The sequence below is a fragment of the Hemicordylus capensis genome, chromosome 1 (genome assembly GCF_027244095.1).
Source record: "Hemicordylus capensis ecotype Gifberg chromosome 1, rHemCap1.1.pri, whole genome shotgun sequence".
Classification (NCBI taxonomy): Eukaryota; Metazoa; Chordata; class Lepidosauria; order Squamata; family Cordylidae; genus Hemicordylus; species Hemicordylus capensis.
Window position 1 is genome coordinate 429,767,120 of NC_069657.1, and position 288,358 is coordinate 430,055,477.

Here is a 288,358-nt window from a genome sequence, read left to right on the forward strand (position 1 = left end):
AGACCCTTGGTTCACCTAGCCCAGTATTGTCTACACTGACTGACAGCAGCTCTCCAAGGTTTCAGGCAGGAGTCTTTCCCAGCCCTACCTGGAGATGCCAGGGATTGAACTTCATGCAAGCAGATAAGCTAGGACTGAGCTATCAATCCCATCCCTAAAGAGAATATCTTATAGCAGACAGTGTTCATTCACATGTAGAGGCTAAGCCTGCTTTCCCTGCAGAGCCCAGTAAAGAGAGCCTTGTAGTCACCCATCCAAATGCAAACCTTGTAGCCTGTTTGGATCTGGCTGGGTTCAGCCCAAATCAAAGTGAATCAGGCAGCCTCAGATCAGCTGCTGAAGCCTTGCTTCCATACATCCCCCCTCACTACTCTCCCAGCCTCTTAAGATACTTACCAGACCAGGCAGGAAATGGGCTGGCAGATTCCCAGCAATAAAGCTGCAACTCCCTTGCCGTTTTACTTTTTAAAAGCATCTCTGTTTTTTTCTCCCTTTAATTCCTCATAAATCTTTGGAATTGCAGTCTTTTCTGGGGCTGTGGGCCGTTCCAGTAGCCCCAGAAAAGACTACAATTCCCAGGACTTTGCAGGAATTAAAGGGAGGGGGGGAAACTCCTGGGATTCTTTTGAACATTGAAAGTATACAAAGCCATTTCTCTCTTGCCAATAGATGTTGCCCAACCTGCCTCCTGCCCCATAAGTACCTTCAGGCATTGGGCTAAACCTTCAGTCAAAAGCCAAGCACCTACTTCAGATCTGGTCAAAGCAAAGCTGCCACCAACCTCCCCAAAGCATCCAGTCAGGGGCCCCTCCAAACTAAGGCAGTCCCAAATCAAACCAAACCAATGTCACTTCACACAGCCCTACTCAGTAGGAATGGGAAAGGGGGGAGGGAACATTGAGAGTTAATCAGCCAAGACTCAACAAAGGACAAGGACCAAAGCAAAAACTGGGCCGACACAGGAAGCCTTTATATCTCGCCTGTCCCTGAAGGATCCAATGAACAGCCAGGCTGGGCAGGGCCAGACGAGGACTTCAGGACTTCAGGCCGCTGTCGTTCAACAACTGTGTGAAGGTTCTCAGATTCTCAACCTCAACACAGGTAGCTCCTGACACTTTGCCAGCTTTTTGGTGCATACTAAAAACATTTTTGTTTCATTGCACCTTTGAGTTTATTTAGTATCAACCACTTTGAGAACTTTTGTTGAAAAGCGGTATATAAATATTTGCTGTAGTAGCTTCCCCCACTGTATTCAGCATTTTCATTTTTGCTGTTTCCCAGTTTTCACTATTATTTGTTGTGTTTGCTTGGATTTTTAAAATTGTCTTTTAATCTATTAATTGTTTGTTTGGAGGCCATTTTGGAGGGGGCTGTTAAGGGCTGAAAGACAGGATATAAACTCCTAGTTTGTTACAGCAAAACCAAAAAGGAATCTCTTGGCACCTTAAAAATCCACAGATTTATTGTAGCATAAAATGAAGTGAGCTCTAGTCCACGAAAGCTCACTGTAAGTCTTTCAGCCTTTAAGGTGTCATGCATTCAGAATATATATGCTACCATGGAGCAAAGGATATTTGGATACTCAGAGGTGGCTTGTATTCCTTATGGTTAAGGAATGATGCTTAAACATCTTAGCAAAATAAAGTGTCTCTTTCACAACACTTGTTCCATGTCTGTGCACTCCCCAGCACCTGACTTGAATTTGTTGGAGATGGGGTTCCACTCCCCAGCACCTGACTTGAATTTGTTGGATATGGAGTTCAAGTGCTTCAACCTTTTGCACTGATTATCCTAATGACACCCACCCACCCCAATCCTGCTATGTTGCCTCATCGTGGCAGGATGTGTGTGTGTTCCTGGGAGGGATGAGTGAAGTACGCCGGGAGGTATACTCCCAGTAGGGTCACCCAAAGCACGAAGGTCATCCCAGCTGCCCAGTTAAAGCAAGCAGGTACCTATACTGGGCAGCAGTGATATAGGAAGGTGTTGGAGGCAGACGATCACTTCAGTGACAACGACAAAGGCATCATTTAATACTGTGTGGGAGAAGGCAATATTAAACCACTCCTGTATTTTACCAAGAAAACCACATGGCTAGACAAAATAGAATGATTGTCGATGTAGTGCCAGATGATGGGCCCCTTAAGTTGCATGGTACTTAACATGCTACTGAGGAAGAGCTGAGGATCCCTCAGAGTACTGATGGTGTTTATGACGCAGTTAGGGTAAAGCCTTTTGGATGTCTAGTGGCTGATGTTGCCATGCGGGAAAAGAACATGGCAGTTCTTCAAGTCTATGCCCCAACAACTGATGCAGAAGAACAGGAAGTTGATGAGTGTTATGCTCAAGTTCAGTCTGAAATTGACAGAACATACAAGCCAGATGTGCTGCTGGTGGTTGGAGACTGGAATGCCAAAGTTGGAAAAGGTAAGGAGGAAAACACAGTTGGACTGTACAGCCTAGGAAACAGAAATGAAGCAGGAGAACGACTTATTAGTTTCTGCCAAGCCAATGATTTCTTCATTTGCTAATACATTCTTCAAAGAACCAAAGTGGCACCTATACACATGGACATCACCAGATGGAGTACACAGAAATCAGATTGATTACATTATTGGTGCAAGGAGGTGGAAAAACTCAATTATAACAGCAATGACGTGGTCAGGGGCCGATTGTGAAACAGATCACAAACTGCTCATGTGCAAGTTCCAAGTCAAGCTAAAGCGGAAAAACGATGCTATCCAGCTTCCACGACATGCTCTTGAGAATGTACCCACCATTTTCAATGAGAACATCAGGAACCTCTTTGAAGTTCTGAACCTCATTGATAGGGAACCAGAGGAACTGTGGAATGAAATCAAAGAACTTGTTAAGGACAAATGTGAAAAGAGACTGCCAAAGACCAAGAAACATAAGAAAGCAAAATGGATGTCAGAACAGATGGTGGAAGTTGCCAAGAAGAGGAGAGAAGCCAAAATCAAGAAAGATAAAGACCCCAGGAAGGAATTCAATAGGGAATTTCAGAAAGCTGTTAGAAGAGACAATGACATCTGTAAAGACCTTGAGGATGGAAATAGACGCGGAAAAACAAGACAAGTTTTCCAAAAGATCTCTGAACTCAGAAGGAGGTTCCAACCTCAAATTGGTATGTTAAGGGATGGCAGATAGTAACTGATTCTGAGGAGATCAAACAGAGGTGGAAAGAGTATACTGAAAATCTGTACAGCAGGGATGTCAACATCCAAGATACTCTAGAAAGTATTCCCTACTTATAAGAACCTTTAGTACGGGAAGATGAAGTTAGATCAGCACTCCAATCATTACCAAGTCAGAAGGCTACAGGAATTAATGGAATAGCTACAGAAATATGGCAGGCAACAGAAGAAGAATCAGTCAAGGCTCTAACCAAAATATGCCAGCAAATTTGGAGAACACCACAGTGGCCAACAGACTGGAAGAGATCAGTCTACATACCCATACCAAAGAAAGGAGACTTAATTATTAAAAGGAGGGTTGTGGGTCCAGGGTCTGGATCTTTTAAGTACCTGCAATGCCCTTGGTTAAAAGAAAGAAAGAAAGAAAGAAAGAAAGAAAGAAAGAAAGAAAGAAAGAAAGAAAGAAAGAAAGACCATTTTCAACTGTGCTTTTGGGGGGAAGGTGGAAGATGACCAACCAAAAAAAAAGAGGATGAGAGAAGAAGACCAGGAAAAAGGGATGAGAGATGGCTTTCTGGCAAAGATGATGACAACTATCCATGAGCTAATGTGTCTCATCATCTCAGTCTTGGATTGGTTCAGTTTTGTTCAGGACATGGTTTCAGAGGGAGTCTTGTGCCTGTGCTTTGATATTGAAACACTCTCTGAGGTCATACTTGGTGGACTAAGCCACCACTCAGCGCAAAGCGTTCAGTGGCAATGAAAAGAGCTATAAAACTGCAAGGAAGTGTTGCCAGGCTCTTAAATAATGGGATAAACTTTTAAGCTAAAGTGGGGCTTAGAAGCCAGAAAGTTAACATCTTTTAGTGCCCCATCTCTCATTCCTCTCTGTTATACAAAACTATAAATTATAGTCATATTCTGGATTGTATAATGCTGCACATTCAAAAAAGAACAGCATTGTAATGGTCTGGCATATAAGACAGTGCTCTCACAATTTGTGACAATAGCAAACCATCTCATTGGGTACAAAGCTTGCAGTGTCCATGGCTGTTTTCGTGGAATCTGTGTAAGGAAACGACAGTATTGGCTACTGACTTGTGGTGTTTGGGTTGCCAACATTTTACTCTGGCTTTTGTGCAGCATTAATTTGCCTTATAATTACGTTTTTGGAGGATGTCTATCAACATGGCTATTGACTGTGACAGCTAAATGGAACCTCCATATTTAGAAGCAGTATACCTTTAAGCAGTTGATGCTAATGACAAGTTGCAGGGGGTGGCCATCACCTTTCGGCTTTCCTTGTGAGCTCCTGGAGGAAACTAGCTGACCACTGTCTGCAAATATATGGAGCTTCTGTGATCCAGCAAGGCAATCCTTATATTCTTTCCTGCACAATGGGCGAAAATTAAGTGGCACAACCTTTTCACGTCACTGCTTCTCCATGCCAGGAAGGGGTCCAGCCAATTGCATCACATAAAGAGTTGCTACTCCCCACCCACCCCCTCTTATGCCTTTAACACTTGAATAAAATGTTAGAGCTCTGCTGGAAAGAAGTAGCCACTCTGTATATCAGGGCTTCTCAAGCTTGGGTCTCCAGATGCTGGACTACAATTACCATAATCCCCAGCCATTGTGACTGGGGATGATGGGAGTTGTCATCTAGGGACCCAAGTTTGAGAACCCCTGATACATGTTATGCATCATTCTGATTTACTGATTCACAAATTCCCTCTACAGGAATGATATTCACATGGGCAAGTCATGCTCATTCAGGCCAGTTCTGGCATTTCTTTTTCCTGATTCACATGGGATTTGTGGGAGGGGAGGGGGAACAAAGGAGTGGAGCTTCTCTGTCCCCAGACTGTCTGAAATTGTGGAGAGCTGCTGCCAGTCAGTGTCGACTCTACACTGACTGGCAGCAGCTCTCCACAGACAGGAGTCATTCCCTGCCCTACCTGGAAAGATGCCAGGGATTGAACCTGAGGCCTTCTGCTTGCAAAGCAGGCACTCTGCCTCTGAGCTATCACCTTAGATCTGGGGTCTCTCCTGCCTACATCTGAATTTCCTTCAAAGAAGGCATCTTTTTGTCCGGCTTCTGAACCAAGGACAAAGTGATTCAACAGGCACTTAGATGCCGTCATTACAGATGTTTGTATTTCTGCTATTTATTATGTCTATTGACTATTATATCGGTTTTATTTTTGTAAGCTGCTTTGAGCTCTGGAAAAGCAGCAGAACTTATGTTTAAAAAACCTAAAAGTTATACCGTGGGAGTTACTGTGCATAGGACTGTAGCCTCAAAACGAGAGATTCAACCACAGTCAGTGAGTTTCTGTCACATGAAGAAAGTTTAGTTTAAAAATAGGCTTATAATCCTCTCTGCAATCATCTCATCTTATCTTTAGCTCAAACCAAGCTAATAAGAGGTGCTGGACATTGCAGATACTTTATTTAAATGAATTTTAAAGACCAAGCACACATTCCACCTTACATTCTGAACTGAATCTAAGTGGATTTGCAGCCCTTGCTCAAAGTCTATTGCCACAGATCAGTAATCTTGTCAAACTGTGTGCAGTTGTCCCCACATTAACCTAATAGACTGTGCACCGTCCAGGGACCTTTTTGTATGGGGTGGTATAGAAATGTAAGAAATAACAACAACAGCAACAACAACACATCAGCTGCAGAAGGCCACACTACTTGGGACAGCACGAATACTACGAACTAAAGATAATGTCATAGTATTCGTGCTGTCCCGAGTAGTGTGGCCTTCTGTGGCTGATGTGTTATGATTTTATCAATGCCCAAGGGGTCAAGATGGTTATCGATACAACATCTTGACACCTTGGGCATCGATAAAATTACAACACATCCGCTACAGAATGCCACACTACTTAGGACAGCATGAATACTACGATGCTATCTTTAATTTTTCTTTGGTTATCCTAGACCCTTGGAAAGGGCCCGATAATTAAAGTACCAGATGCAATCAATAACATCTGGTAGACTGTGTGTAAATAATAATAATAATAAGATGATGATGATGATGATGATGATGATGATATTCTCCAAATAACAATGGGAGAAAATAACTAAATACAAGGACTTCCAGATTAAAATTGAGCGGCTCTGGGAAAAGAGAACAATAGTGGTGTCAATAGTTGGTGGTGCCCTTGGTGCAGTACCAAAAGAACTTGAACACCATCTCAGCACCTTGGACATCAATAAAATTACAACACATCAACTACAGAAGGCCACATTACTCGGGACAGCACAAATACTACAACACTATCTTTAATTTTTCTTTAGTTATCCTAGACCTTTGGAAAGGGCCCGATAATTAAAGTACCAGATGCAATCAATAACATCTGGTAGACTGTGTGTAAATAGCATGATGATGATGATGGGCCATGATTCTACACAAAAATGTGCTGATGCTCACTTATTACGATAGGGTTTTGAAAGCTTAACTCAGTGTTTGGATTATAATCACAGTTTAAGGATATCTGTTTAAAGAATATCTGGTTAATCACCTACATGTTAGTTGAGTTATTATTTATTTAATTTATATACTGCCTGACTCCAAAGGCTCTAGGCAGTTCACACAAATAAACAGAATAAAATAATCATGATTAATCAAAGGGTTCTCAGACTTGGGTCCCCGGATGTTGTTGGACTACAACTCCCATCATCCTCAGCCACAATGTCCAAAGTTGTAGTCAAAATCTGGGGATCCAAGTTTGAGAACCCCTGGATTAAGTAACTGCATTTAAATAAATGTGCATGTTACAAACATCTTGACATGGGTGCCTTTTTGAAATATAAATATTTCAAAGGTGTAAGACACAAGATAAACCTTGAGGTATAAGATGACTTACAATCAAACAAAAGCTACCATTCCTTATCAGAAGGAAAGTCCATCATCTATTTTTCATTCCCTATTGCAGTAATATCCACTAGAACCAAAATAGGCTCAAAAAACATAATGATCCAGCAACCTTAAGCACTTTTACATCCTATGATTGTGAAGAAAGAGTTAAGCAGAACCTCTGTCTATCAGAAAATCATCTTATATTCTGAGTTGCCTTCTACTCAGGTAAATATGGTACTGATAGGACTTCTCCTCATGCAGGGCCTGTGTCAGAACATGGGGCCTTAGGGCAGTTGTCGGGGCCAATTACACTTTGGCAACCCACTGCTGACACTTGCACTGAGCCCCTGGGGAGGACTGGGTGCTGCTGGTAGACAGCTGCTGTCATTGCTTCTGACCCACTGGTGTCAGAGGCAGCAGCGAGAAGAACTTCTCTATGTTGAGCTACCACAAGCCAAGCAACACCATTGATTTGTTTAAAATAATAACAGTTAGAGATGTTCCTATTTTAAAAGGAAGAGCTCCTACTTTTAATGGAAACATTCATGACACAAACTGAAAAGCTGCTTTCCAAAAAAAATTCTTAAGCGGGGCAAATCAGTGCTTTGGGTGTTGTATCCACTGGCATGGTACCTACTGACTCCACCATGCTATGCGAGGTTAGCCCTTCCATGAGACCAGGTGAGGTGGTAGGTGGTTGGTGTGGCCGCCATAGGCACCATTCCACCAGCTCTTCCCTCTCCCCCCCCCGCCCCGTTCCTGGACTCTCTCTCTCTTTCTCTCTCAGGATGCCCACTGGCCAACCATTTCCATGCGCCCCCTCCTACCCAGAAGCACACTGTCAGAGCTCCCTGGGACTGAGACTCTGCTTATACTGCCCCTTGTGGTTGCCGCACTGCAACTTTTGTCTTTCCAAGTCCCATGCCAGCCCCACCCAAGACCAGGAGAGCTGGTCTTGTGGTACAGTAGCAAGCATGACTTGTCCCCATAGCTAAGAAGGGTCTGCCCTGGTTGCATCTGAATGGGAGACTTGATGTGTGAGCACTGCAAGATATTCCCCTCAGGGGATGAAGCCGCTCTGGGAAGAGCAGAAGGTTTCAAGTTCCCTCCCTGGCTTCTCCAAGATAGGGCTGAGAGAGAGTCCTGCCTGCAACCTTGGAGAAGCCTCTGCCAGTCTGTGAAGACAATAGTGAGCTAGATAGACCAATGGTCTGACTCAGTATATGGCAGCTTCCTATGTTCCTATGTTCACCCTATGAGGCCTTTATTGGTTTCCCTGCAGACAGGAAGAGTATAAGAGACTTCCTGTCTGAAGCCAACCTTGGCTCAGTTTTAATGTCTTCTTTCTTAATCCCTTGATATATCTATCTCCTTTGTGTGACCTCTAGTGTGTTCCTGACCTTCAGCTCCTGGTTTCTCCAGACTGTCTGCTCAGCTTGACCTTGGGCACATTCTTGACCTTGGGCTACTGGTTTTGACCCCTGAAAGGTTGCCTGGCTCTCCCCGTCCTGGCTTCTAGCTTTGTGCCACCTAGCGGCTGCTACTCATGCCTCAGCTCTGACACACACCAGCAGTGTGGCACACCAGTCTCTTCCACCATTGCTCCTCCTGTTTCTTGGGTTTTTAAAAAAGGTCGATTATATTATTCTAATCCAGTGGTTCCCAACCTGGGTTCCTCCAGATTTTCTGAACTACAACTCCCAGCACCCCCAGCTATAATTTATTATGACTGGGGATGCTGGGAGTTGTAGTTCAGCAACATCTGGAGGAGCCCAGGTTGGGAACCACTGTTTTAATCTAATCCATACCAGAGTACGTTGATTCAGATAACAGTTTGACCAGCCTATCAGGTAGCTAGGGGGCCAAAGTTGAGCAGGCCTGGTCTACTCTAACTGGCAGCAGCTTTCCAGAATTTCAGGCAGAAGCCTTTCCAGTGACTGAACCTGGGACCTTCTGCATCCAAAACATGTGCTCTACCACTGAGCTATGGTCCAATCTCCATGCCAGGGGCTGGTGAGGGGAGGAAACAGCAGGGCAGGTATCTGGTTGGCCATTGTCTATGGCATGGCTGTTCAACATCGGCCCTCCTGCCGATGTTGGTCTACAACTCCCATAATAGCAGGGGGAGAGTAACGGGCCCAGTCCACCCCCAGCACAGTACTTCCAGTGACTGTTGCTGGTGTGTATCTTATGTTTCTTTTTAGATTGTGAGCCCTTTGGGGACAGGGATCCATCTTATTTATTTGCTATTTCTCTGTGTAAACCGCCCTGAGCCATTTTTGGAAGGGAGGTATAGAAATCGAATTAATAATAATAATAATAATAATAATAATAATAATAATAATAATAATAATAATATGGAAAAATAAGCCCCTGCATGGTCAATATTTGCACAATATAAGTGGAAAATCGGACATCACCAAGACCTGGCAATGGCTTAAGAATGGCAACTTGAAGAAAGAAACAGAGGGTTTAATACTGGCTGCACAAGAACAGGCACTAAGAACAAATGCAATAAGAGCAAAAGTCAAAAAGTCCACAACAAAGAGCAAGTGCCACCTTTGTAAAGAAGCAGATGAAACAGTGGACCACCTAATCAGCTGTTGTAAAAAGATCGCACAGACTGACCAGAAAGGCATGACAAGGTAGCAGGGATGATACACTGGAACATCTGCAAAAAATACAAGCTACCTGTAGCCAAAGATTGGTGGGACCATAAAATTGAAAAAGTTGAAGAAAATGAAGATACAAAAATATTATGGGACTTCCAACTACAAACAGACAAACATCTGCCACACAATACACCAGACATAACTGTAGTCGAGAAGAAAGAAAAACAAGTGAAAATAATTGACATAGCAATACCAGGGGATAGCAGAATAGAAGAAAAAGAAATAGAAAAAATCACCAAATACAAAGATGTACAAATTCAAACTGAAAGGCTGTGGCAGAAGAAAACCAAAATAATCCCAGTAGTAATTGGCACCCTAGGTGTAATTCCAAAATACCTTGAAGAGCACCTCAACACCATAGGAGCCACAGAAATCACCATCAGCCAATTACAAAAAGCAACTTTACTGGGAACAGCCTATATTTTACGACGATATCTATTATAATAATAACAACAACAACGATATTGATAATAAAATTCAGCTATCCCAGGTCCTTGGGAAGGACTCGATGTCTGGATAAAACAAACCAGTCAATAACACCTGTCTGACTGTGTAAATAAATAATAATAATCCCTGGCTATTGGCCACTATGGCTGGGGGTTATGGCAGCTGTAGTCCAAAAACAGCTAGGAGGCCAAAGTTGACCAGGCCTGGTCTATGGGGAAGTCTACAGGACTTCCCAACCTTGGTCTCCAGAGGTTGTTGGACTTCTACTCCAATCATCTGCTCCTCCATTCTTATGTTCGTATTTGCAGCCATATAAATGAAGAGCTGCCATTGGCTGCCTTCTAGGGGGAAAGATTTTGGGGATAAAACACAGCAACTCTGAAAGCAATTAACCCACCTTCTTCCCACGGGACTGGTAGGGGCATGGCACCTCTCAGGGATGGTTTGAATCCTTCCCAGTGGTTATGCAATTAACAGTCCTTCCCTCCACACATATTAAGATGATGGGCGTTTTGCTAGTTAATAAGTATAACTGAAAGCACCGATTAATTCATTTGTCCAATTTTATGGTTAGTAATAATCATGGATTTTAAAATGATTTGTGAGCAGATTTTAATCAAATCTGTCAGCTTTGACAAGGGTTTTTGGTACTTGTGAGTTTTCTGCAAACAATCTCTTCATTCAAGTTTTAATTCAATTTCTTTTAAATTATGTCTTTTTCAAACAACAGGTGATATGTCAGGGGGAGAGATGGCTAGGATGTCTTCATCTGACAGATTTAAAAGAACTCATCTATATGATGAGACTATAACTTAAGGCTGGTTTTCTTTGACTGATGACTTTGCATGGCATCTCAATCCTAAACACATTAGTCACAACCCAAAAGGAGGAAATGTGTGTGTAAAAAGAGCCAGTGTGGTGGAAGAATAGGGGTTCTTCCGGAGGGGAAAAAACTGCACGACTTAAAGAGCTTGTGCTTAGGTTGTAAGCAAGTGTTTACTCACCCTCCACACACTTCTGCAGTCTTGCATCTTCTTTCCTTGCAGGCTCTCATGGGCTGTTCATGTGGCCAACAGGAACCTTGCACAATTTCCACAGCGCCACCTGCTGGTCAGCTCTTGCTTTCCATTCATAACCCAACCCTTTTCCCCATTTGCCCGAAAGGTACTAATGAAAAGGGGTTGGTTATTACAGAAAGCAAGACCTGACCAGCAGGCGTGCCCTATTTTACGAGCATGAGGAAAAGCACTCCTTGCAAGATTTGCAAGGGTCAGATTGGTCCCAAAGAGCATCTCGGATGTTGCCATCTTACCATTGGTGTCCCAATAATCTGCCACCTGTGGCAATTGTCTAGGGATGTGCATGAAACGTTTTGGGCAAGCAGGTGGGGGGCGGGGAGTGGTAGCTTTAAGGAGCAGGTACATAGGTCCTTACCTGCTCCTCCTCCACCACACCACTGTTCTGATCATGGCGCTGTGCTGCTCAAAAGGTCACACAGGGCTGCTTCCCTGTTCCCAGAAGCCTGCGCACGCCATTGGTGCACACATGGCCTCTGTGCATGCCCGGGCACCATATGTGTGGTCAGCAACACCATGTTGACCATGCAAATGGTGCCCATGCATGTGCAGATGCAATGTGCGTGCCGATGCCACACACAGGCTGCAGGGAACAGGGAAGCAGCTGTGTGCAACCTTTTGAGCAGCACAGCGCCACGACTGGAATGGTGGTAGGGCAGAGGAGGAGCAGGTAAGGACCTGCATACCTGCTCCTTAAAACTAGCGCTCGCCCCCCACTGAAACATTTAGGCTGTGGCAACCCAAATTGCTTTGGTGCCTCTCTAATGAGCTGCCGAAACCTTTTGTGCACAGCCCTACAACTGTCTCCCTTCGCCTTGTGAAAGTGACCATGAAAGGAACTCCCACTGATGGGACCATAGCTTAGTGGTAGACCACCTGCTTTCAGTGCAAAAGGTCTCAGGTTAAATCTCTGGAATCTGCAGGTAGGGAAAGACTCCTGTCTGAAACGTCTTAGAAATGCTCCCAGTCAGAGTGGACATCTCTGACTGGCAACATTTGAGCTAGATGGGCCACTGGTCAGGCTCAGTATAAGACAGATTCCTATACAGCCCCTGAACTTAGAGGCAGGAAGACAATATAGCCTTTTTGCCACTGGTGTCGTAAGGGCAAAATGAATTCAGTGATGATGATGATGTTTGATTGACATGAGGAAAATTACTCAGAGTAGTCCCACTGAAATTTTAAAAGACACGTTAGGCATTCTTGTCCTCTCCATGTAGGGAAAACTCCTGTCTGGAACAAGTTAGGCATTATCTAACTTGCCGGTTAATTTCAATGGGACTTCTCTGAGTAATTTTCCTCATCAAGTCAGCTAATAATAATAATAATAATAATAATAATAATAATAGGTAGGGCCTGTTCAGCCACCTTAAGTGGCGCAGAGGGGAAAATGCTTGACTAACAAGCAGAAGGTTGCTGGTTCAAATCCGCGCTGGTACTATATCGGGCAGCAGTGATTTAGGAAGATGCTGAAAGGCATCATCTCATACTGTGCAAGAGGAGGCAATGGTAAGCCCCTCCTGTATTCTACCAAAGAAAACCACAGGGCTCTCTGGGCGCCAGGAGTCGAAACTGATTCGACGGCACACTTTACCTTTAGGGCCTGTTCTAAAATCAAAAGGACCTAGTAGCCAAATATAGGATGAACTATTTTGTGTATACATTTTGACCATATCTAGCTTGAGAAAGTGAGTGCACAATGGATGAAATGCTATCAGCAGAGAAAATTCTATGGAGGGCTGAAGTTATGTTTGAAATCTCTCCCTACTTTTAAACCAAACAGTAAGGTTTTCTTCCCAATGAGTTGGAGTTGGCAGGTTAGAGCCCTAATCAATCTCTCTGCTAATTGTGAGGTTGTCTTCTCTTGGAACTTTTCTTCCTTATTCTGCAAGTTCTTTTCACCATGGATTTGTGAGAAAATAAAACAGTCATGGAAGCAAAACACATGCCTTTGTTAATTTTAAGGTGGAACTGGATACATTGGTGAAGAGTGTTGTACTCTGATGAGTTTTTAATCAGGTACATCAGTGGGGAAGGGATCTTAGCATCCAGACTTTAAGGTTGTTCTCCCTTCCTCAATACTGGAATTGTGGTTAGAGTGTTGGACTAGGACTGGAAAGACCCGAGTTCAAATCCCCATTCAGCCATGAAACTCACTGGGTGACTCTGGGCCAGTCATGCATCTCTCAGCCTAACCTAACTCTGACAGGGTTGTTGTGAGGATAAAAATAAGCAAGTACACCACTCTGAGCTCCTCGGAGGAAGAGTGGGATATAAACGTAAATAAATAAATATGAATTATTATTATTATTATTATTATTTTATTATTACATTTATATCCTGCTCTTCCTCCAAGGAGCCCAGAGCGGTGTACTACATACTTGAGTTTCTCCTCACAACAACCCTGTGAAGTAGATTAGGTGGAGAGAGAAGTGACTGGTCCAGAGTCACCCAGCAAGTCTCACGGCTGAATGGGGATTTGAACTCGGGTCTCCCCGGTCCTAGTCCAGCACTCTAACCACTACACCACGCTGGCTCTGTAATAAGTACTTGTAATATACTTATGTATATAATTACTTAATATACTTATAAGGAATATACTTATAAGTATATACTTATAAGTATATAAGTACTTGTAATAAGTACAAGACAAATTGATTTGAACAAGGGCATGATAGACAGATGTTTTATTATTAGCAACAGTTTGATCCCATCCTACCTCCAAGGAACTCGGAGCAAGTTGCATGGTTCTCTCCCTTCATCCTTACTATAAGATTTGTTTGAGAGTAGGTGACTAACCCAAGCAGGGGTGGCCCTTTCATGAGGCAAGTTGAGGCAGTGGCCTCAGGCAGCCAATTCTTGGGCTTCCAGCAAGGCAGTGAGATCCTGCTTGCTGTTGTCATTGGAGCAGGTCTTCAGGACCAAGCTGAATTTTGCAAACTTTGCAATGGGTGCCTCCCTTCATACACCTTGCAACACTTGCAAGAAGCACAAGGAGAGAAGAGGAGGGTCACTGGCAACTTTCCTTTCTCCGTGCAACGTATAAAGCTTACAAAAGCCAGTGTTGAAAGGGACCTGGCCCTGCATCAGAGTCATCAGAGTCTTTTGTTGTAAACCGCCCAGAGACGTAAGTGTTGGGCGGTATAAAAATATGTTAATTAATTAAAAGAATAGAAATAAAAAGCAGTACTCCTTCTAAGGAGTGCGTGTGTGTGTACGCTCACATTCCTTTTGATGTCCGCTCAGCTAATTTTAGATCCCACTCAGGTTGAATCTGGAAGGCCCCAGGAATGTAGCTATAATTGAGTGGATGAGTTCAAGGAACTCAGTTCAAAGCCCCCAGCTCCACGCCTCCCTATTTTCTTCATTATCTCCCTCACTTCACTCCAAGGGGTGAACACTTGCCCCTCTCCCCTAGCTATGCCCCTGGAAGGCCCCACTCTGAATGCATGTGCACACACACACTGCCTTGATACTGCTGCCAAGAACAAAATTCATTCTGCACATAGATGAAAAAAATGAGAGAGAAAACTGTTGCTCAGGTGCTGCAATGCCACCCCCAGGGCCCAAGTTGTCCACTGCATGGCTGATGTCATTGGACAGTGCTCACTGGTGAACCATGAGACCGCCTGTCATGGCCCGGCCTCAAACAGTTGAGTGTTTTTAAGCTTCACTGCTACCACCAAGTAGATGTTTACCGTATTTTACGGACTACGGACTATAAGACACTACGGACTATAAGACGCACCTTAATTTTAATCCAGTTTTTCAGAGTTTTAACATATTAAACTGTTAAAACATATAAGACGCTCCTGAATTTTGGCTGATATTTTTCGAGGAAAAAAGTGAGTCTTATAGTCCATAAAATACGGTATATCTTCTCTGGCTGAGTCTACTGAAACAGTCCCCTCCGCCCCCCGGTGCTTTCTGGCTGGTGGGTCCGCCAGCCGGCTCGCCACCTCCTCTCGCCCACCTGCCAGTTCTCGGTAGCTAAGCTGGCCCATCTCCACCTGCTGCTCCTGGTGGCTGGGCCTGCCCACCGCCACCTGCAGCTCACGACAGCTGGCCTGCTGCCACCTGCTCCCACCGGCCAGTCCACTGGCGCCTGGCATCCCTATTTTCTCCCCCATCCCCGTCGCTAATCAGCAACTGCTCGTGAACTCTCACAAGAGCTGCCACACATGGGATTAGTGATAGGTATGCCTAGGAGAAATAAATATATAGATAGGAGGAAAACACATCCAATCTAACCTGCACCTAATACTGTGTCTTAACCCAGAGTCCCTACTAGGAGTTTTCTTATAATCATCTGTAAACAGCTTCTGCAGCGAGCCTGGCTTTTCTCCTTGCTCAGCTTCACATCTGGCTCTTCCTTTCCAGTACTGGAGCTTCAATTCCAGACTGTTCCTTCAGCTGCTTTGAGGGTGAATCACTTGAATCCTTCAGCTGCTTTGAGGGTGATTCAAGAGAGTTTTCAGCTTATATCTCAGCTCTTAATTTCAGCCGCTCTTCTCATTTCTGCTCTCCTGGGTCTTCAAGACGCCAACTCCAACTTGAACTAACTTTAACTGCCTTGAACTCTGCTGCAGGCAAACTTCCTTTTATTCACTTTCCCCCACCCTCCAAATTTTTCTAAACAATTCTGTTACGGTTTCTGTTAGTTGTAATTGTTTTAACACTTTTAACATTGCCTTAATTCAAAATTCAATGTTTGAATTTTGTTTTAATTGGATTTTTATTGTAAACTGCCCGGAGACTTTAGTTTTGGGCGGTATAGAAATTTGTTAAATGAACGAACAAACAAGCAAATCAATCAGGACAACTAAAGTTCCCTCCATTATTTTAAAACATACCCAATCAAAGCAAATGCTCTCTTCCCTCCAAAGGTTAGCCAGTAAAACTATTTCCCCTCCCAAACCAACTGTAGAACAGGAGCTGTGAACTTTTGACCCTTGAACAGCTTTTTAACATAGAATGCAGGGATTAAGCAATTACATATGCAGTATTGAAATCTGTAACACACAAAAGGGGGTGGGGGTTCAGGCCCAGTGTTCTTTCTAAGAGGGATCCCCAGATGTTGTTGACTCCAATTCCCATAATTCCCAAGCAAAAGCCATTGCAGCTGGGGGTTCTGGGAGCTGTAGTCAAAAACACCTGGGAATCCCTGTTAGAGGAAACCCTGTTCAGGCCTCATTCCTTCACACTGTCCCACGTCCATAGTCTTCATGTGGCGATACGGGAGCAAGTTTCTTGGGGCTCACCCAGGTAGGAAGGCACCTATGGAAGACAGCTTGCTGAGGTGTCCCTGAAACCTGGAGCAGGCCCTGTCCAGCGAACTTTGTGCCCGAGTGAGGATTTGAAGCTAGATCTCTCCAGTCCCAGACCGGCATTCTAATCAAGACATCATTCTGATCTAAGGCCTTGTGCTTGCCTGCCCAGGGCTTGTCTATTTCCCACATAATTTCACAAGTCATGTGCATATTCAGCGATTATTTTCTTTTTATTGTTCTTTTCCCCCAATGTGACTGCTTTGAGAGCTTTTTGTTGAAAATGTTATATAAATAATGGCCCACATACCACGGAGTGTCCTGCAAGCAGTTTCCCCACCATCTGCACAAAACAAAATCACATAGTTGAGCGAGAATGCTCATGTGCAAGTGCCAGAACAATTGTGCAAATGCAGTTGGGTGACACTATGGCTATTGGAAATAATGGCTGTAGTGTCATGCAAATGCATTTGTGCAATGTTCTGGCATTTTTGCAAGAGCGCTCTTGCGCAACTATGATGACTACATTTTTAATGCCCACAGCAGTGGTCAGTCTCTGGACTCTGTGTGGTATGGGGGCTAAATAATGATGATGATGATGATGATGATGATGATGATGATGATGATATAACAACAATAACAAACACTCCTCTCCATACCCTGGCCACCTTTCTCTGCCTTGTCTCGCCCTTGGCAGACAGGCTGGTTATTCACCTGGTTCCAAATCGGGGAGCTCCCCAGTCCACCCATCCCAGCCACTACTGATAATCATATGTGAATAAGAAATAAGAGAGTTGACAATATGCATATATTCTGTTGTAAGGTTTCCAATTCTGACAGACTGTTCTTCAAACGATTCTGAAGAAAATGGTATTCTATTCACATATAATTATCAGCTGAATGAAATGGGTATGTCAACTCTCTTTCTTGTATGAAGTCTTTAGTTCTGTGGTTATCAAAAGTAGTGAGTTACATAATAGATCACTTCTACTTTTAAGAAGAGATTAAGCAATGCTTTTAAAAAACTGAAAGGGATGTGGTGCTAGTACTTTACTTAAGTGGAGATGTGGGGCTCCCCCAAATAGGTAACCCTTCTGAAGGCAAATAGATAACTCTTCTGAAGAAGGTGATCTATTGCATGGAGGCTGTGTATTGTGCAATTAGCACAAAATTCATTTGGTCTGAAAGAGTGCACTCTGTGCTTTCTGGTCATAATATTGATATGAATGTGGCTCTCTTGTTTACTGTGAAAGGGTCTGCAACAGGTGATCAAGGACTTTAAAAACATTGTTGTTCCTTAATGGCTGGACATCTCCTCCCACCCTGCCTTTGGGAGGCAACACCCCTCAGCTAGCGGGAGAAACAGTTTCCAGCAAGTTTGAAAATGGTTACTCAGAGGGACAGAGCTGAGGATTTTTAACTGGAGTTGTCTAAACCTGAAACAACCTTGGGAATGCAGATGCTCTTTGGGAAGCTGAAATAAGATAAGCATTTGTGTCACCTGTTTTTAGAAGGCTGCTTGATTCCAGTAGACTTAGCTTGTACATTTATAAAGCAGATTTGACCAGGCACCATAAGTCTTGAGTGTTTTTTCTCTTTCTCCCATCCAAAGAAAACTAAACCCTTTAAGCACTGTCCCTGGATTTCTCATCACTCAGGGGAGTGCCTAATAACATAATAGCTGTTTCCATGTCACTAGCCATGTTCCCTCTTGAGAATTATGTGAATATTTTCTGTACTGCAGAAGATTTTTGGAACAGCAGATCAGAGAGAAATGAAGAATCCGAAAGTCCTGCTGTTACCAGGACATATGTCTACTTTCCTAATCTCAGCTTCCCTATGAAGCTACAGTTAAGGGGTTGAAGAAGGAGAATCCCTGTCCTTAAGATGTAGATGGTGATAGATCCAGTCTGCCTGGTGCAGGCACCACATACGAGCATGATCTCCTGAGCAGGACATAAAGGACCTCTGCAGAGGGGCATCATGGTTGTGCCTGCCCAGGATCACCTCTATGCCCTTGACTTGTCTTCTGGAAATGGCAGTGCACTGAAATTGAATGTGGGCAAGATGGATGTGCAGTTGGTCAGTAGGAGAGCCAATCAGGATGAGGGGATTCAGCCGGTTCTGGATGGGGTTGCACTTCCCATGAATGGGCAGGTGCACAGCTTGGGGGTATTGCTGGACCCAGCTCTGCTTTCGGAAGCTCAGATGGAGGTGGTGGCCAGGGGTGACTTTGCACAGCTTCGGCTTGTGCACCAGCTGCATCCCTTTCTCAAGAAGGGACACAGTCCCTTCTGGCCATAGTTACCCACACCCAGTTACCCACAGAAATCTGGCCACAGTTACCCATGCCTTAGTCATGTCATGGCTGGATTACTGTATCATGCTCTACGTAGGGCCGCCCTTGAAGAATGTTCGGAAACTGTAGCTAGTGCAAAAAGCAGGTAGTGCAAAAGGATTTTATCCAGAGCTGCCTGCTGGGATCATATTACACCCATTTTGAAAGAGCTACATTGGCTCTTCCTAGGGGGGATATATGAACATAGGAAGCTGCCTTATACCGAGTCCGACCATTGGTCCACCTAGCTCAGTTTTGAATGTTTACTCAGGCTTGGCTTCCCCAAGGTTACAGGCAGGAATCTCTCTCAGCCCTGTCTTGGATATGCCAGGGACGGAATTTGGAACCTTCTGCATATAGATGCTCTTCCCAGAGTGGCCCCATCCCCTAAGGGGGATATCTTACAGTGTTCGCACATGTCTCCCATTCATATGCAACCAGGGAGGACCCTGCTTAGCAAAGGGGACAAGTCATGCTCACTACCACAAGACCAGCTCCTCCAAGTTTGAGAACCCTTGCCCTAGGGTGGTTTTTTTTAAAGTTTCTTTAAAACGTTTTCCTTATTTCAAATAATTTTTATTGTAAAATAAAAATAATTGTTAATACATTGTTAAATAAACATGTTTTATTGTTAAATAAATAACAATGACATTTTATTGCTAAATAAATAATAATTGTTAATACGACACAGATTTATAATATAATCAAATTAATTAGATGGGGAAAGGGAAAGAAAATATGGATATATTAACTGGAGATGGGGAGACAGGGGGCGTTTCCACTGATTGTGGTGCGGCCATTCTGGTCGTGGTGGGGAACAGAAGAAGTAATGTTGGCAGGTCAGCGGGCTATTACAGGAGAAGGGGACTTGGAAATCTAATAGCTGTTTCCCCTTCCGGCTGTCCTGCCAGCTCTTTCACCTTGGGGAGCAGTGCCGATCATCCATGGAACCTCACCTTGCTCCTCTGTAATGCCAGGTTGGTCCAGAACAAATCAGAAACCATCCATGATTTGATTCTGGATGAAGGTGCCGACCTGGTATGTATTACAGAGACCTTGCTGGGGGCCCAGTGTGGTCCCAGCTTCTTCCTCCAGGCTACTCTGTTGAGGAGTAGGTGAGGGACCGTGGGCGGGGAGGTGGAGTGGCTGTGGTCTATAAGTATAACCTTTCCCTTACCAGGATCCCTGTTAGAGTGTCGGTCCATATCGAATGTGTGTACTTAAGTCTGGGGACCAGGGATAGACTGGGACTTCTGTTGGTGTACCGATCGCCCCACTGCTCAACAGGGTCCCTAACTGAGCTGAAAGACTTGGTCTCGGACTTGGTGTTGGAATCCCCCAGGCTTGTGGTGCTGGGGGACTTCAATGTTCACTTTGGGACCAATTTGTCTGGGGTGGCTCAGGAGTTCATAGCGGCCATGACAACAACTATGGGCCTATCCCAAGTGGTCTCAGAGCCGATGCACATTGCTGGTCACACGCTTGATTTGGTCTTTCACTCTGATCAGGGTGGTGTTCCGTGGGTGGGGAATCCTGTTATTTCCCCATTGTCATGGATGGACAACCATCTGATTAAGGTTGGACTCACAATCACTTCCCACCTTCACAGGGGTGAGGGACCTATTAGGATGAGCCGCCTGAGAAGGTTATTGGATCCAATAGGATTTCAAGAAGCCTTGGAGGGATTTAGTGTTGGCTCTGCTGGTAGAACAGCAAACTCACTGGGGCAGCAGACATGATTGCTCCTAAGCATCCTCTCCGACCTGCTTCAAAATTGGTATACGGAAGAACTACGGGGGCTGAAGCAGCGAGGTAGACGAGTGGAGTGCAAGTGGAGAAAGCCTCGGCTTGAATCCGACAGATTGCAACATAGAGCTCATTTGAAGACGTATGCTCAGGCCATATGTGCGGCAAAGAAGCGATTCTTTTCTGCCCATATGGCATCTACAAGTTAACGTCCGGCGGAGTTGTTCAGGGTTGTGAGAGGGCTGGTGAGTGCCCCTCCTCCCTTTAATCAGAATCTGGTACCATCGACCCGCTGTGATGTGTTTAATGAATTCTTTGTGGAAAAAATCTCTCGTATTCAGGCCGACTTAGACTCCGTCTCCACAATTACCTCAGTGTCTGATGTGGAGGTGTCCAGTGACTCCTCGTGTGATTGGGTTGGATCGGTTCCAGTTGGAACCGATCCAACCCAATCACACGAGGAGTCACTGGACATCGGTTCCAGATGATTTTGATCTGCCTGTTCTGGATGGGGTCACACTTCCCCAGAAGGAACAGGTATGCAGTCTAGGGGTGCTTCTGGATCCGAGCCTCTCCCTGGTGTCCCAGGTTGAGGCGGTGGCCAGAAGTGCTTTCGGCTGATACGCCAGCTGCGTCCGTTTCTTGAGGTGAATGACCTCAAAACAGTGGTACATCTGCTGGTAACCTCCAGACTGGATTACTGCAATGCGCTCTATGTGGGGCTGCCCTTGTATGTAGGCAGCCAGGCTGGTCTCTGTGTCATCTCGGAGAGACCATATAACTCCTTTATTGAAGGAGCTACACTGGCTGCTGATATGTCTCCGGGCAAAATACAAGGTGCTGGTTATAACCTATAAACCCCTAAACAGTTTGGGCCCTGGGTATTTAAGAGAACACCTTCTTCTGCATGAACCCACCGCCCACTGAGATCTGCTGGAGAGGTCCATCTGCAGCTGCCACCGGCTCGTCTGGTGGCCACTCAGGGACGAGCCTTCTCTGCTGCTGCCCCGAGGCTTTGAAATGCGCTCCCTAGTGAAATAAGAGCCTCCCCATCTCTGATAGCTTTTACAAAGTCTTTAAAAACACATTTCTTCACCCAGGCTTTTAATTAATATTTTAATGGTTTTAATGCTGTTTTAAAATATTATTTTAAAATTGTTGTAATGTGTCCCCCCACCCCCATTTTTATCTTAATGAATGTTTTACTTTGTTTTTATTCTGTTGTAAACCGCCCAGAGACATAAGGTTTGGGCGGTATAAAAATGTTTTAATAAATAAATAAATATATTTCCCTCCCAAATCAGGTGTATTGGTGTTTGTGTGTGTATATAAAATATTATTTCAAGGAGTTAAGATGGTCATCAGCCAGGAGCAGAGTATTTTTGTTGGTGACCCCAAAGTTATAGAGTGAGCAACTGCCACACATTAATATGTGTTTATCCCTAGCTTCTTTTCAGTGACAGTTTGTGAGGTAGGTGTAGGGGAAGAATGGCAGTTCAGTCCCCAAATAGCAGAGCAAAACCAGTTTGGCGAGAAAGCAGCAAAGCAAGAGGTCTTGAGACAGTTCTTTAGTATTGAAGAACTACAAGGATTTATGTAAAGAAAAGGTTACAAACAAATGTGAAAAAGCCTGCAGCTTAATTTCAGCTGTAGCTCATGGCTGAAGAGAGAGACCAAAACAAACAGCCATCTCTGGAGAAACAAAATGGAGACTAACGCTGGAAGAACAAAGAGGGGAGGAGTCGAGCACATTTATCCAGGACCCTAACCTCCCACAGCTGATTGCTGATGCTGCCAGGCAGGGTCCTGGCTCCAACAGTAGGTTTGACTGAGAGAGAAGTGGCTGGCCCAGAGTCACCCAGCAAGTTTCATGGACGAATGAGGTTGAACTGCCTTTTAATGAAAGGCAGTATATAAATTTAACAATATATTTAAAAATGGGGATTTGAACTAGAGTCTCCCTGGTCCTAGTCCAACACTCTGACCACTACATTACAGAAAGAACCAATTCTTTTATACCAGTCCTCTTTACCATTGCAATGATGTTGATTTAAAAAACATTTATGGATGGATTGAAATTTACCATTTTCCAGTCCTACCATTTACAACCGTCTTTCTTGGCGTTTTAAGATATATTTCTTTTACTGTTATGAATTTCCAAATGTATACTTTAACATAAATATATAAAAAAATGTATTCAGGGTAGTCTACCGAACGGAGTCAAAAACAAACAGCTCGTTCATGGCTATAATTTCTTCGCCAACGGCAAGCACGAAAAGAAACAAACTCCGAAAGCAATAGATGAAGTTATTAGTATTTATTGATTACATCATCCAAGCCGGAGAAAGCGCTTTTGCACAAGCTGTGCACGTTTCTAGGCGCTGTCGGCTCTTTGGAGAGGAACCCTGGGCTGCTCTTTAGCTATTTGGCATTGCTCCTCCTTTCTCCTCTCAAGCTAGTCTGAGGTTGCAGGGCTGGTTTAATATTATGTGTTTCTGGAGAAGTGGTGCCTGAAGCCCGGACAAATTTGGGAGAGGGGAGGGGGGAGTAGCGAAGGCAGGCAGGAAAGTAAAGTGGGATAAAGCTCTCGAAGGAGCTGGGGCCTTCCTCCTGCACTCGGAAGAGGGAGGGTTCACACGGCACATGGGAAGCGGTTTGGCATCCTGGAGGAGGCGGGCAGAAAGTGGTGCCCGCCGTCTCGTTGCAGATTTTCCTGCCTGAAGTTCCTCTTTCAGCCGGGCTGCCGGGCTTGCGAGGCACCGTGTCATCGTGCCCAGTTGGGGCGAGAGGGAGGAAAATCCCTGCGAGCCAAATTTGGCACTGGAGGAGAAGGAGGAGGAGGAGACGGAGACGGAGGCGGCGGTGGAGGGAGAAAAGCGACGAGAAGCAATGCTATGACTTGCGTCGCCTGCTGAAAGCGACCGAGCCAGCCCTGCCCGCCCGGCCGGCCCAGACGCTACAACTCCGGGCTGAGCCGCCCGCCGCAGTTCGCCGTGTGAAGCCGGGGTGTCTGCCTGCCTTGCCTGCCTGCCTGCCTTGGGGTGCTGCTGCTGGTGGTTTTTGTTTAAACATGACGATCGGCTGGGCACCATCATGGCCAATGGGACGGGGACGGCGGTCATGCTGAAGTGCGTGGTGGTCGGCGACGGAGCGGTGGGCAAAACTTGCTTGCTGATGAGCTATGCCAACGACGCTTTCCCCGAGGAATACGTGCCCACCGTCTTCGACCATTACGCAGGTAAGAGCGAGACGGGACACGTGTCTGGCGCTGGGATGTGCTGAGTAAGAGCTCTGCGCCCCCCCCCCGCCCCGAAACGGGAACTTCAGCAAAAACTTTGCCATTTTCCTAATGCTTCCCCTTCTCCCCTCTCCCCCATCCGCCGCCTTGACCTCCTGATCAGAGCCTGGATGTCTTTTAAAAAATCCTTTCTTGCTACCCGCCTTAAGACCCCTGGCGTCCCCTTTTGCAAAAAGAAAGCGACTCCCAATGAGTCCCTGAGTGAGACTGCTTTCCCACTCCATCTGTAACATTTTAGGTGTCTGGGACGGAGGGAGGGAAAGGAAAGGACGACTTTAACCTCTCCTACAGATGCCTGCCCCAAACTGTGGTGGACACACAACCTGGTCCACATGCAAAGGTGTCACCTTTTATTTTATTTTTGTCGCTGTATAACCATTCCACTTGCTGTGATGTTCTGTCCCAAAAGTGCTTTCCAGCACAAACCTATGCTGGATTTACTCAGAAGTAAGCTATTTAGTTCAATGGGCTTTCTCCCAAGGAAGAGTGCATTGGATTGCAGCTGTAGAAGTGTGGCTTGCACAGAGGCAGACTGTTTTTCCCTCTGTGCCTTTTAGAGGGGTGTGTGTGTATCTGTGTGTTTTATGATTATTGTTGAGTCTGGGTGAGTAGTTGAAACAACCCGTCTGCTTCTTGGTTTAGGAAAACAGCTTGTGTGTGTGTGTTGCTTTGGTGCTCTCTTTCATTCTCTCTCTCTTTTTGCAGTCAGTGTGACTGTCGGAGGCAAGCAATATCTCCTTGGACTATATGACACTGCGGGACAGGTAAGTAGTTTTCTGATCTGGCAGTTTCAGAGAGCAGGATGGTCTGCTTAAAAATAAATAAAGGAAGGTGATCAGCATATGGTGCCTTCTCAAGCTTAGATCTTTTCATGCTTACTTGCACCCGCTGAATTATTCAGAGACATTTGATTATGTGAAGGTGTCTCACTACAGCAGCTTGTCATAATCGCCTCATTTGCTGTCTGGTCACAGATCTTTAAGAATGAAACTGCTTCCCATCCCCTCACCCCCCATTTCTCTTTAAAAAACAAATTAATTGCAAGCTGCTCAGCTAATGCCATGATCAAGCTCCTGTCCCACCGTAAAAACAACCAGCCGTGAGATACTTTATTTTTAGTTCCAAATGGCTGGGTCCTCTTTTGAGTTCTCTCTTGCTTCTGATTGGTGAGTAGGCAACATGAGCTGCTGGATCTGATTGGTTGATAATGGCATCATCTAATGTTATGGGAAGGCATTTTGTCTGATTGTGTTTATTACAGCCCAGGGACACATCACTTGCTCTCCAGAAATCATTCCTTTGAGTTGAAACATTTGGAAGGAAGGAATGACTGAATAGTTTTGCAGCACTGTAGACAGTGTGCCTTTTCTCTGTTTGAAGCACATCTGCTGAGGAGGGGGAGGGGAAAAAGGGAAACCCAAATTGCAGCTCTAACTTCCAGCTCAGACATAATGAAGACCGAGGGGAACAAGCACCCACTGCTGCCTGCCAGTTTGCATTCTTTTAGATGTAATGGAAGCTGTCTTCTACGATATCCTAACAGTACTTTAAATTAGTGTTGGGCCAGAGTGCTTTAAATACAAATGTGCTTATCAGAGATGCTGGGATCTGAAATGATCCAAGCAAGGCATGTTTGGGAAATGAGTGATGTGGCCAGTGACTCATTCCCCATGATTGCTGTTCATCATCCACATCCTTGAGTAAGGTCCATCCTACTTGATCTGAATAAGAGTGGGTGGGTTTGTGTTCTTGTTTTTGAGGGGAGGATGTCCAAAATGTGTTGATAACCAGATAAATAGCTTGTTGCGAGCCTGTGATACAGCGATCTTCACCATTTTTCAAGCAGGGGCCACTTTGGCAAAAATCCTTCAACATGAGAGCCATTTATCGCTGTGCTGACCTTTGCCCAGTACTGCACTTTCTCAGTGCTGGGAGTTCCCTTTTAAGGAAGATGTCAAGTATAGTGTGCCGTCAAGTTGGTGTCTACACCTGGAGACCACAGAGCCCCGTGGTTGTCTTTGGTAGAATACAGGAGGGATTTACCATTGCCATCTCCTGCACAGTATGAGCATCTTCCTATATCACTGCTGCCCGATATAGGTGTTTCCTGTAGTCTGGGAAACATACCAGCAGGGATTCGAGCCAGCAACCTCTGACTTGATAGTCAAGCCATTTCCCCATCCAAGATGGTGAACATAAGAACAGCCCTGCTGGATCAGGCCCAAGGCCCATCTAGTCCAGCATCCTGTTTCTCACAGTGGCCCACCAGATGCTGCTGGAAGCCACAAGCAGGAGTTGAGGGCGTGCCCTCTCTCCTGCCATTTCTCCCCTGCAACTGGTTTCTCCCCTGCAACTCCCCCACAACTGGTGTAGGGGCTTAAGAGGGCTCTAGCCAAAGTATAGCACTACATAGTGGGAATGGTCATTTCTGCTTGTTGCCAGGGGCACTGTGCAGAGTAATCAGCTTCAGCTAAAGCTTCACCCAGCCCCAGTGAATAATTAGGGGCTCACCTTTCAGGTTGATGGGGGCTGCCACTGGCCCCTCGGCCTTACAATGAGGAATGCTGCTCTCATGCAAATTGGATATGGATTGTTGCCGGATGTGGTATAGGTAATAAGATGTTTAAAGCGGCTCAGGATATGTGGAACTGGGCATTTTGGCTTTTTAACAACTTGCAAACAATAAAAGCAATGATGGGATTGTTCTAATTTGTCATCCAAATCGAAATAGTGCCCATTGCAGTTGGGCGATGAAACATTTATCTGGAGCCATGCATGCTATAAACTTTTACTCTTCACCAGCTGGAGCATTAAGTAAGCATGTAAACAAACCAAGCAAACCCCAACAGCAAGAGTCTGCAATCAGTAAATGAGAGGGACTCCAGAGCAGCATATGGGAAGGAAGACCCTGCCAAACTCTTTTAATTCAAAAGCAAGGGGAGAAGTGTCTTGAAGTCCTATGTATGCTGCAAACTGGTATGGTATAGAAGAATTGTGACTTGAGTTCTTATGGGAGACTGGTGGCTCCAAAGACAACAGCAGCCAAAAAAACCTAATCGACACAAGACCACTGCCTGGATTAGGGATGGAAGAATTTGATGGAGGGCTTAGATATGTGTAGGCCAGAGGGGAAATGAAAAAGAGAGAGCAAAAGATCCATTTTTTTCTGGAGGGTGGGGTTTCCTGGAAAAAAGGTTAACCCCCCTGCAACCCCCCCCCACCTTCATGTCTCTAAGTGGGGTGCTTGGCTATGCCAATGGCCCTGCTCAGGTTCCAGGGAGCAGAATTGAAGTGGGCACAGGTCCAGTGGTGGCTCAAGACCTCTGTGTGTTGGAGGCAGGGTATCAGATACTGTCCCTCCTTGTGCACACCTTCCTCCCCCTCTTACCCCCCCCTTTTTAAAAAAAGAGCAGGGACAGGAGTGCATCTTGCTGGCACCTGAGGAGACCACCTCACCTCGCAGAAGGGCTGCTCCTGCACAGACCACCAATTCATTTCTGCCTCAACTGCTGCTCAAAGTTCCTCCTCCTTGCCTTGCCCACGACAAATAAACGTTACATTGGGAAAGGGGAAAGTGAAGGAGGTGGCGGAGGAGGTGGCATCTCTGCAAAAAACCAAAACCCCTTATCTTGCAGGAGGAGGTAAAGGAGGTCGCAGCAGAGGCTTCCAGAGGCATCTTTTCCCCACTAGGAGTCCTGGCTCGCCCTCCACCCTTCCCCCTGAGCTTCAGCAGCCTCATTTCCAAGCCATCTCCATTGTTGGCTGAGCATGTTCTTTGGTGCAAGGGAGAGAACAAAGAAAACACCCAGCCAGCAATAAAGCCATGTGGGCCCTTTTGGGTGCTGGCCGCCCCCCCCCATCCCCGCCTCTGATGTCACACACAGAGGTTGTGGCTCGCATGTGTGAGGGTGCCACCGGGAAGAGGGTGAACATGAGCCCACTCTCCGCTAGCTATGCACCTGATTCTCACGGGGGAAGAAATTGCTCTGCATGTCTGTGGGGGCCCCACGCTGTTGCCTTCTCCTTTGCCTCCCTATTCCCGGTGGTAACTCTTTTTGGGGGTGTGTGTGAAAGGGAGGCCTTTTTGAGGTCTTTTTGGTGAGCAGAAGGTTGATTGCCAAGCCGTACTTGAAATGATGCTTCTTTCTGTTGTTCTTGGCTGTACAACCCTCAGGGACATGTTTTGGGGGGCACAGTGGGCTTCAGAGGGAAAGGGAAATAGTTTTAAAAATGTCCCTCCTCCCTTTGTGATGATGCAGTGTGAGTCTGGATGTCGGCCACTGTTTTACCAGTACAGTGCTAGCCTGGATGTTGTTGTTGTTATTATTATTATTAATAATAATTCAATTTCTATACTGCCGTTCCAAAAATGGCTCAGAGTGGTTTACACAGAGAAATAATAAATAAATAAGATTTTGGCAGATTTTTGTTGATGCCACTCTGCAAACAAAATCAGCTTGTTCAAAAAACCAAAATCTAGGCAGAAATTTTATTTATTTATTTTATTCATTCGATTTCTATACCGCCTTTCCAAAAATGGCTCAGAATGGTTTACGCAGAGAAATAATCCTCTTGGTGTCTGTCCGTGGACAGACACCAAGCGTGCATTCGTGCCTGGCCTGTTCTGGGCATGCACGAAGCGCATGCCCAGAACAGAGCCAGGGAGACACAACCGCCAGCACCTGGCGGCCACCCCGAAGAAGCCGGGTAAGCAGTGGCGGGGGACACTGGCCGAGGCGGCGGCGAAGCGGTGCGGCCAAGGCGGCGGGGGAGCCATGGCTGCGGCCTGGCCGCGCCGCCGAAACCGGGCAGGGAGAGGAGGAGGCGGGGGAAGCCGGACGAGGTGGAGGCGGAGCCGCCGCCAAGGCCTGGCGCCGCCGCCGAAGCCGGGTGGCTTGGGGCCCTTGCCCGGCCGGGGAGACCGGCCACGGCATAGAGGCTGGTGGCGCCGCCGCCACAGCCGATAACCGCCCTCCCGCCCTCCCAGCTGCCCGACTTCCCCTTCCCCGCACCCCCCCCCAAAGGAATAAGGGCCTCTGCGGCCGCCGCCGAAAACCGCCCTCCCAGCTGCCCGAGCCCTCCTGACCCAAGTCAGGGCTCGGGCAGCTGGGAGGGCGGGAGGGCGGTTTTCGGCGGCGGCGGCCGCAGAGGCCCTTATTCCTTTGGGGGGGGGTGCGGGGAAGGGGAAGTCGGGCAGCTGGGAGGGCGAATTTGGGCCCCTTCCCTTCCTAGCGCCCGTTATTCAACAGGCTAAAATTTACTTGTAAATAAATAAGATGGATCCCTGTCCCCAAACGGCTCACAATCTAAAAAGAAACATAAGATAGACACCAGCAACAGTCACTAGAGGTACTGTGCTGGGGGTGGATAGGGCCAGTTACTCTCCCCCTGCTCAATAAAGAGAATCACCACATTAAAAGGCGATTAACTTTGCCAAGTTAGCAGGGGTTTATCAGTTAACCATGATAAATATTTATATGCTATTTTCCAACAACAACAAACGTTCACAAAGCAAATAAAATGGGATCAAATGAAAGTTCCAGAGGGGTTCTTAATCTAAGAAGAGACCACTAGCAAACAGCCACTGGAGAGGTGCTGGGCCAGTAGCTCTCTGCCTGCTAAATGTAAAGAGTGTCACCACTTTGAAAGATGGCTCTTCGCCCGGTTAACAGGAGAGGCTGAAATAGCTGGCGGCTGTTCTTAGGGCAGAGTGCAGCCCAACATCTGGTTGTGGAGGTGGTGATGGCAGGGGCAGACAAGGCCTTGATGGGCTGGCTGGAGAGGTTCACCAGGCCTCTGAGGAAGGAACTACATGGGAAGCAAAATGAACTCTAGGCCTGAAGAATCATTGGCCATTAAGGAGGAACTAGCCGACCCCACACAGAGCATCTGTGCGCTCTTTGGGGCCGGTGGTTATCTCTCCCCCCACTTCTGCCCCAGTTTCTGCTTCTGGGCCCAGCCACCTCTCCTCCCCACTGCCACATCTGCCCCCCTTTCTTTCCCCCCTCCTGGGCCTTGCCTCCATGGCTGGGCTGGGCCAGGCCCGCCACCAGGCCGCCGCCATGGCAACCAATCCTCCTGGGTGCACCTCAGCCAATCAGGCACGTCCGCCGCCCAACCAATCAGGTGGGCTCTGGGACGCACATTCCAAGGCACACCCAGGAGAATTAATATAATAGATGGTCCTTGTGTGTTGCGGCTGGGGGAAATGGGAGTTGTAATCCAACAACATCTGGGGGCCCAAATTTGAGAACCCCTGCCCTAAAGTGGCTGGGTGTTAGAAGGAGCCCTGGCTGCAGCGGCAGATTATCTGACAGGAAGAGCTTACCTAGCTTGAGCAGGCAAAGAAAGCCCATTGCCAGTTAAAGGCCTTTACATCTGGTTGTCCTGGAACCAAAAAGAAATCAAAACTGTCGAGGTCAAATGATCTGATCTGCGAGGTCACAAGACAAGTTGAAAGCCAGTCTTTTGATCACCAAGGCTGGCTTCCCGTACAGTTTTAGACTGCGGCTCAGAAGTTCCCAACTCCTGATTTACTGGCTTGCAGCCAGGTGGGTGAGGGGATCTTTTGTACTCATGCAGGACCTTTGAGCATCTGCTACCAGTATTGGTCTCCCTGCCGCTTTGTGCCCTAAACCAAGGGATGTTTTCTGTACTGATCTATGTTTGGGGTTGCAGTAAAGTCTGTATTTGCAGTTAGTCACATGCCTTGAGGAAGTAACCGTTCCTTTCAGGGAAGTAATGTCCCAGTCCTTCTGCTAAAGCTGTCTTGTGACACATGGCTATATGTAGGCAGATGGGCTAGTAACATTTTTTTGTTGTTTTTGGATAGGGTTTTATATTTATATGCAGGGCTAATTAAGTGAATTCTGTTACTTTCTTTGAGCCAAGGTATGTCTCTTATTGGTATAATGCAGGAGAATAATGTCAAGGCCATCTTTGGTTTTGGTTGTGTATATGGATCATATCCTCCAATACAGGATGATGATGATGATGAAAAATATTTATACCCCGCCCCTCCAGTACGCTACTGCTCGGGGTGGCTCCCAACAATAAAATAGATGCAATGTAAAATAAAAGTAATAAAATTAACCAAATTAAGTAAACAAGTTAAAAGTCAAGCTAAAAACCACTATCAGTATTAAGTTTCAAATTAAAATATTATTTTAAAAGCTAAAAATTGAGAATTATAAAAACTAAATTGTGGAATGCGCTTGTGGATTATGGAATTTACTCCCTGCTGAGATACAATCCTCCTCATCTCTGGCAATTTTTTAAAAACAGCTGAAAACCCATCTTTTCAACCAAGCTTTCTCAGCTTTTTAAAATTGCCCGTTTTAATTTTATGGTTGTTTTTAAACTGTTGATTTGTTTTAACTTTTATATGTGTTTTATGTTAACCGCCCAGAGATGAAAGTTAGGAACATAGGAAACTGCCATATACTGAGTCAGACCATTGGTCTATCTAGCTCAGTATTGTCTTCACAGAGTGGCAGCGGCTTCTCCAAGGTTGCAGGCAGGAATCTCTCTCAGCCCTATCTTGGAGAAGCCAGGGAGGGAACTTGAAACCTTCTGCTCTTCCCAGAGCAGCTTCATCCCCTGAGGGGAATATCTTGCAGTGCTCACACATCAAGTCTCCCATTCATATGCAACCAGGGCGGACCCTGCTTAGCTATGGCGACAAGTCATGCTTGCTACCACAAGACCAGCTCTCCAGTTTGGGCAGTTTTCTGAATAAGTGGATGGATGGATGGATGGATGGATGGATGGATGGATAAATAAATAAATAAATAAATAAATAACCTGCCAGCAGCATTCTGGACCAGCTGAAGCTTCCGAACAGTCTTCAAGGGCAGCCTCACGTAGAGCACATTGCAGTAGTCCAATCTGGATGTTACCAACACATACATGACTGAGGTCAGGGCCAACATCTCCAAGAAGGGTCGCAGCTGGAGTACCAGCCATAGTTGGTAAAAGGCACTTCTGCACAACGCTGCCACCTGCGCCTCCAAGGACAGCGTCAGGTGCAGAACCAGTACCTTTCAGCAGGCATTCCCTGTTATTTGTTTTAGGATGTCCTGACACTAGTCCACCATAGGACATGCATGCTGACAGTCGCAGGTTCAATCCCTGGTAGCATTTCCAGGAAGGACTGGGCAAGACCTCTGCCTGAAAGCACGGAGAGCTGCTGCCAGTCAGTGTAGACAATACTGAGCTAGCTGGACCAAGGCTCTGACTCGTTATAAGGCAACTTCCTATGTTCCTAAGAAAGGAAGAATGGTAATAAAAGGTTGGAATAGCAAGAGCAGCACATTATTTCCATGTGGAAAGCCAAGGGCTTTGTGTCCCTGCTGAGACCCTAGAAGGAAAACACTACTGGGACTGCATCCCTGCCCATCCTTGCAACATTACAGCACTGGAGACTACATGTGTGAGCACTGTAAGCAGTGTTCCCTCTAACAGGGTTTCCCAGATGTTGTTGACTACAACCCCCATAATTCCCAAGCAAGCACCATTGCAGCTGGGGATTCTGGGAGCTGTAGTCAACAACAGCTAGAAATCCCTGTTAGAGGGAACACTGACTGTAAGATATTCCCTTTAGGGGATAGGGCTGCTCTGCGAAGAGCATCTGCCTGCTTGCATGCAGAAGGTTCCAAATTCCCTCCCTGGCATCTCCAAGATAGGGCTGAGAGAGACTCCTGCCTGCAACCCTGAAGAAGCCGCTTCCAGTCTGTGTAGACAATACGGAGCTAGATAGACCAATGGCCTGACTTGGTAGAAGGCAGCTTCCTATGTTCCTATGAACCTTGCCTGCAAGAGGGATGTGGGCTTTCTGCTTCTGTGGCACTCACCAGCCCATTCATGTAGCTTCTGAAGGTAGAAAAGATACATGTGTTTGTGCATCTTGCGAGCCAGCCAAGAGCCCGTCCTCACTGTTAGCGGAGGTGCAGGCTCTTCCATGCACACTAATAGTGCGTTAGAGTAGCTGTGTCACTACTGACACTGGGAATAAAGGAAGTCGTGGTGCAGCTGCTCTGATGCACAGCTTAGTGTGCATGGAAGGGCCTGCACCTCCACTGGCAGCAAAGACAGGCTCTTGGTTGGCTTGCAAGATGCATGCACACGTGTCCCTTTTTCCAGGGGTGTTGCTCTGCGCAGTATGCAAGCCATTTTCTTCTTAAATGTGCAGATCTTGACGCTCAGGAGTGCAGACAGAAGGAAAGCTTGAGCAACTCAAAATTAAGTGAGGAGTTGCTCCTTACGTTTCCCCCCACAAATAGGGAAAGGAAAAGACACTTTTGGGAGGAAGATAAGGGTTATTAGGTTCGGTGGGGGAAATCCAGTAAAATGAGGGGGGACTCCTAAAATGCTTGATGGGGGAATCTGTGTGTGCCCGTATGCAAAATCCCTCCTCTAGCTGTGAGGAGTCCCACTTTTTTTATAAGAGCGGGTTCACACTCCCAAGGGAGTATTCTAGCAGAGTAAAGTGGAAAACCCCTCCCTATAAGAAAGGCTTGAGCAGTCTTAGGCCTTCAAGAGGCCTCCCTGCTGAAATAAGAGCATCTCCTTCTCTGTTTGTTTTTAGGAGGACCCTGAAGGCGTACCTGTTTTCCCAGGCCTTCAACTGATATCAAATATTTAAATTTTAACGTGTTTTTATCTATTATTATTTTTATCTTTTTATGAATTTTAAATGTTTTCTATTTTATGTTATGTTTTAATTCTGTACACCGCCTAGAGATTTCAATATTGGGTGGCATATGAAATAAATAAATAAATAAGGGTGTGTGACTAGGACAAGACCCGATAAGGCATGACACTCTTTAACAACAAGGATTTATTTATAATTGGATGATAAGGAAAACTATAGAGGCATCACAATCACTGCTTCCAGTCAAGTAAAATCCTTCCCCAGGAACTACAAGAACCATGCAGTCAGATCCAAGCACTTAAACAAAAATTTATCCCCTGATGTGTCTAGTTAAACTGGTCCCTATGCTTCCTACTTAGTTCCAGGTAAGGAACTCCCAGTTGATTCCCATCCCTTTACTCCACCCCCCTCACCCCTCTTGGTCATGGCTGCAGTGTTGCTGGCACCTATTGGCCAAGCTGCAGCCCCCTATCCCCAGAGACCTCCTCACCCGAGCCCCACTCCTGCTCCTCCCAACAGGAGCAGCAGCAGCAGCAGTTGACTGGGCCCTTCCTTGATGCCACCATCACCATGGCCGCTCATTCTCCTTAGGCTGCTGACAGACCCGGGCCCATCCATTGCCTGCCTGCCTCCCTCGGCCAATGGCCTCAGTAGCTCCAAACAATAGCAGTGGTTGACTGGGCCCTTCCTTGCTGCTAGTAGGCACTGCCATGGCCGCTTGTTCTCCTCAGGCCACTGAAAGGCTCGGGCCTGTCCCTCACCCTATGGAATCTCCACTGCCCAATCAGCATGATGCTTCTGCTCTCACAGCCTCCTCCTCTCTATCTGCATATGGAATCTCCATTGCCCAATCACCATGATGCTTCTGCTCGCGAACTCTCACGAGAGCTGCCACACACAGGATTAGCCACGGGTACGCCTTAGAGAATTAGAGAGAGGCCGCGACAGATACTCCAACTGTCTGTGTTTATCAGGGACTGATCCTATTTCCTGGAACCTGTTCTTTCTAAATTTCTGTTCTGTCCCTATTTTTGCCTCTTGGTGAAGCATTGTTTATTCCCCGCCCTGCACATACATGGATTGTTATACTTATCATTCTCCCTCCCCAGAGCCTCTATAATTGAATCCCCAAATGGGTGAGAGCACCTGCATGTAAATAGGCACATAATGCTAAAGGACACTGAGTGTATAGCAATATAACACATGGAATGCAGTCTTCAGCAATGTGCTATAGTGGGTGGAGGGCTTGTTCAGTAATCCTTGGTATGAGAATTGGTTGTTAAATATATCCCTATTTTCATCTGTGAAATGTTGGAAGGGTATGGGCTTGGCTCATCTGTTTTGATAATGTGGAATAATGTGTTCTGCATGCACATTATTGCCTGCTTTCCATTTGTGACATCTTGTGGTCAGAATGTTATGCCATTCCTCCCAAGTTGCTTGCCCATATCCCCTACACATTGTATGCCACACCTCCCAGTTTGCTCGGCTATGGCCTTTACACGATTGCATGCATTTCCCTGTTTTCACAGGTGAAATGTTGGAGGATACAGATATTTTGAGATAATTCAGAAGACTGCTTTGCTTTATCTTCAAACAGCTTGAAATGGCTCGGACCTAATAATAATCTGCTCCAGTTGCCCTCCTTCAGAGGTGGCTATCAGAACCAATTTGGTTGTGGTGCACCAACTACAGAACTTCATCCTCAGACATATTTGCTATCATATTTTGCAGAGTGTGTTTGTTTGTGGCATTGTTTGTGCAAAATAAAGTCATACTTGCCAATGCCCTACAGATACCAAATTTTGCATAAATAATCCTGCCACTGAAATTGGCTGAATGAACTACATTTTACACTGGAATACACTCAGTGAATGTTTAACTAATTTATTTTTAAGAGGGAGTTCTGAATATCATACTTTCCGATAACCTACATATACCAAATTTTGCATCCTGTCACTTAGCTTAGGTAAATGCACTACTTTTTACACCAGAATATGCCTGGGGAAGAGTTTAAATAATTTTAAAGAGGAATTCTGAATTTAATCATCATATTTTAACTGCTATTGTTCTCAACAGATTTTAAGTCAGATAAATAATTCCAAAATGACATCCTGCCCAAGAAAAGCAGAACTTGCTCAGATTCAAATTTACTGTTATTCAAATTTACCAGATGTGGTGATTATTCAGTACAATTAATCACATTTGGAGTTGAAATTCTACAAATTTGAAACTGTTCTTTTGCTTGCCTTTTGCAAGCACACTAATAAATTCATTTGTGTATATTGAATTTCTTGAACATTCCTATACAGTAAGTGTAATCTACGCTAAATGACTTTGACCAGTCAACAATGGGCATCACCTATTAGTATTACTATATTTTCAGGAACCAGTTGATAGAGATGTGCACAGAACCACGGTGGGGAGGCTCGAAGGTGGCGGTTAGAGGGTGCACATATCCCTCCCGCCACTTTCCCCCCACCGGCATGTGTTTTTTGAAAAGCCCATCGGGGGGCAGCGTACCTCCCTGCTGCCTCGTTGCCCCCATTTTCCGGATATGACTGGAAGTCTCCGATGCGCCTGCATGCACCAGCACATGCATGGGTGCGACATGTGCACACCCATGCCGACACATGCAGGCACATCGGAGACTTCCAGTCATAACTGGAAAATGGGGGCAACGGGGCAGCAGGGAGGTACGCTGCCACCCCAATGGGCTTTTTAAAAAATGGATGCTGGCAGGGGGAAAGCGGCGGGAGGGGTAAGTGCACTCTCCCCTGTTCTTAAAGCTAGACACCCCCTGCCATTGAACTGGCGGAGCCACCAGTTCCGTGCACATTCCAACCAGGTGAAGGCTGTTTTATTTTCTTTAACTTTTTGTGAAGCCTAATTATGAATTGGCTAATGTTTCAACATATTTCTGCTGCCACAGGTGGCCCTTCCATGAGGCAGTCACCTCAGGCACAGATTTTTGGAGCATTAACAAGGTGGCAAGATGCCCTCCTGCCCCGTACATAAAAATGGGGGAAGGGAAAGAGGGTGTGTGCAAAGTGGGGTGGCATGTGACACCAGGCGCATAGAAATCTTGAGCCACCACTGCCTACTCCCTTTAGTTTGTTCAATACGTATGGCTTAATTTTATTTTACCCTGTCTTAAGTTTGTAGGCCACCTGTTTGTTTGTTTGTTTGTTTGTTTATTTATTTATACATACATACATACATACATATCCCACTCTTCTTCCAAAGGTATACATGGTTCTGTTTCTCCTCACAACAACACTATGAGGTGGGTTAGGCTGAAGGAGAAGTGGCTTGTTCAGAGTCACCCAGTGAGTTGCTTGGCTGAATGGGGATTTGAACTCGAATCTCCCTGGTCCTAGTCCAACACCATAACCACTACGCTATGCTGGCTCCCTTAGAGCCAGCATGTGAAAAAGTTGAATATACATGTTTTCAAAAGAAAAATTATTAGTATGGTTTTACTTGTGTGTCAGAAGTGCTTTTGGGGGAACTTTAAATGTTCTTGTAATAAAAAAGTAATAGTCTGAAAGTGCTTTGAAAAGATTCAAGAACAGCTGTCCTCTTGTCCCAAAGACTAGCTTGTTTCCAAGATCGGGAATAGTAGATTTATGAGTTAGTAGCTTCTGCCTATGGTTCCAACTTCCATTCCGCTCCTCTTCATGGATTTATGTGACGCCATGGTGCCATTCTTACTGGACTTCTTGAAGAATGGTGCCATTCTCACTGGACTTTGGGGCACAAGTCTGGGTGGCAGCGATGTCCTGCACACTTTACGGAAGCCCCTGCCACCCAGCATTCAAGTTCCAGGCTGCTGGCGGCAACCCGCTGCAACTCGCGCTCGGCAGGGACGAGAAGCTAGGACTGGTTCCCAATGTGTTTCTTCCCTCCCTGTAGCAGTGCCCAGCAAAAAGGAGGCATTCCTCTCCATTTTCTGGAACTGGTTGCTGCTGCCACTGATGCCCTTTCACCTGCCACTGCTGCCGCCAAGGTGTGGAATCTGCACACACCTGCTGTCCCCCCGCTGCTGCTGCTGCTTGCAGTCATGAGGAAAGAAAGGGTTAATCAACTTTCCTTCCTGCTGCCAGCCCTGCCTTCTTGCAGCAGGAGGAGCAGCATCCTGATTGGTTCTCTTGGAGTTTGTCTGTTTTGCTCCTCCCCTGCTCAGCATTTGTATGCAAATACAGAGCGAGGAAGCCATCAAGAAGAGCTGAATGGAACTTGTAGGCTGGCTGCTGGGCTTGTCAAGGAAAGTCAGCCTAAAAAACTTATCTATGTGATTGATCCCCCTTGTTTAAGCAACGGTGTTTCTCTCTCTTCCCCCGTATGGGCCATGTGTGTGCATTTGAAAGCTAGTGTGTTTGTGTTTCTTCCCTATGTACTGCCCCCACCCCCATTGTGTGTAGTAGTAGTTGTTGTTGTTTATTTACGATCTTAGATCAAACATCAAATACACAGAATATACACAGTAAAGAGAGAAAACAAAAACAGAAACAAAGTCTAAAATGTCATCAAATACATAAAATCAGGAACCTTTGACAGTAACCGATTGCTGTGCTCTAGCTTCTCTTAGTTTGGTCAATGTGTAACAGAATTTAGCAACCGCCAGGGATATTGTTGGGTCCCTATCTTCTGATAAACATATAAGAATTGTCTCCACTGAGTTGAATTGTCTCAAAAGCCCCATTGTGTGTGTGAGTGAGAGAGAAAGAGATTGATTCTCTCTCCACCCCCCACCCCCAGTACACTCTTTCCCTTCCAAAGAGTTCAGGGTAGTATACAAATTCTTCCTTCCCACTTCTTGTCACACAACAGTCCTGTGAGGGAGGTTTGGAGGAGATAGTGTTTCTCAGCTGAACTGAATTGGTAAGGATTTCCTATTCCACTTTCTTCCCCATCTCTGTGTGTGAGTGAGAGAGAGAGATTTTTAAACTCTTTAAAGAATAATTTTCTAAGCAGTACAACAAGGCGCCAAGTATAAGCCAAAACTGTTCTAGTACAGTAGTAGTAAGAAAAACCCTCCCCACCCCAAGAACAGTCACTATAAAAGGAAATTAGTCACTATAAAAGTATTAAAAGGTTTAAAAATAATAAGAGGGAATAAGAAATGCTCTAACAAAATTGATCTGCCCCGCCGCCTTCTTTTGTTTTATTATGTGCTGGCTGTTGGGTTTCAAGATACTGAACTGCTTAATTAACTAACTAACATATTTTTATACTGCCCAAAACTTACGTCTCTGGGCTTTTTACAACAAAATAAAATAAATGAGAACAGAAAAATTAAAACATTAGTTAAAATAAATAGCAAAAAAGTTAAAGCATTACAATTTAAAATTTCAAAACAATGTTTTAAAACAGTGTTAAAACTATTAAAACAGTATTTAATTAAAAGCCTGGTTGAACAGATGAGTCTTTAAAGATTTTTTTAAAAATTGTCAGAGATCGGGAGACTCTTATTTCACTAGGGAATGCATTCCAAAACCTCGGGGCAGCCATGGAGAAGGCCCGTCCTTCTGTAGAAGGCCCATCCTTATAGCTCTAATCTGGTGTGTATGTTGTGTCTTTCCCTTATATTATTATTAAAATATTTATATGCTGCTTTTTCAGCAACAAAGTTCTCAAAATGGCTTACACAGCAAAATAAATATATCAGAAAACAGTTCTTTATCCCAAAGTTTCTCCCCAACTTCTAGAAACATCACAAATTGCTAAAATGAACATAAGCATTTCCCCCTCCTCCACCATCAAAAGTACATCTTTTTTTATACACTTGCTTTGCAAATCAGTTCGCAATAAATTCATTTTAAAAGCTCCCTTGGCCTTTAAATGCTTGCTTATCTTTAACTCCTAAGAAATTGGGGTAACTCCATATATGCCATTCTGCTCTCCTATTTGAAATCAGATTGGTGGATAGATAGACAGACCTAAATGTATAGCAAATTAGTGGCTTTTCCTTCTTTTTGACATACACGATCGTCACATATGCTTTCTGCTTAAATGTAGTACATAGAAGAGATCAACCTGGGCTGCTTGCTGCTGTGATAGGTGTAAAAGAAACTAGTTGCATTTGCTTCTGAGTTTACATGCTTAGAACTGGAGTGCATGTGGCTAAAAGTTAACATAAATATGTATGTGTTATAGACATACATATATTTTATTATGACACATATCTTGTTCATCCTCCAAAGAGTTCAGGGTAGTGCATATGTTCTTCTTTCCCACTTCTATCCTTACAATTATCCTGTGAGGCAGGTTTGGAGGAGAGAGAGTGTGTCTCACCTAAAGTCCCACAGTGAGCTTCATGACTGAATGGGAAAGGATTTGAATACAGAACCCCCAGTCCTAGTCTTAACACTCTAACCACTATGCCACACTGGTTCTCAACTATGTGCGTATTGATTACAGGAGAAAAAGGAGAGTAAAATCTTCATTTTCAGCAGTGAAGCAAACTAGTGGGGAAGAGAGTGTTGGATACCGTTTTAGAGAGCATGAAATAGTTTAATTATCAAAATGTGGGGATGCTGTGGGCCTCAGCCAGGCCCTGTGGGACCAGGGACTGGGACTTTTAACTACCTAGCAACCCCTCTGCAAGAGAGAGAGGAAGAGGAGAGAGTGGCAGGATTGTCCATGATTGTCTGCAGGTGTGTTCAGAATTGCTTTTTAAAAAATACAAAAAAACACAAATTCAGCTTTTCCCTAAGTGTATTCTGGTGTAAAAAGTAGCGCATTTAGCTAATAAGTGGCAAGATTGTCCATGCAAGATTTGGTATCTTCAGGTCCGTGGGAAGTATGTTATTTAGAATTTATACTAAAAATAATTTTTTAAAAAATCAACCTTTCCCTGAGCATTCTGGGGGAGGGGTGGAGGAGAGAATATGTGTATATAAGGAGATGATGCTTTTTGCAAGTGTGTGGGTGGGAGGTGGCTCAAAACCCATTAGGTCCAGAATCCAAAATTACCTAGCTGCATCTCTGCCTATTGATGAAGAGTGTCCGTACACAATCCTGCGTGTACGTTTACTCTGTAGCTAGATAGTCCTCCTGAGTTGAAATATTCTAGGCCCTATTGAGCAAAAAATAGTCAGTGCACTTGATGACCAAAAGAAGCTTATTACATTCTGCGGCTGTGGTGACTAGTTCCTATTTCTAGGAAGTAAGTGGGAAATGCCACTCTGCCGTGGACATGGCATTCCACAATTCCGCCCAGAGGCCTTTGTATGCTCTCTCTTTTACCAAAACAGAACAATATTCTGGGCTATTTCTCACATAAGTTTCTGCCAATTTGTATTAATTTTTACTAGTTGCAGAATCCAGCTTTCCTTGCAGAATTTGTGAAACATTGGCATAAATGTTTGAGGGGGGTGATTAGTTCAGAATACACACAACCCTGGCCCTGTCTCTCTTTTCTTCGCTCCATTTTATTTTAAGGCTCACAGATAAGCAAATCCAGGCAAAAGCACATGGGTTACACCAAAACCTTCAGTAATAGATAAGATTTTGAGGAGGACTCTCTCTCTCTCTCTCTCTCTCTCTCTCTCTCTCTCTCTCTCTCTCTCTCTCTCTCTCTCTCTTAAAACATTTACATCCTTCCATCCCAGAGTTATTCAAGGTGACTTACAACACCAACATTGGGGATGTGCACAAAATGAAACATGTGACTGTTGTGTTGTTTCGATTAGAATTAGAATCAACACCCCCCCCCCCAAAAAAACCAGGTTGATTCAATCTGGAATTGATTCAGTTTGAATCCGAATTGATTAAACCTGTTTTTAAAGTCAAAGCCTGGGGGGAGGGAGGAGAGCCTCCTTTTAAAATGACAGAAAGAGGCACTGAGGCACCAAGGATCTCACCTTTCATGTGCAGAGAGCGCAGTGGGCGGATGGTGGGGGGGGGGAGATGGCGACCTGACCCACAATCCCCTGGTGGCCCGCTGGCTGCTCCGTTAAAAAAGAAAGAGGTGTGGACTAAAAGGGCATGTTTGAACTGCTCCTTGCTAGTCCTGCTGGCACCAAGGAGTGGTACCAACTGCAGAGTGGCAGTCGCTGCCTCCCCCATCCCCGCGCTGCTGCTTCACAGTTGGCACTGCTCCTCACCAGCCAAACGCACCTCTTTCTTTTTGAAATGAGTGGCCACCAGGAGATAGCAGGTCAGTTTGCCACCTCCCCCCCCCGCTGCACTCTCTGCATTTGAAAGGTGAGGTCTTGGTGCCCCTTTCTGTTATTTTAAAAGGAAGCTCTCCTCCACCCCACCCCACCCGCTTTAATTTTAAAAACTGGTTGAATTGATTCTGATTTGAATCAATTAAATTGGCCAGATTTGAGGATAATAGATTTGAATCCAAATCGCTTCGCACATCCCTAATCAACATATAATAACTCCATACAATTGCCCTAGCTTGGCGGAGAGAATGAAGAGCCCAAAAGATGCTTGTTCCCTCCAGCTAGTGGGTGAAGCTGCCCCCTTTCAGTGATTCTCTGATTTTAAAAAATTGGAGAATTCTGATTCTCATTGGCCTGTGGCCGATGAGGTCAGGCGCAGTTTGAGCACTGGAAAGTGCATGATCTAACTCAACACCTGGACTACAACCACCCTTGTGGCCAGGGTGGATTTGATTTAAATCAAACTGATTTAATTCACGATTTAATTCACGATTTAAATCACTAGTCAGTAAGGCTTGATTTAAATCATAGTTTTCTACATAAAGACTAATTCTTGCTAGTATAACTTTAATATGCAAGTAGATGAAGATTTTTAGAATAACAACTTTTCATATTAGTTTTTTTATCCCCAGTTTAATAGGTTAATCATTCATATTTGGACAACTTTTCTGTTGTACTTAGGAAGGAGAAAAATAATCATTACCTTAATAATAACAATTTAAATAGATTTATTCAACTGAAACAATAACATTACAGCATATGTTATTTGCTTAAACAAACATCCATGTTTGTTAACTAATTTGGCTAAACAAAATATATATATTTTAAGAAACTTAGACTGTCAGCCCAGCCTACACATGAAAAACTTAAATACTGTCCTCTGTAGCTCACTCGTCATCTTCATCTTCTTCTTTGTTCATAATCTGGAAAAGAAAAACAAGCTTTCCTGCTTTATCGGGTCCCAAACGATTTCTCAATTTAGAATGAATGAGTCCAAAGGAAGAGAATATTCTTTCAACGCCTGCAGAAGAAGCTACTGCTGTTAAAAGTGAAATCATTACTTGAACAGTCTCTAAATCCAAGTGCTTAAGTGACTTCCACCAGTTCACTGGTGTGACTTTCTTTAAAATATCTTCAGCAAACATATATTTCTTGAATGGTTCCCCCTTAGCTTTGAAGTTTATTATAGTTGGCATTACAGATGAATGATTGCTGGATACCCATGTCATAGCTAACTCCTCTTCCTCAGCACTTAAGTTTTGACCCTGGTACTGGATATTGACAATATTTGCCAAAAAATGAGCTGGAGACAGTACTTGTCCCATTCGTTTTTTTAATGCTTGTAATTTAATTCTGTCCATGTGTAGTTCTGTTTTTAAGTGTTCACTCAGTTCCTTCCAAATTTCAACAGCATCAGCAATAAAACAGCTATTTTTCTGTATTTTGTTTAAAGATTCAGAGATGGGTTTCAGGATGCTCAGCATATGTTCAACATTTCTCTTAAGCCCAATGTTGAGGATTTTGGCCGTGACAGTGCCATCTATTTTATCTCGATTTTGTTCACAAACTGTCATCAGAATAGGCCAGTTCTTGATATACTGCTCAAAACAGTCCACCACAGAGTTCCATCTAACATCTTGTGGGAGCATTAGCTTGGTTCCACCCATCCTTTTCAGAGCTGCTGCAGCAAAGTGATTGTTACGGAAGTATTTAGCAATTTCAACAACATTAGTCTTTATTTCTGGAACACTTAAGTCTTTGGCTAAGAGGTGCAGCAAATGAGCACTGCAACCATATGTTATTAGCTTTGTATTCCCTTCCTGCTCTTCTAAATTTCTTCTCATCTTGGATACATTTGCAGCATTGTCTGTGACCAAACTGCATACTAGACATTTGAATTTTTGTTCACATGTTATTATAGCTTTTACTGCCACTTCTTGTAAGTATTCTGCTGTGTGTGCATTTCCTGACGTATCAATTGTTTGTGCAAGGAAGACTTTCCCTTCTTCTGTTGTTATACAAGCACATACAATAGGATCATTGTGGACATTACTCCACCCATCAATACTTAGGTTAACAATTCTACCCTCCAGAGCTGTTGCACATTGCTCCATTTCTCTGTCCTACACTTTATCCAGCAGTTTCCCTGCAACATCTGCTCTGCTGGGTGGACTGTATCCTGGTCTCAGTGACTGAACCATATTAATGAAATGTGGGTTCTCAGTCAGATGGAAAGAAGAGTTCGTTGCATAAACAAACTGGGCAATTTTTTCATCAATTAACTCTTTTTCTAATCTGCTAGTTTTTATCACAAACTTATCTATGGTGGTTCCAGGAGGGAAGGATTTTTTCTTTCTTTTAGGTGATAGTGATATGTGGCTGTGGGTGTCTGATGATGATGCTAATGAAGCACTATCCTGGATGGATAACTCTGAAACTGTAGAACAGGAGGATGGTGATCTTGAAGGTGGATAGTTTCCAGAATCCACAAATTCCCCTAAACAAAAAAGTCAATGCTGTTATTTTATTGTTTATACAATTTCTGCTTATTGTACACAGCACTGCCCCAAAAGGAATATTTGCTTTTCTTCATAACTGTACCAAATGACAGTAACATGCAGTAATAATAAGAAATATAATTTTGCTCAAACATGACAGTTCAAGGCAGTCTTTAGAAATATTATATGATTCCATAAAAATGTTTACCAACCTGAAGATCCTGCCTGTTCAAATGTGTTTCTTTGGTCATCTTCATCACAGCACTTCTCATGATGTTGCCTCATTCGGGCCACCAGGCCTTGCATTTCTTTGTTGCAGTGTTTGCATTTTGCACGCATGCCTGCCTTACCGATAGGTAAAGGAACTTCATTAAAATATTGCCAAACTGGGTCTCTTTTATGGCCTGCTGCCATTATAGGTTTTTTCCTCCAAGGAAAGAATGTGATAAACCTCAGGTCATACACACAAAAAGATCCAAAGACTTGTCTGTCTGTGGCTATGCAGTATTGTGCTCAGAAAGTTTCACTTTCATTTTGTACTGTTTGTCTGCTTGCCCCTCCCTCCTCACACTTACTTTCACTTTCTTCTTGTGCAGATCTATTCCACTCCAAACAATCAGAAAAATATTGTTTCTATTCTATTTCACTGAATTTCTTGAAACTTAGCACTGAAGGGGTTGATTCTGTATTCATAGGTTTGTAGAACAATAGGATTAAGGTCTTTTTCTCAACTCTGTTCATGTCATAACATTTTTGCTGTGAAGAAGAGGCATGTGATCTCTGCTGAGTCAAATTCAGTTTTGAGAACTGCAAAAGTAAACCAAGCATCTGTGATAATATCTTGTAGGCAGAGAAACTGCCCAATAATCTTACAAAAACCTCTGGAAGAGCATGACATTGTGAATGGATTAATGGAATTTATTTACCAAAAAAATTAAACATATACAGCCTTATTCTACATAATTAAAAAACTAATCTTTATTTCATGATGGAATAACCTTTGGATGGTAATATATTTTCCTCAAAAAGCATTTTATTTAAAAAAATCTGATTTAAATCAAAAAAATCCGATTTAAATCAAAAAAATCTGATTTTTTCAATTTTTTTTTTAAAATCATTGATTTTTATCCACCCTGCTTGTGGCCTGTTACTGTCACTGTTTGCCCTATCATTTGGTGGAGATCTGCCCATCTCCCCAGTTTGGCAAACCTTTTGCAGGAAGTCATTTCCAGAAATTGGAGGCAGAGAGAAGGCCCTGCTCCTTACCTTTGACAATTTTAATTTTCCAAAAGGATAGTAGTATTTGGAGCAGAGCTCTTGTTGAAAAGCCACAAAATAGTGCTGTTGGCTGTGGCATTCAGCTTCCTAAGAAATGTTGTTTGCTTTTCTTTCTTTTTTAAGAGAGAGAAAGAAAAAACCTCCAGCCCTGATAACAGGGGTGGCCAACCATCTGTTGGACTACAATTCCCATCATCCAGTTGTTGCTGATGATGGGAGTCGTAGTCCAACAGCTGAAGAACATCAGGTTGGCCAACCCTGCCTTGTGGTTTGTTGAGCACATGTGGGCTATTCCTGCGTAACTGTGGGAACCAGAGCAATTGGTGAATAATTGTGCGGGTTCCCTGATATTTTTCAGGTCAGACTTCATGCTAAAGCATGGTTAAGAATGCTTAATGTTGGCTTAATGCAATATTCCAGTTAGAAAAGGGCTTCTAATCAGCTGCCCAACCAGAATCGAAAACCACAGTTTGCACTGAGTTTGCAAAGTAAAGATTGTATTTATTACTAGTGGTTTGTAGTGATGGCTGAGCTGTCAATCCATGACCATGGCGATCACTCCTCCTCCAGAGACTGCTGCCTTATAGAGTGGTCTTGCAAACTCCTGATGCTAAGAGGGCAAAATCGAAAAGCAGTCTAGCTACTCTGAACCACGGACTGCCGTTGGGAAACACCAACCATCTTCAGATTCTAAAGCATGGTTAGTACCAGCCATAGTTTAGTGTGGTTCTGAATTGAGCTTTCATGCAGTGGTCACAGGACAGGAATTCAGTGGGCTTCCTAGCTCTGTGCCCCTCAGAAACAGTGTACACCATGCAAAATAGTTTAAAAGTAACAAAATAAATGTGCCCCAATTTGCATAACTTACATTGGTTGCAGAATCCAGTTTTTCTTCTTGCAGAATTTGTGTAACGTTGGCATAGAATTTTGAGAGGGAGTGTTAGTTTGGAGTATACACAGCCCTGATCCTGACTTTCTCTTTCTCATTCCCTCTTTGTTTAAGCCTGTGATTAGCCTTGGGCTATACGTTTTTGAAACAGCTTTAAAGAGATTATTCCAATCCTGTATCCAGTGCACAAGATTATGGGTTCATCGCCAAAAGAGAAGAAAACAATCCGTGGCATGACCTTTCCTTAGCACCTTAAAAAGATAACTTTGGAAGTCAAGCTCCAGAAAATGATAAAAAGAGAAGAGTGGGTGATTCATCCTGAATAAGGATTTGCAGGCTCTCATTAGCGAGCAACGCTGTGGAAAGAGATTATAATGTGGATCCGTAACTGGGACTCTCCCCTTCTCAAGCAGCCAACTTCGAGTATATATATGCTCTTTCCAGATACCCTTTTTAGCTGTGCTAATGGCTACCCTTCAGCACATGAAGGTTGGCTTTCTTCGGCAGCTCTGACCGATATCTATTTTTGGGTCCCCTTCTAAAAACAGATGGTTCTGATTAAGAGCCTTCCCTTACGATTCCTTGCCATAAGCTGTGAGGAGCAACAGATGGTTAGCAATGTAACGTACAAAACCCAGAGTTGTTTCTCCAGAGTGTGCAATCTTTTTGTGATCTGAACTAGATTTCCCTGCCCTGACTTGTAGAGTCTTAAAAAAAAAAAACACCCCAAAAAACAAACAAACCCCATCTTCTTGACAAAAGAGATACATTCAAGAGAGATGAAGCAAACAGAAAAAAACTCTTTCTGCTGCCTCTGTGTATTGGTGAGGGATAAGAGCAGTGCTGTAACTAGTAATTTTCATGGATGGGACAGAATCCTGATTTCTTGCCCTCTCTGTAAATAAATAATAATAATAAATTTTATTATTCAACAGTAGCATTAAATAACAGTAGCATCAAAAGCAGTCAGTTCAAAGCCACCAACATCCCTTAAACATCTCCAAATTTATTATTATTATTATTATTATTATTATTATTTAATTTAACATATTTTTATACCGCCCAAAACTTACGTCTCTGAGTGGTTCACAACCAGATAAAAACCAAGATAAAATGTTAGTTAAAAACAAAACAAATCAAAATTTAAAACACAGCAATTAAAAAACAATTTTAAAAAACAATATTCTAAAAATAACATTAAAACAATTAAAACAATATCAGTTAAAAGCCTGGTTGAACAGATGTGTGTTTAAAGACTTTTTAAAAATTGTCAAAGATTGGGAGGCTCTTATTTCACTGGGGAGCGCATTTCAAAGCCTCGGGGCAGCCACGGAGAAGGCCCGTCCCTGAGTAGCTGCCAGACGAGCTGGTGGCAGAAGCAGACGGACCTCTTCTGATGATCTCAATGGGCGGTGGGGTTCATGACGAAGAAGATGTTCTCTTAAATACCCAGGGCCCAAGCTGTTTAGGGCTTTGTAGGTTATGAACAGCACCTTGTATTTTGCCCGGAAACATATCTGCAGCCCGTGTAACTCCTTCAATACGGGAGTAATATGGTCTCTCCTAAATGACCCAGAGACCAGCCTGGCTGCCACATTCTGGACCAACTGTAGTTTCCGGACTACGTACAAGGGCAGCCCCACATAGAGTGCATTGCAGTAATCCAGTCTGGAGGTTACCAGCAGATGTACCACTATTTTGAGGACATCTGTCTCAAGAAACGGATGCAGCTGGTGTATCAGCCGAAGCTGATAGAAGGCACTTCTGGCCACTGCCTCAACCTGGGACACCAGGGAGAGACTTGGATCCAAAAGCACCCCTAGATTGCGTACCTGTTCCTTCTGGGGAAGTGTGACCCCATCCAGAATAGGCAGAACAAAATCGTCTCTCGAGTTTTGACCCCACACAATGAGTACCTCCATCTTACCTGGATTCAGTCTCAGTTTGTTATCCCTCATCCAGCCCATTACCGACTCCAGACAGGCATTTAGGGAGGTTATGCCCTCTCCCGATGATGCTGACATGGAGAAATAGATTTGGGTGTCATCAGCATACTGAAAACACCCTGCACCAAATCTCCTGATGATCTCTCCCAGTGATTTCATGTAGATGTTAAACAACATCAGAGACAATACGGAGTCCTAAGTGACACCATACAAAAGTTCAGATTTTGAAGAACAACAGTCTCCAAGGGACACGATCTGGAACCTGCCCGAGAGGTAGGAGCGGAACCACTGCAGAGCAGTGCCTCCTACCCCCAACCCCCTCAGATGCTCCAGAAGGATACTATGGTCGATAGTATCGAAAGCCGCCGAGGTGTCCAGAAGGACTAAAAGAGTCACACTTCCTCTGTCAATTCCCAGTTGGAGATCATCCATCAGGCCGACCAAGGCAGTCTCTACCCCATAGCCAGTCCGGAAGCCAGTTTGAAACGGGTCTAGATAACCCGTTTCTTCCAAGACTGTCTGGAGCTGGGAGGCCACCACATTTATGCCCCACATTTATCTAAAATATTTATACCCCTGTTTTAATAATAAAATAATAAGTTACCCTTGGATCGACCTCTTTGAGGAGCACTTGATAAAGGGGCTGTTTACACACCCGAGTGTGCACGCGGTTGAGCGGGCAGGAGGAAGGCAGGGTTCAACCTACCTTTGCCCAGACAGCCGCTCACAGACTGGGCAGTGCACTAGCTGTGCGCCCGCAAGACCAGCACTGCCGACTCCAAGAGCAATGCAGCTGAATCTCCACGCTGCTCCTGGCTGCGCTGGTCAATAGAGGCTGGGATTTGCTGTCCATGAATCACACAATGCACTGCGTGGCATGTGAGATGCATTGGGGTTTTCCCCAAAGTGATGCGCGCTCAGGTTCCCCCCTTTTCTTGCGGCTGGGCTAGTAGTAGCCCAGCTCGCGCACAACCCCCATAGCCAGGGTTGAGGGAGCACTCGCTCCCTTAACTTCAGCTAACAGCTGGGCTAAGAAGCACGGCTAGGCCTGATCCCGGCAGTTTTCACGTGCAGCCTGACCCTAGCCTGGGTTAGGCTGTGCGTGAGAACAGCCTCACTATCTGGGGATACTCATGTTCCTAGGGATGAGTAGACTTCCCTCATTCCATTCTTTTATAGCTCCATGGGGGTGCTCTGACATGCGTTCCACTCCTCCTGAATTCTGGTATAACTGCAAGGGTGGTCCTTCCATGATGCAAGGTGACATGGTTGCCTCAAGCGACAACTTCATCTGCCTTCCCTTTGCCTACCCCCTGGCATCCACATGGCCATTGCTCCGTAAGAGTTTCTCCTCTTCTCCTGACCTCCTTTGCCTCTTAACTGCCACTTCCTGCCAAGCACACCCTCCTCTACTGCTTCAGGAACTAAAGAAAGAATGCTTGAGACATTCAGAGAGTCCAAAGCCGCCCCAGGTTTAACTGGAAGCTGCAGCAAAGTTCCATGCAGAGTCTTCCGGACTAACTTTGTGCATTTAATATAGTGGGCTGAGGGGAGAATAATGGAAGCTTCTAATGAATCAATTCCACTTTGGAAATAAGACTAGGTAATTCAGAACCAGGAGAGGAGAACTAGTCTTGTGGTAGCAAGCATGACTTGTCTCATTAGCTAAGCAAGGTCCGCCCTGGTTGCATTTGGATGGGAGACCACATGTGAGCACTGTAAGATATTCCCCTCAGAGGATGGAGCTGCTTTGGGAAGAGCAGAAGGTTCCAAGCTCCCTCCCTGGCATCTGCAAGATAGGGCTGAGAGAGACTCCTGCCTGCAACCTTGGAGAGGCTGCTGCCAGTCTGTGTAGACCAGGCCTGCTCAACTTAGGCCCCTCAGCTGTTTTTGGACTACAACTCCCACAGTCCCCAGCCACAGTGGCCAGTAGCCAGGGATTATGGGAGCTGTAGGTCAACATCTGCAGGAGGGCCGAAGTTGAGCAGCCCTGGTGTAGACAATACTGAGCTACAGTGAGGGAAATAAGTATTTGATCCCCTGCTGATTTTGTCCGTTTGCCCTCTGACACAGAAATGACCAGGCTATAATTGGAATGGTAGGTTTATTGTAGCTGTGAGAGACAGAATAACAACAAACAAACCCTCAAAAGCCCAGTGCCCAAAAGTCAGCGATGGATTTGCATTGTAGTGAGGGAAATAAGTATTCGATCCCCTATCAACCAGCAAGATTTCAGGCTCCCAGGTGTCTTTTCACTATATGCAGGTAACGAGCTGAGATGAGGAACACCCTCTGTAAGGGAGTGCTCCTAATCCCAGCTTGTTACAGTACCTGTATAAAAGACACCTGTCCATAGAAGCAGGCAATCACTCAGCTTCCAAACTCACCACCATGCCCAAGACCAAAGAGCTGTCGAAGGATGTCAGGGACAAGGTTGTAGACCTGCACAAGGCTGGACTGGGCTACAAGACTATCACCAAGCAGCTTGGTGAGAAGGTGACTACAGTTGGCACGATAACTCGCAAATGGAAGAAACACAAAATAACTGTCAATCTCCCTCGGTCTGGGGCTGCATGCAAGATCTCACCTCGTGGAGTTGCAATGATCATGAGAACGGTGACAAAGCAGCCCAGAACTACACGGGGGGAACTTGTCAATGATCTCAGGGCAGCTGGAACCATAGTCACCAAGAAAACAATTGGTAACACACTACGCCATGAAGGACTGAAATCTTGCAGTGCCCGCAAGGTCCCCCTGCTCAAGGCAGCACATGTACAGGCCCGTCTGCAGTTTGCCAATGCACATCTGAATGATCCAGAGGAGAACTGGGCGAAAGTGTTGTGGTCAGATGAGACCAAAATCGAGCTCTTTGGCATCAACTCAACTCGCCGTGTGTGGAGGAGGAGGAATGCTGCCTATGAGCCCAAGAACACCATCCCCACCATCAAACATGGAGGTGGACACATTATGCTTTGGGGGTGTTTTTCTGCTAAGGGGACAGGACACCTTCACCGCATCAAAGGGACAATGGACGGGACCATGTACTGTCAGATCTTGGGTGAGCACCTCCTTCCCTCAGCCAGGCAATTGAGAATGGGTCGTGGATGGGTATTCCAGCATGACAATGACCCAAAACACACAGCCAAGGCAACAAAGGAGCGGCTCAAGAAGATGCACATGAAGGTCCTGGAGTGGCCCAGCCAGTCTCCAGACCTTAATCCCATAGAAAATCTGTGGAGGGAGCTGAAGGTTCGGGTTGCCAAACATCAGCCTCAAAACCTTTCTGACTTGGAGAGGATCTGCAAAGAGGAGTGGGACAACAACCCTCCTGGGTTGTGTGCAAACCTGGTGGCCAACTACAAGAAACGTCTGGCCTCTGTGATTGCCAACAAGGGTTTTGCCACCAAGTACTAAGACATCTTTTGTGAAGGGATCGAATACTTATTTCCCTCACTACAATGCAAATCCATCGCTGACTTTTGGGCACTGGGCTTTTGAGGGTTTGTTTGTTGTTGTTCTGTCTCTCACAGCTACAATAAACCTACCATTCCAATTATAGCCTGGTCATTTCTGTGTCAGAGGGCAAACGGACAAAATCAGCAGGGGATCAAATACTTATTTCCCTCACTGTAGATAGACCAATGGTCTGATTCAGTATATCACAGCTTCCTATGTCCTGTGTTCCTATATGTCCTATGTTCTAACTGGACTGGAACTCCCATCATCACCCGTCACTATGGCCGTTGTTGCTTGGAATGATGGGATTTGTAGTCCAACAATATCTGGGGACCCAATATCTGGGGATCGTGCTTTAGGCAGTAATCAATGACAAACTTCTACTTCAACCAGCTTGTTTCCCACACTAAGCCCCTATCAATATCTGGTTTCACCCCCCAGTCAGTTTGAAAAACACATCGGGGCTATTCTTACGATCACAAAAACCGGGCTAGGAAAATCCTAGCCCGATTTTTGTGATCGTCAGAACCACCAGGCTTGCAGCCGAGCCCGGTGGTTCTGGAGCGGCTAACCCGCTCCTGTAGCCCGCCCCTTAGCCTGGGTTTGTGGACTATCTGCTCGTGAGTAGCCGCGGCGCAGCTCCAAGCTGCGGCTACTTGTGATTAGACCCCCGGCCGGGAGGCTTAAAAGCAGCCTCCCGGCTTGGGGGTCTCCCCAGTATGCCCTGCGCGCTCGCGCAGGGCATACTGGGGCTTCCAGGGACCGCATGGCCCCTGCTCCCCCCACTCCCCCGCCGGCTCTGTCTTGGGGCCGGCCATCATGTGGGCGGCCGATCCGGCCACCCAGGGCTCCCTGCCCACTCATGAGCAGGGAGAGTGGGCTTAGCCCGCTCTTCCCGCTCACCGCTAGGAACCAGCTCTCACTGATGGTGAGACCCAGTCCATCTAATGATTTCAAACTGAAAAGAAAACAAGGCTCTCCAAATGAGGACAGAACTCTTTGTTAAAACCAAAGCACCTAATGTGTGACTTTCTAGAAAGGTTGAGAATTGTGTTCCACAGCTTAGGTTTGGCACATCAAGGCCTTAAGTAACATTTTATGTTAAATGTTACATTTACGTAGCATTTTTATGGAAGTCTGTGGTTTCATCAGGAACTGAGCTAAGATTATTGTCATTAAGGTTTTCTAGAAAGACTTGGATGTGTGAGCTGGCTGCAAGTTTTGGACTGATACACCCCATCTCAGGGGAAGCATGCAGATTTGAAGTGTGTGTGTGAGAGAGAGAGAGAGAGAAAGAGAGAGAGAGAGAGAGAGAATTTATGGGGCAGGATCCATACTAAGTAGGAGAGCAAGTGTGGTGTGGTGGTTAGTGTTGTACTAGGACCAGAGGGACCCGAGTTCAAATCCCCCTTCAGCCATGAAACTCACTGTATCGCTCTGGACCAGTCACTTCTCTCTCGGCCTAACCTACCTCACAGGGTTGTGAGGATAAACATACCCATGTATACATCACTCTGGGCTCCTTGAGGAAGAATGGGATATAAGCGTAAAAATAAAAACAAACAAACAAATAAAATGTCTAAGTCCCACTCAAATTCATGGAACTTAAGTTAGTCACGACTAACTTGGCTCATTCATTTCAGTGGTGCTTAGTCATGACTAATTAGTCTGGATCCTGCCCATTATCTTTATTATAATTGGCTGACATCCAGACTAACTTACTGAATAATATTGCTCAGGGAGTAATGTAAAGGACTATATAATTTCAATAGGACTACTCAGGAGTAACTCATTCTGGCTGATAGCCACAATATCTGATTCCAAATGAAATTGTAAGACCACAATGGAAACCTTGGTTACAGGTTTCAGGCTCCTGCAAGTGTTGGGAATATAATAGTTTATATACAGCTCCCTGGCAAGGCTCTAAACACCTGCCTGCAGCAGGATTTCCCCTGGGCCAAAGGAAGAAAGGAAAGGGGTAGTCAGGAAGGACTCCCACTGTGTCTGAATGCAGCATGTCTCTTAAACAGACTGAAAAGGAGATAGCATGTTGCTGGCAACCGCTTACATTCTGCACAGAACCTCATCGGTCCAACAGACATTGGTTCTGTACAACTCCAAAGCCTGTCCACCCTGCTAGCAAATGCAGAGAGGCTCCATGGATGCAAAGAACTGTATCATCCCTGTAGTGATGATTTCCCCATCATTCCCAATGAGAGAAGCATCACTACAGTGAGGATTCAATTCTGAATAGCCACGGTGCCCCTCTGTATTTAGGCTGTGGAGTCACATGGAACCAGTGTGGATGTTCTTCTCTTAAACAGTCATTGTCTCTGTTCACACCAAGATGATATATTTATTTTATTTTAATTTATTTATTACATTTATATCCTGCTCTCCCTCCAAGGAGCCCAGAGCGGTGTTCTACGTACTTAAGTTGCTCCTCACAACAACCCTGTGAAGTAGGTTAGGCTGAGAGAGAAGTGACTGGCCCAGAGTCAAGTATCATGGCTGAATGGGGATTTGAACTCGGGTCTCCTTGGTCCTAGTCCGGCACTCTAACCACTACACCATGCTGGCTCTCCTCCATGTACGCCTGCTTTTCCTCCATGTCAGCCTGGTGATGGGCGTTCTAATACAGTTTGGAAACTAGAAATGACTTTATTCACTGTGTCTTACTACAACACAAGAAGTACCGTTCTTGGCCAAATGAATGAGTCACTGAGTTATTGGCCAAGCTTTATTTCCCAACTCTCAGTGGGTGGTGATGCCCTTCTCTGAGATATACAGATAAAATATTGATTTTTTTAAAAAAATATTTTGTACAGTCTACCTAGTGGCTGTAAGGTTGTCTCACTATGCCTTCTATGGCACAGTGTATGTTTTGCCCAAGCTAACATTTGAAGTTTCAAGGGGACCTGTAAAAATACACACATTAAACACTTCTGGGCATATCTACTTTAATTAAAAGGCAAAGGCAAATGTAGACTGAAGAAAACAATCTGTATACTGACATCTCCCCCCACCCAATGTGGATGCCATGAAGGCACTTACTACTCCATTGTTGGGCTAGTTTAGGGGTTCAGCTAGTTTCTCCATTGTTAGGAAGTGCAGAGTATACATGGGCACAGGAAAGTTACATAAGTGCCAAACTAGTTAAACTCCAGCTCTAAGCCTGCTCAGCTTCCCCGTTGCTTTCCTGCTCTAGTAGAGTTCCTCTCCTTCTAAAGCTTCAGATCTGAAGGACTTTCTTTCTTCTTGTGTGGTTTTGGCTAGTGAGATGTTCAACTTGACTTCATTGGCACATGCTAGTTAGATAAATTGCATATTTTTTTGGTGGGGGGCATGCTAGTTAGATAAATTGCATATTGGGGCAAAAAAACCCAACTTCACATATACACTGATGAGGTCTGAGCTGTCAGTGACTGACCAGGGGAGAGATCTTGGGGTCATGGTAGACAGCTTGTTGAAATTGTAGACACAGTGCTCTGCAGCTGTGAAAAATGCAGATTCCATGCTAGGGATAATCAGGAAGGGGACTGAAAATCAAAATGCTAGTATTATCATGCCCTTATACAAAACTGTGGTGTGGCCACATTTGGAGTACTGTGTACAGTTAAGAACATAAGAACAGCCCTGCTGGATCAGGCCCAAGGCCCATCTAGTCCAGCATCCTGTTTTGCACAGTGGCCCACCAGATGCTGCTGGAAGCCACAGGCAGGAGCTGAGGGCATGCTCTCTCTCTCCTGCTGTTACTCCCCTGCAACTGGAACTCAGAGGCATCCTGCCTTTGAGGCTGGAGGTGGCCTGTAGCCCTCCGACTAGTAGCCAATGATAGACCTCTCCTCCATAGTTTTGATCACAGTTTTGGTCACCGTATCTTAAGAGCTGGAAAAGATGCAGAAGAGGGCAACCAAGATGATCAGGGGCTTGGAGAACCTTCCTTATGAGGCAAGGCTACAGCATCTGGGGCTTTTTAGTTTGGAAAAGAGGCAACTGCAGGGAGACATGATAGAGGCACATAAAATTATGTGTGGAGTAGAGCGTTGACAGAGAGAAATTTTTTTCTCCCTCTCTCACAACACTAGAGCCAGAGGGTCATCCCATGAAACCGAAGGCCGGGAAATTTAGGACCAACATAAAGAAGTGCTTTTCCACACAGCACATAATTAATCTATGGAATTCTCTGCCATGGGATGTGGTGATTTCCCTACTAGCTTGGATGGCTTTAAAAGGGACTTAGAGAAATTCATGGAAGACAGGTCTATCAATGGCTACTAGTCTGGAGGCTTTGGGCCACCTCCAGCTTCAGATGCACATTACCTCTCAATACCAGTTGCAGGGGAGCAACAGCAGGAGAGAGGGCATGCCCTCAACTCCTGCCTGTAGGCTTCCAGCGGCATCTGGTGGACCACTGTGTGAAACAGGATGCTGGACTAGATAGACCTTGGGCCTGATCCAGGAGGGCTGTTCTGATGTTCTTGAAAGAAAGCCAAAGGAGGTTGTTGCTATGGCCTGTCCCTTCCATTTACCAGTTGAATCTCTTGCTTTTTCTCCACCTGAAGCCGTTTTTGAGCTGATTCACATTGCTGGTTTCCTTCATATAGTTGTGTGTGTGAGTATGCTACAGCACGGAAAAAGGTTAGAGGACTAGTTTGAATACGGTGTCCGACTGCCTAGGGGCAACTCTTCTATGAGACAAAGTGATCCAGTTGCCTCAGGCAGCAGGTTATTGGAGTACAAGTGAGGTGGCAAGATGTCTTCCTGCCCCAAGCTTTAAAAAGGGGGGGGGGCAGGAGATTGCACATGAAGGTGAGCGGCGTTTGGTCCCTGCCTCAGGTGCACAGAGATGTCCCTGCTACCGCCACCGCCTTGTCCTCCACATGATGCAGGACATGCTTTCCGCTTTCCTTTACTGAGGAAGTACAGTCTGCCCTTCCTGAACAGAATTAAGGAGAACAGCCTTTAGGACGGATGACACTACTTCTCCACAAGCCCACATTCCTGTCCATTTCTCTCTAGATATTAAACACTGCCCCCAACAACTGTACCCTATATAAGTAGAAAACACAAGGCACATTCATATGTTATATTCAACACTCATTCGGTTGAGTGTACAGGGTACACAGGTACAGATCTGTATACACAGGTAGTTTATTCACATGTTATGTTAGTTCAGCACCATATATTTGAGGGACCTGTACCCAGGTTCACTTTTGTTTATTTGGTTGGTTGGTTGGTTTGTTTATTTGTTTATTTATTTAAAATACTTCTATACCGTGCAAAACTTGCTCCTTTTAAAATTAAAGCAAGTACAGTCATTCACACAAAAATATGTACAAAATATACACATAGGTATAGACATCTGTACACTCATACAACATAATAAGGTCATTCACATGACCAAAATCCCTGGGGCTAGAGAAGGCTGGAGGGGTGGCAAGATTATGCCTACGTTCCCCTGCATGATTGCAGCTCCTTCCCTGCTTTGCTGCATTGCTCAGCTACACATTCGCTGCTGCGGTGAATGGGGTGGTGATCCGAAGCTGGCAAGAGGGCGGCTTGGTCTTCAGGGATCCCACAATGCAGTGTGCTGCTCATGGGGAGCACTGGGTGAATGTCGGCTTCCGGGACACTCCTTTTTCCCGGCTCTGTGGTTGAGCTGGCTCCCAGCGGCCCACTCACCCACACGACTGGGGGTTGGGCTTGGTGGTTGTGTGCGTGCCCTCCAACCTCACTTTTAGTCTGGGTAGAAAAACCAGGCAATCCAGTTGGAGAGGCTAAACAGGCTAGGGAGCAGAATTTTCTCTCCGCAAAAGATACCCACCCCCTTCTAGGTTTTTGTGCCAACCCACATTCTCAACAGCAGCTCCGTTCTTGGAGTTTGTCCCTTCTTTAATGGGTCTTGGAACAAGGAGGAAGTTGGTGCAAAATCTGGTTGTGGTGTTGTCACCCCCACCCCCTGTTTTTCTGGGCAGGGACATTTCAGTGCACAGAACCCAGTTTCTTATATAGCAACACTGAGACGTTCACGTAATGCCACACAAGAAAAATCTTGCTACTACGTCCGTCATGGAACTCAAGGTAGCTTATCTGGGGCTCTCATGTGGTCACCCCTCCAAGTGCTGACCAAACCTACACCTGCTTAGCTTCAGCAAGGTGGCTGTATCATGTTCCTTCAGGCCGCTGCGATAGAAATATAGCTGAACAGTTAACATGGTTGCAAGCTTGCCGTTTAGCTTTTAGCCGGGAGCAGCCCTTCTGTGAGGCGCAAGGTCAGGTGGTCACCCCATCTGAGGAGTGGCTTGGCAGGGAGCAAGCATGAATTGTCCCCTTGTGCTAAGCAGGACCTGCCCTGGTTTGCATTTGAATGGGAGCCTACATGTGTGATATTCTGTAAGATATTCCCCTTAGGGGATGGGGCCACTCTGGGAAGAGCACCTGCATGCTTGCATGCAGAAGGTTCCAAGTTCCCTCCCTGTCATCTCCAAGACAGGGCTGAGACTTCTGCCTGTAACCTTGTAGAAGCTGCTGCCAGTCTGTGTAGACAATACTGAGCTAGGCGGACCAATGGGCTGACTCGGTAGAAAGCAGCTTCCTGTGTCCCAAGCGCTCCCCTCCTGCCACCAGCAGCTACCATCCGCTGCCAGTGCTCACGGCCACCGCCCTCCCTCACTCCACCAGCGTTCTCTCTAATTTTTTTCATCTGTATGTGGAATGAGTTTTTTTCTGGGTGGAGGCATCAAGGCAGTGTGTGTGGACGTGCATTCAGAATGGGGCCTTCCTGGTTCAACCTGAGCGGGATCTAAAATTAACTAAGCGGACATCGAAAACCTTGTGAGCGCAGGCATGTGTGCACGCCTTAGAGGGAACATGGCACCCCACTGGGGCATATGGCTCACTTTCCGTTCCTTGCTCCTCGCTCCTGCTTATGCCCCCTGCCACTGACATACAGTAGGAATGCTTTGGCGGCGGCTGCCTGACTTGGTGGTATAATATCGGAGAGCTCACATGTTGCCTTGGCTGCCTCAGCATCATGGCCTGAGAATGCTGAGCACCCGCCCACAGAGGAGTGAGTGAGTGTGTGTGTGGTGTGTCATATTGTCCTGTGCCATGGGCAACAAAGTGTCTTAGGCCAGCCCTGATTTTAGGAACATAGGAAACTGCCATATACTGAGTCAGACCATTGGTCTATCTAGCTCAGTATTGTCTTCACAGACTGGCAGCGGCTTCTCCAAGGTTGCAGGCAGGAATCTCTCTCAGCTCTATCTTGGAGAAGCCAGGGAGGGAACTTGGAACCTAGATGTTTTTCCCAGAGCGGCTCCATCCCCTGAGGGGAATATCTTCCAGTGCTCACACATCAAGTCTCCCATTCATATGCAACCAGGGCAGACCCTGCTTAGCTATGGGGACAAGTCATGCTTGCTACCACAAGACCAGCTCTCCTCTCCAGAGTCCATTTTAGTGGACTCTGCTTGGCTCCTAGATCTGAGCCTTGCCTCCGTCTAACAGCTCCTGTGACGAGGCCGTAACATTTTAATGTGGGACAGGTTTTTAAACCAGAAAGGCATCCCGATGCAGGGCTGTTCCCAGTTTGCCACCACACCTTGTGCGTATATTTCCTTTGCGCATTACAACCTGATCAAAAGACAATAATTGCAGGGTCCCCTGGTCAGCTTGCTGCTATAAGCCCTGTTTTCACGAGGCCGTCCTCTTTGGCATTCCGGTGCTCCCTTGTGCTTTCCGGCCCATGCAGAAAGACCGCTTGAAAGCTGTTTCCAATCCTCATTTTCCAGACCTTTCACACACACACCCACTCCCAGTCCTCCAGTTTCTGATTCTGTGCTGCCAGCAGACCAGTTTGCTTTCCAGCCAAAGGAGTACGTGTGTGCTTTTAACATGACTTCATTTTTTGGGCACTTCGACTGCACTGCGCCGGCCTCCCTGCTCTTCCGCTCCGTGTGTTCAGAATATTCCACTCAAGTTCTTCAGATGTTTTTCATGCCTCAAGAAACCCACTCCCTCCTCCGAGCTAGAAAGAAAGTTGGGTTTTGTGTGTTTTCATGCGTGCTTGCACAACTGCAGCTGGGGTTTTTATGAGGACTGAATCGGGACCTGGCTTGGCTCTCGGGAGTCTAATTCACGGAGGAAGGGTGAATAAAATTTAAGCCCAGTTTGCTGCGTAGGCTGCATGCATGCCATGGTTTCGAGGGAGCACAGAGAAAACGCTGAATGTGGTATTGGTAGAGAGATTTATCTTTCTGAGCATCTCAAGTTTTCCTCCTCCTCCTTTAAAAATCAAGTTTCTAGTCCTTACTGTGCAAAGATATCCTTCACAGTGATGGCTGCTGAAGTCTCAAAAGCCAGAATGGGGATTCAATACTCAAGATGGCCCCTCCCTCTGATTAGGAACATTGGGATAAATGATGCACAACGCTTACATATGCATTGGAAGAGAGATTAATGCAAATGTTTTCAATTTGCATAATTTAGATAGATGGCAGGAAACAGGTTTTCTTGGCATCAAGAAAGGGGATGCTTTTTTGCATGCATTTGTGCACTCTCTTTGCTGTTAAATTGGACCCTACCCTCCTCCTTTTTTATGTGATTGTGGTAGTTATGGATTTAAACCGGGGCCACAAAACCTTTTTGGTCCTCCAGCAGTTTTTGGACTACAACTCCTATCATCCTCAGCCATAGTGAGGGATGGTGGGAGTTGTAGTCCAACATTTGCAGGAGGGCTGAAGTTGTGCAGCCTTGGTTTAAACACGTGGGCCTATCCCGACATACCTAGTTTAGCTTTAGAAATATATATTCTGCCCCTGGTAACTCAGCAAAGAGACACTTTTTAAAGTAGTGAGTCCCTTATATTTAGTAGGGGGAGAGCAGTAGCCCTATCCAGCCCAAGCACAGCACCCTCCAGTGGCTGTTGCTGGTATCTGCCTTATGTTTCTTTTTACATTGTGAGTCCTTTGGGGACAGGGGGCTCATCTTATTTATGTCGTCTTTACTTTTCTCAGAGGTGCTCTTACCCCTAGACTTTGGGGCCAAAGTCCTGGGTCTCCAAAGCCCCCAGGGGCCCCCAGATCCTCTTCAGTCTGTCCCGGGTAGTGTGCTCGCCCAGCTGAACATGATGAGGCTCAGTTTGCAGCAGAGGGGTGTCCTCCAAAGGCCTTTAGGTCTAGGCTCCAAAATTACCTAGGTGCACCTCTGACTTTTCTATGTAAACCACTTTGAGAACTTTGGTTGAAAAGTGGTATATAAACGTCCATAGTCGTAGTAAATACAGCTTGCTTTCTGGAAGAATAGGCACATATTCCTGTCTCTCACAGGATATTCCAACCCCTGCCCCAATCCACTGAAATATGTGAAGCGGGAACACCTACATGTCTATGCCCTGCTCACAAGAAATCCTTCCCATATTCAGTATAGAGGGGAGTGTGAGTAGACCCACTGGCCATTGATTGTCCAGAGTTTTGACATGCATGGAGAATCCCTCTGTGTATTCAGCGCCATCCCTTGTGGTCACACCCTGAATGTTCAGCCTCCCATAGAAGTTGTGCCCAGATGAGGCACAACAGAAGTGGGGTCTGTGGGTGTAATCCTGTTCCTCCTCTCTGTGGTTACTTAGAACAGGGCTGCATAACTTTGACCCTCCAGCTGTTGTCGGACGACGACTCCCATCATCCCTGACTATTGGCCACTGTGGCTGGGGATGATGGAAGTTATAATCCAGCGTGGTGTAGTGGTTAGAGTGCTGGACTAGGACCGGGAAGACCCAAGTTCAAATCCCCATTCAGCCATAATACCTGCTGGGTGACTCTGGGCCAGTCACTTCTCTTTCAACCCAACCTACTTCACAGGGTTGTTGTGAGGAGAAACTTAAGTATGTAGTATACTGCTCTGGGCTCCTTGGAGGAAGAGCGGGATATAACATGTTGTTAATAATAATAATGATGATGATGTAAAAATATTATGGGACTTCCGACTACAAACAGACAAACATCTGCCACACAATACACCAGATATAACTGTAGTCGAGAAGAAAGAAAAACAAGTGAAAATAATCGACATAGCAATACCAGGGGATAGCAGAATAGAAGAAAAAGAAATAGAAAAAAATCACCAAATACAAAGATCTACAAATGGAAATTGAAAGGCTGTGGCAGAAAAAGACCAAAATAATCCCAGTGGTGATTGGTGCCCTGGATGCAGTTCCAAAAGACCTTGAAGAGCACCTCAACACCATAGGGGCCACAGAAATCACCATCAGCCAATTACAAAAAGCAGCTTTACTGGGAACAGCCTGTATTCTGCGACGATATCTATAACAATTGACAATAAAATTTAGCCATCCCAGGTCCTTGGGAAGGACTCGATGTCTGGCTAAAACAAACCAGTCAATAACACCTGTCTGACTGTGTAAACAAGAAATAATAATATAATCCAAAACTAGCTGAAAGGCCAAAGTTTTGCAGCCTGGAGTTAAAAGCAGGTTGTGGCAGAGAATCTGATTGCTTTGCATGCTGAAGGTCGCAGGTTCAATCCCTGGCTTCTCCAGGTAGGACTGGGAGAGACTCTGAAGAACAGCCCTGCTGGATTAGGCCCAAGGCCCATCTAGTCCAGCATCCGGTTTCACACAGTGGCCCACCAGATGCCACTGGGAAGCCCACAGGCAGAAGCTGAGGGCATGCCCTCTTTCCTGCTGTTACTCCCCTGCAACTGGTACTCAGAGGCATCCTGCCTTCTGGCATCACTCCTGCCAGTCACTGCATAGACAATACTGAGCAAGCTGGACCAGTGTTCTTCTGACTCAGTATAAGGTATCTCCTTATGAATGCAAGGAGGATTTCTTGTGAATAGGGCTCTATGTTCAATTGCACGTGTGGCTTGCTCTGTTTTAAGAGTTGCATTTCTTGCTGCCACGGTTTATACAAGCTGCAGAATCAATAAGAGAACCTTTCGCTGGGCTGTATCACTTCAGAGACTGACTGGAGAGGGAAGTTAGCATGTTTGAATATGGGAGGAGAGCTGGTCCTCATGGTTGCAAGCTTGCCATTTAGATTTTAGGAGTGGCTCAGCGGGGAGCAAGCTGGTCTTCTGGTAGCAAGCATGACTTGCCCCCTTTGCTAAGCAGGGTCTGTCCTGGTTTGCATTTGAATGGGAGACTACATGTGTGAGCACTGTAGGATATTCTCCTTAGGGGATGGGGCTGCTCTGGGAAGAGTACCTGCATGCTTGCATGTAGAAGGTTCCAAGTTCCCTGCCTGGCATCTCCAGATAGGGCTGAGGCTTTTGCCTCTAACCTTGAAGAAGCTGCTGTCAGTCTGTGTAGACGATACTCACCAGCTCTGTTCCCTCTAACAGGAGTTCCCAGATGTTGCTCACTACAACTCCCAGCATCCCCAACTGCAGTTGCCTTTGGCTGGGGATTCTGGGAGTTGTAGTCAGCAACATCTGGGAACTCCTATTAGAGGGAACAGTGCTCACCAGCCCATCCACGCAGCTTCTGAAGGTGGGAAAGAGACATTTATTTATTTTATTTATCAAACGTGTACACTGCCCCAAACCTTCGTCTCTTGGCAGTTGACAATAACATAAAACAAGTTAAAAACATATACCAAAACTAAAAACAATTTAACGTTTTAAAAATAAACCAGAAATCAAAACCTAAAAATTTAGGAAGCTGAGAAAGCTTGGGCAAAAAGATGGGTTTTCGAGTGTTTTTTCAAAATTGCCAGAGACGTTTGCGCAGCTTGCGAGCCAACCAAGAGCCCGTCCTCACTGCTAGCCGAGGTGCAGGCTCTTCCATGCGCACTAATAGAGCATCAGAGTAGCTGTGTCACTGCTGACACTGGGAATAAAGGAAGTCGTGGTGCAGCGACTCTGATGCACAGCTTAGTGTGCACGGAAGCGCCCTGCGCCTCCACTGGCAGTGGGTTGGACTCACACAGCTGGGTGTGAGACTCTGCCTTCCCCCGTGGACGGGACTTCAGGCTGCCTCAGGGTTATGGCCCCTGGGGAGCGACGTGCCGCTGATTTGGCAGCCTGTTACCTTCACAGACTACCCAAGGGAACTGCTGCCTCCAGGTCTCCTAAGGATTCCCAGGGCTCCTTCTTTCGGCAGCCCTCCTCCTGGACTGGCTTTTCATCATAGGCCAGTCCTGGTTTGTATAGCCCCTGCCATATGGGGTAACTCTCGCGAGATCCTGTCGTCTCACGAGACTTCGGCCCGACATCTCGCGAGAGCTGCCTCCGAGCGGTGGTGTCTCGATACCCTGTGAGGTCCAGGCAGTAGCTCCCTGGTTCGGCAAAACAGCCTCATCGGGGACTATGTGGCCAGGAGGGATCGACGACACTCGTGCCGCGAGGTAAACTCTCAGGCATCAGCCTGATCCCTTGTGGCGGCCCGCAGCCCATCAGGGCATCCCCAACACTAGGTCAGAGGGCTTTTCATCCTGTCCCGTTAAAGGGCTGGGGAGAGCCGCTGGGTTCGATGGCGCCCTCTGACTCAGCTGCTGCTTAGCACACAATCACTTCCTCCCCCTCGTGCCTTGCTTTTTACTCGCAGATGGTCGCAAAGTGGGGTGTGCAGTGCTCCCAAACCTGGCTAGCATCTCCTACCCTAATTAGGATCATGTGAACGAGCTTGGTACATCAGTGGGAAGGGCCCAACCTCTCCTTCTCCGTGGCTTACACTTTTTCTATATACATGGAGCTTTCCGCACCGAATGGCACCGAAACACACAAACTTTCCCCTGCCGTCGGAAGCAGTACAAGATGAAACATTATCGCTTGGTTCTTCTGTGTGTATAAATTGGCCCATTGTCAGGTAGGGTCAAGTGTGGGGCAGAGAGACTCCTGTGTATCAGCATTGTGTTGCATATGTGGTATGTCTTGTGCTCTGCTGGAGTACTGTTGTGAGGTATTCTTCTCATTGTATGTTTTGGCTGCTAGACATTTTATTTTTTTAAGGTCCTGTGTTTTAGACCTTTCCAGTAATCAGTGTCTTGAACTATGTGAGTAATACATTTAATCGTTCTGCCTGTTGTGGATCTTGCTACAGATGATTAATCTTAACTAAAGTAAGTAATTCTTTGCAAACGGTGGATTCTGCACTATTCAGAGGGCAGAAGTTGTGTTGAACGTCGCAAAAGCTGTGCGGTTACAAAGCTGAAGAGAGGCCATAAATTATATTAATTTAAAACCAATTCCATAGTCAGTAATATTAGGAAAGTCTTATTGATTGACATGTTGAGCAGTGTAATGTGGATGGTGCCGATCCACATGTGCTGCTGTGATCTCACAGTAGGCCCATCCGTGTTGCTGGGTTTTCCTAGTGAAGCCCTGGTGGCCATGCACTTTTGCACCAGAGTGCAAATACTAAAAGTAGCATGCCTGAACTCTGGAAGTGCAAGTTAGATTGGAGCATGTTGCTTGATTGTCAGTGACATGTTTCCGCTATAATTAGCACTTAACCATCTTCTTTGTGTTTGTCTATTTAAACTGCTTTGAGAACTTTTGTTGAAAAGCGCTATATAAATTTTCGTAGTAATAGTAGTAGTGCTTCCGGAGTGCGCGTGCACTACTCAAAATATTTGTTCCCTTGAGCAAAAGGGCCAGATTGCTGAGGTTTCACTGCAAGTCCGCAGCAGTGTGGGTTGGCACTGACCACATCACGCTGCTCAACATATCGGCCATTGGTTATTGAATGGCTGACAAAGGCAGTTCAGATTATCATAATTATTGTTGGACAAGTGTCCTACCCTAGTTCGGGAGCTGTGCACTCCCATTTTGTGATTGTGTGTGAGGGAAACAGTAAGGTTGGAGGGGGAGGAAGAGATTGGGAGAGAGGAGCTGGGTCAAGTGATGATGCCCTACCCGGCTCTCGTACCCAGCACTTTACTGAGGTAGGAGGAAATGTCTCCTCCACTGAGTTTGCTTTTCCCCTCACACACAATTACAAGCTCCCAAACTAGGGTAGGACAAGTATCCTTTTGTAGCGTATTGTGGGTCATGGAAAATTCCTCTCCTGACTCAGTCCAGGTTACTGGATAATCTCCCTGACTGGTCTAAACCAGTTCTGCAACATGAGGGAAGACTCTAGCGCCGAGTCATTCCTTTCCTCTGCTGAAGCAGACTGTCTGGCTTAAAAATCTTTAACTCTCCAAAACCCAGAAAGAAAGAAAAAAATTCTGGTAGGGTAAATCTCGCTGCCACCAAGCCGCCTCTATAGAAAGTCTTTCCCAACAGGGTTTGGGGTGACTAGCAATCCCCGTTTTACTTTGCTTCCCCTTGCCAGTAGGCAAGAATCAAACCTCTCTCTCCCATTTGTCTGCCTGCACATGGAGTTAATCCTTAATTGTTAATTTGGCCAAGCTATCTTTGAGCCATATTCTGCACCAGAGAAATCCCACTTATCGCGCCCCCTTCTGGGTTAATAGCCAACCTGCTGAGGCTTGTAAAAAGAACAGAGAGAGAAAAAAAACTTTTATTCAATTACTACAGACTGGTTCTGTCTGAGACTTTTAGCTTTTTTAGAAACACTTTCAAAATAATTAGTTGGTTACAAGAATACTTCAAAGGCACCTCGATGATGCTGGGGCACACTTTAAAATTTAGTTAAAGGTAAAGTGTGCTGTCAAGTCACTTCGTTGAAAATAACAGATATTTAGGAAGTGCAAAGCACACACACAAATAAAAATAAATTTCCTGACACAAAGTCTGACTACACAAACTGTTCTGTCAGCTGGATTCCCGAAGCCAACAAAGTCCTGGCTTCTCTTTTCCTTGGCTCACCAAACTCCTGATGAGAATCAAGCCTCCTGCAGATCTCTTAGCCTGAGAAATTATCCTGCAGCCTCCAGCCATGAAGCATCTGTCCTCATGCTAGTCCACACTCTCTGCCACAACTTCCTTTCTTGTTCCCAGAATTCCCCCCTGCAGCTCTCATGTCCCAAACACCTGTTGAACTGATTGGTCGAATCCTGGACGTCACCAGCCTGTCAGTCAAGACAGGGATTCACTTCCTGTTAACTCTTTAGAGGGATATTCCACATTGCGAAATGCAGGAGTTAGGGACCCACCAGAGTTGCTGTGCAATGTGAAAGGCAGCCTTGATGGTGCACAGTTGTGCAGTGACTTAAAACAGCATGTAGGCAGCTGCACCGTGCTACTTCCATTGGAAACACGATCATACAGCAACCTCGTCGGGTCCCTAATGCTGCCATTCCACTACATGGAGTGTCGACAATAGTTGTTTTCCCTCTAGAGTTGAAAGTCATTTCAAAGCCGGATCATTCTTCATGGTGTGTAAGAAATAACAGTCCTTATAACTCCGTATTTTGTTGATTGCTGTGTCTGTTGCTGTTTTCTGGTCTTGGACTGTAATAATAAACCCACATTTCATGGTGTGTACGTTTACCCCACTTTTGCCTCTGGTAAACAGATTTAGCAGAATTTTGTATTGTTTCAAAGACAGATTATCCAGGCAGGTCAAATGACTTCTATACATTGCTCTTTCTCTCTGACTCCAGTGCTGAAATGACCATCAGAGTCTCAACATTTTGCACTTATGGCACGAATGATCGGGAAACATCTGGTCAAGCTTGTGAATTCATTGTGTATAAAGTATAGGCTGCTGTAGCGTTGGGGCATTGTATTGGTGGTTTTTCTTGCTGTACCATATTTGCATTGTATTTTATTTTTTATTATTTGTTGGCTGGTCTTGGACTGTAACAGTACAGACTGATCCTCTTGTTTCAAAACCTGCTGCATCTGTAGTAAAAAAATTGGACAAAAAGAAACGTATGTGCTCATCGTGGGGAATGATGTCCCTCTCAAATCACTTTGATTTTTCTTTTTAAAAAATCTGTCTTTAGTTTTACACTAGCCTGCAAATTGCACACTCTGGAAAGACATCTAATTTGTAGTTGGGTGGTTACTTTTAGATTCTTCTGTGCCATCCGCCCAGAAAAGATTGTGCTTTCCTGGATATAATAAGCAAGACAGAAAGAGTGAAGGCCTACGGATACAGGGATTGTCATATCCCTTGAGGCTTGTTTGTCACACATCAGATGTATGCTGACTCTTGTCCATTAAGGTTACATTTTGGCTGTTAATAACTAGTAGCCTCTGTGAATTGATCTAATTAATTTTTAAAGCCACTAGTGGTGGTGACATTGTCCAGTAGCAGTAAAGTTCATAGGTCAATTGTGTTCTGTGGACTTCTGTTTGTCTGAAACCTGCTTCTTGTCTTTTCCTCTGAGCGATCTCAAATGGTGGTATTTTAAGAGCAATTGAATAATTGGCTTTTTCTTTTTCTGTAGCAACTTGTGATCTTTCATGTTTCTGTGTTTCTCAACTATCTTCTTTTTTTATTTTGTACAAACAGAACAAAATCCTTTAAAAAGGTCCCAGATGATTAAGCCTTTCTTCAGAAGAGGACTAATTCTCTGCTCTGTTTAATTGCTTTTTTCTCCTCCACTGGCTTTACTTCATCCTTTGTTCGGTGGGGCAGGCAGAATTGAAGGCCATTGTGGTGCATTGGGGCATCTTGGATTTAGATGTGGGATTAGGCCGAAACCACACGTTACGGCAGGCGTGTGGCCAGTCCTGAAAGCAGTGCCCTTGCATCTCCTCCTCTTCCCCGCATTAAGGCAAAACACATTTTGTGACAGCAGCAATTTAAGTTTCCATGTCCTCGGTCTGCTTCTTTGGCTTCTGCTTGCTGGGTGGGGAAACTCACAAGGTTATGAGGTCAGTAACCCATGATGTCTTACGAAATATTAGTGGCCGAGGACAGAGGAGGAGATGCTTCTGCTTTGGGGACTGGTCACAAGCAGTGTTCTCTCTATTTTTTATTTTTTTCCCCATCTGTGTGCAGAATGAGTTTTGTTCTGGGCAGCAGTATCAAGGCAGTGTGTGCGCATGTGCATTCAGAGTGGGACCTTCCTAATTCAACCTGAGCAGGATCTAAAATTGACTGAGTGGACATTAAAAAAAAAGTGAGCGCATGTGCACATGTGCACGCCTTTGAGGGAACACTGGTCACAAGGCAACACTTATGTGCAGCTTCCTGCTTCAAGGGTGGCCCCTGTTCAGCCGTGCCGGGGACCCTGTGGGATCTTGGAAAAGACAGACATTCTCCACATCGGGGCTGGCTCTAGGGATTTGGGCACCCTAGGCGACGTTTGGCCTCTCCCACTCCCAGCCGAGGCGTATGGAGCCCTGGCTTCAACTTGAGCCTTGCGGGCTGCTCATCCGCCAGGTCGAATGACCAGGCCGCACAAATGACTAGCCTGCACTGGTTTGAGGATACGGTGGGGGAGAGTCCCCAGGCTATTATGGGGGCAAAACTCTTAAGACTTTGGAGATGAAAAGATGCTGCTGTTAATTTGGAAATCCAGTCTGAGACCATTTCTTCTTTGGAAATGAATATGGAGGCAGGCCATTCATGTTCAAGAGAGGGGAGTGCAGCTTATGAGCCCAATTGTTTGTTGGGGGCAGAGGTGCAGTGAGCAGAGGAGACTGTATATTTGGTTGTGCTGGATGTGCAGCAGGCCCTCTGGGGAGCAGGGGGTGGTATTATATGTTGCATTCTTGCATCATTGTGCAGTACTTCAGGGGTGCAATAGAAGAGGGGGAAGAGAGAATAATTTGGCTGTGCTGTATATTCTGGCACTGTTTATCACCCCCCCCCCAGAAAGAATTGGTGTCCAAGGTCACCACCTAGTTCTGCCTAGTGGTTGGGCTGACCCTGCTGTGCAGTCCTCCAGTGACTGTAATCTGCAATGCGACCTCAGCATCCCTGCGCTAAAGGCTTCTTTCACAGGGGACAGGCTGTGGAGGAGGGAGTAATGTTTGCATCTCCCTCCACCCACCACAAAAAGACCTTAACAATTGTACGCATATGGACCTGAGGGGGATATTTATGTTCCTGCATATGCAAACCTCAGGAACATATTTATACCAGTGGAAAGGGCTTTTGCACTGTGAGGAGAGACTCGAAAATCTCTTCCCCGCACCCTGTGCCCAGCCTGCTACATAAGAAGCCTTCCGTGCAGGGATGCTGAAGGCTTCTTGCAGGCCCCCACAAAAGGGCTGTGCTCCAGCTCCAAAGACAGAGTGCTCACCTGGCTGCTCAGGGTTTCCCTCCCACTTAGGGGGTGGCGGGGGAGGTAACCACAGGTGTATTCTCTAGAGCAGGGATTCTTAACGTTGGGTCCTCAGATGTTATTGGACTTCAGTTCCCATAATCCCTAGCCCCAGTGGCCTTCGGTTGGGGGTTATGGGAGTTGAAGTCCAAAAACATCTGGGGACCCAACGTTGAGAATCCCTGCTCTAGAGCAGGGCTGGCCGGAAGATCCAGGAAGGGGTGGGACTGTTGTTGGCTACATGATGTCTTCAGTGGGCACCACCACCCTTCTGCTGGTTCAGCGTCTTCCTTTATGAGTTCATGCCTTTCTAGGTCCGGTACAGACAGCTAGTCCATCGTGGTGGTGAGTTTCGGGACCAGAGATGTGGCACAGGTTAGAGTCGGAATCTTATGGATGCAATTACTGCACGGGATCACCAAAATATATTGAGCAGAAGTTGTAGCAGCCAAAGTATGACCAACTAATGCAGAGCATCTCTCTCTGTGTCTCTCTCTCTCTATATATATATTTAATTTCTGTCCCCAGGAAGATTATGATCGCCTGAGACCATTATCGTACCCCATGACTGACGTCTTCCTCATCTGCTTCTCTGTGGTGAATCCAGCTTCCTTTCAGAATGTCAAGGAGGAATGGGTACCAGAGCTGAAAGAATATGCACCAAATGTACCCTTTTTGTTAGTTGGAACCCAGGTAGGTCCAAAGATAATGAGGTCGTTCACACAAACGGGTGGGTGGGGAGGTGGGCAGGTAGGCGGGGGAGGCTGGTTAAGCTTACCTTCCTCCCAGATGAGCCATGGCTTATGCCTATGAGTGTAGACCACCCTCCCAAATGAGTAGCACTGTGTGCCTGCAGTGCGCAGCTCCGGTGGCCAGGATGACACGTCCCGACCTCCGGGGCTGCAACACATGCAATGCATTGGGGGATTCCCCCAAGAAATGGGCGCTCTAGGTTCCTGTCTCTGTGTCTGCTGGGGCTAAACATAGCCCTAGAAGACTATGGACTACCATTAACCATAGCCCCGGGCTACCATTAACCCGGGTTTGGTAGCCCGGGTTAAGAGAGCGCTCCCTTAACCTCAGGTAACAGCCAAGCTAAAAAGCTGGGCTAGGCAGCTCTGGCCCATCAGGATCGGGCCCGATCCCAGAAGTTCTCACACTCAGCCTAACCGAGGCTGGGTGTCCCTCTGCTCTGCTCTGTTTTCCTGTCCTTATTTAATAGGATCATAGAATTTCAGAGTTGGAAGGGACCTTGAAAATCCTCCAGTCCAACATGTGGCTCAGCGGCAAGAACCCTCTGCAACCTCCCTGGCAGATGGCTGTCCTGTTTGGGAACCTCTAGAGAAGGAGGAGAGCCCAGCAAAGCCTCGCGAGGCAAAGTGTTCCACTGTCCAATCGCTCTTAGAGTCAGGGGTGTTCCTCCTGTTGCCTTGCCTGAACCGGCTGCCTTGGAACTGCTCCAGGAGCAGTCTGCTCTTCCTCCTGTGTGACAGCCCTTCAGATATTGGGCTATGGTAACTTGCCTTCTCTTTCCCAGGCTAAACGCACCCAGCACCTTCCGTGGTTCCTCATAAGACTTGGTTTCCAGGCCCTCGCCATCTTGGTTGCCTGCCTTTGAAACCAGTTTCAGTTCACCAATGCCCTCCTTAAAATGTGGGACCTAGAACTGGACATTCTGTTCCAAGCGAGGTCTTGCGATGTCCCTGCCCGTGGCCTTTGTTCCTCCAGGTCCACCACCCTCTGCTAACAAAAGTCTCCTGGTCTTTTACCTGACTCTTCCCAAACTCCCTTGCTGCCCCTGATTCCTGCAGCCTCCTTCCAGAGCACTTCACGGTGCTGCCACCTCTCTCCCTGGGAGCTCCCCAGACTCACCTTATCCGTGGGCATAGCCCTGTGGTCCTCACCCCCACCTAAAAAGGGAGCCGAAGTCCATGTAACTGCCGTTGTTCACCCCGTAAGACTCCTTCCTCCTCTCCCTTTCGGCCCCCTCTTTGCTGCCTCCTTCACTTGTCAACATTTGGATTGCAGGTTTCTCAGAGCAGAAGCCCATTTCCTTTGCCTTTCTTCCTCTGTAAAGCGGCATGTACACTGATGCAATGATGACAGTGGGCCAGTTCAGACGTTACTTTCAACACATGATTAGATCCCTCTACACGTGTACAAAGGACATTGTAGAACTGGAAAAGGTGCAGAAGAGGGCAACCAAGATGATCAGGGGCCTAGAGAACCTTTCTTATGAGGCAAGGCTACAACTCCTGAGGCTATTAAGTTTAGAAAAAAGACGACTGCGGGGAGATGTGATAAGAGGTCTATAAAATCATGCGTGGTGTGGAGAAAGTGGATAGAGAGAAATTCTTCTCCTTCTCACATAACACTAGAACCAGGGGTCATCCCCAGGAAATTGATTGCCAGGAAATTTAGGACCAGCAAACAGAAGTATTTTTTCACCCAATGCATAATCAACTTGTGGAATTCTCTCCCACAAGATGTGTTGACAGCCAACAACCTGGATGGCTTTAAGAGGAGTCTGGGTAACTTCATGGAGGAGAAGTCTACCAATGGCTACTAGTCGGAGGGCTATAGGCCACCTCCAGCCTCAGAGGCAAGATGCCTCTAAATACCAGTTGCACCTCGTGGGCCACTGTGTGAAACAGGATGCTGGACTAGATGGGCCTTGGGCCTGATCCAGCAGAGCTGTTCTTATGTTCTTAAATGATCATCTGAACTGAAAAAACATGCATTGTCTACCCAGGATTCATATATTAGATATAAAGGCTGTTCCCACGAGCAGCCTAACCCAGGCTAAGGCAGCCTCAGGATCTGTGCAGATCCTGGCACTGCCAGCCCTCCTGACCCCACTTTTTAGTCCAGCCTTTAGTTGAGGTGAAGGCATGAGCGCACCCTTAACCCCAGCACCCGGATCATGTGTGTGTGTGCTCGGGCTGCTTGCAACCTGAGTGCACACAGAGATGGGCACCTAGAGTGCCCATCTGCTGTGGGATTCACTGATGCACCCTGTTGTGTGGTGCATTGTGGGATATCTGGAGGCTGGGACATGTTCTGGCCTCCGGAGAGCTGCACTGCTTGGCACAGCGCGGATTGTCTGGGGTTGTGGTCCGCAATCCAGGCAACCTTTGTTTTATCGTCTGGCTACCCGCCCAGTAGGTCATGTGAATACCCTTACAATGTAGAATTTAAAATGTGGGGTAGTCACTATCATGGGATTAGATTGAAAATCTGTATAGCTAAAGTGTTTCTCTCCCAACCATTTGAGTTTGAACTGGAAACACAACATAACCCAGGACAGGATCATTCACTCTACCCACATTGGTCTTTTCGTCTGAATTTGTTTTCCAAGTGGGTATAAAAAAAACCCACAGATATACTAATTGTGTGTTTAAAAGTATCATCTGAACTGGCCCAATATCAGATTTATTTATTTTTTTAAGGAGTTGGGGTAAAGATAAAGTGTGCCGTCGAGTCGGTGTCGACTCCTGGAGACCGCAGAGCGCTGTGGTTGTCTTTAGTAGAATACAGTATCGCTGCTGCCTGGCTTGCTAGTCAAGTCAAGGGGTTGGGGTACCCTGGGCTAAATTATAGATTTTTAGATAAGCTCTTTATGGGCTCTGTTTATGATGAGCTCTGCTCATGAACCCTGGATGTGTGACATAAGAGTGATAAAATAACATCTGCAGGATGCAACCGGATGACTCATGATGGAAAGAAAATCCTTGTGGTCATTAACTGTGTCTGCTGCAAACAAATGCCCACAAAACAAAACCCTGCCACCTTTTAGTGGAATTAAATAGGTTCCCAACTTCTATTTCAGGGGTTCCCAACCTGTGATACTCCGGATGTTGCTGAAATACAACTCCCATCATCCCCAGCTACAATGTATTGTGGCTGGGGAGTGTGGGAGATGTAGTTCAGCCACATCTGGAGTGCCGCAGGTTGGGAACCCGAAATAGAGGTTTTCAGCTCTTGCCCAGCCCCTGTACCCACACATATAGGGCACTCTGCTCTGTGCTGTTCCCTCACCCCTACCTGCAGGGAACATTTCGGGGAGCAATGCAGACTGTGCATTGCTGAGTACTGGCTCCCAAACTGAAGGTAGAGTCGTGTTGGCAGAAGAGTTATCTGCCTTCTCCTGAGACACTTTCTATCAGGGCTGCACAACTTCGGCCACTCTCAGCTGTTGCTGGAATATAACCCCCATCACTCCCAGCCACAGTGGTGAATAGTCAGGGATGATGGGAGTTGTAGTCCAACAACAGCTGGGGGTGGCTGAAGTTGTGTAGTCCTGCACACTCACAGAGGGCCAAAACAGCCCCGAAACGAGACCGGGGGGGGGGGAGGCCGGCAGGGGGAGGAGACGCTGGAGGATCCCCCTCCCCCTGGTGGCCACCGCAGCACCTCCTGAAGGCCACCGCTGCCCTTGCCGGGCAGTAGGTCATTTTTTAAAAACTGAAAATTGAACACACCCCGCCCTCGGACTGGGCCCGAACCGGTTCTAATTTGAACCAGGGCCCGGTTCAGGTGGTGCGAAAACCGAACGTGCCCAGTCTGATTCGAATCCACTTCGGATTTGAACCGAACAAACCAGTTCTATGCACATCCCTACAATCTAGTTCTGATCTCAGAAAAATATGTTCCAAATATAATCCCATTCAGTACATAGCATGGCTGTTTCAGATAGATGAGAAACATATTCTTTTAGTGACACCTTTCCACAATGATTAATTTCATCTTGGAATTTCATCTTTCCATTAATTTCATTTTTTTAAAAAAAATGTCTGGTGTTTTTTTAAAATTTGAAGTTTGTTTAAGGGTGCATTTATTGTTGTCTTCCCTATCAGATTGATCTTCGGGATGATCCCAAAACTTTAGCAAGGCTAAATGACATGAAAGAGAAGCCAATCTCTATGGAGCAGGGACAGAAGCTAGCAAAAGAGGTAAGCTGGTCATTAAGAGACCCACAAGACACTCTTTGTGTGCATGTGTGTGCTCTTTCTGCCCTTTGTTTCTTCTGAAAAAATTTAAAACGGTTTGCACTTAATTTATTTTTATTTCATATGTTTATAGCCCACCTTTTCATCTAAACGCTTCTGCGGGACAGCTTGACACTGATATAAAAACAAAACATATAACAGCATAATAAAACAATGCGATCACAGCACCAGCAGCAATAAAACAACCAAATGAAGCCAAGAAAATAACTCCCCACCCCATTTCAGATGCTCCCTGAAATAGCGAGGTCTTAAAATTTTCAACCCACACTTCATTAAAGAGGGTACCAGGTGAGACTTGCATAGGATGGAATCCTCTAAACTAGAAGCCACCACTGAGAAGGCCCTACGTTTGTGGCAGCACAAGTGCAGTATAATAGTGTATGTCTGGAAACCACAGGCACCTGCCAAAGTGCCTGAAGCTTATGGCTGAGTCAAAGCCTCTCCGCCCACTGAAAACCTTTGCTTTGGAGTTTGGGAGGTAAGGAGGGAGCAAAAGGTCCCCGCAAATTGCCCCCTTTTTTTTAAACCCAGAGGTTCCCCACCACAGCCCTGTGAGTAGATGAGACATCACTGCTAAGTTTGCCTAGCCTTAACCTCTCTGAAAGCTCCCAAATTGATATGAATGGAGAGGCATTCTGGGTCCACTTAAGACTCGCACTCTATTGTTCAGTTCTGCGGTGCAGTACCGAAAAGAGTAAAGCTGAACAGAAAGAGGGTGTCTCACAGAGGGATGTGCACGAACTGCGGTTCGAGCAGGTTTTGGGAGTGGAGCCCGGGAGCTTAAAGAAAGAGGAGAGCAGGTGCTTAGCTGCTCTCTGCCACTCTATGCAACTTCCTGCTGGGGTGGTGTGCATCCCAGGAATCCCCACATAGCGTCGGCACATGCGCAGACGCCATTTGCATGGTCAGCAACGCCATGCTGACCATGCAAATGGCGCTCATGCATGTGTGGATGCCATGTGCATGCTGATGCCGCGCAAGGATTTTTGGGACGTGTGCTGCCCCAGCAGGAGGCTACATGGGGCGGCGGAAAGCAGCTAGGGACCTGCTCTCCTCTTTCTTGAAGCTCCCAGGCCCTGCTCCTAAAATGGGCTCGAACTGCAGTCCTTGCACATCCCTAGTCTCACTTTCTAATCCTAGCCAGCTCTTGCAGATAGTTGTCCTTCTGCCATCAAATTCTGCAAGGTGCCCCAGTCATTGCATTTGTCATGCGGATTGAAAAACAGGAGGCTGCTACTCCTTTTGCCACAAGCAAGGCAACCACGAGTTTACACATGTCACTCCGCAGCTCCATTTGCAGTATCCAAACACTGCGTTTCTCTGCACTTTGTGGACCTTAGTTCCATCTTTGCTTTCCTTGGCTGACATACTGCTCAGCCCACCATCAATCCAAGCAATCTGCGCAGACACTGCTGCGATCTGCAACCCAAGGGCAGCGTTGGAGCAAGTGCCATGGGAGCCGCATTGGAACAGTGATGGCGCTGGGCTCAGTAGGCATGGAGGAGCCCTGCCTCCACAACCACTATCGGTGTGCTTTTGAGTACTGCAGCAGAGTGCATGCATATCGCTTGGATTTATGCAGACTGCACACACGCATGCACACTCACACTCTTTCTCACACACACCCCTCCTTGATATTTTGCCCCACTCCACAGAAACTCAACAGCACCCTCTTCTCTGCTGTTTTCCCCTCTAGTTCTTATCCAGGACTCTCACTTCAGCTTCCTGTGTGGCACTTTCAAATCAGCAAATGTCAAAGGGGGCAGTGTTCTAATTTTTCCCATCTGTGTGTGTGCCGAGTGGATTTTGTTCTGAGTGGCAGTATCAAGACAGTATGTGCGCACATGCGTTCAGAATGGGGCCTTCCTGATTCAACCTGAGCGGGATCTAAAATTAACTGAGCGGACATCAATAAACCAATGAGCATGCACATGCCTTAGAGGGAACACTGAAAGGGGGCAATTCTGCCTTTGGATTTCTTCCGTGGCGAACCCTTTCCCAGGGAACCGGAGTGTTCTCTTTTTGTGGGGTTGCTGTTTTGGTATCAAGCACAGTGCAATCTTAGCAGCTAATGAAGCCATTTGGCACATGAATAAAACATTGCTTTAAATACTGCTAACTAAGGCGGCTCATTTAATACTTTTTAATAATTAGAAAATAGCTCTTCAGAATGGAAGACAATAGAACACATTAACGAAGTGAGTCACAGATAATTAAAATGTTGGCTGTACCTTTAGGGCATCCCAAAATGAACACCATTTGGAATATCAGGTGAGGTGATGCTGGGTTTACTGTGACTGCTTTTGTGTATAGCCTTATTTCTACTTGAGGGTTTAAGCTCTACAAAATTACCCATGTGGTTTCCTTTACCTATTTTCCCTTCCTAAAATGTATTACAACCACATTGTCAACAGTAAAAAAGAGAGCTGATCTTGCGATAGCAAGCATGAATTGTCGTCCCCTTTGCTGAGCAGGGCCCATCCTGGTTTGCATTTGGATGGGTGGCTACATGTGAGTCCTGTAAGATCTTCCCCTTAGGGGATGAGGCCGTAGCTCAGTGGCAGAGCAGCTGCATGCAGAAGATCCCAGGCTCACTCCCTGGCAGCATCTCCAGGTAGGGCTGGGAAAGACTGCTGCCTGAAACCTTGGAGAGCCTCTGCCAGTCTGTGTAGGCAGTCCTGCGCTAGATGAACCAATGGTCTGACTCGGTATAAAGCAGCTTCCTATGTTCCTAATGAACAACAAAATCCCTAACTCTGCTTTTAATGTGTTTTCTTCAGAAACTGTACCTAATGAAAAGAACTCGGAATCTGTCACCAAAAGACAAAGCAGAGGAATAACTTCTTTTCCTGGAGGGTCAAATACCAGAATGTGTTTCACACAGGGGAGCTTAAAAACCAAACCAAACCTTGATGGTGCTATTAAAAAAGAAAGCCCCGTAAGCTCACAAATAGGTTTTGGAGAGGCTGGTACGTGTCTCTGTGCATGTGTGTGTCTCTGTAGCTATTAAACGCATTTGTTTTCTTGACAGATAGGCGCCTGCTGCTACGTGGAGTGCTCCGCTTTAACGCAGAAGGGACTGAAGACAGTTTTTGATGAAGCTATTATAGCCATTTTAACTCCAAAGAAACACACCGTGAAGAAAAGAATAGGGTCAAGATGCATTAATTGCTGCCTGATCACGTGAGACCCACTGGGACTGTGGCCACACCTACTGTGAAAATTTCTGACACCGTGCATATATACACTTAAACAAATACCCCGTTAACAGACCATAGATCAATCTGGAAGCATTTGGTGAAGTCCAGAGGAAAAGGTGGTGGTGGTGGTGGGGGGGGAGTCCCAGTTCTGTGAAGGAGCAGGCACCATCTGTTACAAATACTTTATTCGGACTGGAAGGAAAGTACAACCTCTCAGGGGTAACATAATTTAGGACAAACGACAGATGCATCATCACGTTGCTGCTGCATGCAAATCACGCTGCGAGAGGAGGGTGAGGGGAAGCCTGATGATGCTTTGAAGATGCTTGGCTCGCCCTCTGCGCCAACCATATAAAAGTCTCAGCACAGTCTTGATGGAATCGGCACAACAGCAGCAATCAGCCGCTTACTCTCTTTGCGCCAGCTATCTGCTTTTGTATGTCAGCTGCTTCCTGTTCCAGTATATCCACAAAGGTGCAAGGAGGAGACCGGCCACGTAGCCAAAGGTGGCTCCAAGCGAACAGGAAATGGGCCACACCTGAAGGAAGAGAACGCTGCGTTAGATGGCAAGATGGAGGGGTGGGGGGAAGGAAGCGTTGGCCCCTTTTATGTACTTGATGAGCACAAGTTCTCCGTGTTAATCTGCAGAAGAAGCCAAAATGTGATACAGGATCCATTGCAGAGCTTGACGTGCTTTCTCGGAGAATGCCAAAAGTGTTAACGGCCATCATGCATTTATTACAAACACTAAATGTTGTACAGTTTTTAATTAACATTCATTAAATTGTAACTAGGCTCCTGGCTGTTGCACAAGGCGCTTGGTAATTCCCCAAACCAGGTAAGCCGCTTGTGGAGTGTTAATCCCTGTTTGGGGGCCAGAGCTGTTGGGAGTGCTCCCATGGACTTTGCTGTTTTTCAATTAGATTTGAGAGTGGCTGGCCCAAACCGTCTGTATTATTCCCCCCTGCCCTATGGCGTTCACCTCTGAGTAGCTGTGACAAATGTTCGCTAGGGAAGCACAATTCAGAGAAGCACACCAAGGGAGGCCACAGGTGACAAAGGAGGGCAAGTTTTAGCTGATGGCAACTTGCCACTCGGACTGAAAGCTTGCTCACCTCTCACGGGGTAGTATGCAGCACATTGCCTCAGCTGGCAGCAGCAAGGCAGCTGCCTGCACGACTTTCCTCTGCTGTCCAAGAGTCGCACTGTTCGGGCAGGGTCTCTTGGGTTTTCTACACGCACCCCCAGGGTGCATCAGAATGCCCCATTCACAGTGCTCAGAATCTCGGTTTCCCTTCCCTTGGGGCCCAAAGGATGAAATTAGGCAGATGGGAAAGCAAGGTGACTGGAAGCATGACCTGCCTCCCGTTGCTTGAATTCAGTTCTTGAAAATAGATCATCGCTGTTTGTGCTGCAGCAGATCGAGTCCATCCCATCCCAGTATTCTGGCTAACACGCTGCACAGTATCCCACAGGCATTGTGGGCACCATGGGAACGACTGCGTGCTCATAACACTGCATTGACACAGTTGCAAAGGCCTGGAATTGCTCAAACTCAGTTGCACAATGGATGGCCATCGTGTGCCAACACAGTTTTATGAGCATGCAGCAATTCCTGAGCTCTCACAATGTCTGCAGGATGCTGCGCAGCATGTCGGCTCTGACTCCTAACAATGGCCACCCAGATGCCCAAAGCAGTTTATGTAGATATAAATAAATTGGCTCCGTGACACAATCTAAAAAAGAAACATAAGATAGACACCAGCAAGAGACACTAGATGGATACCGTGCTGGGGATGGATTTTTGGAAAGGTTTGCGAACCTCCACCTGGGTCGTTGCCACGCCAACTTCAGCCCTTGGTTACTACAAACCTTTGGTTGAAGTGGGTTCAAATTTGGTTTGGTAAAGGGCCACTGGAGGTTTGCAAGAATTCCCGGGTCTCACAACACACCTGATGGGAGGGATAGCTGGTTCCCGGCTAACGAACGTTGCGGTCTTTGTGTGACTCCACCCTGCAAATGCTTCTCCTCTGTTGTGCAGTGCAGTGATGTCATATCAGCACATGGAGGGCAGGGTTATGCTGGCATAGTGTAGCTCCCCAGCTAGGGAGCTCAAACTGGGGCCAATGTTCCACATGGGAAAAGCCACAAATGGTTTCTGTAGCTTGTAAGTGAGTTCGGAGCATACTTAGTGATTTAAATAAAAGTGCTTTAGTTCATCCATGCAAATCTGAAGTTTCATTGACTGATATCCTGACTAAATTGAACTACAGTAGGACTTGATGGACGTCCTATTGAAACTAGTTAGAATAACTCTTAAGTAGTACTATTGAGAAATTTAGTCTGGATGTCAGCCATAGATTTAAGGTTTACAGTGATCCATAAAGGCAATAGTAAATCTAAAATCTGGACAAACACAAAATCGGTGGAACTCCAATTCTGACTTCAGGATTAAATCAAAAGATGTAAATATTTGCACAAGCTGGATAAGTAAAATTTAAGACACATTAATAATGGAAACCCAGTTCTTGTTTATATCAGCTTTGTTTCATTTGTATCTCCTAGCATCGTGGCTCTTGACTTGTGAATGCCAACCGGTGGCACGCTGCTTCGCTGTACTTCCTAGCAGCTCTCCACAATCCTGAGAATGAGGCACTTTCTACTTCCAAACTTTATACTTAAGTTGTTGAATTCTGCGTCAAGTAGCAAATTCTGTGCTAGCACACTGCTCCTGCAAAAGCGCAGAATGCAGATAACGCTGGGCACATTCTAGTCTAGAATACTCTGTGGCAATCTTCCAGCTGTGCCATTATTCACCGCTGTCTGTTACCGCGTCAGGGTTACCGAATGCACTTACGGCAAACAGATGCCAAATGCTGACACTGTGCAGTAGCGAGACAACAGGCCATTGTTGCTTCAGGATTTTGGAGCCCTATGCAGACGTCCTCAACTACCATACCATCTTGCGAGACCTGCTATTTATGTGTTGGAGTAATGTTTGAATAGGGACTATGCATGTGGAGCCCAATGTGCAGGTCCCATCCATACCACTGTTGCCTCTCTAATTGGGGGTGGAAGGAAAAAGACTGCGCACACAGACCTTGATTAGAATGTAACATCCAGTTCACAGCTGCCACATCTGGCTCAGATGGGCATGGGGCATGCCAGGAGTGTGGGGGCAGGGCAATGTAATTTCCGCCATGTGTAGATTAGAAAACATCTCCAGTTATAAGAACCACTACTCTGAAGGGCCAAACTAGATGTAACATTAAACATGCCAATTTATTATTAATTATTATTATTATTATTAATAACAATTTGATTTCTATACTGCCCTTCCAAAAATGGCTCAGGGTGGTTTACACAGAGAAATAATAAATAAATTAGTCTGGGGTTTGTTCTTACTTTAAAATAGTAGCTGTGTGGAGTTTGGGCCTGGCCCGTGGCATGGAGTTGGGGTACTTACTTCACCCTTCCACATCTATTTTCCTGAAAAATCTGCCCCCTGCCAAGCTGCTATGAACCCCAATGGTGCCATTTAATGCAAGGACACCACTTGGGAGAGATTGTTTAGCAGGTAAGCAATATGGAGATAGAGGGCAGGGTCACACAATCCACCAGAAGTGGGGAAATAGCAACTAGCAGCGTGTGCTCCTTGCCCACACCCAATTCCCCTGTCTTCCCAACATTCTCCTGACTTCCATAATTAAAGTATGGAAGTCAAGCAGAGGACTCAGGAACCAGACTTAGTTGAGTTCAGAAGTCACACCCACCAGCAGCATGTGCTGCTGGTTCCTGATATCACCCCAACCTCCCTACTTGTGGCAGATCGTGTGAATCCACCCTAAAGGGATCAACACCCCCTCTACCACTATGCTAGTGTCCCGATTCAGATTTGGCTCCTGCGTGGATATTTTAAAGTAAAAAAACTGAACTCCAAATTAGACAGCGCGTCTAGCTCGGCCCAAATGTCACAGGATAGAGGATTTTCTTGGCACCAGCGATTCGTTCCAGTATTGGCTTGAATATTCGGGCAAAACCCAAGATTGGTTTCCTACATTTGAATGTAAACAGAAATGGCCCAACCTTAGTTCTGAAACACATTGGCCTGGATAATCACAACATAAAAAGCCAAGTTTTAATTTAAAGCTGCAGCCTGTCTGGGGGTTAAGGAGGGGAATGCACTGAGCTGCAGCTTAGCTCTGCTCTTTGGTGGACTGTGGACCATCCTCACTGTGCCTTCTGCTGTTCTGAGACAACACATCTACGCTATATTTTGTTAATCTTTATCATAGGCACAATTTGGTTTGGTCCCGCCCCACTGCACCGCCCTTGCTTTCTCCCCTTATCTCCTGGACAAGTAACCAAGGCATTGTGAGAAAATGGTCTCGCATTCTTTTACTTTCTGTTTCAAGCTTACAATTCCCCAGCTGCATATGTTTAAAAAGGGCCAACCTAAACAGGATGTGGGAGAACTGTGATCAACCCGCCAAATGTCGTGCTTTCCCTAAAAGTACTGGGGAGGGGGGATTTGTATTTCCCCCTCAGTAGGTGACATCCCATGCAGCAGTACACCTGCAGTAGGGACCCGCTGGGACTGTGGTGCAACATGAAAGGCAGCCCCGATGGTGTTGTGCAACAACTTCAACAGCATCCAGGCACTTGCGCAGCGCAGTTCCCATGAGAAAGAAGGGAATGGTGTGCAGCTGCCTTGATGCTCTTTGAAGTTGTTGTGCAACGCCATCGGGGCTGCCTTTCACATTGCGCACCAGTCCTGGTGGGTCCCTACCACTGGCAGACCGCTGTGTGGAATGTTGGCCAGTGGCTCTTGGAAGCTTCAAGGGGCTTCTTTTAGCACTGATTTCAGTATGTTTGTGGGGTGGGAGGATAACCCCTCTCCCTGTGGTTGGTTTTAGGAAATGGAAAAGATGCCAAGACATTTAATTGTGGTTCTCCCATATTATGCCTGGTTTGGCTTTAGTATCAGAGGTGAGAGGGCAGAAAATGGGAGTTGGTTAATTCTTTGTTTCTCCTTTAGTCACTGACCTTTTCATCATCCTTCATAACACATTAAGTCAGCTTTTCTTTTTGCTATTTGGAATTTACTATGATTTGGTCTTCCCATACTTAATCTTCACATTCCTAAAATGCGTGCATTTAGTATTCCAGAGTATTCTTTGGAGGTCTTTAGGAGTGTAGCAAAGATGAGAATAATTATCTTTTCATGAGGTGCCTTAGGGACTCTTTATTGACCTTGCTTCAGGCTTCTATTCATGGCTTCAGAATGGTCATTGTTTCCCTCAATTACTGTTACTTTCCAAACCAAAGATTTGCTTGCTCCCATTCGCTAAGATAGCACTGCATATCTGCTGCAAAATGTTGTGAGGCTTTTACATAAAAGACAATGTATATTCAATGCTAGTCTGTTGTGCTCTGTGGCCTGACCAAGGCTGTACCTCCACTGGACATCTTCATTCAAAATAAAAACTCAGTTTCATAGTTGACCTGTCATTAGAGGATGATAATAAATAGTCTGGACAATGACATAGCAATGTTTGTATGAAAAACTATGGTATCATTCAGTGCAATTTATGCCCAACAGCCAAGGGTGGCCATTTGCATGGTCAGCAACACCATGCTGACCATGCATGCACGGCGGCCATGTGTGTGCCAACACCACGTGCAGGCTGCTGGGAACAAGGAAGCAGCTGTGTGTGGTCTTTTGAATGCCAGCAGGGGGGCAGCGGAGGAGCAGGTAAGCACCTGCGTTCCTCCTTTTTAAAGGAACTAATCCCCACCCACACGTGCCAAGCTGGCTCATGCACATCCCTATCCCCAGCCAAAGGCCATTGCAGCTGGGAATGCTGAGAGTTGTCAACAACATGTGGGGACATTGCAAGGGAGAACTATGTATATTTTGAAACAGATCATGCATCCCTCTCTTAATAGGGGGCAGTGGCCTCTAGCTGTCATCAGTGGTTAAAGCCTCTCATGTTGGTCCACTACAAAGGACTAGTACAAACACACAACATTGGCCCAATCTCTCAGTTGCGGCTAGGAGATCAGAAGAGGGGTACAGGGTCGTGCATGGCCTTGACAAATTCCCCTTCTCCCATCTTAGTTGTGGTTAAAAGACTATGTTGGCTCCAATGTTGACACCAGCTAAGTCTAACCAGGTTCGCTTAACCAGCTTCAAATCCTGGTTTAAAGGGGAACATGGTTAACATCTATGAAGGGCAAGAGAGGCCATTTCTAATCTTTTAACTGTCCAGACAGGCCTTGGCAATTTTTCTTTGGCTCTAGGAGCCAGCCACAAAGTTTAGGAACCAGACAATGGACACCTGACAAAAGGACTGGACTTAGTGACAGACATTGTGGAAGGGAAGGGTAAATGGACTGCTCTTTATCCCCTTTACAAGGAATGCGCTTAGAACAGAAAACGGATTGGCAGGGACAAACATTATTAAATAATTCTACCTCTGAATATTCTAGCCTAGCTATGGCTTTCTTTTCTTTTGGGAAAGATTTAGGCAACGGAACTAGTGCTATGTGCACAACATTGCTTTGAAGTTGTATTTATCACATAGGAACCCACAAGGCAACCAGACCATGGGACAAAAGCAGTTTTAGAAGTCCCATTAGGCACACACAAACCCTTGGGCTCACCTAAAGTAGCTCTTTGGATCCTGGCCATTGGCTGATTGATATCACCAGGAAGTTTTATAAGAATTCTGATCACATGGTGTAATTGTGCAGAATTATGGTGCCTGTTGATCATCAAACCAGGGATGCACAACTTCAGTTGTCCAGCTTTTGCTGGACTACAACTCCCATCATCCATGACTATTAGCCACTGTAGCAGGGGATTATGTAAATTATAATCCCAACAGTGGCTGGCGGGCCAAAGTTGTGCACCGCTGCCATAAACTATGCCTATATTCACACTGGAAACCAAAACTCTGGGCCCCAGTTCCCGTTCTCTCTCTGGTTGCATCTACCTCATACAGTACAATTCCAGACCACGTGGGGCAGTTTTTAAACACGGCAACCATGTGGGACCTGGCAATCACTTGCCGTTTCTCTATCCAGCTGGCATCCTGTCAAGAAATTGGATGCTGATTGGGTGGGAAAGGCCCATGTGGTCAGTTTCACCCCAAATGGTTGCAATATTTCTCTATACACCCAACCACACACCAGCATGCAACAGAAGAGAGAGTTCCACCCTACTGGGTATGTGTGAGGGGAACTCCTGGTTCCTAAGTGACAAAATGCTACCTAGACAGGTGGTAGATACCTGTAGTGTACAATCCTGGGCTGTCTGCTTCTGAAATCTTTTATCATTATCAAAACACCCGTCACAGTGATGTGTCAATAATCTCCCTAAGTAAATATGTGATGGATGTCAAGAAGAAGTGCAGGTAATTTGAATTTGTGGCTAATGCTTTGTCAAAACACAAAGCGGCTGTTCACAGGGGCAGCCAAGAGCGGGCTAAGGCTGCCAAGCCGGCTCAAGCGTGTGTGTGTGTGAGAGGGTGAGAGTGAAGTTGCGGCAGCCACAAACCCGCCTGTGCAGCCGCCCTCTTAAATGAAGGGCCTGGAGCACTTGCTGCCTTAACTCCATTCCCCTGCTCCATTTCTGCAGCAGTGATGGGTGCCCACCTGTCGCTGCTGGGGTAGCCATAATGCACCGTGCACTCATGCAATGCATTATGGGAGTACCGAGGGCCGAGAGGACACGTCCCCGACCCTCCATGCTGCCGGCAATCATCTGGGCAGGCAATCCACCCGCCAAGGGACCAACAAGGTAAATTTGAGCAGTCTGCCCTGCCTCCCTCCACCAAACCCTTCTCACTGATCATGAGGAAGGGCTCTCAGAGTGGGTATAGTACTTTTGAAGATCACATAAAATGGGCAGGTGAGTAACACACAGCTCACAGCGTGCATACAGCCTTTTGCAACGCTTGAAGTTCTATCCTCCTTGCTTAGCATGCCTACAGACCTTTCCAGTGTTCAAAGCATGCCACATAACTTATCTAATGCTTACAACAGCCCTGTAAGGTAGGTCAGTATTACTATCCCTTTATTTTAGATAGGGGGATTAAGGTTGAGAATGAGAATTGCATAAGGCCACCTAAAAAGTTCATGGCAGAGGTCTGATTGGAATCATGAACTTCTTGATGTATAGCTCAGCGTCTTAGCCACCAGTATTCCACCTTGGCTCTTATTTAACAAAAAGGACTGATTCAGACATCCCATGGAATCCCAGTTAGCTCTGAGTCCTGGGAATGCACACTCCGCTCTCCCATCGCTGTGCAAGGGTCTACTTTCTACCCAGCTTAATTATAAGTCAAGATTAGTCGTGTCGTCCAAACCCACCAGTCTCAATTGTTCTAACTTACTTGCCTCAAATAACCCCAGATTATTGAGGTGAGTTACAGAATTAGGTCATTCACACAACCAGAAACTGAGTTCTACCCAGGTTTGGGAGCTGTGTGTGCTCTCAATTTTCAGTTGTGTGGAAGTAAGGTAGCTATTCCTCCTACCTTGCTTCCACACAATCAATTCTACCCAGGTTTTCTTCCCACCTTGCTTCCACACTACAGAAAATTGAGAGCGCACACACAGTTCCCAAACCCGGGTATAATACAGTTTTTGATTGTATGAATGTCCTCATTCGGTTACTTGAACAAGTATTTTATTATTGATTGATTGATTGATTGATTTTGATGTAGGTGAGAATAAGCTGAGACTGGTGGGTTCGCCCAACATGACATAGCAATAGCAATAGCAATAGCAATAGCACTTACATTTATATACCGCTCTATAGCTGGAGCTCTCTAAGCGGTTTACAATGATTTAGCATATTGCCCCCAACATTCTGGGTACTCATTTTACCGACCTCGGAAGGATGGAAGGCTGAGTCAACCTTGAGCCCCTGGTCAGGATTGAACTTGTAACCTTCTGGTTACAGGATGGCAGTTTTTACCACTGCGCCACCAGGGGCTCTTTTACATGTCTAGGAAGCAGACGTTCATGGAGGAGGGGAGGGGGAGCATACGTTCCAAGACTCAGGGACATTGTGCAGAGCCCAGCTCTAACTGAAGTCTATGTGACATCTGAAGTAGCCCAAAGTTTCTAACACTCATGGAGGCTTTAGGTAACACAATAAAATGGGAAGCCAGCAACAGCTGTGGTGAGCAGCCATGAAGGTCAATGACGGGGCAGGGATGTGCCCGAAGTACAGATCGAACCGTGCTTTGAGCCCAGTTCAGAAACGGCCTGGGGAGTGTGAAGAGAAGAGCTTACCTGCTCTCCGCCACCCCATGCAGCTTCCTGTTGGGACAGCGCTCAGCCCACGGTCAGGGCCGCACAGGGGTATTTGGGCCAAGTGCCACCCCAGCAGGAAGCTGCACAGGGCGGCGGAGAGCAGGACTTTACCTGCTCTCCTTTTTCTTAAAGCTCCACCATGCTGCTTCTGAACTGTGCTTGAACTATGCTTGGGGGGGGCGGTTGGTGGGGGGGGGGGACATTCAGAAGTCAGTGGCAGGGAGCTGTGGCAGATGAGCGGCGATGCCTCACCAAAAAAAATCTAGACAGGCCACCGCCAATGTCACTACTCTAGTGATGTCTGTAAATTGGTTTTTTTTACATTCAAAATGCATATGCAAAAGCCTCTGTTAGTACACACACATGCACAAGCACACTTTTATTCTGTACACAGGAACTGGTCTGAGGACAAGCAGCAATGTCTGGAACCCGTCCTTGGAACTGCAGCTATGGTTTTCCTTCTCCATCATACTCATAGGAACCTAAACATTTCCCTTCACCTCATGCAAATCCAAGCAGATCCAGGCATTTCAATGGTAGATGTTCTACTTTTAGATACAAAAAAGAATCCCATAGAGCTCTAGACCACAAAACTTCCATTCAGACCATTTCACACACACACACACACACACACACACACACACACCCAATTATGCAGCTATATTACGGTTTTCAGTCTTAATAGTCTGCCTGAAGTACATTAACTTTTTAAAAAAATCCAACTGTGATAAAGAAGAGCCTTGAGCCACCAACCTATTTTTGGAAATAGATTAAGTGATATTTAGCACCATATATACAGTACTGTGTTTATGGGGGAAGCCTATTTCTATTTTTGGCCAATTTAATTTTATTGCCACTTTAATTTCATAGCTCACATTGCATTATAAATAGCCATCTCTGCAGGAACTAATTTTTGCTGAAGCCTGCAATTTTTTTTTAAGTCCATGTTTGAGGAAAACAAGCTGCTTTGTTCAGATTTGTGGGTGTTGAAGGTTTAGAGTTACCTGACCTGCATACCAAACAAACAAAAAATTATACCACTAAATAGTATAGAGGAAGAATAGGAAGACAAACAATTCATTTTTTGATGTGCGGGTGGGGGACCTACCTGGAAAAAAACAAAGTGTCAAAACAGGACTTTCTCGTTTCCTTCAACAGCTCTTTTGAGAATTTGTCATGCACTTTAGATGACAATTAAAGAGGCTTTAATCATGACACTACAGCCCCAAAGATGCTTTGGCACTTTGTAAGAAGAGGCAGCATGGTACAGTGAGTGGAGTGTTTGGATTTCCCAATCCAAACCGGAGTTCAAATCCCTGTTCAATATTAACACTCATGGGGAGATCTTTGCTGGTCAGACACTCACAGCCTAGCATACCCCACAGGCTGTTGCAAAGATAAAATGGGAAGAGAACTCCACCCCACACACTGAATGCAATGAAAGAAGGGCAGGATACAAAAAGCAATGACAACAATATGACGTGGGCTGATTTATATTGAAAAGGTCAAGTAAAATTGCAAAGCAGGTTTAAGTGCCTCAAGGATGGTTCTTGCATTATTTTAAAGGCAGGGTTGCCAATTCCACGTGGCTACTCCCCATATTGTTCTAGTAACAGAGAGATTTGGGGAGGGACTGTAGCACAATGGTAGAGCACATGTCTTGCATGCAGCATGTCCCTGGTTTGACCCCCAGAATGTGGTGGGCTGAGAAAGGTCCCTGTCTGAAACCCTGGCTGCTGCTGCTGGTGGTAGTCAGCAGAGCCAATCCAGAGCTTGATCAACCAATGGTCCAAGTATAAGGCAGCTTCCTGTCATAGGAACACAGGAAACTGACATATACTGAGTCTGACCATTGGTCTATCTAGCTCAGCACTGCCTTCACAGACTGGCAGTAGTTTCTCCAAGGTTGCAGGCAGGAATCTCTCTCAGCCCTACCTTGGAGAAGCCAGGGAGGGAACTTGGAACCTAGATGCTCTTCCCAGAGTGGCTCCCACCCCCTGAGGGGAATATCTTACAGTGCTCACACTTCAAGTCTCCCTTTCACATGCAACCAGGGTGGACCCTGCTTAGCAAAGGGGACAAGTCATGCTTGCTACCACAAGACCAGCTCTCCTCCTCTGTCAGAGCATATCAGGTCATTTATTTGTTTGTTTGATTGTTTATGTAAACCGCTTTGGGAATTTCTGTTGAAAAGCAGAACGTAAATATTCATTATATTTGTCGTAAAAGGGGTGTGGGACTGTTACTCCCCAGACCAAATGCCACCCTCCCCAGAACAGGAGCGATGCAAGAAGCAACCATGCAGTGCTCCCCTCCCAGATGACCCTTCCATTTTATCTGTCACCGAAGCAATGTAAGAAACAGCCCCATGGATGCAGCAACCATAACGTGAAGGTAGTGCAAGAACTGGCTCAGAAAAATGATGTGATGCAGCACTAAGACACAGCTGGACTGGATGCCAAAAGTAACTTCAACTCGTGATCCTTAAACCACATAATCTGGAATAGTAAACAGAGAACACATCAGGGGCAGAGCTACCATTGGGCAACTGTGTGCTGCAAACACAGGCTGCCCAATGGGGTCAGGGCCCACCGGTTTCCACAGCCAGTGCACGGGCTAAGGACATCGCAGCCTGGTGTGTGCCACTGACTTTTTGCCAACGGAAGCAAGGGCTGATATCATCACCTAGTGACGCATGCAGTATGGTATGCTTTACTGCTGCCAGCACTAGGGAGGGAGGCAGGGGCAATGGTTGCGGAGGGTGGAGCTGCAAAAAATATATATATCTAGCCATCGGCAGCCACCCATATTACTATACTGGTCTTGTGGTGGCAAGCATGACTGGTCGCCTTTGCCAAGCAGGGTCTGTCTTGGTTTATTTTTATTTATTAATTCAATTTTTATACCACCCTTCCAAAATTGGTTGCATATGAATATGAGACTATATGTGAGCACTGTAAGATATGCCCTATAGGGGATGGGGCGGCTCTGAGAAGAGCAGAAGGTTCCAAGTTCCCTCCCTGGCATCTCCAAGATCGGGGTGAGAGAGAGACTCCTGCCTGCAACCTTGTAGAGGTGTGCATGGAACCGCGGAGCTGTGGTCCGGCACTGGGGTGGGGGTTCCTTTAAGGGTGGGGGGTGTACTTACCCCTCCCACCGCTTTCCCCCCTCCGGCGCACGTATTTTAGTCAGCAATTGGGGCAGCAGGATACCTCCCTGCTGCCCCTTCCCCCACTCGGCTGCAAAAGGCTTCAGGAAGCCTTTTGCGCGTACGCATGTTGCACATGTGCATCACGTCTCCACAACGTGCGCACACACAAAAGGCTTCCTGAAGCCTTTTGCAGCTGAGCAGGGGAAGGGGCGGCAGGGAGGTATCCTTCCACCCCAATTGCTGACTAAAATACATGCGCCGGAGGGGGGAAAGCGGCGGGAGGGATAAGTACACCCTCCCCCCACCCTTAAAGGAACTCCCACCCTAGTCCGCCCGAACCCCGAACTGCCCATGAACCCCGATTCTGCCCAGGCAGAATGGCCTCCGGACCAGTTCATGCACATCACTACAACCTTGGAGATGCCGCTGCCACTGTCTGTGTAGGCAATAATAAGCTAGATGGCTCAATGGTCTGACTCAGTGTTCCCTATGTTCCTACGCGGCTGGAACAAATGATTACTCCTAGATCAAGTCAGGATTTTGCAAGCATGTAAAATATGAATGGAAAAGACTACCCTGGAAAGCAACCTCTTTTTCGTACAAACAAGGCATCACGTACACACAGAAAGGGCACACAACAGGCAAGAATATTGATTTGCATCCTTGGGTCCCTGGATGTTACTGGACTACAACTCCAATCTGGAAGCCATTGTGGCTGATGATGAAGGGCGCTGGAGTCCGGCACCATCTGGGGATCAGAAGCTATGAGCCCCTGATCTAGAATGAGCATTTTCCTTGCGGTTCAATGACCATGTATTTTTGGATGCCTTCGTTCTGAAAAGAATGTAAAACTTCCCCAATCAATATGTCTCGAGCTCTCAGAAAGTGAGCCACGGGTAGAAAGGTTTACATTTCCCAGTCAAAGCCGTCTTTTTGGCTTCTGCTCCAGTGACTCATCATCCATTGTAATGCCTTATCCTACTGCAACACTGAGAAAGATGCCCATCTGCAAGGTGCTTTGCCAGCATTAAAAATACAAGCCTTCATTCACATCTCCCCCCATTAAAGAGGACTGTAAAAGAAAACAAGGTGATAAGTCTGAAGTCAAAACAGGACGTGTTCATGGTGGTTGTGAATACAAAGGCACTGCCATCAGCAGGATGCCATGCCCCTGTTCAAGGGGCCAGACCCAGTGGGTTTTTTGGGGGGTTGGGGGGGACCCACAGGGAAGTGGAGTGCCTTGCAGTTTCCTGGATTTTATTTACAATACATTGTGGCTGGGGATGCTGAGAGTTGTAATTCAGCAACATCTGGAGGAACCCAGGTTTGGGAACCAGTGATTTAGAAGGTTTTCAGTGAGAAGAGCTTGCTACCTAACGGTGCAGTCGGGGAAATGACTTGACTAGCAAGCCAGAGGATGCTGGTTCGAATCCCCGCAGGTATATTTCCCAGACTATGGAAATACCTATATTGGGCAGCAGCGATATAGGAAGATGCTGAGAGGCATCATCTCACACTGTGCGGGAGGAGGCAATGGTAAGCCCCTCCTGTATTCTACCAAAGACAATCACAGGGCTCTGTGGGCACCAGGAGTCAAGGCCGACTCGATGAGATACTTTACCTTTACCCCTCCAGTACACTACTGCTTGGGGCGGCAGATTCCACTGCTTCCCTTCCAAGCTCTCTAAAGAGGGTGGGGAGGCTTCTCAACATTTAAGGAAGCCAGTAGGCAGTGGCAGCCCAAGGCCTCCATCTGTCTGAGGCAGAGCACCAAATGCCTCCCCTCACCCTCTTCCCCTTTTCTTTTCAGGCAGCCACGCTGTATGTGGGGGAAAGTCGCATGGAAGCCGGAAGTGAGGGTGGACTGGGCGCCGCGGCGCGTCAGTGCGTCCTCCCTGGCGGAGTTGTTCTCAGTGGCTGCTGGGCGGCGGCAGCTCAGGATGGGGGAGGCGCTGGAGCGGAGGCCGCTCGGTGCTGTGCCGGCTTGGCTTCTCGTTTGGCTTTAATACCATTGGCAGCAGTAATTACTTTTGAAACCATGAGTCCCTCAGCAACAGGATCTTTGCAAAGCGAAGCCGCGCGCGCGCCCACCCCTTCCTGGAGGTGGCATTGAGGAGGCAGAAGGGGCGGCGGGGAGGTATTCTGCTGCCCCAATTTCTACAGAGAATACGGGCGCTGGAGGGGGCAAAGTGGCGGGAGGGGTAAGTAAACCCTCCCCGCCCTTAAGGGAACCCCCTCCACCCGGACCGGTCCGGACAGTCCGGAGGCCTTTACAATGGCCTCCGGACCAGTCCGGACCCATCCCTAGGGGCGGGCAGGAAGAGAAGGTGGTCAGGAAGGAGGCGACAAAGAGCTGCTCCTATGGTGAGGGACAACTGAGGAAGGTGGCAAAAGGCATCTTACTGCCCTGCTGCTGATGCCTTAACAATCTGCTGCCTAAGGTGTCCACCTCACGCTGGCTCATGTAAAGACTGCTCCTGCCAACAGGTCTCAAAAGTGTGCTGATAGGCAGGCTGTATCACCCCTCCCCATTTAAAAACAGTTGCCGTCTCCTCTCAGGGCATACATGGGGGCATCCGGGAAATTACAGGCCAGTAGCTTAACAACTGGCCGGACAAATTGATGGAAAGCTTTCTGAAAGATAAAGTTGTTGAGCATATAGAAGAACAGGTCCTGCTGAAGGAGAACCAGCATGGCTTCTGCAAAGATAAATCTTGGTGACAGCCACCAACCCAGATGACTTTAAGAAGGGCTAAGATAAATTCACGGAAGACAAGTTTATCAATGGCTACTATGAATGAATGAATGAATGAATGAATGAATGAATACTTTATTATGGTCTTTGACTCAACAACACAGAACATAGTATAAGATTAATGGCTACTAGTCTGATGGTTGTGAGCCATCTCCAGCCTCAGAGGCATGATGCCTCTCCATACCAGTTGCAGGGGAGCAACAGCAGGAGAGAGGGCATGCACATACCTCTTGCCTGTGGTCTCCCCAGAGGCAGCTGGTGGGCCACTGTGTGAAACAGGATGCTGGACTAGATGGGCCTTGGGCCTGATCCAGCAGGGCTGTTCTGATGTTCATGTACTCCTTCATGCCACAGCTGCCTCCTCTGAGCTAGGCTGGCCTCTGCCTACAGGTTGGACTATCATCCTGTGCAAGTCATGATTTCCTGCTCTTTCTGAACATCTGGTTTTATTGAGAGAGGTTCAGTTCTCAATTTCGTTTGCATTTGGGTGCACATGTATACATGCACCCTGTCAAGTGTGAAGAGCATGTGGGTGTAGAAGTTGGCATGTGCCTCTTTTAGAAACACACAAACATCTTGGAAGCAGTGATGCAATCCTCCACTTACTGCTTCCAATTTCTTTTAGGGAGAAAAGCATGTGCCCTTTGGTGTGCATTTATTTTATTACTTATGTACAGAAAGATAAAATGAGAAACCAGCCCAGATTTATTTAAACCCTACATTAAGACTCTGGGTCACCATGACAATCCAATTCAGACTTCCCATTATTGAAACAAGATGTTCTGGTAAGGACTAATCCACCTGCTTTCCTTTCACTATAACTTTAATCGATAACTACCATCTTTAAGTTCACACACCTTTTGTTGTTAAACACCAAATGCAATATGCCGGATACAGTAAAACAGTCCTCGCCAGAGCCTCTTCTGTAAGAACAGGGTGCACCACACGTAGGTGGAAGACGGCAATGAGAGGACGCCGTCATTATAAAACATGCTGTTGAAATACTCCTGTGTGGCACTACAACTGTACTAAGCGTGATCCACATTGGTCCAGGCATGGCAAAGTTGTTAGGGAGGAAAACACATACGCTCACGCGCACACACACACACGGATAGCAAGGGCAATCTCATAAGGCTACTTTCCATGAGGAAAGTAGGCTAAAACACACTGTTGAAATGTCCCTCTGGGGTACTACAACTGTACTAAATCCAATGCAAATCAGTCTAGGCACTGCAAAGTTATAAGGGGGGAAACACACTCACGGCTGTCATCTTGAAATGGGTTCTGGGATCCATGTATAGTATCAAGTTTAAATTTCCTTTATAACCTTAACATGTATGCCAAGTTTGGTGCCAATTGGCTTGGTGGTTCAAATGTTAGTCCACACATCTGCCACCTTGAATTGGGGTGGACGATGTCATCACAAAATATGCCACGGAGGTGTCTCTATGTGGCACTACAACTGTACCAAATTTGGTCCAAATCAGCCCAAGCATTGCAAAGTTGTTGGGGGCCGGGGACATGTACACAGACACACAGCAAGGCGATCTCATAAGACAACTTTCCATGAGAAAAGTAGGCTAAAAATCAGGTTATTCCCCCCCCAACCCCCTCCCTCCAAATAATAATAAAACAAGGCTTTAAAAGATATTCTAGTTTTACAATCAGAAGAACCTCTGGCTGACCCAATACATGCAGGGTTTCCACAACTTCAAAGCTGGCAACCACTGCAATCAGCAGTTCAGGCTGCTGAATTTACAACTTTTCTGCAATCTTAACATTTTCCCAGCAGCAGCAGAGAGGCTGAAGCTTGCCAGAGCTCCGCTTGAAGTTGCAAGGCATGTTTTCGGTGCAGAGCTTGGCGAGGCTGGTTTTTGCAGATCAATCTGGAGCCAAAAGCCACTGCAAATGCATTTTGTTAAGTGCTTTAATGGAAGGAAGCTACAACACCACAGGCCACACTCTCAGATGGCATGAAAGGACACGGCCCCCATGACATCAATGGAGCTCAGCTGAGCGGCTGGAGGACTGGACACTTTAAGAATGACATTTCAACACCATTAACAAGGAAGCAAGGTTGTACTGCTGCGTGGCCTCAACAGGGAGGAACTCCAACCACCACACGAGCCACACGCTTCTTTCTTCTCTCATTGTGGACGTAGCTCCCACTTATCTAAAACATTGCCTTTTTAAAAACTGATTTTTAAAAAAAAACCAGCCTCATGTTCCTCATGTGCTTCTTACCCAGATCATCTTTAGGCATACACCAATGGACATTCAGAAATCAAAAGCAACACAACAACTTAGAAGAGAAGCAGTGCTTAATAGCCAGAAGGTATTCTGATAAATTTCAGAATGCAAGATGCTCAGATTAAACAGCTTGTGTGTGCCTTAACCCAGGACTTGACAAATCCCAGGCGCCAGGGAGCCATGGCACCCAGAAGTTTAATCATGGCTCCTAGAAGAGAGGTAGAATTCTTTAATAAAACCTTTATTTGTCCCAGGCAGCCCTCTTTCTGTTCTAAATATGTCACTTGCAAAGGGTATACAGAGAAGCCAATTTACTCTCCTCCACCACAATGTCCTTAAGCGGACATTGATTTTATCAGATTTCTCATTGTTTGGGTCCTAAATGTTCAGGCTGGCTTCTAGATCAAAAGAAATTGTGTCAAGGCCTGCCTTAACCACAGGGCCACTTAGAAGTCCTGCTTCCGTCTGCAGAGGCTTTATTTCAAAAACTGAATTCACTACCACAAGATGTGGGAATAGCCAATAATTCAGATGGCTTTAAAAATGAAGAGACAAATCCCTAGAGGTCAGGCCTACTAATGGCCCTTTCCAAGGAGAGCTATACTTCCATTTACAGGGGCAGCATATGTGTGAATAACAGACCCCGGGTGACAAACAATGGGGAAGGAAGGCTTTTGCCTTTGTGTCGTGCTTGTAAGTTTGTCACAGAATCTCGCTGACTGTAAGCATGGTTGTTTGCAGAGGGAGCATTACTATTTATTTATTCATTCAATTTCTATACCGCCCTTCCAAAAATGGCTCAGGTTGGTTTACACAGAGAAATAATAAATAAATAAGATGGATCCCTGTCCCTAAAGGGACAGACACTAGCAACAGTCACTGGAGGTACTGTGCTGGGGGTGAACTGTCCCCTTTGCTAAGCAAGGTCTGCTCTAGTTTGCGTTTGGATGGGTGACATATGAGCACTGCTGGCACTAAGACATTCCTTTCGGACAGGGGCTCTCAACCAGAGGTACTCCAGATGTTGTTAAACTACAACTCCCATCAATGTATTGTCGCTGGAGAAGATGGGAGTTGTAGTTCAACAACAGCTAGAGGGCCAAGTTTGCCCACCCCTGCTTCAGGGGATGGTGCCACAGCTCACTGGTAGAGTATCTGCTTCCATGCAGAAGGTCCCCATTTCAGTCCCAAGCATCTCCAGGTAGGCCTGGGAGAGACTCCTGCTGCTGCCAGTCAGTGTAGACAATACTGAGCTAGACGGGCCAATGGTCTGACGCAGTACAAGGAAACTTCCTATGTTCCATGTTGGAATCAGAAGAGATTCAGCAAGACAGTTCTTGTACTGGGTTATACAAGACAGGGAAACTAACCTGCCATGGTCGATCCCAATCCAGGGGAATAGGAAATGCTCCGAGCCAGGCACCCACCACACTGCACAGTGTTGTAATCTGGAGACTGCTGTCCCAGATGGACATCGCCCTGAAAGATTAAATCGGCTTTCAGCAACACTGAAACATGTATTCATTCACAGCATTAGATCCAACTACCTGAGGCTGCAGTCCTAAGCACATTTACTAGGAAGTTCCAACTAAATGACACACACTTCTGAATGGACAAAGAAACGACAAAATAAAAGCCATATTCCATATATGGAATCCATCTGAGTGCATCTTCGGCAGCTGTGCAGGTGAAAGTTTAATTACCTTTGAAGTCCTACATGGATGCCTTAAGGAGCACCTTCTCCCATGAACCATCCCAATTATTAAGATTTCATTGTTCTAAAACAGGGTTTCTTAACTTTGGGCCCCCAGATGTTGTTGGACTACAACTCCCATCATCCCCAGACGTGGCCTTTGTGGCTGAGGATGATGGGTTGTAGTCCAACATCATCTGGTGGCCCAAGGTTAAGAAACCCTTTTCTAAAAAATACTTTTTACCAGTTTTCTAGAACAATTGTACACAGGGCAGTTTACAATATTAAAAACATAAAACAAGGCATCCCTCTGCTTCGCTATGGAGAGTGGCTATAAGCTCAGTGGTTCTGCTTTGCAGGCTGCAGATTCCACATTCAGTCCCTGGCATCTCCAGGTGGGACTGGAAAGACCCCAGAGAGCTTCTGTCAGTCAGTGTTGGCAATACTGAGCTAGAAGGACCACGAGGCAGCTTCAAAGGTCCAAGGCAATGTTGAGGGTTCCTTACCCATGGAAGGTTTCAGCAGCATTGCCAAGATTGTGGCATTCTCTCTGTCTCGAGATCTATCAGTCTGTGTCCTTAATGTAGTTTTAAATCGCTTGCAAAAACATTTCAGTTTCAACAGCCTTTTGGAGCTTAGGGCTGCTGTATTATATTGTTAGTGCTGTTTTAAATTGCTGTTTATATGGCTGCTGGGGGACTTGCTACAGGACTCGGCAGTTTTAATGTTAGTTTTGCTGCTAGTTGAGGAGGAGGAGCCATAACTCAGTAGCAGAGAATTTGCTTTGTGTGCAGAAGGCCTCAGGTCCTGGCATCTCCAGGTAAGGTTGGAACAGACACCCCGGTCCGAAGCCCTGGAGAACTGCTGGTGGTCAGTGTCCGGCGTCCTCACTAAATCACTCAACGGAAGTCCCACTGAAATTAAGTAGTCCTTTAGAATAACTCCCAAGAAGTGCTACTGAGTAACTAGGGCTGGATATCAGCCAGGGAATACAGTACTGAGTAGGCAGACCAAAAGGCAGATTGCTTCCTAGGTTTCTCCTTATATTTTGCTTTTACAACTTTTATTTGTACATTTTTTTTAAACAAACTGATGGAAAAGATGGATGGGGTGGTTAGATATCATGGGGCTAGACAACGGGGAAGGTCAGAAATCAGCATTTGGCTCAGGCATTCCCTGACCTTGCTTGGCAGGGCTCAATCTTGATTGGCAGGGCCAGCACAAACCATAGTTTGCCAGTTGGGACGAAATGGTAAATTATGGTTTCCTTCAAACCAGGAAAGGAGGGAGAGAATTACTAGGGGCAAGGGAACAGGGGCATGTGGACACCTGAGGGGGCAGACAGGGCAGACAGCACCATACCAGGTTTGGTATGACATCTGAACCACCTTGTAGACATTTTTAAAAACCCACCATTCTCCATCGAGGGCTCAAGCCAAGGGTGTTCCTTTGCATGTTCATTGTTTGTGGGTGTGCCCTGAGCACATTTGCTTCTGTCTCACCTGCAAAGTAGCATGTGGGACTCACGGGGAGGTGGAGTCCAGAAAGAGAGCTGTAGCTGAAACAGCACCATGACCACCCTGCATCAGACAATAGGCTGGTTCACACGATCCCCATCTGAGTGGGAGCTGCCAGCCAGGGTAGGAGAGCCGGGTGTGCTCCCAATGCCTGGTCATGTGATCAAGGTAGGAGGAGGGCAGCATGACAGTCTGGGAGACGGGAGCTGGGGAGGACAGCTCTTCACCCACCCTTGGTAAATTGTGACAGGGGGAGATGCGAGTTGTAGCCTAACAACATCTGGGGGCCCAAGTTTGAGAAGCCTTCCCGCAAGGGGAATATCTTATGTATTTGGATGGGTGACATGTAGTCACCCATCCAAATGGAGACTAGAGCTAATCCTGCTTAGCAAGAGAGACACTTCATGCTCACTACCGCAAGACCAGCTCTCCAACCCGATCTCACTCACATCAACTCTATTTGAGGTTTTCACAACACCCAACTTCCCCTCCCCAAAAACTTAAGATTTTGCTGTGATTCACTTTCCACATACTGCAATTTCTCCCACCACGTGAACTTTTTAATTAAGTTCAGCAGGGGCACAAAAGGCTTGTGCCTGAGAAATTCTAGTCGGGGAAAAGTGGATTCAAATCATCCACGTTCAAATGGATTTAAATCAAGATTCCAGCAGGACGGCTACACCGGAATACTAGCTATGCTATGCGAAGAACCAACAGGGGCCGTTGCTTCCTGGAGCTGGAGCCAGATGTCTCCCCCTCACAAGGTTGACGGGATTTACGTTTATTTACATCAAGAGCTGGATTTTATTGAGAATGGGTTTAATTTCTTTCCACCCCTGCTGTGAAAATAGTTGTTTACAAAAACACATTTAAAAAAAACCAGACAGTTGGCCAATGCAAAGTATTCGGATTCAGTGGACAGACTCAAAGGATGCAGTGGCACCTGAGGCAGGGCTGTAAAGCAAACATCCGAGGCCAGTCCTGGCTTTACTAAAAGACACCTGTACAAACAAAGGCTGGATTCACACATAGTGGGGGACCTATGGTTCAAGCATCCCAAGTTGTAGCTCGAACTAGGGGGCGTAGGGACAGGCTCCAGCCAGCGGTCACTCCCTCTACCGCTGCGCATGCTGGCAACACCCACTGCACTAGACACCAGATACAGGGGGTGTGGCCAGCACCCAGAACGGGGGCTGTGTGGCCCCCCTCCTGCTCCTTCCCAGCTGCTGCTTTGTTGCTAAACCCCTGCTAACTGGGCAAAGAGGCACCTTTTACCGTGGTGATTCTCTTGATTGAGCAGGGGGAGAGTAAGTGGCCCTATCGACCCCCAGCACAGTACCTCCAGTGACTGTTGCTGGTGTCTATCTTATGTTTCATTTTAGAATGTGAGCCCTTTGGGGACAGGGAGCCATCTTATTTGTTTATTTCTCTTTGTAAACCGCCCTGAGCTATTTTTGGAAGGGCGGTATAGAAATCAAAATTAGGGATGTGCAAAAAATTTCGGGCACAGAATGATCTGTGCCCGAAACGAGCATTTATGGGTGATTCGGGGCCGAACCGAATCACCCCCGATGTCCCCCGATATTTTTCGGGCCCGAGCCAAATCACCCGAATTTCGGGCCCGAAAAATTGGGTGATTCGGTTCATGGTTAATTTTGGGGGATTTTTTGAAGTTTTAGTGACTTTGGGGCAGTTCGGGGGCATAGCATGGGATCAGGGCAAAAAGAGTGGGGTGGGATGATAGAATGAGAATTCACACCTCAGAAAAAACTTCTGAGGTGTGAATTCTCATTCTATCATAGCAAATGAGATTTTTTTCAATTAAACAACTCTCATGACCCCACTTTCACTTTTTCACACTCTCAATTACTATGAATATGAGGAAGTAATCAATTTAGCACACTTCACCTTATGAAGACAAACCTCAGAAATTCACCAAAATTCACCCCTCTGCCCAATCACTCTGAAATTGGGGACGGGTGGTAGCCTCCACCCATTAGGCACTATCTACCAGCCCACCCCACTCCTTTGGGGCAGATCCACTTTCTGCCCCCAATCTGCCCCAAGACACCAAAACTTCAAATATTCCCAAAAAATCAGCCCTCTGCCCAATCCCCCTGAAATTGGGGTGGTAGCCTCCACCCATTAGACACCACCACCCCACCCCACTCTTTTGGGGCAGATCCACTTTCTGCCCCCCAACTGCCCCAAAGTCACTAAAACTTCAAAAATTCTCAAAAAATCAGCCCTTTGTCCAATCCCCCTGAAATTGGGGTGGTAGCCTCCACCCATTAGGCACTACCACCCCACCCCACTATTCTGCCCCAGGCCCCACTTTCTGCCCCAATCTGCCCCAAAGACATGAAAACTTCAGAAATTTCCCAAAAATCAGCCCTTTGTCCGATCCCCCTGAAATTGGGGTGGTAGCCTGCACCCATTAGGCACTACCACCCCACCCCACTCCTTTTGCCCAGATCCCATGCTATGCCCCCGAACTGCCCCAAAGTCACTAAAACTTCAAAAATTCCCCAAAAATCAGCCCTTTGCCCAATTCCCCTGAAATTGGGGTGGTAGCTTCCACCCACTGGGCACTACCACCCCACCCTAAGATTTTGCCCCTGGGCCCCCTTCCCCCCCAAATCGATTCGGATTCGGATTTGGATTAAATCCGAATCTGAACCGAATCAAGGGTGATTCGGGTGGCCCATCTTCGGGCACAAAACAGAACAGGGGTGATTCGGTTCGGGTCCCGAACCGAATCACCGAATACCCGAATTGCACACCCCTAATCAAAATAATGATGATGATGATGATGATGCAGATGCAGAGAGTGTGGCCCCTCTTCTGCTCGTTTCCCATTATTTATTTATTTATTTATTTATTTACACAGTCAGACAGGTGTTATTGACTGGTTTGTCTGGATAAAACAAACCAGTCAATAACACCTTTCTGACTGTGTAAATTTATTTATTTACACAGTCATTTATTTATTTATTTACACAGTCAGACAGGTGTTATTGACTGGTTTGTCTGGATAAAACAAACCAGTCAATAACACCTTTCTGACTGTGTAAATAAATAAATAAATAATGGGAAACGAGCAGAAGAGGGGCCACACACCCTGCATCAGCGTGATGTCAACACAGGGGGCGTGGCCAACACCTGGAAGCAGGGGTGTGTGCGGTCCCTCTCCCGTTCCTTCCCAGCTGGTCGGCGAAGAGCTAGCTGGGCACTCACTTTCTCTCCCTCTGGCACTACAGATGGCCACATAGCTTGGAAGTAGCCAAACTGAGCCAGAGTTATGCCCACGTCAGTCTGCGAGGTCCTGGATGCCATCCCAGCTTGCCTTGTGCTACCCTTCCACTAGCAAGCCTTCTCTATTTCATCCGCAGTCATTGGTCCCAATGGCAAAGGGGGCTGACTTGTGTGGAACAAGGCACAGATGGTCAGGGGTGGGGGAGACACAGAAGGGGCAAAGTGAATTTCTGGGTGGGGAAACTGCCTAGGAAAAGAAGCCGGGGGCGGGGTTTGTGTGTGTGTGTGTGTGTGTGTGTGTGTGTGGAGATGATGCAGCAGCAAAAAACCAAGAAAAAGAAGGGCAGGGGGTGGAATTGCCCAATGCATTTTGAGCCTAAAAGAGCTCTTCCTCAGAGACAATTGTGTCCTATAGTATTATTCTTTGGGGATTTCACCCTACATCAGCAGGAACAACTACTTGTCCAAAAGGGCATACACTCCCCCTCTGGAGTTGCCCTTGCTTGTGCCCAGCCATCTTGGACATTCTGCAAGAAATGAAAGGCAGGATACACAATATTAAAAGAAAACACATCCTTCTTTGCACAGGAGTGTATTTTTCCACATGCAACCATGCAATGTGTGGACAGATCCACACTGTACATAGTGGACACGTTTGCCACACTTCCGCAAAACACAGGAGAGTGCCCATCTCTAAACACAGAGGGAGGTGGGGGGTCCCTTTAGTAGGTCCTTCAATCCAGCTTGTATCAATTTAAACTTGTGGTAAATAAAAGGAGCCACAATGACTCTTAGTTGTCAGAAAAGGCATCATTTGAGCTGTTAGAGCCTGGTGTTTACAAATACTTTGCCATCTGGTTGCTACTTTAGTATCATGATTGTATATGCAGAGAGAGACGAGCAACTTTCCTCCCAGCCGAGAAGTGTTCAGAGCAGACAGAAAAATCAGCCAAAATCACAAGGCTGGGAAGATGCTTCAGATTCCTAAGCACCACGGCGCCTACAGAAATCAGCTGCAGTATAAACAAGGGCATCCGCATAGACTTCAAGGGAATATCTCCTGCTTCCTCGGTAGTTGCATTGACCCTATTATATATTTTTCTTAGTCAAGGTATTCGTGATTTGAGACAGCTGACTTGGGCCAAGATAGAACAGATAAAGATACTAAGCAGAAAGGATGTCTGATGCGAGGCATGCATTGCAAAAAACCTTCCTGGGTCCCCAGATGGGGTTGGACTACAACTCCCATCACCCCCGGCCACAGTGGTTTCTGTCTACTGTGGCAGGGGATGATGGGAGTTGTAGTCCAACCCCACCCCCATCTGGGGACCTTAGTTTGAAAACCCCATTCTAGTGTTTACTGCTCCTGGCTGGAAATATTAATTGCAAGTTTAATTAATTTAATTGATTGATTGATTGACTGATTAATTTTCAGATTTGTACACTACCCAAAACTTCCTTCTTTCGGCAGTTTAATACATCATAAAACAGATTAAAAATAAAAACCTTAGGATAATTTAAAACCACAGTCCAATTAAAAAGCTTGGGTGAAAAAAATAAGTCCTTAGAGACTTTTAAGAAGTTGTCAGAGATGGGGAGGCTCTTATTTCAGCAGGGAGTACATTCTAGAGTCTCAGGGCAGCCACAGAGGCAGCCCATCTGAGTAGCTACTAGACGAGCCGGTGGCAACTGCAGACAAACCTCTCCAGATTATCTCAATGGGCGGTGTGGTTCATAGCAAAAGAGACGCTCTCTTAAATACCCAGGGCTTAAGCTTTTTAGGGCTTTATAGGTTACAAGTGAATTTTAGCCCGTTGAAAAACGGGCGCTAGTAATGCTTTCGGCCCCTGCCGCCGAACCGCCCTCCCAGCTGCCCGATCCCACCATTTGTACAGGAAAGAGGAGCTCGCCAGCAGAGCTCCTCTTTCTGCAAAGGCTCTTCTCAAACTGGCGCTTTGAGCGGAAAGGACGCCCTTTCCGCTCAAAGCGCCAGTTTGAGAAGAGCCTTTGCAGAAAGAGGAGCTCTGCTAGCGAGCTCCTCTTTCCTGTACAAATGGTGGGATCGGGCAGCTGGGAGGGCGGTTCGGCAGCGGCATTTTTCAGGGCCAATTTGGCCCTTAGTAATTTGGCGGGGGGACGGGAATGGTGGGATCGGGCCCCAAGGTTTCCCCCCCCGCCCGGCTTTACTGGTGGCGCCAGGCCTCGGCGGCGGCTCCGCCACCACCTCGGCCAGCTTCCCCGCCGCCTCTTCCCCCGGCGCCTCTCTCCTTTATTTGCGGCGGCCGCTTCTGGCCCCGCCGCCGCCTCACCCGCACTCCCGCCGCCAGTTGCCCCGTCGCGGCCACCGCCACCTCTGGCCGTGGCCACGGCTGCGCCGCCGCCTCTCCCGCACTCTCCTCCTGGCGTAGGCAGCGGCCACTTATCCTTCTCCCGGCCCCAACATGGCCGCCGGGTCCTGCCGTTCGTGCCTCCCTTGCCCTGTTCTGGGCATGCCCAGAACAGGCCAGGCACGAACGCACGCTTGGTGTCCGTCCACGGACGGACACCAAGCGTTTTATTAGAGAGGATAACCAGCACCTTGTATTTTGCGCCGCCGCCTCTCCCGCACTCTCCTCCTGGCGTAGGCAGCGGCCACTTATCCTTCTCCCGGCCCCAACATGGCCGCCGGGTCCTGCCGTTCGTGCCTCCCTTGCCCTGTTCTGGGCATGCCCAGAAGAGGCCAGGCACAAACGCACGCTTGGTGTCCGTCCACGGACGGACACCAAGCGTTTTATTAGAGAGGATAACCAGCACCTTGTATTTTGCCTGGAAACCTACTGGTAGCCAGTGTAGCTCTTTTACTATAGGAATAATATGATCTCTCTGAAATGACCCAGAGACCAACCTGGCCGCCACATTCTGGACCGACTGCAGTTTCTGGACTATGTACAAAGGCAGCCCCACATCGAGTGCATTGCAGTAGCATATGTACCACTGTTCTGAGCTCGTTTATCTCAAGAAACAGATGCAACTGGTGAATCAGCCAAAGCTGACAGAAAGCACCTCTGGCCACCGCCTCAACCTGGGACACCAGGGAGAGGTCTGGATCGAGAAGCACCTCCAGACTGCACACCTGTTCCTTCTAGGGAAGAGTGACTCCATCCACTACCAGCAGATCAAAATCATCTCCAGAGTTCCAACCCCACACAATAAGTACCTCTGTTTTATTGTTGAGGCTTATGCACATTTTTATGAGCAAACAGTAGGTTAAAAGCAAAACCAAAAAGACGATGACGACAGAGGGCATGACGCATGATCAGTTTGTATAATCTATGAGAGAGGGTTTTACAGTCAAGGTGACAAAACGTACAGACCATTAAAAAAGAAAAAAGTTAAAATCTGCAGCAGCTTGCAAGGAGTTACAGAAGGCTTTCATAACACAGAGAGTGGGCAAGAAAACACCAGATGATACTCCAGGTGGTAAGCACAAACTGAGGATTGCTGGGAAAAATAACCCTTACTACACATTGTTCTGTTTTCACCTCTAAGTTGCCTGTTGCCACTCAAGAAAGAAAGACATCCTGAAGTCATGGTGCAGTAGCTGAACCGCAACAGGGCGTGCTAGATCCAAGCGTCAGAGAGAACATGCAAGGAATGAGGGCAGAGAGAGGAAGATCAACGGGAAAGCAGGACTCTAGGCCAGGGTTGCGCAACTTGGGCCCTCCAGCCGCTTTTGGACTACAACTTGCACCATCCCCGACTACTGGCCACTGAAGCTGGGATGGCGAGAGTTATAGTCCAGCTGGAGGACCAAAGTTGTGCAGTACTACCTGAGGCTCAACATTCAGGAAGTGGCTCCTTCAGGCAGCTACTGAGGCCCCAGAGGCCTCACTACCAGGGGCTTCCTATGCCTGCCCTCACCCTCCTCCACAGCGAGGACTGGGCCTAACAGCTAGTGGCCACCATTTTGATGGGGCTGCTATCCCCCCCCACCCCCGCTGTCCACAATGCCTTGGAACAACATTGGGGTGTGTGTGATTGGTATAGAAATTCCCCCCCGCCATTGTGGGAGGGGGTGGGATTGGTGGCTGATGGCCACCCCAGCACTGCTGCTACTGTTGAAATAAGCCTCTCTTCTTTCTCCCTCCCCTCTCAACTGTCAGAGCCATTTCCAGGGACAGTGGGATGCTCCGTGCAAAGACCAAATGTCTTCCTTACATACTCTTCTCTTTTCCAGATATTTCCTGGCCAAGAAAGGAAACAGATGTGGGTGTGGACAGAGAGGCATACTAGGAAGTTCTTTTTCTCTCTCTGTGCCAACACACCAATCCCATGGCGTTTCCAAGCTGGGAAAGAGCTGAGAAAAGCAAAAAGGGGAGGGTGAAAGACGGGAAGACGCACACGAAGGAGATCTTCTCTTCATGCACATTCTTCTGTCCTGCCTTTCCTACCCATTTCCCGGCTTGGAAAGGCAAATGCAAAAATAGCAGCAGAAGGGCGTGTGAGAAAGGCTTCTTTCTTGAACACCCCTTTAGCATTCCTTCCTCGTGGCTTTCCAAGCTGGAAACTGGGAAGGAAGATGTCTCGCTTACAAGCGTCTCCGCCTTCTACATATGTCTTCTCTTCTTCCTCCCCTCCCAGCATTTACAGAAAGGCAGGAGAAAGGGTGGACACAGCCAAAGACAACAAGAGAGACTGGTGGCACCACAGAGACTTGCATATTTATTTTAGCATCAGCTTCCAAGGACTAAAGTCCATTTAGATGAAGACTCTTATGTTTTTAACACAACAGACTAACACAGCTATCTCTCTGGAAGTTACTTATTATAATGTTTGTGAGCTATTTTGTAAGGGCGGTCTAAAAATCGAACAGATAAATAATAATAATAAATATTAGCCAGTCACTTTTAGAGAGGTTGACTTATCTTTCTTTTCCTGACCCCACCAAATGACCCAACTCCCAGGTTAGTTGCCAGTTGCAACCCTCTTCTGAACTGTATGAATGCCACAATTCCACAGCAGTTCAGAAAAGGCACAGCATGGAGTATTACTTATTATATTATTACTATTATACTCATTTTTATACCATCCAAAACTTACGTCTCTGGGCAGTTTACAACAAAATAAAAACAGTAAGTAAAACATTAGTTAAAACAAAAACAAAAAGTTTAAAACACCACAACAATTTAAAATTTTTAAAACAATATTTTAAAACAGCACTAAAACTATTAAAACAATATTAATTAAAAGCCTGGGTGAACAGATGCGTCTTTAAAGACTTTGAAAAAGCTGTCAGAGATGGGGAGGCTCTTATTTCACCAGGGAGTGCATTCCAAAGCCTCGGTGCAGCAGCGGAGAAGGCCCGTCCCTGAGTAGCAACCAGACGAGCCAGTGGCAAATGCAGACAGACCTCTCCAGCTGATCTCAATGGGCGGTGGGGTTCATGACAAAGAAGACGTTCTCTTAAATACCCAGGGCCCAAGCTGTTTAGGGCTTTACAGGTTATAACCAACACCTTGTATTTTGCCTGGAAACATATCTGCAACTAGTGTAGCGTCTTCAATACAGGAGTTATATGGTCTCTCCAAAATGACCCAGAGACCAACCTGGCTGCTGCATTCTGGACCAACTCTAGTTTCTGGACCACATACAAGGGCAGCCCCACATAGAGTGCATTGCAGTAATCCAGTCTGGAGATTACCAGCAGATGTACCTCTGGTTTGAGGTCGTCTAACTCAAGAAATGGATGCAGCTGGCCTATCAGTCGTAGCTGATAGAAGGCACCTCTGGCCACCGCCTCAACCTGGGACACCAGGAAGAGGCTTGGATCCAGAAGCACCCCTAGACCACATACCTGTTCCTTCTGGGGAAGTGTGACCCCATTCAGAACAGGCAGATCAAAATTGTCTCTCAAGTTCCAACCCTGCACAAAGAGTACCTCCGTCTTATCTGGATTCACTCTCAGTTTGTTATCCCTCATCCAGCCGATCACCGACTCCAGGCAGACATTTAAGAAGGTTATGCCCTCTCCTTATGAGGGAGAGAGGTGAACAATTCAGAGTTCTAAGAATCTCAGTGTTTGTTTTTGTTTTGTTTTTAATCAAAGCAAGCTTCTGGCCCTCATGGCTGCACAGATAGTCAGTGTTCCCTCTAACACGGATTCCTAGATGTTGTTGACTACAATTCCCATAATCCCCAGCCAAAGGCCACTGCAGCTGGGGATGCTGGAAGCTGTAGTCAACAACATCTGGGAATCCCTGTTAGAGGGAACATTGGAGATAGAGTGTGGATAATGGCTGCTGCAATCCCAAAGGCTACCGGGAGGAGCCAAATAAGATTACCAAAGTTTGCAGGTGGGATTTCAGTCAGTGCCATGCAAAAACCTGTTGCCCTTCCTCATGAGTAGCAAAACCAGAATGCAGAAATCAGAAAAGGGCTTAAGCTGTGTCTGCATTGTTTTATTGCATCAAATGGCAGAATTTAACTTCCCTTCACGCAGAGTTGGATATACAGAATTGTAGAAATATACGGAATTGTAAAAATATAATTTTAAATTTTCAGAATTGTATATTTCTTATGCCACCTTAAGTGGAGCAGCGGGGAAGTGCTTGACTAACAAGCAGAAGGTTGCTGGTTCAAATCCCTGCTGGTATGTTTCCCAGACTATGGGAAACACCTATATTGGGCAGCAGCGATATAGGAAGATACTGAAAGGCATCATGTCATACTGTTCAGGAGATGGTAATGGTAAACCCCTCCTGTATTCTACCAAAGAAAACCACAGGGCTCTGTGGGCGCCAGGAGTCGAAATTGACTTGACAGTACACTTACCTTTATATTTCTTATAGTTCAAAATACACATGGTGCTGGCCCTACCTGCCTGAAATACCTGCCTGAAGTGAATTTTCATAACACCAATCACTGGCCAAGATTTTAGTGGGGAAAAGATTAGTGGAAATTAGTTGTTATAGATCTAATCTCAATTGAAAGTTTAAGGTAGCCCACTATTATTATTATTATTTTTTTTAAACTTATATACCACTTTCAACAAAAACAAAAGTTGTTTATGTAGCAAAAGGTACTGTATATGAAAATGGTTCCCTGCCCCAAGAGCTCATAATCTAAATAAATAAATAAAGACAATGCAAGCAACAGCCACTGGAGACATACTATGGACAGAAGAGAGCGATCACTGCCTCTTTGCCCAGTTAATAGGGGTTAGCCATTAGCTGAAGTAAGGAGCATTAAACCTGCCTAGTATTCACAGAGGTGATACATTCGTATTCGGCCTGTATCAGATACAATGGGTTATGGGATGGGGCTGCAGCTCAGTGGAAGAACATCTGCTTTGCATACAGAAGGTCCCCAGTTCAATCCCTGACATCACCAGGTAGGGCTGGGAAAAATGCCTGCCTGAAATCTTGGAGAGATGCTGCCAGTCAGAGTACACAATACTGAGCTAGATGGACTCAGTTTAAGGCAGCTTCCCATGTTCATTTATCCTCCATACAAAAATAAAAACTCTTAAAAAAAATCCCTACATAGAAAATAAGCATCTGAGAGGAAAGTGTTTGCTTGTTTGAGCATTCAATCATGTAAACCACCATCTGCCCCCCGCAATATAGCCCAGCCACAGGCCTACCACCCTGGTGAAAATGGAAGGGGGAAAAATACCTCCAAGAAGTTCTCAAGGGCAAAAGGAGAACCTAAAAGCTGCACCTCACACAAGCAGAGAGATAGCAGTTTTAGTGTCCAATCTAGTTTCCACAGGCACACCAGGATCAGCGATGCAAAGGATGTCCCTTAGGCAATGCAATACAAAGCACGGAGCTTGGAGGTGGGAGGAGAGAAAGATAGACAGGGATTCAGACAGCAGCAGTAACAAGACCTCCAATTGTCCACCGATGACCAAGGGCTTTTCATTTAGGCTGCTATTTTAGACAACGATGACTGAACAATGACTGAACACAGTCTCTCAAAGAGCGTTTCCCCGGCTCCATTAGCACTGACAGCCTCTTTATGGTGGCGCCTTCCTGCTACGGGCTTGTGACAGCCAGTCATTAGCTTAGTGACACTGGTTACAATACAAGATGTCAGAACACAGACAGAGTCCAGGAGTGGCTAACATTGGTATCCTGCTCCTCGCAGGCAGAATTACAGAAGATGGGAGCCCCGCTGAGCAATTATTTAGCACAGGATGGGACTTTCTTATATAAATTCTTTGTGTGCATGCTAGAAATATCAGATCAACACTGAAAGAGGATAAGGGAGGGGAGAATTTAGGTTTATTTTTAAGTCTTTGTGTTCCCAGAAGCAGCTGGGCTACGACAAATCCCTTCCGTGCACTGCTAAAGCACTCCCATCACATCTTCCTCAGAAACATCCACCCAAAGCTCCTCCTAGCTTTTCCATCCCAGCTCTGTCTATGGGGAGTCAGCCCTGATGGTTAAATGGAACCTCCATGTTCAGAGGTGAAATACCTCTGAATACCAGGTGCAATGGACATACTACAGGAGAAGACCATCACACCCAGCATGTGAACTTCCAGACACATTTGATCAAACATTGCTGCAAACAGAAGATTGGACTAGAACAGGTGGAGACAGGCCCCAAATATCAGACACCCAATAAAATTAATTTCTCCTTCAATTAATTTTCCACCAGAATATACATCTCCCACTGAAATCCTCCCAGTTTTTCTGAGATATCTTCAAATTCATTGAAAGAGATTGTATTCCCCCCACTTCCATTTCCCTCCCTGTTCACCCAAATTCATTCTTATGCACATAGTGTTCCCCCAAAATTAGTTTAGCTCACATGATTAACCCTTCAAGATACACTCTCCCATAATCCTCTCCAGCTAATTTTCCCCTCTCACAAGAGAAAGAAAAATCCCAATTTGTCCCAATGATGCCTTGTCTCCCCTTCAATCTTACTCCAGCAGCACCATGATCCTACCTATGCCTTAGCAGCAACTTAAATAGGCTGGAGACAGTGCTCCCTGTAACAGGGATTTCCAGATGTTGTTGACTACAACTCCCAGAATCCCCAGCTGCAATGGCCTTTGGCTGAGGATTCTGGGAATTGTGGTCAACATCTGGGAATCCTTGTTACAAGGAACACTAGTTGGAGAGCAAAGGTTATGGGATTTAAAAAAATGACTTTAAAGAAGGGACAGCAAGCCAATCCATAGCCACCTATCACCCACGAGAACAGGCCCACTTACTTCTGCCTCTCGCCACCCACTTAATGCGGCCCAAACAGCATTCAAACTTTACCTGTAGGGGCAAGCAAAGAACAAGCCCTTTATGTGTACAGTACTTGTGCCAAAACACATAGTCTTGGTGCCCCAGTCATCAAGTTATTAATTTATTTCATGTACTTCATTTTAATTTAAGGGAAAATTTGCTGTTTCTGAAATTACGATCATGGCAGGCTGAATTTTGGAGGGGGTTGGGTACAACTAAGTGCCTAAGGTGGCACTTTAGCCTGTGAAATAAGCTTGCCCAAGTGTCAGAAGACTGGCCAAATCCAAAGCCTTATTGCACAGAATAACTTCTGCAGTACAGCCTTGACATTTTCAAGTGAATGTCATATTGCTGGCTGGAGAACAGAGCATTCAGCATGTTCCAGGCACTTTTATGCTTAATAGGAAGTTTTCCTGTTAAGTCTTGAATATTTACTATACTGCATTTAAAAAAAAAATCCTTAACACTCATTTTGTCTCCAAATTGTAGTCACAATTTAGAAGGATACAAAGGATACAAACAACACACAAGCTTTTTTTGCGGCGGGGGTGGATGGGTATTAAAAATGTTTATGAAAAGGAAAATGAGACTTGGTGCAGGCTTGTAGCCAGCCTAAATGTTTAGGGAAGGCACCACAAAAAGTAAGGGGGGCAGCTTGACTGGCCCCCATCAGTCCCAAGTGCAAGCAACATTCAGTTATTTAAAAATTGTTTGTAAAAAATTTGGGGCAGAAAAAAGTTTGGGGGGGGCAGATCCGCCCTAGTCCCTGCTCCCCAAATGGGTGGCCAAGTTGCTGATAAAACCTTAAGGACTTTATGAAAACAGTAGTAAGAGGTAACATTATAGCATAAATGATACTGCAAAAGTAAAATCATAGACAAGTTAGTCCCTTACATATAATGTATCTATTTTTTAAAAAGACGATTCAAATGTAGATATTCTTTTCTCTAAGAACATACTTCAAATTGTCTTATAATATCCCATAGTTTAATGCCTTTGTACACCTCGGCACTTTTTGCTATTATCTTTGGTTAGACTACTTTTCTTTCAAATGTGGTACCCAAATGATGGAGCTAAGCCACTGCAATGCTAAAAAAAATAGAAAGTCATTTGTTGTCTCCCTCCTGTTAACAAAAGATTCTTCTGCTAACACTTCTAGAATGATGGTTGCCTTGTTAACAAGAGAGTCACAGTGACAATAGCCCAGGGCCAAAATCTACATGATGTGGGAGATCTGTGGAGTAGTTCCCACCTTTTTCTTTTTAAATTGCAGCTATACAAACTCCAAACATGATCTGAACAGCAGTGGAAGGAGAGAAGGATAATTAACCCTTTCCTCACCAGCAGCTTCTACACTGTACACTGCTTTACTCCTGGGGGCAGGGCAGGGGGGAATACATGGATCCAAGATGCTTTCTCTTGGGAAGAGGAAAGTCAAGGTGGGTGTGGCATTTCCATTGAGAAAAAGGCCCAAGGAGGGAGGGGTAAACATTCCTCTCCCCTCCCACCACTGCACCAATCCAATCCAGAGTCCCCTTGAAGAACCAATTATTTTGAAATTTCATAACCTGCTTTTATTACTACATTCAAGGTAGCTTACAAAAAAAGTTTAACACAACAACATAAAAGAAAAACAAACAAAAAAACCACAAACAGAAGCCACCACAAACAGAAGCCACCACAATTAAGGAGAGGGGGGGGGAAGCCAGTTGGAACAAGAACATCTTAACAAGCCAATGAAACACTGGCAAGGATGGCGCCAATCAGACCTCTTGGATCTTCACAACAACAACAACAACAGGAGACACTCCATACATTTGGCTCTTGCATCATGTCCATTCTGACACAGTGACCAGTTGCCAGCTGTTCCTAAACCAAATAAAGAGGTTGGCCAACTTGGGCACTTGTCAAAGGTCCACAGCCAACAAAGAGTCCACAGCTGACCTTGCAGTCCACCCTGTTGTCATGACTCTGGCCCCAAAGTTGCTCTACCGCCATGCCGTAACCAATGCTGATGAAGAAGGAACATCAACTGCTTCTCACCACAGCCTGGCAAGCCATCCCACTGGAGTCTAGCAAGCTTACCATATGATGGTGGGTAGCAGCAGTGGACACACCTTCAGCAGAAGCACCATATTGGAATCCCCAGATGCCCTGAACCCAATATATATCAGCGCATCTGGAGGTTTTAAAATGGTACAAAGAAGGTACCACCGCCATCCCTGCTGACCAGAAAGCTTAGCCCATTGGTCACTTTTTCTAACATACTTAGTCTTGAATGCTGGATGAAATAGATTATTTAGCGTATAACCAAAATGTATAAATGTTCAGCATATTTAGTAATAAAAATGTACCATCCTTGCAATATAAAGGTGGCATAGATGAAAAACAAGGAGATGGTGCACAAGAGCTGGTCTTGGGGTAGCAAGCATGAATTGTCCCCTTTGCTAAGCAGGGTCCACCCTGGTTGCATTTGAATGGGAGACTAGAAGTGTGAGCACTGTAAGATATTCCCCACAGGGGATGGGGTTGCTCTGGGAAGAGCACCAGGGATGTGCATGCGCATGTGGACACTTCTGGTTTGAAGCTGACCGGGGCAGCAAGGAGGTATGCTGCTGCCCTGCGCCAGCTATTTTGGTGAGAGCGCTGGCGAGAGAAATGCAGTGGGCGGGGGAGCAAGGACACCCTCTCTCCTCCTTAAAAGGTAATCTCCCCCCCCGCTGCTAAACTGGCCAAATGCCGGGCCATGCACATCCCTAAAGAGTACCTGCATACTTGCATGCAGAAGTGTGAGCACTGCATGTTCCATCCCTGCGTGTTCCATCCCTGGCATCTCCAAGATAGGGCTGAGAAAGACTTCTGCCTGCCCAGGGGCACAGCAAAGTTCCCGGCAGCTGAGGGACAAAATTCAGCCAGGGGGCCTCCATCGTGACCCAGAGCCCCAAGCCACACTCCCTGCATCTGATGTCAGATGCAAGGGGGTGGGGCAACCTAATGCCCCAAAACTTCCCCTCCCATTTCTTGAACTGGTGAGCCTTTCAGTGCGGGAGGGTGGCCGCCGCCACCGCCACAGCCAGCAACAGCACCGGCACGATGGCACAGAGCGGGGTCAGGTGCGGGGCCATTGGGGGTCACCGTCCTCCTCCCCCCAGAGCAACGGCAGATTGGGGCCAGACAGCCCCTCCTCCAGCGGCTCCTGCATGGCAGCCAGGGGGAGGAACAGCAGCAAGGAGCAGTCTGCTGGTAGGAGGACATGTGGGGTGGGGGAGAAAGGAAGCCCCAGTGCGCTTCCTCCCATCACGCGAGTGCAAAGTGCCACGCGCCCCAGCTGCAGGGCACCAGCGCCTGGCATGGAAAGGGTGGCAGCAGGGCGCACCCCAAGCCTTGTGGGCCCCCTGACTCTCCAGGCCTGGGGACATTTGTCCCCCCATGTCCAATGGACTACACCCATGCCTGCAACCTTGGATAAGCTGCTGCCAGTCTGTGTAGACAATACTGAGCTAGGTGGACCAATGGTCTGACTCGGTATATGGCAGCTTCCTATGTTCCTCAGAAGGAAATGCACATTTACTGCCCTAAAGACTCATGTAGAAAGTCTCTCTGGGCAACCTTTAGCTTTGTTTGCTTCCCCTACGCGTTCAGGCCAGTTCTCTAACAGATGCACTCACTTTGCATTTTTAACCTGACACTGAGAACTGTGGCTCCTTCCAGTTTGGGGCTGTTTACACACAAACACTCCTTTGCCCAGGATATTAATTCATAAGTGGGGAGAGAAAGCACAAGACATACTCTAAGGCAAGCCTGCTCAAGTTAGGCCCCCCAGCTGTTCTTGGACTACCACTCCCATACTCCCCAGCCACAGTGGCCAATAGCGAGGGATTATGGGAGTTTTAGACCAACATCTGCAGGAGGGGTGAAGTTGAGCAGCCCTGCTCTAAGGGGACAAACTCGATCACTCCTCCCTGTTTGACTCCCGTCCTTTATTTTTGGAATATATCCGGGCTACGGCACAAATAGTTTAATAACTACTTTCAGAAAATGACTTTTCAAAAAAAGTGTCTGCCCACACTCTGGCTTATTTACAAAAGCACTGTGTGGAACCATATCACGAGTTGTATCGCGTTTGGAGGCTGGTGGAAATCAGCCAGGCCCTACCCACATAGCCTGTCATCAGAGAGTTACAATCACACTGGATTGCACAACACCCAGCCTTTATCCTGGAGGCAGATGTTCATGGCATTCAGTAGGTTTTAATTCTTTTCTATGAAACTAGGCTTAGCAGTGTTTCCTATATTTAAAGATAAGTAAAATGTGACTAGTTTTCAAGGGTCCACAATTGCATTGGTTATTGGCAAGTGATTTCCCCCGCCTTCTCAGTCCGGCAAGGTCCCTCGCTCTTCTCCTGAGTCAGAAGCAGCCAGAACAGAGAGGGAAGTGGTGCTGGCTTTGGAAAGGTCAAGTGAGTTGGTGCGAGGGAGTGGCCTGGGGAGGCGAGCTGGTCTTGGGAGAGTGAATGTCCACTCTTTGACATCTGTGGCTTTAAAAAAAAACACACACCACACAACTAAAGACCTTTTTAATTTGTTCGGTCTTTTACCCCTTAGGGGCTGCTGGATCTTCCAGCTTTCCTGCTTCTGCTTGTATTTTTTATGGCAGGGTTCTGTGTGTGTGTGCGTGTGTGGGGGGGGGTGTTTTATGGTTTTTATTGTTTAACTAAATTTAAGGTTTTAAATGTGATTTTTCTTTTGAATTTTACTGTATTATATTTTTTTTAAAGCACCATGGGATGTCATATAAAAGGTGGTATAAAAATTGAACAAACAAACATACAAATAAATCAATAGTGAGTATGAATGGTCCCTTTGGCTAAACAGAGTCTGCTTCGGTTTATATTTGGATGGGAGATTACATGTGAACACAATGGCGCAGCGGGGAAGTAACTTGCCTAGGGAGCAAGAGGTTGCTGGTTTGAATCCCCACTGGTATGTTTCCCAGACTATGGGAAACACCAATATCGGGCAGCAGCGATATAGGAAGATGCTGAAAGGCATCATCTCATACTGCAGGGGAGGAGGCAATGGTGAACCCCTACCAAAGACACACACAGGGCTCTGTGGTCACCAGGAGTCAACACCAGCTGCACAACTTTTCCTTTACAATAAGATTTTCCCCTTAGGGGATGGGGCCATAGCACAGTGGGGCACAGCATCTGCTTTGCATGCAGGAGGTTCCAGGTTCAATCCTCGGTATCTCCAAGTAGGGCTGGGAAAGACTGCTTCCTGAGATCCTAGAGAGCTGTTTGTCAGTCAGTGTAGACAATACTGAGTTAGAGGGACCAATGGTCTGATTCAGGATAAGGCAGCCTCCTAGGTTCCTATAATACTGTAGCATTGCTGAAACTATGTAGGTAGGGGTCAGGCCTTTGGATGGGGGACCACTGCAAGCCCCAAGTGCAGCAGGGTACACTGTAAATTTAATCCATATTACGGGGAAAGGGCTGTACCTCATTGGTTGAGCACATACTTTGCATAAAGAGTAGGGCTACACAACTTCAGCCCTCCTGCAGCTGCTGGACTATAACGCCCATAATCCCTGGCTATTGGCCACTGTCGCCTGGAATGATGGGAGTTGTAGTCCAACAACAGCTAGAAGACAAGAACCTGTGCACCATAGCGGATCCCAGGATCATTCCCTGGCATCTCAAGTCAAAGGGTCAGGTAGCAGGTGAAGGGAAAGACCTCTCTCTGGTTCAGACCTGCTGTCAGTCAGAGTAGTCCTTGTAGGACCTGATGGATCAATGATCTGACTCAGTATAAGGCACTTCCATACGAAAGGATAAGAAAGCAGCAAGGGTGTGTGTGTCTCTTTCAAGGCTTGGTGTGAGATCTGGGAGATCCCTCTGCCCCATTTCTGACTCATGCTGGGCCTCAGAGGTACTTGGAGACATCATTGTTTACTTTCTGCCCCACCCCACCCTCACAGGGTAGGGGCCTTTGGGAGCAACCAGACAAACATTTGCAGAACCCTGCTCATTTCAGCTGCATCTATGGACCAAAACTGTACATTGGGCAGTTCCGCACATAACGTGGAGCCTACTTGCAAGGCCAATAACCCACTTGTCTGCGACTCTCCGAACTCACATCAAGGCAGGGACTTGAGGTTCACTCAAACAGAGATGCGTAAACAAGAATGTCAAACCAAGCGCTGCTCCCATTGAGGGGTGCATTTTGCCTGAATTCACACTCTTCATGACACTCTGGTTCATTCCAGGTGAGTCTGGCCCCTTTGCTTTTGGGACCAATGGCTGCAAGGCAGGCTGGGATAGCATTCAGGGCCTTGTTGGGAGGCCCAGCCAGGGGACATACCTCTAGCTCAACTTGGCTACTTCCACCCAACTGAGATACATGATAATCTGCAGCACCAACTGCAGGTTCTCTCCATATCTTGGGCTGGTCCTGCCTCATGTGTGAACCTGAGAACTCTTAGGTTCTGCATCCTGTATAGACCTGCCCATTAGGTTAAATGCACCATTTGGTCCTTTGTGTTGGTTATTTATGAGTGAAACACTGCCTGCAGCAGGGGGGCACCCAATCCGGCATGTGGCAAAGGCCGCCAGTGGTCCAGATTCAAGAGTCCTCAAAGAACTCAAATGTGAAATTGCCGACCTCCTTGCTAAAATATTTAACTTATCCCTGATATCGGGCTCTGTACCAGAGGACTGGAGAGTAGCAAATGTAACACCAATTCTCAAAAAGGGATCCAGGGGCGATCCAGGAAATTGCATGCTGGTTAGCTTAACATCCGTGCCAGGCAAATTGATGGAAAGCATCCTCAAGGATAAAATTGTAAAGCACATAGAAGAACAGGCCCTGCTGGGAGTGAGCCAGCATGGCTTCTGCAAAGGTAAATCTTGCCTCACCAACCTTCTGGAGTTCTTTGAGAGTGTCAACGAGTGTGTGGACCAAGGTGATCCAGTTGACATAGTCTACCTGGACTTCCAAAAAGCTTTTGACAAAGTTCCTCATTAAAGACTCGTGAGGATACTTAGCGGCCATGGGATAAGGGAACAAGTACATGTGTAGATTGTAGTGGTGTGCACGAACCGGTCCCGAGGTCATGTTAGAGACCTCCGAACCGGTTCGGAACCTGGCCGGTCTGGCACTGGGGGGGTGTCTATCTTTACGGGCGGTGGGGTAGTACTTACCCCTCCCGCCACTCTTCCCCCTCCGGCACTGCAGTTAAAAGTGAAGTTTTGGGGCCGCAGCGTTCCTCCCTGCCGCCCCTGCCCCCGTCGTTGCCTGGAAGTAGAGTACAGTACCAGCACGAATGCGCCTGTTGCGGCGCGCGCGCACAAGGCAGCAACGGGCACGCACACGCTACGACAGGCGCATGCGTGCTGGTACTGTACTCTACTTCCAGGCAACGACGGGGGCAGGGGCGGCAGGGAGGAACGCTGCTGCCCCCCAAACTTCACTTTTAACTGCAGCGCCGGAGGGGGAAGAGCGGCGGGAGGGGTAAGTACTACCCCCTTGCCCTTAAAGGTAGACCACCACCACCCCAGCGCCGGACCACACCTCCGTGGTTCCGTGCACACCACTAGAGGATTGCTAACTGGTTGAAAGACAGGAAACAGAAGGTAGGTATAAATGGAGAGTTTTCACAATGGAGGAAAGTAAGAAGAGGGGTCCCCCAGGGATCTGTACTGGGACCGGTGCTTTTTAATTTATTCATAAATGATCTAGAAGTTGGGGTAAGCAGCAAGGTGGCCAAATTTGCAGATGATACCAAACTCTTTCTGGTAGTGAAATTGATTGTGAGGAGCTCCAAAAGGATCTCTCCAAACCGAGTGAGTGCAAATGCGGTTCAGTGTTGGCAAGTGTAAAGTGATGCACATTGGGACAAAAAAACCCAACTTCAAGTATACACTGATGGGATCTGAACTGTCAGTGAATGACCAAGAGAGGGATCTTGGGATCATCGTGGGCAGCTCGTTGAAAGTGTCGACTCAATGTGCAGCAGCTGTGAAAAAGGCCAATTCCATACTAGAGATAATTAGGAAGGGGATTGAAAATAAAACTGCTAATATTATAATGTCCTTATGCAAAACTGTGGTGTGGCCACACCTGGAGTACTCCGTACAGTTCTGGTCACCACGTCTAAAAAAGGATGTTGTAGAACTGGAAACGGTGCAGCAGAGAGCAACCAATGATGATCGGGGCCTAGAGCACCTTACTTATGAGGCAAAGCTACAGCACCTGGGGCTTTTTAGTTTAGAAAAAAGATGACTGCGGGGAGACATGATAGAGGTCTATAAAATCATGCATGGTATGGAGAAAGAGGATAGAGAGAAATTCTTCTCCCTCTCACATAATACTAGAACCAGGGGTCATTCCATGAAATTGATTGCCAGGAAATCTAGGACCAACAAACGGAAGTACTTTTTCACACAATGCATAATCAACTTGTGGAATTCTCTGCCACGTTCCAGCCAACAACCTGAAAGGCTTTAAGAGGGGTTTGGATAACTTCATGGAAGAGAGATCTATCAACGGCTACTAGTCGGAGGGCTATAGGCTACAGTGGGAATAGGAAAGAATCACCCCCTTTGATAGACCTTAAATTCTGGTTCCCTTACATCCTGAAATGAAAACACAAAGAAAATTCCCTTCACCAGCTGTACTTATCCAATGCAACCTATAACATCCAACTGAAAAACATCACAATTACAGTCCAGAAAAAGTGTCAGAGACAAAAAACAAGAATTACTGAGATTGAAAAAGGATCACCCCCCACCCCAATGTCAATATTTTGTTGAACCACCTTTTGCTTTAATAACAGCCTTGAGTCTGTTGGGATACTTCTCTATCAACCTTGCACATCTAGACGGAGCAATATTTGCCCACTCCTCCAAATAGAACTGTTCAAGTTCGGTCACATTGGATGGTAGGTGTTGGTGGACTGCTATCCTCCCTGGATCCAGTCGGCCCTCCAAACTGGATGGAAGAGCAAGGAGGAAACTGGTAAGAGAGGTTACCAAGAGGCCAATGGCCACTCTGAAGGAGTTAAAGGACTTCATGGCAAAGAGTGGTTGTTCTGTGCATGTGACAACAATTTCACGAGCGCTCCACAGATGTGGCTTGTTTGGGAGGGTCGCAAGGAGAAAGCCACTTCTCAAGAAAGGCCACATTAAAGCTCGTTTGAGCTTTGCCATAAGGCACCTTGAAGATTCTGATGCCAAATGGAAAAAGGTCTTATGGTCAGATGAGACCAAGATTGAACTATTTGGCCTCAACACCAAACAGTACACCTGGCGTAAATCCAACGCAGCTCACCATCCACAACACATCATACCTACAGTGAAGCATGGAGGTGGCAGCATCCTGTTGTGGGGGTGTTTCTCTGCCTCAGGGACTGGGGCCCTCGTTAGGGTAGAAGCAAAAATGGATGGGGCGAAATACCGTCAGATTCTGGAAGAAAACCTGCTACCCTCTGCCAGACAGTTGAGGACGGGCAGAAGATTCACCTTTCAACATGACAACGATCCGAAGCACACAGCAAAATTGACCACACAGTGGCTGAAGGAGAAAAAAGTGAACGTCCTCATGTGGCCCAGTCAGAGCCCAGACCTAAATCCCATAGAAAATCTGTGGAGAGATTTGAAGATAGCAGTCCACCAATACCTACCATCCAATGTGACCGAACTTGAACAATTCTGTATGGAGGAGTGGGCAAATATTGCTCCGTCTAGATGTGCAAGGTTGATAGAGAAGTATCCCAACAGACTCAAGGCTGTTATTAAAGCAAAAGGTGGTTCAACAAAATATTGACATTGGGTGGGGGGGGGGTGATCCTTTTTCAATCTCAGTAATTCTTGTTTTTTGTCTCTGACACTTTTTCTGGACTGTAATTGTGATGTTTTTCAGTTGGATAAGTACAGCTGGTGAAGGGAATTTTCTTTGTGTTTTCATTTCAGGATGTAAGGGAACCAGAATTTAAGGTCTATCAAAGGGGGTGATTCTTTCCTATACCCCCTGTACCTCCAGCCTCAAGGGCAGGATGCCTCTGAGTACCAGTTGCAGGAGAGTAACAATAGGAGAGAGGGCATGCCCTCAACTCCTGCTGGTGGCTTCCAGCAGCATCTGGTGGGCCACTGTGCGAAACAGTATGCTGGACTAGATGGGCCTTGGACCTGATCCAGCAGGGCATATTCTTATGAACATTGCATCCCCAAAACTGTCATTCATGCTGGAAGAGAAGCTGCCACTTACATGGGTGGAACTTCCCTCCAAAGAGCAATAGAGCTTCAGGTGCATGATTTTTGCAGGGACTTAGGCAGGAATGGGTTAAATACACCCCCCGCCCCATGGGTCCTGATGCTGATTTCCACCCCCTCCCCAAACTGCCAAATAGTTAAAAACAACAACAACAACAACACACATAGAGGACTAAACTAAACATTTAATCTGGACAGTGTCGCTCGGAAACCGTTGCTCTTCAAAGCGAGAGCTTTTATATGGACTCCCACAGGGCTCCATTTTATCTCCAATGCTTTTTAACATCCTCATGAAACTGCTAGGGCAGATCATCAGGAGATTTGGTGCTGGGTGTTATCAGTACACAGCTGACAGCCAAATCTATTTCTCCATGTCAGGTTCACCAGGAAATGGCATAACTTTCCTAAACGTCTATTTGCAGGCGGCGATGGTCTGGATAAGGGACAACAGACTGAAGTCAAATAAGATGGAGGTGCTCGTTGTAGGAAATCGTAACCCAGAGGCTAGAATAGATCTGCCTGTAATGGATGGGGTTACACTCTTCCAGAAAGAACAAGTGCACAATTTGGGAGCTCTCCTGACTCCAAACCTCTCTCTGATACCTCAAGGTTGAGGTGGTGGCCAGGGTACTTTTTGTCAGCTTCGACTGATACACCAACTGCATCCTTTTGTGGAAGAAAGTGACCTTAAAACAGTGGTGCACATGCTGGTAACGTCCAGGCTTTACTACTGCCATGCAGTCTACGTTCAGTTGCCTTTGTATGTTTCTTTTTTAAACATCTATATTCCGCTCTTCCTTCAAGGAGCCCAGAGAGGTGTACATAGTTACGTTTCTCCTCTGTGTGAAGTAGGTTAGGCTGAGAAAGAAGTGACTAGCCCAGAGTCACCCAGCAAGTATAATGGCTGAATGGGGATTTGAACTCAGGTCTCCCCGGTACTAGTCTAGCATTCTAACCACTACACTGCACTGTAGTCTGAAAACTACAATTGGTGCAAAATGCAGCAGTCAGGTTGGCCCCTGGGCTGTGGAACACTCCCTATTGAAATTAGCTGCACCATCTCTGATGGCCTTCAGAAGAACAGTGAAGATGCATATGTTGTCAGACTTTTAGTTGATTTTAAATTGGATTTCAATTTTAATTTATTTTAATGTTTATAGATGTTTTTAATTAATTGCAAACTGCCATGAGACGCTTGTTTTTGGTGGTATGTAAATGTGCCAAATAAAGAAAGAGTGGGCAGTTCAGCTCTGGCACTGCAAAGAAGAAATCTGTCTGCAGCTTACCCATTCTTGCTGAACACTTTGAGCCACACGTGAATGTTGGGCCCCAGGAGACACAAGCAGTGAAGAGTAGTAAATGTAGACAGAAGAACTGCAAATAAGAAGGTCTCCAGGACTGAACTAGAAAGAAGAAATGCAATAAAAACGAGTTAGTACAGCCATTTAAAAAGTTCACATGCTGTTTATAAATCACCTAACTTTTTTTAAGTGTACACAGATTTTAAAAATAAGACAGGCTTACAATCCAATAGAAAATACAAGAGGAAAAAGAGACAGCCAGTGGAGAGGAAACAAGCACATTCAGGACCAAAACTTTTAAAGTTAAATAACAGGGAAAGTGCTGGGAGAAACCACTGTTTCCCAGATATCTCCATCTGCCTTCCTGGAGTGCCTTTCCCAGCATTTCCACAGGCTCTGGTTCAGAAGAAACTGCCTTGGAATTGGAACTGGCAGGTACTGCACAACACTGATAACACAGGGAGCACCCATCTCTGTCTGGCACCGGGGTGGGAGAGTGCTGCAGACTTGTTGGTAGCAAAAATTCACCTCATAACAGAACTGCATACCCACATGACAACGAGATGGAATGGCTTCTAGGAGACAGCTATGGGAGAGGGCCATGCCTCCACGGTTCCCTCTAACAGGGATTCCCAGATGTTGTTGACTACAACTCCCATAATCCCCAGCCAAAGGCCACTGAAGCTGGAGATGCTGGGAGTTGTAGTGAACAACCTCTGGAAATCCCTGTTAGAGGGAACACTACATGCCTCTATGGCAGAGCACATGATTTGCATGCAGAAGGTCTCAGGTTCAATCCCTGACATTATTCTAGGTAGGGCTAGGAAGGATCCCTGTATGAAACCCTGAAGCCAGTCACCATAGACAATATTTGGCTTGATGGGTCAAATCGGTCCAACTCAGTAGAAGGCAACTTTGTAAGTTCACGTGAGGAGCAGCAGCTCAGCAATGAATCTGATCCAAACTGAATACAGGCAGCAATGTATGTCATGACACCTCTGTGGAACAGTCACCATGTTGAAAGCAGCAGAAAGGTAGGCTCCGTTTGTTCTAGTTCAAGTTCCTTGGTTTTTTCATCCAGATAATTACAGCCTGGTCTGCACTGAGGTGGTAGACCTGTGTCTGGACTATATCACTTCAGACTGTAGGTGAGAAGGATTCAATCATGTGAGCCCTCTGTTCAAAATAAAGAATCCCCTCCATATAAAAAATGAGATGGGGTGGATGGGGGTGTGGCTAGATTAGAACCCTTCTCTCTGACCTCTCATTGTCTATGTGGAGGGATTCCCCCCCCCTTTTTTTAAAGAGGAGGAGAATCCAATCACTCCAACTCCTACCTGCAGCCTGTAGTGACATAACCCAGACACAGGCTCACCACATTAGTAATAGCAGGGACTCAGTTTGTTGGGACTTACTAGAAAATAAGTGGTGCAGCCTTAAAGCTGGGGTACTCTAGATACTGCTGAACTACAACTCCCATCATCCCCAGATACAATTTAATGCATTTTTAGAGACTTACTCTACTAGTGGTGCTCCATAAAGAACTATGATTCCATGAAATAGGATACAAGACATGAGGAAGTATACACAGCATCTTAGAAGCTTTGCCACCTTCCATATAAAAGGAAAAACAAAACAAAAAACATAGTTTTTAGATTACTAACACCACAAAAAGTCCTGTGTAATTGTTAAATGTCATGAGGGATTAGTCAAGGGTCACTCCCAGCCCCAAGGTCCAAGGATCTTTTTCAACTAGCAAGAAAATGAACATGGGACATTACAAAACAAAGTTTACGCTCTATGAAATTATACCATTATGCCCCACTCCCACCATTGCCAAATCCTGCTACAGAGGGCAAGAATCACGACGACTAGGGATGTGCAAAACGTTTGGAATGAAAATGGGACGTTTTGAGCTTCGAACAAAACAACCTCGTTTCGATTTGAAACATTTTGAATGCCATTTTGAAGGCCTGTTTTTCCCTTGCTGATTGGTTTTCTGCAACTGGCTTGTGATCCTATGGGGGTTTGGGGGAAAGGTTAAAGATTTGTTAAAAATCACCCACTTGACCATTTCTTTTGTGGGTTCGGTGATAGGTAGCGCCCGTCATGCCATACCATCCAACCCACTTTGGTGTCCCTTGGAGCTTCCCATGGGGAACAGTGGGGTGTTTCGAGTTTCCCCATTGTTCCCTATGGCCAAAACACTCATTTTGAGTTTTGTTCTGTCAAAACAACCGGGTTGACAGCTGTTTTGATGAAACGTTTTGGCTGTCTGTGTTTTGTTTCGAGTTTGAAACAAAAACACAAAATTTGTTTTGTGCACATCCGTACAACAACCATTCACCAATTTTTGAACAAATAACCAAGGAATATCCACATGTCATTTAGAGACAAGTTATATTTATAATAGGAATAGCCACTTTTATTACATGTACTACATTTTAATCCCACATTATATTTTTAGAGTTTTATTATAATTACTACACTTTGAGCCCATATTCTGAAGTGCTCAAGGCAGTGCACATGGTTCACCACCCAGCCATTTTATAACAACTCTGTGAGGTAGGTTAGGGTAGGATTGAATGGGCAGGATCCAGACTCATGACTAAGCAACACTGAAATAAAGGAGACAAATTAGTCAAAGTCCCATTACTTTTAATGAGACTTAGTCATGATTAACTTAGTCTGGATCTTGCTCAGTGACTGGCTTAAAGGTAATCCAGTCTTCAATCCTATACACAATTACCTGGGAGAAAACTCCATTGCATACAATGGGGCTTAAAGATAAAATGTGTCGTCGAGTCGGTTTCGACTCCTGGCGACCACCAGGAGTCGAGCCCTGTGGTTGTCTTTGGTAGAATACAGGAGGGGTTTACCATTGCCATCTCCCGCACAGTAGGAGATGATGCCTTTCAGCATCTTCCTACATCACTGCTGCCAAAAATAGGTGTTTCCCATAGTCTGGGAAACATATCTAACTCCTAGAAAATACATATAGGGTTGCACAGTTAATGAACCTGCTAAGTGGGGACTTGAACCAGGATCTTCCAAGTCATAGTCCAAACATTCTAACTTCTACACCACACTGACTAAATATGATCATTTCAATATTGATAGAGTATGGTAATTAGATCAGGCCTTGACAAATTTTCTTTGGGAAGGAGAGCTAGTTTGCAGAGGCAAGCATGAATTGCCTCCTTTGCTAAGCACAGTCTTCCTGGTTTGCATTTGGATGGGTGACTACATGTGAGAACTGGAAGATATTCCCCATTAAGGGATGGGGCCATGGCTCAGTGGAAGAGCATCTGCTTGCATGTAGAAGGTTCCAGGTTCACTCCCTGGCATCTCCAGATAGGGCTGGGAGAGGTTTCTGCCTGAAACCTTGGAGAACAGCAGCCAGTCAGTGTAGCCAATACTGAACTAGATGGACCAACAATCAGACTTGGTATAAGGCAGTTCCCCATGTTTCCAAGAGCCAGCCCAAAAATGTTAAAGCCAGACAATAGACATTTGACAAAATTATTGGATTTAGTGACAGACACTGAAGGGGAAGGACAAGTGGGCTTCTCTGTATCCCCTTACAAATTGCATACTTAGAACAGAAATTGGGTTGATAGGACAAGCTTTTATTGGACCATGGCTAAATTTCTAGGCACCATGGCTCCCAGACGCCTGGGATTTGTCAAGCCCAGAGTTAGGTATCTTCTTTATCATTTGTGTGGGAGCTGGTGTACAGCAGGCCTAAGAAGTGAGCCTTAAGTCCAGAGGTTCCCACTTCAGATATGACCTCAGAAATGAACCTGTTCAATGAACCCCGGTTTGCCTTCAACCCATTAGGTGGTTGAAGGCAAACCGGGATTTTCTGAGCTTCACGCTCCCATCTGGTCTAATTTATAGTACTGTTATTACAACAAATGTATGTGAAGCATTTTAGCAACTAAAACCTTATAATATTACAATTATCAACAATGTACCAATTATTATGTTTTAACAGGATTGGGTCTTACCTTGTGGAAGAGAGAACTTCTTTTAGTAGATGGATTTGGTTTAAGAATAATATACAAAGCTATATTTACAGTACCAACACTCGCTGAACAGATGCACAACCATGTCAGGTGTGTTCCCAAGATGGAGAAATTCTCCAGAAACAGAGAGGGGATGACAGTAGTTAAAATAATGGAAAATATACAGACAACATTGGCAGACAGCAGTCGCTTTATTTCTGTATCTTTCATGATGTTCTTTTTTCAAATTCCACCTGTGATAATGCAAAATTGAGGCATTTATATACATACTGCATTAGCACTACCCTTCTTACAAAATAAGCAAGTTTCAGAAGAGTGGGTGACATCCAGCATGAATTACTCCTGAGTACACTGTTCCCTCTAAGGCATGCGCAAGTGTGTGCGCTCACAGGTTTTCTGATGTCCGCTCAGTACATTTTAGATCCCACTCAGTTTAATCAGGAAGGCCCCACTCTGAATGCATTTGTGCACACAGTGCCTTGATATTGCCACCCAGAACAAAATTCATTCCGCACAGAGATGAAAAAAAATAGAGGAACCACTGCATGTGTAGTCCTGCTGAAACCTTGAGTAACTCAGTCTGGATGTCAGCCCATGACAGCATGGAAAGTCTAAAATTTGGATCCATGTTCAAACTCAACAAAAACCCAGAACACAATCCTAAACAAAAGGATGTAATTCTGTATACCCATTCTGGAAATAAGGCCCACTGAATTGGGTGACTTACTTCTGAGTAAACATGCATAGGATCAAGCTGCACAAAAATGTATTGCTGGTTTCAACTATTTAGAGCAGTGGTTCCCAACCTGGGTTCCTCCAGATGTTGCTGAACTACAACTCCCAGCATCCCCAGCAACAATAAATTGTAGCTGGGGATGCTGGGACTCCTGGGAGTTGTAATTCAGCAACAGCTGGAAGAACCCAGTTTTGGGACCCACTGATTTAGAAGATTGTCAGTGAGAAGAAGGGAGGCAATTGTTCTTTTATGCTGAAGGCAAGCCAAGAAGGAATGTTTTTTATTGCAAGGAGAGGTTAAACATAAGGAGTCTTATGCAGTACATGAACTTAAAGCAGTTCATCAAAGGAAAAAGCCAAACATGTGCTACAGAAACTTTGGTTTCTAAGACTGGACAGTCACTGTTCAGGGGGCTGGATCAGATGCTCCCCACAAACTCTAGAATCTATTCTGACGGAGGCCTCATTAATACACCATATGTGCTAAAAGATCAGTCCTGGAAGGTGCCTTTTGCTCACACACTCCTCCCACCCTCACGCACTAAGAAATTAATTACTTCCAAAACTGCAGCAAACCATAGCTTGGCTTTACAGCCAAAGTAGCAAACTATCGTTTACCCAGCAAACCAGGATTGTAAACCAGGGAGGACACAAGCACTTGGTACCTTTCAGGCTCAGTCTTATAGAATGCTATGCCCTGGATGGGCATTACATTGGAACCAAACACAAGCTGAACACTTGCATATTAAGGATTCCCCACCCCTATAAAACTCTCGCTGCAGTGTATAACCTTCGGATGGAATTGGATATGTTTTAGGATTCGCAGCCGAAGGGGGTGGCGCTGGGGGAGAAGGTAATTCATTGCAGTTTTATTTTTTCTTCTTCTTCACAGTTGTAAACTATTTTCAAAACATGTTCCAAAAACAAGATATACATGTATAATAAATATAACAGCAGGAGAGAGGGCATGCCCTCAGCTCATGCCTGTGGGATTCCCAGAGGCATCTGGTGGGCCACTGTGCGAAACAGGATGCTGGACTAGATGGGCCTTGGGCCTGATCCAGCAGGGCTGCTCTTAAATGTGGTTGGTAAAACATACTCCAGAAAAAGCATGGCCATACTCAGGCTCAATCCTGAGTACACTTACTTGGGACTAAGCGCCAGAATACAAAAAGTAATCATTCTACTGGCCAGAGCTTGCTTGGAACAGTATGCCCTGTTATGACCCCTGCTGACTTGGCAAAGAGGCACCTTTTAACATGGTGATTCTCTTTATTTAGCAGGGGGAGAGTAACTGGCCCTCTCCACCCCCAGCACAGTACCTCCAGTGACTGTTGCTGGTGTCTATCTTGTGTTTCTTTTTAGATTGTGAGCCCTTTGGGGACAGGGATCCATCTTATATTTATTTATTATTTCTCTGTATAAACTGCTCTGAGCCATTTTTGGAAGGGCGGTATAGAAATCAAATGAATGAATGAATGAATGAATAAATAAATAAATAAATAAATAAGAGGGCAACAAAGGTGGCGAAGTGTCTGGAAACCAAGTTCTAAGAGCAATGGCTGAAGGAGCCTGGAGAAGAGAAAATATGACAGCTATCTTCAAATATCTGAAGGATTATCTCACAGGAGGAGGAGCAGACATGTTCGCTGACGCTCCTGAGGGTAGGGATAGAACCAATAGATTGAAATGACAAGGAAGGAGATTTAGAATAATTCCCTAACTACAGGACAGTCTGCCACATGCAATCGTGGGCTCTCCTTCTCTAGAAATTTCCAAACAGAGGCTGGCCTGTCATCAGTCAGGGACTGGGATGCTGTAGCACAGAGGTTCTCAAACTCAGGTCACTTATCATCCCCTACCACAATGGTCATTGTGGCTGGGGATTATGGGAGCTGTAGTCCACAGGAGCTGGGGACCAATGTTCCCCTGAGAGAGAGAGAGCGCGCGCGCGCAAGAACACACACACACTTTTTGATGTCCGCTCAGCTTGAATCAGGAAGGCCTCACTCCGAATGCACATGTGCATGTACTGCCTTGATGCTGCTGCCTGGAACAAAACTCATTCTGCACATAGATGAAAAAGACTAGAGGGAATACTGCTGGGGACCTGTTTCCCGCCCCTGTAAAAGGGGCTGGAGCTTTCCCAGACATCAGGCTTTACTGCGAGTCTGAAGTTGCCACAAAAAACCGACACAAGAAGTGGATTTTTCAAAAACTCCAGATATAAATCAGGCTACACTCTGATGTGTGATGAAAAACCTGAATTGTGTGTGAAGTGCTCCCTGAGACTTCAGGGTAAGTTTGGCTGATATGTGGAGATATGTCTCTCATATCCCCATGATATATGGGGATATGTCTCTCAGGAAAGGAGAGCTGGTCTTGTGGTAGCAAGCATGACTTGTCCCCTTAGCTAAGCAGGGTCCACCCTGGTTGCATGTGAAAGGGAGACTTGAACTGTGAGCACTGTAAGATCTTCCCCTCAGGGGGTGGGAGCCACTCTGGGAAGAGCATCTAGGTTCCAAGTTCCCTCCCTGGAAGCATCTCCAAGATAGGGCTGAGAGAGATTCCTGCCTGCAACCTTGGAGAAGCTGCTGTCACTTTGTGAAGACAATACTGAGCTAAAGAGACCAATGGTCTGACTCAGTATATGGCAGCTTCCCATGTGAATGCACACCCTCCATTCTGGAGGAGATGCAAACTAAAAGCGGGGTGTGAAAAACTTCCTGGACTACAAGATCCAGAAGAAGGTCCCTGACAATTCTAACACTCTACGGTTCTATTAACTCAGTGGGACTTCCCCAGAGTAAAAAGACACGCACAGACCTGGGCTGTTTGGAGCGCAGCCAAAGAATGAGAACTCGTTTGAAATCACACGCAAGCGGGCAGCTGCACACCCACATTCCCAGCTGCTGGGGGCTGGAGAGGGAGTCTCATGGGATGGAAAATGCTTCCCCCTATTACACCTTACCCCCTATTACACCTTACCTGTCCGCCTTTCAGGGGCTAATGGGCGGGGCTTCTCAACCGGGGTCATAGGTCACCAGGAACCAAGCTCCCGTCTCCCTTAAGCCACCTCAACCGTCTCCCTACGACTCAGAACAAGCCGGTTGCGTCACCGCAGGCTACACTACACCTGCCGTACGTCATAAAGCTGACGCTTTGCGAAAACCAATCGAGTGTTCCTCCCAGCCGGCCCGTCAGGCCATCTCTTCCAATCAGAGACGCTTCATGCCCGAACAGCCTATAGGCGCAACCAAGGGGCGGAGCCTCCTGCGAAGAACCCGGAAGAAGAAGTAGAAGAGTTACGCTGAGGGAGGCCGCCGGAAATTGAAGGGGTTGTTGTTCGTCGACTCTGTGTGGTGGCTGGCGGCGGGCTCGGGGGCTTCATCGTGGGTGGTTCGCCATGGTGTGCGAGAAGTGTGAGTCGTTGGGCACCCGAGGGGCTGAGGGCGGCTAGAGGGCATGTAAGGGGCTTTCGCGCGTGTGGCCTGGGCGTGTGGGCCAACGGTGTCGAAGAGCAGTTAGGGAGTGGGGTGGGGGGGGGGGGCGAATTCGTGTCTACCGCCAGTGGGGGACTAGAAAGACCGATCCGACCAAGGAATTGTAGGGTCCGGGGAGGAGGAGGCCGCCTGCTGCTTTCCTACCCAAATGAAGAGAACAGAAAGGAACATAAACTCTGGCAAAATAAATGCAAGGTGGCAATAAGGAAGGCACAAAGAGATTTTGAGGAACATTTAGCTAAAAGCGTCAAGGGGATTGTGGGAGTTGTAGTCAACAACATCTGGGTATCTCTGTTAGTGGGAACACTTTGGGGGGGGTGTGAGGGTGCGTATTGCATCCCAGCATGAGTCACTTCCCATTAATTATTTATCACACTTATATCCTGCTTTTCTTCCAAGAAGCCCATAGCAGGGTACATCACAGCTATCCCTTCCTGTGAGGTTAGGGTTCCCAACAGTCCCTTATTAACACTCTTCTATTATTCTTATTAATAATCTCTTCTTTCTCTAACCCTGATCTGCCTCTGCTGGGCAAGTCCAATGGAGAATTCTTTTGTCTGCACTGGTTGTGGTTGCATGAACCCATCACTCTTGACAGAGAGACACTGCAGAAGAAGCTGCCTTTGGAGAGGTTGACAGTTGTGTCTCTGCCTGAATTACTAGGTGGCAGCAAGACTGGAGCAACTAAGAAGCTCTCAAAGTGTAGTTGGTGGGGTGGGATCAGGCAGTAGGACTGAACCTGTAGCTCCACAGACACAAGCTGAGGGATGGTGTATATTATTATTATTATTATTATTATTATTATTATTATTATTATTAACTTGATTTCTATTCCAAAAATGGCTCAGGGTGTTTTACAAAGAGATACTGACCAAAACACTGTACTACACCATCTGGTTTATCCTTCCCCTTTTTGAGGTGTCTGGTCCAATTATTTATTTTAAAGTAAATCTTATTATGTTCAGTGGAGCCTATATCTAGGTGAATCTGCATAGAATTGCAGCCTTAGGCATTCCTGGTAGTAGGGGTCATGGAAGGCAGTGGGTCCCCCACCCCACCCCCCAATGCATTATCTGTAGATTTTTTACTTGGACTCCTGGGTAAAGGGGCCTTTCCCCCGTCTAACAGAAGTCCATCATTCTAGAACAAGTGAATTCACAAAACAAAATTCTTTGTAGTGATCGGATAGTGGAGTTATATTTACTAGTGGGCTTAGTGAAATCAGTAACATTCTTTCAACATGTTATGCTCCTAAAGGTTAACTAGATTAGCACAACCTTTATTCTTTGATTCTTTGCTCCTGTATAGGTGAGAAGAAACTTGGCACTGTAATTACGCCTGACACATGGAAAGATGGTGCAAGGAACACTACAGGTACTTTTCAAAAGTATATATCATGATAGCTAACTTTGACTTAATATCTTATTTAAGAATGCTTGGCATTGACTATTGAGATAAGTAAACCTGGAGCTTTGGTTTTAATTTATGTTTTACAAATTATTTGTATTAAACCATAAATTTATTTTTCTTATGCAGAAAGTGGTGGGAGAAAACTAAATGAAAACAAGGCCTTGACATCAAAGAAGGCAAGGTAATTGGTTACTTAATATTTTAACCAATAATGTTGGCCAACTGCTGACACACAATTTGCTTGTCTAGTGCTCCCCACATGCTTCTAAATCCCAACCCTTATTTGAAGATTCTCTTTCTTTCCTTCTTCCATCCCAACCTTGCTCTTATTTTCTTGGTGCTTCTTCCCCTGCTCCATCTCCCTGGTTCTCCTACCTTTCTTCCCATCTACTTGGCTCACCTCTACCCACCCATCCCCAATATTTATCTTGCACTTAAAAAAAAATTCCTCCACTTTCTAACTTTCCCCAATCTAGAGCTGTCCCAGAATTTTCTTCCTCACAGTTGCTCTTCCAGTGTCTCATCCCTTGGCCCATTGCCTTCACAGATGCAGCTTGATTTGCCTTTCTTCTCTCTCTTGCACTTTATAGTGTCTTTCCCATGTTTCCCCCACTCTCCTAGAGCCTTACTGCACCACTTGGCCTTCTGCCACTGCATCTTCTCTAAGCTGAAGGGAAAGGAACATTGGAGAGTGGGTTGTGGTTGCCAAAGTAGAGCTGAAACAGTGAATGCAGTAGCAACCTGCCAAATTGTGATAATTCCCTAGTACTTCTCTTTCCCTACAAATTTTATCATCAACCTTTTATTTATTTCTTATGATCCTTCATACATGAGCACAGCAGAAATGAAATGGAACATTGACAGCTGGCCTTTATATGCCGCACAATTCTTTTGACTTTCAGGTCATCTTACATTTAGTACAGTATCATGCATAAATATACAAACCCATTTGTATAAGAAACTTATTGGGGGAAGTGTGATGTAAACATGTTTGTAAGATGCTATTGTGCAGGTTAAGATATAATATTTAAAAGATGAAAAGCAAACAACTGCATGGACCAGCTTTTTGCAGACATAACTAAGTAATGCTATCTTGGAGTCTCATTATTTACCATCTTTATTTTTCTTTTATACCTCTTTCCTCATCCCCTATACTCCCAACAGTTTGAAAGTAAATAGGAACAATTTCGATACAAATAGATAATTATTTTTTTCTTCCTAGGTTTGATCCTTATGGCAAAAACAAATTTGCAATCTGCCGAATTTGTAAAAGTTCTGTTCATCAGCCAGGCTCTCACTACTGCCAGGGATGTGCATATAAAAAAGGTGAGACATTTGATATAAATTATTCTCTTGTTTATTTGTTCTTATTAATCTCAAAGTGTACATTTGTTTTTATGTATCAAGAATTAAGATAACTTTAAATATTTGTTATATTTATTTATTGCATTTTTATACTGCCTCTTGTCCATAGACCCCAAGATGGTTTACAACATCAATTAAAAACCCTTTATTTTAACAATAAAACACTATCATTGCTGGTTCTTCCCTCTCCCCTTCACTGGTAGATGGGAGATGTATTGAGGGGGGTGGTCAGGGTTGCTAATTCCAGCATTTACTGCAAATAAACAAAGGACTTCTTTACCACTTCACAACTGAGGCTGCCATCTGGGCTCTTATTTTCACTTGAATTATTCAAAAGACCATTAAACAGTCATCTCTGATTGGTTGCCTTCGCTGTATTCCTACATCTCTCTTGACTTTCCATTGTAGAAAGTACAATTATTTGTTTTATTTAAACTCTTAATGTTACCTTTTTAATCCATAGAGGCAAGGGCTTGCATATAGTGATGCCGGGGTAAGGGTTGGTGCCAACAGCTTCTGGCACTGCTGCAGCCCCCTGAACCTACTAAAAAAATGTTGCAAAGGGTTGAGGGATCTTTGGCAATGATGTGTACTGGGTTGTGCATGGTTGCAGGGGGAAGGGGGAGATCCCAGAAACTAGTTGGTGGACACCTTCCGCTAATGGAGTGCTGCTCAATTTCTGGGCTTTCCATGCTCCCTTTGCAGCTGCTCATGATGCAGTCCATGTCATTGCCAAGGGGTGTGTCTACCATCGGGAACACCTTTTTGGCAGGCTAGGGGCTGCCATGATGTCTAGAGTTGATTGGGCTGTCTTCTTCCACTGGTGTCACTGTATGTGAGCCATAGACTTGCACTAGTAATAACACTTTTAGTATCCCAGTATCAGAAAAGATATCTGTAATGTGTCCGTGCTGTCAGCTGCAACAATATCCACACAAAATTGGTCATTGAGCCCACTGATTCCCCAAGCTTAGTGTAGGAGTAATAATAAAGCTTTGCATGTTTTCTTGATACTCTACAAGGGTTGGTGGGAATTGTCCTGTTCCTCTCTCTGCCATTATGTTATTCCAGAAGCAAACTTTCTGTTCATTTGCTAAACAATAATCAGATCAGTTGTAAGCAGTGTGCACAGATGAGAACAATTAGAGAGAATACTGGTTGTTGACCTATTTAGGAGTTTCTAGAAGACAACTATGTATGCCTATAGGACATATGTTTCAGATTGGCCCTGTCTTTGCTATATGAGAGGAGCAACATTTTCAAAGAACTAGATGAATAGAATTGTAGGGTGTCTCATTCATGGCTGGTTTGTTAGCTTAGTTTCCCAGGGATTGCCTTTAAGTGCACAGCTAAAGTTTGTCTAATTCTTCTGCACTGTTCAGTGATCCTAAGATGCCATATTAGCAAGATGTATATAAATTCAGTTACTTGGATTGGATTATGCTTGTCTCAGATTTACTGTGTTTTCCATTTATAGGCATCTGCGCAATGTGCGGGAAGAAAGTTTTGGATACGAAAAACTACAAGCAAACATCTGTTTAATTATATACTGTGAACTTTGTATTAATCAGTTTTGAATTGAAAAACATCTAAAGGTATTTTTAGTTGGTATTTTTAGATAAAGAGGAAAAGCTCCTTCAGAGTGTACATAGACTGACAGAGTGTACTTAGATTAAAGTTCACCCTGACTTTAAAACTGGGTATAAAATGTAATTTTCTAATTGATTCTTATTCTAAATTAGTATAAGAGAGCTTTGGTCTATCCTGGTAATTTGATCCGGTCAAAATCACAATTTGGATTTTTGATGTATTGATATCAAGAGTGATCTGTCTCTGGCGCTTAATGTTAGCGTTAATGTTATCTGCTTGAAGCTTCAAAATGGTAAAATAATCTGAGGGAAACTAAAATCAGCACACGGTTTTTTAACCTTTTTCTTCACCTTCTGTCTACTCTGCTGTGTCATGAATGAGAGGACTTGTGAGACGCTGAATCCGTTTGCAGTAGAAAAGCTGCTGGAGAAATGTAACAGACGTTACATTATGTAATATATAGAGTGCATCTGTATATAATAGAGATAAATCAATGCCTAACTTGTGATCCACCAAGCCAAACACAGCCTTCCAGAAGCTCAGCAAGTTCCTAGTTTTGCTGCCTGCATAGAACTGCAGAAACAGGTGTTTTTTTTCAAATATCTGGAGGCAGGGGTGTAGCTATAATTGAGCGGATGGGATCAAAGAACCTGGGCCCCCCTGCTCCTAAGGGCCCCCCTGCTCCACCCCTCCCTATTTTCTTCATTATCTCCCTCACTCAGAGGGGTCACTGGGGAGAGGGGTGAACACATGCCCCATCTCCCCTAGCTACGCCCCTCTCTGGAGGTAATAAAACATAATAGTGGGTTTCCTTCCACTTGTTGGGCCCCATGTTCCAAAGGTCTGGTGTATAATTGTAACTCTATTACTTTTAGGGTGCAATCCTATTCACACTTACTTAGAAGTAAGCTCAGTTGAACATAGTGGGACTTGCTTCCAAGCAAACATATTGGGCTGAAATTTCCAAGTAAGCATTTGTTGCACAGAAATGTATACTTGACTTAATAAATCTAACATAAATTAAGCCTCATAGTGTAACATTGGTATTGAGGCATTACTTGTACATAAACTGTATATAAAGTTTGTTGCATTAAAACAAACGAAGCTGCCTGTATAACTTTGGATTTAGTGCATGTTTTAATGTGTGCCATTCTATCTTTTTCAAGGTTGACTTATTTCATATGTATTAAAAAGATCATATATTCCTTTTATATTTCTGGTGGCCTGCTGAAGAGGCAGCAATACAGGAGACTCTTGTTTTTCATAGGTTCCTAGATCGCGGTTTCAGCGATTTGTGGGTCACTAATACAATCTGCGTCTCTCTTTCTGCAGTATGTGGTTTTGGCTATTTGCAGTTTCTGTGGGCGCTGTTTTTGTTTTCACTTTCAGTATGTGCCTGTATCTGCATTGTTTGAGGGAGGAGCTTTGTGGGTTGTTGAAAAGTTGATGGTGGAAGTTGGAGGAGGAATATGGAGAAGTTTATTGTGCTTTGGAGAAGGTTTTGGCGGAATTTGAAGCTGTGGCTGGTAGAGTCTGGAGAAGGAGCACTTTTTGAGTGTTTTCAAGCTACAGTTGGAGTGCTCAAGGTAAAGACCCGTGTTGTCAATTTACACCTGCTAACTGAGCAAAGGGGCACCTTTTAAAAGTGGTGGATCTGTTATATATACATTATTAATCAAGGGACGAGCAACTGACCCTATCCAACCCCAGCACAGCATCCTTACCATGGCTGTTGCTGGTGTCCACCTTATGTTTCTTTTAGAATGGAAGCCTTTTTGGCAAAGGGAGCCATCTTATTTACTGTATGCATTATAACATGGAAGTGCACTATATTGTACAGTTCTGTACTGGCACTCCTTCGCTGTGCGTCCCCGCTCCACTACACCTCTTCTCATTTCTGGATTGTTCTGTATTGCACAGTTTTCATTTCTTCCCAGTAAAGATGGAGAAATGTAAGGTGGGCAGTTCTGCTGAAGGACAGAACAAAAGGCAACACAAAATTATGTCCCTGCATAAAATGTTGCTGGACATGTTGGCCCGAGGGGACAGTGCAGCATCTGTCGGGTGCCATTACAGAATCAAATTAGTCAACAGTACATTACATCAGAAAAAATGAAGCCAACATTCGTGCAAATGTGGCGTTTTGGACACTGCAAACTACATTCCACTCTTGTGATCCCACCGTGGAACACATGGAGAAGACCCTGAACATCTGGACTGAAGACCAAGCTCAGAAGAAAGTGCCACTGAATGGGCCAGGAAAAAGCACTGAGGCTGTACAAGTGTTTGGCCAATGAAGATACAGGAACATCTGGTGGTGCTGAGTGTGCTTTTCAGGCAAGCAAGGGCTAGTTTGAGAAGTTCAAGCATTGCTACAGCCTCCATTATGTAAAGCTTGCAGGAGACATTTTATCGGCAGACCACAAAGCAGCACAGAGATTCTTGGCAGAGCTTCAACAGCTGATTGAGGAGAAAGGATACAAACCTGAGCAGGTCTTCAATATGAATGAGCCAGGCCTGTTGGGAAAGGATGCTAGCCTGGTCCTTCATCTCCAAGCAGGAATGAACCGCTCCAGGATTGAAGGTAGCCAAGGACCACATAACCCTTCTCATCTGGAAATGCTACTGGAGACTGCTTGCTGCTTTACCAAGCACTGAACCTTCTTGCCCTCTGAGGGCAGAACAAGAACCAGCTCCCAGTCTTCTGGCATTTGAACAGGATTGCATGTGTGACTGCTGCACCCTTAACTGACTGGGTCAGCAACAGCTTCCTACCTGAAATTGAGAGATATCTGGCAGCAAAAAATGTTGCCTTCAGAGTTCTCTTGCTTCTGGACAATGTCCCTGGCCATCCTGATACCCTGCAGGATCTCTACCTAAATCTGCAGATCGCCTTCCTGCTGCCAAACACCACCTCTTTAATCCAGCCAATGGATCAGGGTCTCATTGCGACATTCAAGGCATACTAAACCTGGAGGACATTCAAGAGGCTTCTGAACCTAATGGAAAGCAACCCCTCTCTCACAGTCAGTGATTGCTGGGAAAACTACAGCATCACTGACTGCATTCAGGTCATCAAGGCATCCCTTGAGGAGATCCAGCCTTGGAATTCCAGCTGGAAAAAACTATGGCTGGAGGCAGTCAAATTGTAAACCTCATGCGCAGTGTTGCAGGTGAAGGCTTGGAGGATATCCAGGTGGAAGAGGTAGTGGAACCGCTAGTCACAGCAGGAGCAGTCAACAGAGGAGGAGTTGGTTCAAGCGGCTGCTGAGAGCAATGAAGAAGAGGAGAGAGAGGAGGAGATGGTGGCAGCAGAGCCTTTAACTACAAAGGTCTTGACTGAGTTTCAGCAGGTGGGTGCTGCTTTGGCTGAGAAGGCCTTGGCAACTGACCCATGAATGGAGCGCAGTATAACATTCAAGAGACAGTTGGAGGCTGGGAGAAAACCCTACAGAGAAACCTACAAGGCTCTAAAGACAACAACAAAGCAGGCCACCATCATTGTCTTCCTAAAGAAGGCCAAGAGCACCATCCCACCCAAAGGATTAAGATCTGAGGATGACACCTTCGCCTCCACTTTCCCTGGGTTTGAAGAAGAGAGTGGTGACAATGATAGCCCCGCTGCCTCTCCAGGGTCTTCTCTTGCAGAGGATCGAAGTTTTCTTTCTTTTTTCAATTTTTTATATTTTCTAAGCAGGAGTGGTGCTAAGTCCAGTGGAGTGACATAACTCTCCTTCAGTTTGTTTTTCTACCCATGTGGCTAGATACTTCCCACAGATGGAGTGATGTCACTCCTGACACCCCCTCCCCCCCATTTAATCTTTTCTGAATTGGAGTGCTGCTAACCCTTGAAGAGTGACGCAACTCCTCTGATTTGTAGTGATTTGCTGACAGCCAAGGGTAAGACTTTTTGGAGCTGGACCAAGGACTGGTTTTGAGGTCATTACTGGAGAGCTGGAGCAGCCAAGGTACAGTGCTGTATTCCTCACTTATTTCTGCTCCCCCTTCCCTTTTGGGTGGTTTTGGGGACTTATAAATTTTCCAAGGAACCTAACCACCAGATTCCCATATGCTCAAGGATTCCACCCCCTTTCCCCCGTGGTAGTAGTTGGGAACCTAACCCCCATGAAAAATGAGGGCCTCCTGTATTTCCGGATTTGATTATGATGAAGGGAGCTAACCTGGCTAGAAGAGTCAGCTGGCTCTGTACTGGCTCAGTCACTTCCAGTTGGGTTCTTGGTGCAAGGATAACATGGGGAGTGGGGGCCTTTAGTGGTGGAGTGGCTATGGTCTGTAACTATACAATTTCCATCTTGTCTGCCAAATAACTCCTATTTACACGTACCTGATGCTGAGCAATGAGACAGATTAGGGATTATTCTGGTATACCACTTGCCTTGCTGCCTCTGTAAGTTCATAGAGGTGATTTTGAGTCTAGTGTTGGGAACCTCCTGGCTTCTGATTCTGGGATACTTCAGCATCCATGTTGTGGTTGCCTTGTTGTATGGCTTCATGGCCACTGTGGAACTATGTAAGTGTGTTTCAGGCCAAACACATTTAGTAAGTCATATATTTTACTTTGGTGTATCTTACTAGACAAAATCAGGGTGATCTCTGGGTGGGCGAGCCTCCTACAACTCCCTTGTCGTGGAGACATTGGTACCTGATGATCCTGAACAAACAGCATCTTGGAACCTCCACAGGGTTATGAGTCCATTGTTGTGCCCTGCCCCTGGAAGCTGTTGCATCAAATAGGATTCCAGTCTGTCTTTAGGGGACACATTTGAAAGCTATTTGGCAGCAAAGAACTCCTCCTTCTCTACCAATTCTGTATTGTAGAATACAGTCTAGTGGAGTAGTTTAAAAAAGGTATTTGCTGCCAGCAAATTTAACAATGCATGAGTCTGCACATAAGTCTGCAATAATTTCTTCCTTATTTTTCCTTTCATCATAGTCAAAGCCGTTTAGCTATGTAGATCAGTGCTTTCCCTAGAAACACTGCAGCTCCTCAAGAGTTTTATAAGGGATTTCTTGATGAAAAGCTTGATAATGGCAGGCAAGCTTTCTTGCGTTTGTCCATAATCTGTCTTCCCCTGCAGTGCACTACTGTGGCAGAGTACTTTCTGTAGCAGAGTACCCCGAGTCAATCTACTGTAGCTGGGTGCACTTTCAAACACACTCTTGGGCTTCTGTGGGGCAACAGTGATGCTCCAAATGCCCAGCCAGCTCCCCGCAAACAGTGCACCTTGGAATGCACTTTGTAGTCCTTTACCATGGAATCCCTGTGCATTGCCATCGTACAAGTATGTCATGGTAGACACGTATGTGGAAAAGGTTTCCCGATACTGATAAAGAACTGCACATCATTTACTGGTGTCATTGGCTATAGAATGCAATGCTCAGTAATGAAGTCCAGAATCTTCAGAGGGACGGGATATATCCCTGTGACTGCAGAGAGCATTAAGTTGTAGCAGTGGGATATTGCATGTGACTTGGGACTCTAGGAGAAGTAAGCTATTTTCTGAGAGTAGCATTATCTTTATGCTTGTGATGGCTCCTCAAAGTAGAAGCTAGGTGAATGTGAACGGTGGCCATGTGCACATGGTACACAAACACTTGTCCTGTGCCATCCTCCTATGAGGCTAGGGTTTTGCTTTTTACTATTTACTCCATGAGATTCTTCCACTTCTCCAAAATATGCAAATTCCGATGCATAACTGGGTGCAATGACCATTGCAGGAGATGACTTGGGAAGCCAAAGAGACTATTTGTCCTGGTTAAGCTGCTGGAGGGGACCTTACTGTCTGGCTTTTCCCTCTGATGCAGTCAGGTTAATGATGAACTCCATCCCCCTCCCCCACTAGTCCTTGCAAAAGAGGCCCTCCTTCCACCTATGTGCCACCTGATACCATGATATGACATTTTGCTAATATGCACTACTGCTAACCTTTTGGGAAGCAAATTTGGTATAAGCTGAACAGGAATATTTTTTGTAGGGCCTACTGCAAATCCTAAAGCAGTGAGCTAGTTTTTGAGTTTCCTGGAACCTTCCTCGATCTTGATATCAAAGAGCAGGATGAGTGGAGAGCTATGTTGCTGGTAGAGATTATGTTAAAAGACTTGTTTGCAATATGTTAACTATCTTAATTCAAGAAGTTATTTGCAGACTAAGTGGGTTGGTTTGTGCCCAATGCAAAATATTAAGGTTGCACCAAAGCATCTTGGGACAAAATCCATTTTATAGTGGTTCAGTCTGGCATTTGCTTTCATGCATCCAGCTGTGAAACAAAGATCAAAAAATAAGAGGGGAGGCAACAAGAGCAGCAATATTCAATATACCAATTTTTAATATTTTGAGTATGTCATTAGTAGTTATATTCGAAACTTAAAGCAAACTAGGCTGGTATCCAAAATAATTGCTCTGTACTAAAAGCAATTTAGAAATCCAGCAGTTACAGCGACATAACAATTTTTGTTATGTCTGCATTTTAGCACCATTTTACATACCTGTTGCTCAAGACAGCTTCCTCTCCAACTGTTAGCCAAGAATGTACTTCTTGCTTGTGAGGGCTCTAGATGTTAGTGTCTGGCCTGAGTGCACAGAGCTCCGTCTGTACAGATAGTCCCATGAGCATCAGTCACAAGCCCTATTCTCACGCATTGCTTTCAATACATGTACTATCTCTGTAAACAAGTGATGAACTATACTTGTGTAGTTACTTGCATATTACATTCAACATAGATTCAGTAGAACACATGATCTGTACTCGAAATGTGTTTAGTCCCCATGTTGACTTGATGTGCGTTATTCAAATGAATATGTGTATGAAGCAACAGCGGTATGTATGTATCGCTTCCCTGTTTCCTCTGAAACCACTGAAAGAAGTGAGCTGTAACAATATCAGGATTGGAGGCTTCTATTTAGCAAAGAAATCTCTTTCAGGAAATGCCAACCCTGTCAGGCATTGGGTTGTATGAGGCACATTTCAAGTCGTGCTATACAGTGCTTTGAGGATAATACAGTAGGGTTACAGTACTTCTGTCGCATCTGGAGCCATAGTCCCCAGAGTGCTTGTGCACTAAAACAAACAAAATTGAATAAGGATGTAAGTTAAATAGGGACACTAAAACTAATATCCAGAAGGACAATGGAATACAGGTGGCCCTCATTAGCTGCAGTTAAAACAACCGCAGGTTCGCTTATTTGCGAATGGGTCTTAGAGACCTGGTTTCTTTATCCATAGTACAAAAATAGGCTAAAATTTGCCTTTTAGCTGTTTTGAGTGGCTGGAAATGACCTGAAAATGATTTCTGATGTCATTTCCTGCTGCCATTTTACAGTGCAGAACCATTTTGTGGGTTTTTTAGAAAAAAGAAGAAATCCTGTGATTTGTGAAAACTGGTGGTTATTTGGGGGTGGGGTGTACTGCTGGAGAACAAGGCACAGTACTTTATTTCTCTTATTTATGCTCTAACCCCTAGATTCCCATAGGGATAAGGTTTTGTTGTTCATGGTTTCTACTCCTAAACGCAAGAATAACGAGGTCTATCTGTATATAGAAACAAGCTGTCAATCAAAACTTTGATTTAGAGTAGGATTCTCCTGCCGTCCTACATTTAATAACACTTAGCTTTTAAGTGTGCAAAGCTCTTAACACATATTATTCTGCTGTAATCTTTAAAGCAACCCTGTAAGGTATGTAGTAGCATCACCATATTGCAGGTGGAGGGCTCAGACTGAGATTACCTACGGCTACCTGGTGAATTGCTAGCAGAGGAAAGATTTGAACCAGGAACTTCCTGAGTCATAGCTCAATCTCATAGCCACTACTTAGCTACATACAAGCATTGCAGTCCAACCCTGGGCCATATGGAAATAGTTTCCACATTCATGTCCCTAGCTGGATGTGGAACTGTGGGTGCAAACTTATGCCGCAAGTGTGCATCTCCCCACAATGCAGCAGCTAAGGCTGGATGCACAAAGCCCAGTTAGAAAAGCAGCTATAGTGCCAATCAGCAGTTCAGGTTGAGGAAGGGAGGCAGGACTTTGTATCTCCCCATTGAACAGCATGGGTTGCTTCTTTTCCAGCTGAGCTCCATGTACACAGTCCTGGCAGTTGTAGGAAGACAGGGTCTCTGACTAGTGTACGTAAATTACACACATACCATATTTACCCAGATAGAAGACTACTCTGAACTTAAGAAAACAGGTTATACTGTATTTACCTGAAAGGAACAGGACTCTGAATTTAAGATGACTCCCTGATTTCTAACATCGAAGAACTTGGAAAAAATAGGCCTGCACTAAAGCTCTAAATGTGTGAAGAGGGCCTTAGCCATTGTGTTACTATCAAAAGGAAACCTGGCTTTTTAGTAGTGATGGAGTTAGGTGCTTGCATTCCCTAGCAAAATGTTTAGCAACATTCAAAAGTGTTACCAAGAAGCGAGAACAAAGCTGTGATACAGGTTTTTTTCCCCTCCTACGCAGACTACAAAACTGGCTTCACACAAAGCAATTAGGTTTTGGCAACTGACTTTCGTGTGCACTCCAGCTCCATAGGGAGCTGCAAGATGTTGCCGTTTAATTCTTGATCAAGGCAAGAAATTCCTCCCTGGTTTTTGGATCTTCTCGCAAGACTCCAAGCATGGCGCTGGTGACAGTTCTGCTATTCATTTTCTGAACGCCCCTCATGATCATGCACATGTGCCTGAGAAAAAACATTTGAAGAGGCATTTTCAGTAACAAAAAACGTCAGCATAATATTCTAAAAACATGCACACTGAAGCAGCAACAGCTTGCAAAGAGTAACATATTAGGCTTGTTCACATGACCATTTGGGAGTGGGTTGGTGAGCTCCTATCCCATTAGCAGCACACAATCTGAACCTCTGGGGCAGCAAACCCAGGAAACACATGATTAAGACAGGCACAGCATCCATTGCTGAAACCTTCCCGCATGAAAGCTTCATGACATCAGCAACTGCCTTCTGATTGGCCACAAAGGAGCAGGAGGCGGGACACAGCCCTGTTGAAGCCACTCCAGCTTCAGCATCATAGAGTGGGCTTTACAGAACGGCATGTCCATGGATGGCAGCCCCTGTAGCCACAGCTCTCTATTGTTTCCATGCAAGAGGACCTGCTGGGTAGAAGAGGTGAGTGGGTTCACACAACCAGAGAATCAATAGGAGAGCTCTCCTCAATTCCTACCTCTGTTAAGAGCAGGGTAGGAAAGCTGGGTAACCCTAGAAACTTTCTCATTATCAGTGAGAAGAGCTTCTTGGCAGTCTGCAGGCAGAGCAGGTTTGTCTGGCCCTCCCCGCAGACGATCACTCACCTTTCCCTGGGCAGGCAGATTGTCCGCCCAGATGAGCAGCAGCTGCCCTAGTGGCTTGCCTGGCAGCTCTGGAGGTCGGGTGCAGGGATACGCTGCTGTATGGAGCCCCACCCCCTGGTGCCCCAATAATGCACCACATGAATGTGCGGTTCATTACTGGGTTCCCCTGTGTGCCTGCCATGGGTAGACACACGATCAGAAAAATGAGGTCAAGAGAACACTCGCTCCCTTAACCTCATTTAAGCAGGAGGCTACTTAGACGGGTTTGCAGCCGTGTAGCCAGCAGGATCGGGTGTGATCCCAGTGGTTCACACAAGTTTGCAAAACAAGGCTGGGCTCCCTTAGCCCTGTTTTGCACACGTGTGTGAATAGCCTCCTTCATATCTGAACACCCTGGGCTAGAGAGATCATGCAAATTTGAGTAGCCCAGCTTCTACCCTGATTTTGTCAACAAGGCTAGTGTGTGATGAAATTTGTTTTAATTGCTGAGTTACATGTCAAACAATATCACATGGCAGATTCTAAACTGTACCAGTTCAGCTGGCAAAATAAGGGTTGCATTTAAGGCACCCCAGAGGAGAAGGAGCTGCAGCTCTTGTACTGAGAAACTTCCTGCAGAGCCCACTTGATGACAACGGAGGAAAGAAACAGGAAGAGAGTGCCAAAAATAGACCAAATTGGACACAGAAGGAGGCAAAATTGGCAGTGGTGGCCAATGAAACAATTCAATAGACAAAACTACCAGCAGCCACTGTGTGGTGATAAAAGTGGAAGGGGAATTTCTACTTCTCAGATGGCAATGGAAGCAGGGGCTGCTGGAGCCAGCATCCTGCAAGTGCAGAGTTATTGACTGGACGGTTGTCCCTGCTGACATCAGCAGCCTGCCCAAGGCAACTCTCCAGTCAAAACATTTGCACTGCCATGATGCTGGTTATGCATCCTCCTGCTTCTGCTCTCTGATGCTTACAGTTGAGGATGGAACTCTTCTCCCCACTCAGTTGCCATGCCTAGTGTACTGCCTCACCAGCTGCCATTGTGTGATTTGTGCTTTAATGCAGGAATGAACATTAGGAAGCTCAGAAGCTACTGCTAGCTCTTAGGTTATCTGAAGTAACTCTCCAGGCATTTGGGCCTGCTTCTGCTTCCCTTTAACTTAATGCAAATCTGATGGGCTGGCTGGCTGGCTGGGACCTTGGCTGCACCATTTTGAATCTCTCTTTGAGTGCTCACTCAGGGTTGCCTTTATTTTCCTTCCCATTCATTTCTTTCCAGCTTCTTCTCCCACAAAGCAATGCTTCTTGCTCTGTTCTAGTCCTGCAGCAAAATTCTCTGGAATTCAGTGGTTTTGATGTTAAGACTCCCTTATGTTATTGAGGTTAGTTTTTGTGCAAGCTGACACTTTGTGCCTAGCACCTGCCTACCAGGGCCGGTGCTAGGGGTTCTGGCGACCCCACTCCAACCGATAAATTGCCCCCCCCATCAGTATTAATGGCAGGCTATGCCCCCCTTCTGCCAAACTCCTTTACAAACTGTTTGTTCACACGATGCTAATATACTATGCTAAATACTTAGCATCGTATGAATGAATGAATGAATGGAATAGCTTTATTTACGATCATTGATCAGATGTACAGCATATGAACAGGCTGTCATAGTCCAAGGGTTAATGTGATCAAAGCAAAAAAACCACACTTTAAAAATCTATTTATTTTAGAAAGAGGCTTTACATAAGATTACAACTTACCTTTTCCTGTTTTAATGTTTACGAAATTAGCAATTAATTCATTGATGTCTAACTGGGCACTTATATCGCTCTCAATAGCAACCATGGCAAGGCTTACAAGCCTTTCTTGAGAAATACTTGATAACAAGTAATTGTTTAATTATTTTTAACAATGAGAATTATTGCTCACCACTTGCCGCACTGACAGGAATTGTCAGCAATATTCTTAGGGCAATGCTCAAATTTGAGAATAAGAGGTTGTTTGAATGAATTTGAAAGTTTCATAAGTATTATGGAATTAGCATAATTCAGACTCAAAACAGATCTTTAAAGGTGCATAGCTCATTATACAGTTTGGTTGCACTGATGTCCTTATTATCACTGTTCGATAAATGAAGTTGCAAATCATTGCAATGCTGTTGGAGTTTTTCGTGGTTAGTTCCAGCAAGCTTATTTATGTTGTATAAAAAATTGAATTGATTGTTGTGGTTGTTATTGTTCAAATCTTTCATTGAGAGAAGTCATTGCAGCATCCAAAATTGTAAAGAAGAAATTTACTCAAAATTTATCCTCAGGTGATTGGGGTGATCATGTTCATGTTCATACTGGAACTGTGTAGTCTTTTTCCTCCCTCGGATTTGAGCATTGGCTTTGAACTCTGGTTCCCCCTCAACTTCTTGACAAAGTTGCCGAGCAGTTTTAAGCAATGACTCTCAGCTAGAATCAGTGCGGTAGTCGGAAATAAAGGCTTTCAAGTTCTCAATGGCTGTCAAAGCAGTGGCAACACTTTCACTGGTGCTCTGAAGTATCTTACTTGATGGGATTGATAGGATTCAACAGGGATTCAACATGTGGCAGGATGAGGGAACACAGGTATTGGAAATCCTTCAACTTGGTGCACAAAATCTGTGCTTCATACTTCGATTCTTTGTCATACATCTCGTCACTAAGTATCTCATACTCAGCATCATAGATTTCTCCAGCTTGGTGCCTGAGAGGCTGCAGAGCATCAATGCAACTTTCCCAATGGGTTTCTGAAAGAGATTTCAACGTCAGAGAGGGAATGTGCTTCTTGAGAACTGCCCAACACTTTGGTGATGATGAGAAAAACTTGTACACCTCTTGAACTGTTCCAAAGAAGCTGATAGTCTCACGGTTCACTTTGGCAGCATCATTTACCACTAAGTTCAGGCTGTGAGCTGCGCATGGCACGTAGAAAGTGTGAGGGTTCATGTTTAAAATCCACCTCTGCAACCCATTCCCTTTCCTATTGGCTTTGTCATTGTAGCCTTGGCCCCTCATATCACTAGTATTAAGATTCCAGGCATGCAGTTGATTGGCAACAGTGTCACACAAACCCTCTCCAGTTATATCGTACATGTCCAGGAAGCCTAGGAAATGTTCTTTGATGTCCACAGTGCTGCCGTTGCAGGAAACAAAACAAATAACTGTCATCTTCTGGGTGTGACTGATAGAGTGCAGTCCAATATTCTAGAATAGTATTTTGCTTTCTTGATTGCAGACAAAATCTTTTCAGTTATGGCCTTGCCCAAAATTGCAATAATTTCATTTTGTGTGTCTTTCCTCAAATAGTTGTATTTGGATTCCTGTCTTATGGCCCTATGTGCCTCGCCATGACAGGATCAAACTTTCCAAACAGTTCTACCAGTTTCAGAAAGTTGCCATTGTTTGTTTTGAAAAGCTTATCAGATGAGCATTGAGATCCAAGAAATTTGATTATTTCGATGAGCCTTGTAATCACATCCAACCAATGTTTTTCTAGTTCACACAGCCTTTGATTTTGTGAGTCAAGTGTAGTCTTGTCTGAGATCCTTTCTGAAGTCTATCCACATTTTCAAACGTTTCATATGACCAAGACTTGTTTCATGCATATGCGGTGCCTTGGATAAACCCCTCCAGTTATTGTAGCCAGTTGATACAAAACTACTGAATGAATCACTTGGATCCGTTGGTGAAAACAGTTTGCAGCAGAAACAGAACACGCAGTCTGTGAAAGCTGAGTACACTAACCATGGCCTTGGCAGTAGTTCACCGTTTTCCATTTTTCAGTTGTAGTACATGTCGAGTCCACTAGAGTTCATAGGATACAAAATGCCTTTTGAACAGGTCCTGATTATGTGAGAATAATTCTTATTTCGTAAAGGAGTTTTGGCCATTTTGAATTTTGCTAGCTCAAGTGCCAATAAGCCTGAAGTTGATGAAGCCAATGGTGGCTTTTGGCCTAAGCTATTCCTCCTCAAAGGTCTCTAAAGTATGTGGCAGCTCACTTCGCTCTTCCACATTCATTGCTGTTCCGTTTGAGAAATTGTCATCATCATCAATGAGAGTACATGAATTAGAAGTCACTGAATGTTGGTCGGCTATGAGCTTCTCAGTTGGGCTTGTTCCAGAAGTACTTGTACTTGGTAGGTCTTCTGCCTGATGGTGCTCGCCTGTCGCTTTCCATTGTTTGATATAATTGTCAAGTGCCCCAGCTTGTCTCTGGATGGCCTCTTCTTTTGCCACCTTTTCCCCCCGTTTTGACAACCTGAAAGTTTCTTTTTGTTCCATTACAACTACAAAAATGGAACAAAAACCTAAATAGCCAATAACTCGTAGCTCCACCCACAATAAGTGTTCCCTTTAATTTTATAAAACTGTAAGCAGAATGAGTTTTGTTCTGAACAGCAGTATCAAGGCAGTATGCGCACATGTGCATTATTATGTGCCACTACAGACAATAAAACATGTCCGTGCACATGTTTTTTTGTTTGCCCAGTTAATTTTAGATCCCGCTTAGGTTTAATCAAGAAGGTCCCACTCTGAACGCACATGCACGCACACTGCCTTGACACTGCCACCCAGAACAAAACTCATTCTGCACAAAGATGGGGGGGGGGGGGAAATAGAGGCAACACTGGTGCAGATACATTTTTCTTGCCTAGAAATGCTGTAGATAATTTTTCTTTATATATCTTCAAGTATCTTGACATTTCTAGAGAATTTGTCATGAATCTGTTAGCTTGGCTAACCCAACAGGATTTTATAACCCCCTTCAGCACTCCCCCTGAGAGTAATCAGAAAGCAAAAGCGAAACCAAATGAAGGAACATAAAAGGCTCACAAAGCAATTAGTCAATGGATTAAGTCCCCTGAACTGAAACTAAGTACCCCCCTCTAACACTAACTGAGTAATAAGTGGAAGGAAAAGACAAAACAAGGAATGAAACAAGTGAAGAACGCAGAACAAGGAATTAAGGGGGAAATGTTGGAAAGTACAGACAAGACAAACTGGGACACAGAAATGGTTGAAATTCAAGAGCACACTATCTGCAGCCAACGAAGTTGCAAACAGCATCCAAGCAAAGAGAGACTGTTGAATATATATGGCTCAAGAGAACCAGCAGCCAATCAGGCTTCCCTGAGTCAGCACTTTGGCTTTCTTTCTTGGGATCTCCTACACCTGCGTGACTCCCACTGAGCCTGCCTCTTGAGACATTGTCTTAAGACAAGTGAAATCCTAGGTTCTTCCCCATCAGAGATCATGTCTGGCAGCTGTTGCGAATCCTCAGCTCCAGAGTCTGGTTTCTCTGCCAAATCCTGTGGCTGTGCCTCTAAGTCCTCACTAGCTCGTAAAGAAAAAGTGATGCCCCTTTATTGTCCCAATCACGCTTCACACATCTGTTTTCTTCTTCTCAATTTATTTTTTCTAAACTGTTCCATTTCTTCTATAAGATCATTCTACTCCTTTTAATCTTGGGGGGAAATTAACTGCCATTTTTTTTTCTTAATTCATGAACAGGAAGCCGGGAGGTATTTTTTAACTGAGCTTTTAAATCTCTTTTAAAGAGTCTCTTTTCTTTACTACTCAGAGAAGAGTAAGAGCACTTTTTAGAATAGTAAAAAATTTAGAGCATACTTTGCATTTTAGAACATTAAATTCAAATATGAAGACCATCTCATCAGTTACAACATTAAGCAACTAGATTTTGGTAAAGGTGCACTATCACAGTTGATTTCCTGTTATCCTTCAGATATGATTTCATTATATATTATTATTTTACCTGCTCTTTTTACAAAGATCTCCAGTTTAGATACAATATTGTTCCCATGTGATTTCTCATCCAGGTGGCTTAAAAGGATTACACCTGCTTAGCTTGAGGAGTAGAGCAGCATCACATGTCTTCAGACCCCTCTCTGGAGAGTACATTGGAACCAGCAGTGGTAGTTCCCAAGAAGAACAAGCTCCATGAGCAATCAAAAGGTTTATATTATGCATTAGTCAAACCAACTTAAAGCCTTCCAAAAAAAAAAAAAAAAAGACAGACACTTGAGTCAAGACACCTGGGGCCATTCAAAAAGCAGTCTGCTCTTGTACTAGAACAACCAAAAATGTGGGGGGGTGGCAGGGTGGGAGAGAACTTGTGTGTTTCTACTTGAAATAATATTTATTGGTTATTTAGACATCACATATTTCTAAATTGTCAGGTCAGTATCCTGTTTTTAAGACATGCCTAAGGCACACGGCTGAATACTGAATAGAGATGGACAGTGAAATGGCACCAATTCCTGAGTCCAATTAAAGCCTGTCCCTATTGCCTCAGTGCCTATTAAACTACAGCGCTTTCCAAGCAGCAGCAAGATCAATCGAGACTCTTCTGTAGCACTCAAGGCAGCACCAGATTTCCAGATTTTTTTAAATAAATATATAAATAAAAATATCTTTTGGAGTTGGGATGATGTAAGCGGAAAACTGCCTAATACTTGTTATATGACCACTACTTGCCTTGCTGAATAGCTCCAAAACAACTGCATCAAGCTGATTTAAATAAAATATGGAAACCTGTCCCTATTTTTCTGCTGGCCGCAGGCAGGACCATCAAAAAGAGATCTACTATTTTCTTATTCTTTAGAACGGGGAGTCAGAATTTCAGTCATTTTTTGCATGACCTGCAGACAATGGGGGTGGGGGTGGGAAAGGTTGTCGAGATGTTCTGAATTTCAAAGAAGTACACAAACAAAGCCATTATGAAGTTCCACAGCAATCCTGGCTGAGGTTGGGCGTCTCACGCTAACCCCTCTCAGAGAACCCAGGACACTCAACCCAGCAAAGGGCTCTCCCCACCTCTTTTTCACCCCAGAGGAGGGAAGCAAGCCCTGCCTGCCCGCCCACCCGCCCACAGTGGTGCAAGGCAGAATCAGGGCTGGGGGGAGGACCCGGCAGTGGGTCAGAGGCGGCTCTCTCACCGGTTTGGCAGATGTCAAAGGACAAAAAAGTCAGCAATTCCACTTTTAAAAATTTGTCTGGAAGGCTTCGTGCCTTCTCTCCGCTCCCCCCCCCCGCCCAACTTAAAGTTCTTTACTCAAATGTAACGTTCAGCACAGCAGGCTAATCTCCCGCCTTCTCGCACTGGCCGCTCCTTCCCACTTCCCACCACTTTGTGCCTTCACGTCACTCACACTCTGCAGGCGCCCTTGCTGCCTGGGGGAGGGTGCCAGGTTTTAAGCAGAATAGGTTCTTAAGGGTGGGAGTATTCACTGCTGCTGAGTGCAGCAGGGCACAGGGGCACCCCATGGGTGGGGCGCACTGGGAATATGCCCTGTTGCCCTGTGGGCTAGTCCGAGCCTGCCCTGGAGTGAAGAAGGGAACCAGGGAAACAAGGAAGCTGAGCAGTGAGCTGAGGGAACAATGGGGGAAAGGCTCGGTGGGGGTGGGAGCAGCACATGCCCTCCCAACATCAGTGCCTCACCCTGCCATGTGGTGCCACCTCCCCAAGCCACTATTTTGTGCTGGTATTTCCTAAGCTGCTGGCAACACAAAAAAAATAACACCCAGAAGCCTTAAGTCTGCCCACCCTTGCTTTAAGGTTAACAGTTCACTTACGATGCTTCAACGACCACAGCCACGCCCACAGGTTTCAGAGCATCAGTAATGGCCAGGGCAATCTGTTTGGTAAGTCGCTCCTGGACTAAAAAAAATAAAGAGTGCTCTATTGAAAAAAGGAGTTCTCTGTTCATGAGAGGGAATACTGTTTTCACATGAGCATAGGTTTAAAGGACCCATGTTCAAAAGCAGTCAGGTTGAGTGAGGTTCATAGATTTTGTACATATGTCTGCTCTCGCTAATTTATTTAAAAGATTTGTGCATCCACATTTCAGTAAAAGCTTCCAAGATGACTAGCAACCATGAACTCAAACATGCAACAATGAGCATGAATTATTTTACCAAATGGGCACATTTCATTCTTGCATGAGAATAATTAAGGAACAATCTACTTTCAGAGGTCCACCCTTTATGTTTCTGCATGAGTGCCTGTAGTCTCCTTGATGAGGAGGTAAACTCACTCATGCAGAGACCAACAGAATACTCTGAGGATCAAACTACAGATTACATTTAAAGAGCAGCTGGATTCTGAGTGTTTCTTTTTGGAGGTGTAAATATTGCTTGCTTGGGCGGGGGCGGGGTTCCAACCTTTTCCTGCCACTCCATGGTCCAAATAAAAATTGTGCCTTCCAAGTGACACGGAGGAATTTAGAAAGCCGCCTTATACGAAGCCAGATCATTGGTCCATCTAACTCAGGTCTACAGAGCTGCTCAACTTTGGCCCTCCTGAAGATGTTGGCCTAAAGTTGTGCTGTCGAGTCAGTGTCGGCTTCTGGCAACCTCAGGGCCATGATTGTCTTTGGTAGAATACAGGAGGGGTTTACCGTTGCCATCTCTCATGCAGTATGACATGATGACTTTCAGCATCTTCCTACATCGCTGCTGCCCGATATAGGTGTTTCCCATAGTCTAGGAAACATACCAGTGGGGATTCAAACCGACAACCTATTGCTCCCTAGGCAAGTTATTTCCCCACTGTGCCATTATGTTGGCCTACAACTCCCATAATCTCTGGTTATTGGCCACTGTGGCTGGGGATTTTTGGAGTTGTAGTCCAAAAACAGCTGAGTGGCCAAAATTGGGCAGGCCTGGTCTAGACTGACTGGCAGAGACTCTCAAAGGTTTCAAGCAGGGATCTTTTCCAGCCCTGCCTAGCGATGTCAGGGACTGAAGCCGGGGCCTTCTGCCTGCAAAGCAGATGCTCTACTGCTGAGCTATGGCCCCATCCCCTAGCGGTTTCTGGAGGTTTCTCTTCCAGCTCCTCCAGCAGGGTCTTGAATTCACAGCCACCGGCTCTGCAGCCAGCCTCTCTAACTACTGAGCTACAGCAGCTCTTAAGGGAAGCTCTTCTGGGCACCAGTGAGAGCTTCCATCTCTGGGTTAACAGCAGTTTTGGGGCATGACATTTGTCAGAATCATGGTATGATGGGAAAGAGTTGGATATTTCCTTGCACCCTGTGGTGCTGATCCTGATTGTGTCCCCTTCCCCCATGGATGCCATTTATATTTTAAAAAGTGAACACACAAGGTAGCACCCAGACCTTTTGTGGAGTGGGGCTCTTCCAGTAGAAGCACCTTCCGTTCATGGCAGGAACTTCTGCTGAGGCAGTGCCTCTCCACTAAGGGTCTAGATCAGGGTGGGCAAACTTAGCCCTCCAGCTGTAGTGGAACTACAACTCCCATCTTCCCTGGCCACAATAAACTGTAGCTAGTGGGGATGATGGGAGTTGTAACTGAGCAACAGTTGGAGGGCCAGGTTTGAGTAGAGTGACTCCTCAATTAGGTATTGGATTGATAGAGGGAGATAACCAGAAAAAGGATACAAACCTTGCAGTCTTCGGCTAAATATTTCAACAATTCTGTATGGAGAAAAAATTGACACAATAAGAAAACAAAGAAAGCCCCACATAGCCTAATAAACAGCTGTCAACCCCCCTGCTGCAAAAACAAACCAACCATCCTGCAAATGCTAATATAAATTCTAAACAGGAAGGTGTGAACCTGTTTCTGAATACCCACAGGCTGCAATCCCCAAGCCATTACTCTTGAGAAGTCTCAATGAAGTCAATAGGACTACTTTGAAATAACTATAGGGTTGGCACTCCCCCACCCCATCCCACCCCACCCCACCCCCGACCAATCCGTCCTTTCACTAGCTCTGCTCCTATACTATTTACAGATTTTTAGCAGGTGAGCTTTTCTGACAAAAAGAGGAAGAACCTCACCAGACAGAATTTCTATGCAACAGGTTACCATTTAAATACATAGGAACAGTAAAAAAAAGCCATCCAGGCGGTTGGCTGTCACCACATCTTGTGGCAGAGAATTCCATAAGTTAATTATGCGTTGTGTGAAGAAGTACTTCCTTTCGTTGGTCTAAATTTCTTGGCAATCAGTTTCATGGGATGACCCCTGGTGAGCCAGAGCAATGGTCTGGCTTGGAGTAAGACAGCTTCCTATTTAACAACCCAGAGAAAATACAGGGTTATATCCCAATAGGAAATCTAATGTCTGGTTTTATGAATAAACATGTGTTCAGAGCACTGTTCCCTCTAAGGCGTGTGCACGTGTGTGCGCTCACAAGTTTCCGGGTGTCCGCTCACTTAATTTTAGATCCCGCTCAGGTTGAATCAGGAAGGCCCCACTCTGAATGCAGGTGCGCACGCACAGCCTTGATACTCCCACCCAGAACAAAACTCATTCCGCACAGAGATGGAAAAAATTAGAGGGACCACTGGTCCAGAGTTATATGTAAGTACAGTAAGCTTCATAAAAAGATTCCTAGAGGATAAAGCTAAAGGATTATCTAGTCCACCATCCTTTCCCCACCAGAATGGCCAGCCAGACACCTCTGGAAAAGTCACAGGCTGAGTATCTCATCCACTGCTGCCCCTGAAGCATTTCATAATCGAGAGTAACAGACACTGTCAGACCTCCATGAATTTGTCTAATCCCCTTTTAAAGCTATCTGCACTAGTGGCCAGCCACATCTCATGGCAGCAAATTCAATATAATGAATTTATGAACACAAGAACTTAAGATTAATGATAAGAACCTTGCCAGTTTGCTTAAACCGACCACTTTCTTCCTTGGTAAGTATCCAATGTGTACCTGAAAATTAAAAAGAAGATGCAGAATAATTAATACAGATTGGATTCACTCTGTCTCAACATAGCACAATTTTTCCAGTCATGATGTGAAGACAGATTTTCCTCTGGGCTTTTCACCATCTCACAGATAAACTTGTAGATTCAAAATACTCCAACAAATTAAGTTATGCTGCATTTGAGGCAATATTGTGATATTTCTGGTAGCACAGTTTGCATAGTGAGCAAACTGTGCATTTTGCTCACTATGCAAACAACAGTGGAACTGACCAGTGTATCCTGATGTGCAGAGAAAAACCTTTGGATTATTGAGCCACAAGTTCTGCTTATGAAAGACCAAGAAATCAAGATAAGACAAATATCATCAGCATAAGCAACAACTTTGCTTATTTTACTATCCCAAAATCTGGGTTACCTTAGAGAGGAGAGCTGGTCTTGTGGTAGTAGGGTCTTCCCTGGTTGCATAAGAATGCCAGACTTGATGTGTGAGCACTGTAAGATATTCCCCTTAGGGGATGGAGCCACTCTGAGAAGAGCAAACGCAAGTACCCTCCCTGGCATCTCCAAGATAGGACAGAGACAGATTCCTGCCTGCAACCTTGGAGAAGCCACTGCAAGTCTGTAGACAATACTGAGCTAGATGGACCTATGGTCTGACTCCGTATATGGCAACTTCCTATGTTCTGATCACCTTCTTCGGCATGATCCCTACTGCATATTAAGGTCATCTGGAGAGATCTGCCTCCAGCTGCCACTGGTATGTCTGGTGGCAACTCAGATTTGGGCCTTCCCTGCAGCTGCTCCTAGGAAGTGGAATGTGCTCCCTGCAGAAATTCATGACTCAGCAACATTACTGGCCTTCAAAATAGCCCTTAAGACTTACTTCTTTGGTCTGGCCTTCCAGGGTTTTTAAACTGTTTTTGAATTAACTGTTTTATATTGTTTGGGGGTTTGATTGTTCCATTTTAAATTGACTATGCCTTTGGTTTTTTTGTTGTGAACTGTCCAAAGCTGATAGATAGGGTGGTACAGAAACTAAATAAATAAATAAATAAATAAATAAATAAATAAAATGCATTAGTTTTTAAAGTGCCACAAGAGTCCTTATTTGCTGAACAGACTTGTAGAAAGCAGCAAAAAGAGTGAATTAGGACAATGCAACACTGTGTTTTAGAAGGAACTATATTGTTAAGAATCATGTCATCCTCCTAGCAGCTGAAAACTACAGTTCTGAAATCTCACACAACTCATACCTATTCCAAAATGATGTATGAATTTGCAGTGGTTTCAAAACTGAAGTGCCCATGTGGCCCAAGACCCAAGTGTCTTGGGTCACATCAGCCTGTCCAATCTGCTAAGATTACACTCCCCCAGAAAGAATGGGTATGTAGTTTGGACATTCCTGTGTCTCAGTTTGAAGCCTACTCTGGGAAGAGCAGAAGCAGCTTCAGGAGGTGAGCAAGCTTTTGTAAACAGAACAACATCAAGCCTCCCCGCCGCCCTTCAAACTAACTAGGAGGAGGGGAGATTTTGAGGGGCTGGTTTCTCTTTAAGGGAGAAGTCCTAGTCTCTGTGTTTGTTATTTGCTAGGGCTAGCATTTGCCAGGGCTAGCATTAGGGGCCACGTGGCATTCAGTTGTTCTTTCTCCCTGCCTGGAGGGGGTGGAGTCAGCTAGGGCAGTGGGAGGCCCCACATTCCTTGAAGCCTACTCTCTATATAAGAGGTGAAGGCCCAAGAGCATAGCAAACAGGGATAGCAAACAGGGCACTGGAATTTTGCAGGAGTTTAGCAGGAAGTGTGCGGGAGAGCCTGAAACAAGTCCTCATCACTGTTCCCTCTAAGGCATGCGGATGTGCATGCACTCACACATTTTTTGATGCCCGCTCAGTTAGTTTTAGATCCCACACAGGTTGAATCAGGAAGGCCCCATGCTGCTTTGATAATGCCGCCCAGAACAAAACTCATTCCGGACAGAGATGAGAAAAATTAGAGGGACCACTGGTTCCCGTGATCACAAGGAGACCAGTGGAGAAAAAAAGGTAAGTACAAATCCCTCTTTCGTAAGTACTGATCCATTCCTCATATTCTAATCCCTCCCTCATATACAGTAAGTACTAATCTCTCCCTCATATTCTTGAGAAAGACAGTTTGGACAGTTAAATAGTTGATCAATACAGCTGAGACCTATCTTTCTAATAAACTATCTCTAAATACTGTAAACTGCCAACAAAACCAGTTATGAAAACAGAAAGCCAGCAGGGGAGGGGGCACTTCCCAGTGCATTGCACAGAGTGTCACATGTATGACTATTTGCTCCATGGGCAGAAGCCATAGATGTGTGCTTGGTGCAAAGAGCACCTGGCTCTCAGGAAACAAATTTGTTCCCTCGAGACCAAGGTGGCGGATCTGGAGAAGCTCAGAGAGACAGAGAGGCATGCGGCCGCGACCTTCAGCGGCATGATAGAGGCATCCCACTCCAGGGCTGGTAGCTTCTCTGCTGTCAGGGAGAATGGAGGTCTCAAGCAAGGAGGACATCGGTCTGAGGGAAATGCTCCTTTAGAAGGGGCCCCTTCCGTGGATGACGAGCCCATATCCTCTCTCACGGGGGATACGCCTCCAGGGACTGGGGGCCTCCTTGTAGTGAGTGATTTGATCATTAGAGGTACAGAGAGATGGGTTTGTGACCCACGTACTGACCGCACGGTGACTTGCCTGCCTTGTGCGAAGGTTGCGGACATCACACAGCGACTGTTAGGCAGTGCTGGGGAGGAGACAGCTGTTGTGGTGCACGTCAGCACCAACAATGTGTAGAAATATCGAGAGGTCCTGGAAGCCAAATTTAGGCTGATAGGTAGCATATTGAAGTCCAGAACACCCAAGTTAGCATTCTCAGATATGTTACCTGTTCCATGCACAGGTACAGTGAGACAGGCAGAGCTAAGGGGTTTCAATGTGTGGATGAGACATTGGTGCCAGGAGGAGGGGTTTAGATTTATTAGGCACTGGGATACATTTTGGGGCAAGCAAGGCCTGTACAAAAGAGACGGGCTGCAATTTAACCAAATGGAACCAAACTGCTGGCGCTTAAAATAAAAAAAGTTGCAGAGCAGCTTTTAAAATGATAGCAATAGCAATAGCACTTACATTTATATACCGCTCTATAGCCGGAGCTCTCTAAGCGGTTTACAATGATTTAGCATATTGCCCCCAACATTCTGGGTACTCATTTTACCGACCTCGGAAGGATGGAAGGCTGAGTCAACCTTGAGCCCCTGGTCAGGATAGAACTTGTAACCTTCTGGTTACAGGGCGGCAGTTTTACCACTGCACCACCAGGGGCAGTGATGCCTGGGGAACAGCTGACCAGAGCTGAGCAGTATCTGGTTTGGCAAATGCCACCCTTTAAAGTGCGAGGGTGTAAAGGATTCTGATAAAACAGAAGGGGACAGAGCGGAAACACATAAACTGCAGACAGAAGTCTGTGCCAGCTGGTCAAAGAGTAAAAAGAAAGGGGAAATCAGGAGAGTCACTTCGCTCCAGAATGCATGGTGTTTACTCAAAACCACAATACTAGAAGCCGGTTAGATTGTATACCCAAAAGGAGGAAAGGTACCACTAAGTCCAGGAGGATGCCATCATGGCTAACAGGTAAAGTCAAGGAAGCCATAAAAGGGAAGCAGACTTCCTTCCGAAACTGGCCTTTCCAAATGAAAACAGAAAGGAACACAAATTATGGCAAAAGAAATGCAAGGTGACAATAAGGAGGGCGAGAAGACAGTTAGAGGAACATTTAGCTAAAAGCATCAAGGGCAATAACAAAAAATACATCAGATGCAGGAAACCTGCCAGGGAGGTGGTTGGACCATTAGACAATGAGGGAGTGAAAGGGATTATTGATATGGAGGTTGCGGAGAAGCTAAATGAGTTATTTGCATCTGTCTTCACGGCAGAGGATACTGAGCATATACCTGTTCCTGAAACAGGCTTTTTGGGGATGGAGGCTAAAGAACTGAGTCAGATAGAAATGACAAGAGATGATGTTCTAAACTGTCTGGAAAAATTGAAAACTAGCATATCGCCAGAGCCAGATGGCATCCATCCTAGAGTCCTCAAAGAACTCAAAGGTGAATTTGCCGACCTCCTTGCTAAAATATACAACTTATCCCTGCAATCAGGCTCCGTATTGGAGGACTAGAAAGTAGCAAATGTAACACCTATTTTCAAAAAGGGGTCCAGGGGCGATCTAGGAAATAACAGGCCAGTTAGCTTAATATCCGTTCCAGTCAAATTAATGGAAAACATCCTCAAGGATAAAATTGTAAAGCACATAGAAGAACAGGCCCTGCTGGGAGAGAACCAGCATGGCTTCTGCAAAGGTAAATCTTGCCTGACCAAGCTTTTGGAGTTCTTTGAGAGTGTCAACAAGTGTGTGGATCAAGGTGATCCAGTTGACATAGTATACCTGGACTTCTAAAAAACTTTCAGCAAAGTTCCTCTTCAAAGACTCTTGAGAAAACTTAGCAGTCATGGGATAAAAGGACAAGTACATGTGTGTATGTGAAATAAACCAATACAAATACGAATAGTACATGTGTGGATTGCTAACTGGTTGAAGGACAGGAAACAGAGGGTAAGGATAAATGGAGAGTTTTCACAATGGAGGGAAATAAGAAGTGGGGTCCCCCAGGGATCTGTACTGGGACTGGTGCTTTTTAATTTATTCATAAATGATCTAGAAGTAGCGGTAAGCAGTGAGATGGTCAAATTTATTATTATTATTATTATTATTATTATTATTATTATTATTACATTTTTATACCACCCAAAACTTAGTCTCTGGGCGGTTTACAACAAAATAAAAACAAAATAAAACACTCATTAAGACAAAAATTTGCAGATGATACCAAACTCTTCCGGGTAGTGAAATCCAAAATGGATTGTGAGGAGCTCTAAAAGGATCTCTCCAAACTGGGTGAGTGAGCGACAAAATGGCAAATGCAGTTCAATGTTGGCAAGTGTAAAGTGATGCACATTGGGACAAAAAACCCCAATGAAAAATCCCAATATGTTGATGGGATCTGAGCTGAACTGACCAGGAGAGGGATCTTGTGGTCGTGTTGGACAGCTTGTTAAAATCATCTGTCGGGGTTTCCTCCCCTCCTCCCTGAGACAGAGAGGTGTGCCCAGCCAGCCGGTAGAGTGCCGAGAGAAGCCGGGGGCTCCAGATGCCAGAACAGCCCCAGCAATTACCTCTCAGAAGCCAGAGAGGATTCAGAGAGACCTGCCACAGCTGCTGGAGGATGGGCAGGAGTCGTCCAAGAGGCAGCAGATTGGTGGAGAGGGACTAGCCAGGAAAGTAGCCCCACAGCTACAAGCAGCTGGAGGAATGATAAGGCAGGGGGTGGAGTTGGTGTCATGACTCAGACTTCTGACTCAGAAGAGTCAGAGCAGGAATGGGAGGATTTGCCTGCTAGTGAGGGCTCAGAGGCACAGCAACAAGATTTGGCAGGGAGACCAGACTCTGGAGCTGAGGATTCGGAACAGCTGCCAGACATGATTTCTGATGAGGAGGCAGCAGCTGGGATTTCACCTGTCTTGAGAAGATGTCTCAAGAGGGAAGCTCAGTGGCAGTCACGCAGGCGCAGGAGATCACAAGAGAGGAAGCAGAAGTGCTGACTCAGGGAAGCCTGATTGGCTGCTGGTTCTCTTGAGCCATATATATTTAGCAGTCTGTCAATTGCTCAGATGCTGTTAGCAACTTTCGCTGACTGCAGACCATGTGCTATTTTGAATTCCCAACTTTTCCGAGTTCCAGTTTGCCCTTGTTTGTGCTTTCCTACTTTGTTCCGTTAATTCCTTGTTCTGGTGTCCTTCATTCTTTTTTCAATCCTTGCTCTGTGTTTTCTTTTCAGTTATTACTCATTTATTGTTAGAGGGGGGTACCTAGTTCAGTTCAGGGGACTTAATTCATTTACTATTTTCTTTGTGAGCCTTTTATTTTCCTTCATGTAGCTTCGCTGCTACTTTCTGTTAACTCACAGGCGGAGTACTGAAGGGGGTTGTAAATCCTGTTGGGTTAGCCGAACTAGCAGATTTACGACAGTTGGGGAATGAGCCCCCTGTGGAAGCCAGGGATTGGGTGCCCAGGACATGTGCCTGGCCAGGGAAGACGGAGCCGGCCAAAAGCAGGGTGGAGGGTGGAGTGTCTGAGATGCAGGGATTTATTTAAGGCAGAGGCTGCTGAGAATGAGCAGATCAGTCGGGAAGGGGTTTGTGGGCCTGACAATCTCCCGGAGAGGGGCTCAGGCTTTTGGTTCCCACTGATAGGGGAAGGCAGGGAGTGAACAAACTTCCTTCCTTCCCCAACTCTGAGGCAACGCCCGCACCTATAATCCACTGTGAGAGAGTAGAAAGGGCACTTTGGAGAATTCCTCCTCCCCAAAGCTGAACAGTGTCGACTCAATGTGCGGCAGCTGTGAAAAAGGCCAGTTCCATGCTAGGGATCATTAGGAAGGGGACTGAAAATAAAACTGCTAATATTATAATGCCCTTATACAAAATGATGATGCGGCCATACCTGCAGAACTGCGCACAATTCTGGTCACCACATCTAAAAAAGGACATTGTAGAACTGGAAAAGGTGAAGAAGAGGGCAACCAAGATGATCGGGGCCTAGAGCACCTTTCTTATGAGGCAAGGCTACGACACCTGGGGCTTTTTAGTTTAGAAAAAAGACGACTGTTGGGAAACATGATAGAGATTTATAAAATCATGCATAGTGTGGAGAAAGTGGATAGAGAGAAATTGTTCTCCCTCTCACATAACACTAGAACCAGGGGTCATCCCATGAAATTGATTGCCAGGAAATCTAGGACCAACAAATGGAAGTACTTTTTCATACAACGCATAATCAACATCTGGGATTCTCTGCCACGAGATGTGGTGACAGCCAGCAACCTGGATGGCTTTAAGAGGAGTCTGAATAACTTTATGGAGGAGAGGTCTATCATCGGCTACTAGCTGGAGGGCTATAGGCCACCTCCAGCCTCAACGGCAGAATGCCTCTGAGTACCAGTTGCAGGGGAGTAATGGCAGGAGAGAGGGCATGCCCTCAACTCCTGCCTGTAGGCTTCCAGCGGCATCTGGCGGGCCATTGTGTGAAACAGGATGCTGGACTGGATGGGCCTTGGGCCTGATCCAGCAGGGCTGTTCTTATGTTCTTATGAGAGGTCTATCAACGGCTACTAGTCAGAGGGCTATAGGCCACCTCCAGCCTCAAAGGCAGGATGCCTCTGAGTTCCAGGTGCAGGGGAGTAATAGCAGGAGAGAGGGCATGCCCTCAACTCCTGCCTGTAGTCTTCCAGCGGCATCTGGTGGGCATTGTGTGAAACAGGATGCTGGACTAGATGGGCCTTGGGCCTGATCCAGCAGGGCTGTTCTTATCTTCTTATGGGGATGCTCTTGGATCCTGGTCCCACCCTGATTGAAACCAAGATGTCAAATCTAACTGCAGGGGTTGGCAGGGTGGGGTGGGGATACTTCTTCACTTCTGTTGCTAAGTTCATAGCTTACTACAGTCCAAGTTTGCATGATGGATTTCAGCTAACTGAAGTCCAGCCTGCAAAAGTTGTTGTTATCCAAAAAACTCTGAAACATAAAGAAATCTTAGAATTCTTGAAGGAGAGAGCAAACTGGTCCAAAACAGTGCATCATGGGTAACAGCCATGCAATATTTCTTCTTTGGCCAGTGAGCACTCCTCTCCTCCGGGGCATGGTGCAGACACCTCTGGGACAATCTACCATTGCCCAATGGGAAGGAAGTCTACTAGCCAGGGGTGAAGAAGCTCATCAGTCTCTAGGCCAAGATCTTGGGGCTGGGTAATTATGTCATGGTTTCACAGAGAAGCTCTCAAGTCTAAAGCAACTTGGCTGAGGAATATCCAGTCCCATTCTCCCACATGTCTGAAGAGACTGGCCACTGCTACCTTAGATAGCAATGAGATATTAAGATATCTCAGGAGAACAATACCTTGCCAAAGAAAGGTACCAAGTGATGTTCACAAAGGGAAAACATATCAATGTCTTTCACGATCACCATCTCATCATGGTCCTCATCGAAAACTGCATCATTGAGTATGTCTGAAAAGACAAAATGGAAGCCACTCAGGAAAATGAAGGGGAAATAATGAACCTTTCCCATCTAAAACACAGCATAAGTATTAACAGACAGGAGATCTTTAGCCGAGATTAAGTTAAAAAAAAGTTGGGGCAGGCTTGGAAAAACATTTCAAATTCCTAGAAGCCAAGCCCTGTAGGGAGCTGCAAAAATATCTAAATTTCTAGGTTCCAATGTCACATCTTTAAGAGCCTGGCAAAATGCTTGCGGATTTTCCAGTCCTGGTTTAGGGAAGGGGACTATTCTAGTCTTAAAGGGGAAAAGGAAAGTTGTGCCATCGAGTGAGCATTTCATTGTGCTCTCTCCCATTTCATGTTCCTCAGCCACATTCCACCTCAAACTCTACGCTTTGAAACAAGGATTGTGTTTATATATCGAAAGGTGCATATGGATTTGGAACATATTACATATGTCAGTTTTCAACTTCTACTGATCTATAAACCCTGTTCTCTCATATTAAAATTAATTAATTAATTAATTAATTAATTAATTAAAATAAAAACAGTTCCCAGCTGGTAATGAATGAATGCATCATAGAAATAATCCAGGCATCCCGGGTACAAGATAATGGTTTTAACAGTATTTCTAAGCAATATGCTTCTGGGCAGCAGCAAAGTAAAGAAAAAAAGAAACTGAATATAAGTAGCGATTAATGAGATTCTGGAGTGAAACTGTCAGAAGAATTTATATTTGCTGTGTTATTAGAGCACTGATTGTAAAGAATAAAGATATATAAAATAAATAATGAGACACAACTTGCTGGGTCAACTTTTACTGCGGAGAATGTGCACGTTTTTGAGTTTTATAGTTAATCAGGATTCTGTAGACTTTTCACTGATGAAGAGATGGTCAAGGGTGAAAACTGATAATTCAAGACTTTCTTGATAGACACTGAAAAATAGTTTGCATTGTGTATTAGCAATAAGAAGTAAACTGCAGGCTTAGAGCCCAGCCCTTTAACATCTTATCATGTTTCTTTCATGCAAAAGTCTGATCCTGTTACCAGTGAGGTATGTGGTAAAACTCTCATCATTTGGGACCTGCTGAATTGCAAGTGTTGATATTCTACATTTACAAATACTTAACACTTCTAAGATATCCTTAAAATTTTTGGCACATTGGTATTTGTGCCCCAGTCATATGTCCAAGAAATATCCCAGACACTGGAAAAGAACTGAGGGGTGTGTGGCGGGGGGGTGGATTTATTTCGTACTTTCATTGTTGGTCGGCTTGTCCCAGGATGTAAATTTTGGGGCAGATATCATAAGATATGCTAAAAATGTAGTGGAATATGCTATTTTGACTGACCCAATGCAGATTCTACTGAGCTATATACAATGAGAGAAAATGTCAGAAAGGAGTTATAACTCTGCTCTTCACAGCATCTGTGTTCCAAATGGCCACCAGGAAGAAGATGGAAGAAAGGTGAAAAAGCCAGGTGAAGAAAGCCTCCAAGAAGTCTGATACAATAAAGTGTGGGAAATCTAATAATGAATAGGAGTTAAATTCAAATCACAGCCATTTCAAATTCTAGGTATTCAGGGAACTTTGGGGAGAGACAGTCCCTTCCTTACATATACAGATATACCATTTCAATTTGCAAAGCCTTTTCTCATCTTAATTCATCAAGCCACTGTTATTTCTAGATCAAGGCGAAAAATGGGAAGTGGTTTTCATGGGCACTTTTGGCACCAGTAAAGCACCTTCCCTTTTGATGGTGAGGGCGGGGGGACTAAAAGTGAAAGTTCGGAGCTGTCCATTCAGATTGAGGACAACGCTGATCTAGGAAGCATTGCTCTCACCCTTGGTTGGCTTTATTGGTAGGGATGTGCAGAACCGGTTCTATTGCATACCTCTATTTATTGGCCCTCAATGACATTGTTCTGCAGCCAAATTTGATCACTACATAGCACTATGAAGTTGTCACATTCCACATGTAATCTCTGACTGGGATACCCCATGAGACTATTTCTAGGAAGAATATTCAGGAGGGAAATGGTACTGAAGCAGAAGCAGAGAGAGAATGGGAATAAATAAAGATAAACTGTTGTTAGGAGGGGTTGCAATCATTTCAGCTCAGCCAATCTTTCACTTCAAAAAATGAAACAAGGGAACATTTGATGCAGCTGTCACTATTTCCATTTTCAGACAGAAAAAAAAGGCTGGGTGGTGGGAGTGACATCCAAAATCATTCAATGATTCATAGCTGAAAAAAGGCTTTAAACCTAGGTCCAAGACCAATATGCTTTCACACCGGCTTTCGGGAGTAAATATAAACACAAGTCGGGATACGCATGCTGAAATCAGGGAGTGGGCAACAAATTATCTTCCAGTATAACTAAAACTGACCTTCTGGGCACTGAGTAAACAAACTCACATCGTTTTATTCTCGATTCATTCATTCTGAATCAGTTCTTGCCCCTTAGTTCTCTAAGCGTGAACACAGCAGAGGGTTAATGATGGTATGCTTTGATGGGATGTTTAGCTCAGACTTTACTTTAAGTCTGGGCTAAACATGTGTTGAAAAGGGGTATGGAAATGTTCATAAAATTAGTAGTCTTTGGTTGTGGGTGGATGGAGGGTAATCTTGGTTGGGCGGGGGACCTTTAGTAACTCCCTTGTTACAAGCAGATAATTATATTGATTGTGGCTGTGTTCTTTTATTTGAGTGAAAAGGTGGATTGGCTGTCACTCCAACAGCCAATCCACCTAACAGCCAATTTAAATTTGTGCACGTGTACACAAAATCTCCAAGGGGGTGCCTGAGCTGAAGGTCTGCAGCAGAAGTGGTACACTTGTTTGAAAAAGGAAATTCTACACTATACCATGAAGGCTGGACTCTACATTTGATTTTTAAATGATCTTCTTTTTGTCTGGCACAACCTGCTCTTCCACCATATATTAACGCCAAGCCACCTTGAACACTGACATGTAGCACATGTACAGCCCAAGCAGACATCCTGAATACATTAAAAAAAACTGGACAGTTTTACACCTAATAGTCAATACACAGAGGTTTATCTCATAACCATAGCTACCATCTTAGCAAAATGCAAGTCAGACTGTATATAGGAGGCAATATTTATTCTATTTTTCTTTATGTTATGGATTTGTATAGCACCCTTTCCTTGGCAGTTTCCAAAGTGTCTGTAATGATGGAGGTTTCAAGGAGGAGATACTTCCAGTCATAGCAAAGAACACATATTTAGCTATTTATTTATAGCTTCCTAAATTGTTTAGGTTTTAATCTCTGGTTTATTTTTAAATTTTTAAATTATTTTAAGTTTTTTGTATATGTTTTTAACTTGTTTTATGCTATTGTTAACCGCCCAGAGACGAATGTTTGGGGTGGTGTACAAATTTGATAAATAAAATAAAATAAAATATGAATAGCCTTCCTTGCCACAGACAACAGAAGGCATTTCTGGTTCAAACTACTTGTGACATGGGAGATCCGTGCTTGGATTACCAAACCAAGAACTTTTTAAAATTTGTAAAGCAGATTAGGGATGTATACAGAATGGATTTTGCATTTTGTTTCGAACTCTTAAATAAAACGCAAATGGCCCAAGCATTTCATCAAAGCAGCAGTCAAGCCAGTTGTTTCAACAGAACAAAACTCAAAATGCTTGCTTTGAGTGTTTCGGCCATAGGGAACAATGGAGAAACTCGAAATATGCCTTTGTTCCCCAAGGGTAGCTCCCAGGGACACCAAAGTGGGTTGTCTGGTAGGGCATGATGGGTGCTACCTACAACCTACCCCACAAAAGAAATGGGCAAGCAGGCTATTTTTAACAAATGTTTAACCTTTCCCCAAAACCTCCATAGGATCTTATAGGGTTTTATTTTTATTTTACACTTATATCTCGCTCTTCCTACGAGGAGCTCAGTACATGGTTATTTGTATCATCACAACAACCCTGTAAGGTAGGTTAGGCTGAGATATACATGACTGGCCCAGAGTCACCCAGTGAGTTTCATGGTTGAATGGGGATTCGAACATGAGTCTTCCTGGTCCTAGTCTAATCCTCTAACCACTACACCATGCTGGCTCTTTTAGGGAAAGGTTAAAAAAAATTGCCCACTTACCCATTGCTTTAGTGGGTTGGGTGGTAGGTCACATCCATTATGCCCTATCACACAACCCACTTTGGTGTCCTTCGGAGCCACCCAAGGGGAACAATGGGGTGTTTTGAGTTCCCCCATAGTTTCCTATTAGGGAAGGGCACAAAACAGAAAAGCCAGTTTGGCTCGAATCCATACTAGATTCAAGCTGACCCAGTCCGGTCCCGTGCACCATCAAACTGGACACGGTTTGGGTTCAAACCAAGCTGGTTCGAAAGGGCTCAGAGGTGTACTGGTAAAGATGACTCCAGTGAGAATTCACCTTTACCAGAAAAGGGCAAGGGGGGACAGGGGGGCTTCTGTAAAGATAGATAGCAATAGCAATAGCACTTACATTTATATACCGCTCTATAGCCAGAGCTCTCTAAGTGGTTTACAATGATTTTGTAAAGAGACCAACATTCTGGGTACTCATTTTACCGACCTCGGAAGGATGGAAGGCTGAGTCAACCTTGATCGGGCTGAGTCAACCTTGATCGGGCGGGAGGGTAGTCAAAAGGTATCAGCCCCTGGCTGATACGGCTGCGATGGGGGGGGGGGGCTCCCACCCCCACCAGCCCTCCCCTGAGTACTTGTACTTGTTACTTGTAGAATTCTCTTTGGAACATAAGAACAGCCCTGCTGGATCAGGCCCAAGGCCCATCTAGTCCAGCATGCTGTTTCGCACAGTGGCCCACCAGATGCTGCTGGAAGCCACAGACAGGAGTTGAGGGCATGCCCTCTCACCTGCCATTACTCCCCTGCAACTGGTACTCAGAGGCATTCTGCCGTTGAGGCTGGAGGTGGCCTATAGCCCTCCAACTAGTAGCCGATGATAGATCTCTCCTCCATAAAGTTATTCAGACTCCTCTTAAAGCCATCCAGGTTGTTGGCTGTCACCACATCCTGTGGCAGAGAGTTCCACAAGTGGATCATGCGTTGTGTGAAAAAGTACTTCCGTTTGTTGGTCCTAGACTTCCTGGCAATCAGTTTCATGGAGTGACCCCTGGTTCTAGTGTTGTGTGAAAGGGAAAAGAATTTCTCTCTCTCCACTTTCTCCACACCATGCATGATTTTATAGACCTCTATCATGTCTCCCCGCAGTCGTCTTTTTTCTAAAGTAAAAAGCCCCAGGTGTTGTAGTCTTGCCTCATAAGAAAGGTGCTCTAGGCCCCTTATCATCTTGGTTGCCCTCTTCTGTACCTTCTCCAGTTCAACAATGTCCTTTTTAAGATGTGGTGACCAGAATTGTACACAGTACTCCAAGTGTGGTCGCACCATATTTTTGTATAAGGGCATTATAATGTTAGCCGTTTTATTTTCAATCCCCTTTTTAAAGATCCCTAGCATGGAATTTGCCTTTTTCACAGCTGCTGCACATTGAGTCGACACTTTCAACAAGCTGTCAACCACAACCCCAAGATCCCTCTCCTGGTCCGTCACCGACAGCTCGGATCCCATCAGCATATACTTGAAGTTGGGGTTTTTCGTCCCAATGTGCATCACTTTACACTTGCTAACACTGAACCGCATTTGCCATTTTGTCGCCCACTCCCCCAGTTTGGAGAGATCCTTTTGGAGCTCCTCACAATCCGTTTGGGATTTCACTACCCGGAAGAGTTTGGTATCATCTGCAAATTTGGCCACATCGCTGCTTACCCCTGCTTCTAGATCATTTATGAATAAATTAAAAAGCACCTGTCCCAGTACAGATCCCTGGGGGACCCTACTTCTGACTTCCCTCCATTGTGAAAACTCTCCATTTATACCTACCCTCTGTTTCCTGTCTTTCAACCAGTTAGCAATCCACACATGTACTTGTCCCCTTATCCCATGACAGCTAAGTTTCCTCAGGAGCCTTTGATGAGGAACTTTGTCAAAAGCTTTTTGGAAGTCCGTGTAGACTATGTCAACTGGATCACCTTGATCCACACACTCGTTGACACTCTCAAAGAAGTTCAAAAGGTTGGTGAGGCAAGATTTACCTTTGCGGAAGCCATGCTGGCTCACTCCCAGCAAGGCCTGTTCTTCTAGGTGCTTTACAATTTTATCCTTGAGGATGCTTTCCATCAATTTGCCTGGAACGTACGTTAGGCTAACCGGCCTGTAATTTCCCAGATCGCCCCTGGATCCCTTCTTGAAAATCAGTGTTACATTTGCTACTTTCCAGTCCTCTGGTACAGAGAACGAATGCAGGGATAAGTTAAATATTTTAGCAAGGAGATCAGCAATTTCACATTTGAGTTCTTTGAGGACTCTAGGATGGATGCCATCCGGCCCTGATGATTTGTTAGCTTTCAGTTTTTCCAGACAGTTTAGAACATCATCCCTTGTCACTTCTATCTGACTCAGCTCTCTAGCCTCCATCCCTAAAAAGCCTGGTTAAGGAACAGGTATATGCTCAGTATCCTCTGCCATGAAGACAGATGCAAAGAACTCATTCAGCTTCTCTGCAACCTCCATATCCTGCTTAATAATCCCTTTCACTCCCTCATTGTCTAATGGTCCAACTGCCTCCCTGGCAGGTTTCCTGCTTCTGATGTACTTGAAGAAGTTTTTGTTATTCCCCTTGATACTTTTGGCTAAATGTTTCTCAAACTCTCTTTTTGCCTCCCTTATTGTCACCTTGCATTTCTTTTGCCAGAGTTTGTGTTCCTTTCTGTCCTCTTCGTTTGGACAGGCCTTCCAATTTCGGAAGGAAGTCTTCTTACCTTTTATGGCTTCCTTGACGGTACCTCTAAGCCATGCTGGCATCCTCCTGGACTTAGTGGAACCTTTCCTCCTTTTGGGTATACAATCTAACTGGGCTTCTAGTATTGTGGTTTTGAGTAAATTCCATGCACTCTGGAGCGAAGTGACTCTCCTGATTTCCCCCCTCAGCTTTCTTTTCACCATACTCCTCATTTTGGAGAAGTTTCCTCTTCTGAAATTCAAAATGTCTGTGTTAGACATCCTTGGTGATTCTCTCCCCGCATGTATGCTGAATTTGATGGCGCTGTGGTCACTGTTCCCTAAAGGGTCGATGACACTGATGTCACGCACCAAGCCCCTCCCTCTCTATATCTATACATTGACACTATACATTGCTGCCCCTGAAGAGAGCCTTTTGCAGTTGAAACACATTGGGATCAAATAAATGTTTCATAGTGATGTGTTTAGAAAACCAAAGAAACTCCTTGTTTGCCCAGAATACCTCATTCTAACTTAAAGTAACCCCAGCCCAGCTCCGGGACATCACTGCCTCTCATGATTGGCGTCATTATCTCTATCGAGCTAAAATGTATCTATGATACTTGCTAAGACAGCTAAGGTCCCCACTGCCAGAAAACAGGATATAACCAAATAAGGAGTAATCACCAGATGAACAATGAATCATTCGCATGCGTACTAGATACTTAGACCACCATTTTATTGCCACGTGCACTGTGTCTAGGGTGTCAGCATCATTAGATTGTATAAATGTAAGATGAACCTATAACCAAACTGTAATCGGTTTGAGAGCGTGAGCCTATCGATTACCTATTGCTAAACTGCAGTGGCAATAAAGCCTCTAAAATGATTCCCACTGAGTCTGTTTGATTGACTAAGAGGTGGACCCAGGGACGAACCATGTTCACATCAATAGTACCCTGAGATTTTGTCTCTTGTTTTGCTTTATTATTATAATAGCAAATATTTATATACGACTTTGTAACAAAAAAATGTTCTCAGAGTGGTTCGAGTCATTGTCAACTCCTGGCACCCACAGAGCCCTGTGGTTGTCTTTGGTAGAATACAGGAGGGATTTACCATTGCCTCCACCCGCGCAATATGAGATGATGCCTTTCAACATCTTCCTATATCGCTGCTGCCTGATGTAGGTGTTTCCCACAGTCTGGGAAACTGAGGTTCAATAGTGACAGTTGCCCTCCCCCTGCTAAATATAAGATAATTACCACTTTAAACATACCTCTTTGCTCAAGACGAGGGTCAAGTATTGGATTGGGCTGACAGGCAGTTTTAGCTTAGTCTAATCTTTAGTGGGGCTATTTAAGCATCCAAACATAAGAACAGCCCTGCTGGACAAACCCTCCTGAACAAACGGAAGTACATTTTCACACAATGCATAATCAACTTGTGGAATTCTCTGCCACGAGATGTGGTGACAGCCAACAACCTGGATGGCTATAAGAGGGGCTTGGATAACTTCATGAAGGAGAGGTCTATCAACGGCTACTAGTTGGAGGGCTATTGGCCACCTCCAGGCTCAAAGGCAGGATGCCTCTGAGTACCAGTCGCAGGGGAGCAGCAGCAGGAGAGAGGGCATGCCCTCAACTCCTGCCTGTGGGCTCCCAGTGGCATCTGGTGGGCCACTGTGTGAAACAGAATGCTGGACTAGATGGGCCTTGGGCCTGATCCAGCAGGGCTCTTCTTATGTTCTTATCAAGCCCAACGCCTATCTAGGCCTGCATCCTGCTTCACACAGTGGCCCACCAGATGCCTCTGAGAAGCCCACAGGAAAGAAGTGAGGGCATGCCCTCTCTCCTGCTGTTGCTTCCCTGCAACTGGTATCGAGAGGCATTTTCCCTCTGAAGCTGGAGGTGGCCCGCAGCTACCAGACTAGTAGCCATGGATAGACCTCTCCTCCATCCGCTTAGTTCCCCCCCCCCCCCGCTGTGATACTTTAACAGGATCGTACCACCACCACCCTCCCCTATTATTATTATTATTATTATTATTATTATTATTATTATTATTATTATAAACAAACCAGCTCCAACTGACTGGAGCCATCCGGAGACTCACCTCCGACGCATTCCTGGTAGCCTTTGGTGAGAAACTGCATGGCCTTGGCAGCCCTGAGCGGCGTGAGCAGGAGCCCTTGCCGGCCGGGGTTCTCGCCCAGCCCTTGCAGGATGGAGGCGTAGGCGGCCTCGAGAGCGGGCAAGGGGTCCCTCGCTTCCTCGCCGCCTTCTTGCTCCAGCGGCGCAGGGTCGTGCTTCGGGGGCCTCCACAGCTCGCTGCCGGGCAGTAGCTCCCCGAAACCTTTGAGGCGGCTGGGATGCACGTCCCCGTTCTGGAAGCTCTGCAAATCCAGCCGCTGCGACATGGCAAAAGCAGCACGTGCGAAGGGTGCGATGGGCGAGGGCGGCGACTCGGTGCTGGGATCCCCCTAGGGACGGGAGAGCCTGGAATGGATTCCCGCAGAGAATTGGACCGAGGCGCACCGGGCGCGCGCGAGAGCTCTGTGCAGCTACTGCTGCGGGACGATCTTCAGGAACACTTTCCCAAGAGGGGAGGCAGAGGGAGCCGTCTTTGCGCGGGTGGCCCGCTCGGGCATAGGGCGGCGCACGGAGCAAACAGGTGCACCCAAGAGGATGCCTGGCGCGGAGGATCGGGGCTGCTGCTGCTGCAGGGGAAGCTGGGCCAACTTTTGCAGGTGCGAGCAGGTTGCTGATCGGCGGTGTGGTAGGGAGTGGGGGCCTCTGGCTGGCTTGGGATCTCGCGCGGCTCTCACGCTCGCTCTTGCTCTGGTTGGCCGCCGGCTGCTTCTGGCCAAGCCGCCTGGTATTTATCGCTCCGTTCCTCCAGGCAAGCTGCCTCTTCTAGGTCAGAAGGTGACGTCTCGGGGCTGTCAGCTGGGCAGGCTTCACTAAAGCTCCCTTTGTCACCAGGCGCCCCTAACGCCTACTCCTGTAATCGGAGGAGACAAGCTTGGGACACGAGTTTTAGACACACTGCACGTGGCTAATGCTCGCACCCGCCTTTGCAGGGGCGGCTCACATCCCTGTCGGCAAAATCTCCCCCTCACTTCAATTCTCTTCTTCCTCCCAGTCCCCGCCACCAGAATTTTCCAAATTTGCCAGCCGACTGACCAACCGGCCTGCAGCTTTGCTTGCTCTGTGTTCACTGCAGGCCAGATTAGATTCATGCTTCAGGGACACTTCGCGGGTTAATTTTTCTAGGTGTACTAAGGTGTGTTAAACTTGTTAATGTGTGAATGCAACAAGCGTATCTGCCATGGCTGCAATTCATCCACTGACTGTTCATCCACCAATTCATCCATCCTGCTTTCCCTGTAAAAGCTCCCAGTGGAGCTGCTGTACTGCTCTGCGGAAGGAGGTGAGTTTATTTGGTTTCTATGAAAAGTCATGAATACACACCTACACACTGGCTCGAGCAATATCAGAGGCTGCTATCCAGACTAATGTTGCACTAACGCACAAAGAGAAGTTGCATGCACTTAAGAAGTTTGCAGAACTGTGCAAAATTGCATTGCCCTGCAATGTTGTGCAAGCACTGCTGGAAGGCCTTCCCCAAGACACATGCAGAGTTAGTTGCACAACACATTGTGTAAAGTATTGTGCAACCTGTTCTGCAGTGCATTGTGCAACTTGTTCACAATGTGTCATGCAACATGTCAACATCTTCTGCTACTGCAAGCACTAGTCCTGAACAGACATGCCATTATGCAACAGCATTACAGTAGCACAAAAGTAGTAGTGTTCCCTCTAAGCCGTGTGAGAGTGCTCACACATTTTTGATATTCACTCAGTTAATTTTAGATCTTGCTCAGGTTGAATGAGGAAGGTCCCCTTCTGAATGTGCATGCACACACTGCCTTGATAATGCCACCCAGCGCAAAACTCATTCCCCAAACAGTTGAAAAAAATAAGAACATTGGACAGGATGTAGACCAATAATAATTGGTGATTGATTGTGTAGTCTTCCTGGCTGAATTGCTTAAGTATGCAGCAAGATAGGAAACCACTATCCAGTTGGGCTTCTCCAAAGACAGTTGTTTCCTATCTCACTGCATATGTTAAGTAATTTAGCTCAGACATTGCTAATTGTTGCTGATGTGAACAATCACTGTGCTTATCTTGTACATTTTAGCTTCACGCTGAACAGACCCCTACAGTATCTCTCACATACCATAGTAGTTTGGTCCTTTTGTTGACAGGTCTGAGCAGGGCTCAGGAAATCCATTTGTCTACTAGTTTGTGACGAGTGAAATATGATGCCTGACAAGTGGGGGGAAATCCTGATAAGTATGTATCAACATATCTCGAGGAACGGTCTGATGAGTAAAATATTTTTGTCTGGCTGGTGAACTGAGCCAACATTTCTTGAACCCATTAATATCCCGTTAAGTTTCAACAGGAATCCCTTGTTCTCGTCTCCCTACATGCAATAATTGACTTAGCAGTTGCTAGGAAGACTGTGTTATCTTTTAGTACTGCTGTAGTGAATTGTTAGTGTACTTAGACCATAAGAACAACTCTGCTGAATCAGGTCCAAGGCCTACCTAGTCCAGCATCCTGTTTCACACAGAGGCCTATCAGATGCCTCTGGGGAGCCCACAGGCAAGAGGTGAAGGTATGCCCTCTCTCCCACTGTTGCCTCTCTTCAACTAGTATTAAGAGGCATTGTGCCAATAAGGCTGGAGGTGACTAGTAGCCATTGATAGACCTGTCCTCCATGAATTTGTCCAAGTCCTCTTTAAAGCCTTCCAAGCTGGTGTCCATCACCACATCCAATGGCAAAGAATTGCATAGATTAATGATGTGCTGTGTGAAAAAGTACTTCCTTTTGTCCATCCTAAATTTCCCGACCTTCTGTTTCATGGGATTACCCCTGGTTCTAGTGTTGTGAGAGAGGGAGAAAAATTTCTCTCTGTCCACCCTCTCAACTCCATGCATAATTTTATACACCTTGATCATATCTCCCCTTAGTCGCCTCTTTTCCAGAGTAAAGAGCCCCAGATGCTGTAATGCAGCCTCATAAGGAAGATGCTCCAGGCCCTTGATCATTTTGGTTGCCTTCTTCTGCACCTTTTCCAGTTCTACAATATCCTTCTTAAGATACTGTGACCAAAACTGCACGCAGTGATCCAGATGTGGCCGCACCATCGTTTTGTATAAGGGCATTATAATGTTAGCCGTTTTATTTTCAATCTCCTTCCTAATGATCCCTAGCATGGAATTGGCCTTTTTCACAGCTGCCGCACGCTGACTCAACACTTTCAATGAGCTGTCCACCACCACCCCAAGATCCCAATCCTGGTGAGTCACCGACAGTGTATATGTGAAGTTGGAGTTTTTGCACCATTAGCATATATGTGAAGTTGTCCCCCCCCCCCCCACAATTATGTACTGTATCACTTTACACTTGCTTACACTGAACCACATTTGTCATTTTGTTGCCCACTCCTCCAGTTTGGAGGTATCTTTTGGGAGTTCCTCCCAATCTGTTGTGGATTTCACTATCCTAAATAGTTTAGTGTCATCTGAAAATAGGCCACTTTGTTGCTTACCCAAACTTATAGATCATTTATGAACAAGAGCGCTGGTCCCAGTAATGATCCCTAGGGACCCCACTTCTTACTTCGCTCCATTGTGAAAATTGTCCATTTATTCCTACCATCTCATTCCTGTCCTTCAATCATTTACCAATCCACACATGAACCTGTCCCCTTATCTCATGACCACTAAGTCAAGAGCTTTTGGTGGGGAACTTTGTCAAAAGCTTTTTGGAAGTCCAAGTGTACTATGTCAACCAGTTCACCTTTATCCACATGCCAGTTGACACTCTCAAAGAGCTCCAAAGGGTTAGTGAGGGAAAACGTGGGCTTTCAAAAGCCATACTGGTTCTCTTTCAGCAAGGCCTGTTCTTCTATATGTTTAACAGTTTTGTCCTTCAGTATGCTTTCCATCAATTTATCCGGCACAGAAGTTAAAGTAACCAGCCTGTAGTTTCCCGGATCCCCCCTGGATTCATTTTTGAAAATCAGAGTTACATTAACTACTTTCCAGTCCTCTGGTACAGAGCCTGACTGTAGGGACAAACTACTTTTTTTGCTAGGAGATCAGCAACTTCACATTTGAGTTCCTTCAGAACTCTTGGGTGGATGCCATCTGGCCTTGACAATTTGTTAATCTTTAGTTTTCAAGACAGTTTAGAACATGTCTCTCGTCACCTTAGATTGGCCCAGTTCTTCAGCCTACAAGCCTGAGAAGCTCAGTTCTGGAGTGGGTATATGATTAGTATCCTCAGCCGTGAAGACGGATGCAAAGAACTCATTCAGCTTCTTTGCAATCCCCTTATCCTCCTTAATAATAAAGCCCTAAACAGCTTGGGCCCTGGGTATTTAAGAGAACATCTTCTTCATCATGAACCCCATCGCCCATTGAGATAATCCAGAGAGGTCTGTCTGTATTTCCCATTGGTTCGTATGGTGACTACTCAGGGACGGGCCTTCTCCACTGCTGCTCCGAAGCCTTGGAACGTACTCCCTGCTGAAAAAAGAGCCTCCCCATCTTTGACAATTTAAAAAAAATATTTAAAGATACATCTGTTCACCCAGGTTTTTAATTAAATACTGTTTTAATCATTTTAACATTGTTTTAAAACATTGTTTTAAAATTTAAAATTGTTGTAATGTTTTAATTTTTTGCTGTCATTTATTTCAACTGTTTTAATTTTTTTCTGTTGTTTATTTTGTTTTGTTGTAAACCGCCAAGGGACATAGGTTTTGGGCGGTATTAAAATATGTTAAACAATAAATAAATAAATAAATAATCGCTTTCATGCCCGCATCATCTGAGTGTCCAACTGCCTCCCTGTCACGCCGAGGTGACTCGTGAGGAGACCCCCGACCGGGAGGCTGCAACAAGCCTCACAGGCTCGGGGGTCTCCCCAGAATGCCCCACACACTTGCACAGAGCATCCTGGCAATTCTAGGGGCTGGGCAGCCCCCTATCCCTGCCACCCCTTCTGGCTCCATGATTGAGCCAGGAATCATGTGGGTGGCCAATTGGGTGGGCGGCCAAACTAATCATGTGAAGTGTCTCTTTGTGTGGGTAGTTGGTCACCCATTATTACTGCCCTGTCTCTCTTTGATGCCTCTCTTATTTGCTTCTCCAAATCCAGGTCACTCTCAACGTTTTGATCCAGAGGGCAATAGCACGTCTCTAGTAACACGTTTCCTTTTAATCCTCATATTGTCACCCATAATGATTCTGTGGAGGACTCTGGTCCACCTAAGTTTTCTAGCTGGTTGGAATCTATCCCTTTTTAAATATACAGTGCTACTCCTCCGGCAATCCTCCCCTCCCTGCCTCTTCTCTAGAGTTCATATCCAGAAATAACAGTGTCCCACTGGTCCTCATCATTCCACCAGGTTTCTGTTACACCCATTATATCTATGTTTTTATTAGTAATCAAACACTCCAGTTCACCCATCTTCACTCGGAGGCTTCTAGCATTGTAAAAAGACACCTATATGCCGAGTCCCTCACCTGGTGTTGGCATGTGCTATCTCCCTTACCATCATTTGACCTTTTTGGCAAGCGAGTCACAGACCCATCTCTCTTTGCCCCTAATGATTGAATCACCCACTACTAGGAGACGTCCCCCACCCCCTGGAGGAGTATCCTCTGTGTGAGAGGATATGGGCGCACCACCCAAGGAAGGGGTCACTGCTACGGCTCTTCCTCAAACCGATGTCTTCCTTCCCTAAGACCCTCATTCTCCATGACAGCAGAAGCACCATAAGCCTGGGAGTGGGATGCCTCTATCACATCCCTGAGGGTCTCATCCACACACCTCTCTGCCTCTCTGAGCTTCTCCAGGTCAGCCACCTTGTCTTCGGGGGAATGAACTTGTTACCTGAGAGCCAGGAGCTCTTTGCACCAAGCGCACACTCAGGATTTCTGCCCCTCAGGCAGATAGTCATATACGTGACACTCTGTGCAATACACTGGGAAGCACCCCCTCCCCTGCTGGCATTCTGCCTTCAGAACTGGTTTGCATGGCTAGAGATTTACATATCAGGTGGTATAAAAACATGATAGATAGATAGATAGATAGATAGATAGATAGATAGATAGATAGATAGATAGATAATATCAAGAATATATAGGACTTGGTCATTTGAAGTTGTCAGCTAATATTTATTTATTTATTTATTTATTTAAGACATTTAATATACCGCCCACTCCAAAGACTCTGGGCGGTGTACAACAACAGGCAAACAGGCAACATTAAAAATTACATTGTATTAATAATTAAAAATTATTAAAGAACTAAAGTAACTACCAAAAAACAGAAAAATGAACTACAGGGCAAAGGCCTGGCGAAAAAGAAAAGTCTTCAATAGCGATTTGAAGATTGGTAAGGAAGGTGCTAGCCGGATCCGTAGGGGGAGCGAGTTCCAAAGGAGCGGGGCAGCAACCGAAAAGGCCCTTTCACGGGTCCTAGAGCCCCGAACATCTCGGAAATCAGGGACCGACAGAAGGGCCATCTGAGCTGATCTAACTGGACGGGATGTGACTGGATGGGAGAGGTGGGTCTGTAGGTAGACAGGCACCAGGCCCCGCAAGGCTTTGAAGGTCAGAACCAGGACCTTAAATTGAACTCGGAAGCAAATAGGCAACCAGTACAATGACTGTAGGAGATGTGTTACCCTGTCATATTTTCTGGCACCCATAAGTAAACGAGCTGCTGCATTCTGGACCCGTTGTAGCTTTCTGATCGTCCTCAAAGGTAACCCCAGATAGAGGGCCTTACAATAATCTAGGCGGGAGATAACAAGGGCATGGGTCACTGTCATTAATGCTTGCTGATCAAGGCAAGGGCGTAATTGACGAATCAGATGGAGCTGGGCAAAGGCACTTCTGGCTGCAGCCTCTACCTTCTGTTCAAGCAGGAGGTGAGAGTCCAAAAGGACCCCCAAATCATGTACAAGCGCCTTCAAGGGCAGCACCACCCCATCTAAAACAAGGTTCACATCCAGCTGTTGGCCGGTACGAGGACTGAGTAAGAGTAGTTCAGTCTTAGTGGGATTCAGTCTGAGCTTGTTTTGATTCATCCAGACCTTAATAGCTTCCTGGCAGCAGGTAAGCACAGAAACAGCATCCCCAAAATGGTCTGGGATGGCAATATATAGCTGAGTATCATCAGCGTATTGATGAAATATCACCCCAAACTGGGAAATGACCTGACCCAGCGGCTTCATATAGATGGTAAAAAGGGGCAAGAACTGAACCCTGGGGAACTCCATAAAGCAGTGGCCATGGGTCAGAGCACCTATCCTCAATGCATACCGACTGGACATGCCCGCTAAGGTAAGAACGGAACCACTGTAAGACAGTGCCCCCGATACCCAGCCCATGCAGGTGGTCGAGAAGGATAGCATGATCGATAGTGTCAAAAGCTGCTGAGAGATCTAAAAGGACCAAGAGAGGGACACTACCCTCATCAAGGTCCCGAAGAAGGTTATCTACCAAAGCAACCAGTGCTGTCTCTGTGCTATGCCAAGGCCTGAAGCCCAACTGATAAGAATTTAGTTTCTTCTAAGACTCTCTCGAGCTGGGCACATACAACCCTCTCTAACACCTTTGTTAAAAAAGGGAGATTGGAGATCGGCCTATACAGGTAGTTGTCAAGGACCTCAGGGTCCAGGGAGGGTTTCTTCAAGTGAGGGCAAACTATTGCCTCTTTAAGGGCTGCTGGCATGAAACCCTCACATAACGAAGAGTTAACCACCTCCTGTAGCCAAGAATTAACATTCCCACCGGCTGTTCTAACAAGCCAGGAGGGACAAGGGTCCAAGCAACATGTTGCCGCACCCATACTCAAAGGAATTGTGTTCATGTCCTCGACCAACTCAAAGCTGTCCCATGTAACATCACAGGGCAGAATCTCCTCTATCTGATCTGATCCTATAGAAGTAGAGTCCAACTCTAGCCAAAGGCGGGTGACTTTATCAGCAAAGAATCGAGCAAATTGATCACAGCGGCCAGATTGAACATCTACTGGATCCACTTTCCTAAGAAGGGTGTGGGTAATTTGGAATAAGGCAGCTGGACGAGAGTCAGCTGATGCGATAAGAGCGGAGAAATAGTGAGATTTGGCTGCTCTTATCATCCTAGAATACACCCAGATATAAGCAAGTAATTGCATTCAGTCAACTTCGGCACCAGTTTTCTTCCAACGACGTTCCAAGCGTCTTTTGGTTTGCTTCATCTCCCTAAGCTCCAAAGAAAACCAAGGGAACCGGGATCCACACACTAAGGTGCTTGGGAGCTATTTCATCTAACACTTTCGTGGTCTCGATGTTCCAAGATTCCACGAGCTGAGTCGGAGAAACGCCCACCAGATTGTAAGGAATGTCCCCAAGAGCCTCCTGGAATCTGACAGGGTTAATTAAAGGTGTTAAGCTTTGTCTTCCAAGAAAATTACAAAAGTTGGGTAGTACTCACCTTATCCTTGCTGTGTGTGTCCTCTGTGATGAAGGGGGGCCGCTTGTGTGCCTCCCCACAGAGTTCCCCACCAATCTCCTGCTGAACTCCTACAAAACTCTTTCGATATCTGTTTGCAAATTTCCTGGGAGCAAATCTCCTCTGGACTGAGACTTGTCTTCAAGATCTGCCAGTAATATGACTCTCGTCACGAAGGAGCCCCCACGCCTGACATCAGACGTGGGGGAGTGGGTAGCTGGCCCCCGGCGTCTGATGTCAGACATGGGGGTGGGGGCAGGGCCAGGGGGGCCATGGTGGCAGCCGAACACAGGCGCCGCCAGCCTCCCTCCACCACTACACTGGAGGCAGCATAACAATATGCAGCTGCCTTATACTAAGTAAGACCTCCAGTCAGTTTAGCCCAGTGTACTCTGCTCTGACTGGCAGCTGCTCTCCAGGCAGTGGTTTTTCCCATCACCTGCTAGCTGAATCTTTTAACTAGAGATTCTGGGTACTCAACTTGGGACCTTGTATATACAAAGCATGTGCTAGTGAGCTGTGGCCTCATTAGAAAGCCTCTTGGTTTCTGGGCAGGGAGGTGACTTTGTGGTTTGACTGGACCATGCACTCTGCGTTGAAATAGACTGTGGCTCCTTTTTACGGACCAAAAGCTTCTGCTGCCTTTGTAGCCAGCGCTCTGGGCTGTATGAAATTCTGCATTCCCTTTTGAGTGTGTGCCACCGCAGCATGGAAACATGGGTTGCAGGCATACTGGCTGAACATTCATTTCTGAAACCCTGTGTAACCAGTTTGATATGGTTACTGGCCACAAGAAAGTCAGCTGCTACTACGATGATGCAGAGTGTTCTCCATTTTCATTTTACAGTGAGTGCATTCATTAACTTAAAATACGCGTACTTGCCTTTTATTCCCAAAAGGATCCCCAAGATGTCTTAGAGCAAATTGAAAAATATGAAAAATAATAAAACTAACAAATGAAATTGTAAAAAAGGAGAAAGTCATACTAGAAGATGGAGCTAGTGCACTAACAAAGCATTAACCCCTGCTAACCTGGCAAAGAGGCACCTTTTAACGTGGTGATTCTCTCTATTTAGCAGGGGGGAAGTAACTGGCCCTATTCACCCCCAGCACAGTCCTCCAGTGACTGTTGCTGGTGTCTATCTTGTGTTTCTTTTTAGATTGTGAGCCCTTTGGGGACAGGGATCCATCTTATTTATGTATTATTTCTCTGTGTAAACCACCCTGAGCCATATTTGGAAGGGATATTAGAAACTGAATTAATAATAATAATAATAATAATGAAAAGAGGCCTTGAAGAATATATCAAGGACAGTGAAGAAGATGCACTGAAAATGGTCAATAACGAGAAACTATTCAACACCAATGAAAGAAAGCAGGCCTACAAGAAAGAACAGGTCAAGAACCGAGCAGAAAAATGGAAAAATAAGCCACTGCGTGGTCAATATTTGCACAATATAAGTGGAAAATCAGACATCACCAAGACCTGGCAATGGTTTAAGAATGGCAACTTAAAGAAAGAAACAGAGGGTTTAATACTAGCTGCACAAGAACAGGCACTAAGAGCAAAAGTAGAAAAATCAACCACAAACAGCAAGTGCCGCCTTTGTAAAGAAGCAGATGAAACAGTAGACCACCTAATCAGCTGTTGTAAAAAGATCGCACAGACTGACTACAAACAAAGGCATGACAAGGTAGCAGGGATGATACATTGGAACATCTGCAAAAAATACAAGCTACCTGTAGCCAAAAATTGGTGGGACCATAAAATTGAAAAAGTTGAAGAAAATGAAGATGTCAAAATATTATGGGACTTCCGACTACAAACAGACAAACATCTGCCACACAATACACCAGACATAACTGTAGTCGAGAAGAAAGAAAAACAAAATAATCGACATAGCAATACCAGGGGAAAGCAGAATAGAAGAAAAAGAAATAGAAAAAATCACCAAATACAAAGATCTACAAATGGAAATTGAAAGGCTGTGGCAGAAAAAGACCAAAATAATCCCAGTGGTAATTGGTGCCCTGGGTGCAGTCCCAAAAGAGCCCCTGGTGGTACAGTGGTAAAACTGCCGCCCTGTAACCAGAAGGTTACAAGTTCGATCCTGACCAGGGGCTCAAGGTTGACTCAGCCTTCCATCCTTCCGAGGTCGGTAAAATGAGTACCCAGAATGTTGGGAGGCAATATGCTAAATCATTGTAAACTGCTTAGAGAGCTTCCAGCTATAGAGCGGTATATAAATGTAAGTGCTAAAAGACCTTGAAGAGCACCTCAACACCATAGGGGCCACAGAAATCACCATCAGCCAATTACAAAAAGCAGCTTTACTGGGAACAGCCTATATTCTGCGACAATATCTATAACAACAGCAACAACATTGACAATAAAATTCAGCCATCCCAGGTCCTTGGGAAGGACTCGATGTCTGGATAAAACAAACCAGTCAATAACACCTGTCTGACTGTGTAAACAAGAAATAATAAAGACAGAGAACTAATTGAAGACATAGCGGAGCAAAAAGGAAAAAGGCATAGAAGTCCATGTAAGTAGCAGTAATGAGGGGGCCAATTGGGCCTCCTGAGAAAGGGAGTTAAGCAACTTGGGCATGACTACTGAAAATGTCATGTCCTCGGTCCCAGCCAATGAGACTTCTGACAACAGCAGAACATGGAGCAAGGTTTCAGGTGGCAAATGTTGTGTGCAGAGTGTGCAGTCCTTCAATCTTAAGCCATGTGGGGCTTTTTATTGTGTCCGGGAATGACCTTGAAGCCAATGATTGGCAGCGGTTCTCCAAGGTTTCAGGCAGGACATTTTCCCAACCCTACCTGGAGATGCCAGGGATTGAATCTGGGGCTTTCTGCATGCCACTTATACTATAGACTAGGGATGTGCAGAACGGCTCACGGTTGGAACGTTCTGACTGTAAACCAGACCTTTCTGAGTGTTCCAAGCTCAGAACACTCGGAACGTGCCAAGCGCCATTTAGGCATCCGCTCTGTGCATGCGTGGCAGCCATTTGTGTGGTGAGCATTACCACACAAATGGTCACCACATACACAGAGGCCAGAAGAGTGCCCTTTTGTATTCCAAAATTGTGTTTGGAACATTCTGATAGAATGGGGTCATTCCATTGAAACAACTGGCTCGACCGACGGAAAGGTCTTTATATAGTTATAATTAACTAATTACATTCATTATAACTACATTTATATGATTAATCGTTGCATGATTTAGTTCATATAAATCATCATATGATTTAGTTATTCATTTAACTAAATTCATATGATTAATTGGCTAGAATTTCTTTAATTGGGTGACAGACCTGGAAATAATTTTCCACTCATTGTGCTGGGCTCTTAATATTCAGCACCAAATGGAATATGGTGATTATTCCCATTGAATTAATATAAGTTATGTTGTACAATCTTTAGCAGGAATAGAAAAGAGGAGCATTTACCCACTTCCTCAGGTTGATATTTGAAGGTCAAGAAGGGTATTACTTCCTTATTCACACAGAAACCATTGTGAGACTATTTCCCAGTCACGTTTTGGTTATTGCGTTATGTGCAATCAGTGGGCAAGATCCAACCAAATTAGTCATTACTAAAACCCATTGGAATTAGGTTTGTCATGACTAATTTGTCATATGTATTTCAGTGGTGCTTAGCAATGACTGACTAGTCAGAATGTTGCCCAGTTGAGTTACTATTGTCCAATGCTTTGTTTGTTGTTGTTGTTGTTTTGCTTTCCACCGATAGTTTCCGGGCAAAAGACAAAGTGCTGGTTATTACCTTTAAAGCCCTGAGCGGCGTAGGTCCAGATTATCTTAGAGAGCACGTACTTCTGTATGATCTCCACCGCACGATAAAGTCATCTGAGGAGGTCCATCTTCATTTACCAGGTACATCTGGTGGCGATTCAGAGGTGGGCCTTCTCTGTAGCTGTTTCTGGGCTGTGGAATGCACTCCCAGCAGAAATCCATAATTTGAATTCATTATTGACTTTCAGGAGAGCCTGCAAAACCTATCTGTTTGGCCTGGCCTTCCAGGGATTTTTAAATTGTTGTAAATGTTTTTAACTTGCTGTAACCTGGTTTTCCAGGGTTTTAAAATTATTTTGAATGTTTTAACTGTTAATTCTTTTATGGTGTTCTATAGTCTCTGTTTTTAACTGTTAATTGATTTTAATTGTTTTGTTTTTAATTGTAAACCGCCCTGAGCCATTATGGAAAGGGCAGTATAGAAATTGAAATAAATAAATAAATATTCTTAGGGTCTTGTTGCCTTGACTTTAATCTTTGGTATGAACTGTAGAGTTATGTGTTCACTCTGGGTTCTTTTTAACCTGTTACTACTTGTTGCAGAGTGGATTGTGATTGAATGTGTGCAGCTCTGCTAACCTTTGGGACTTCTTCATTTAGCTTAGGAAACAAGAAGACTAAGGAACATTCACAAGTTCATGATCACCCCCCTAAGTCACAAAGACAACACCATCTTGAAGATTAATTGGTGCAGGTTTAAAATGTGAAGGCAGACAGCTTACAGGATGCTCGGGATGCAAACTGTTGCCCTCTTGTCACACCTCCTCTCCACATGTTGAATTGATATGGAGAAGGGAGCTGGTTCATGTGGTTGACCCTGTTCTTATCATACCAGCAGGGGTGGAGCCATCATTGTGCAAATGGGTTCAAAGAACCTGAGCTGCCAATGGTAGGGGCTGCTGAAGCCCACAGGAGTGTGGCTCAGGCTCCAGAAGAGCCCCAAGCGAACTCTCCACGCCTGGGCTATGGAGAGCCCTGAGTGAGTGCTTCCCTGTCCTTTTCAGGCAGTGCTTGCTGCCTGAAAGCAGCTATTTCCATTTCTCTCCCTTGCTGGAGGGAGAGAAAGGGCAATAGATGCTTTCAGGCAGCAAGCACTGCCTGAAATGACAGGGAAGCACTCTCTCAGGCTCTCCGGAGCTCAAGGCCACACCCCCTTTGCAATGATATCACACATAAAGGGGGCATGGCCGTGAGTGAGCACTTCCCTGTCATTTCAGGCAGCGCTTGCTGCCTGAAGCACTCACTCGGGGCTCTCTGTAGCCCAGGCAGTGTGGAGAGAGAGTTCTCTCGGGGCTCAGCCACACCCCATGCGTGTGACGTCACATGCACGGGACATTGTTAGAGGGGCCACTGGGCGGGGCTGGACCCAGGCCGCGATTCGACTGGCTCTGCACCTGCATACCAGCTTGTGACTGCCATAAAAATGGGCCCTGTACCCATGAAACATTATGCCCATAGGGCCAGTATTTGCAGTTAGGAACCTTGGTCACTCCATGGTTGATCATGACTAAAGGCTCTATGCCCATCCAGTTGTACATTTTCCTATATTGCCCCTAATAGGACGGGGCCAGCCAACATGATCCCACTTCTCTCTATATCAGTGGTTCCCAACCAGGTTTCCTCCAGATGTTGCTGAACTACAACTCCCAGCATCCCCAGCTATAATGTATTGTGGTTGGGGATGTCGTTCAGCAACATCTGAAGGAACCCTGGTTAGGAACCTCTGTTCTATATGATGATTGAACTAAGGCAAGCAGAAAAAGAAGGCTGATATCTTCCATGGCACTGGTTGGATATATTCAAAGATGCCTTATGAAGGAAGATGTCGTACAATATATGTGAACAGCATGTACTTGAAGACCTAGCCCACTAGGTCTTCAACTAGTCCACTAGGTACAGTTGTTGGTATCTTTTAAAAAAGTAGTTAATGTTTTCACCACTATTAGAAAAGAGTTTATTTTGTATTATATTAATTATTTTATATTAATTTATTTATTCTTCGATTTCTATACTATGTTTCGATTTCTATACCACTTTTCTTGTTCAATTTCTATACCACTTTTCATTAAAATAATCCCAAAGTGGATTGTTAATGTCTTTGAAATGTATCCTGATTTGCACTTCTTGCTATTGAATTTCAAGAAAACCATATTCAAGAAAAAATATTCCCCTGAAGTGGAAATGAATACATGAACATTTTTCATGCTTTCAGGATTTTTATGTATTATTCCAGTTTGGTTTTAGATAAACTGGTGACAGTGCCATTTTTATTAACAGATACAAAAAGATCTTTAGAACAAACAAGGCCAGCGTATGTATCCTATATGGTAACTGGTGTTAGAATTATATCAGCTAAAGGTTGATGAGAATGTAGAACAACTGGGAGAGCAGTTGATTTGAGTCTGTAAATAGGGCAAAATAGACAAAGTAAGAGTAAAATGATGAAAGAAAACATATTTTTGTAAAACACTTGGTATTGTTTATTACTTGTAGAATAATAAAAATCCAACCTCTGCAGCATCTCACCAGTTTTTGGTGTATATTTGATATGTTTGATCAAGGTAAGGGTGTAGTAAGTGCAAAGATATTATTGCATGCACATATTACAGAAATAATAACTAGCTAATCTGGTGCAGAGCATCTGCACCCCTAGTCCTCCCTGTCTCTTCCCCCCTATTAATTTCTTCTTCAGCCCCAGTCCGTTCTCCCCTTTCTCTAGCCGGCCAACCTGGCCACCTCTTTCCCTCCCTGCTGGCCTGGCTGCTGTTCGCCCATCCCTGCCGCTTTCTGGCAGCTGTTCGCGAACTGCCACACATGGGATTAGCAACAGGTACATTTAAGAGAAATATATAGATAGATAAAACAAAAACAATACAATGAATTCTGTTAAAGTGGTACACAGTTTCTTCACTTTGTCCATCCTGTCTGTCTAAATGACAGTCATAGTTCACAGTCCAGCATGGATTATGGTTTCCTCAATAAGTCACAGACACACTGGCTAACATCCTGACCACCAAAGTGTCCACGCTCCAAGCAGCTGCAAGGATGCAGTGAGAGTCCATGCATTGCTTCGCTGCTTTCTGAATTATGAGTGCAATAGGCTTGACTACTGTAATTCACTCTACATGGGGCTGCCTTTGTATGTAGTCCGGAAACTACAATTGGTACAGAACGTAGCAGCTAGATTGGTCTACAGGTCAACCAAAAGGGAGCATATAATACTGATTTTGAAATAATTGCACTGGCTGCCAATATGTTTCCAAACAAAATACAAAGTGCTGGGTATTACCTATAAAGCCCTTAACAGCTTGGCTCCAGGGTACTTAAGAGAGCACCTTTTCTGTCATGAACCCTGTTGCCTATTCAGATCATCTGGGGAAGTCTGGTTATGGTTTCCGCTAGCTCATTTGGTGGCGATTCTGGACCGGGCCTTCTCTGTGACTGCCCCGGGGCTCTGGAATACACTCCCTCTTGACATGAGAGCATCTCTTTCTCTGCTTGCTTTTAGGAAGACCCTCAAGATGAACCTGTTTTCCCAGACTTTTAACTGGAATTTAAATTTTAATGTTTTTATTCACTGAGATTGTTCTTATCGGTTTTATGAATTTTAACTGTTTTATATTGTTTTTACATTTGTTATGTTTTTAACTTTGTACACCACCTAGAGATGTCTCAATCAGGCAGTATAGAAATATTGATAAATAAATACATTGCACAGGAGTGCTAGATAAAGTGTGCCGTCAATTCGATTTTGACTCCTGGCTCCCACAGAGCCTTGTGGTTTTCTTTGGTAGAATACAGGAGGGGTTTACCATTGCCTCCTCCCGCACAATATGAGATGATGCCTTTCAGCATCTTCCTATATCGCTGCTGCCTCATATAGTACCAGCAGGGGTTCGAACCGGCAACCTTCTGCTTGTTAGTCAAGTATTTCCCCGCTGCACCAGAGCACTAATATTTAGGAACACTCTCCTGCACGTTGGAAGTGCTGTGTAAAAGTGGAGGCGTATGCCTTAAGCAGGGACATGCTTCCGCTCCTACAGAGTGTGAGATAGTGCACTGAAATACTGGTGCTCTTTGGCAACTGTGCTCATGATTCAGAATGCAGCAAAGCAGCACATGAACTCTCCATCCCCACGGCCTCTTGGTACATGGATGCGTCAGTAGTCAGGATGTCGGCCTCTGCCACTAAGGCAGAAAGTTTAAGCAGGCCTCAGGCTGACACGTGTGTTGCCCAAGATACAGGTGCTCTGCTGTGTGTTACTTTTAACTGAACATATGGATGTGGGATGTAGTGGAACAGATCCTGCTGAGATGGTGTATGCAAGAAGTTCTACACAATTCCATGATGCAAGCCGCAAACTAATCAAAAGATGAGCGCTATATTTTCCTAACTGTAGGTTGCCTGGAACTGTTTTTAATTTAATCTGCTTTTCAGCACACTGTGTGTGTATGTATTTGAAATTAGTAACAAGTGCTCTTTGAAAAAGCACTCCTCAAACCCACATTTCTGCATGCAAATTTGATTATGTGTCTGCCCCCTGCTCTCTGAATGGAGGCCTGATGGTAGATTATGGGGATGTTTGACCAAAACTATTAATCACTTCCACTGAAATCAGTAAGACTGAAGAATGCTTAACTTTGGATGGATGTAGAAGCAGACAAAACATGTCACTGCCCAGGGCAGGAATTTCATTATAAAATATGTAATAACAACAAAAAATAATAATAATGTTCTCCCTTTTATTTTTATGTATTTCTTCCTTACATTTTTAGTCTGCCTTGTGTCTTTTGACCCCAAGGTGGCTCACAAGAATTAAAACATCAATCAGTAGTAATTAAAACAAAAGTATAGAACAATGAATGTAATGGTATACCAAAATGTTCCACCTACCCTATGACAGTCCAGATCTGGATGGATTGTGCTGCAATGCTTTGATGCTCTTCATTTTATGACTGCGCTTTAGAGACAGAGGGAGGAATAGAGAAAGAAATATGTAGGATGTTAAGTTGCGTGTTGAAATATTTCTGCTAATGCATATTTGCATAAATATACCTGTTTTATATTCCTACATTCTTGTGAGTTCAGTTGCTGTTTGTGCCCTCAAGAACCCACGTGTTAAACATACTGATTGTGTCCAGTGTTCCCTCTAAGGCATGCACTCACAGGCTTTTTGATGTCCACTCAGTTCATTTTAGATCCCGTTCAGGTTGAATCAGGAAGGCCCCATGATGAATGCATGTGTGCACACACTGCTTTGATACTGCCGCCCAGAACAAAATTCATTCCGCACACAGATGAATTTTTTTTAGAGAGAACACTGCTTGTGTCATGGTGTGTGTGTGTGTAGGGGGGGATGATGCTTAACTTGCAGCGGGGGTGGGGGTGGGGGGCTCCAACGGCCTTTAGGTCCTGGCTCCAAAATTACCTAGGTGCACCTCTGGTCATCCACCCCAATTCAAGATGGTGGACATGTGATCATTTACGTTGCAAGTGGGAACCATTTTGGACCAAATTTGGTACAGTTGTAGGGACACCTCAAAGGCATTGTTTGTGGTGATGTCACCCACCCCAATTCTGGATGGTAGACACGTGAACATTTGAGGCACAAGTGGGCTAATTTGTGAACTGCCTAACGGAACTGGCCCAAATTCAGTCCAGTTGCAGCCCTCCTGTTACAAGGTGGATCCTCCACCCTTTGTGGTTGACAATCTGGGAAACTATCCTTGATCTCTTGTAACAGAACCTCTCCCCCACCCCCATTATCACATCTATCTTAGTGGGGGGTGTGGCCATTAAGGTGGGCATGGCTGTCAGAGTGGGTATAGCCATAGGGGTAGTCATGGAGAGCACTTGGACTTCTGAATTTACAACTACATCACTGGGTATAGCCATTTTTTGTCTCTTTGTCCCCGTGGCTGTTGGTGCTAAGTGAAATCTTTCTTATACCTAAAGAATCTAATGAAATCTAAGTAAAAACTCCTGCACTGCATCTCAAGACTGTTACAAATGGCAGGCTTTGGGGGTTTTTCCATAATACCCCCTTATCTGTCACACACACACACACACACCCAGTAACACTCAGCCTGCAGAACTCAAAAGCTTACTGATTGTTTTGTGATATTTTACATACTGCACAGAGCACCACTGATCCAAGAGTGGGGTGCACATGCTGGTTGTGTGCCATTTCAAACCCTTGTCCATGCTGCTAGCGAGCATGGAGAGGCTCTGTGGCTACCAAGAATTGCATCCGTGCAAAAATCAGTGCTTCTCAGGGAACGCATCTCTTCAATGCTAATGCATTTCTTAATAGCCACTGAGCCTTTTTTGGCACTTGGTAGCAGAATGGACAGTGCTTGGAATGTCAGGGAACCAGCGCACGTGCCCTGCTCTTGAATTGGCAGAGTGCTGCACAGCATGTAAGCCAGTGATTCTAACAAAGGTTTTACCCTACTTTGGTTTTGGGATTTTTTTCTAATGGACCAATATGGTTCCCTCTGATTGTTGGTAACACCTGGAGTTTGTAGAAGCCTGCCATAGTGCCCAATTTCAGTGTTGCCCTTCAAATGCACTGGCAGTAAAAATGAAGAATTTCATCCGATCCAGAAGGCTTCCATTGGTCATCCAGAACACATTAAGCACCAGCGTAATCTTTTTATGAACATGGCCTTTGTCGAGTTCTCTATATTTCCTGTTCTGCATACTTGCCACAGGCACATAATTGCCAGTTGTTTCTAGGTACCAAGAACAGATGCCAAAAGCATATTGATGCTATAAAGACCCTTATTGATTGGCCAAAGTGCTATGAAATTACAATTTCCCCCCAACACTATTTTAAAAAGAAAATACCATTTATCACAGAATGGCATGCTATGCATAGTTTTTAAAGTAATTTCTTCATTTATTCCAACCATATAGGAGTGGTGAGCGTGAAATACCTTGAAGTTTCTGTGAACTAGGCCAATTTTTTTCCCCTTTAATGCCTCATAATCTCTATCCTTGGGCTATTGAAACTTGGATTCAGTCTTGTGATACATGCATGAGTATATTCAGTGAAAGATGGGTTGGACGTTGTAGGGAATCCTCGGTGATCCGAATCCCCTGAAAATCAACTGAATCCACTGAAAAAAGCAGGATCATGTGGGGAGAGAAAAGCACAATCAGATCTACAAAATACAGTTACTGTGCAATTACATGGGGAGATAACAGAAACATGAAATTGCATTCTTCTGAAACTACTGTTCCATCTAATCCTCTACTGTCTACTCCACTGTTCTTTATTGCACAGCCCATAGGCCTCTGGCAGCCTGCACAGATCCCAGTGGTGGCCCCGGGCTTGCCTCTCCCCTCTTCCTGCCACTGACTTGAAATAATTTTTTAAATTCATTTGATTTGATTTCATTTCTACCTACTTTGCCTTTCAGTCTAGAAGGATCCCCAAGAATCCCACTCTTACACAAAATAATAAAATATTAGGGATGCAACTTTGAATTGATTGAGCGATTAAATTAATGTATTTTTTAAAACTTGTAATTGACTAAAATGTGTTCCCAATTGATTGGGCAGTATATGTGTGTGTAAATATATCTTTCTTTATATCTAAAAGATATCTTTATATATCATATAATGTGTGTGTGTGTATACACACACACAGTATATTAGATAGATAGATAGATAGATAGATAGATAGGTAGATAGATAGATAGATAGATTTTTCTTTATATTTTTATATATTCCTTCTTGTGCTTGCTTCGGCAGCACATATACTAAAATTGGAACGATACAGGGAAGATTAGCATGGCCCCTGCGCAAGGATGACACACATATATTCAGTCTATATTTTTATTTTTCTATATTAATTCTTTTTCCATATAAGTCCTTCTAAAAACAGAGGGTGACATACACCATTTTAAGATGATGTCTGCTGCAACATACATACACATGCACCAGCTAAAACGGTTTACGCTCCTTGATACAGAATTACTGTTAAGGGTGAGCAAAACCTGCCTCTCCCCCACAAAATTTGCCACTCATTCACCATCAGGTAGGTAGATTCGGCACAACAGAACCCTTTTGTCTTAGGCTCCATCTGAATAGCAACTACCTGACCCACATCTTCTTCAAACTCATTACCTGGAATCTCCCTCTTTGTCTCTTTTTCATCTCTATGTTTTCCCACCTTCTCAACCGAGCAGAGGGCTATCAAAAGCCTCTTCTCTTGAATCAAAGTCTGCCATGGGAGCTTAGAGGCATACGCTGCTTTCTACTACCCAGAAGCCTCCCCGGCTGAGCACCTCCTTTTGTACACATACCCTTCCCCCTAAGCAGAATCACTGGACTAAACTGGAATATTGGCTGGTGGGGTCCAGAACTACTGAGCTGGGATTAAATCACTATCCTTGAGTGATCCTTGTGTGGGCTGGCTGTAGGGCTACTGACACAAACTGCCCTGGACACTCTTGGAGCTAAGGGCCCCAGGGTTACTCTTCATGGGAGCTTGCCATGGGTAATCCCTGTGCCTAACTGCCTGAAAGCCCCTGAACTTTGGAGCAGAATCCTTGCACCACTGAGACTGGGCCATTCCCTATGTGAGCTTATCGCAGTCTAAACCCTGTGCCTGACTGCCTGGGAAACCTGGTGCCCCCTTTGTTAACTGTTAGCTGGGAAACCCGGTGCTCCCCCACCCATGTTAACTTTGTTAACATGGAGTGCTACAGTTTTTATTTATTTATTAATTAATCAAATTTGTACACCGCCCCAAACTTCCGTCTCTGGGTGGTTAACAATAGCATAAAACAGTAAAATATATACAAAAACTTAAAACAGTTTAACAATTTAGAAATTTTAGATGTTGGTGCCAAGCTGGCACCATGCTGCCTTTTTTGCCTGCCACTTCAGCAAAACTCTTGTAGCCAGGACACCTGAATATTGTTGGGAATTCTCTCTGGTAAGAGATACCCTTCTATTACAGCAGAGTGCACAGAGGCAAAACACAGCGGAGTCTGCCCAGGCATTTTTGTCTGCCAAGAGCCAAAAGACACTTAGAGCCAGTTCATAGTTTCAAATCAATATGAGGAGTCTTTATTGGAGAACTCCATTCTAGATAGGAAAGTGGAGAGATAGAATCTCTAATCTAGCCAGCTAGCTGGATGCAGACAGATGCTGTCTGCATCTCTGTCTACACCTGGTGCAGAGAGAGGCAAGCGTGTTAAGGAGAAGAGGAAGGGATACAGGAAGGAAGGAAGTCCCTGAGAGTAGCAATTAACATATCAAAGGGACAGTGTCAGAGCAGTAGAGAGGAGGAATGAGCAATGTCTTGACCCCTCTAGCCCTCTGACTTACTAATCTGTCCCCCTCTGTCATTGAGGCATGAGACAGCGCAGAGTCCTTCACTTCCAACAAATATCTCCTGTTGGGGAGTCACCCTTTTTTGCATTGCACATAAAACAGAAGACTAAGGACAGATATTAAAGCTGCTCTTAGTTCTATTTATAATCTTTCTCTTTCTCCCCCATCTCTTTCCACCCACATTCCAATGTCCGTTGGCCACCAGGTTTGGGGAGCCTTCATCCCTTGCTCCCTCCCTCTCCTTATCTTGTCCTAGGAGTCACCTTGATGCCTTGTGCAATCACAATTGCAAACTACTACATTTCACGCTGTGCTTCTGCATTTTACAAAATGAATGTTATTCCTTGTTTTCAAAAGCCATTGAGCCTGTTGCTTTTGGAGGATACAGGAGAACCTCGTTAATCGAGGGTCCAGCACTCATGGTTTTGTGCATCTGCAGTCTGGTAATGGACACCTGATCTCTGTATATGCGGGGGGAAACCAGCAGGAAAAGTATTAAACCCACATATCCATGGGTTTGGGGTGGCCACAAATGACCTCTGAGGTCATTTCCGTCTGCCATTTTGACTTTGGGAGCTCATTTCTTCCAAAAAAAACAGGACAGAAAAAGCATGATTCTCAGCCGATGTTTTACTGTTGGGGGACATCTTTGGACTCCTTGAGGGCAGTGGAGCATGGTAGGACATTTTATTGGGACCATTTTGTCCATTTGGGGAGGCAAATCAGGGCAGGGCAGAAACCCTCAATTTGCACTCACTTTAATGCCCCGTTTTTCATGTATGTGCTATTTGTGCCCTCCAGAGGAAAGGAACCCACACAAATAATGGGGTTCTCATGTATCTTAATGTCTTTCCTTTCTTTACACTGCAGCCCATTTATTATTCACAATTGCAAATGCAGTTTTGAGCAAATTCCTTCAAACTAGTCCAAAAGCAGCGGTGCGCACATGGAGCGCACACGTTTATGTACAAGTGTGGTAACATAGGAGAGGCATTCTCTGATTTACATCTCCAGCTGGCCAATGGAAGCAGGGGCAGTTATCCTTTTTGCCGCCCATAGGCAAAAAGGCTTTTGCCATCCTTAAAAAAAAAAAAAAAAAGCTGGTGTGTGTGTCTGTGTGAGAGGGAAACGTCCCCCCCTTTACTTTGATTTTTAAAAGCTATGTAGCTGCGGCAGTGGGGGCAACTGGGCAAGGGGAAAGTTCTCTTTCCCAGAGACGAAAGAGATGAAAAGAGCCCAGAGAAGAAAGTTTGGGGCGGTATACAAATTTGATAAATAAATTGTTGTTGTTAAATTAATGATACTAATAAATCATTATAATTAATAATAATAATAATAATAATAATAATAATAATAATACATGGATACTAAAATGTTTAGAAACAACTGGTGTCAGCAAAAACATTCAGATATTTATTTTAAAAAAGCAATGAGCATGTGGAGTACACAGTTAACAATCAATGGTGAGACACTTAGACAGGTTAGCATTAGAATAGGTATTTTCTAAGGGGACTCACTATCCTCTCTGTTGTTTGTAATTGTCATGACTCCACTTTCACAAATACTAAACAAAACAGGCCTCTGATACCAAACATCTAAAACATCAAGTAAAATCAACCATCTGCTGTACATGGACGATCTGAAGTTGTATGGAAAGTCCCAGTCAGAAATCGAATCACTGCTAAACACTGTCTGTATATTCAGTAGCAATATAGCAATGGAGTTTGCTATACAAGTGTGCTGCATTAATAACGAACAGAGGGAAAATAACAAAAACAGAAGGAACAGAACTGCCCAATGGAAGCAACATCAAGAACCTGGAAGAGAAAGAACATTACAAATACTTGGGCATTCTCCAGGCTGATAACATTGCACACACTGAAGTTAAAAGAAAAATGGGAAGTGAATACATCAGGAGAGTTAGAAAAATCTTCAAGTCCAAATTCAATGGCGGGAATACCATACACGCCATAAACACCTGGGCTATACCTGTTATCAGATACACTGCAGGAATAATAGACTGGACCCAGGCAGAGCTAGAGACGCTAGATCGTAAGACCAGGAAAATCATGACCATCAATCATGCTCTGCACCCCCACAGTGATGTCGATAGGCTATACCTCCCTCGCAGCTCAGGTGGAAGAGGAATGCTGCAAGTCCATCAAACAGTAGAGGAGGAGAAAGAGGCCTTGCAGAATCTATAAAGAACAGTGAAGAAGATGCACTTCAGATGGTCAATAATGAGAAATTATTCAACACCAATGAAACAAAGCAGGCCTACGAGAAAGAACAAGTCAAGAACCAAGCAGAAAAATGGAAAAAGAAGTCACTGCATGGTCAATATTTGCACAATATAAGTGGAAAATCAGACATCACCAAGACCTGGCAATGGCTTAAGAATGGCAACCTGAAGAAAGAAACAGAGGGTTTAATACTGGCTGCACAAGAACAGGCACTAAGAACAAATGCAATAAGAGCAAAAGTCGAAAAATCAACCACAAACAGCAAGTGCCGCCTTTGTAAAGAAGCAGATGAAACCGTGGACCACCTAATCAGCTGTTGTAAGAAGATCGCACAGACTGACTACAAACAAAGGCATGACAAGGTAGCAGGGATGATACACTGGAACATCTGCAAAAAATACAAGCTACCTGTAGCCAAAGATTGATGGGACCATAAAATTGAAAAAGTTGAAGAAAATGAAGATGTAAAAATATTATGGGACTTCCGACTACAAACAGACAAACATCTGCCACACAATACACCAGACATAACTGTAGTCGAGAAGAAAGAAAAACAAAATAATCGACATAGCAATACCAGGGGAAAGCAGAATAGAAGAAAAAGAAATAGAAAAAACCACCAAATACAAAGATCTACAAATTGAAATTGAAAGGCTGTGGCAGAAAAAGACCAAAATAATCCCAGTGGTAATTGGCACCCTGGGTGCAGTCCCAAAAGACCTTGAAAAGCACCTCAACACCATAGGGGTCACAGAAATCACCACTAGCCAATTACAAAAAGCAACTTTACTGGGAACAGCCAATATTCTGCGACGATATCTATAACAACTGATAATAAAATTCAGCCATCCCAGGTCTTTGGGAAGGACTCGATGTCTGGGTAAAACAAACCAGTCAATAACACCTGTCTGACTGGGTAAACAAGAAATAATAATAAATAAATTTGATAAATGAATGAATGAATGAATAAAGTTCTCCTTTTACCCCTAAAGATTGCTGGCGGCGGGATGGAGCATGGCAGTGGCAGCTGGCTGCATCTGCAAGGAGAGCAAGAAGGAGGCAAGGAGGGTAGAGTCACAGTCCCCCCTTTTTAACCTCTAAGCCTGCTGTGCGGGTGGCAGCGGCAAGCTCCTCCCTCCTCCCCTCCTGCTAGCTGACTGAACGGCCACAGAACTCTGCTATCTGCAGCCTGTTTCTGGCTTTTACCACTGCAGCCAGCCACTGCCGCATCCCATCCCGCCACCAGCAATCTTTAGGGGCAAAGCAGGGAACTTTCCCCTCACCCTGTCACCCTTCCCTCCCCGCAGCTTTTTAAAAAATCCAAGTAAAAGGGGGAACTATCTGCTCGCCCCCACTCCCTGAAGCACCTGCCGCCTCTGCTCCTCAAATGTTGCCGCTGTAGGCAGACGCCTCTTCTGCCTCTGCCTTAATCCACGCCTGAATGAAGGAATTACTTTTCAGGCTTGTAGCTGATTAAATCATGCTGTAATTGGTTGATCTGTGTCTCTGTTTCCTTCCAATCACAGTAGCTCACCGAGGAACGTTGAGATCCTTCAAGTTGGAGGGGCAATTTTTGCCAGCTCCCTTTCTCTCTGCTGCTCTGATGCCCCCCGAAAATATCTCTGACTATTTATTTTATTTAATAAATCTTAATAATTATTATTTTTAAAAATAATAATTTTAAAACCATCTTTAAAACTTTTTAAAAAGTTCATTAAAAATTGACAAGTGAACCTATTGCCTTAAAGTCCACACACTTAATGCTATCATCATGGAGGAACACTACAATTTCAGGGCTCTCTACCCAGCCCTTCAGGAATTATTATGCATTCCCCATTGATCCCTATGAGGAAAGTATCCATTTCTTGCACATGGGCCTCTTCAGAGTTCGTTATGCTTTGAGAACTTTTTACTGAAAAGTGGTATATAAATATTTGTAATAAATAAAAGCATAAATGCAGAGATGGTTAAAAACCTTGACCTCCCTTGATCCCAAATGCAGAGGGCATGTCAAACTATAATACTACACTAAACAAGATCACATGGAAGAAGCAATGAAGCTGTTGTGGATCTAAGAATCACTTTGCACACTTCATAGGTCTCATGATAGCAGACTCTGTAAATTGAAGGATAATGAACCAACAGGCTCCAAGAAGATGAAGGCATGAAAGAATGGATTTTATGATCTCCAAATAGATTTATTAGGTATCAGAAGAACATGTTGTAACCATGAAAGCTCAGGAGGAGTAAGAATCATGAGGTCTTCCCATGATATTCTTGACTTTAACCCTTAACCAAAGCCATTCATTTCATTGCCTTGGACATTCCTGATTCTGAGACCGTCATGGCTACCATTTCCGGATGATAACATGGAGTTCAGCTTACTAATTTTTAAATCATTTGGCATTATTATTCAGACGAAAGGTCTGTTGGGAGCCATAGTAATTTATGCCAAGGTTGCAAGAGGTTCTTAGGTAACGGTAAGATACCCATGTGAGAGCAAGCGCCCTCAGTTGAACTGCTCTGCTACAATTAATGCAGGTCACATGGAATGCAAATTAGTAGAGAAAACATTGTTCTTTCATTCAGAAAACCATCCAAAAGCTGTGATTGTGAAGGGGTCAAAGTACAGGAAAGCCAGTAATTAGGGATGTATTTTGAAATTATATCCTTAGTGCTCTAGTTGGCTGATTTGGGAGATGAAATTAAGATTTGTAGCATTTGCTATTATTGCAAGTATGGACCCGCAACAAAATGTTGCAGCATATCCCTAGTGTGTGTGTTACCTGAGTCTGTGTCTGAGCATGTTAGGGGCAGGAGGGAACAAAAATTACCTACAAAGACTGAGGTTCCTGCTGTAACTTGGGTATTATATGCAAAAAATTTTTTTCTGTTTTCTGGGTTTTTGTGAGGTCGGGCACTGGTGCTCAGTTCCAGTTCCTTTCAAGATGAGAAACTTCCCAACCTTTTAATGTCGTCCTCTTTCCCCTTCACTCGCCACTGAGTTCCATTAACTCCACCCATGTAGTTGTCTGTTAAGTGCTCTTTGAGTTCATGAACATTCCACTCCATTGAGTACATGGAGTACTTGTGCATGGGAATGTGCGCATGAAAAACATATCTCAAAAATATAACAGTGCTGGCTGATGTATCATGCAGGGTACATCAGCCCAGTAACATTGTGTGCAGGCAAGTATTGCTGCTGCAAAATTACACAAACATGAAAATTACACAAAAGATGTTACACAGGAGTAAGCCCATTGGAAATAATAGACTCTCTCTCTTGTGTAACATATTTTCCAATCTCAATTTGAAGTACTGGCTTTGACTTCTTCCCTAATCTGTAGGGCATGTGAATCTTCAGACAGGTTCATTTCACTTTGGATAGGAACATAGGACACTGTCTTATACCAAATCAGATAATTGGTCCATCTACCTCAGAACTCTACACAGACTGGCTGCAGCATTCCCAAGGTTTCAGGCAGGAGTCTTTCCCAGCCCTACCTAAGAGTTATTCGCACTTGGCTTCAGGCTTCGGGGTAAATGTTGAGCGAAGCCACTTCGAAGTACACTCATGGCATTGAGGGAAGCAGCCCCTCCCCTGTGCGCTCAGTGTTGTTTTGAAACAAGTCCACATGGCATGCTCTGTGTTTTTCTTCTAGCCAATGGGCAGGGTGAGGGGGAGAGCGAGTTCCTGCAGAGATAGATCTGCATTTCTGAAGAGAGCATGCCTCTTATCATGCTAATGATTGTACGTCAGTGCCTCTCCCATTTGCTCCGTGTTTTCAGAAAAAGTAGCTAAAAACCAGCATTTAAAAAACCCAGACCGTTGAGATAAGCCAGAATTCGCATCACAAAGACCGGTTTGTGTGTGGAGTGGGTCCAAAAATCTCGAAGGGACTTCGAGGTAAGTTTGGCTGGTTTGTGAACGCACACACTCTCTTCTGAAAGAGATTCGGGGCAGAAGCCCTGTATGTAAAGCCTCCTGGAGATGCCAGGGATTGAACGTGGGAGCTTGGGCATGCGACGCAGATGCTCTTCCACTGAGCTATGGCCCCATCCCCAAATGCTGTGCTGTCCTGCCATACTTTGCCCTGTTTCATGGACAAGAGGCAAGTTGCCACCCCCCAGACAGCTCCATGTTCATCTGACAGCAGTCCAAGGTAGACTGAGCTCTTAAGTAGCTCTGAGCTCAGGCTAGCCTTCTGGATTCCGCCTCCCTACCTGGAGAGTGGGAGGAGCCTTCAAGGGGCGGTCTTCTGTCTTGGGAGTTCTCCACACAAGAGGCTTTACCGCGAGTTTTCTGGGAGGCTTCACTGCAAACTCATAGTTATCCCAAAAACCCAATGCAAAAGGTGGATTTTTTTTAACCCTGGATATAAATTGGGCTGCACTCTAACACACAGTGAAAGACCCATAAGAACATAAGAACGGCCCTGCTGGATCAGGCCCAAGGCCCATCTAGTCCAGCATCCCGTTTTGCACAGTGGCCCACCAGATGCCACTGGAAGCCACAGGCAGGAGTTGAGGGTGTGCCCTCTCTCCTGCTGTTACTCCCCTGCAACTGGTACTCAGAGGTATCCTGCCTTTCAGGCTGGAGGTGGCCTATAGCCCTCCGACTAGTAGCCGTTGATAGACCTCTCCTCCATGAAGTTATCCAAACCCCTCTTAAAGCCATCCAGGTTGTTGGCTGTCACCACGTCTTGTGGCAGAGAATTCCACAAGTTGATTATGTGTGTTGTGTGTGAAGTGCTCCCTGATAGCTCGCAGGGGCTTCGGGGTAAATCTGCCCAATCTGTGAACGCACACCCTCCATTCTGGAGAAAATGTGAGTTAAAGGATTTTAAAAGCCCTGTGTGAAAAGCCTCCTTGAGTCTGACACTTATCTCTGTCTGATCCTGCCAACATGGACGTGCAGATATCAGGGAGTGTGATGGTGTTAGGGTGGGCCTTAGGAGTGGGTGACCTGGTGGTCACCCAGGGCACCTGCCTGAAGGGGGCACTGAGCCTGAAGAAGCCACACACTTGGGCAACACAGATAAACTAATCACGGGGGAGTGTCAAACGTAATTCTCACCCAGGGTGCTCTATATCCTAGGGCTGGCCTTGTGGGAGGACCTGATCCTCAGGGGACTCATTTGCAGAGCTCTGGAGCTCTCTCCAGCTGTGGCCTGATGTCAGGGCCTGGCACTGGGACCAGTGCTTATCTACCTCCTCTATTCTAGTCTACCTTGTCTATTCGGAGTAAGTAGCCAGAGTTGAATGTGTACTTAGGAACATAGAAAGACAGAGATAAATTTATTTGGTCGTTGACCAGCAAAAGGAACATAGGAAGCTGCCTTATACCGCGTCAGATCCTTGGTCCATCTAGCTCAGTATTGTCTACCCGACTGGCAGCAGCTTCTCCAAGGTTACAGGCAGGAGCCTCTCTCAGCCCTAACTTGGAGATGCCAGGGAGGGAACTTGGAACCTTCTGCATGCTCCTTTGTGCACGCAGAAGGGAACCTTCTGGAACCTTCTGCATGCAGGCAGATGCTCATCCCAGAGCGGCCCCATTCCCTGAGTGGAATCTCTTACAGTGCTCACACATGTAGTCTCCCATTCAAATGCAAACCATGTAGTCTCGCATTCAAATTACCCTGCTTAGCACAGAGGATAATTCATGCTTGCTGCCACAAGACCAAGCCACCTAATGGCGCATCAGGGAAATGACTTGACTAGCAAGCCAGAGGTTGCCGGTTCGAATCCCCGCTGGTATATTCCCCAGACGATGGGAAACAACTATATCAGGCAACAGCAACATAGGAAGATGCTGAAAGGCATCAGTTCATACTGTGCAGGAGGAGGCAATGGCAAACCCCTCCTGTATTCTACCAAAGAAAACCACTTGGCTCTGTGGTCGCCAGGAGTCAACACTGACACGATGGCACACTTTGCCTTTACCACAAGACCAGCTCTTCTCTCTTACAAAACTACTTGTAGTGTTTGTTGTGAGCCACCTTGAATACACTTGGTGCAGAAAGGGAGGATAGAAATGACACTGCCCTCCTCATCAACAGCAGTGAGACACATCTCCTGGGTTATTCCCCGGGGCAGGGCATCCCCCTTCCCTGTATTATATATAGACAGGGTACAGTGTTTTTTATTTCCCCATACCATGGTGACTTTTAAACAAAAATTAGGAACAGGAAATCCAGTTTCTTCCTCTTTTCATTATAAAACACACACACACCCTGCCGCAAACTTCTAATATTAACAAAACTGGTGGTAAAGATTGATGGGCTTTTCTTAGAAAGTCCGATTCAGGGGGAATAGTTGCTTTACAAGGTCATGGCCAAAAGGGTGGTTTTGATGGCATCTCTCCCATGCGTGTCCCCCAAATGTGGTGCCAATTGTTATCCCAGTCCTTCCCAGTTGGTGCTTTTAAAAAAGTTTACATCCTTGTAAATATGCATCTGGAACACCATGGGGGGAAGGAAGCAATTGGGGGAAGATTCCGAGTGGGAAGTTACCTAACAGGATAAGGGTTAAGCAGTTCTTCTCCCCAAAGCAGCTGCTATTATTACAAATATGTATACGTCACTTTTTGACAAAGTTTTCAAAGCACTTTTCATGGGAAAACAAGCAATAAATTACAATCTCACAATCTAAAAAGAAACGTAAGGTAGACATTGACAGTAACTGCTGGAGGGATGCTGTGCTGGGTTTGGATAGGGCTCCTTCACTCAAAACTGCAGCCTCCCCAGACAGCTTAACATTAAAAACAAAACAAAACACCATTGGAGCTTCATTACATTCTTTCTTTATTTAAAAAACCGATGTCCCGCCTTTTTATTGGGGCAACATGAAAGGTAGCTAGCAGCAGTACAATAAAAAACCACTATGAAATCTACAAAAACATCTAATTAACATTCACAGCAGAAAGCAGATAAAACTACTATAAATATAGGAACCCAAGCTGGACATTTTCCACACCTGGCTTTTAGTGTGCATTCACATATCGGCCAAATTTACCCTGAAGTCCCTGCAAGCTATCAGGGAGCACTTCACACACAATTTGGGGTTTTCATCGCATGACAGTGCACAGCCCAATTTATATCTGGGATTTTAAAAAACCAACCCTTTGCGGGGGGGGGAGGGTTGGGGGGGCAACTTTGAACGTGCAGTAAAGCCTCAAAGAAAACCCTGCTGTCTGGGAAAGCTCCATAAATAAATGTAAACAAGCTTTGCCAACCCCCCCCCCAAAAAAACCCCAACAGCATCAACTTAGATTAGGAACAAAACTGTATTTGTATTATCCACATGTAATTATTTGCTTAATGCATTCATTAGCTGCCCTAGAGCATTAGCTACCAGGGTGCCGTACAATTAAAACAATAAACCAATACAGTAAAATACAATGTAAAGCAATTCAAGCAGGTCGAGCATCTGCTTTATAAAAAGGGGTAGCCCAAGTTATTGTGGTGCCTGAGGTTAGGTGCCAAATGCTGCCTTGCTCTCTACACCTGTTGGCGGGCAGCAGCCCCCCTTTAAAACTGGCTCTTGCAAGCCTTGAAGGTGGTTCAGGAGGTGGGGAGGAGGGAAGGTTGCCCACAGCTTCATTTTCTCTCCTTATGTGTCTTGCCAGTTCTGCAAGATGAGTGAGGAAAGGAAGGCACAGCCCCCGCTCTTCTCCCTGTGCTCCTTGCAAAGTTTGCAAGGATCAGATTAGTCTTGAAGAGCTGCTCTGGTGGTAGCAGTGGCAGGAGGCGGCAGGTGAGGACGCTGGGGAGATGTGGGGGGTGGGAGGATCCAGCCACTCTGCTTGGATTAGAGCCATCTGCTGCTCGTGGCAGCCATCTCGTCTCTTGAAAGGACTACCCCATCCCATTGATAAAAACCAGCTAAACCATAAAATGATTAAAAGCAGCCACATGAGAAAAGCACCACAAGATGTCATGACAGCCATCAACCTTGGTGGCTTTAAGAGGAGTTTGGATAACTTCATGGAGGGGAGATCTATCAACGGCTACTAGTCGGAGGGCTATAGGCCACCTCCAGCCTCAAAGGCAGGATGCCTCTGAGTACCAGTTGCAGGGGAGTAACAGCAGGAGAGAGGGCACGCCCTCAGCTCCTGCCTGCAGGCTTCCAGTGGCATCTGGTGGGCCACTGTGTGAAACAGGATGCTGGACTAGATGGGCCTGGGGCCTGATCCAGCAGGGCTGTTCTTATGAGGTGCTGGATCCAGTCAGCGCTGTCCTTAGGTCAGAGCAAGCCCCACTCTTCTAACCCCCATTAACATTAACTGGAAGGGGGCCTCACATTGGCTGATTTGCTCCAGGCCCTGCCCCCTGCCAGGGCTCTCTAAGGACAGCCCTGAACAAAATACATCACAGTTGTCTTTCCAAAGACACCCTGTGGTGCAAGAAAGACGTCAAAGTTGACATCCAGAGAGCTTTTCTAGGGAGGGCAGTCCAAATATAGGACACAATAAACAAACAAAAACAGTATCACTTTAGTCTTTGCCTGCTTAATTTCAGATTGTGAGGATGATGGGAGTTAGAGTTCTACAACATCTGAGGACCCAAGTCTGAAAATTCCTGGTGTAGACAATGTTGAGAATGCCTGACCGACACCAATCGGCAGGGGCTCTGTCTGTAGGGTTTCAGAAGTGGATAGGAACACAGGAAGCTGCCATATACTATTTTAAATAGCATAGTATATTTTAGTATATTTTAAAATATTTTAAATAAAATAAATAATATACTGAGTCAGACCCTTGGTCCATCTAGCTCAGTATTGTCTACCTGGCCTGGTAGTGCTTTTTCAAGATTACAGGCAGGAGTCTCTCTCAGCCCTATTTGGAGAGGCTAGGGAAAGAACTTGGAACCTTCTGCATGCAAGCATGCAAGTGCTCTTCCCAGAGCAGCCCCATCTCCTAAGGGGCATACCTTACCGTGCTCACACATGTACTTTCCTGTTCAAATGCAAACCAGGGTGGACCCTGCTTAGCAGAGGAGACAAGTCATGCTTGCTACCACAAGACCAGCCATACCTGAAGATGCCCGGGATTGAACCTGGAACCTTCTGCTTGCAAAGTATGTGCTTTACCACTGAGCTACAATGTCCCCCGCCCTCCATAGATACTCATAATTCTTTCACTCGCTTGTTCCTGAAAACCTAGAGAATGTTTCTCCCAAACTGTTGCATTTCCATTTTTCTCAAGTGTCACTGCAGATTTTTAAAGAGCTTGTTTGTAGCATTTTTTGGATCTCCCGTTGCAACTGTGGCACAGTCCTTTCACGTGTAAGCTGATGGAGCACTATGCTTGCAACCTGAAGTGGTATCAGCCACTCTACACCCCAGGATTCTAACCTTCCCTTTTGCTCCACATGTATAACTCGCCAGTCTAAGGTGCCTGCTTCTCATTCCTTTCTGTCTTCAGTGCTGGCAAGAATGGGGGCAGAGTGTCATCTGCTGACTGAGAAGGTAACTGCTGCATCTGCAAATGCCATCAAAGCGCTTTGTTGCCAAGAGTTATTGTTAACTGCCTCATCATGTCAGCTGTGATATTCAGCAGAGGGCAAGCAACATGTCCACTACTGTGGAAATGTCGGATAACACTCAAAAGCCAGACACCCACAGTACACTGGCAGATATTAACTATATATAAGTGGAATTTTTTTAAGATCCCAAGCCTGCAGATTCTTTAGATACCCTGCTAACTGGACAAAGAGGCACCTTTTAAAGTGGTGCTCAGGCGCGGAGGGAGGCCCCCTAGCCCCGCCCCCTCCATCAGACATAAGCGTCTGACGTCAGACACAGGAAGCAAAGGTTACCCACACCCCCTGCGTCTTATGTCAGATGCAGGGGGAGTTTAGCTCGCAAATGGGGCCGCATGGCAAAATCGTCTAGTACCACATTCGCAGCGTGGCCAAAGCAGCTCTCCCTGCCTTTAAAAGGCCACTGCTCCTGGCCACACGGCGAACATGGCGCAGGCTGGATTTAGCTTGCAAATGGAGCCGCACAGCCCCGTTTGCAAGCTAAACTACGCCCCCGCGTCTGATGTCAGATGCAGGGGGTGTGGCCGGGGTGCAAGGTGCAGCCCCTGAAGGGCGGCGGCATGGGTTCTTTGAACCTGTTTGTGTAATGGTAGCTCCTCCCCTGGCGGTGATACTCTTAGCTGGGGGAGAGCACATGGCCATATTCAACCCCAGCACAGCATTCCTCCAGGGGCTGTTGCTGGTGTCTAGTAAGAAAGTCAGTCTGTTGTTGTAACCACAGGTCATAACACACATATTAAAGCTTAATAAAACAACATAAGACATTAGCTAATGATTGATTGATTGATTAAGTGCCGTCAAGTCGGTGTTGACTCTTAGCAACCACATAGATAGATTCTCCCCAGGATGATCTGTCTTCAGCTTGGCCTTTAAGGGCTCTCAGTGGTGCATTCATTGCTGCCGTAATCAAGTCCATCCACCTTGCTGTTGGTTGTCCTCTTCTTCTCTTTCCTTCAACATTTTCCAGCATTATGGACTTCTCAAGGGAGCTGGGTTTTCACATAATGTGTACAAAGTATGATAGTTTGAGCCTGGTCATTTGTGCCTCAAGTGAAAATTCTGGGTTGATTTGTTCTATGATCCATTTGTTTGTTTTCCTGGCTGTCCATGGTATCCTCAAAAGTCTTCTCCAGCACCAAAGTTCAAAAGCGTCAATGCTTTTTCTATCCTGCTTCTTCAAAGTCCAGCTTTCGCATCCATAGAGTGTCATGGGAAAAACCATTGTCTGAACGATTCTAATCTTTGTACGTATAGACACGTCACGGCATCTAAATATCCTTTCCAAGGCCTTCACGGCAAGTGTACCTAGTGCTATTCTGCAGTGTACATGCTTAAAGAAAAACAGATAACATAATAAGTCAGTAAAAAAACATAAATAGCTAAACATCATGCATGAAAATAAAAAAAGGAATACCTAGCTGTAGTTACAACTCTGATGGATACAACTCAAATAAGACAGCTAGTCCTGGAACTACAACTTAGCCAGGTGTGAAGCAGGGATACAGTTCTCTTCCTAATTTTAAAAGACAATAAAGCAAAAATGGCTCTTTTAGGTGTTGGTCACACCCCCTGCCTATGATGTCACATGCAGGGGTGTGGCTAACATACACAACGGTGTCACCGGGAGAGGGGTGAACACAAGCCCACTCACCCCAAGCTATGTCCCTGGTGCTGCCTTATTCTGTTTTTAGTATATTATTAGCTTTTGTTGCATCTTTGCTAAGTAAAAATAAAGCTTAATTATTTCTATTTTCATTGTCCTTTGTGTAATACTGTGTCTGTGTGTGTGTGTGTGTGTGTGTGTGTGTGTGTGTGTGATGCTATGAGGTCTTTTAACCTTGACATAGCTCATGTCATAATAATTCAGCCCTGACTTCCTGCATGTGGAATCATATGCATGGAAATAAAAAGGCCTCCTTGATAAATAAATAAATAAAATAAATAAAAATGCCACCTTCTGCATTGTCATTCAGTTTGCATATGCCAAATCACTTGTTGTTAAGATGCAATATATGTATTTTTAAAAATCAAGCCATGCCTTCCCTGCAGACTAAAGTGGTAGCGTCCAGGAAAACCTTTATCACTTGATTCTGTTGCATGGACCTTATGCAGGTTCATCTGAGGAGGCATTTCAAACTACCAGCACTGGAGTAGGCAGGAGGAGATTTTTTTAAAAAAACAAACCCCACACATTTTCTTTGTATTAAAACAGAGTATGTTCTTGTAAGCACAATATGCACAGCAGATAAATAAAGGCCTAAATAAACAAATCATTTTTATAGTCTCGCCTAAATCCCAATGGGTTATTTTTATTCACAGACTGGATCTTCCCCGAATATTTACAAGTCTGCACTACACAAGCTGATTTGCTTTGTACAGTACAGCTGTTACAGGCCGATGCTTGAAAGATAAGAGCTCTTCCAAAGATCAGCTTTAATTGCCTTTGGAGAACTATTATGGGGCTCAGAATGCTAGCTAGGTAGTCTCAAAATTAGCTGGTTATAGTTGTGTTGACACGGGAGTATCACAGGTATAGAATACATGCCAGTACAGGGTTATGCTACTATGTACTAGCCTTTAGTACCCTATGTTAGAGCTCCAGCACGGGTACCTGAATGCTTAAGCAGATATCTTCTAGTCAAGTCTGATTGATAACCCATGTGTCATAGATTTATTGGATGTGCCTTGTTCTTTGGCTAACCAATCCTGTGAAAGGAGCTCTGCTCCCTCTTAGTTAGGATTCCCTGGCTTAGTGAATGCTCTCTAGGCACTTTCCAGATTAAACTCTACAACAGTGTCACTATGGATTTGCAAAGTGTGCTTCTGTACTTCCTGTGTTGTGACATCGCGGTCCCTGCGCTGACAGCAAGGTGTCGTTCACATTTCCAATGCCTTACTTCGGATTTTATCTTTGCATTATTGTGCTACAATGTTGCAAGTCCATTGCAGAAAAATAGCTGTATTTTCCTGTTGTAGGAGTTTGAGATTCTGGGGATTGTTTTCAATAGGATCCTGCCAAGTCGAAGCATTTTACCCTGTTGTAGCGTGTAATCTGGAAAGTGCCCTGGAGCCCATTTCCATAGTTAGATAAAAGCCACTAATCTCACCAACCAGTCATCCTTCCACATTCATAACCTTCAGGAATTGATTTCCTGTTACTCTGATCTCCATTCTGAACAATAAACCTCCTACAGGTCCAGCCTCCAAGTGTAAGTGATCTACATGCCATGGAAGTAAAATAAATCTGTTGAAACTGGTGGAAATCATCGTTGTTTGAGTGAGCACTTACTGGGGTCCCTGGACACTCAAGACAATAGTAGGGATGGTCAGAATGTAGATAGGCATCTACTGAGCCATCTCTGGCTGGTTTGCTGTAGTCAACAATAAAGATTTTTGATTGCCAACAAAAGCAACAGCAAAGACAGCTCCTCCCTCCGCATTAGATTGCTGAAATAAAGAATGCTTGTGGGGAAACCAGGAGTGGATTTGTGAGTGGAAGGACTGCAAGGAGAGGAGAGCTGGTCTTGTGGTAGCAAGCATGACTTGTCCCCATAGCTAAGCAGGGTCTGCCCTGGTTGCACTGCAAGATATTCCCCTTTGGCGATGGAGCCGCTCTGGGAAGAGCAGAAGGTTCCAAGTTCCCTCCCTGGCTTCTCCAAGATAGGGCTGAGAGAGATTCCTGCCTGCAGCCCTGGAGAAGCCGCTGCCAGTCTGTGAAGGCAATACTGAGCTACATAGACCAATGGTCTGACTCAGTATATGGCAGTTTCCTATGTTCCTAAGTTCAGATCTGGTACTTAAAACCAATTTCTGGGTTAAGCATGTGCTCAGAGGCCTGATTCTAAGTGTAGGTCTTTCTCTCCTTCATCAAGAGCCCCTAAGGGAGAGAGGGCCTGTCAACTGAGCAACAACTTGCTCTTTCTTATTCCCTGCCCACTTCTTGGAAAAAAGCAGGGAGATGGGGAGGGACATGAGAGGAAGGGTGTTGGCAGCAGCAAACTGGCAGCAGGCAGATGGGATGGTGCCTATGTTGGGGAACAGGCAGGGTGCCCACACTCGCCACCCTGCATGAACTTGCCACTTTGGACAACCATTTCCCTCATCTCATTAAAGCGCCACTTCTGGTAAAAAAGGATGGCAACCCTGTTAAGTCTTTAACATTGTGCAGAAGCTAGAATCCAGCAGGTACAACTTTTCTACTACAGTGGTCCCTCTACTTACGAAATTAATCCGTTCCGAATGCACATTTGTAAGTCGAAAAGTTCGTAAGTCGAAAAGCGGTTTCCCATAGGAATGCATTGGGAACGGATTAATGCGTTCCGGAGCCTAGAAAAAAGACCCAGACCCCCAGTAAGGCTTGCAAACTGCACAGGAACATTTCTTTTCGAGAATAAACAGGCAGTAAACAGGCAGGCAAGTCAAGGAAACCGCATGTAAAATTCGTAAGTCGAGGAAACCCCATCTAATAATTTGTAAGTCGAAAAAACCGCATCTAAAACCGGATCTAAAACTGCCGTTTGTAACTCAAAAAATACTTATGTCGAGTAGTTCGTAAGTCGAGGGACCACTGTACTACTATTGCTACTGCTGCTGCTATTTATATACCTCTTTTTAACCAAAAAAAATGTTCTCAAATTGGTTTACAAAAAAAGAGAATAAAAATAGGAAAAATATGGTTCCCTGTCCCCAAAAAGCTTGCATTCTAAAAAGAAATACAAAACAACAGCCACGGAAGGATGCTGTTTCTCACTCTAACAGGACAAGCTACTCCTGCCAAAATACACTATTCTACACAACTACTAAAGCAGGGCTGTACAAGTTCAACCCTCCAGCTGTTGCTGGACTACAACTCCCATTACCCCCAGCTGGCCAGTAATCAGGGATTGTGGGAGTTGTAGTTCAATAACAGCTGAAGGGCCAAGGTTGGGCAGTGCTGTACTAAAGGCACAGGTAGGAGCAGCAGTGGATGGTGAAGTGGTTGGCTCACAGAAAGCACTGGCAGCAGTGTAGAGGGATCAAGGAGGAACATTGGAAGCTGCATTCTACTGAGTCAGACTATTGGTCCATCTAGCTCAGCATTAGGGATTTGCCCAAATCGATGTTAGTGATTCGATTTGAGGTTGAATCATATCAGCCAGATTTGATTTGGACTCAGATCTGCAAACTCAAATCTGATCAGATTTGATTTGAGTTTGATTAGATTCTACTTGGATTCAAATCAATTTGATCCACTTTGAAAGGGTTAGGGGGCACCAAATTGGGGTGATGGGTAGGGCCCCATGGATGCCACCTACTACCAAAATTTCAAGGTGGTGGGGCACTCAATTGATCCCCCCCCCCATTTTTAGTGATGATGTATATTTCCACCATAGGGGATAATGGGGATTTGAAGCAGCCATAACCATAACTATAACCCAGATCCCCAGCTTTCATTTTTTTTAAAAAAGCTAAGCTCTAGCCTTTGTAGAAGTGGAGTTATGGAGCAAAATGTGTGGTCACTATTTTTGAAGTGTTTAGATTCTTTGGTGTGTAATGGTGAATCCTCATAGAGATTCATTAGGAGGAAAAGTCATTAAACACCAAAGTGTCTAAACAGTTTTGGAATCAGGGGGAATGAATAAATAAATCTTGAATTGATTAGACTAGAATCTGGGGAGATTTGATTCAAACTCAAATTTGGCCAGGGGTAACTGGGCAGATTTTCGAGGTTGATTCACTCGAATCGATTTGGCCTCAAATTGATTCACACATTATCACACACTGGGGCTATTCCCACAATCAGGTGAAATTGGGCTAGGGGAGCCTAGCCCAATTTTGCCTGATTGTGGGAGCCACCGGGCTCACAGGGGAGGCCTGTGGCTTCCTGGCAGTTAACCTGCCAAACTACCCCTCCCCTTAAACCGGGTTTGCGGAGCGAGCACTCCGCAAACGGATTTTTTAAAATCATGAGTAGTCACGGTGCGGCTCCACGCCGCACCTACTCATGAGTAGACCCCCAGCCGGGAGGCTTAAAAGCAGCCTCCAGGCTCGGGGGTCTCTCAAATATGCCCTACGTGCTTGTGCAGGGCATACTGGAGCTTCCGGGGTGCTGCGTGGCCCCCGAACTCCCCAGCCCCAGCCGGCTCTGTGACGGAGCTGGCAGTTGTGTGGGCGGCTGCTGCGGCCGCCCAGAGCAGACTTGCTGGTCGTCTGCGGGGAGAGTGGGCTAAGCCCGCTCTCCCCGCAACCCCCCTAGAGGCTCTTCACATGAATCGTGTGAAGAGCCTCATAATTGCAAATTACTCAGCATTATCTATAAAGACTAGCAGCAGCTTCTCCAAGGTTGCAGGCAGGAGACTTTCTCAGCCCTATCTGGAGATGTCAGGGAGGGAACTTGGAACCTTCTGCATGCAAGCATGCAGATGCTTTTCCCAGAGCGGCCCCATCCCTAAGGAGAATATCTTACAATGCTCAAACATATAGTTGCCCATTCAAATGCAAACCAGGGTGCACCCTGCTTAGCAAAGGGGAAATTCATGTTTGCTACCACAAGACCAGCTCTCCTCCCTTACTGGTAGTGGTCAGGAGGTGACAACCAGAGGTGTGGTTGCCTCACCCACTTCTGCTGATGCCCATGTCCGTGCCAGAGGAACTAGCCAATGTGCCACTGCATTCTCACAGAGCTGATTGAGGTGATCCCTTCCTCCACCACTGCCTCCCACTTGCTGCTACTAAGAGTGGCGATTTCCCTCCCCTCCAGCAATTATTATCATTATAATGCTTATATACTGCTTTTCAATTTTTAAAAAAAGTTCTCAAAGTGGTTTACACAGAAAAATAAAATGGTTCCCTGTCCCAAAGGGGTCCATAATCGAAAAAGAAACACAATGGGAGACACCAGCAACAACCACTGGAGGGATGTTGTTCTGGGGTTGGATTGGAACAGTCTCTCTCCCCCTGCTAAATATAAGAGTCACCACTTTAAAAGGTGCCTCTTCGCTCAGTTAGCAGGGTTAATAAGAGTTCCTCTTATTTTGTTTAAACATTCATATCCTGCCGTTTACCCACAGAACTCAACTCAGCTAACACAAGACAGTTAAAATACACCAGTGAACTGCTCCACTGGCTACTACTGTCTGTACAAGAGGTCCACTTTCTTTTGCATCAGGGCCCAAAGAGAGCTTCCCCCAAAGATGTCTCCATTGCATGCACTGACCCTGGGAGATTCCCGCAGGAATTCCTGCTCAAGTTTCCCTAAGCTGTTCTGAGCTCCTGTTTTATAGCCCTCTCTTTGCCAGTTGTGCAAAGCCTGTTCATGAGTCCCGGGGGGATTGCCAAGGGCTCTTATGTTGATGGATGCCACTTTTCAAGAATGTTCAGCATGTCAGGAGGCAGGACATGGTGGTGGGAGCGGAGTGGCAGCTGGACCTTCTGACCTCAAAAGACAAAGGGGAAGATCAAAGGGAGTCAGTGGATGGAGTTGCCTGGTACAAACACAGAGACCATACCATTAGGGGTGTGCAATTCGGATTTTCGGGTGATTCGGCTCGGACCCGAGCCGAATCACCCCCGTTCTGTTTTGTGCCCGAATCTGGGTCACCCGAATCACCCTTGATTCGGTTCGGATTCGGATTTAATCCGAATCCGAATCTGAATCGATTCGGGGGGGTAAAAAGGGGCCCAGGGGCAAAATTTTGGGGTGGGGTGGTAGTGCCCAATGGGTAGAGTCTACCACCCCAATTTCAGGGGGATTGGGCAAAGTCCTGATTTTTTGTGAATTTTTAAAGTTTTAGTGACTTTGGGGCAGTTCGGGGGCATAGCATGGGATTTGGGCAAAAGGAGTGGGGTGGGGTGGTAGTGCCTAATGGGTGCAGGCTGCCACCCCAATTTCAGGGGGATTGGGCAAAGGGCTGATTTTTGGTAAATTTCTGAAAATTTCATGTCTTTGGGGCAGATTGGGGCATATTGGGGCAGAAAGTGGGGGCTGGGGCAGAATAGTGGGGTGGGGTGGTAGTGCCTCATGGGTGCAGGCTACCACCCCAATTTCAGGGGGTTTGGACAAAGGGGTGATTTTTTGAGAATTTTTGAAGTTTTGGTGACTTTGGGGCAGTTTGGGGGCAGAAAGTGGATCTGCCCCAAAATAGTGGGGTGGGGTGGTAGTGCCTCATGGGTGGAGGCTACCACACCAATTTCAGGGGGATTGGGCAGAGGGCTGATTTTTTGAGAATTTTTGAAGTTTGGGTGTCTTTGGGGCAGATTGGGGGCAGAAAGTGGATCTGCCCCAAAGGAGTGGGGTGGGCTGGTAGATAGTGCCTGATGGCTGGAGGCTACCACCCATCCCCAATTTAAGAAGTTTTTTCTGAGGTGTGAATTCTCATTCTATCATAGCAAATGAGATTTTTTTCAATTAAACAACTCTCATGACCCCACTTTCACTTTTTCACACTTTCCTTTACTATGAATAATATGAGGAAGTAATCAATTTAGCACACTTCACCTTATGAAGACAAACCTCATACAAATAAATTCACCATAATTCACCCCTCTGCCCAATCACTCTTAAATTGGGGATGGGTGGTAGCCTCCAGCCATCAGGCACTATCTACCAGCCCACCCCACTCCTTTGGGGCAGATCCACTTTCTGCCCCCAATCTGCCCCAAAGACACCCAAACTTCAAAAATTCTCAAAAAATCAGCCCTCTGCCCAATCCCCCTGAAATTGGTGCGGTAGCCTCCACCCATGAGGCACTACCACCCCACCCCACTATTTTGGGGCAGATCCACTTTCTGCCCCCAAACTGCCCCAAAGTCACCCAAACTTCAAAAATTCTCAAAAAATCACCCCTTTGTCCAAACCCCCTGAAATTGGGGTGGTAGCCTGCACCCATGAGGCACTACCACCCCACCCCACTATTCTGCCCCAGCCCCCACTTTCTGCCCCAATATGCCCCAATCTGCCCCAAAGACATGAAATTTTCAGAAATTTACCAAAAATCAGCCCTTTGCCCAATCCCCCTGAAATTGGGGTGGCAGCCTGCACCCATTAGGCACTACCACCCCACCCCACTCCTTTTGCCCAAATCCCATGCTATGCCCCCGAACTGCCCCAAAGTCACTAAAACTTTAAAAAATCGCCAAAAATCAACCATGAACCGAATCACCCGAATTTTTTCTGCCCGAAATTCGGGTGATTCGGCTCGTGCCCGAAAAAATTCGGGGGGCATCGGGGGTGATTCGGTTCGGCCCCGAATCACCCGAAATTGTTTGTTTCGGGCACAGATTGTTCTGTGCCCGAAATTTTTTGCACATCCCTACATACCATCATTTTAAGGCTGCAGTCCTCAACACACTTACATGGGAATCGGGTTACCAGCTTTTCAACCAGTCTCTGCAGCTGTGCCTTTGAACAACACCTTGTTCAGCAAACCTTAGCAGGTGATCATGTTGATTTCCATGGTGGGAAAACAGGGGCAATAGTGCAGGGGTTGTGCGGAGGGGGGAAATGGGAGTAAAGAAATACACACAGGAAACACAACTAATACGGAGTTTTAACTTAGTTTAGCAGTTAGGCGGCTTCCTGCCTGAGAGAGCATTAATCTTTCTAGCATCTCCCTTTGGACATCAGAAACAGATTAAAAATGGTGATAAGGTGGCAATATGGCTAGGCCCTTGTCCCCAAATTTATAAGAATTAAAGGCACCCACCGCTCATCCAGGGACAGACAGACAGCCCTTGGATCCAATGAGAAGGCCTGGTATATCTCTGGTGTTGTAACACCAGTCTTGGGTCAATTCGAGGTTGAGGTTTTAACCAGGAACATAAGAAGCTACCTTTATACCTAGTCAGACCACTGACTCTGGAGAAAGCAGTTTCTACGTTTTTTGTAGGCCCAACTGAAGTTTCACTAGATGGCGCCATAGTAACCCTAACCTTCTAAATATTTGGCTGGTGAACCGATGAGAAGTTTGGGATTAAAATCTAGCAATAAAAGGGCTGCCCCCTTTGTGTCATTTCACACTGAACACAAAGCTCCCTCAAGAAGTAGATATGTAAAGAGTAGCTTTGCACATGCTTTGCCATGATGAGCCTCTCTAGGCTAAATGAAACCTGAATTTTTCATCCAGACGGATCAAAGCAAAATAGGAGCAGACCACACAGTCTGCTTCCACCTGTATGTAGAGGCCCTGGTTCTCGCTTAGGTGTAGTAAAGCAGTGTCTGGGTTGTTGCAGGTGGGGTTCAGATGATGGAATGCTCTAGGGGTGGAATTCCTATATGTAGAATTCCATGTAGAATATATGTCGAATAGAGGGTAGGATTCTTATATGTAGAAAGCGAGTATGTTAGGGAGGAGGATGGACTAGAGTCTTTCTTTCTGACATTTTGTTTTCTGTGTGGAGGTATTTTGTTCAATGGAGGAGTGTCCAGTCATTATAGCTCCCTTCAGTTGCAAGCAGGCAGGGCTGGCCTGTTCATCAGGCAGACTTAGGTGGTTGCTTAGGGCAGGGGTACCCAACCTGTGGTACTCCAGATGTTGTTGAACTACAACTCCCATAATCCTCCAATCATCAGTTTATTGTGGCTGGGAACATAGGAAGCTGCTGTATACTGAGTCAGACCATTGGTCTATCTAGCTCAGTATTGTCTTCACAGACTGGCAGCAGCTTCTCCAAGATTGCAGGCAGGACTCTCTCTCAACCCTATCAAGGAAACGGGATGGAACGGGTGCCCTCATACTAGGGAATTGGAACATTCCCCTTCTTGTAATTAGGTTAGTAAACCTGTATCTCATTTATGCAATGCTCCTGCATAGGAACAGGGAGGGAAAACGTGACCAAGTGGTTCATGTGGATAAGACAATAAATTTCTTCTGGAAAAGTCTGTATGGTTCTGTGCAGAAAGACAAGTGTATCTCTTTTAAACAGCAATGAGACAAATTGTGGAAATGGACGTTGGACATAAAAAACCTCGATTACTTGATGTGCCTTGAAATTAAACCTCCCCCTCCCCGAGTTACAGTACTGCCTGCATACACTTTATGTTGGTTACCAAATCCTTGTGTGTAAATCCTTTGTATATATGATGTACAAACAACCACTTTGTATATAATTGTGCTTTGGTAACGTACTGTATGCTTTGGTAGTTTGTTGGTTCAATAAAAAATCTTGTTGTCCTATTAAAAAAAACAAATCTTGTTGTCCTATCTTGGAGATGCTGCCAGGGAGGGAACTTGAAACCTTCTGCTCTTCCCAGAATGGCTCCATCCCCTGAGGGGAATCTCTTACAATGCTCACACTTCTAGTCTCCCTTTCCATGTGCAAGGAGCGTGGAGCCTGCTTCGCTAAGGGGGCAAGTCATGCTTGCTACCACAAGACCAGCTCTCCTCTCTTCTCCTCTGGGGATGATGGGAGTTGTAGTTCAACAACATCTGGAGTACCACATGGTGGCACACCCAGGTCATTTGGGGGCCTAGAACTGAAGGGCTTCGAAAGAGGGAGCCCTGTTGCGATGGGAGGGTGTTAAGAGAAGGTCCCCCCTTTTGCACACTGGTTTTTAAAAAAGCGCTGCTGTGTGGCGGTGGCACTAGCTGTGGGGAGGGTGGGGAGCAAGGAGGGGAGAGTTCCCCTTTAAGGAGATGTTTACCTGGGGGAGGGTGGGATGGGATGCGGCAGTTAGGAACATAGGAAACTGCCATATACTGAGTCAGACCATTGGTCTATCTAGCTCAGTATTGTCTTCACAGACTGGCAGTGGCTTCTCCAAGGTTGCAGGCAGGAATCTCTCTCAGCCCTATCTTGGAGAAGCCGGTATGTGGGGGGGGGGGGGACGGACTTGAAACCTTCTGCTCTTCCCAGAGCGGCTCCATCCCCTGAGGGGAATATCTTACAGTGCTTTCACATCAAGTCTCCCGTTTAAGAGGCAACCAGGGCAGACCCTGCTTAGCTATGGGGACAAGTCATGCTTGCTACCACAAGACCAGCTCTCCTCTCTGTTCCCCCTGTTACCCTCCATCGACTCAGGGATGGGAGGTGGCGAGCTCCGTCCAGGTCCGTCCCCTCCTCCCAAGTGATGGCCTCTCGCCTCTCTGCTTCCTGGGAGGAGGGAATGGAGCTGGATGTAGCTCGCCGCCTCCCATCCCTGAGTCGATGGAAGGTAACATGGGGAACTTTCCCCTCCTCCCTGCAACTGCCACTGCCACATCCCATCCCACCCTCCCCCGGGTAAACATCTCCTTAAAGGGCAACTCCCCCTCGCCCCACCCCACAGCTAGTGCTGCCACCATGCAGCAACACTTTTTTAAAAAAAGGTGCACTGGAGCTGTCCGGTGGGGCCAGCACAGGGCAGTGGCAGGGCGGTGCAGAGTGTCTGCAGGAGGCCCCGCCCCCAGACGTAGGAGGCCACAGGCCAGAGCCCCAAGGTACGGGGGTAAGAGGCAAGAGCACCTCTGGTACCACAGCTTGAGAACCCCTGACTTAGGGCGCCAGTTCTTGGGGGAGGGTTGCAGCTCCCTGGGGAGAAGTTGAGTGGGCAGGGCCCACCTCCTAGCTGTTCTCCAGCTTGCTTACCTCCTCCCCCCCCTCAGCATGCTCTGTCCCTGCCCCCTCCTTGCCTCCCTCCACTCTGGGACTGATGCGGTTGCTCAGGCAGGAGCCTCCATTTTGGTTTCGTGACCCCAGGCAGCAAGTAAGTGGTGCACACGGCAATCGGCTTGGCCGTGGTCAGGCCTGCTTGGTTGCAGAGGGAAGCTCCGTGCGGCAGCATTAAAAGCTGCCTCTCAGGGAGATAGAGAGTTTGGTTTGTCCTGAAGATCGCAGGGCCTGAACTGCTATGGGGAGGCAGGCGGCAGCAATAGAGAAAGGGTGGGCGTTGGGTGGGCTCTGAGCTCCCCTACCCTTATCTCTCTCCCACTGTATCCCCAAACCAGCACAGGCTAGTCATTCAATGGTCATCTACACAGGCTGGTCATTCGATCAACTGAATGAGCAGCCTCCATGGCTCAAGTTTATTTATTTTTATTGTTTACATTTTATATCTCGCTCTTCCTCCAAGGAGCCCAGAGCGGTGTACTACATATTTAAGTTTCTCCTCCCAACAACCCTGTGAAGTAGGTTAGGCTGAGAGTGAAGTGACTGGCCCAGAGTCACCCAGCAAGTATCATGGATGAATGGAGATTTGAACTCGGGTCTCCCCAGTCCTAGTCCAGCACTCTAACCACTACACCACGCTGGCTCTCCTGGATAAAGTTAAAGCTGGGACTCCAGCTGGACTAGTCCAGCACTTTAACCACTACACCACGCTGCAGGCAAGGGCAGCTGCAGGCAAGGGCAGGGACCAGAGGCGTATGGCGGGGGGGGAAAGCGCCTAGGGCAAGCACTGAAATTAAGCCCCCTGTCCAAACATCTGACACCCATCTTTCAGATAACTTTATCATAATATCAGCTCAAGCTCGTTAAACTTTTAATATTTCAAAAACTATTTAGCAGTGGACGTAGCCAGACCAAAAAATGCTGGAAAACGACAAATTTCAGTATGCTGGGGCTCATGAAATACCCAAATACTACGTGGAAGTGTACCTGGAAAACTAAACAGAAGTGCCTGTCTAATTCTTTACTATGCATTGTAGCATCACTATTACATAAGTTTTTAAAATAAATGGAGAATTTGGCTTTTCCCAGATACTCTGAAAATAATTAAAGGATATGCAAAGTAAACTGTGTCACTGCTTGGAATATATTCTAGTATTTCAGAAAGACAGTTAAAATGAGAGAGAGAGAGTGCACAAGAAACTCCCAGTGGGCCTTAATACTAAGGATTTCACACTGATTCAAAGACAAACTCACCATTAATAGCCATATTATTAAGACATCACATTTAACTCACTTATCACAAGAAGCAAAGTAAGAGCAAATGAATATAATCCTAGCTCATAAGCTTCAGCTCAGTATTCACAAGCCCTGATTCTCTGTACATAGTGCCAAACTGAATGTGTGTACAGTGACTTATATTATATATATATTTTTAAAAGGTTAACTGTAGCCCCTTCTGGGGTCTTCCTAAAGGCTGGGGGGGGTCTGCAAAGGGTTCCCCCTCCCCACACTGGCATCTAGGGCCTCACAGGGACCATTTGAGCATGTGCGGCAGCCATTTTCTAATTTAAAAAAAAATGGCCGCTGAAAACAAAATGGCTGCCGTGCATACTCAAATGGCCTCTGTGAGACCTGGCATGGCCTAGGGCAGGGATGGGGAACCTTGGCACTCCAGCTGTTTTTGGACTACAACTCCCATAATCCCCAGCCACAGAGGCCAATAGCTAGGGATTATGGGATTGTAGGCCAACATCTGCAGGAGTGCCAAGGTTCCCCATCCCTGGCCTAGGGCTTCACAGAGGCCATTTGAACACGTGCAGTGGCCATTTAAAAAAAGTTTTAATTTTAAAAAATGGTGCCCCCCCTTCAAGTGGCGCCTGGGGCACATGCCCTACCTGCCCTACCCTAGAAACGCCCCTGGCAGGGACACTCCTGCTCTTGTCCAGTGACTTGCAGGGGACAGGAAGGAGCACAAAAATCCCCGTTCAGCCATGATACTTGCTGGGTGACTCTGGGCCAGTCACTTCACTCTCAGCCTGACCTACTTCACAGGGTTGTTGTGAGGAGGAACGTGAGTATGTAGTACACTCCTCTGGGCTCCTTGGAGGAAGAGTGGGATATTCTATATTATTAATTCTTCTAGACAGGCCATGTGCCCTGCGGGGCAGCTGGAAAGCAGTTTGACAGTTGGATCGGGGGTGCTGTGAAGCAGCAGGGAGCTCGGATGCTGGGGGCAGCTTTGGGAGCTGGACAGATGGCTCTGAGGGCTGCGGGTGGCAGATGGTTGGCTGAGCTGCGTCGTGAAGCAGCAGGGAGCTCAGAGGCTGTCAGGCAAGCAGGTGACAGTCCCTGGCAGTGGCAGGGGGAAGCAAGGACTGCGAGACAGAGATAGAAAGACAGAGGACAGAGAGCATGAGCATGAGACTTGCGGGCTAGGTGGCCAGATTTGGCTTTTAAAAATCCAGATTCTGGCTTACGGCCCATTTGACCCACGAGTATACCCCTTAGGTTCTGGCAACTCTGCTTGCGAGGGGGGGAGATTTGCGGGGGGCAAGCGGGGGGGGGGAGTGAGCGAGAGTGTTGCGGGAGTGGCGAGAGACTTGCGGGGGGAAAGCAGGGGTGGCAAGAGCGAGCGAGAGCATTGCGGGAGTGGTGAGAGACTTGCGGGGGGAGAGTGGGGGTGGCGAGAGCGAGCAAGAGCTTTGCGGGAGTGGCGAGAGACTTGCGGGGGGAGAGTGGGGGTGGCGAGAGCGAGCAAGAGCTTTGCGGGAGTGACAAGAGACTTGCGGGGGGAGAGCGGGGGTGGTGAGAGCGAGCGAGAGCGTTGCGGGAGTGGCGAGAGACTTTCGGGGGGAGCGGGGGTGGCGAGAGCGAGCAAGAGCGTTGCAGGAGTGGCGAGAGACTTGCGGGGGGAGAGCGGGGGTGGCGAGAGCGAGCGAGAGCGTTGCGGGGGGTGGAGAGAGTGAGCAAGAGCGTTGTGCGGGTGCAATGCCACAGGCTCAGTGCAAGACCACACAGATGCTCTGTGCAGGGTTAGCTAGTAAAATGTAAAATGAATGAATAGTATGACATGTGTCTGTGCAACTATTCCCCTTAGGGAATAGGGCTGCTATAGGAAGAAGGATTTGAGCTCCCTGACTGGCATCTCCAGGTCGGGCTGAGCGGGAATCCTGCCTGAGAGCCTCGGGAAGCCACTGCCAGTCTGTGTCGACAGTACTAAGGCAGTACTAAGCTGGATGGACTAATGGTCTGACTCAGTGGAAGGCAGCTTCCTATGTTTATATTTTCCCTGGGGCTCATTTGCAAGTTGCATGCCACTTTAAGGAAGCTCAGTGCCGTTTGCTGGACAGGCTTTCCTCAAGCAAACTTCTGCTTGCTTTGCAGCCCACTCTGTTATCCAGTCTCTATGGTATCCCCGGGGAGGGAGCCTCAATCAGGGTCCCACAGCGTTCTGTGGCTCCACATGGGCACTGGGGGGGGAGGGTAGGCAACCTCCTCTGCTTGCTGAACCTGGTTTTAGAGGAGGTGCTGGGAACTGGGTGACCCTCTTTTGACAGAGCCCTGTTTGAGAGCTTGCTGAGGTTCCACAGGGTAGTGCTAACCCCGCCTTCAGACCTCAAGCCCTGTTTTTGCTGGTCGTGAGAATAGCTTCATTGTTTCTTTGAGTAATTGGAAGGCCACTGTTTTTGAGTGGTAGTCTTATTTGTGCTATACTGCTGCCACTTGCTAAGATAGTAGCATTGGTTATGAAAGGAGGGGTCAGAGGATGTTGGCTGAGAAGTGGATCACGAGGACTGGCTACACGGCCATCTAGATTGTTTCAGGGGGCATGTAGCAGAAAGCTGAAAACTCATGGACCTTGCTCTGCTCTTCAATTTCTGCGCCTTTTGGTGCGCTTCATCAGTCTTATCTCCAAATAATGTGTCTCCTTCAAACGCGAGCTCTTCAGTTCTGGAGCAGGCTTCAAAGGTGAAACTTGAAGATCATAGCCAGGTGTGCCTTTAAATGGCTATGGAGGTGGCCATAACCTTGGCAGCACACTCCACCGAGTGTCTAGCCGGGTAAAGTTCTTGTTTAGCAAGCTTGCTACGCTGCCTCCTTAAGAAACACCTTAGCAGGATCTCTCTTGTCCTGTGGCAAGAGGTCTAGGGAAGGAGATACCTTTCCCCACAAAAAGTGATTGTATCTGGCATTCTGTGCTTGATAGTTGGTAATTTTAAGATGCAAAACTGTCACCGAGTACAAGCATCTACCAAAGTCATCTAGTTTCTTGCCTTCTTCATCTTGGATTTAGTCTGCGAGGTCTCTACTACCATCAAATTGGGAGTGGGATGTTTTTGTAAAAACATATAAGTTTCTCCTTCTGACTGCACATGATAAAAATCTTTCCAAATGTTTTATGGGTTGCATCAATGACAAAGGCTTTTCCCAGTAGTTCTCAAGTAATGCAATGTTGAGTGGTAGGGATGCTGGTGTGTGAACATCTGCATCTATATGTCCAAAAAGTGGTTCTAGGTCACTCTTTTCTTGCTGGTCCAATTTCACTCCTAAAGAGGAAGCCATTCTAGAGATTTAGTCTGAATAGTCCTCCACACCGGAGATCATTAGGGGAGGAGCCTGATGACACTACTTCTGAGTGAGAGTCTTCATCTGCTGCCTCTTTCTCATCTTCTGGCTCTGGATTGGAATCCTCGCAACCCTCGCCTTCCAATAATTCTGCAGAGCCTGGTGGTTGAGGGGCCACTGGTGGTTCCGTTATTGGTACCGAGGGAGAGTTGGAGTTAGATGGAATGGGGGTGTTGGATGCAGGAGTTGAGAGGAGACGCAGTTGTGTAGGAGTAGTGCCTCTAGAGTTGGGGACATGCCCCCCCCCCTTGTGGCTTTTGAGACTGAATAGTAGGAGGTTTGGTACATTATTTATTTATTTATTTATTTATTACAATTATATCCCACTTTTCTTCCGAGGAGCTCAGAGCAGTGTACATGACCCTTTGTGAGACAGGGGTAGCAATCTGGAGGTGAGCGCAATCTAGATCCTGGAGACGGCCGTCAGGATCTAAACTTGTTATCGAAACTGGGCTGCTCATGATACCATTCATAGCCACGGAGATAGGAGTGCCTGTGATGCCTGCCCTCTTCTCGGTACCGATAACCTTGACATCTTCTTGGTATCAGTAGTCCATTCTGTACTGATCATAGCCATATCCTTCCCTTTCCTGGTATCAATCAGACTCATAGCAGTCTGGATAGATTCCACAGAAGTGTGTCTGTCTCTATTATCTTGGGATCAGTACTGGTCATCCCTTGAGTGGTAATGGTCATGGGTATAGTCATAGCATCCCTGTCTATCCCAGTCAGCTGGATAGGTATACTTTTTATCCTGACCTATACCTGCAGCGGGGCAAAACTGGCTGTGGAGAAGTAGGTAGTGACTCTTCTTGTTCTTCAGGATCGATGTGGTCACTTGGGTCTGACAGAGGTGCCTCAGGTCCTGGAGAGTGAGGCCAGGTCGGGTGATAATCTGAGAAATCTGTAAAGTCTTGAGTCTCGCTTATTGACAAGCCTGGCGAAGAGAGGTCTTGTCGTGCCTCTACAGTAGAGTCTAAGGGAACTGCTTCACCGGGGTCTTTGGTTGTGATCAAATGGTATCCGGGTCTTGCCTCAGTACAGATGTGGTTTGTACAGATGTGGCCCAACCTGAGGGTTGGGCCTTTTTCTCTTTCTTCTGAGATTTTAAAGGGTTTGTAGCAGGTGTCAAAGCTTGCTGCTTTTTTGGTATTTCCGTCAAATGCTGCCCTGCTGCAATCAGTGCTGCCCTGCCACAATAAAAGTTGGCAGCTTTGTAGATATTTGTTGAAGGGTTGTCTTCTTTTCCTTCAAAAATTGTTCCAAAGGAACTGATGGTTTAGCGGTCATGTCTGGAACCGATGGTTTCTGGCCACTGTCTGGTATCGAGGAAGTAGAAGGCAGTTTCTTGTGCCATGTCTGTGGTTTCCTTTGCTCGGTACCAATGTGCCCTTAGGCAAGTATAAGATTGACTGGGTCTGCTCACCAACTACTGCAATGGTCAGAGTTTCAGCAGACACACTTGTTCTGCTTCATTCCAAAATGGAATGGGAAGATCTTAGGGCTTGTTCCCAAAGCTCAAAGTGAAACCGAGATGACCTGTTCCTTCGTGCCTGTTTGGCGAATTTTAAACAGTGCAGGCAAGAATCGACCACTTGTGCCTCTCCGAAACAAGCATTTGCTGTGGTCGACACTTTTTATGAGTGACCTTGCTCGCCATGTGATGTTGGCTACCCTTGTGTTCTCCATCCCAGCCAGGAATGGGGAGAGGGAAGCGGGTGGTGGTGGTGGTAGTGGTAGTGGTGGTGGTGGAGAGAATCGAGTAAACAAAATAACACAAATGAAAAGCGGAATACTACCCGAAAGAAAATAACCAGAGAAAACAGAGAGGGGAGAGGAAAGATTTTTCTTTTTAAAAAGAAAAGAAAAACCTCAGAGAAGCTCGGAGAGTGTCCAACGATGTTGCCTGAATGTGGACAACAAACGGCTGAAGAGATGAGGAGATGCACAGCCGCATATACAGGGAAGGGCTGGAGCTCCCGCCAAAATTAGGAGAGACAAGCTTGGAAAGTTCCTGGTGTGGTATCTGTGCAGCTGCAGAGCCCAGAAGTGTAAAGCACAGAGCCCACTTCAAAGAATACTGGCATACTGTATTTACCTGAATCCAGGACTAGGCTTTTCCCAAGTTTTTTTAATATTAGAAATGAAGAGGTCATCTTAAATTCAGAGTCCTGTTCCTTTTGAGTAAACGCAGGTATAATCTGTATTTGACCTCTGTGATTTAAGGGGGTTATCTTAAATTCAGAGTTGTCTTTGATTTGGGTAAATATGGTAGTTGCAACAAACACAATTGCTACAGAAAAGGGTGAAGCTGATCTGAAACCAGGGGCGTAGCTATAATTGGGCGAATGGGTTCAAAGAATCCGGGCCATGCCCAATCAGGAGCCGCCATTCACGGCCCTGACACGCCCCCTGCATCTGACATCAGATGCGGGGGCGGGAGTTTAGCTCCCGAGCGGGGGCTGCACGGCCCCTTTGAGAGCTAAACAAAGGCTGGTGCTGCGAACGCAGCGCCAGCCTAACTAGCTCCTGAAGGGGCCACCTGGCCCCTTCAGGAGCTAAGACTGGTGCTGCGTTCACAACGCAGCCCAGAAGTGGCTCTTCCCTGCAGGGAAGAGCCGCTCCTGGGCTGCGCTGCGAACGCAGCACCAGCCTTTGTCTAACTGCCAAAGGGGCCGCGTGGCCCCTTCAGCAGTTAAGCTGCTTCTCCTGAACGGAGCCTCAAGGCTCCGTTCAGGAGCCAGACCATGCCTCCCACGTCTGACATCAGACGCAGGGGGTGGGGCTATCGGTGCGCCCGCCGCGGCCGCACACAGGCCGCCGGTGGGCTAGCTATGCCCCTGTCTGAAATTGATGCTCGGTTAAGCTTTAAAGCAGATTTTGGGTGTCCATGCAATAACACAGCAGCTTAGGTCATCCTGATGCCATCCATAAGCTTGTCCTGCTCTAATTTCCCTTTCTTTTTGTGTGGTTTCTTTGCAAGGATGTGCATGATGGATGATTCTGCTTTTCTTTATTTTAAGAGCTCTGGAGAACATCCGAAGCTGCATATTTGTCTTATTAAAAAAAGGGGGGAGGAGAGTTTTGTGCTATTATTGTTTATTTTATAATGGACTAACTTGGAAACTGATTTCCCCATTTTCATCATGACCTTTTAAGGGAGGGATGCGTGACTTCCTGAAGACACTGCAAACTTGGGACTGAACTGCTGAAAAACAGGGTTTGTCAACTTCTCCTAAGCAAAAGGCCATTTGAGAAGACCTTACTCATCAAGTTTGATACACAATTCTTATTCATTTTGAGAACCAAGAATTAGCTATAAATGCATTATGATGTTCACAAAATACTGACCCATACACTAACAAAAAAATCTGCTTTCGCGAAAAACCTAAAGGGAGAACATCATTTAATTAACTGTAGCTGGGAAACAAAGGAATATAATCCCTTTCCATAGTTCCATGTAATCCTTACCAAAGTAGCAGAGATGGGGCTATAGCTCACTGGTGGAGCATCTGCTTTGCATGCCAAAGTTCCCAGGTCCAATCACTTGCATCTCCAGGTAGAGCTGGAAAAGACGCCTGCCTGAAATCTTGGAGAGATGGATCAGCTTCCTGTGTATATGCCTTTAACCATCACCCACTTTGCTGCAGGATGTTATAGTACCCCCAGTTTCTGCTAGATGTGTGACAGCCAGGCCTGCCTATTTTATGAGCTTAGCCACTCAAAGCATGGTCTTTCTTGGAAGTGTAAAACTGGATTACCATTAGAAAAGTAATAAGTAACTTCTTTGCTCAACCTTTGTTCTTTCTAACTCATTACATCAAGCAGGGAAGAGTAACCAGCTGGATCCAGGAGGTAATACATGTCTCCTCATGAGAGGGAGTGATCCCAGATGCCTTGGAAGGAATAGTTGTGAGGCCATGCCTATAAGAGGCTTCCCTGGACCTTTTGGATTGCTCTAACTCTTGACCAGTTGCAAATCTTTTCTGTGGAGGAAAGGTTTTCAGGTGCTGCACAGCTCCATACACTCTTGGATGAAACTGAAAAAGTAGATCCATTTCAATTTGGATGCTGAACCAGTTTTAGCAGTGAAATGGCTTTGGTCACTCTAAGTGATGACCTATGTCAGGATGGCAGGGGGACTATGACTCTGTTAATTTCTGCTTGACCTGCGTTTGGTTTTTGATGCCATCAACCACCAACTTCTGGAGCAGTCCTCCAATGTAGGGGACTGGGGGCATTGTGTTTCAGTGGCTTCATTTCTACTGGGATGGCCGTCTCTAGAAAGTAGTGTTGGGGAACTATTGCTTTGACCCTTGGCAGTTATGCTATGGTGTGCCATGCTGTTCAGCATCTGCATGAAACCACTGAATGAAGTCAGCTAGGGATTTGGAGTGTGGTGTCAACAGTATGCTGATGATGACCCAACTTAACCCTTTTCATCATCTGCATGGGATGCTGTGGAAATGCTAAGCTAGTTTCTGGGATCATTAATGGATTGTATGAAGGCCAATACTCAGTCTTGACAAGTTAGAGGTGTCGCTGGTAGGTAGTTCATCCATACTGGTAGGTGATGGTCCCTTTCACCAGCTTGGGCTAGTGTGCCAGCTATGACCTCTTCTGGACAGAGATAGCCTAGCCACAGTTATCCATGAGTTGGTAGCTGTAGCTAGGTTATCTCTGTCCAGGAGAGGTCATAGCTGGCACACTAGCCCAAGCTGGTGAAAGGGACTTCATACCACTGAGGTGTGACTGGATCTAATGGTGCCACCCAAATTACATATGTTAATGTATTGTGCACTGTACATTGTAATGTATTGACTGCAGTGTAGTGTAAACAGGGAAGCCCCTGATGACAGTCTGAAAAAAATCAGTTAGTACATATAGAAGGGTTTCTGGAAGGCCAGGAGTCTCCAGTGTTACTACTGCTGGAGACAGGATTGGCTGGGTCATTAAACACTCCTTTCCCAAAGGATCACTTGCTGGTGGCACTTTCCAACTGGCTACAGAGCACCTCAGATGAGAATGAGGATTTTCTGTGACATTGGAGAGGAAGTTTTATTTATTTATTTACTTACTTATTTACATTTTATATCCCGCTCTTCCTCCAAAGAGCCCAAAGCAGTGTACTACAAACTTGTTTCTCCTCACAACAACCCTGTGAAGTAGGTTAGGCTGAGAGAGAAGTGACTGGCCCAGAGTCACCCAGCAAGTATTTGGCTGAATGGGGAGTTGAACTCAGGTCTCCCCGGTCCTAGTCCAGCACTCTAACCACTACACCACGCTGGCTAATAGAGAAAGTCCTGCAGAAGGAAGAAGCTGACCCTTCTCATATCCTTTCCCAAAGCCCTAACCTGATACTGGGATGCTTATATTGCAGTATAATTCATTTGTATTCTTTCACATTATCCAACATATCTGTAAGTATTTTTGTTGTTGTGCTCACAGATCTTCTTCTAGAAGCATTAGAGCAGTGGTGGCCAAGCTTCTTGGCTAATAGGAACATAGGAAGCTGCCTTATACCGAGTCAGACCATTTGTCCATTGGCAGTATTGTCTACACAAATTGGCAGCGGCTTTTCCAAGGTTATAGGCAGGAGTCTCTCTCTGCCCTATCTTGGAGATGCCAGGGAAGGAACTTGGAGCCTTCTGCATGCAAGCATGCAGGTTCTCTTCCCAGAGCGATCCCACCCCCTAAGAGGACTAACTTAGAGTGCTCACAGCCTTATCTGCAGATGCCAAAGAATGAACCTAGAACTTTCTACATGCAAAACAGATTCTCATAGGGAACACCCCCTATGTTCCTATGTTCCTAACAGAGATACTCTAAAATTCTACACTGTATGATCTATGTTGATTTGAATTTTCAGCTCTGAACTTAGTTGTATTATTGACTTATGTTTTGTGCATCAACAATTTTGTGTTATGACCTATGGTTTAAAACAAATATAGGCTCAGCTGCAGGTTCAACTTGGGCCATTGCAATTATCTGCACTTTAAAAAAATTAAAATATTAATAAACATATGAATAAAAGCCCGTGGCAGCCTTTTCAGGTTTATAATTTCCCCTTTATTGAAATCATTGTAAAAAGAAAAAAAGAGTACAGGCTGTACTTTTTCATTCATCCCAAGAGTACTGTATTACAGTATTGGCCACAGTGACAGCAGAATGATCAATGGCAAATGCGCTTAGCCACATTGATAATGCTGTGTTTTAGGAGGAAGAAAAATTGGAGAATGATAATTCCAGCAGCTCTTTCCAGTCTGTCTATTAATCAGGGCTGCAGGTCAAAAGAACACTATTTTGCTGACAGTCTATCAGAACTTAATCTGAGCCAGGCCTCACCAACTATAGACAGAGCCTTGTGGAAGAAAGAACCAAAGTGTTTCATGAGTGTTAATACGGAGGGAGACAGTTCCAGGAAACACCAAGAAGGCAGCTGTCATTTTGAAACTTGTACACTGTTAAGTAAAGTTCCTTTGTTGTGTACTTTTGTCTCCTGAAAGCAGGGCCCTTTGGGGGGACAAAGGGGGCAATTGCTCAGAGCCCCACACATGAAATGGCCCTCCTCATCCACAGTATGGTCTAGTATTTGAAATGATCAGATCGATCCTTTTCATTCAAGACAGACTAATCAGTTAAAATATAACCCCAGGAGTAAGACTTATTTCAGTATTTTGAGCTACTAAATTCTACATTAACATAGGCTGCAGGGGCTGATTGTATAACATTACAAATGCAGTAGTAGAACATAACATTTGTGCACTTGTGCAACAGCGCTATTGTGCGAGTGCAAAAATTGTGCAAAGGGGGGCTGCATGACAGTGCAGCCATGATATATAATGGGGCTATTCTGACGATGGGGAAAAATCGGGCTAGGAAAGCCTAGCCCGATTTTCCCCGATCGTCAGAACTACCAGGCTCGGCTGTGAGCCCGGTGGTTCTAGAGGGGGTAACCCACTCAAGAACCTCTGCCTTAAAACCAAGTTTGAGGACCGAGCGCTCCACAAACCTGGTTTTAATTATCGTGAGTAGCCGCCTCCCGGCCGGCTCCAAAGATCTCACCAGCATGCTGGAGCTTGCGGGGGCCAATTGGCCCCCACTTCTCCCAGCCCCGTCTCGGAGCCGGCAATCGTGTGGGCAGCCGATCCAGCCACCCAGGGCTCCCTTCCCGCTCACTGCAACAAACCGGGTCTCACGGATCGTGAGACCCGGTCCAATGGCTGTAGTGTTATACAACTGTTTGCACTTGTGAAACAGAAGAAACATTACGTTCCACTGTATACATAACATTGTGCACTATGTCAGTCAAAAAGAAGAAAGTGGAGTGGGGCTCAAGTGAGCATTCTGCCCCTGGGCCTCTCAGAGTATTAAATAAGCCCTGCCTGAAATATTTAAAAAGTTTGCGGCAAGCAAACATTACACCGATTGGTGACACTTTCTCCCCCAATAAAGGGCCTGTGCCTTGAAATGTTGCATCACAAACCAAAGTTTAACAGCTGCAGTTTCTCAGTCATTGCATTGGTAGGCCTGGAAATGCTTTCCTCACTAAACTTTTGCTGCCATGCAGCTCTTAATGGCAAAAAGCTTGTCAGGGAAAATCTGGCAACCACAGGCAGGCCAGCTCCCTTTAAGATTCCAATTAAGCATGCTTCAGAGGTGAACTAGTCTCTGAATTCCTGGGTCTATATTGATTCCTGATCTTCCATCTCACCTGAGAGCCAGTGTGGTGTAGTTGTTAAGAATATCGGAGTAGGATCAGAGAGATGTGAGTTTGAATTCCCATTCAGCCATGAAACTCATGTGTGACTCTGGGCCAGTCACTTATATCTCAGCCTAACAGGGTTGTTGTGAGGAGAAACATAACCATGTATTCTGCTCTGGACTCCTTGGAAAAACAGCAGGCTAGGAATGTAAAAATAAAATTTACTCCAACATTCCTAGGAATCAATATATCACAAGATTATTTAAGCAGCCAGGTGATACAGGCCATCGTTTTCCCTACCACAGGATTTAACTTTATGGGCAAGAAGTATTTTTCTTTATTTAACTTAATAATGGCATGAACAAGTTTAAAATCCCAGGTTTGAATTATCAGACATTTTAAAGGTGTTTACAGCACCTTTAGCACTGTAAGATATTCCCCTTAGGGGATGGGGCTGCTCTGGGAAGAGCACCCACATGCTTCCATGCAGAAGGTTCCAGGTTCCCTCTCTGGCATCTCCAAGATAAGGCTCAGAGAGACTCCTGCCTGTAACCTTGGAGAAGCCGCTGCCAGTCTGTACTGAGCTAGATGGACCAATGGTTTGACTTGGTATATGGCAGCTTCCTATGTTCCTATCACTGCAAGTTATTTTAAAAGTTTTCCTTGTTTGTGTGCCTAAACTTTGGTAGATCACTTGAGACGTTTTCTGTTGCTTTATTCATTTTGCAAAGCAATGCTTTCCACATAAGTATGAAGAATGGAGTCTTTTGGCAACTTAAAAACATTTATTGATTCACAGAGGTCATTTCATAAGATAGTGAGCAACTTCTGGTTTGTAAAAGGGGCAATTCTTAATTAAGTATAATACACACAATTATAGCCCTCTACTTGCACAGCAAAAGCAGCCCAGTTGGGTTCAATAGTGCTTACACGGCCTTTAAAAAGTTTGTTAAAACTGCTCTATAAAACAACCAGTGCTTACTACATAGCTATGTATAGATTTATAGGAGCATACCACTCTTAGTACTGCTATTCTTACACTACAAGCATAAATGGCCTGCCGTTGGGACTCCAAAAATTGGGGAAGGACTTTCTCATGTAATGGATACCCTCCTGCCACAGAAGAGAACAGAAGTAGATGGCTCAGAAACGTTTCAACAGAACAGACAACCATCAGAGAGGTGATGGTGTCTCACAGGTATGACTACGCAGGGGCTGCTGCCTCAGGATCAACACAAAGCAGTGTGCTGTTCCTTCTGAATGAGGACTTTCCTTTTGCAAATGTGCAAAACTGATCAGGGAAACATGGGAAATGGATCATGGTGCATGCCCCACACAGAATGCATCATGGGTTATGCAAATAAGCACCACTGGCCCCCTTTCACTGCCATTTGCGTTTCCTTAGACTCGCAGGAAAACTTCCTAGTTTTTCACACGGGGCTCTTAAAGCCCTTTAACTCGCAACTCCTCCGGAACGGAGGGCATGCACTCACATATTGGTCAAGTTTACTCCAAAGTCCCTGCAAGTTGTTGCGGAGCAGTAAAATCCACTATTTGTGTCAGTTGAGGGGGACAACTTCGAGTTCACAGTAAAGCCTCCCAGTAAACTTGCGGTAAAGCCTGCTGTGTGTAAAAGTCTCTGAGTGCAAGTCACATAAAAGTCTCTGAGTGCACGTCAGTAACAAATGTGGCTCTGTGCAAATTGGTTTTGTCCCGCCTTTTAAGTACAAGCAGGGTTATAAACCGCAACCTCCCCAGGAGCTTTTACAGACAGGGCTGCTACCCCGAATCTCCTCTGGAAGAGAGTCTGTGCGTTCACACACCAGCCAAACTTACCATGAGGTCTATTTGAAATCTTTGGAAACACTCCACACACAAATCGGGCTTTGTCTTCCAAATTCTAGCGTATCTTGATGTATTTCCGGGTTTATTAGAATGCTGGTTTTAAGCAAGTTTTCCTGAAAACTCCAGAGCAAATAGGGAGAGGCACTGACTTAGAATCGTTAGCATGATAAGATAGGTACACTCTTTAGGAATGCAGATATAGCTCTTTAGAAATGCAAATTGAGCTGGTTTGCCTAGCTGCAGGAATCAAATTCTTTAAGTTCTAGTTACAAAAGTAAAACCTCTGTGTTTGCTCAAGCTGACTTTTTTTGAACAATATTAGTTTGCTTGCTTAAAGTTTTCACTGGTTAAAACACCACACATGTGTTGGGGGAAAGGACATCTAACACGGACATTTTTAATTTCAGAAGAGGAAACTTCTCCAAAATGAGGAGTATGGTGAAAAGAAAGCCGAGGGGGAAAATCAGGAGAGTCACTTCGCTCCAGAGTGCATGGAGTTTACTCAAAACCACAATACTAGAAGCCCAGTTAGATTGTATACCCCAAAGGAGGAAAGGTACTGCTAAGTCCAGGAGGATGCCAGCATGGCTAATAGGTACCCATCAAGGAAGCCATAAAAGGGAAGAAGACTTACTTCTGAAATTGGAAGGCCGGTCCAAATGAAGAGAACAGAAAGGAACACAAACTCTGGCAAAAGAAATGCAAGGTGACAATAAGGGAGGCAAAAAGAGAGTTTGAGGAACATTTAGCCAAAAGAATCAAGGGGAATAACAAAAACTTCTTTAAATACATCAGAAGCAGGAAACCTGCCAGGGAGGCGGTTGGGCCATTAGAAAATGAAGGAGTGAAAGGGATTATTAAGGAGGATATGGAGGTTGCAGAGAAGTTAAATGAGTTCTTTGAATCTGTCTTCACGGCAGAGGATACTGAGTATATATCTGTTCCGGAACCAGGCTCTTTAGGGATGGAGGCCAGAAGGCTGATTCAGATAGAAGTGACAAGAGATGATGTTCTAAACTGTCTGGAAAAACTGAAAGCTAACAAATCACCAAGGCTGGATGGTATCCATCCAAGAGTCCTCAAAGAACTCAAATGTGAAATTGCTGACCTCCTTGCGAAAATATATAACTTATCCCTGAAATCGGGCTCTGTACCAGAGGACTGGAGAGTAGCAAATGTAACACCGATTTTCAAAAAGGGGTCCAGGGGCGATCCGGGAAATTACAGGCCAGTTAGCCTAATGTCCGTTCCAGGCAAATTGATGGAAAGCATCCTCAAGGATAAAATTGTAAAGCACCTAGAAGAACAGGCCCTGCTGGGAGTGAGCCAGCATGGCTTCCGCAAAGGTAAATCTTGCCTCACCAACCTTTTGGACTTCTTTGTCAACAAGTGTGTGGATCAAGGTGATCCAGTTGACATAGTATACCTGGACTTCCAAAAAGCTTTTGACAAAGTTCCTCATCAAAGACTCCTGAGGAAACTTAGCGGTCATAGGATAAGGGGACGAGTACACGTGTGGATTGCTAACTGGTTGAAAGACAGGAAACAGAGGGTAGGTATAAATGGAGAGTTTTCACAATGGAGGGAAGTAAGAAGTGGGGTACCCCTGGGATCTGTACTGGGACCGGTGCTTTTTAATTTATTCATAAATGATCCAGAAGCAGGGGTAAGCAGCGAGGTGGCCAAATTTACAGATGACACCAAACTCTTCCGGGTAGTGAAATCCAAAACGGATTGTGAGGAGCTCCAAAAGGATCTCTCCAGACTGGGTGAGTGGGTGACAAAATGGCAAATTCGGTTCAATGCTGGCAAGTGTAAGGTGACTGGGATGAAAAACCCCAACTTCAAGTATACACTGAGGGGATCTGAGCTGTCGGTGATTGACCAGGAGAGGGATCTTGGGGTCGTGGTGGAAAGCTCATTGAAAGTGTCGACTCAATGTGCGGCAGCTGTGAAAAAGGCCAATTCCATGCTAGGGATCATTAGGAAGGGGATTGAAAATAAAACTAATATTATAATGCCTTTATACAAAACTATGGTGCAACCACATTTGGAGTACTGCATACAATTCTGGTCACCACATCTTTAAAAGGACATTGTAGAACTGGAAAAGGTACAGAAGAGGGCAACCAAGATGATCAGGGGCCTAGAGCACCTTTCTTATGAGGCAAGACTACAACACCTGGGGCTTTTTAGTTTAGAAAAAAGATGACTGCAGGGAGACATGATACAGGTCTATAAAATCATGCATGGTGTGGAGAAAGTAGAGAAAGAGAAATTCTTTTCCCTCTCACACAACACTAGATCTAGGGGTCAGTCCATGAAATTGATTGCCAGGAGGTCTAGAACCAACAAACGGAAGTACTGTTTCACACAATGCATGATCCACTTGTGGAACTCTCTGCCACAGGATGTGGTGACAGCCAACAACCTGGATGGCTTTAAGAGGGGTTTGGATAACTACATGGAGGAGAGGTCTATCAATGGCTACCAGTCAGAGGGCTGTGGGCCACCTCCAGTCTCAAAGGCAGGATGCCTCTGAGTACCAGTTGCAGGGGAGTAACAGCAGGAGAGAGGACATGCCCTCAACTCCTGCCTGTGGCTTCCAGCGGCATCTGGTGGGCCACTGTGCAAAACAGGAAGCTGGACTAGAGGGGCCCTTGGCCTGATCCAGCAGGGCTGTTCTTATGTTCTTATGTAAAGGGAAGAAATCTGTTAGTGTCTACAAATGCTCCCATTTTAGGACACAAAGTTTTGAAGGCAACATTGTGTTCCTACTCAAGGAGTGCTCTCTCTCTCTCTCTCTCACACCCACCATTGGCTAGAAGGAGAAAACGGAGGCATGCAGTGTGAACCTGCACCAAAAGAAAACCCGAGAACAGAGGGGAAGAGCTGCTTTGCTCACACCACAAGTTTAATTCAAAGTGGCTTCCCATTACTCGGAAGTAAACCTCACTGTCTTCAATTATTATTGGGCTCTCAAGCAAGAGTGTTTAGAGTGGTTTCCCACACACGCTTACTACAGAGTAAATCTTGTTTAGGGTTGCCATGTCCCCTGGAATTTAGGGTAGCCCCCAGATTTTGGCTCCTCCACCCGGCTGCTGTATTCCGCCCAGATTTTCACGGATTTCAGATGGGCTGCCCGGATTTTACTCTGGATCCAATCACATGGGAGGGCAGAGAAGGAGGAGAAAGTATACAAAGCTGTCAAATAAATAAAATGCAAATTAGTTATCACATAATTTACATAATATGCAAATTAAGCCACCCGGATTTGGGAAGCTTGAATATGACAACCCTAATCCAGTGGAAGCAAGCCAGTTAGGCTTACTACCCTGCTGCATAAAGACTCACAAGACCGAGGAGAAGACCTTAAACTACCTGACGAGGCCACCATCTCCCTCCGTCCCGCCCGCCCTGCTTCTTTCCCCATTCCAAAATGGCCGCCCAAGCCACATTCCTGCCCCGGCCGCGCAATCAACCCGTAAGGCGGGGCGGGGCTTAACAAAGTGATGGGCGGGGCCTGGAGGAAAAGAACGTGGAGAGAAGGCTTTCTCAGGCTTCTGACGCGGTAGACGGGCTCTGCGGTTCCCTTGCGGGGACGCTTGAGAAGGCCGGAGTTCCTATAGGCTGCGTCTCGTCCCCGCCTCCTCGTGGCTGCTGTTAGCGATTGGCGGGGCGAAAAGAGGTTGCTCCTTTCCGCGATTGGCTGCAGTGCCGTCACTCCTTCCCCTGCTTTCCTCCCTCCCTCCCACCACCCTCTCTCTCCCTGGACCTCGGGCAAGAGCCATTTCCCAGGCCGTGACGCGGGCGCTCGACTCCTTCTCCGCAACGAGGAGGCGGGAGCTGCTCACTCGCCCCGAGCCGAAGCGAGGCGATGCTGGGACTCGGGAGGGAACCGGCGCGGCGCTGAGAGCGCGAGAGATGTGCTGGCCCCGCGGCCCCGACAGCTTCAGGGGCTGCCTCCGACGCTGCTGCTGCTGCAGCCTCCGCGGCTGAGCCTGGCTTGGGTCGGTGAGTCTGGCTGGCAGGGATGGAAGGTGGACGGGAAGGGGAGGCTCGTCCTGGCCGGTGCTCGTAAAGGCCCCGTCGTCGAGTGGGGGGGGGAGGTGGGGGCGATATTCCTTGGAGGACGCTTCCCGCCCCACAGCAGAGACTTTAACGGAGGGGCGGGAGGAGTGGAGGGCAGACCCCCACCCCACTCCAGGGGAGTCTCCCCCCCATATTTCCCTCCACCTCAGTATCCTCCCGCAAAGCTCAGCTGGGTTATTGCAGGGCCAGCAGTTCTCTGGGCTCCCACCCTTCGTCAGAAATGCATATTTACCCAGCCTGGTGGTGCCTGCCTTTCCGCTCTTTGCAGCCTAGAGGTGGAAGCAGCAAGGCCCCGCAGCGGGAATTACTCCCCTAGCTTCCTAATCTCAATTATTATAATACCATTATTTCCCCCCCTGCCTCTGCAAGAAATCTTGCAGAGAACTCAAGAGGGGCACAAAGGGGTGGGTTGGTCGCTTGAAAACCAGGCACCTGGCTGGTGTGGGGTTATTCTGTATTTGGGGCTCGTCCAGGGCCAAGGTATGGCCAGCCCCCCAGAAGGTCGCCCTCCATTCATTCGTTTTTGCGAGTTGGAACGGTGAGCAGGGCTGTCGTTCTGAGTGGCTTGGTGGTCATGAGCACGGGAGGGTGGGTGAGAAGTTAACTGAAAGAAGGTTGGTGCTATATTGGGGGAAGCTGCAAAGGGGAGAATTTCTCCCCCCCCTTGCAATATGCTTCCATGAGATAGTTTTTCCTTTATTAATGGGTAGTGGTGACCATTATAGTTATGGCCTCGGGGGTGTAGCTATAGTTGAGGGAATGGGTTCAAAGAACCCAGGCCCTCCAGTTCCACCCCACTCTATTTTCTTCATTATCTCCCTCACTCTGAGGGGCTGCCAGGGAGAGCGGTGTACACGACCCCCTCTCCCCTAGCTATGCCCCTCGTTATGGTCGTGAGAATGGATCTTTGTGCTTGGAGTGGGAGTGAGTTATAGGCAAATGTGTGAGGAGAATTAAACAAGGCTGATTTATAGGATTGTTGCTCCAAATGGAGCATTTTCTTAGGACTATTTATTGTCTCCAGTAACTCTGTTTTGGTTGTCTAGCTTTGAAATTTAACACTAGCACTGAGCCACAGTCATTGCTTCTGAGGTGGTGGCATGCTTTTTCAGAATGGTTATTCCAAGTTTGAGTTCTGCAGCAGATAGAGAGCCATCCTATTATCTGTGTGAATCTAGCAATCTGATTGCTTCGTAAAACCAGACAAAGCCTCAGATTATTTCATATTCATCCTTGATGAAATATGTTAAAATCACTGTCAATTATAGGTGTGAAAAATGCTTGCAATGAATAGATCATATGAATTAAAAATCCATGTACAAAACTGCCATATACTGAGTTGGGCCATGGGCCCACCTAGCCTAATATTGCCTAATACTTGATCGACAGCAGCTCTCCAAGGTACCTGATCGTGCCCAGCCCTGGTACTTGACATCATGTAATTGGAGTTGGCAAGGGCTGAACAAGCCCTTGTCCTCAAAAAAGCAAGGGCTGTGTACTACTGATCTATGGTCCCTCCCTGTTATAGCTCAGTGCTCAACTGGATTGGTCTTGTATTCAAATTCCAGTGTAACCATGGATAAATTGTAATGAATCACTCACAGAAGCCCTGCAGTGCTTAGAAAAATATGCAAATTGTATTCAGATTGTTGCAGGTGACAATAGTCAGCTAAATGGGTGTGTGCAAACCTTAAGCAGGGAAGTTGTGGTCATTTGCGATGGGCAGAAATGTGGAGGTGTGGTTGCACATGAGGTTGTTCTTTCCCTACACTGCAGTGCTGTATCCATGTGCAAAATTTGCCACGTTTGAAGCAGATCTTATGAAATAAGTCACTTCCCCTCAGTCATAGTGTTTTATCTATAAGATTGGGCTAGCAGACTACTTCAAAGGTTTGTTTTGTGAGGATGAAAGAGTGATCAGTGTTCTCTTTATATAGTGTGGTACAAATGATTAATAAAAGGTTTTAGTGCTAGCCATGAATGTTATGTAATCTCTTTAAGAATAAACTAGTATGCAATCTCACTTTAATCTGAACCTTGATAGTGAAGAATGTAGTACAATTTTATACTAGGTATGTTGATGGAAGAATCGGAAGTCCTCAGACTTGGATATTATTTAACAGCCTACATTTTGAAAGGGGGTTATTCATTAACTGTACCAACCCCAAATCTATATAAATACTCTATCATGTATTCTGATATTAGCAGTTATTGATGCTGTTTTCCATTTGTTTTAATAGAGAAAAATATATTTTAAACAAAGTTCTTATGATTTTCCCACAGGAAAATAATTTCAAATAGGAAATGTACTCTTATGATCCACATCAATTTTATATGAACTTTCATATTATTAATTTACACAACACTTGTGTAAGGTCTTACAACATTTTCTGTTTAAATACACACTTAAGTGAAACTTCACTGGCTGAGATCCAGACTGCTACTTGTGAGCAGCTCCATTGAAATGGGTGGCTAACTTGTTGTTTTCAGTGGGTCTACTCATGAGTAACTTGGTCTGACTCCCAGCTGTTGGCTGACACACAGAGCAAGGATGCATCAGTGCAGCAAGAAAACAGTCTAAGAGAATTTCCCAACTAGCTGCACCAGTGTAGTGGGAAAGTAGCACTTGTTGATTCCCTCCTCTTCCTAAGAAGTCCTCTGTGGCACCTGAATATATGTTCCTGAGGACTGTGCAGCCTTTGGGGACACATTTTCAAGTGGCACACAGAGGGTTTCCTAGGGAAGGGGAGGGAATCAAAAATTGCTGCTTCCCCACTGTTATTGGTGCACTTAATTGGGAAGTCCTGTTAGACTGGTCTCTTGCTGCAGTGGTGCATCTTCACTCTGTATATCAGTCACTGTATTCTCTGTGTGTGAACTGGATTACGTTCTTATTCAAAACACTAAAGTTTTTGATTTATTTTTCTACTTCAGAGTAGATATCATTGCAGGATTAGAGCTTTATAGCCTAATCCTAAAAAAAAATAAATTGTTATGTCTATTGTTTTCACTGTAACTCCCTAACATATGAAGATGCCTCATAGGGAATCGGGCTACTGGTCCATCTAGCCCAGTATTTCTGCTGTGACTGTCAGTGGCTCTCCAAGGTCCATGTGTGCAAAGGATAGCAGTCCTAGAAATAGAAAGATGTAAACATGTGCATTTTGTAATACTAGGATTCCCTTTTTCTGGCGGCAAATGATTCCACTGTGACTCTTGCTCTAAACTATACTTAGTCTAGTGAAAGAGCTTTCTTGGTTCCATTTTCTCTTTGAAGTATATGTGCATACATGACTGGCTTTGTATTTGTCTTTCACACAAAATGGGTTAACTGGAATAGCCAGGAGGCCATGTGATGCATGGTAGTTCTAAGGTAAGTATCCAAGAAATGTTTGCAGCTTAGAATGATGTGCAGAGTGAATGAAGAGTATGATGCGTGTCTTGCAATTTGTCAGGCAAAATAAAAATGTTCATTCTGGGTCACATGTAGGACAGTGAAGTCGCAGAGCAATATGGAAGTGCCCTGAGGAAATGTCCGTTTGTGCAAACACATCTGTCCTTTTAGTGACACTAAGATATGAGCCAAGAAACTCCTTTTATTGGTGATGGAATATTTCATAAAATGCTATAGTTTAGAAACTGAGCCAGTTTGCATGCAAATAATCTTTAGATATTATCCAGGTTTTCTAATAATCTATAAAATTTGCAACATACACAGAATTCCCCAGTAAATTGAGCATATGACATTCTTGATTTAACTATTACTGAAGCTTTTACACTGTGGATTACTGTAGTGAAACATGGCTTAGGCTGAAATTCTAAACACATGTAATTGGGACTTCCAAGTAGACATGAACAGGATTATGCTCTTGATGGTCTCCTTATGAATGAAATCTCTTTCTCAATTTGTGAGAATCTCACCGTTATTTTTCAGTAAAGTTGACGGGGAACAGAGCAGGACAATCTTTGGATTAATTAAGTTGTTGGAAGTCTTATGAATAGTATTAATTGCATTAATACAATGTAATAGAAAGTGCATTGTTTCTCTTTGTTCTCACAGTATAGAGCAGTGTTCTTCATTTCAAGGCCTGGGAGCCAGTGGCAGTTCTCATTTGCCCCTGAGTGTGACTCCCTGAGTAAATGCCTGTATGAAGCTTCAGCCAAAGCCAAATACTCCACATAGCCCCTCAGGCACATCATGAAGGTGACTGTTTCCCACCCTAGGTTCTGCATCTTGTCTGGTGCTGGTGAGGCTCCTTTAAGGCAAATGGAACCTTCTCAAACCCAAGTGCCATCTTAGAAGGCTCCACATGGAGTGCCAGCAAGTATAGTCCTTTCCAGCACCATCTTAGAGCATTATGGAGGAAGCACCGAAAAAGACTAGAACTTCCCAGTGCTCCATGCGCACCTTCCAAGATAGTGCTGGAGTTTGAAAGGGCTCCAGTTCTCTTAAAGAGGCCCCAGTAGTGCAGCATTGCGTGGAAGTCAGCATGATAGGAAATGGCTCTTGCATTAAAGGGTGGTTTTTGTTTTTGTTTTGGCCAAGGTAATTTCCTTGCTTGAAAAATAGTGAAGATTACTGGTATAAAGTATGTATGTAGTTTAGTGTTTAGTAGTTTTGGGACTAGTACTAGATCATTCCTAAATACAGGATAAACAGTTTGCTAAAGCTATGGACTGAGAGTACTGACTGCTTTGTAATCTTGAAACAATAGTGTGCCTAAGGCTGTAATTCCAAACAGGAATAGAACAAAAGTAGCATTTCCTAGAAAACTAGGCAGTGAAAGTTCTTCAGTGGCTAGGCACTTGATAATTTATTTTGATTGTGGTTAGCTGCTCTAAATTATTTTGCATCATGGTCATCTAAAGTATTTTCAACCCAGATGCTAGAACTGTTATCTTATTATTAGGAAATCTGGCTTTGCTCATTGGACAGAAACTGGCAGAGAACATCTTCTGGAAGAATATATTATTCATATGTTCTTAGAACATATTCTAAGCCCCAAAGTATGCTTGAGAGGGAAGGGGAAATTGGCCAAAGTCACCCCTTTCCCCGCTCAAGCGATAGCACAGTGGTAATCCGGAATTCACACTGTTGCATGTGTGCAATGCTAGTCTGGATATCGGCCAATAAAATTTCAGAAATGGAATATCTTCCACTGGAAAATTAGTATGGGGACATTTTCTGAAAACATTTCCATTATGGAAAAATGTTCTGTCCCACATCTGATTATTATCATTAAAATATACTTATTGGGCATCTTAGGTTCATGTAACACTAAACTGTGGTACAGTTACATGAATGAACTTTGGGCTTCTGTGCTCCTAATTCTGAGGACCTCTTCCATGACAAACCATGGTTTGCCATTTCCCAGTTTAGATGTAAGCTATGGTTTGTTGCAAAAGAGGAACTATGAGAGGACTTGAGGAAAGCACATGAGCCTCTGAACCTAGTATATTATAGCTTGTAAATGGGTAAAGCCTCATAAGCCTTACAAACATCTCTTGGATTCGATACCTTGCCACAAGTTTTTTTGAAAACTTGATGACTGTCGCTTCCTGGCTGAGAAGGAAGGCCCCAGTCTGTCACATTGTCCATTGATCCTTGCTACTTAATATTCTGATATAGAACATGAAAAGTACAGTGGAGATTATTCTAACACTTCACTAATAAAATTGGTCAGCAGTTTGGCATTACCAGACACATGAGCACAATATGTTCAATAGTCCTTAGTTTTGTTGCATTACTTCTCTGGTGGTTGAGAAGTCTTTAATTTACTAGATGAACGGTTATATTTTATGAACTTTTGTCCAAAATGGTAGTGTTTTGCGAAGAAAGCATTTATCCTGATTATTTTAAAACTATTTACTCTGTATTAGGTTACCAGGTTCTGTGTGAATGCAAAGCTTTAACAATAAGGTTGCAAAGGCAATCTCAACCATACTTATTTCCTAGTAAATCCCATTAAACACAGATGAACTAAGCACATTTCAGTTCAGACTCTAAAACACTTGCACTTATTAAACAGGAACATATGCTGCAGCAGTCCTGTTGAGTGAATGTATGCAACATTCCTGTTGAGTGAATGTATGAATGTCCCAATTCATAGTTCTGAAGTCGTCAAAGGGATTTTGCTTTTGGATCAATCTCCATGCCCATTGTAGGCTACCCACAAGTAAATAGTTGTTAGATTAGGGCCGTAATGCCAAACACACTTGGGAGGGAAAGACTGCTTTCTCCCTGCTGCCCCACTACTGGGCTATAAACCCCAGTCAACCTATCTTCCAGGCTACCTGTTCTTTCATGCTGTCACATTTTGCTGTGCAGTTCCTAACCTGTATTAGCTAATGTCCATCTTTACCTTCACAGGATTGACTTAGTGGAAGAATGCTTTTGAACCAAATACATTTCCTACAAGATCACTCCTTGGCAATCATGCAGCTGTAGTGGCTGGTTCTGGAACCTGTTGCTTTTAAAGGATGCTGTCCATAATATGAAAATTATTCTGCCCCTTGAAGAATCTTGGATGACAGTCATGAACTTATGCTTCGTTAGTGCCATTGTTAACATTTTGCCTTAGTATGTGTCGCATTGCAAGACGCGATCTTAATTTCTTTCTATTTAAAAATTTAGTAAATGTTTTGGTTGCCCAAGTAAGAAATTGAATTGGATAGGTCCAGTAACAGCTTTGATTTTAGTGGTTCTTTGGACCATTCCATTTGGCTTAATTCATTCCATAGGAACTGGTTGTTATCATTTTCTCCTAGTAAGAACAAAATAATTAGGCCTTAAAACATATTTAAATATGTTTGTGGAATAATTTTTAAACTTTAATTGAATACCAGATTCCAGATGAGTAACTATTGCTTCATCTCACAGCACCAATTAACATTGTGTAGGTTTCAGTTTGATAGTGGTGAATGTTCATGAATTCAGTTGATCACTAGGCCAGAATTATGCCACTTAAACTTCATATTAACTGCTGATCTTTTTTAAAAATAATAATGCACAATTGTGTTCATTTTTAACTGGACTAAAATGTCTTGGTTTTCAAAATGAAGTGCCCCAGCACGTAGTATGTAACTGCTCATTTTGACTTCATAGGCCTGAAGCCTGATATTGTGCAGCTCTTGTCAAGTTGAGATAGGAGCAAAGGTGTATGTTTAACACACACACGTGCACACACACAGACACACACAGAGGCAGGAGGATCTCCTTATTGCTTTAATTAGTAAGCAAGCTAGGCCTGAAAGCTTTTATAGAAGTCGAAGTGTACTTTAAAAAAACACCAATGAAATATTTATATTTCATCTTTCTGTCCCACAGAGTGAGACCACCTCACAGGTAGCTAACAGATAAAATTTCAGAAACATCACAAATAACATCTCAGCAAAATTATATCAAGATTTAATAAAACTAGGTGGCAGTGGCTATAAAAACCAAACAATGTAATGGAGAAGAGGGGAGATATTTCAGTTCATGTCAAAGGTAGAACCGAATCCAGTATTCGCCAGATTTCTAAATGTCAGTAAGGAATGAAACTAGTCTGCAGAGGCAGGGAGTACCACCGTCTGGTGCTACATCTGAGCATTCCCTGTCCTGTGAACCCATCAGCCTGGAGGCCCTGCTCTCCGTCCTACTGAAAACTTGACTAGCCAGGCAGCATTGTGTGGTAGAAGACAGTCCATTATAAATATCCTGGTCCCATAACATTTAGATAAGGGCAAGCACTTTGAATTGGGCTTGGATGTCAGTAAAGATTGTACAGTATTTCAGCCTTGAACCTCCCCCCCACCCCCGATCAAAACTGTCACAGTAGCACAAACTGCTCTAGAACAGTACTGCAAATAGGCCTCTGCTGGTGTGGCTGGCTCCCTCCTTTGGCCAAAACCAGCTGGTGGTGCAAAGGCTGGATCTCTGCCTGATATTGTCCAGAACACACTGTGGGTTCAAGTCTGGATAACTGGGAGCAGTGGAAAAGTCGTCGTTAAAACATTAGGGAATTGACCAAATGTGCTGGTTTTATACTGCTGAAAAGGGACCTGGAACATTGGGTCGGTTTGCATCCTGAAGCCTACAGATTTGTCAGGAGCTATTAGTGCCCTGTTTCTCAACCATTCGGCTCTGACTTATGCCCAGCTTTGTGCACCCTTAGGCTGGTCCTCAAATTAGAAAGCTTTTTATTTTTGAAGTACTGATTTGACAACTTGTAGCCATTATTACGTTTTCTGACCCACCACCACCACCTCCAGTGAACACAAATGTGTGCATGTGTTTTAAAAAAAGATAATGGGAAGCAAAGGTGTTTCCAGGGTGGATTTGATTTAAATCAAACTGATTTAAATCATGATTTAAATCACTAGCAGGGTTGATAAAAATAAAAAAAATCCGATTTAAATAAAAAAAATGGATTTTTTTGATTTAAATCGGATTTTTTTTATTTTTATCCACCCTGCTAGTGATTTAAATTGTGATTTAAATCGTGATTTAAATCAGTTTTATTTAAACAAAATCCACCCTGGGTGTTTCTGAGCCAGTGCTGGCAATAGAGACCTGTTCTAATCCATTATTTTTAGACTTGACAGTTTGCAAAGGAACACATTGCTGTCCAGCTCAAAAATAATACTCTTCTTTCACAATGCCTTATTGTGTAGAAGTTTTAGGGCAGAAATTCCTGTCACCCCCCCTTCCCCCCCCCCCTCGTGAATATGTTCTCCTGTTGCTCACTGGTGAGGTTCTATAGAATGTAATGTCTTTGGAAGAGTAAAAGAAGGGAAAAGTGGGAAAGGGAAGGAGGAAATAAATAAATAAAGGAACTGAGGGAATAAATTCATACAGGGGAAACCTGTATGGAATTCCATTCTTGGGAAACCAAGAATGGAAAAATGAAGTATAGTCAGGGTGGTTTAGTACGTGGTTTTGTTTGAACTTTTGTGGCGGGGGTGGGGGTACCCACTTACTTACCTTTGTGAGTACTGTTACTAGTCCTGGAACTTGAAGTAAATCGAACAGTTCTAGTTGCATCAGGAAACTACTTTGCTTTAGCAACCTAAGAATTTTATGAAAAAGGAAACCCAGGATAACATATCTGATGAAGCAGTACAATCCATTATTAGGCTTATGGCATTAGAAGAGACATAGCAGGTTATCTGTTCAACGTCTTCCAATAGGGTGATTTAAATCATTTGTTAACAGATTAAAATCCAGTGTGTTTTTAGAATTCTCCAGAGAGCAGGAGTCTGTAGTTCCTCTAGGCAAATAGCTCTGATTCACTTATTATTTGGAGCATAAATGAAACTAATTTAAGCAAATCTCACTTATCTGGTCTTCTTCAAAAAGTCAATGGATGTAGGATCCATTATCCAACCTGAGAATTTAAGGACAGTTTTTTATTCCTTTTGCTAAACTTGCAGCAAATACCTCATGCAGCGTCATCAGCTTCAGATTCTTCTTGCTTAAAATGTGTGTCCCTCTTAAATTCTCTGGCTTAAAGTGTGTGACTTGTAAAGGGACACTTGAACTTCTCTAACAGGAATATTTTCTTCACATATTAGCTGAATTTAATTCTTTTGCAGTAAGTGAGAGAAGATCTAATCCACAGTATGATTGTTTTGATGCACTAAAATTATTAGGAGAGAACATTCAGATCCTTAGGAAAAAGCCCTCATTTTGCTGCTTAACTTGCTGTAGCTTGACTGTAACTTGTGCTTGAGGTAGAGGGAGAATTATGTTTATAATAGTAGTTTTACATCACTAGTGGAACCACCACCCACCCAGTCACTTTAAAGAAGACCTTTAATCTGGAGTTCCCCACCTATAATGACTCTGGCTCTCTCCAAGAGAGCCTGTAAGAAATCTTAAGTTCCTTCTCATTTTTAGTGTTTTAGTTACATACATACATATATACACACACTCTAAGGATGTACGTGGCCCATCTCGTGGTATGTGGCACATCTCGCAAGAGTTCTGACAACAGGCACGGATGAGGGTTCTGCGGCAGAAAGCTGCTGCTGAGGAGGAGGGAGGGCAACAATGGAGAGGAGACAGAAGGCACAAAGGAGGGTTGAGCAGTGGACAGAGGGGCAGCTGCTGCCACGCTCAGAGCTGAGGGCGGTGTGAGTGGGGACCACTGTCGCTGCTTTCGTCTCTCCCTCTGGCTGCCTTGCCACTGGAGCCATGGAGCGCCTTGCTCCTCCAGCCCACTGGGAAGTGCTTCAGGAAGAGTTGCGGCAGGGCATGGTGGTGGTCCAGGCAGGCTCTAATCGCCAGCCTCTGTTGCATTGCCACACCAAGTCTCGAGCTGGGGCTTCCCGTTCAGCCTGCAAGGATGGCCAGGCTCACTCTCGTGGAGCTTTCTCTCCCCCCGCCCCGGCTTAAGGCAGGCAGGAGAGGGAAAACCGGGCAGGGGTCTGGAATGGCTGGTGGGGGTGCAGAGACGTGCCAGTGGGGCACAGAAGAGAGGAAGCTGAGGCAGAGATGGCAGCGGAGGTGGCAAAATCTCTTCCTTGGACTCTCCTGCCGAAATGTCAGGTCGGGCCATTTCCGACCCATTTCGGGACTCTTTGCACATGTGTGCAGAGAGCCCCCAAATGGGCCTAAAATGGCCCAACCTGACATTTGGGCGACAGAATTGCTCAAGGAAGGATGCTTTGCAGCTTAAGGCATGGGGGAGGCAGGGAGCCAGATCAGTGTGTGAGTGTGTTTGTGTGTGTGTGTGAGAGAGAGAGAGAGAGAGAGAACTAGTGTACAGATCGAATCGCTGAAATCCCCCCAAATCACTAAAAAACCACAAATACTCGGGTCGCAGTTGGCAAGACCTGTCACAATTTCCTCCTATTCACATATATTCAAAACCGTGGTGGTAAAACTGTGGTTGGCAAGATATTATTGTACTCTAGTTTGTAGTTCAGAGCTTTCTTAAAATTGCTTTCTTTACTCTAAGACTCAAGAAACTTAAATTAAAAAGCTATTCTATGCTTTCTCCTGGCAAAACCTGGTTTAATTCTGTAGATGATTTCTCTATCTACAGCACAATCTTGATCTAAATCCCAGTAAACTTTAAGATGCCTCTTCAAAAACTAACCAGTTTTGTTCATAGATCTTTTTATAACTTCAAATGTGCTCTCATAAATTTGGATTTTAGTTAGTATTTCTCAAGTTGGTTTCAAAATCATTATCTTTTTCAGTGAATGAACTAATTGTGTTCCTTTTCCTTGGTCTATTAATTTGTTCATTTCTCACCCTTCTTCCATTTTCCCTCTGTAAATTCCTTTGTTTCTTTTACCTTTACATTTATCTTGTTTATCTTATTACCTGCTCAGATTTTTTTTAAAAGAAAGCTTATAATTTCCAGTCACTTCCAATTGCAATACTTTCTCTCTTTTCCTGGTTTTGAACTTTAAGTGTTTTGTTAAAGTAGCACTTTCCCCAGTAGAAACTTCTATATTCATGCAAAAATGAGGTAGATAAATATTATCTATAGTATTTTCCATGTTTTCTTCTTAACTAATGATAAACATATTTAGATACATTTCCGCTATATACATTCCAATTAGCTAGTTTAATAACATAAAAATAAGAGATAATATGCAATGACAGACCATTCATAAATTATGTGCATACAATACTACCTAAGTATAGATTCACTGAGTTCCTCTGATCCTTATCAAATGCGAAACTGTAATCTAAACTTAATATACCTTCTTTATCAAGGCACAGTAATTTTTCCTTTAAACAATTAATTTCAATAGATGTTAATGACATACATCTTTATTCAAATACTACATATAAATCTGGCAAAAGCATGATGATTCATATCAAAGTTCACTTTTGTTATATTTTTATTAGTCTTCAACAGTCAACTTGAGTTAATGCATAGAGGAGGATATGATTGGCATATTTCTTCAGAAAGTTATCCTATTATACATCATCTGATTGTCGCATTTGAATGTGATACTATGAGGTCATTCCCACAATCAAAAGCTGTGTTCTACCTGGGTTTGGAAGCTGTGTGCATGCCCAATTAGGCATGTGCACGGACCGGTTCGGAGGCCATTCTAAAGGCCTCCAGACCGGTCCGGACACGGGGTGGTTTTGGTTCGGGTGGGGGGTTCCAAAAAGAATAGGGGGGGCTTTACTCACCCCTTCAAGAATTCTGAAGTATATATTCGAGTAAGCGGGCGGCATACCTCCCTGCCGCCCGCTTCACTCCCCCTCCTCCGGCGGCGCGCGTTTCTCCTCGTGTTTCTGGCTTCAATTACAATCGGGCGGCAGGGTAGCTCCCAGTCCCTGCCGCCCGGCTCTTCAATACCCCCGTGTCTCGGCTGGCGGCCGCCCCCTGCTTAGACCCAGGACCCCTGCCGCCCCTTCCCTTCCAATACACAGGCGGTCGGCAGGAGAGCTCTCCTGCCGACCCCGTCCCCTTCCCCGGCTCGGCTGCAAATGGCTTCCTAGAAGTCATTTGCAGCCGAGCCGGGGAAGCGAGCGGACGGCAGGGAGTTCTCCCGCCGCCCGCTCGCTGAAGTTAACGTTAACTTCAGCGAGCGGGCGGCGGGAGAACTCCCTGCCGTCCGCTCGCTTCCCCGGCTCGGCTGCAAATGGCTTCTAGGAAGCCTTTTGCGCAGGTGCGCAAAAGGCTTCCTAGAAGCCATTTGCAGCCGAGCCGGGGAAGGGGACGGGGTCGGCAGGAGAGCTCTCCTGCCGACCGCCTGTGTATTGGAAGGGAAGGGGCGGCAGGGGTCCTGGGTCTAAGCAGGGGGCGGCCGCCAGCCGAGACACGGGGGTATTGAAGAGCCGGGCGGCAGGGACTGGGAGCTACCCTGCCGCCCGATTGTAATTGAAGCCAGAAACACGAGGAGAAACGCGCGCCGCCGGAGGAGGGGGAGTGAAGCGGGCGGCAGGGAGGTATGCCGCCCGCTTACTCGAATATATACTTCAGAATTCTTGAAGGGGTGAGTAAAGCCCCCCACCCCACTCTTTTGGAACCCCCCACCCAGTGCCGGACCGCAGCTCCGCGGTTTCGTGCACACCCCTATGCCCAATTTTTGGTTGTGTGGAAGTAAGGTAAGAGGAAAATCTGGGTAGCTATTCCTCTTACCTTGTTTCCACACAACCGAAAGTTGGGAGCGCACACAGCTCCCAAACAGCTTCTCCAAAATAGGGCTGAGAGAGATTCCTTCCTGCAACCTTGAAGACACCACTGCCAGTCTGTGTCTGAGCTAGATAAACCAATGGTCTGACTCAGTCATTCTGACTGAACTAGATAAACCCCTCCACTATTCTTCAATTTATACGCACAAGAGGAGGCCACTATGTCCCTGCAGCTCTTGAACTGTTCCAAGCCAAGTTATTTGCCCAACTACTCTATGGCGCTCAATTGGATCCTTTTCCCAATATCGTGACTTTGGAACGGGTACAATCCAAGTTCCTCAGGGCAGCACTGCGTGTACCAAGATGTGTTTCCATTGCTACATTATGCCTGGAGACAGGCCTGATCAAGATTGAGGCTAGCATATGGGGTGGCCACTCTCTCCTATTGGCTTAAACTGTCCCTCAGTCCAATTGGTCTTGCCCCTCTAATCCTTCCTGACGATCACCATTCTATATGGGCTCAGGCAATTGAGATGAAATTAGCTACACTGGTCCTCGCCCCTCTGTCCTTGATCAACAGGAGATATGTTCAGGCAAAAGCTATCATCAAACAACGCATCACAGACACTGAGCGTCAAGTGGATCTCAGCAGTGTCCCAAAGTTTTGTATAAGTGAGGAGCTTAGATATATCGCCTCTCCGGCAACATGCCTTTCTCAACTGGAGGCCCCAAACCACAGAAGGGTGTTCACTCTGGCCCGCTGCCATGGTCTCCCCTCAGCAGTTATAGAGGGTCAATACAGAAAGATCTCGCATGCCCTTATTTCTCCACTGTTGAACAAGCTTCCGGGGCGTATGAGTCACTTCTGTATTCAATTGCTGCTATCTGACTCTAACCCCACTACCACCACCACCACCACAAAGATTGTTGCCAAGTTCTGTGTGGCTGCGATTGGCATCCGGCGAAAGATGATAGCTGATGGGCTCCCCTAATTTGAGTCCTGATAACACTCACCTCCATATTCTTTGTATCATATTAATTGTGCCATGGCAATGCATAATTTTATTAGATTAATGCAGTGTAACTTCACCATTTAGCGTATTTTAGTGTATTTTACCATTTAGTGCAATTCCGTGTAACTTTACCATTTTTAGTAATAGTCCAACTTATGATAACCATTATAGTTTTAACCATTCTTAATTTTAATTCTAGCTATTTACCACATATGAAATCATTTTCAGCTATATTACTACTACTATTTGAATAACCCTTCTATCTTTTCTGTGCATTTTATTATGGGAAAGTATGTTTAGCGCTTTTAGTTTTTTAGTAGCTTGTTTCTTTTTAGTAGCTTGTCTCTTTTTAAATTGTAATTATTTTAAATTTTAGCCTTTTCACAATAGCTATCATCATATTTGCAATCACCTCTGTCAACATGTAAACTTTCTCCAGTATTACCTTCATTAATGTGTAATTTTATGCTGGTCTCTGACCGTAATAACGCTTGAGCTTGAACTTGATAAACAAATGGTATGACTCAGTATATGGCAGCTTCCTATGTTCCTATGCCCCGCATTCCTTTAAACAAATGGAGGTGGTCCAATCAAAACTCTTTTGTGTTTTATTCTCGGCCCCCAGATGCATGCCCAATGTCATTCTATAGCTGCAGGCCGGCCTAACAAGAGTGGAGGCCAAGGTTTGAATTAAAGTCATTTTCTTTAGGGTTAAAATAATTAATCCTCTTGTTTTGGAAGACCGTTTCCAAACTAGCTGGCGTAAGCAACTCAATGATACTCTGGGCAAGCATGGATTTCCCTTTCAATTTCTAATGCTTCTGGGCCTTGATGCTGCTAAATGGCTTATAAAACAGGATATAGTAGACATTGAAAAACAGAGCATCCTGACATGGATTTCTGCAAGAAACATTCTTGGTAGTTTCATGAATTACCCTAAACCAGCCCACTATTTAATGAATGTAACTACCTTATCCCAGAAAAGGGCCTTCTCCCTTGCACGACTTAACACACTCCCATCTGCTGTACTGGAGGGTAGGTACTGTAAAATCCCTATTACCAGTCGAATCTGTCCTTGTGGGCAGGGCGTTGAAACTATGACTCATGTTTTTCTATATTCATTTTGCAGAGATTTCTCATCTCTCCCCCGCCCCTTAGCAAACATTCATGTTAGAACAGATGATGGATATACAACATCTTAATTAGCTGATTGCTGTGCATCTACAACACTGTGTGTGGCCAAATTTTGTGTGCCTGCATGTAAGATGAGGCCTGAGCTGATTTGAGTATCAGTGTTTTGCATTACTTGCACTATTTTTGTTTTGTTTCTGTGATGTTGGGTCAGTGACCATAATAAAGCTTTCATTCATACATCACCTGATAGTCAAATGAGGTCAAACTGTCAATTTGATTAGTCATTATTTAGAAACTGTGATTTAACAATTATAAGTAGAGCTTAATGCTCTTCACAACAGGCTGTAAAAAGGAGACTTGTTGCTATGCTCTGAGGACTCTAGGATTGTCCAAATCAGGAAGATTATTTTCTTTGGTATAAGCAAAAACAAAAAATGATTTTTGAGAGCCACATGGTGGTATTAAGAGGATGCAGCTTCAAGCTTCCTGCAAGTGAATACAAGTGATCATAGAAACATAGAAAGCTGCCTTATACAGAGTCAGACAATTGATCCATCTAGCCCAGTATGCACAGACTGACAGTGGCTTGTCCAAGATTAAAGACAGGAGTCTCTCTCAGCCCTATCATGGAGATGCCAGAGAGGAAACTTGGAACCTTCCGCATGCAGATGCTCTTGCCAGAGTGTGCTCACACACAGAGGTCATTCCCATAATCAAAAACCTGTGTTCTACCCACGTTTGGGAGCTGTGTGTGCTCCCAACTTTCAGTCATGTGGAAACGGGGTAAGAGGAATAGCTACCCAGGTTTTCCTCTTACCTTGCTTCCACACAACTGGAAATTGGGCACGCACACAGCTTCCAAACCCAGGCAGAACACATTTTTTGATTGTGGGAATGACCTCATAGTCTCATAGTAAACCAGAGCAGACCCTGCTTAGCAAAGGGGACAGTTCATGCTTGCTTCCACAAGACCAGCTCTCCTCCTCTTCATACTTAGCCCCAAGGTGTGGCTTCAGTTGTTATACAGTCTTTGAGGGAAGAAAAGTTGTTGCCCTACATCTCCAGGCAACAGTTTTCACCCAGCTTAGGGGTTTTTTGGGGTTTTTTTTTGGCATTTGTAGGCTGCCCTCCCTGTAGTTAGTAGTTGTGGAGATGACAGCTGATGGAGCATCTTTCTTCTGCCACATTATTCCTGTCCCACACCTGTATATTAAATTTCTATATAAAACAATCAAGAAATAATGGTAAGGATTAAAGCTCTGGAACAAGGTTTTCCTAATTACTCAAGTGTACATAAAATAAGCTGGCACTTTAATATTTCTTGCATTTATATTCTGCTGTCTTCATGACGGAACTCAAGGCAGTGTACATTAGATTTCCAGGTGGTCTCTCATTCAGGCACTTTCCATGCAGAAATCTGGTATGGTAGACCAGGCTTGGAGATGGTGATGGTGGCCCACCTGTGAGACTACCCAGTGACTTTCATAGCTGTTTGGCTGTATGATTTTGGACTTAGCATATTCAAACCCATTACAGCACACTGATGTTCATCCTAAAAGGCTGTTTTGAAACTTGAGCCCACTTCTCTCGATTCTTTCTGCAGTGGAGCAGTTTCTTCCTCTTTCATATGGTGCCTTTCTCGCTGCTATTTTTTTCCTTCCAAGTTGGACATCCCAGTTAGTCAGGCTTTCCTCAAGTCTTGAATTGTCAAGAGATTTTGTTACGCCAAATGCCTTTGACGGTAGTGTTGACTCCAACTGCTCTACTACTCATAGGCACATATAAAATACAACCAGTCTTGGGTGCATTTAATTCAGGCAGCGAAATCCTGGAAAGGCATTTTAACTCTTGTGGCTTGGGTAATAGCGGTGGTCTTTCATTTCTGCATTTCATTTCTGTTGTGAATATTGATACGTGACTGAGCTATAAAAAAGGAAATTTGAAGTCAGTGGCCTTTGTTAAACTGTATTCAGCAGTAAATAATTTCCTTCTATATGATTACATTTGATAGAATCTGTATAAAGCTGTTCTTATGTAATCTTAGCTGACTTGATCCAGATCATCAGTTCTGGGTAAAGTTGAATTCTTTCAGCAGCCTTGCCTCCATTTAGATGTTACTAATTGATTAATTACTTTGATGGAACATTTGTAAGAGGAAAAATGTCTTTTTTCAGAGTCAGATGTAGGATTATGTAATGAAAATCCCTCTTCCAAAGCAGTCAACTCTTGCAGGAGTTGGAGTAGCACTTATTTGTAGGAAGAACATATGAGCTGTGGTTGTATGAAGTGTCAGCCTAACTTGGAAGCAGCTGTTTGAAAGCTTTACTTCAATACACTTCATATTGTTCTTCGTGTAATTCCAAAAATGATTTTATCAGCTCCCTATCCTCCTTACTTTTATAAGTGTGTTTGAATTGATTGTACAGCTACAAGTTAAAAAAAACAAAACAATTTACATGAGAATTATTCATCTTACCCTCTAAGTGGCCTGATTCACACCTTCATTGGAATCTAGGTTTAATGTGGGTTACTGATATTAGCATGATTCTGTGAACGCACACCAAGATGGTTTATGGCCTGAAATGAATCTGAGATTCTCACTTTGATGTGGGTTCACACAATCATGCCAGTGTCTGTAACCCACATTATATTTAGATTCAAACAATTTGATTGAACCAGGACTGTGTAGTATGGGGTAATCATTTAGCTGTAAGTTGTTCTAGGAAGCTGCCTTTTACTGAGTCAGACCATTAATCTATCTAGTTTAGTATTGTTTAGTGACTTGCAGCAGTTCTCCAGGGTTGCAGGCAGGGGAGTATCTTTTCCAGTCCTACCTGGAGATGCCAGGATTGAACCTAGGACCTTCTGCATGTGAAACTGAGCTACAATGTCTGGTTCTCTATGAGATGCTGGTCTTGTAGCAGCAAGCATGAATTGTCCCCTTTGCTAAGCAGGATCTACCCTGATTTGCATTCAAATAGAACACTGTAAGATATTCCCCTCAAGGATGTGGCTGCTCTGGGAAGAGTAATCTGCTTGTATGCAGAAGGTTCCAAGTTCCCTCCATGGCATCTCCAGATAATGTTGAGAGAGACTCCTGCCTGTAACCTTGGAGAAGCTGCTGCTAGTCCATGTAGACAGTACTGAGCTAGATGGACCAATGGCCTGACTCAGTATAAGGGAGCTTCCTGTGTTTATACTCATACCCCATACTTAGTGCATGTTGAGTAGGACTCGCTCACCATAGACCTTCCTGGATCGCAGAAGCAAAACATATAACATTGATAATGCACAGAGAGAAGTAAAACACCAACCTGTCTTAAGTTGGCAGCAAAGCCAGCAAATAGCACTTTCCACACTGGCAACTAACCCTCAACTTTGAGCACCAGAACTCAACAGAATTAGCAAGCCTCCCTCTTTATGCACTAGAGCTAACAAACAGTCTGGCCTGCTTGGGGAAGAATAAATTCCTTACTGTTGAAGCAGACTAGATGGTCCTTCTGTTCATTCTCCACCAAGGAGTGGAGGGTGGACAAATAAACGTATAGTTGTTTGCAGAAGGCAGAAGTGAGTTTCAGGTGAACCATGTAGAATCCTAGACTTCTTTGCAAAGGTCGGGAGTTATTCAAGGATGAGGTGACCTTGTAGCAGCCTGGAAATCAGGGTCTGTTCAAACTATCTTGGAGATATCTGGCAAAAAGCAGGATGTATAGATGGGCCATCAGTTTGTTACCAAGTAAATCTGAACAGGTGGTGAACCTTTGAATGGACCCTAACCCGTTTTACAGTGCATATGCTACATCCACCAAGTCAAGCATGTTGTGACAAGACCTGTAACTACTTACCCCAATCATTGACATGGGCTTGGGATGAGTGGTTGCCCCACCTGGAGAAACCCATTCATGTCACTCTGGACTGTTTTTCATCTACAGTGGGCAAACTGTTAATGGAAGTTGACTCATCTTTGGAGATATTGTGTACTGGGATTCCAGTAACAATGTCCTAAAAGACACAGTTTGACAATCCCCAAATGCCAGCTTGCCACAGTGCCTGGAAATGCCAAAGCCAGGTGATGAACTGATGCAACCAGGAGGAGTGAGCAAGCCATCATCTGCCTGAGCCTGAAGAACTTGACCAGAAGGAGTAGCAAACAAGATTGAGAATCTGCCTCTTCATAAAGTGAAGGGCAGTCCTGAGAGTGGATTACATTTCTTCCTCCACCCCCCAACAAAGCAGTAGGCAGTCTGGCTCCCAAACATTTGGATTCCTAGAGCCAAATAAATTTAGGGCCTGCTAAAAGGACACGGTTAGACAAGCATAACCTACAAGGATTCAGAATTAACTCTCAACTGAAGGTTGAATTATAAACTAGGCTTGTGAATGGGCTGGTCACCGAGTTGTGTCTAGGTAGGTAAGCTTTACACAAAGTTGTGGGTTTATTTCTCTCCCCTTAGGCCATAAATGAGTAACATGGGTATAGTGTGGGCAGGCAGGTTAGTACAACTGATTGTGGATTAGTACTTTCTGTGGACTAATTTAAAGTCTCTATAAATGGCAAGTTTTGTATAATTGCCGACAACATTTCAGGCAGACCCCTGAATGCTACTAGAGCATGTGGAAAGGCAGCCCATCTTCATACCTATATATGTGATATATAACAACATGAAATTAAAAATAGCAGTCTTTTCCCACTTACAAAAACTTGCCTGCCTTGTTGTCTCAAGGCATTTCCTACCTGCCACAGCCAATTGGGAGAATAGCTCTTCAAGCCTGGTATGATTTCAACTGGCAGCCAGGGCAGACGCTGGTGTATGACTCTAATCTTAAAGCCTATTCAGTTGCGTGCCTGGATGAATGTTCTCATGCAGTCCTCGGGAGCTATCTCGGAAAATGTATGGAGCAGGCTGGTTTCTGTTGACAAGCAGCCAAAGACTGGAGAAATATAGCCTAAAGTACTGCTTTACAGCATCAATGGGGGGGGATGCTGGATTCGAAGAACCTTTGTTCTTTTCCTTGTCCTAGTAATTGCTTCCAAAGTCTCCTGCCAAATCAGCACTCTGTTTAAAAAAGAAGCCTTTGACAGATCCTTTGATATCCATAGGAAGGACCTAGAGCAATTGATAACAATGTGCTACTATTTACCCCAGAACTCTGCTGGCAATGAGGTTCTGAGAATATCAAGGTGAAGCTGTGCAGAAACCTGCAATGAAACTTCCCTGGAAAGATGGAAGTGCCCTGGTTTCTGTGGAAGCTACCAGCAAGCCAGTGATAGACTCCAGTACTTTAAGAGGTAAAAGCTGCAAAGATCAATCCAGTTACAGCTTTGACTGTAGTCCAAGCTTCTAGGTGAGTTCCTACAATGCACAAGCACAATTATTTGCTGGTTAGTGGCACAGTCCCTAGAAATTACCAAGGCATTGTGGTCACATTTATTATTTCTTCTAACATATCCTTCCCCTTTTACACAAACCAAAGAGGTTGGTAGCTGCATAATAAATCTAATCTAAAATGACTTTAAAAACAGTGTGCTATTAACCAGTTCAATAAAATAAGATGCAAAGTGGTGAACACAATAGCCAAAAGTCACTTGAGGTCAACGTGAATAGGAAGTTCCTCCTTTATTTGTGGTTGTGTAGTTCATCATGAGTGCCACCTTGATGGCTATGTGTTTTGCACATCTGATGCATGGGGGTAAATACAGCAGTGTGTCATTTTGTGCCTTGTCAAGGACCCTGATCTTAAACATGTAGCTGCTCTGGATTGGTGAATATCTCCTCCCCTGTTAGAGGGCTGTATGTGCTCTGGCCATGTGGTGACAATTACTATCTTATAGGTGCTGTGGTCACAACAAAATGTACACACTTATACCTCAGCGTGTTGGGCTACTTGGGAGCTAGTATTGACTTTTCCCTGGTGCTGCTTGATGTACCCCTGCAAAATCATCTTAACTAGACTAGAAATTGTACATACAGTATAACTCATGCATGCAACAATAGCTCTACATGGTCATCTCCAAATCTCTGAAAATCTCCTGTCTGTACCCAACTGAAGCGATTGTAGTGTGACAAGTTATTGGGAGAAGCAAATGTCTATAGGAGAACTGAACTTGTAATTTTGACAGATTTATTCTGCACCATAGCTTCCAGCTAGTTGTAAATTTGTGAGATTCTCCCCACCTCACTTCTTACAGCATTCAACCTTCTTGAGCCACCTAGCTTTGCCAGCATATGGTTTACTAATGCTGCTTGCCCTTTAGAAAAGGGGGTGTTTTCGGAAGGTCTTTCTGACAGCATGTAGAGTAGGAATGTGCACGAACCTCGGTTCATTCAGCAGTTTGAAATCAAACCATTTCATGGTTCTGCAATCTGGTTCAGCCCAAACATGAACTGGTTTGGTGGTTCGAGAGCAGTGCCAGGGAGGGCAGCAAGCGACACCTTTAAAAGTGAGTACAGCAGGCCCTTACCTGCTTGACCACCGCTCCATGCAGCAACAGGAATCTCTATGGAGTGGTGATCACCCAGGTAAGGACCTGCTGTACTCACTTTTAAAGGTGCTCCCAGTGCTGCTCTCGAACTGTCGCACCGATTCGTTGTTGGGCCAAAATGGAATGAACCAGTTTGCAGAACCATGAACCGCTACACTAACAGATGTTTGTGCGCATCCCTAATGTAGAAGTTACTGGTGAAAAGCTCTTGCTAAAAGCAAGTTATCTTCTGTGAGCCCAAACTAAACTTGGACCACGGACCATCGTTGTTCACTGTGATATCCACAATAAAGTAGGCACATGTCATAGCTGCCCAGGAGAAAGATCTCTCTCGTGTGCTTTGCATCCTGTGCAGGAAATTCATGAGTTTGACACTGGCTTCAAGGAACATACATTACAGTATCTTGGGTATTGTTTTAATTGGAGCTATTGTTTTAATGCAGACTGGCAGCCAAGGAGTGAAATATGATTTCAGGAGTGGTTGTTAGATTGCCCAAATGGGACTCCTGTGTTTGATTAATACAATGTAAGAAGTAATTAAAACTAATCTGTTACAAGCACCTTGGAGATAAATTTGATTAAAAAGTGGGGTATAAATCATTAACATTCTCTCTGATCTGTTCTACTGGATATTTGTCCTGAACCCTCCTGCCTATTAAGATCATCTAGGGAAGTCTGGTTACAGTTGCCACTGGCTTGTCTGGTGGCAAGTCAGGGCCCAGTCTTCTCTGTGGTTGCCCCAGGGCTTTGGAATGCACTCCCTGACAAAATAAGAGCTGCTCCATCTCCAATTGCTTTTAAAAAGACCCTTAAGACACACCTGTCTTCTCAGGCTTTTAATTAAAATTAATTTTAAATTGTTTTACTCTGAAATTGTTTTGGCATACTTTCACGGAATAAAAACAATTGTGTGTTTTATTTTTATATTATAATGTGGATTATGTACACTGCCTAGAGAGGCATATCAGTCAGTATACAAATATGATAGATAAATTAAACATTTGCCTATGGGTACTTTTGAACAGGGCTCTGAAAAACTTTTTATTTTGACGGACGTATGAGGCCCTTCTAATCAGTGGCTATATGTGTTAGGTTTTTATTAATGGTTGCAGTTGTACCATATGTGTTGCTGCTATCCTCTGGTTTTGATTTTATTAATGTTTGTTTCGTGACCCTGGGTAGCCTATACTGAAAGGTGGCCTAAGCATACCTGACAGACAAAGCAGGATGCTGTTTCTCTTGCCCAGCTTCCCAGGATCTTTTGGTTGGCCATTATTAGAAGTATGTCTGTCCATGTGGTGGTGGTTTTTCTTTAATCTTACATTGTGAAGAGGCGTATGCTTAAGTAGGTTGATATAACTTTGTTCCAAAGAGCAACGATGGTTCAACGACCTGGGCACATAACTTTGTTGTCTGAAATAAAATGGCTAGTTTGAAACTTTGTAATATTGGTTGGTGAAATAAGGATCATCTTTTCATTTGTTTTCATTTACCAATCATAGCTAGGTGAGTCCTATAACCCACAGTGGTAAAATGCCTGGAATGTCATGGAGCAACATACTTCTACAGAGTTGTAATGGCTCAGTGTCTGTCCCCCAATTCTAATGCCACCTGATGCTTTCTGGAATTGCACCACATAAACAGCAACATTGATTTCACTAATCCAGCTGACAGTTATTAATTAGCTTCCAGAATTCTTTTGCCAGTGGTGGGCAGCCTTTTGGCATGAACCTCTTGCAACCAGTGTTCCTTAAGGCGTGCGCATGTGTGCACACTCACACGTTTTTGATGTCCACTCAATTAATTGTAGGTCCCACTCAAGTTGAATCAGGAAGGCCCCACTCTGATTGCATGTGTGCACACTCTGTCTTGATACTGCCACCCAGAGCAAAACTCATTCCACACAGAGATGAAAAAAATTAGAGAAAGCACTACTTGAAACTGGACTTTTTCCTTTTCCATACGTGGTGGTCATGTGGGAAGGCAAAGGCTTTTTGGGATATGATATACAATGAGTTGAAGAAAATATTTAGAGTGACATTTCTTAAGAGGCCAGAATCCTTCCTGCTGGGAATAACTGAAAGAGAGTTCTCTAGAAGAAACTTAACATTCTTAATGTATGCAACCACTGCGGTCAGGATAGTATATGCGCAGAAATGAAAAGACACTAAAATGCCCTCAAAAGAAGACTGGCTGATAAAAATTTTGGAATATGCTGAGATGGCAAGGCTTACAGCACTTATAAGAGATGAAAATTTGGAATGTTTTTAAAAAGATTGGGAACCATTTTTGTTCTACTTAAAGAAATATTTTTCTACCTGTAATATGGACTTTTTCAGTAGGGTTTGAAATATAGTAATAACAGCAGGTTGGGTAAAACCTAGTAGTATTGTGGAGTATGCATGTTTTGAATTATTATAGCATTGGTTTATATGTATAGTTATTGTGAACTGCGCAGATAGGCAGGTCAATATTTACTTATGTGTAGAATTAGATAAATGAATGTAATTTGAATGTAAAAGCTATTGTAAAATCCAATAAAAATTTAAAATGTGGGGAAAAAAGAAATTGGACTTTTTTCCAGCCATATGGGATGGCTGGTCAGCCTTGTCCTGCTACATTTATCTGATCTCATTAGTGAGTGCACTTGAGCTTCAAAGCTAAATGCCCTAAAAGTTCTCCCCCAAAGTCCTAGACCTCACGAAGACAAAGCATGTGAGAACAAGCTACACGTGACAAGCAGTTCTGTGATTCTTCCTCTCAACTTAAAAATGAAAAACAGTTGTAGGAGACTGATATTGGTCTGGTCAAACTCTATCTTCCCAGTGCAGGTAAAGATGGAGTGCTTGGATATTTCCTCATGGATGGGAGAGCAACTTAGGGGCAGACTTTTGGACTGCTCAATAACGAGAGGGGATTAAGAATTCTCCACTTTTGATTTCAGCCTCCTAATACCACTGTTCACTTAAAACAAAACTTACAGGAGGAGGAATTGGCCATTGCATGTGACTTGGCCATGAAAGTATGGCACACATTGAGCATTCTGTTACTTTTTCAACTGTGCATGGCCATGCAACTCCTGTGTTTAAAGCAGTTGATCTTTAAGTAGCTAGTTGCTAGCTACTTAATTTCCCCCCTCTCTGCTCTAGGGGAAAAATGCAGGTCTGCTGTCCAAGGCAAAATTGGATATTTTTCAGGCTTCTACAGTTTCACTTTTAAGATGACACAGGGTTCTCTGAAGTGGGGAAACTTGCACCCTCACAGTTGTATGATCAGATTTTTAGGTAGTATGCTGCTATTTTTTATTGGAAAGTTTTACAAGCTTCTGCTGTTGTGAATTAGTCAAATTGATTTTAAAAAAAAATTAAGGTAGGTATATGACAGAAATAGTGGATGGGCTGTAGGCATTGAAGGTAGGGGCATGTGTTTGAACTATTATTATCCTTGAAATTTTCTTTTCAGGCTAACACAGGTAATGTGTTTAATGCACGTTATAGGTGTTCTTAATGCACTAGGTGAGTGCAGTGTTCCCTCTAAGGCGTTCACACACGCTCACAAGTTTTTTGATGTCCGCTCAGTTAATTTTTGTTCCTGCTCAGGTTGAATCAGGAGGGCCCCATTCTGAATGCATGTGCGCACACACTGCTTTCATACTGCCACCCAGAAGAAAACTCATCCTGCACACAGATTAAAAAAAAAATAGAGAACACTGGGTGGGTGCGTCAGAAAATACTTGCCCTCAAGTTATTGCTCTCATTAAGAGGTCACCAAGAGGGCTGCCATGCCTTCTTGAAGGCTGAATGACACTGTTGACTCTGCCCACCTGTTTTTATTTTAACTATGGCAGATTACAAGCTAGGAAACTTAAATATAGCAGAACAAGATACATTATTTCAGTGACTCATTTACAGCTTCCTCAACTAGAGCAAGAACACCACTTCAGGTAGATGCACTTCCAGGGAGTTTCTTAAAGAAGCTTGTTAAAGTACATAGCTGGTAGAAGTCAATGAATAATGGGAGTAGGGGGTGGGGGAGATTGGAGGAAGGTGGGCTTACTTCTGTTCTTGTCATCAAAGCCTGTCCAGCCCTTTCCGATGTCTCCATGTAGGACAGAGACACGTGAAATGGTTGTAAGATGGGAGATTCCTCTTACTCGTGTGGGGATAAACGTGTGTGCATATGAGGGAGAATATGAAGAAGAGAAGCAAAGGAAAGAATTCCATTCTTCTTCCTGTCCTTCCCTTGCTCCTACTGCAATTTCATCTACAACTCCCATTATATAATGTTGTTGGTGTTATGTAACAAACATTAATGAAGATGACCTATGGTTTCACAGTTGGCTTAAAGTTTGCCCAATAGATATAAAGTAATCTGTAATTTGGTGTATTGGCTTGGAGAATGTCCTTTTTTTAAAAAAAAGTTAATACTGAGCCTATAAATATAATACTGAAATGTTACTCATGACTTTTAAAAATAACACTTGTTATAAATATCACAAACACTTTCACTTAGATAACTATTACTAGAAACGAGGCAATCTAATGAGCCAAATACTCGGATAATTTGACAGATAATGTAAACTCAGTCCAAAGCTAGGATTTGATTTGGCATGGGGAAATGCTTGATTAACAAGCAGAAGGTTGCAGGTTTGAATCCCCGCTGCTTACTATATTGGGCAGCAGCGATATAAGAAGATGCTGATAGGCATCATCTCATACTGCGTGGGAGGAGGCAATGGTAAACCCCTCCTGTATACTGCCAAAGAAAACCACAGGGCTATGTAGGTGCCAGGGGTTGAAATCGACTCGACGACACACTTTACCTTTATAGCAGAGTTAGGAAAAAATTAAAATTTGGAAGGTGTTGCGTCTTCTAATTGCTGCTAGTTTTAAAACAATCTTTCACTTCTCTAGTAAATCTCTTCTAGCATATCAAGAAGCATTTGAGGTTTTCCTATGTATACTGCATTTTATATAACAATTTTTCTTGAAAATGGGAGTAAAATTACTGAGGATCCTTCCACTTCCACAAGTATTGATGAACACCTTGGATAAATAGCAAGAGAGAATTGATCACTGAGAATTCATTAATTAAAGACGGTTCCAGTTTAACTGGGAAGAGTGTTTATCTTTCTGTGCTCTACATAATTATTTAACAATGTAAATCTAAAAATGTGTTTTAAAACATGTTTTTGCAGATAGGTCTATTCAGGAATCCCTGAGCACTGGCTTTGCTTTCTAGTCAAATGTGTTTCTCTTCACCACTGCCCGCTTTTTGAGTCTGTGGAATATTCGGAGAACTATGGGAATGGAGGGATTCTTGCACTCGTGTTGGGGTTTTGTAGACGGTGTAAGGAGTATCTTGCTGCTTTTTGCAAAAAAACAAATGAGAATAAAAAGAAAGATGTGGCATTTGCTGAAGGCAGCAGCAAAGCGTGTGTTGCTGGCATCTTCTGCAAAAGCTCAATTCTCAGGGGGTGAAACTACCTCTCCTTTCCTCCTCCATTCTCCATGGAAGAGAAAAGGTTTTTCCTTGGCTTGCTCACTCACTGTGCTTTTTCTGGATGCACAGGAGTGCTTGATGGACATGGGAGGGACATGTTGCTGGCAGGCAGGCAAGCAAGTTAATTTATGGAGCCCTGTGTTGCATGCAGGTCCAGGAGTCTGGATTAGCTCCAATTCCCTGTTCAGTGTGTGCTGGGTGGCAAATCTGGGTTTGCTGCTGTGTAATAGCCTTTCATTTGACCTGCTAGGCAATTGAAAGTCCATCAATATAACCTGCTGGGCACTGTGTATTATCCTTTGCATCCTCCTCTTCAGCATTGTCAGCCTGGTCTGCTGTTAGGCTAAATTGTATGAACAAGGCAACGGTGCACTCATAAGAACAGCCCTGCTGGATCAGGCCCAAGGCCCATCTAGTCCAGCATCCTGTTTCACACAGTGGCCCACCAGATGCTGCTGGAAGCCTACAGGCAGGAGCTGAGGGCATGCCCTCTCTCCTGCTGTTACCCCCCTGCAACTGGAACAACTGCATCCTGCCTTTGAGGCTGGAAGTGGCCTATAGCCCTCCAACTAGTAGCCGATGATAGACCTATCCTCCATGAAGTTATCCAAACTCCTCTTAAAGCCATCCAGGTTGTTGTCTGTCACCACATCTTGTGGCAGAGAATTCCACAAGTTGATGATGAGTTGTGTGAAAAAGTACTTCCATTTGCTGGTCCTAAATTTCCTGGCAATCAATTTCATGAGATGACCCCTGGTTGTAGTGTTATGTGAGAGAGAGAAGAATATTTCTCTCTCTCCACCTTTCTCCACACCATGCATGATTTTATAGATCTCTATCATGTCTCTCCGCAGTCATCATTTTTCTAAACTAAATAGCCCCATGTGTTGTAGCCTTGCCTCATAAGAAAGGTGCTCTAGGCCCCTGATCATCTTGGTTGCCCTCTTCTGCACCTTTTCCAGTTCTACAATGTCCTTTTTAAGGTGTGGTGACCAGAATTGTATGCAGTACTCCGGTTGCGGCCACACCATCGTTTTGTATAAGGGCATTATAATATTAGCCGTTTTATTTTCAATCCCCTTCCTAATGATCCCTAGCATGGAACTGGCCTTTTTCACAGCTGCCGCACATTGAGTTGACACTTTCAACGAGCTGTCCACCATGACCTCAAGATCCCTCTCCTGGTCAGTCACCGACAGCTCAGATCCATATCTATATCTATATCTATATCTATATCTATATCTATATCTATATCTATACACACTTGAAGTATACTTGAAGTTGGGGTTTTTCGTCCCAATGTGCATCATTTTACACTTGCCAACATTGAACTGCATTTGACATTTTGTCACCCACTCCCCCAGTTTGGAGAGATCCTTTTGGAGCTCCTCACAATCTATTGTGGATTTCACTACCCGAAAGACTTTGGTATCATCTGCAAATTTGGCCACCTCGCTGCTTACCCCTACTTCTAGATCATTTGATATCATCATCAATAAATTAAAAAGCACCGGTCCCAGTACAGATCCCTGGGGGACCCCACTTCTTACTTTCCTCCATTGTGAAAACTCTCCATTTATCCCTACCCTTTGTGTCCTGTCTTTCAACCAGTTAGCAATCCACACATGTACTTGTCCTCTTATCCCATGACTGCTAAATTTTCTGAAGAGTCTTTGTTGAGGAACTTTGTCAAAAGCTTTTTGGAAGTCCAGGTATACTGTGTCAACTGGGTCACCTTGATTCACACACCTGCTGACACTCCAAAAGGTTGGTGAGGCAAGATTTACCTTTGCAGAAGCCATGCTGTTTCTCTCCCAGCAGGGCCTGTTCTTCTATGTGCTTTACAATTTTATCCTTGAGGATGCTTTCCCTCAATTTTCCTGGAATGGACGTTAAGCTAACCGGCTTGTAATTTCCCGGATTGCCCCTGGATCCCTTTTTTAAACTCTGTGTTACATTTGCTACTTTCCAATTCTCTGGTACAGAGCCCGATTGCAGGGATAAGTTATATATTTTAGCAAGGAGGTCAGCAATTTCACATTTGAGTTCTTTGAGGACTCTTGGATGGATGCCATCCGGCCCTGGCGATTTGCTCATTTTCAGTTTTTCCAGACAGTTTAGAACATCATCTCTTGTCACTTCTATCAGACTCAGTTCTTTAGCCTCTATCCCCGAAAAGCCTGTTTCAGGAACAGCTATATGCTCAGTATCCGTGAAGACAGATTCAAATAACTCATTTAGCTTCTCTGCAACCTCCATATCCTCCTTAATAATCCCTTTCACTCCCTCATAATCTAACGGTCCATCCGCCTCCCTGGCAGGTTTCCTGCATCTGATGTATTTAAAGAAGTTTTTGTTATTTCCCTTGATGCTTTTAGCTAAATGTTCCTCAAACTCTCTTTTTGCCTCCCTTATTGTCACCTTGCATTTCTTTTGCCAGAGTTTGTGTTCCTTTCTGTTCTCCTCATTTGTGTAGGTCTTCCAGTTTCGGAAGGAAACTACCTTCCCTTTAATGGCTTCCTTGACAGTACCTCTAAGCCATGCTGGCATCCTCCTGGACTTTGTGGTACCTTTCCTCCTTCTGGGTATACACTCATTTTAGAGTTGTCAAGCACCCCTCGCTACTCAACAGATCACTAAAAGAAACTGACTAGGTGCAAGGATGGAGGGCTGATGAATTGCAGAACAGTATTGCTTAGGCTGGTATTATATAGTAGCTCTTCAGAATGGTCCAGCAGCTTGGGGGTTGAAGAGGTTGCCCGTTCAGTTGATAGTTTAATGGAGGTTGGGACACAATTTGCAGTTACAGAAACTGGAAGCATTCTATCCTGGTTTTTCATTTGAAGACAAACTTATGTTGCCACTCACCTATCTATAGTAGCTCCCCAGTTTGAACATTAGCATCTTTTAGTTGGGTTTTTCTATAGACTGCATTTATGTAGCCATTGTCTCTCTCCCTTATGTAGCCATTGCATCCCATCCTTGACACAATCACACACAGTTGGCACCAAGGTCACACTGACAAGATATAAATGCCACACTGGTAAGTTGTAAGGTAGAGACTGGATAAGCATCTGTCAAATAATGACTTTAATTTAGGGCAACCTGATGTAGGAGGCTGAGAACAAAATCTGCTCTCATAACGTTATATCATTTTCATGACAACTACAAAAATTGCTTACCTGGAAAACTAATATTAGAAAAGGGATATATATTTAGTAGTCTTTTGATGTTAAGCAGCAGCTGGGGGGGTGGGGGGAGCAGGCAGCCAGCTCAGATGATCAGCCAACTCTTCAGATCACCAACTGCTTTGTGGGTCATCATTCAGAATTGTTGCTTTAATGCACTTGCAGATTGAGAAGAATTGTCTTAAGAGTTTTACTCAAACCTAACTTTCAGGAATATTGAGGGGGAAATGCTGTTTTTGTTTCAGCCCTGGTTTATTGTCAGTATTTTTCTCTAAATGTCCAGCGTGTCAAAGATAAACTGTTTGCAATTCTCTCTGAAATGAAGATACATGGCACACACCAATATGAAACACTCTTGATAGCTGACACTATAAAAAGTGTTTTAAATTTTTAAAAGTGCTTAGCACAGGTATTGGTCAAAATGATTTGTTGTAGCTTCACTCTTTTCTCCCCACCCCCCACAGATTTTTGGAGGCTGGTAGTCAGTGAATTTGAAACTGATATGACTAGGAGCAGTGGTTGAATGCAGTAATGTGGAAGATATATAAGAACATATCTGTTATGCTATATTTTGTATTTGTAGAAAATGAGGACTTCAAAATTGATAATTTAATAAGCATTGGTAGGTAATATGCTACTTCAGTTTAAACGTTACCAGTGTAACTGTTCAAAGCCTGTTGAATCTAGTTGCTGCGATTTCATTTGCATGCTTCTGTGTTCCATTTACATAACTGTATTACAAAAATCAAAGACTTTGATCCAGAATTATGCTAGCAGTACTTTGCACACATAATGGAGCTTTCCTGCCCCTTCTCCCCCACTGCAGCCTCATGTCTCCAAAAACCGGCTCTCAAGGGTGGACATGGTATGGGGGACAGGATGGCAAGACCCCATTGCATGAGTACAACTTGCACAACTCTGGATCCAAGCCATTGTGTTGCTCTTAACTCAAGAGCCATGGATGTTTTGGGTAGAGGAACTTGTTGATGGTTACTTGGTGCCATATGAATATTCATCCACCCCACCCTCTGCTTTAAAATTGTATTAATCTCTTATTGTTGCCCATTTTGTATAGCTAGCTTTGGGGCTCTGTTGAGTATATCTAGCCAGAAGGATATTTCTTAACATTTCGTTAGGAGTATTTTCTGTATGCCCGTTAGCTAATACATGTATAGTGTGTTTGGTTCTCAATTCATTTAAATGACTAAAATGTTGTTGTCTTGTCTCTGATATGTAGGTAGCCTAATCCATGGGTAAAGTTGGGAAGATGTGGAACAGTTTCAAATACAGATGCCAGAATCTCTTCAACCTTGAAGGTGGGAACAGAAGTGAAAATGTAGATGTGAACTCCAGTAGTTCATCAGTTAAAGAAAGAAGCGTGTTTGTACCTGATTCAGCTGAACATCGACCAAGCAGCCCCATAAGAGATGTTTCTTTACAATTGAGTCTAAATCCTTCAAGAAGCTCTGCGAGGAAAAATCAGAATTGTGCCACCGAAATCCCACAGATTGTGGAAATAAGCATTGAAAAAGAGAGTGATGTGGATGTTGCCACAGGATCTCGACTTGCACGAAGGGATTCCTACTCACGGCATGCACCTTGGGGTGGGAAGAAGAAACATTCCTGCTCGACTAAAACACAGAGCTCCTTAGAGAATGATAAAAGATTTGGCCGTTGTCGCTTGCAAAGGAGGGAAAGAAGATACGGTGTGAGCTCCGTACATGACACAGATAGCATCTCTAGTAGGACCATAGGGGGACGTTCCCTGCGGCAGAGACTGCAGGATACTGTTGGCTTATGTTTCCCCATGAGAACTTACAGCAAACAATCCAAGCCTCTCTTTTCTAATAAAAGAAAGATTCATCTCTCTGAACTAATGCTCGAAAAATGCCCCTTCCCTGCTGGATCAGACTTAGCCCAAAAATGGCATCTAATTAAGCAGCACACAGCCCCAGTGAGCCCACACTCTACTCTCTTTGATGCATTTGATCCTTCTGTTGCTTCTCTAGAAGACGAAGAAGACCGGCTCAGAGAGAGACGGAGGCTCAGCATTGAGGAAGGAGTTGATCCGCCTCCTAATGCTCAGATACATACATTTGAAGCTACTGCACAGGTGAATCCTTTATATAAACTGGGACCTAAGCTGGCTCCTGGCATGTCTGAGCTGAATGGAGACACGAATTCAGTACCACAGGGAAGCTGTGACCTGGAGGAAGATACGACAATCCTCTGCTTGCAGTCACGCAGACAGAAGCAACGCCAGATATCTGGAGAGAGCCATAGCCACATCAGCAGGCAAGGAGTTTGGAAAGTACATACTCAGATTGATTACATACACTGCCTTGTGCCAGACTTACTTCAGATCACTGGTAACCCTTGCTATTGGGGTGTGATGGACCGTTACGAGGCAGAAGCACTTTTGGAAGGAAAGCCAGAGGGCACTTTTTTGCTCAGGGATTCTGCACAAGAAGACTACCTCTTCTCTGTGAGCTTCCGCCGTTACAATCGCTCTCTCCATGCACGCATTGAGCAATGGAACCACAACTTCAGTTTTGATGCTCACGACCCCTGTGTGTTTCACTCCTCCACTGTCACAGGACTTCTAGAACACTACAAAGATCCCAGCTCTTGTATGTTTTTTGAACCATTGCTTACAGCTTCCCTAAACAGGACTTTTCCTTTTAGTTTGCAATACATCTGCCGGGCCGTAATCTGCAGGTCCACATCCTATGATGGGATTGACTGTCTCCCTTTGCCATCAATGCTGCAAGACTTTCTAAAGGAATATCATTATAAGCAAAAGGTTCGGGTGCGATGGTTGGAGAGGGAACCAATTAAGACAAAGTGAATGGAGTTCAAAAACCCCAGTAAACTCACTAGGATCTGTGCTTTTTTGTGCATTACAGTATAACTTCAGTAAGAACATCGGTGTTCAGCTTTTTTTTTTGGCAGTGTTGTACTTAAGCTTAGTGTGTGTTAAGATTGTCGGATGCTACCTGCTATTAATCAAGCCTAGTTGTGAATACCTCTTGAAAGAATATGCAGAACACAAAAATTGCACATTTTTTTTAAATGCAGTCTTTTAGATTATAATTTCCCAATTCCAGGATACTCTTCCTACCATAATTCCTGTAGTAATTATGTGAGGCAGCTATTGGGCATTGACTCTAAGTTCCATTCAGTTTCAGAACAAAGTGGGTTTTCTTCTCCTCCTTTGGTTGTATATGAGCACTTGAATACCAACAACTGTAGTCTAATATTGTTGCTTTCTCAGCAGAAACCACCTTTTTAAAAAAAGTTCAGGTTTTTCCTCCTAAACTAATTTCTAAATTAAAGCTTTTTTAAAGATGAAAAATAATGAGCAACAAGGGAAACCATGCTGTCACCTAGCAATCATGTCATTCACGTGTTGGGTATATACATGCATCTACTCTATAGCAAAACTTTGGTTCCAAATAGGGTTGTCACCCAATCAAATACATTTTACTCAATATGAGCTTTAATACATTAATCAGTAAAATCTATATACACTTTCACATGAATCTGAAGCTATGCCTTTTCTTTAAATGATGGCAGGAACCATTTAAAAAGCATTCCCTGCTGTGGAACCGAGAAAGGGGAGTGACTTCACTAGGATACCAGTCACCTGTAATTTGTAAAAATACTTAGCAACTTTAGAACACACAGAGGTTTCAGTAGCTGCCAACTAAGCCATCTACAACTACTGAGTATCACAGTTAAAATTGAATTTGTTCCATGATAAAGAAAAACAAAACCCTAGCCTAATTGGAACTTCGTATTAACTGATTTTGAATGGTTCAAAACAGTGGGGCTATTCTCATGATTGCAGAAAATTGGGCTAGCCTCCGCTAGCCCGATTTTCTGCAATCGTGAGAACCACTGGGCTTGGCTGCGAGCCTGGTGGTTCTAGAGCAGGTAACCCACTCAAGAACCCCTGCCCTAAAACCAGGTTTGCGGAGCGAGCGCTCCGCAAACCTGGTTTTGAAGATCGTGAGTAGCTGTGGCATGGTTTTGTGCTGCATCTACTCACGAGGAGACCCCTGGAGGGGAGTTGAAAAGCTACCTCCTGGTTCCGGGGGTCTCGCCAGCATGTGGGGGCCAATCGGCCCCCACTCCCCCCAGCCCCCTCTGGCTCCGTCACGGAGCCGGCAATCGTGTGGGCGGCCGATCCAGCCGCCCAGGGCTCCAGCCATGCTCGTGTGCGGGGAGAGTGGGCTTAGCCCGCTCTCCCCGCCCAGCGCCCCAAACCGGATCTCACTGATCGTGAGACCTGGCTCAGTATTTTAACTGTTTAAAAACTGTAATGGCCATCTAGCCGAGTGACCACTTCAGGTTGTTCCAGAGTAGTTAACATTCTATCCCATTTCATCCCCTCCTCCACTCTACATGATGCACCAGAATTAAAGCTTCATTGGTACTGTTGTATTGGTAAAGCGTGTAGCACTTTTTTTTTTTTTTTTGGTAGCTCATAGGTCGTGTTCTCTTTCAGCAATCTGGAAACTTGCTCCATTTTTTTAATTTGTGAACAGAACATGATCCGTTCTGTCCTTGCTGTGTTTGCACTAAAACTTGTGTTGGAGTAGAATCCTTTGTTCTTGCTTACGTATCTGGTACCCCTGAGTAGCACTCACTAGCTCTTTACCCATTTGCTATGGTATATTCCTCCTCCATGGCAGTGACTGTGAGGTAGGGAAATTCAAAGCTTGTATACAAGAAAAGTTATACTTGTATGCCAATGCTAACCAGTTTATCTGGGTATGTGTATGTCTTTCCCCTGCTTGCTGTGCCTTGTTACAGCTTTTTGTGCTAATAAAGTACAGTATTTTCAGTGTTATATTTGTATATTTGCTCTTCTATATTTGCATAGCTTCTCTTATAGCAGTTAACCCATCTGTGTGTTAATAAGCTTTACGTTATTTAGTATAGTTTGCATAAATACTGTGCGGTTGAATAATTGCCTGTTAAGTCATGAAATCTCTCCATAAAATGCAGTTGTCCAGAACCCCAAAGGCTGAGCATGGATTCATTTCACACATAAGCAAACCCAGGTTTGCTACAGTACACCCAGCAGAACTAGGGCCACCCACAACTCCCTGACAAGTGTGCCTGTGGGAGATGCACTGTTGCATTCACACACATTTTTTATCCTAGGTGGATACCAAAAAAGTCAATGGGTAAAGTGGTCCTCAGAAATCACTGCAAATCCATGGATTATCTGTAGTAATAAGTGTACTCTGATATGCTTACTTAATGGTTATTTCAGACATCACAAATTATGGACACAGAAAATCCTTGAGATACTAGTTTTTATACAATATATAGAGTATTCCATGTATTCACAGCAAAAGGTTGCAATTATAGCACCTGTTTGCACACCTGTCCTCAAATATTGTTTCTCAAGATACCTTCATTCAAAGGTACTAGCTGTTCAGTGCCCCTGAAGGTAGGCATCCTTTTTTTTTTTAACTTTAAGTGTCTCCCCATTTATTGTAACATATACTTTGAAAGCTGTTGTATAAAACTTGTCACTTGAAGTGGCCCAAAGATCAGCTGTTGATCCTGGATAAAATTGGTTAGCTATCTGCCATATATTGCCGTGATTAAGAGTACTGCTTATATTTTTCATCTTAAATCAGGCAAAACATTTGCACTAGTGAATTTGAAAGAGATGTGCATTGAATTCATTTCAAAGGATCAGTGAATAAAAATAAAGTTCTGGAAACATGGTTTCCACTAAAAGATAGTATCTTTTAAAATAGGCAGCTTAATTTGTTCATATTTTGATAGTTGCATTAGGTATTGCTGTTGCATTTTTATCAGCACGTAATTTTAACTTATTGTACATTGAGATTTTAACCAAATTCTAATGTATAAAATGTACCTAAAAATGAGCTCTGGTTTGGAAGCAAGCTGCAGTCAGTGGTGGAGTGGGCACTTGCCTCTCCTCTCAGCTCATAACTGAGGCAGGTGTTCCACATGGAGGCTTGTATGTATGATTTCCTGATTGATATTTCCTCCCTTAAAGAAGGAAAAGCTGCGTGCATCGTGTTGTATGTCTGGAGCTTACATGTAGAGTATCTGCCTTGTATTACATGGGGAGGGGCATGTGTCCACTCCTTCACCTCACAAGGAGGATTGCTGTCTTGTAAGGCTCTGGACCCAACTAGAGATGTTTACCAAAGAGAGGGTGAAGGGACACATCTTCTGCATAAAACTTATAATCCAAACTAAAATGATTAAACCAAAGTATCTTAAATGTAGTAATATGCAAACCTACAAATCGTGAACATACCTGTAATTTAGCAGAGTTGCTCACAATTGTTTAGAGTAAATGTAGAGACAAGATACAGAATTGTCCAGTCTCCTAATTCAAGATCAGAAGACTGCTGTACATTGGAAAGCTATTAAAAGGAGTTAATTTTGACTCTGAGAGCACTTTAAAAATATTAGTTTTTGGAAAACTGATTTATCTCAAGGGTTCTCAAACTTGAGTCCCCAGATGTTGGTTGAGCTCCCCAAAACTGAGAGTTTATAGGAGCTGAAGTCTAACAACATCTGAGGACTCAAGTTTGAGGGCTCCTGGATTATCCCATAGATTAGGGTCAGAAAAACACAATTCAGATTTTTTAAGAGCCAGAATAGAGTTCTTGAGATACCCAGAGGAAATCCTAACCTGATGTTAATTGATGTATCAAATGTGCTTTCAAATGTTACCAGAATTCCAGTGCAGAATATCTAACTTTTGTTCTGAACATGTAAGTACTTCTCACTAATGTTAAATGTAAGCATGTGATAATTGTTTGTGTGTGAGTATGTGTAACTGAACATGCAACTTTTTGGTTTATAACTTGCTCTGAAACTAGCTGCTTACATTAAAAAAAAAAAAAAAGTCACCAGCATGAATTTGTGCCAAGTGCACCTTCCCTGTTTCTGTGTGTTCCATCAGTTTGTGTTGGAATTCGATGTGGTTTTTACTGTTGTGAAAGTGTATTCAATATGATTTCCCCCAAAACATATTCAAATCAAGAGCCTAGTCTTTGTGCTACAGGAAACACTTTAAAGTGCCATTTGCCTTCAGTGAAATAATTGTGCTTAAACGTGCAGAAACTTTGTTACCTTCTCCTTTAGCTTAACCTGGTTAATTTGTGATGAGGACCCCCTGGTAGTGGGAGGGTGAAGTTCCAGGGAAGGGGTATCTGGCAGCAAGCAGAGTCACACTTTCTCTTCCAAGCAGAAGAGCTCTTGCATGGTGTGAGGGCTTGGCCTTCAGTCTAACCACTGAACCCCTCTCTTTCAAAAACAATAACAAAACTCAGTAATGTGGTAAATAAAATGAGCAGGTAGGTATGGGGTGGGACTAAAATAAGACGCCAGGGAAACAGTACAAAAACAAGAATAGGTTTACTATAACAAAAGGTTGCAAAAAAATTATTTAAAAAGTACTGAAATGTTAAAGTTCAGCTGGCAAGAGTACAGAGTACAAAATATAAAATAACCTTGCTAGCCTTCTCTCCCAAGGCCCAGCAGGTTTCAGTCAGACCAGCTCCTTTACTGATACCTTCCCTAGCAGTTGCAGCCTTCCAGCTCACACAACACTCAGCGGCACTCTTTCACAGAACTCTTCAGCCACCGCCTTCCTCCTGACTGTTCAACCCTCCATTTTATCCCGTTCCAAAGGGATACATTAACCAATTGGGGTTTCTTCCCTCAGGCAGCCAGAAACTTCTCTCAGAGCCTAGAGACAACCAGTCGCAACACATTTCCTCCAAAACTCTGCAGCAGACAAATTCACCTGGGCTGTTGGAGGTTGCTACCTTTCTAGCCCTTGCAGAACCTGCAGGGGACACAAAACAAAGAAAGCAAACTACAGAGCATAATGGGAAGGAGGCATTCCTTCACGCATGGTGGTTGCCAAAACTTGCAGCTGGCTTGACTTTGGCCACAGCAGCTGCTCTCCTTTGCCTAGTTTTAAGAGAGCCTGAGATGCCCTGTAAGTCTCCTCTCTTCCCACCCCCCTTCATATTTTATTTTTGGACATTGAGATGGTTATACCTTGAAGTGGCAGATCAGTCAAATATGAAACAAGAACAAAATCAAGCAACCAAGAGCAGGACACATGCATACTGCCAGCAACAATTCAAAAACTGCCAAAGGTGAATTTAAGTCTAGAAAAGGTTGCAAAACAGCAATGTAGGTGACTGGTGGGGTGGTGGTGGTGGTCTCTTGGACATGGCAGCAGACTTCATACATGTGATTATGTGCTCCCATCTGTGTGTGTGTGGGGGGGATCTCTGTGTGTGGGGGGTGGTGGCGCTGGAGTGTTCTCAAAGCAAAGCCCTAGAGGTAATGCACTGGCTTAGCCACAACCACACTGTATGCAAGTGTACCTTATTTCTGGTGCTACGGTGCTAAATAAGGCACTAGTTAACGCAATGCCTAGAGGACTCTGCCTATCTCAAGAAAGGAAACTTGAGGTGAGTCTATTCCTGTACAAGCAAAGCTCCCAGACTTGGTTTTTTTGCCTCCTGTATGACTTCCCGCCCCCACCTGCAAAAAGCAAGTGAGTTGTTGAATAGTATGCACCTCGCCTTGTTAAACAAGGCAGGTTGGGCACTGCTGTAGTCTTAGAATTTTGGACACTATTTTTGTCTCCTGTAATTGGGAGGGTGGGATCAAGATGAACTGTGTTCCTTCTGGGACAACTAATAATTAGCTAAACATTTTTCCCAGATCCTTTTAGCAGGAGGTTGCTTTGTATCAGTTTGGTCCTTGCGCCCCCCCACATATGACACCTAGGTCACACATGCTGTCTCCAGAGGAGGATTTAAGAATGCTATGAAATGTGCTGACCCACTTGATTATGCAGATGTCATTGTTTAAAAGCCAACTTGAGACTAATGTGATTCTTCTCCCTTTTTTGAGAAAAATGTATAGTACTCTGATGACTTGCTGTAAAGTTAAGGTAAAATGTGCCATCGAGTCGGTGTCAACTCCTGGCAACCACAGAGTCCTATGGCTGTCTTTGGTAGAATACAGAAGAGGTTTACCATTACCGTCTCCTACACAGTAGGAGATGATGCCTTTCAGCATCTTCCTATATCGCTGCTGCCCAATATAGGTGTCTAGGAAACATACCAGCTGGGATTCGAACTGGCAACCTCTGGCTTGCTGGTCAAGTCACTTCCCCGCTGTGCCATTAGGTGGCTGATGACTTACTGTAGGTAAATATTTTTGAGTCTTAGTCCCCCAGAGATCTATTGGGTCTCACTTGCAGTGCTGCAGAGATCCATTAACTAGAAGCTTATGCTGCTGTCATTCTGGGAGTGGGTTTTAATCTTTAAAAACAGCACCACCTTGGTGAAGAGTATAGAAACAGTGTCTAATAGCATTATGCTTGAAGTTTGAGATGAATGGAGCATAACTGGGTGCAGTTTAGCTCAGGGTGGTTTAGAGTAGGGGTAGGCAACCCTGGCTCTAGCTGCGGAGCAACTCCCATCATCCCCTGCCACATTATTGTGGTGGGGGATGATGGGAGTTGTAGTTCAATGGTTGGAGGCAAGTCCTTGTAGAAGGTTGTGATCTTTATTGTACACCAGTGCTTTCCGGTCAGTAGTACAAACATGGCAGAGGGTAAGTGGCCCTGCTCCCGTCGTGACTCTGTGGCCCTGCTCCGCCTGGCTCAGTCTGAGAAGGAGATGGCTGGGACAGTGATGCACTGACGGCAAGGCGTGGCTTTGCAGTATTCAGCCCTTCAAAAGAGGCACCAGTTGGGAAAAGAGAGTGTGGAATGAAGGAGAAATTGGGAAACCACAACAACTGGTGAAGACTCTGGCAGTGGTACTCATAAAAGTGGTTCTTGTGCCAAAACAAAGTTTGGTCTCATGTCAGATGAGAGTTTTGATGTCTGTTACTAAATAAGCATTGCAAAAGCATAATCTCTAAAAGGGACTTCATGTTTTTTCCATCTATAAAAAGCAAGACTATGAACTCCGTCTCCCTGCCTATGTAGAGTAAGTTCTATTGTGCAGTTTTAGCAATAATGTCATGATGAAAACTTCACAAGTGACTCAAATAAGCTACTTATGCACTGAAGCGCCTTTCCTAATACATTATGATTATTAAAGGATTATTTGAACCTCCTGGTCATGACAATTTTTTACTATATAAGCATGCATCTTGCATGGGTAGTAGTGGTGGCTTCATTTCCCCTGTGACTTTTAATGCCTGCTTCTGGCAAATGTGCATGGTGACCTTTTGATTAATAGCTGCAACATGAATGAAATGCATCCCAATTTGTATTGAACAATTTCTAAGCCTTTTGCAGGCAATGCTCTTGGCACGGAGTACAAAATTAAAAGGGTGGGGGAACAAGCATGCAGAATAAAGCATGAAGCAGCATAAAAATCAGCTAGTGGAAGTAAAACAAGTATTAAGAACATAAGAACAGCCCTGCTGGATCAGACCCAAGGCCCATCTAGTCCAGCATCCTGTTTTGCACAGTGGCCCACCAGATGCTGCTGGAAGCCACAGGCAGGAGTAGAGGGCATGCCTTCTCTCCTGCCATAACTACCCTGCAACTGGTTCTCAGAGCCATCCTGCCTTTGAGACTGGAGGTGGCCCACAGCCCTCTGACTAGTAGCCACTGATGGACCTCTCCTCCATGAAGTTATTCTTCTCCTCCATGAAGTTACTGAAGGTATTCCTTCAAAGCAAATTAAAATGTCTCTACCTGGTATGAGGAGGCGTGGCAGGCAGGTCTCCTTGGGCAGAGAATTCCAAAGCTGAGCCTATGAAAGGTAGGACTCTATAGGTAGGTGCCGGTCTTTTGTATTGTGGCCAGAAATTGACCAGTAACCAGTTTCGAAACAGATGGTCACCGTTAGTCACTCTTGCCACAACGTTAGCTGAAGTTTTTGAGAAATCTTCCAGAGCAGCCCCAGGTAGAGTACATTACAGCAATCTAATCTCAAGGCTAGAGATTGCTCTGCTAGGCATTCATGTGTCTCCAGTAAATATTGTGCCCTGTTCTTGGTGTAATCTATGTGCTAAAGGAGGAGCTCATTTATGTCAGTTTGGAGACAGCTATTGGCTGTGGTGGGGCAGCGGGGAAGCAGCTTGCCTAAGGAGCAAGAGGCTGTTAGTTCGAATCCCCACCAGTGTGTGCTTACCAGACTGTGTCCAGTAAATATATATTTGTAGTCACCTATATCGGGCAGCAGCAACATAGGAAGGTGCTGGAGGTGGATGCTTACTTCAGTGACAATGGCAAAGGCATCATCTACTGCTTGGGAGGAAAGCAATGGTAAACCACTCCTGTATTCTACCAAGACAACTACAGGGCTCTGTGGTTGCCAGGAGTTGATACCAACTTGATGGCACAATCTTTCCTCCTTTCCCCTTGTAGACAGCTGCTTTTTTCACATGGTCTGTAAAGAATAAAGGTATCCAAGCACAAATCAAGGACACAGAATCATAACTTCATAGTAATTATCCGAGATAACATGTTAAGTATTGTTCACTGACTTCTAAGTCTAACGAAAGACACTATCCTGCTTTGCCACGAGAAAAATGTGTATCAAGCCTAACTTTACAGGCTCTGAATTATCATACAGTCTAATTTAACCTTTGAATTAGGAGGTAGTTTCTCTTTTTAAAAGGGTTATCTAATATAAAAATGATATTGCCCCAAAGGAGAAAGATCTGAGGACAGTCATTATGGAGTGCTATTATAAAAGTAGTGTTTACAAGTTGCAGCCAACACAGGTGGAGGTGATATGAGAAATCTGGAAAACGGATTAGGTGTCCTTCACCTGCACTGACTGTATCCTTTAGCTGTGGCGGAGTTACTGTCAAAATCCAGCATTTTGGAGAGGGTACTTCTTCCTTTTCAATATATGTATGCTTAAGTCTACTGAGACATGGGGTTGCAGCTCAGAGGCAGATCAGCTGCTTTGCTTGCAGAAGGTCTTGGGTGACTCCTATCTAAAAATATGAGAGCTGCCGCAAGTTCATGCAGATAACTCTTAGCTAGATGGATTAATGGTCTGACTCTGGCTAAGGCAACTTCACATATATTGGGCTACAAGATAGACTGCTTGTGGGTGGAAACCACCGGTTGTGTTTAATTCTCCTCTGGCTCATTAGACTGTAGCTAGCTGAGGTGAAATCGTGGTTGGATAGCATATAAAATTCATACTTAATTGCAGCTCTCTTTGCAGGTGTGCACATGTGACGGGGGGCGGGGGGAGAAGAATACACATGAGTCCTGGAGCCTCTGACAACCTGATATTATAAGATACTGGAAAATCTCAGAGCCCAGCTGGTATTTTGTTTTTTGGAGAGTGGAGGGGAGCATCAACGAAAGGTCTGTTCTTGAGCCACATCAGTCTCATCGGTAGGGATTATTTGACATGTGTAGTGTCCTGCCAGCTTACTTAAAGGTAAAGTTATGCTGCTGATTCGGTGTTGACTCCTGGTGACCAGAGAGCCCTGTGGTTGTCTTTGGTAGAATACAGGAGGGGTTTACCACTGCCTCTTCGCGTGCAGTATGAGATGATGCCTTTCAGCATCTTCCTATATCACTGCTGCCCGATATAGCTGTTTCTCATAGTTTTGGAAACATACCAGTGGGGATTCGAAACAGCAACCTCCTTGCTCCCTAGGCACATTACTTCCCTGCTGCACCATTAGGTGGCATCCTTAATTTAGTGTGACTTTTGAGAATCAGCCATGTTTTTAGAAAATTATCATTATTTGTTTAACACATTTATAGATCTACTACTACCAAAGTCTCCAGGCAGTTTACAACAACAAAAAAAACAGCACATTTAAAACATACGTGCTAACCACTCGCTCTTCTTTCCCTGTTTGGCAAGGGTGTCCGGTATTCTGCATTCTTTCTTGTTAGTAGCTGCACCATTTGCCCTAACAATATTTTCCTGACTATTCCCCATATTTGGGAAGGGAATATATTTCCCTTAAGCTCAAACTAGCTAGTAAACTGGGGATGGTTGGCTTGGCTTTGACGACAGACTATTCCTGAGTCATGTGTCTGCAGTACTTTCATGTGATGTGTTTCTGATTGTTTCTGTTCCCTGGCTTAAAGTGGCCTGGATTATGTGGATTGATGAGGGGAGAGATAGAGATGATGCACTTTGCAAGAACAGAAAAAAAGAGCAGCCTTGGATCCTTTCAGAGGAAGGAGCGGACTACTGGATCAAACTGTATATCTAAGCTGTGTGGACAAATGCTGAGCTGAAACAGGAATTAATGGGACCTCTGCTGCAGCCATAGCCTAAATATAGGCAATTAAACCAAATTTAAGGCCTCCATAAATGCTTGTGGTTTCTGAAGTACTGTAACTTGATCTCTTGTTTATTCTATACCTTTCTCTCATACACAATTTCCTGGGCTTTTTACAGAAGGAAAAAAGAATAAAACAGTAAAATAAGAGCATTAAGACTCATCAGCTATTAAGGCACACACAGAAGCCTCAGAAAATATAAAAGCCTTGGGAATATATTATAGTATGCTGAAAGGACATTAATGGAGATATCAGCGACTCTGGTGAAAGCATTCCATGAAAAGACTTTAAGGTGTGGTTGCCACAGTGCTGTAGATTGGGATAGGCAACCTTAGCTCTCCAGCTGTTGTTGAACTACAACTCCCATCATCCCCAGCTACAAATGTATACTGTTGTACAGGCTGTTCAGCTATAACAGCTGAAGAGCCAAGGTTGCCTACCGCTGGTGCAGATGAAGCAGAGGAATCTATTCGCAACTGCCAGAGGCGTATCTAGGGAAAATAGCGCCTAGGGCAAGCACTGAAATTGCGCCCCCTGTCCAAACATCTGACACCCATCTTTCAGATAACTTTACCATAATATCAGCTCAAAAATACAAGTCAAGCTCGTTAATCTTTTAATATTTCAAAAACTATTTTAGCAGTGGACTTAGCCAGACCAAAAAGTGCTGGAAAACTACAAATTTCAGTATACTGGGGCTCATGAAATACCCAAATACTATGTGGAGGTGTACTTGGAAAACCAAACAGAAGTGCCTGTCTAATTCTCTACTATGCATTGTAGCATCACTATTACATAAGTTTTAAAAATAAATGGAGAATTTGACTTTTCCCAGACACTCTGAAAAGAATTAAAGGATATGCAGAGTAATCTGTGTCACTGCTTGGAATATAGTCTAGTATTTCAGAAAGACAGTTAAAATGAGAGAAAGAGAGCAAGAAACTCCCAGTGGGCCTTAATACTAAGGATTTCACACTGAATCAAAAACAAACTCACCATTAATAGCCATATTATTAAGGCATCACATTTAACTTACTTATCACAAGAAGCAAAGTAAGAGCAAATGAATACAATTCTAGCTCATAAGCTTCAGCTTAGTATTCACAAGCCTTGATTCTCTGTACATAGTGCCAAACTAAATATGTGCACAGTGACTTATATTATATTATTATTATTTTAAAAAAATTACCTGCAGCCCCTTTGGGGGGCTTCCTAAAGGCCATGGGGGGGCAGTCTGCAAAGGTTCTCCCCCCACTGGCCTCTAGGGCCTCGCAGGGACCATTTGAGCATGTGTGGTGGCCATTTTTAATATATATGTATATATATATATTTTAATGGCCGCTGAAAACAAAGTGGCCACTGCACATGCTCAAATGCCTCTGCGTGGCCTGGCATGGCCTAGGGCCTCACAGAGGTCATTTGAGCATGCGCAGTGACCATTTTGTTTTCGGTGGCCATTTAAAAAATTTTTCAAAATGGCGGCCCCTTCAAGTGGCGCCTGGGGCACATGCCCTGCCTGCCCCACCCTAGATACGCCCCTGGTAACTGCACAGCTTGCCTGCTGATGAGGCAGCCATCACTCTCTGGTGGATTGGCAGAGGCGGTGAATTAACCGGCCACTAACTCCAGTTCCCTGCTTCATCAGCCACTTCATTACTTGCCAGTAACTGTGTACATCCCTCCTGCTTGTCTGTCCTGCCCATGGCCATTTGGAAAAACAGGGATGGAACCTGGAGTGGAAGAAAGTGTGGGGTTCCTTTCAAACAGGAAGTGGGATGCAGGAGGGTAACCAAAGGCAAAAGCTGCTGCTGCCGCTGCCACCCCACCCCCAAATGGGGGTGGGGAATAGGGGGTCGTGGCTCTCACAGTGTGCCCCAAGTGAGAAAGGAAATTGATGTCTCCTGTGGTTTATACACTGCAAGGAGAAAGGGTAGCAATTCACCAAGCTGGCTCAGATGCAAAGTAAAGTAGCATTAACTCCAGTGACTGTTCCTGGTGTCTCTCTTATATTTCCTTTTAGATTGTGAGCCCTTTGGGGACACGGATCCATCTTATTTGTTAATTATTTATCTGTGTAAACTGCCCTGAGCCATTTTTGGAAGGCCGGTATAGAAATCGAATGAATGAATAAAAGTAGGACTGAGCATTATTATTATTATCATTATTTATTCATTCGGTTTCTATACCACCCTTCCAAAAATGGCTCAGGGCAGTTTACACAGAGAAATAATAAATAAATATTATTCCATGCTGGAATCTTGTGCCAGAGGTGGCCTGTTTGAGCCTGTGTGTCACAAGCACCCGCCAGTTTCTCTGTAATCCTGCCCACAGAGTTTGATGGAAGCCTGAGAATGTCTGCCTGCTTTTCTTTCAGAACAACTTTTTGTTAGCCTTTGTGGCAGAAGATGAGATTTTGAACATCTTATAGCACAGACTCCTAAGATAACTTTTAATACTACATGGTCTGCCCATCTTTTGGAATGGGAGTGTACCCAGGGATAGAACACCTGCTTTGCAGGCAGAGGTTCCCATATACAATCCTTGGCATCTTCAAGTAGGCCTGGGAAAGACCCTTGTCTGAAATGCTAGAGAGGGGCTGCCAATCAGCACAGAGAATGCTGTCCTAGTTGGACCAGTGGGTCTTATTTGGTATAAGGGAGCTTCATATGTTCCTCCTATTCCTTGCTGTGGGGAAGATCCATGCACAGATTTTTTTTTAAAGGAATCAAACGTATCTATCATATGTTTATGCCGCCTGATATCTGCATCTCTATTCCTCTATCATACTTCGGAGATGTTTTGTGAAGACCCAGCTCCCTTGAGAAGTCCATAATGCTGGGAAAAGTTGAAGGACTTCAAGAGAAGAAGAGGACGACCAGCAGCAAGGTGGATGGGCTTGTTTACGACAGCAATGAATGCACCACTGAGAGACCTTAAAGGCTAAGTTGGAGACAGATCATCCTGGAGAGAATCTATGTGGTTGCTAAGAGCCTACACCAGCTTGGCGGCACTTATTTCCTCTGCACAGGCGCAAGGAAACACGTGTGTGATAACAGGAACACAGCCTCAGGCATATGGAAGGGCAATTGAAAACAGACTATTGAGAAGAAGTTTCACACCATGCTGCTGCTACACTTGTACACGTGGAAGGAGAATGGTGCTGGTGGCAGGAATGGAGCATGTATGCCAGGCAGATGGCAGGTTGAAAGTCAGTTTTCAGGGATAGCATGGTAGCCTACCAATCTTCTCCCCTGCGACTGGCCTGCAGAGGAAGGAAGGCAGAATGGCATCATGCTGCTTGGCTTGGAGAGCCAGTCTTGTGGTAGCAAACATGAATTGTCCCCTTTGCTAAGCAGGGTTTGCCTTGGTTTGTGTTTGGGTGAGTGACTAAATGTGAGTGCTGTCTGCTGTAAGATGGGTTAAGATAGATATTCCCCTTAGTGGGTGGAGTCCAGGATAGGACTGAGAAAGACTCCTGCCTGCAACCTTGGAGAAGCTGCTGCCAATCACTGTAAACAATACTGAGCTAGATGGACCGATGGCCTGACTCAGTGAAAGACAACTTCCTATGTCCTTTTACCTTTAATAGAAAAGGAAGAAAGGAGAAGAGATTTGAAAGAAGGTAGGTAAAGGAGAGGGACAGCAAAATGTCATGGATCGGCACTAAACACTTGAGGTGGGGCAAAGAGAATAATGATCAAGAGGTCACCAGGCCTACTGCGCTTTCATACACAAAAACACAACATGGAGGAACCAAGAGCTTCATGAAAGGGAGGGCTGTTCTTGGAGTTATCTGTAGGTACCCGGCAGTGTTCCTTCTAACAGAGATTCCCAGGTGGTGTTGACTACAAATCCCAGCATCCCCAGGTGCAATGGCCTTGGGCTGGGGATTATGGGAGTAGTAGCAGAAGGCTGCCGGCAGCAGCAATATAGGAAGATGCTGAAAGGCATCATCTCATACTGTGCGGGAGGAGGCAATGGTAAACCTCCTGTATTCTACCAAAGAAAACCACAGGGCTCTGTGGGCTCCAGGAGTCGAAATTGACTTGACGGCACACTTCACCTAAGTCCACAACATCTGGGAATTCCTGTAAACCGCCCTGAGTCATTTTGGAAGGGTGATATAAAAACTCAAATAAATAAATAAATAAAATAGACACACTGTTAAATACACTGTTACCATGCATCCAGATGTCTGCTAGAAACCTCATCAAGAGCTGGAAAGAGAAAAGTGCCCCCCATGTATGCAGGCGTGGTGGGTCTCCAGGTGACAATACAAGAGGTGGTCTGGTCATATAAGGGGAACCCATTCTGCAGGACCCAGTATCCCTCTCCAGTTGCCATTTCTAAAGCAGTGCTGAGACCATGGGGTTATGGAATGTCATGGTCTCTTGTGAGTGGGCCATAGGTATACTGAGAGGTACTTGCAGGGGAGGGGGGCTGCTTCCTGTTCAGCAGTGAGTGACAGCAGTAAGCAATTCCAGCGGTTTCTACCCACAGAGATGCATCCTAACTGTAAACCGCCCAGAGAGACAAGTTTTGGGTCGGTGTAGAAATGTAATAAATAAATAACAATGTGCATAACAGGGGATCAGATGGGCATCACTGCTTTTGATATGTAGATGCGGTGCCAAGGAAGCCTGACCTGGAGGATTAGAGCTGTATAACTTTGAGGGTTTTTTTGTCTGCTATAGGGTTGTGGTGCCATAAATAAAGCCGGTGTGAAAGTGAGGCCTCTCCTTGCTGTGCTGCTGCTGCTGCGAATCATTGTTCGATCCCTTTGATGCAGAGAGAGCATTAATGTTCTCTGTGGATGCGTTGGAAGGCAATTGTCGCAGAAGTGTTTGGGGAGTTCCATATATAAGTTCCATATATAATCACTGATATAGACACATTTTAGGGATGTTGTGTGGGTTAAGATACATTGTGGGGCTTATTTCATGCAATGGCTGACATCCAAAGCAAGGAACCGTGTGTGGCATGAGTACTATGAGCCTTTTTTGGAAGGGCAGTATAGAAATTGAAAAATAAATAAATAAATAAATAAATAATAGCTAATGCAAGAAGATGACTTAGTTGTTCTAAATGGGGATTGCACAAGGGCACTATTGCGCTATAGTGCTCTCGTGAAAAAGTTCCAACTGCAGTGACTGAGGCATAACTGTTGTGCAACCACAAGCAGGCTTTCAGGAGCACAACGCTAGTCTGGAATCGAAACTCCAGACTTAACACTACTGGCAAGCCCAGCACTTTTGTGCTAGTGTAAAGTCATTCCAAAAGCAGTTTGCTGATCTGGATGTGTCGGCCTATATATCTACTATATCTTTACACACACACACACACGTAAAACAGGCTTGCTGTTTGCAAGCATTCCTCCTGCACCACAAAATGACCATACACTCTCCCTGCACTCATTGCTAGCTGATGTGCAGAAGAGCTTATGTGTTTAGGAAAATATACTGTATTTATATCTCACGCTTTCTTCTGTTTTTCAATTTCTTAAGTGATATTTGTGGAATTGTGACATGGACTGAAATGGAGTGAATTGGGGTGGGGAAAACATAGGTTGTCCATTGCTTCATAGTTCAGTGGAAGTTTGGACGTTCAGTCTTGAAAAGTACCCAAGAAAACTGCCAGAGCATGTTGGAAGGTGGTATTCCCTAAGCTTTTCCAATGGGAGAGTTTTCCCACATCTTCCAGCAAATTAATCAACTTTTCTGAGTATTTTCTATTTTTCTGGTAGTCTGGGTGAGGTCTGTAACCTACCTGTGAAAACAGATCTATCTTTTGTGGTTTGATCTGGGAGTTTCATGTCAGTGAGTGAGGGAGTCCCAAGCAGCTTTATACTATTCATTCACTCAACTACTGTTTCTACAGAGCCACTTTAGATTGGAGTCAGGAATGGAGAGTAAAAGCTCCCAAATTTACCCTTTTGAAGTGGTCTATGGGCAAGCCCTGTTGCCACACAAGCAGGGCCACTTCCTGGTTTTGGGGGGATCTGGGCAACAAACTCCTCCCACTACTTCACCCCACTCCCACAGCAAGTGAGTGACAGGGCCGAAAAGCAACCTCAGCTTGCTGGAGGGAGGGGGTCCTAATCTCCACATCAGGGGTTCCCAACCTTGGGTCAAAGACCATTGGGGCTGGGAGTGATGGGAGTTGTAGTCCAGCAATGTCTGCATACCCAAGGTTGGGAACCCCTGGAGGCCCCATTTCCCCCACCAGTGGCAGCAGCTGTTGCTCCTCAGGTCAGAGGTCAACACTGAAAGGCCCTCCCAAGCTGCCTGATGGTGCTGACCCTTAACACTGGTTCCACGAAGGCCATTCCCGCCATATTTCTACTTCACCTCTAGATTGTGTCCCTCAAAGATGACTGCTAGATGTGGCCCAGCCTGTGGTCTTCAGCTGCTGCTGACCAACATAATTGTGCATTATAAATATATGCAACGTTCTTCGAACTGAGCTACATTCTTTTGTAGTTTCTATGCCGCAGATTTCATTCCTTCTATACACTTGATTCTGAAAAGGCAAAACTTTCATCTCTGGTTCCCCTGTAGTCTTAGACAAAGATTTCTGTGTTTCTTCAAAGCTGAACATGAACCCACATCTGGAAACACTTAACAGCTGTAAAAATCTCTTCTAGGGAGTCAATAGTGAATATGTGCTCAGTGCTTAAAATGAAAACTAATAAACCAAGATTTCCAGTTAGCCCCTCAGTCTCAATGAGCTGAACTGAAAGCACATGAGATCTCATGAGCGGTGGGCACACAAAGTCTGCCTTGAAACTCAAACCACTCCAAGCCACATCCCCAGGAGACGAATAACTAATTTTTGATTTAAATGGAATGTCTGGGAATAATTTTCTCCCTGTTGTTATAGAAGGTGAAGAATGCATTACTTTAAGCCGGGCTGCGAAATGTGCACATCACCAGCCATAAATTGCCTTTAGACTTCATATGTACCTTTTCTGCTCCAGGGACATCGTCTTCTCCATGTCAAAATGACGCTGTGTTACCTTGTGCATAAAGTAAAAGGTAAAGTGTGCTGTCAAGTTGATTTCGATTCCTGGTACCCTCAGAGCCATGTGGTTTTCTTTGGTAGAATACAGGAGGGATTTACGATTGCCTCCAGTATGAGATGATGCTTTTCAGCATCTTTCTATATTGCTGCTGCCCGATATAGCAGCAGCAGGGATTCGAACCGGCAATCTTCTGCTTGTTAGTCAAGCATTTCCCCATACAGACTGGAAACTTGCACTTGAGCTGGCTAAACAAAACATAGGAAGATAATTGCAAGAGGTTAGTTTGATCCAGCAGGCTGTATATTAGGCTTGCATTTGAGAGGTCTGGATTCAAATCCTGCCTCATCCCTGAGGTTTAGCTTTACTTACTGCATCATGGCACAGCAAGCACCAAGGACAGTTCAAGAGGGGTGGCAGGGGTGGCAAGCCCCCCCACCCAGTGTCTTAACCTCATGTCCACCTCATTGACCACTGTCCCCCTCATTTGTTTCCAAACTATAATATGTGGGATACAGCTCACGCACGCATAAACACACTTTGCCCCTTCTATACCCCCTCCCCAGTTTTTTTTCTGGTGCCACCACTGGTCAGCATATGCTCCTGATGATGTGTTTCAGATGTGTGCTTAAACATGATGTTCTCTCTCTGATCCCCTGCATTTGCATTGTTGAATCCTGCTATTTTCTTGCGAAGCTGCTCTTGATGG

The 288,358-nt window shown here is 45.1% G+C and overlaps 5 protein-coding genes and 1 non-coding gene across 8 annotated transcripts; 4 read left to right on the plus strand and 2 right to left on the minus strand.

The window, feature by feature from the left end:
* The first annotated feature begins 22,982 nt into the window (after positions 1-22,982).
* Positions 22,983-83,644, plus strand: RHOQ (ras homolog family member Q). Of its 2 annotated transcripts, XR_008320203.1 has the most exons (6): positions 22,983-23,813; positions 24,579-24,637; positions 70,453-70,617; positions 74,781-74,876; positions 77,965-78,971; positions 80,699-83,644. XR_008320203.1 is itself a non-coding variant. In XM_053312299.1 (5 exons), the coding sequence occupies exons 1-5, from the start codon at positions 23,669-23,671 to the stop codon at positions 78,118-78,120; spliced, it is 621 nt and encodes a 206-aa protein (XP_053168274.1). In that variant the 5' UTR covers positions 22,983-23,668; the 3' UTR covers positions 78,121-83,644. The 2 variants fall into 2 exon arrangements, 1 of the variants encoding a protein (XP_053168274.1); XM_053312299.1 differs by having other exon boundaries at positions 77,965-83,644.
* On the minus strand, positions 78,302-130,791 carry PIGF (phosphatidylinositol glycan anchor biosynthesis class F). Its single transcript, XM_053312286.1, has 6 exons — positions 130,634-130,791; positions 126,893-127,143; positions 124,402-124,493; positions 122,868-122,984; positions 96,987-97,095; positions 78,302-78,671 (listed from the first exon to the last, which is right to left on the minus strand). The coding sequence occupies exons 2-6, from the start codon at positions 127,118-127,120 to the stop codon at positions 78,558-78,560; spliced, it is 660 nt and encodes a 219-aa protein (XP_053168261.1). The 5' UTR covers positions 127,121-127,143; positions 130,634-130,791; the 3' UTR covers positions 78,302-78,557.
* Positions 130,792-130,913: 122 nt separating this feature from the next.
* Positions 130,914-136,724, plus strand: CRIPT (CXXC repeat containing interactor of PDZ3 domain). Its single transcript, XM_053312313.1, has 5 exons — positions 130,914-131,067; positions 132,457-132,522; positions 132,685-132,739; positions 133,781-133,884; positions 135,401-136,724. The coding sequence occupies exons 1-5, from the start codon at positions 131,052-131,054 to the stop codon at positions 135,463-135,465; spliced, it is 306 nt and encodes a 101-aa protein (XP_053168288.1). The 5' UTR covers positions 130,914-131,051; the 3' UTR covers positions 135,466-136,724.
* Positions 136,725-141,833: 5,109 nt separating this feature from the next.
* On the minus strand, positions 141,834-173,580 carry LOC128352101 (GTP cyclohydrolase 1-like). Its single transcript, XM_053312333.1, has 6 exons — positions 172,627-173,580; positions 163,591-163,700; positions 155,509-155,564; positions 154,281-154,312; positions 152,454-152,538; positions 141,834-144,221 (listed from the first exon to the last, which is right to left on the minus strand). The coding sequence occupies exons 1-6, from the start codon at positions 172,928-172,930 to the stop codon at positions 144,095-144,097; spliced, it is 714 nt and encodes a 237-aa protein (XP_053168308.1). The 5' UTR covers positions 172,931-173,580; the 3' UTR covers positions 141,834-144,094.
* Positions 173,581-192,673: 19,093 nt separating this feature from the next.
* On the plus strand, positions 192,674-192,781 carry LOC128341333 (U6 spliceosomal RNA). Its single transcript, XR_008314354.1, has one exon. It is a non-coding gene; the product is annotated as a U6 spliceosomal RNA (small nuclear RNA).
* A 43,750-nt stretch (positions 192,782-236,531) lies between these two features.
* SOCS5 (suppressor of cytokine signaling 5) lies at positions 236,532-274,231 on the plus strand. Of its 2 annotated transcripts, none has more exons than XM_053312347.1 (2): positions 236,532-236,818; positions 268,545-274,231. In XM_053312347.1, exon 2 carries the CDS (start codon positions 268,557-268,559, stop codon positions 270,153-270,155), a length of 1,599 nt encoding a protein of 532 aa, XP_053168322.1. In that variant the 5' UTR covers positions 236,532-236,818; positions 268,545-268,556; the 3' UTR covers positions 270,156-274,231. The 2 variants fall into 2 exon arrangements, with proteins under 2 accessions (XP_053168322.1, XP_053168332.1); XM_053312357.1 differs by lacking the exon at positions 236,532-236,818 and adding an exon at positions 267,049-267,162.
* Positions 274,232-288,358: the final 14,127 nt, after the last annotated feature.

Excerpts from the sequence above, each read along its gene's own strand:
- RHOQ (XM_053312299.1), top strand. The coding sequence starts at position 23,669 with ATGGCCAATGGGACGGGGACGGCGGTCATGCTGAAGTGCGTGGTGGTC. Across the intron at positions 24,638-70,452 it reads TATATGACACTGCGGGACAG|GAAGATTATGATCGCCTGAG; the intron begins GTAAGTAGTTTT and ends TTCTGTCCCCAG. Across the intron at positions 74,877-77,964 it reads GACAGAAGCTAGCAAAAGAG|ATAGGCGCCTGCTGCTACGT; the intron begins GTAAGCTGGTCA and ends TTTTCTTGACAG.
- PIGF (XM_053312286.1), bottom strand. The coding sequence starts at position 127,120 with ATGAAAGATACAGAAATAAAGCGACTGCTGTCTGCCAATGTTGTCTGT. Across the intron at positions 124,494-126,892 it reads GAAGTTCTCTCTTCCACAAG|GTGGCAAAGCTTCTAAGATG; the intron begins GTAAGACCCAAT and ends TTTATATGGAAG. Across the intron at positions 78,672-96,986 it reads ATTGGGATCGACCATGGCAG|GTGTGGCCCATTTCCTGTTC; the intron begins GTTAGTTTCCCT and ends CTCTTCCTTCAG.
- CRIPT (XM_053312313.1), top strand. Across the intron at positions 132,523-132,684 it reads TGGTGCAAGGAACACTACAG|AAAGTGGTGGGAGAAAACTA; the intron begins GTACTTTTCAAA and ends TTTCTTATGCAG. Across the intron at positions 133,885-135,400 it reads GGGATGTGCATATAAAAAAG|GCATCTGCGCAATGTGCGGG; the intron begins GTGAGACATTTG and ends TTCCATTTATAG.
- LOC128352101 (XM_053312333.1), bottom strand. The coding sequence starts at position 172,930 with ATGTCGCAGCGGCTGGATTTGCAGAGCTTCCAGAACGGGGACGTGCAT. Across the intron at positions 154,313-155,508 it reads GGTTTAAGCAAACTGGCAAG|AATTGTTGAAATATTTAGCC; the intron begins GTTCTTATCATT and ends TTCTCCATACAG. Across the intron at positions 152,539-154,280 it reads ATTTAGCCGAAGACTGCAAG|TCCAGGAGCGACTTACCAAA; the intron begins GTTTGTATCCTT and ends TATTTTTTTTAG.
- SOCS5 (XM_053312347.1), top strand. The coding sequence starts at position 268,557 with ATGGGTAAAGTTGGGAAGATGTGGAACAGTTTCAAATACAGATGCCAG.